This window comes from Hyperolius riggenbachi, chromosome 2 (genome assembly GCF_040937935.1).
Source record: "Hyperolius riggenbachi isolate aHypRig1 chromosome 2, aHypRig1.pri, whole genome shotgun sequence".
NCBI classification, from domain to species: domain Eukaryota; kingdom Metazoa; phylum Chordata; class Amphibia; order Anura; family Hyperoliidae; genus Hyperolius; species Hyperolius riggenbachi.
This window is the reverse complement of record NC_090647.1, coordinates 323,225,743-323,499,302: the sequence shown is the minus strand read 5'-3', so window position 1 is coordinate 323,499,302 and position 273,560 is coordinate 323,225,743. Positions and strand designations below refer to the sequence as shown.

Here is a 273,560-nt window from a genome sequence, read left to right as displayed (position 1 = left end):
GCATGCCTACCTGCTGCCCTCCTTGGATGTGTAGTGGTAGCCGTTTTTCAGGATCCACACCGGATTCCATGCCTCATTCCCCGGCCATTACCCGGGGTCACAAATGACAGACTTGCCCGCCTCCATATGATTCTCGTGAAAGGAATGTGGTGTCATCTTTGCCCGCCATAACTGGTTCTCGTTAAAGGATTTAAAGTACATTCATTTCAAATACACAGCAGGGCCTCGAAAGTCCGCCTCCTGTATTGTTATTTTTGGTCACTACCTCGGGGCGGGCGTGCATGCCTACCTGCTGCCCTCCTTGGATGTGTAGTGGTAGCCGTTTCTCAGGCTCCACACCGGATTCCATCCCTCATTCCCCGGCCATTACCTGGGGTCACAAATGACAGACTTGCCCGCCTCCATATGATTCTCGTGAAAGGAATGTGGTGTCATCTTTGCCCGCCATAACTGGTTCTCGTTAAAGGATTTAAAGTACATTCATTTCAAATACACAGCAGGGCCTCGAAAGTCCGCCTCCTGTATTGTTATTTTTGGTCACTACCTCGGGGCGGGCGTGCATGCCTACCTGCTGCCCTCCTTGGATGTGTAGTGGTAGCCGTTTCTCAGGCTCCACACCGGATTCCATCCCTCATTCCCCGGCCATTACCCGGGGTCACAAATGACAGACTTGCCCGCCTCCATATGATTCTCGTGAAAGGAATGTGGTGTCATCTTTGCCCGCCATAACTGGTTCTCGTTAAAGGATTTAAAGTACATTCATTTCAAATACACAGCATGGCCTCAAAAGTGCTCCTCCTGTATTGTTATTTTTGGTCACTACCTCGGGGCGGGCGGGCGTGCATGCCTGCCCGCTGCCCTCCTTGGATGTGTAGTGGTAGCCGTTGCTCAGGCTCCACACCGGATTCAAACCTCTCATTCCCCGGCCATTACCCGGGGTCACAATGGCAGACTTGCCCGCCTCCACAGGATTCTCATTGTAGCGGTACTGAACAAGTACACAGCAAGTAGAAAATGTAAATTAAAAACAAAATGTAAGCTTTTTAACAATGCCATGGAAAGTTGAGAAGGAAGTCACACATTACCTGACATCACTGAGTGAGGAAGAGCAATCACGCCATGTTGCGCAGTAGTCCAGCATGGCCGTCACTACACAAACAGCTGTTTGCGGTGCGTTACACAGTGAGTTTGGTGTGTCAGTGTGAAGCAGTACTCTAATTACACTCCCTGTTTGATGTATACACATGCAAGATGTTTGAAAGCACGTTAGGCCTGCAATTTAGCATTCAATGTGATTTCTGCCCTTAAAACGCTGCTTTGCGTCACATCCAGATTTTTCACTGGGACTTTTGGCATGTATCCCACTCCGCCATGCCCCCCTCCAGGTGTTAGACCCCTTGAAACATCTTTTCCATCACTTTTGTGGCCAGCATAATTTTTTCTATTTTTCAAAGTTCGCCTCCCCATTGAAGTCTATTGCGGTTCGCGAATTTTTCCGCGAACTGAACCTTCTGCGGAAGTTCGCGAACCCGGTTCGCGAACCGAAAATCGGAGGTTCGCGACATCTCTAAACACAAACTGTGTAGTGGGTGCCTAGCATTCAAGAGACCCAAAATATTTCTGTGTGCAGATTTTCATGTGCTTTTTGCCTACAATATTTTGTTGTTACTTCTGGTATAACATTAATGTGATTGATGTAGAACTAAATTCATAACTTCCTCTGTGCTCTAAAAGATTAGCCACAGCATGATAACCTTTGTGGAAAAAAAGTCTACAAGTTAAAATTCATGGAAAGACTAGAATTTACAATTTATAGAAATCCTAAAAACAAAATTTTAACTTGGTTTAACTTTTTGCAGAAAGCACTGAAGGGGTTAATCCTCAGTATTTACTATATGGAGAGCTGCCTAGGCAGAGCTCTCTTGTTGTACCGTAGTAAGAGAACAGAGGCGCCAGCAGGATAAAAGTTGATAAAAAAATAAAAAAATTGCTGGGAGGCCGTGGTGGACTTACCTTCAGAAAGCAGACATGAAAAGACTGTCTGAATTAATATAAACACATTTATTTAAAGGTACCCAAAAGATGCAACGCGTTTCGCAGGCATAGCCCGCCTCATCAGGCAATAAAGTGGGGACATTATTTACCACAGAGCGAGAAAGTTTGAAAATAGGACCTCAGCAGGATTCCAAAAGTACAAAAATTCTTTATTGTGGACCTATTCACAGTAATCAACAGACAATTAAAATCACTTAAAAATGAGGATCCCAGGGTGCCTCAGTCCCCCCACCACACATACATCCGCATACCACATTCAGACCACACTCAATTACACTAGTTGGAATGCTGCAGCAATTCTAGATATATGGGTGTTGCAACTAATAATTATATGTAGAAGTCTCCTTTAGATCACAACTGATAGCTTTAACGTGGGCTTTGACCTCATATTAGAGGTGAAAGCGTGTACCAAAAATTGCAAGATGCTGGATAGTTCAACCCTTGAGTGCACTCAAAAATTATATGGCCAATACAAAGAGAAACAAAAGTTCCTTGTTAAAAAAGCACAGGTTGGAAGCACTTCCAGTCCTTAGTCGTGATATTCTCCTCCACACGAAAGACAAATCTTGAAGTATCTTTTAAATTAGAAGCAAAACTTAAACCACGGCTTACTTGTATTCCTGGTGAATCTGCATACTAAATGTCACTTACACCTCCGGACGTCCGCAGGTCCCCAACACTCTGCGGTCCACGGTGACTGTGCGCTGATTTCACCTGGTTTGCCATTCCCATATATCACGCTGTTGCGCCTCCTGAAGCTGGCGTGGTCTGGCAGTAGCGGTGGGCGCGATCTACCCGCTTCCTACTTGGAATTGTAGCATCACGGCGGGGATCGAGCGCTCCTGTGTTCCTGGTAGTGAACGAGGCCGGCCTCCTGGGACTCCTCCCACTTACATGTTTCACCAATCAACTTGGTGACGTCACTCTGAGGAAGCCAAGTTGATTGGTGAAACATGTAAGTGGGAGGAGTCCCAGGAGGCCGGCCTCGTTCACTACCAGGAACACAGGAGCGCTCGATCCCCGCCGTGATGCTACAATTCCAAGTAGGAAGCGGGTAGATCGCGCCCACCGCTACTGCCAGACCACGCCAGCTTCAGGAGGCGCAACAGCGTGATATATGGGAATGGCAAACCAGGTGAAATCAGCGCACAGTCACCGTGGACCGCAGAGTGTTGGGGACCTGCGGACGTCCGGAGGTGTAAGTGACATTTAGTATGCAGATTCACCAGGAATACAAGTAAGCCGTGGTTTAAGTTTTGCTTCTAATTTAAAAGATACTTCAAGATTTGTCTTTCGTGTGGAGGAGAATATCACGACTAAGGACTGGAAGTGCTTCCAACCTGTGCTTTTTTAACAAGGAACTTTTGTTTCTCTTTGTATTGGCCATATAATTTTTGAGTGCACTCAAGGGTTGAACTATCCAGCATCTTGCAATTTTTGGTACACGCTTTCACCTCTAATATGAGGTCAAAGCCCACGTTAAAGCTATCAGTTGTGATCTAAAGGAGACTTCTACATATAATTATTAGTTGCAACACCCATATATCTAGAATTGCTGCAGCATTCCAACTAGTGTAATTGAGTGTGGTCTGAATGTGGTATGCGGATGTATGTGTGGTGGGGGGACTGAGGCACCCTGGGATCCTCATTTTTAAGTGATTTTAATTGTCTGTTGATTACTGTGAATAGGTCCACAATAAAGAATTTTTGTACTTTTGGAATCCTGCTGAGGTCCTATTTTCAAACTTTCTCGCTCTGTGGTAAATAAAGTTATGTACTTTAGTTTTTTCTTGGGGCCCAAAGATTTGCGTGTGGTTCTTTCCTGAGGAGCTTAAAAGCCCCCAGATTAAATACCCAAATCCTGATTCCAATCCATTGAGGACTGCCTCTCCTTAGCTTTATTTAATAAAGTGGGGACAAACAGAATTTCGCCAGTAGCACATTTAGCGCCTTGACACAGAGGTGGCGAAATTCTGTTTGTCCCCACTTTATTGCCTGATGAGGCGGGCTTTGCCTGCGAAACGCATTGCATCTTTGGGGTACCTTTAAATAAATGTGTTTATATTAATTCAGACAGTCTTTTCGTGTCTGCTTTCTGGAGGTAAGTCCACCACTGCCTCCCAACATTTTTTTTTTAAATTTTTATCAACTTTTATCCTGCTGACGCCTCTGTTTTCTTACTATGATACAGTGTCCACTCCTGGTGGAAGGGTGACCTACCCCTTTCTTTCCGATCTACAGAGAGCGACTTAATCCTGAGTGAGGACAGGTCTAATCTCCTCACCTGCATATACAGTGGTTGCCTATGTGGTAACCCATGTTTGTGAGTATCCACATCTCACTATACATATTATTCACTTGTTTTTAACATACTACACTATATTGGACTCTCGATTTCTTCATTTTATCTCTCCTGTTGTACATTCACAGTTGCTGATAAGAACTAATTAGACATGTTGATCTGCCTAAGCAAACACAGAACACAGAGAAGTTAATTTTTTCGGCAACTGTGTGGAATAAACACTTTTCATTATGTACTGTGCAAGAGTTCGGGTGCACTTTAAACCATATTTAAAAAAAATAAATAAAAGTTGTTTCTGAGGACTCATGTACATAGGCTTTGAGTATTGCTTGTGACATGAAACTGAAAAAGATCCCGGATTCAGCATCCACAGTTTGAATGGGGTATCATGGAGCAGCCAAGACACAAAACACAAAAGCCTGTGCAGGTTTGCCTTCACATTGGCCCATGCAACTGCAAACACAATTCAAAGGCTGCATTCAGAGTTCTTCCGAACTGCTAAAGAAATGGCACTGACTTACGACTAAGGCCAGGTTCACACTTGCGTTTTGATCAAATACTTATCGGTGGCACGGGTCCGTTCCGGTCCGTTCTGAGAACATCCATTCGCCATCAGGAGGCCATCAGGATCCGGTCAGGTCACATTTAGTTTTCATCCGGATCTTCCTCCATTCTTCATGCGTCCTGGATCCATTTCCGTTTTCAAAGAGAGGCCTGGAAGGTCTGGAAAAGCGCTGGAGTCCTTCTTGGGGAGAGCCTGCTGTGCGGACATCAGCCTCCTCGTCCCGTGGGGCACTGTGTCTGGATGGTCGGGTCCTTTCCTGTCCTCCGCTGTGTTCTGGGGTGGCTGTGGAGAGGCTGGGGGCTGTCCGTCACTCGGTACATCCACATGGCCGCCTGTACCATAGAGAACCCCACAGGAAGTGGGATAGGACATCCGGCTTACATTCGGAAGTGTGTTGTGCACTTCCGTTTCCCATCAGTTCCTCTTGTGCTGGATTTCTTGTCCAGATCCGGTCCGGCGGCGGTGGACGGAGGAACGTTACGGAAAATTGGAGCAGGTTGGAAAATTCCGGACCGCAGGCCGGACCGCAAACCGCATACGGATCCGGAGGAACGGACGAGTGCGCACGGGTCCATTGATTAACAATGGACATTTAATCATCCGTTCCGTTTGCGGACTTTGCGGTCCGGCTGCGGTCCGCAAAATAACGCAAGTGTGAACCGGGCCTTATTCCAATAAAGATGCCAGCCCATCAGGGAAGCGTATGTTTATGTACAGAAAGGCATCAGGTTTAGTTTAAATCCAGATTCAAAGTTGTGTGTAATCACTTTTCAGTTGTTTTTTTATTAGACAAATAAAAATGAATGACATTTTTGAAGTTGAGTTTGCATTTACTTATCACCGTAAATAGCAATTTACTTTCACTAACACGTAGAAATGTAAGGGATCCGACATTCATTTTTGGCTAGGCCTCTTCATGCATGTATGGTCACCATTTTGTGTATGGCTGCCTCATGGCTGGAACAAAGAACACACATGGTATAGAACTGCCTGTGCCTTTATTGTCTTGCCTTATTGTTTGCTGCGTTTAATAACATTTGCAAGCATCATTACCTGCACACAAGCTGCTGCTGTTTGTCACAGCACACGATTCAGGAATCTCCTCCTCGTTGGAGACGCAAGTGCTGTTTTCTAGAGAAAGGGGGATGGAGATTTAAAAACAAATATAAACTAATACTAGCAATACAAAGATTTTAATTTTAATGCAATTTTTTATGTGACAGATTAAAAAATAATCACAAAAGATTGTAAAGAACAATTGATTACCTACATATTGGATTCAATTACATTAAAATGTTGGTCTTTCTTGTTTGTAATCTGAATGCAATCAAGTAAACAATTATAGCATATAATCAATTTCCAATAGATGTGATCATTTTTGTTAAATCGAATATGATGACGACTTAACACATGTGGCCAGCAAAGACAAATCGCCACATAAAGTATTTACTGTCTGATACAAGAACATTACAATTCAGTATGAAAACTAGAGAAAATATGGCCTAAAATCATTACACAAAAAATAAAGCTTTGAGGTATTGTGAAAGGGTTAGGTCCCTTTACACTTAAAGGGAACCTTAACTCTAAAAAAAACATGAGTTTCACTTACCTGGGGCATCTACCAGCCCCCTGCAGCCATCCTGTATCCTTGCAGTCACTCATGGTCCCCCGCTGCCAGCTAGTTTCGTTTTTGCCGACTGGGAGTCGGCCGGCCGCCATGCGTACCTTTTTACGCATCCCCGCTGGTGCAGGAAGCTATCGCGGACATTAACAAAATTTACGCATTGCACCTGTAACGCATAAAAATGTACTTGTTAATGTCCGCGATAGCTTCCTGCACCAGCGGGGATGCGTAAAAAGGTACGCATGGCGGCCGGCCAACTCCCAGTTGGCAAAAACAAAACTAGCTGGCTGCAGGGGACCAGAGGGGCCATGAGTGACTGCGAGGGCACAGGATGGCTGCAGGGGGCTGGTAGATGCCACAGGTAAGTGAACCTCATGGTTTTTTTTGAGTTAAGGTTCCCTTTAACCACTTAAGGACTGCAGTCATAAAACCCCTTAAGGCAGGGGCGCCCAAAGGCATAGGCACTCTAGAAAATTGCCTGGAGCGCCGTCTGTGGTCAGGGCGCGACCGCTGGGTATTGTAGTGCCACTGCTGACACGTTTTTTACCCTCACGCTGGCCGCAGCAAAAAGCAGCTTCAAATCGCTGCCATAACAGCGCTGTTGTGCACTCCCCGCCCCCTGGACCAATGGAGGAACAGAGGAAATCGGCTCTGTCCAATAGAAAACTCCTCCGCTTTTAACTCCGCCCCCCGCCGCACAAACATTCTGATTAACAGGCACCGGACAGGGCAACTAATCTATGACGCTGCCTGCCCGGTATGCCTGCTGAGTGCACGAACGGGGAGAAGAGAGGGACTGGGACAAGGAGGGAGCCATACCCCAGGGAGAGGAGAGCGAGCGCCGGGAACTCGGTGGGCAGCGGTCACATGGTGAGTCAGCCAGTGACATCACAGACACCGGGGACTCTAGGAGGCAGTACTAGCAGCAGCTGCTGGAAACGAGCACAGCATGGGAATCTGTTTGCACAGTGTGTGAGCCACTGTGCATCGCCTGCTGCTGTTCAGCTGCTGCTGCAGAATTATTGACAGGTTTGATGTACTGCAGAAGAACTGGCAATGTGTGTATGTATGTGTGTATGTGTGTATGTGTGTATGTATGCATGCATGCATGCATGCATGCATACATACATACAGTGTATGTATGTATGTATGTATGTATGTATATGTGTGTGTGTGTGTGTATATATATATATATATATATATATATATATATATATATATATATATATATATGTATATATGTATATATATACATACATATACATATATATATATATATATATATATATGTATATATATATATATACATATACATATATATATATATATATATATATATATATACACACACACACACTGTATGTATGTATATGTGTGAGTATATATATAAATATATATATATATATATATATATATATATATACACACACACACACACACTGTATGTATGTATGTATGTATGTATGTATATGTGTGTATATGTGTGTATATATATATATATACATATACATACATATATATATATATATATATATATATATATATATATATATATATATATATATATATATATATATATATATATATATATATATATATATATATATACACACACACACACACTGTATGTGGGGGGCGCCACAGATTTTCCTGCCTGGGGCGACAGGAAGGCTAGAGGCACCCCTGCCTTAAGGACCAGAGCCTTTTTTTCCATTCAGACCACTGCAGCTTTAACGGTTTATTGCTCGGTCATACAACCTACCATCTAAATGAATTTTACCTCCTTTTCTTGTCACTAATACAGCTTTCTTTTGGTGCTATTTGATTGCTGCTGCAATTTTTACTTTTTATTATATTCATCAAAAAAGACATGAATTTTGTCTAAAAAAAGATTTTTTTTTTTACTTTCTGTGCTGACATTTTTTAAATAAAGTAAAATTTCTGTATACATGCAGCAAGTAAAATGTGGACATACATGTTTTTGATTGAAAAAAACTAATTCAGCCTATATTTATTGGTTTGGGTAAAAGTTATAGCGTTTACAAACTATGGTGCCAAAAGTGATTTTTCCCATTTTGAAGCATCTTTGACTTTTCTGACCACCTGTCATGTTTGATGAGGTGCTAAAATTCCAGGATGTTATAAATACCCCCCAAATGACCCCATTTTGGAAAGCAGACATCCCAAAGTATTCACTGAGAGGCATGGTGAGTTCATAGAAGAGTTTATTTTTTGTCACAAGCTAGCAGAAAATGACACTTTGTGACGAAAAAAAAAGAAAAAAGTTTGCATTTCTTCTAACTTGCGACAAAAAAAAATCTAATCTGCCACGGACTCACTATGCTCCTCTCTGACAACCTTGAAGTGTCTACTTTCCAAAATAGGGTCATTTGTGGGGTGTGTTTACTGTCCTGGCATTTTGGGGGGTGCTAAATTGTAAGCACCCCTGTAAAGCCTAAAGGTGCTCATTGGACTTTGGGCCCCTTAGCGCAGTTAAGCTGCAAAAACGTGACACACATGTGGTATTGCCGTACTCAGGAGAAGTAGTATAATGTGTTTTGGGGTGTATTTTTACACATACCCATGCTGGGTGGGAGAAATATCTCTGTAAATGACAATTTTTTAAAAAGTGTTTACACACAATTGTCCATTTACAGAGATATTTTTCCCACTCAGCAAGGGAATGTGTAAAAATACACCCCAAAACACATTATACTACTTCTCCTGAGTACGGCGATACCACATGTGTGGCACTTTTTTGCACCCTAACTGCGCTAAGGGGCCCAAAGTCCAATGAGTACCTTTAGGATTTCACAGGTCATTTTGCGACATTTGGTTTCAAGACTATTCCTCACGGTTTTTGGCCCCTAAAATGCCAGGGCAGTAAAGGAACCCCACAAATGACCCCATTTTAGAAAGAAGACACCCCAAGGTATTCCGTTAGCAATATGGTGAGTTCATAGAAGATTTTTGTCATAAGTAAGCGGAAATTGATTTTGATTGTTTTTTTTTTCACAAAGTGTCATTTTCCGCTAACTTGTGACAAAAAATAAAATCTTCTATGAACTCACCATACTCCTAACGGAATACCTTGGGGTGTCTTCTTTCTACAATGGGGTCATTTGTGGGGTTCCTATACTGCTCTGGCATTTTAGGGGCCCTAAACCGTGAGGAGTAGTCTTGAAACCAAATGTCGCAAAATGACCTGTGAAATCCTAAAGGTACTCATTGGACTTTGGGCCCCTTAGCGCAGTTAGGCTGCAAAAAAGTGCCACACATGTGGTACTGCCGTGCTCAGAAGAAGTAGTATAATGTGTTTTGTGGTGTATTTTTACATATACCCATGCTGGGTGGGAGAAATATCTCTGTAAATGACAAATTTTAGATTTTTTTTACACACAATTGTCCATTTACAGAGAGATTTCTCCCACCCAGCATGGGTATGTGTAAAAATACACCCCAAAACACATTATACTACTTCTCCTGAGTACGGCGATATGACATGTGTGACACTTTTTTGCAGCCTAGGTGCGCTAAGGGGCCCAACGTCCTATTCACAGGTCATTTTGAGGCATTTGTTTTCTAGACTACTCCTCACGGTTTAGGGCCCCTAAAATGCCAGGGCAGTATAGGAACGCCACAAGTGACCCCATTTTAGAAAGAAGACACCCCAAGGTATTCCGTTAGGTGTATGGTGAGTTCATAGAAGCTTTTATTTTTTGTCACAAGTTAGTGAAAAATGAAACTTTGTGAAAAAACAATAAAAATCAATTTCCGCTAACTTTTGACAAAAAATAAAATCTTCTATGAACTCTTCATACACGTAACAGAATAACTTGGGGTGTCTTTTTTCTAAAAAGGGGTCACTTGTGGAGTTCCTATACTGCCCTGGCATTTTACGGGCCCAAAACCATGAGTAGTCTGGAAACCAAATGTCTCAAAATGACTGTTCAGGGGTATAAGCATCTGCAAATTTTGATGGCAGGTGGTCTATGAGGGGGAGAATTTTGTGGAACCAGTCATAAGCAGGGTGGCCTCTTACATGACAGGTTGTATTGGGCCTGATCTGATGGATAGGAGTGCTAGGGGGGTGACAGGAGGTGATTGATGGGTGTCTCAGGGGGTGGTTAGAGGGGAAAATAGATACAATCAATGCACTGGGGAGGTGATCGGAAGGGGGTCTGAGGGGGATCTGAGGGTTTGGCCGAGTGATCAGGAGCCCACACGGGGCAAATTAGGGCCTGATTTGATGGGTAGGTGTGCTAGGGGGTGACAGGTGGTGACAGGAGGTGATTGATGGGTGTCTCAAGGTGTGATTAGTGGGGGGAATAGATGCAAGCAATGCACTGGTGAGGTGATCAGGGCTGGGGTCTGAGGGCATTCTGAGGGTGTGAGCGGGCGATTGGGTGCCCTAGGGGCAGATAGGGGTCTAATCTGATTGGTAACAGTGACAGGTGGTGATAGGGGGTGATTGATGGGTAATTAGTGGGTGTTTAGAGGAGAGAACAGATGTAAACAGTGCACTTGGGAGGTGATCTGACGTCGGGTCTGCAGGCGATCTAATGGTGTGGGTGGGTGATCAGATTGCCCGCAAGGGGCAGGTTAGGGGCTGATTGATGGGTGGCAGTGACAGGGGGTAATTGATGGGTGATTGACAGGTGATCAGTGGGTTATTACAGGGAAGAACAAATGTAAATAATGCACTGGCGAATTGATAAGGGGAGGTCTGAGGGCAATCTGAGCGTGTGGGCGGGTGATTGGGTGCCCACAAGGGGCAGATTAGGGTCTAATCTGATGGGTAACAGTGACAGGTGGTGATAGGGGGTGATTGATGGGTAATTAGTGGGTGTTTAGAGGAGAGAACAGATGTAAACAGTGCACTTGGGAGGTGATCTGACGTCGGGTCTGCAGGCGATCTAATGGTGTGGGTGGGTGATCAGATTGCCCGCAAAGGGGCAGGTTAGGGGCTGATTGATGGGTGGCAGTGACAGGGTGTGATTGATGGGTGATTGACAGGTGATCAGGGGGGATAGATGCATACAGTACACAGGAGGGGGGGTGGTCTGGGGAGAATATGAGGGGTGGGGGGTTGATCAGGAGTCCCCAGGGGGCAGTTTAGGGACTAAAAAAAATTAGCGTTGACAGATAGTGACAAGGAGTGATTGATGGGTGATTAGGGGGGTGATTGGGTGCAAACAGTGGTCTGGGGGGGTCTGAGGGGTGCTGTGGGCGATCAGGGGGCAGGGGGGGCAGATCGGTGTGTTTGGGTGCAGACTAGGGTGGCTGCAGCCTGCCCTGGTGGTCCCTCGGACACTGGGACCACCAGGGCAGGAGGCAGCCTGTATAATACACTTTGTAAACATTACAAAGCGTATTATACGCTTCCTATGTGGCGATCGTCGGGTTAACAACCCGCCGGCGCTTCCGATTGGCCGGTGGGTTGACGATGCGGGTGGGCGGAGCCTATTGCCGGAGGATGCGCGCGCATCCCAGCGCGCGATCCCCGGTACCACAGTGTCCCAGGACCCAACGCCAATGTGCGTTACGTGGTCCTGGGGCTTCCACTTTGCCGCCGCCAATGTGCAGTGGGCGGTCGGCAAGTGGTTAATGCACTGCGATGTGTTGCATTTTAATGCATTTTAACTTTCCATAGCAGTGCATTGTGAAAAAGCTGCAGTTTTTTAGCATATAGTGTGAAAGAGGTCATAGGGAAACATGGACTTCACCTTGCACATCAGTTGTCCTTTCAGTTATAACTGACAGCAACTGATATAGTGTAAAAGGACTTTAACTACATTCCTAGTGGAGTTGTTCCGTTCCTGGTAAAAACAGGTACGTGACGGAATGGAAAAGTCGCACCATGTTGCCACGTTGCGTTGCATACAGTAAAGCATGCAGTCAGTTAAAAGTCACTGCAGTCAGTTAAATCTCTGCTGTCAACACTGCACTTTTGTCGCCCCGTAATCAAATGCTGCTACTGCCACGATCCTGACCCACTGCCGATCGAGAGCTTCCATCTGGTTCGATCAACTGATTTCATTGATTTTGAATGATAATCGGTCGGGCGTCATTTGCGGCATCGATTTCTAGCAGATTCGTCAGAGTGATCATCTTTGCCAGATATCGATGGGAAACATTAATAAGTGTATGGCCACCTTTACGCTAATGTGAAAGAGTAACAAATGAATAGTGACAACTTTGGCCTTTCCTTTTTATGGCTGCTAATTTGGACTAAATGCACAGTGAGTCAGACAATAATAAACCAGCTTATCTTATTCTTCAATCACAGGTAGTACTGTGTCACCAGTTTAAAGTCCAGCTTTAAATATTCAACACAAGGATTGTATACAGTAGGTGTTTTTATGAATAACATTAAAATAGTTCAGTATTGATAGCCATTTTATATAAATGTCAGTATCTAAGAAAAGGTTAACAAGTTATTCATAAACAAATACTGTTTGAAAGTTGCTCCTCTAGAGACCTCAGTTCCTGAGCTAACATGTAAGGATAGTGTGGGTGAGGTCCCTATTCCAACCACTCCCCAGAGTCCCCAAGCAGTCCAGTAAAGAAAATCCAGCACCATACTTAATCACAGCAGTGACCCTGCACCATGACTGCTCATTATATTATCAATAGTGGACACAGTTCATAGAAGGGCCCCTTTGTAAAATACTGTGGGGCCGACCACGCTGCCTCAAGGAAATATAACTGTGACAGCTGAAAATATATTTAAGTGTTATCGTCTCTGTTTTCTGTATAGCATTGAAAAAAATGATTAATATATGCTTGTATTACAACTACCACTTTTTCAAAATACTATGTTCTGTTCACACAATCAACAAATACTTCTCACCTTATTACAGTATGTTTTCAGTTCTTATGGCTATTATTATTTAGTATTTATATAGTGCCGACATCTTCAGCAACGCTGTACAGAGTATATTGTCTTGTCACTTAACGGTCCCTGAGAGTGGCTCACAATCTAATTCCTACCATAGTCATATACTGTATCTATATCATGTAGTGTGTGTACTCTAGTCTAGGGCCAATTTAGGGGGAAGCAAGTTAACTTATCTGTATGTTTTTGAGATGTGGGAGGAAACTGGAGTGCCCGGAGGAAACCCACGCTGACATGGAGAACATACAAACTCCGTGCAGATAGTGCCCTGCCTGGGATTGGAACCAGGGACCCAGCGCTGCAATGCTGAGAGAGCGATCCACTACGCCACCGGCCCATGGCTTGGTATTGCTTAAAGCGGACCTGAACTCAGAACTAACTCTCTGCTCTAAAAGACGAGCAACAGCATAATAACCTTTAAACAAAAAACATTTCTTTGTTACACCTGATACAAATCCTGAAATCTGCACTGTTTCTACTTCCTGATTCATGAAAGCAGACATATGGTTAACATCCTATGCTTTCTAATGGCCTTTTCTGCTATCTCTGGGGAGAGATTAGATTACAACTTGTGATTAGATACAAATGAGGGGGAATTAAACAGGCTAAACTCTCTAAATACATACATTGTGCATTTCTCTATGTATTTCTTCAGTCCTGTGCAAGAGTTTGGGTCCACTTTAAGTGAAAAATGTATCTGTGATTGGTATTGTTTTTCCTGTAGAAATGTTTTCAAGTTCTGTGTGTCACAGCTTATCAGTAGACTAGACCTGACTTGGATCAATGGTCATGCTGGGCCTGAGTATGATTAGAGGAGCAACATTTTCACTGGTTCCAGATCATGCCCCAGTGTAGAAAAGTTGAGAGTGTAAAAGTGTACAAAATTTTACAAACAATCATTTAATAGTATACAATTCCAAAGGAATTAACAAATGTTTGCTTTATATTTCTTACCTATGGATTCACATATTATCCACCCGCATGAGAAGGTCCTGTTTGGTTCCCCTTCCATACAGCTCGTACAGGAGCTGAGCTGCCTACAACCCTCTGTAAGTAGATGGATAGAAACAGCACTTAAATATCAGTTAGAAAGCAGGGATTTTTTTAGGGAAGTAGGAAAAGTTTATTTTCTCTACATTTATCTAGCCGTCAGTAATCAAATTAAGTAACTACAAATTGTCTATCTAGTAGATACCTATTATTCCAAGGATTACTGTGTACATATTACCTGCATCACTTCAAGTAATTCATGCTGTAGAGTGAAACTTCATCCAACGTTTGTTTCAATTTTCCCTAGTGTAGAAATCTTAAAAAGTTTCTCCTAGGTTTTTGCCATTGAGGAGATTTCACCTCAGTCCTTCCTCACTTTATCCAAAACTTAACGTTAATGTCAATTTAGAAGCATGTGGAGGGTTCCATTGTTAATTTCCTTTAAAAAAAATCTTACTTAGCTGGTTGTTGCAATGATCACCGGCATCTAATACTTTTTGAATCACAAGAACAGTGTTAAAAATATTTATTTAATCCGTTGCTAAATGTGTACGTTTGTCCCCTATTTTATTTTAATAAAGATAGTTAGATTATCAATCAAAAATGGAAAAAAAAGACATAAAAGTGTAATGCTGGCTGTGATGCAGGCTATGAAGTGTACACTGAATATATGATAATCGAGGTCTGATCGTCAACTGAGGTCATTTACGTGAAGTCAGAGATTTGCGGTACACATGGACTGAGGCAGAGCAAGGTCAATAACAGGCTAGGATCATACACTGGTAATCAGATGGCTAAACTACAGTAGGCTAAGACAGGTGCGAAAACGTTATACAGGCCGAAGTCATAAAAATAGGTCAGATGGCTGAGGTACAGTTAAGGATAAGGCCGAGACAGGGTCGTTAGACTAGCCGATAGTATAGCATTGAAAAAAATGATTAATATATGCTTGTATTACAACTACCACTTTTTCAAAATACTTTGTTCTGTTCACACAATCAACAAATACTTCTCACCTTATTACAGTATGTTTTCAGTTCTTATGGCTATTATTATTTAGTATTTATATAGTGCCGACATCTTCGGCAGCGCTGTACAGAGTATATTGTCTTGTCACTTAACGGTCCCTGAGAGTGGCTCACAATCTAATTCCTACCATAGTCATATACTGTATCTATATCATGTAGTGTGTGTACTGTAGTCTAGGGCCAATTTAGGGGGAAGCATATCTGCTGTTGTGTATGCACTGCCGCGGGTTGGCGACTAGATTGGTGCACACAGATACCCTCTGTCGCTTTGCTCTCTCTCTTTCAGGGCTATCTTGCCCTGCGTTTCTTCCCTTCGTACAATTCCTGTCTGGCGTCTGTGGCAGGGCAGAGGATCTGTTCCTCTGCACTCCACAGCTCCACCTGCCGACAGGAATTTCCCTCTACAGGTGCATTGCACCTTTTGCTGGGTTCCCTCAAATTATACGCTTGTGGAGGATTTCCGCAGTGTCAGCGCACATCTTGTGCGCTGATCACGGAGAGAATTCCACAATCGTTACAGTATGACCAGCCAAACTGAAATTCCTAGTGTAGAGGGAATGTCCGATTTGTACGATTTGGTCAAATATGGGTCCTGTGTCTTTAAGAGGTTTAAGATACTGGACTCTGAAACCAGAGATGAGTTCATATCAGAATGTTCCAGATTCTTGGCAAATCCTGAATTTCAGGCCACCAATATTTCCACTTGGAGTGGTCAGATTGCTTACAATCTTTTCCAAGGGGATCTGTTTGAGTGGGCTGATGAGTATGCCAGACACAAGAATCTGAGACATAATCCTCGCAGGTTTCTCGCTCATGTGTTTTCTCGTAAGCTTAGAATTCCCCTGCCAGGCTGTTTCTGAGTTTTTTCCTGCTGTGCAACATTTCTTTGTCATTACCATATGTTAATGAGTTGCACACACCCCGATCAATTGATTCCAATAAAGAGACCTCGTTGTCGGATGATTGTTTCTGCCTTTCTGGGGTAAAGCATGTGAGTCTTGACATTGTGCGATCTGAAATGAATGGGTGTGCCACTGTGGTTGATTCCTGTGCGAATCCTGAAAGATTCTCTCCTGACTGTTGCAGTTTGAATCTATGCGATCTAATGCCTGTTTCTCGGATGTTCCTGCAGATTGTGATCAGCATGAATGTGCCAGTTTTCGGAGGATGTGTGGGACCCCTTGTCATTTAGAGACAGATCTTTAAGATCTTCCATCTGTGATCCTGCTATGGGGAAAATTCCTAAATTATGCAGCATCAAAAGTAAAATTAATATGTCTAATAAAGTTTTTCCTGATGTTGTCACTATTTCTACTGCAAATGCGTCTTTGTCTCACCCTGTTCACACCTGTAAGGGCCCGTTGCCTGGTGACAGTTGCTCCAGTGTTTCTGTCCTGAACGCCTTACAGTCTGCCCCGCAGATCGCGGAGGTTTGCACTATGGAAGCGTCAGTTTCACAACCTAAAGCGATTTTTGATTCGCAAGTTTTGCGTTCTGACTCCTCGGATTTGACATTGTTAGCCGAATCTAAGAGTGAGACAGCGCTTCGGTTTTGCGAATCTGATGCTGAAGCTTCTTTGCTTTGCCCAGAGAAGCTTTCTCTGAATCTGCCCTGTACCATGAATGAAAACATGATCTCCACTCGCACTGACATTTGTGAGTCCCTTTCTTGTTCTGAGGAAAATGCTGATTCTGCACCCTGTACTCTGGATGAGTTAATATGGCCTTGTTTAGAGTCTCCTGCAGTGTCCCTAGAGGCTCGTCTAGGTATTGCTACTATACTCACCTGTTTTTCTGCAGTTTTGGAGTTGCAAGCTAGTTTGACTGCTACGCAGAATTCTGGGTGCAGTGAGATTAAAGTTAGGGAGTCAGTGTGTGTTCCAGTAAATATTCCTGTACATTCCACTCATGATGATGAAATTCAGTCTCAGTTTATGGTGGAACCTTCCCTGGGACATCTGCCCTGTCCACAAAATAAAATTCCAGTTTGGCCCTGTAACATGGATAGTTCAGAATCCTTCTTAGAAAACTTGGAAAATTATGTTTCTGAGGTCTTGTCTGATGTCCTGGAGACCTCCGAGTTCCTCCCAAAGGATGCAGAACTTGTAGGAGATGTCTCCTGCCCCCCAAGTTCTTCTGAGGTGTTGCCCACTTCAGTAGGCATTGCTGTTGTGCTGACTACCTTTGCAGCTCTGGTGGAGCTTCACTCATATGTAGTCAATGATGATATTATTGTCACAGAGATTTCTAGGTTTGAGTCCAAGCCTTCTTTTGAAAGTCCAGTGCTTGAGACCACTGCTCGTGATGATTCTCTGCCCGGTTCTGGTCTTTTCGTAATGGACTCTGAGGTTGGCAGTTCCTCGACGTGTCCTGAGGTTCCTCTTGGGCTAGTGTATCCCGATGTGTTCTGTGACCCAGAAAGCCCAAGTGTCTCTCGGTTGCCAGCCTGCTCAGATGCTTCCTCGGTGAAAACCTGTTCTGATGTTGCCTGCCTGCCTGCCTGCATGCCCAGAGGTGGTCCCTGAAGGCCCTGGTCTTGATGATTGTCCTGGTAATTCTGAATTCTGAATTGTCATTGGTTCCATAGGGGTTCTTGATAGTTCTCCGTGTGAGCCTGGTGATCGTTCTGCCCTCCTGGGATCTCTGCGGAGCTTCAAAGTGTTCTGGGAGATCCTGGGACAAATATTTCCTGGTACCTTGGATGAGATCAGCAGTGGGTGCTTTGTGGAAAGGTACACTTCGAATGGGTATTGTGTGGCAGGTTTGGTATTTTTGGACGGTCCCTGGAAGGTGGTGGGCATGGCTCGGTGGGTGTCGATGGCTTCTTCTCTGGCATTCACAGTCCTGATGGGTGTTACACTGAGACTTGTGGTACTGATGGGCATGTTTCGGTGGCTTCTCCTTCCGATGAGGTCGGTTTCGGGTGGGCTGACTCTGGAATTGGACCTTGTCGGGCTGTCCTGACCTTCATGAGTCTTCAGTTAGAGTCTTTTGCAAATATCAGGTTAGAGGCTCATCTGGAATCCGACCCTAGAGGGGGGGGTACTGTGAGGATCCGTCGGCTGCCTGCGCAGGCAGGCAGCTTTTTGACCACTGTTCAGGTTTGCATTCTGGAGGTCTCTGGAAGAGAGATCTTTTGTCAGTTTTGCAGCTTGCTGCTGCTGAGGAATTTGCATACATTGGTCATGCAAATTTCCTAGCCACATCCTCTGGAGGTTTGTACTATAAATACCATGTGATATCACAGACCTGGGCTGGTCATAAGGGTTGTCCTGTGAAACACTCCTGGAGTGTCAGCCTTGCTCGTTGTTTGAAGATTAGCCTAGAGTAATTCCTGGGACTGCAGTAGGCAGGTTCCCTAGTGCAGTTAGAATTGCATATCTGTTTTGTTTGTCTGTTGCGATTTTCCTGTCCCAGCGGTGGTCGACAGGAAGTCGTTCTGATCTTTGTTCTTGGAGTATAGCTGGAGCAGCGGTTGCTACCAGCTATCTCATCTGATCTGTCTTGCCTGGATCGCACTCGCCTTGCGCTAGTGCTGTGGATCTGTCTCTCACTTATTCCTGTTTTTGTGTATCTGTCTTGTCTGCTACGAACGCTTGCTGGAGGCTTGGTGAGGTAACCGTTAAGCAAGCGCTCGCGTCCTTTGTTTCATGTTTGTCTGTCGGTGATTAGTTAGGCGTGCTTGTCTCTGTTGTGCTTAACACGCGGAGACCGTGCAGAAAACGCGTTCGCTGTTGCGAATGAGTGCGGTGTTCGCGTTTAGTTAGCGTTTGTTATTTTCCTTATCTTCTCATTGTATTATTTGCTGTGGCTTTGCTACTCTCGTGCTCTGCCTTGCTGTAGCCTTGTGTCACCTCTGGCAATCGCCTCTCTCGCGATTGCGTTCCTACTTCATATCTGCTGTTGTGTATGCACTGTCGCGGGTTGGCGACTAGATTGGTGCACACACATACCCTCTGTCGCTTTGCTCTCTCTCTTTCAGGGCTATCTTGCCCTGTGTTTCTTCCCTTTGTACAATTCCTGTCTGGCGTCTGTGGCAGGGCAGAGGATCTGTTCCTCTGCACTCCACAGCTCCCCCTGCCGACAGGAATTTCCCTCTACAGGTGCATTGCACCTTTTGCTGGGTTCCCTCAAATTATACGCTTGTGGAGGATTTCCGCAGTGTCAGCGCACGTCTTGTGCGCTGATCACGGAGAGAATTCCACAATCGTTACATCCATGTGTTAGAATGGCCCAGTCAAAGTCCAGATCTAAATCCAATCGAGAATCTGTGGCAAGATCTGAAAACTGCTGTTCACAAACGCTGTCCATCTAATTTGACTGAGCTGGAGCTGTTTTGCAAAGAAGAATGGGCAAGGATTTCAGTTTCTAGATGTGCAAAGCTATTAGAGACATACCCTAAAAGACTGGCAGCTGTAATTGCAGCAAAAGGTGGTTCTACAAAGTATTGACTCAGGGGGCTGAATAATTACGCACACCCCACTTTGCAGTTATTGATTTGTAAAAAATGTTTGGAATAATGTATGATTTACATTCCACTTCTCTTGTGTACACCACTTTGTGTTGGTCTTTCACGTGGAATTCCAATAAAATTGATTCATTTTTGTGGCAGTAATGTGACAAAATGTGGAAAACTTCAAGGGGGCCGAATACTTTTGCAAGCCACTTCTATCTCTCTAATCCAATCCCCGATTGACGGAGGGGTAGCCTGTTTCTATCTCCTGGTTATCAAAATCTTAAGAGCATTTAAAAGATGCCTCAGGAGCAAGTTTTTATATTTTTTAATGTTTCACGTATTCACGTGCAGCAAAAAAAAAAAAGCAGGGTCATCTGGAGGGGTAAACCCCCAAATCGTCTGCATATAGCACTTCACACCCGTCCAAAACTTAGCTAACCTCTCACAACCCCAAAATATATGCAGGATCGTACCTCGTTCTCTATTACATCGCCAACACATGGGCGAGACATTCGGGAAAGTCCTGTTTAACCTATCCGGGGTCCGATACCATCTCATAAAGAGCTTGTAATTGGACTCTTGTGTCTTAGATGCCACTGAGGATCTATGGACGAACAACAAAATCCTCCCCCATTGCTCATCTGTAAATGGCCTACTTAGGTCCCCCTCCCACTTAGCTCTAATATATCCCGCTGGGTTTGATTCATCATTCAAGTTATCATATATATGAGAGATAGTGCCCCTGATCACCCCCTGCCCTCCACACAGGACCTCAAATGAGTTAAATTCCCTCGAGAACTCATTCTTACTGCCGATCGACCCCAGGAAGTGACAAAAGCGAATAAGTCTCCACTCATCCAACCCAGAAATGCCTAAGCATTCCTCGATCTGATGCAGGGCAATCCAGATTCCGTCCTCAATCAGGTTCAGTGCTCGTAATTTCCCACAACTTCTCCAGTGTGGAAATCCCCACCAGTGATACTACCAATCAACCCTGGATTCCCCACTAATGGTACCATGGGAGTTGGCCAGGGAGAAACCCCCCCCCCCCATTCCCTATATTTACTAAACAGACTCAATGTCTGATTTATCAGGGTCCCTGCCGGGTGACTTACCTTAGTGCATTTTCCAAGCCAGGGTGTATGGCGGAGAGGGCAGGCCACCAACTCTTGGTCCATCCCTACCCATTGTTTATTATCCCTGTGTCTGGACCACTCCACCACCCGAGTCATTACTGCAGCTGCGTGATACATATGCACATTAGGTGCTGCCAGTCCCCCTTTTGCTTGCACCCATATAATAGTGTAGATCTCGTACATGGAGGTTTCTTTCTCCAAATAAACTTTGAGAAACGTTTAACCTGCTGAAAGAAATGCGGTGGAAGCAAGATCGGTACGGCCTGAAATAAGTACAACATTCTAGGCATCACCGTCATTTTTAAAATATTAATTCTCCCTAACCATGAGAAAGACTCCCCATCCCATCTTTTAAGGTCCTTACTGATACTTTCCAACAGGAGGGGGGAAATTTGCTGATATAATGCTATAATCGACGGAGTAAGTTTAATTCCCAAATATGACAGGCCAGACTGGGCCCATCTAAATGGAAAGTTCTGCATAATTCTTGTGACCGTGTCTTGGTCCAGACCTACCGACATCATCTCACATTTATTGTAATTAATTTTAAAATTAGAGACCTCCCCATATGTAAAAAACTCCTGCATCAGACCGGGTAAAGAGATATGTGGGTCTGTCAAAAATAATAATAATAAATCATCGACATAAGATGCCACCTTATGCCTAGTTTGAGTAGAGGCTATACCTTTAATATTTTCGTTCTCTCTAATCGAGCACAGAAGGGGTTCCAGGATCAGGGCAAAATCAAAGGGAACAGGGGACACTCCTGGTGGTTCCCGTTGTTGATACCAAACGTCTCAGAGGATACCCCACTTACTCTTACACTCGCTATGGGGGATGAATACAATGCTAATATTCTCTCCCTCATTACCCTTCTCAACCCCACATGCCACAGTATCTGATCAATAAAATCCCAGTTCACCCTGTCAAACGCCTTCTCCGCACCTGTGGACAATAACAGGGTAGACTGGGATTGGGTCCTGGCCCACTCAATCAGGTCAAGAGCCCTTATTGTATTATCCCTTGCCTCTCTCAGGGAGACAAATCCCACTTGATCGAGATGCACAATATTGGGAACCAGGCGTGCCAGACGATATTCAATCATTCTGCCATTAATTTTAATCTCCGCATTGAGTAGTGATATAGGTCTGTAACTGGTGCACAACAATGGGTCCTTGCCTGCCTTAGGAAGACACACTATATTCAATCTAAGCATATCTTGTGAAAACATGCAACCCCCCTCCCTCCCATCTCCTATTAAATTAAATAGCTCCAACATCTGAGGGGCAAGCATATCAAAGAACATCCTATAATATTCGGAGCCAAATCCGTCTGGCCCAGGGGCTTTATTGGGATGGGACTTCCAGACCGCCTTTCACAGCTCCTCCATCAAGAAGGGGGCCTGCAACTCCGCTGCCTGGTTGGCCCCAAAAATCGGCATCTTAGACCTTTCCAGGTATTGCTGTATGTTATCTATCTTCTGCTCTTTAGATCTTACACCTGTCTGCCCAATGGTATAGAGAGATTCATAGTTGTCTCTAAAGACACGGGCAATAGACTCACTTCGCATCTGTTTTCTACAATCTACAATCTGTGGGATATATAACATCCCGGAGTTTTTTTGTAGCCGAAGTTTTTATATGGGCTACACAAGGCACCTTTTTTGTAGCCGAAGTTTTTATATGGGCTGCACCAGGTGCCTTTTTTGTAGCCGAAGTTTATATGGGCTACACCAGGCGCCTTTTTTGTAGCCGAAGTTGGTATATATGGGCTCCACCAGGCGCACTTTTTTACCGGCGCCCTTTTCATGTAGACCCGCTTTTAAACATGAAGTATAGCTTGACACAAGTGTCTTGCAGCGATCTACGGGTATCTTAGCCCATTCTTCAAGGGCAAAAGCCTCCAGTTCAGTCACATTCTTAGGCTTGCGTGCTGCAACTGGTTTCTTTAAGTCCCACCAGAGGTTCTCAATCGGATTTAAGTCTGGTGACTGCGATGGCCACTTCAAATGTTCCAGCCTTTAATCTGCAACCATGCTCTAGTGGACTTGGAGGTATGCTTGGGATCATTGTCCTGTTGAAAGGTCCAACGTCTCCCAAGCCCTAGGTTTGTGACGGACTGCATCACATTTTCATCCAATATCTCCTGGTACTGAAGAGAATTCATGGTACTTTGCACATGCTGAAGCTTCCCTGTACCTGCAGAAGCAAAACAGCCCCTATACTATGGGACAATAATGCAAACACATGCACTGGGACGCAGGAGCATGGCTGTGAAGTCAGTATTTCTAGTCTGGGCTGAGATCAAGGCTGAGGTCCCGAAAAAACAACAAACAAAAAAAAAACACTAGGGATAAAAATGTGAAGAAATCTAGATGAAAATGGCTGAATATTACATATATTAACAGTCGGACAGGCTTAATCCACCTGAAAACGTATGGTTCACTGGTGTGTTATACACTCTGGAGCAGTCATGCTTGAATGTACCCAAATTCGATTTGAGTACATTCGAATTCGGGTCCGGGTCAAATTCGGATTCGGCCGTGATCACGATCACAGAATTAGATTCGAATTCGAGGTCGAGTCGTGATCGGTAATTGAATTCGGGTAATAGTCGTGATCACGAATTCGGATGGCCTTAAAGCAAATTTTTTTAAAAGGGAAATCACAATTAAATAGGTGTAATTTAAAAAAAAATTATGGAAAACTTTTTTTCTGCATTTCTTGTTTATTCTTCTTCAACGTCTTCACCTTCTTCTTTTTCTTCTCTCCATCTTTTTCTTCACCGTCTTCTTTTTCTGTTTTACCATCTTCTTTCATCATCTTCATCATCTTCTTCTTCACTGGCACCTGGTTCTTCTTCTTCTTCTTCACCTGGTTCTTCTTTTTCTTCTTCTGGTTCATCCTCACTTGGTTTTTCATTTTCTTCTTCACCTGGTTCTTGTTCGTCTTCTTCTTTTTCATCATCTGGTTCTTCTTCTTCATCATCATCTGGTTCTTCTTCTTCTTCATCATCTGGTTCTTCTTCTTCTTCATCTTCATCATCATCTGGTTCTTCTTCACCTGGTTCTTCGTCTTCTTCTTCTTCTGGTTCTTCTTCTTCTTCTTCTTCACCTGGTTCTTCTTCTTCTTCTTCTTCACCTGGTTCTTCTTCTTCTTCTTCACCTGGTTTTTCTTCTTCTTTTTCTTCACCTGGTTCTTCTTCTTCTTCTTCTTCACCTGGTTCTTCTTCTTCTTCTTCCCCTGGTTCTACTTCTTCTTCTTCTTGGCAGCAGTGCATAATTCTGTGGACCCTGGCACCGGGAACACACACAGCAGGAGGTTAAATTCAGCAGCAGGAGAAGGAATGATGTGTGGCAGCAGGCAATGCAACGGGCAATGGCACCTAGCGTTGGTACCACGGCTGTAATAATAAACACCATACAGCAGGAGGTTCCGGACAGCAGTCGTAAAGCCCAGATTGTGTCCAATACACAACTGGGACAGCACAGTTTTCAACCCAGACAACTCAGAAATATTTTTTTTGACCAAAAAATGTAGCTATTGTAGTGGCTTGATAGCTAGTGGTGCATGGCAGCAGCGCATAATTCTGTGGACCCTGACAGTGGGAACACAGACAGCAGGAGGTTAAATACAGGAGGAGGAGTGACATGTGGCAGCAGGCAATGTAACGGGCCATGGCATCTAGCGTTGGTACCACGGCAGTAATAATAAACACCATACAGCAGGAGGTTCCAGACAGCAGTTGTGAAGCCCACATTGTGTCCAATACACAACTGGGACAGCACAGCTTTCAACCCAGACACCTCAGAAATATATATTTTTTTTACAACAAAATGTAGCTATTGTAGTGGCGTAATAGCTAGTGGCGCATGACAGCAGCGCATAATTCTGTGGACCCTGGCGGTGGGAACACAGACAGCAGGAGGTTAAATACAGCAGCAGGAGGATTAGGAGGAGGAGGAGTGACATGTGGCAGCAGGCAATGTAACAGGCCATGGTACCTAGCGGTGGTACCACGGCGTAAATAAACACCAACAGCAGGAGGTTCCGGACAGCAGTCGTGAAGCCCACATTGTGTCCAATACACAACTGGGACAGCACAGTTTTCAACCCAGACACCTCAGAAATATATAAATTTTTTGAACAAAAAATGTAGCTATTGTAGTGGCGTAATAGCTAGTGGCGCATGGCAGCAGTGCATAATTCTGTGGACCCTGGCGGTAGGAACACAGACAGCAGGAGGTTAAATACAGCAGCAGCAGGAGGAGGAGGAGTGACGTCTGGCAGCAGGCAATGTAACGAGCCATGGCACCTAGCGTTGGTACCACGGCTGTAAGGAAACACCAACAGCAGGAAGTTCCAGACAGCAGTCGTGAAGCCCACATTGTGTCCAATACACAACTGGGACAGCACAGATTTCAACCCAGACACCTCAGAATTTTTTTTTACCAAAAAATTTAGCTATTGTAGTGGTGTAATAGTTAGTGGCGCATGGCAGCAGGGCATAATTATGTGGACCCTGGCGGTGGGAACACAGACAGCAGGAGGTTAAATACAGCAGCTGTAGGAGGAGGAGGAGTGACATCTGGCAGCAGGCAATGTATGGGCCATGGCACCTAGCATTGGTACCACAGCTGTAAATAAACACCAACAGCAGGAGGTTCCGGACGGCAGTCGTGAAGCCCACATTGTGTCCAATACACAACTGGGACAGCACAGCTTTCAACCCAGACACCTCAGAAATATTTTTTTTACAACAAAATGTAGCTATTGCAGTGCCTTAATAGCTAGTGGTGCATGGCAGCAGCGCATAATTCTGTGGACCCTGACGGTGGGAACACAGACAGCAGGAGGTTAAATACAGCAGCAGGAGGAGGAGTGACGTGTGGCAGCAGGCAATGTAATGGGCCATGGTACCTAGCGGTGGTACCACAGCACCTACAGAAAAACCAGGCCAAATTATCAGGGGACTGAAGGTTGATGTTGTGAAAAAATAATTCCCAGGCACCTCGTGTCCTCCTCTCGCCGACAACAGGTGCCTATAATGTTCCTTCAATCCATGCCTGGTTGATCTTCAAAAATGTGAGTCTGTCCACGGACTCTGGGGACAGACGAGAGCGCTTCTCCGTGACCATGCCACCGGCCGCACTGAAGCACCTCTCGGACAGCACGCTTGAAGGGGGGCAAGACAGGACTTCCAGGGCATACTGTGCCAGCTCACTCCACATCTGCAAGCGCTCGACCCAGTACTCCAAGGGGTCCACAGGCTCTTCACCGGTGTCAAGCCCACTGAAGGACCCCATGTAGTCGGCCACCATCCAGGTCAGGCACTGGCTGTGACTTTGAGAGGAGGATGCTGCTGCACACACCTCCTCTCTCAGCTGCTCTACCGTCATGTAGAGTGCCTTTGTCAAGGACTGCAGGTCTCCTGGGCACCTAATGCTGCTGCTGCTGCTGGCTGCAGGCACCAGCTGCTGTGCTGGCTGGACAGGGACAGAAGGGGTGGAAGGCTGGGGGAAGGCTTCCTCCAATTGCCGAACAAGGATCTGCTGCAACTCACTTGTTCGCTGCTCAGTGTCTCCAGCAGGCAGGAACTGACCCACCTTCCCCTTCAGCCATGGGTCCAGGATCATGCTGAAGCAGGCGTCCTCCCGAGCTTGCATCTGCTTCACCCTGGGGTCTGTGCGCAGGCACCGCAGCATGTGCGCTGCCATGGGGAATAGGGTGGTTCGTCCAGCAGAGACATCAGGGTCAGTGGCCTCAAGTTCGCTGTCCTCCTCCTCTGGCCCCTGAGCCTCTTCCTCCTCTCTCCACCCTCGCACCACTGCAGCAGCGCTCCGCTGTTCCCCCTCAACAGCAATGTCCAGGACCTCCAACTCCTCCTCCAACAACAACTCAAAATCCTGCGCAGAAGTGGTCTGTGCAGGTGGCTGCTGTTCCAGCTGGATCAGGGCCTCCTCTCCCACATCCTGCAGATCACCCAGGGCCCTGTCCAGCAGACAAACAATGGGCACCCACTGGCAGAGGGATGCCCGTTCCTCACTGACCAGGTTGGTTCTCTGCAGGAAGAGAGCCAACACCAAGCAGACCTGCTGCATCTGCCCCCACTGTGCATTGGAGAGGAGATGGAGTTTTGTGGTGCCGGCGAGAGTGCCCTCAATGATGTGGCGGTTGACAGCCCTCCTCTGCTCAACCAGCCACTCCAACATCGCCAGGATGGAATTCCAGTGAATTGGCACATCGATGACAAGGCGGTGTCATGGCAGGCCCTCACGCTGCTGCATGTCGGCCAGCGGTGGAGACTGCGCACAATTTTCCGAGCCGCTTCCAACAGATTGTCCATCCCCTGGTAGGTGCGCAGGAACTTCTGCACCACGAGGTTCAGGACGTGGGCCAAGCAGGGGATGTGGGTCAAGTGTCCCCTGTTGATGGCAGCCAGCAGGTTGGCCGCATTGTCGGGCACCACCAATCCGACTCTGAGGCCTCTGGGGGTCAGCCACGTCTTCTCCTGCTCCCTCAGGTAGCGGAGCACGTTGGCTGCCGTCAAACTGTTCTTCCCCAGGCTTCTCATCTCCAGCAGCGATTGGCAGTGGCAGGCCTTCACGCTGCTGTTGAGGTGGGGTCACTTGGCGGAGGGAGCTGCTGATTCTTCCCTGACCCCGTGTGGTGGCACCACATAGTGGACAACTGGTGCCGCTGATGCACCCGAGGATGGACCTGCTGCTTCCTCGCTGGCGCATTCCACCAGGCTGATCCAGTGGGCCATGAAGAACATGTAGCAGTCTGGTCCAAAACGGCTGCCCCATGAATCCATGGTGATGTGGATCCTCTCACTCATGGCGTGATCGAGCGAGCGGCCCACATCCGCCACATCAAAGCGATGCAGTGCTGGGATCGCCATGCGGAAGAAGTAGTGGCGGCTTGGGATTTGCCACTCCAGGATCCCGTACTGCAGGAGCGTTCTCATGTCACCCTCCTCCGCCACAAAGGAGTATGGCAGGACCTTGGAGCACATGGCCCGGGCAAGCAACCCGTTCAGCAGCACCCCAATGCGCCTGTTGGTGGGAGGCAGAACCTTGGTCACACCGGGAAAGGACTAGCTGAGCAGGGTCTGGCGGCGTTTGCCTGCACGGGAGGATGAGGAGGCAACTGTAGAGGGAGCAGATGAGGCCACTGAGGACTGGCTGCCCAGGGGGAAGGGGGGGGGGGGCAGTGAGCTTCTGTGCTCCTGCTGCTGATACTGGATGAGCAGGAGGGTGGGATGCTGCTGCTGCTGCTGAAGTCTGTGCAGTGGCTGTCTGGCTCTGACCACTGCCTGTGCCACTGTCCTTCAGCTTCAGAAACTCACTGTAGTCCTGAAAATGTTTGGTCTCCAAGTGGGTCTACAGGCACGAGGTACCCAACTTGTTCAGATCGCGACCTCTGCTCAGGCTGGCACCGCAACAGTAGTCGATAACTAACTCGTGTGAGAGACAGTGACAAATAAAATACAGTGACAAATAGGGTCAGGCAGATGACAGTCACAGATCACAACAGATGCTGGCCTGGCCTAGTGGCCTGTGAAGTAACTATTACACAGTAGTTGTGAAGCCTGCGACACTAAAAAAACTCACGGACTATAGCTGTACAAATTAAGTAAACTAGTACGTAGGTAACAACTAACTATAATCCCTAGTAGTAGTGCATACCTCCCAACATTTTATATGTTGAAACCGGGACACTTAGGCCACACCCCTGGCCACACCCCCAACCCCCTAGCCACGCCCATTTTTTTTTTAAAAAATTAAATATTTATTTTTTTTAAATATATTTTTAATTAACTACTCCTGAAAGGGAGGTGCATGAGGGTGCAAGTGGGTGGGTGGGAGGAGGAGGAGGGTGTGGGTGGCCAGAGAGGGAGGAAAAAAAACCCCATCGAGGCACCAGCCCGGGGATGCGTATGCGGCATGGATGCCCGCCGCTATTAAACTTCTCCCTCCCTCCCTGCCTCCTAATATGCCCCCCAGTGTCCCCTTCCCCCCCCCCCGCCCCCCCCGCAGAGTAAACAAATGTGCAGCGGAGCAGGCTGTAACTCTTACCGTTGCCTCCGCTGCGTACTGGAATCCCATCTGCTCTTCTCGCGGCTTCCTGTCACAGGAAGCCGCGAGAAGAGCAGATGGGATCCCAGTACGCAGCGGAGAGGCAACGGTAAGAGTTACAGCCTGCTCCACTGCACATTTGTTTACTCTGCGGGGGGGAAGGGGACACTGGGGGCACATTAGGAGGGAGGGAGGGAGAAGCTTAATGGCGGCGGGCATCCATGACGTGTACGCATCCCAAAATCGGGACCGTCCCGCCGAAAACGGGGCGGTTGGGTGCTCTGGTTGTGTAGTATTCGATAACTAACTCGTGTGATAGACAGTGAGTGACAATAAAAGTCTGTCACACACGGACGCAATCAATAGGGTCGGGTAGATGACAGTCACAGATCACAACAGAAGCTGGCCTGGCCTAGTGGCCTGTGAAGTAACTATTACACAGTAGAGGTGAAGCCTGCGGCACTAAATAAACTCACAGACTATAGCAGTACAAATTAAGTAAACTAGTACGCAGGTAACAACTAACTATAACCCCTAGTACTAGTGTAGTAGTCGATAACTAACTCGTGTGACAGACAGTGAGTGACAATAAAAGTCTGTCACACACGGACGCAATTAATAGGACCGGGCAGATGACAATCACAGATCACAACAGAAGCTGGCCTGGCCTAGTGGCCTGTGAAGTAACTATTACACAGTAGTAGTGAAGCCTGCGGCACTAAATAAATTCACAGACTATAGCAGTACAAATTAAGTAAACTAGTATGCAGGTAACAACTAACTATAACCCCTAGTACTAGTGTAGTAGTCGATAACTAACTCGTGTGACAGACAGTGAGTGACAAAAAGTCTGTCACACACGGAGCCAGTCACAGATCACAACAGATGCTGGCCTGTACAGTAACTAAAACACTACTGAAGTTAATAAACTCACAGACTAACAGTACAACTTAACTAAACTAGTACTAGTACACAACTAACTATAATCCCTAACCTACCGAAGCTAGTAGTATGCTAAGGCTACCTAGGCTAGCAGGCCTAGCCTGCACACAGACTAACACTAGCCTAGCACACTATACAGTATACACTACATTAGCTGACTGAACTATAACAATCAAATCACTAGCTATTTATTTATTTATTTATTGTATTTATAAAGCGCCAACATATTACGCAGCGCTGAACATTAATTTAGGTTACAGACAATATTTAGGGGTGACATACAGCAATATGACAATACAGGAATACAAGAAAACCAGACCACACAGCACAGTATGAGTACCAGGTAATGCTTAGTCAGTCACTGGATGGAGCATGGAGATTAGGCAAGTTAGGTTCACTCAGATGCAGCTATCTCAGCTATAGCTATCTATAAATGAGTACAATAAAGGTGTTAAGAATGTGTTTAGGAGGTTAAACGCCGTGTTAAACAGTTGAAAAGCACTTGCTAAGACACACAGCAGCGCTGGAGATGCTCTCAGTACCGCAGAGTCACAAGCAAGGACGCGCTCCCTAAGATGGCCGCCGCCTTATATAGAGGAGGGGAGGGCCAGGCTCCCTTACTCTGATTGGTTGCTAGGGCCTCGGCTGGGGCCGTCTGATTGGCCCAATGACGTCATCCCCTGGATACCGAAGCCGAATTCGTGATCACGGCCGAACTAAAGAGTGACTATTCGGGTACATTCGAAATCGAATTCGGGAGCAGTATCGCTCTTCGAATTCGAGTTCTGCAATCATGAAAATCTACCTGTGATCACAAGGTAAATACGAATTCGCAATCTCTGGCGAGCAACCCTGCTCTGGAGTTTATAGAAAAGACCCCCTCCCCCATGATAGTTGCTTATGGGCAGATGAGATCAGTGAAAACAGACCTTTAACCAGTCACTATCGCTATGCTGTGTATGGCATGTGCATAGTAAATATTCCTGTGAGGGACATGTATGAAATGCTCTCCATGCTTCTTGATCCCTTAAAATTCCAATGTCGTTTATTTGACTCTGGTTTATGGCTCATACAGACAGGGTACGGCTGTCGCCGGACCCACGTGGCACGCGCGTGTTGCCCCGAACCGTCGCCCGTCGGAGCTGTCGCCAGGTGATTGACTTGTTAAATCGCCGGCTACAGCTGTCGCCGCAACTTCGCAGCAACTGTCGGTAGTCCGCGTATGTATGCGGACTAGCGACAGGAGATGCAATGCAAGTGAATGGAGCATCCGGCCGGGGGATGCTTTATTCACAGACAGCTTCCGCCGCGTCTCTGCCTTTCTGGCAAGACGTGTAGATAGCTGTCGCAGCCAGGGGGCTGTCGCTCCCTGGTCTCTTGTAGCCATGCAACGGGCGACAATTGTCCCCCGTGTGTATGTAGCTTTAGGCTGGAGGGCAAGAAGCGTATACTGAACAGGAATCAGCTAAAAGTAACACAGACAGCAATGAGGACTTTATTTTAAGTGTGGAAAGGTTATAGGATTCTCAAGACACAAATATTTGTGAAGGAAAGAGAGCAGTTACAATAGCACTGCTATATTCATTCCAGTGGCTGATTTATTTGAGTGTTATGTGCATGGGTATAGGTCTGATTTAATGCCCAGAAATGTTTATGGTCATTGCCAGAATTCATGGCAAAACACAGCATCAAGAGAGAGGAAGAAGATGATGAAAAGGAAGAAATAAGAGTCTTTAGAGAAAAGGGAAAAAAGAGATAAAGAACTTGGGCAAGAGAAGGTAAGTATGCCTAACTGAACAAATTAAAAAAAGTAAAGTATAAAATGTAGTGTACTGTAATTGACAATTTACCTCATGGAAGAATCCCACCTGCCATTTAAAAGGCAAATCTGAAGTATGCACTTATAAATGCACTTTTCATGCAGTGTCATAGCTAAAGAGCTATGTGTCGTCCAGTGTGAGTTTTACATTGGGCCAGCTCTAGCATTCTATACATAACAACAAGAGCATGACATGGAACACTACAACCTGCCAAAGGCAGCCACTGTGTCAGAAAGGTGTAAGCAGGGGTGGGGAACAGTTTGATAACGATTACCACAATTCAAAGCATATATAGAGAGGTGATCATGTGATCATTAACACCATAGCACCAATAAAGAGCTAATACAGCAATTGAAGAAGAGCCCCTTGTGGGCTGTCTTGTCGAGGGGCTCTGGTGCAGTCCCAACTTCTGCACCATCTATTGCTACACCACTGATTTAATGGATTGATCAGAAACTTCCTCAGGTGTAAAGTGCCAGCCAGATGTGTTGTTTTAATCAGATACCTCTAACAGACAAAGGTGCTAGCTTGAAAGACACTGTCACGTCTAACCATAGCTGGGCAGAGGCAAATGTTCAGGAGGCACCAGCCTCTGGGCGCAGAGCCCTGAGGTCACAACTGTGTCCCCCAAGTACCCATCTTTGCCTGGCCGGTATCCGTCTTCACCCCGTCACACAGTCCCTTCGTCTCTTCTTTATTACACCCTCTAGTGGTAGCTCTAATTACATGCGCCACCGGAGGATTCAGAGAGGAGACAGAGGGACTGCGCAACAGATTGAAGAGATCCCAGTGTTGCTGAAACAGGTAACTATTACAGAATGCTCCACGTGGAGCTCTGCATATGGGTGGGGAGGATGCCTAATACAGGAGGCACATCTAGCTATACTAGGGAGGGGGGCTACCTAATACAGGAGGCACATCTGGCTGTACTAGGGAGGGGATACCTAATACAGGAGGCACATCTGGCTATACTAGGGAGGGAGGCTACCTAATACAGGAGGCACATCTGGCTTTACTAGGGAGGGGATACCTAATACAGGAGGCACATCTGGCTATACTAGGGAGGGGGGCTACCTAATACAGGAGGCACATCTGGCTATACTAGGGAGGGGGGCTACCTAATACAGGAGGCACATCTGGCTGTACTAGGGAGGGGATACCTAATACAGGAGGCACATCTGGCTATACTAGGGAGGGAGGCTACCTAATACAGGAGGCACATCTGGCTTTACTAGGGAGGGGATACCTAATACAGGAGGCACATCTGGTTATACTAGGGAGGGGGGCTACCTAATACAGGAGGCACATCTGGCTATACTAGGGAGGGGGGCTACCTAATACAGGAGGCACATCTGGCTGTACTAGGGAGGGGATACCTAATACAGGAGGCACATCTGGCTATACTACGGAGGGGGGCTACCTAATACAGGAGGCACATCTGGCTATACTAGGGAGGGGGGCTACCTAATACAGGAGGCACATCTGGCTATACCAGGGAGGGAGGCTACCTAATACAGGAGGCACATCTGGCTTTACTAGGGAGGGGATACCTAATACAGGAGGCACATCTGGCTATACTAGGGAGGGGGGCTACCTAATACAGGAGGCACATCTGGCTATACTAGGGAGGGGGGCTACCTAATACAGGAGGCACATCTGGCTGTACTAGGGAGGGGATACCTAATACAGGAGGCACATCTGGCTATACTAGGGAGGGGGGCTACCTAATACAGGAGGCACATCTGGCTATACTAGGGAGGGGGGCTACCTAATACAGGAGGCACATCTGGCTATACTAGGGAGGGGGGCTACCTAACATCAAGGGCAAATCTGAATATACTGGGGAGGGTGGCTACCTAATACTGGAGGCACATCTGATTATTTATACTGGGTAAGGGGGCTAACTAATACTGGGGGTACATCTGACTATACTGGTTAAGGGAGCTACCTAATACTGAGGGCTAATCTGAATATACTGGGGAGGGGGCTATCTAATACTTTGGACACATCTGATATCTATATTGGTGAGGGGGGGGGGGGGCTAGCTAATACTGGGGGCACATCAGGATATCTAAACTGGGCAGGTGGTCTTCCTAATACTGGGGGCACATTTGCTACCTATATCAGGGCGGACACAATTTGGGAGGGGTGTGCACTTTAGAATCTCCTCCTCTAGTGCAGGAGAACCTTGTCCAGGCCCTGGAAGTGGTTAATTAACCCATGAAATGCACTGTTATAAATGCAGAATGAACATTTGCCTTTCAAACTTTCTTCCAGGAAGTACATTCTCAATTACACACTTTTTCATATTCAACTTATTTTATTTTTGGGTGTCTCCTTCACCCGTAGACTTTAAACTCCATGCAGAGAGTGAGTGAGAGTTCAGTGAGGCAGGTAACTGCTTAGTCGTGGTGTATTATTTTGAATGTGTAAATGACGTCAGAAAGGTGTAAGCAGGGGTGGGGAACAGTTTGATCACGATTACCACAATTCAAAGCATATATAGAGAGGTGATCATGTGATCATTAACACCATAGCACCAATGAAGAGCTAATACAGCAATTGAAGAAGAGCCCCTTGTGGGCTGTCTTGTCGAGGGGCTCTGGTGCAGTCCCAACTTCTGCACCATCTATTGCTACACCACTGATTTAATGGATTGATCAGAAACTTCCTCAGGTGTAAAGTGCCAGCCAGATGTGTTGTTTTAATCAGATACCTCTAATAGACAAAGGTGCTAGCTTGAAAGACACTGTCACGTAGAATCTCCTCCTCTAGTGCTGGAGAACCTTGTCCAGGCCCTGGAAGTGGTTAATTAACCCATGAAATGCACTGTTATAAATGCAGAATGAACATTTGCCTTTCAAACTTTCTTCCAGGAAGTACATTCTCAATTACACATTTTTTTCATATTCAACTTACCGTATTTTATTTTTGGGTGTCTCCTTCACCCGTAGACTTTAAACTCCATGCAGAGAGTGAGTGAGAGTTCAGTGAGGCAGGTAACTGCTTAGTCGTGGTGTATTATTTTGAATGTGTAAATGAATACATAAGTTATAGTGTGTTCAGTTGAACAACAGTTAAGATGAGCATCCATTAAAATTGCTGATTATTTTTTTCTTTGGGTAATTTCTTTTCTATCAGAATAAAATCTTCACCAACAAACAAGACAAAAGTCTCCTATTACACAGGCCATGCGCGCATTAATTTTTGCTGCCTGCCTGTCTGCCTTGCTAAACGCAGATGAACACACAGCCTTTAGGTCCCCGGCCTCCTGATCCACCTCACCAGACTAAGCCACAGGCTGGGGCCACAGGGGACCTCCAAGCCTCCAGCCAGCAGGTCACTCCTGCAACACCAGGACTCTCTGTATCTCTCTCTCTTAACTCTCCTTTTTCTTCATCCACCTTTCCTTTTCTTCTCTCTCTGCACTATCCTCTCCCAAGAACATAATGCGGGTAACCGAATAGCTGCAGAGCTTGTTGAGCGCCACAAACAAGTATGCCAGCTCCACTCATAGAGCTCGGATGACCCCTCTGGTCCTTCTCTACTATGTTTCATGTGTATATGCCTACTCTATGCATATTATACTGTATGTGTTATGCCTACTCTATATGCCACGCTTTGTAAATTCTACTGTATGTCCATCACTGTACCTTCACCGACCCTGCATGTGCCAAAACTTATTCCGGATATAAATCCGCTGGTGTACTTAGCAAAATAATTTATTCTGATTCTGAATTTTCCCTGACAGATTTAATTACTCAAAATTCATCACTATTTTGGCAAAAAAAATATCAAATAATACTATGATTGGGTGGAAAATTTCAGTAGATCGGGGCGTGACAGGGGATCAGTAACAGATCAGTGGCTCATAGCGATGCACTGTAGATTCAGAGAGGGATTGATCTGTTTACCACATTAAGTGGCAGTCTGTGTGTATGGTCACCTTTACAGAAATACAGTAAAACCACCATATTTACCCAGATGGTCGATGTGTGAAATCTGCTCCAATGGAGGAGTCAGGGGCTGAATCAAGATGACAAGGAATACATACAGGTCTGTTTAGCTGACAAGAGTGAGGTAGGGTTATGAACTCTCCTGAAATGAAGGCCCATTCTTACCTTCAAATCTGTTTTACCTGAGAACATTTTATGAGAGACGTTAGCATTTGGTGTGCTCTGTACTCTCTGCCTGGGCTGCATACATGCCAATCGGTCCAGACAGTAACAATATACAGAAAATGAAATAACTATTTACAATGTCTACAGTAAATAAATGAATCCCTTCATCATTTTTATAGCTGTACTGCAAATATTTGGAATCTTTCACTCTTCCAAATGGGAGTCTGGAAGATGTGAAATGTCATCATTATCCTTTGCACTGTACTCATTGATGTACGAGAACCAGGTCACAGCTCCGAGGCCCTTGATCTATGGAACTGTAACATAAAACGTTTTCCAGATAAATTATCTGATGCATGTAGTTTAAAATAAAAAAGTCAAGCTAGTACATTTATGATTTCTATACAATACAGTAGTCCCTGTCACAGCTTACCATGACAAAAAGTAATAATAAATGTTTTATGACACTCCAGCACATATTCAAGAGCTTGTCTGACTGTGTTCTCACAGCAAAGTGCATTAACCCCTCACTTTTACCTTAAGAAACTGTTAGGGAAGACATGCAAGTTCAGCTCACCACTTAAGCCATCCACACAAATTAAAGTCCTGTTTTACAATTTACGTAATTTAGCTTGAACTGAAATGAGAGAAAAAGGCTTTGTGTACTGGACGTTTGGGCCATATCGCATATGATCAATGGGTAGATCATCTGCAAAAAGATTGTATTACATAGCCTGAGCAAGAGTGAAAATATAGCAGCCTATACAGTTAGGCGATATTATAAGCTATATTATTAGGCTATATTATAATCTATCCAGTCATTATCATATTGCAAATTGTTTATGAGATAATTAATGTATATTTGGTTCAAGCTCCTCTATCAATCAACTATGCAAGCTACTAATATACTACAATGTTAAAGCAAACCTGATGTGAAAATAAACGATAAGATAAACAATTACATTAATATTACTACTCCCAAACAGATTTTTCCTGGAGTCTGATGGTCTTATTTTGTATTTAAATGTATAACTCTACCTTTAAACATTTGGCTGTCTTAGGTACATGCTATTCATCTTCCATAAAGGAAAAGCTTTAGCTAGTGAGCTTGTTATTGTTCCCTACACTCAGATGTGTTTTTCTCAGCCACCCAGAGTTTTACAACCATAGTTAGTTATCATTGAGAATTACACCACAGTTTGACTGCAGTTTAGCTGCACAGAAAGTTATTTAGAGGCATGTAATGTTAGCCTTTACAATGCTTAAATTAAAGGAATGCCACCCAATTCTAAGAAAGAAGTACTGGGGATGCAGATACACAAATTAATCTCATCATGCCACGTGTCTCTTCAGGTACCCTTTAACTGTTTATTAGAATGGCGCAGATAATGGTTGAGCAGGATTGGATTTTTGATAGACTGTACCATACCTAATTTACTCTACATTTCTTGAAGTGTCCCTAGGGGCCTGCTGTTAGCCTTCAGTAGAGGATACAATAAAACCATGTGTTTGATTATTATAGAGTTTAAAAAAGAGTTTTGTTATGTCAGGTACTACTATGTTATAGAAAACTTTAAATACTGTACACTGAAGAAAGTGTAATACTAGTGATATGCAACATTATATATACTTTAAATGTGCATCATTATATGCAGGGCTTATCATTTTTTCATACACGTATTCTTTCTCTCTGCTAAAGTATAAGGCCAGCCAGTTTCACACTTAAGCTTTTTCACAGTTCAAGACTCAGAGACGAGACTGTGACTCAAGTAGGAAAACATAACAAAAAAATGAGTTGGACTTCACTTGCCAGTCATGTGCTTACCTGTAGCATAGACAGACAGCATACCGGAGAGCAGCACAGCACTGTACATCAGACACTTCATAGTGGGTGAGGAGCCAATGATAATCCACAGAAATGAAAATGCTCTGTAATGGGGACCACACTTGGAAGACAAAAACCTGATGAGATGGAAACTCTTTGTAATGCAAGATTATAGTGAAGAAGATGCTCTGTAGGAATGGAAAGGAGGTGTATGGACGGTTTGTCTCTGACCTGGTAACTGATCAGGCAAAAGAGGAAACTGAGCCGAAGACAGAAACCTGAGACAGAAGCAGAACATGGCACCTGAAGAGACAGAATGCTGCACAACTCTACACTGGAGATAAAGATGCACCTCGTGCAATGTGCAGTGTGCATGTGCAGAACAAGATACGTATGGTTCACAGTTTCACCATTTTCCATAGGACATTGTTTAACGGCCACTCTTATGAAACTGAGCTAGTAGTCTTTTTGGTACTGTACATTATAATACATTATTATGGTATAATTACTTAGAAAGCTTTTAAAAATTAACTGACGTCTTATCAAGAAAGCACCCTTTTATATAGCAAAGATGTAGTAATAAAAATGGTTTAAGGCCTAGCTTTTAAAATCACAGTTTTTTTAGATGTTGTCCACATTGTATATATATTGTGTAATATGAATATTTTAGTGAATGTACCTCCTCTCACTAAGGCCATGTTCACATTGGCAATACCGTTTAATGTAACAACATGGAACGGATCCAAATGAATGCAAATGGATTCTATGCAAGGCATAGAGTTCTATTCTACTCAATGTATTCGTTCACATGACTTGTTCGTAACAGATCCGTTCATTTGGATCTGTCAAGTGGAATGCAAGTATGGGTAGTCTGCGATAATTGATGATTGATGGGTGTGTGTGTGTGTGTGTGTGTGTGTGTGTGTGAGTGCGCGCGCGTGTGTGTGTGTGTGTGTATGTGTCATGTATGTGTCATGGCATTTGTTCTTAAACAATACTTATAATAATTTCAGCCATTCTTTCTTCCTAGCATGGCCAACAGTCCTCCTTTCCTGAACAAAACCCAATTTCAGTTGGCCTCTTTGATACCTTTACTATAGTCTTTATTGTGTCTTCCCCATGACTACATATTAAATATGAATGAAGAACTATTGACTCGCAGTTAAGGATACACACCTCTTGTGTCACAGCGAAAAAAGGTTTTCATCTTCCACACACATTTGTTATTCAATTAAGTATGCACAAAAGGTTTTGTACTTTTCAGCTCTTCAAAGCTGCCAGCAACACTTATTTTCAAATTACCTTTTCTGCCCACATGATCTTAAAGTAAAGCAGCTATTAAAGTTTTTTTTTCTGTAAAATGCTTGCCTCTATAGCTACTACAAATACAATGGTTCCTTTCAATTCTATGGAGGGTATTCAAGTTTTCCCTACTTCTGCCTCCACCCCTTCACCGAGATCTTCCTAAACCCAATTCAGCAAACCTAAATTCTTGCCAATTACCCTATCCTTTCCCACTGTTTGTTTGCTGTTTATCACAACTCTGTTCGCTGACCTAACTATATATAAAAAAAACCTGCTGAGACAAGAAACAATGATTCAGTCTAAACATGGTGCTAAATAAAGAAGACTGTGGCCCATATGCAATTCACTTTTTCACCTGAGTTTTCTCCTAGGAGATAATTTTTCATTTTCTATTTAAAATCATTTTTCAGCACTTTGCAACTGAAAAAGTGCCAAAAGGTTGGTGAAAATGTTTTATCAAAATTATTTTCAGTATTTTCTTGCTTGCTGGTAGTTTTAAATGTATTTTATTGACAATTTTGAAAATATCACCTAGGAGAAAAAGCAGGTGATAAAATGAATTGCATATGGGCCTGTGTGCCAGGCAATAGAAGAGAGAGCAAATTTACAGCAAATTATGTATCAAAATTCTGTATATAACTATATGTAATATTAATATGCTGCTGGATTTTAGTCTGGCATGTAGATAACAATAATGCCCTGTTTCTGTGATTGGAAAAGTACTTAAATACAAATACAAAGCACAACACTATGTTTCCCCCCTACACAGTTCTATGTGGTTGTTTTAACCACTTGAGGACCCACCCTTTACCCCCCCTTAACGACCAGCGCTGTTGTTGCTGATCTGTGCTGGGTGGGCTCTCCAGCCCCTAGCACAGATTAGCGTGCAGGCAGAGCGACCAGATCGCCCCCCTTTTTTCCCCACTAGGGGGATGATGTGCTGGGGGGGTCTGATCGCTCCTGCCTGCGGGTGTTGCGGGGGGGGGGGGGCACCTCAAAGCCCCCCTCCGCGGCGAAATCCTCCCCCTCCCTCTCCTACCTGGCCCCCCTGGTGTTCCGGGCTGCACAGGACGCTATCCGTCCTGTGCAGCCAGTGACGGGACGTCCCCTGTCACATGGCGGCGATCCCCGGCCGCTGATTGGCCGGGGATCGCCGATCTGCCTTACGGCGCTGCTGCGCAGCAGCGCCGTACAAATGTAAACAAAGCGGATTATTTCCGCTTGTGTTTACATTTAGCCTGCGAGCCGCCATCGGCGGCCCGCAGGCTATTCACGGAGCCCCCCGCCGTGAATTGACAGGAAGCAGCCGCTCGCACGATTAATCAGCCTGCAGCTGGCGACGCAATACTGCGTCGCTGGTCCTGCAGCTGCCACTTTGCCGACGCGCGTTATGAGTGCGCGGTCGGCAAGTGGTTAATACAACTGGAGAATACTGAGGAAACTAAAAAACACAAATGATCCACCAAACCTGGATTGTTAATTATTACAGTATTATTATTATTATTATTATTATTATTATTATTATTATTATTAGCTATTAGGTGGCAATACTTTGCAAAAGAAAGATTACTGAAAGCTTGGTAAAGTAGTGATTGGACATCTTCAGTCTTCTATTTCAATTTTTTTATTGAAATTTGAACAATCTTAGAAATTTAACATGGAATTCTGCAAAATAAGAACAAAGAAGAAACATTTACAATTCACTCCAATGCTTGAAGCAAGAACATCTTCAGTCTTGTGCACGCTGACCTAGATTAAAGATAACAATCTCTCCACAAGCCCTCAAGCTAGGCAGCTGTTAAGGATTGCCTCAGCCAAGAATAGTCCTGTGTACAGGAGCCCCCCATGTCACCGACGCCTAAAGCTCATAGTCCCTCCTCCCCCTTCCATAGCAACACATCACTAGCCCCTAGGCTAAAGACTCATCTATACAACACTCAGCTCCAAACTGTCGCTCGAGGGATCAAGTGCCGATACCCGTGGGCGACAGTAATTGTTAGTTTGTACAGACATAGCTTCACTGTACATGGCTCAGATAATGCTATTGGTATCTAGTAGCAATGAATCTCCTGAATAAGCCATGTTCTCTTGTGTCCTCCTCCTCCACTGATCTCCACTGTTAGTAAGTCAACCCCTATGTATCCATTATCAAGTTATAAATACACATCAGGTTAGTGTAATTGTACAAAAACTTTATATGTTACTCAGTCACTGTCTCTTTTCTAAAAAGCAGTGCATTAAGCACTTTTTAGTAGGAGGGCTTTTCATTCTCTTTTAGTCCCCTATACTTTCCTAGTGGTTTGGGGTCACCCCAAGCTGCTTGGGTAATCCATTGTCTCTTTTCATGAGTTTTCTCTGCTTATCCTCTTATACTACACAATACTTTTTCAAGACTTAGCACACATAACAGTATACAAATACAGTTAGATCCATAAATATTTGGACAGAGGCAACTTTTTGCTAAGTTTAGTTCTGTACATAAACACAATGATTTTTAAATGAAACCACTCAGATGCCGTTGAAGTGCAAACTTTCAGCTTTAATTCAGTGGAGTGAACAAAACGGTTGCCTAAAAATGTGAGGCAACTTAGGCATTTCTTTAACACAATCTCAGGGGTTCAAAAGTAATTTATTGGACAAATTAGATAACTGGAAATAAAATGTGAGAGAGGGACATGTCTTAGTAACTATACATATTCACCCTAACTAGTGAATGGGAGCTTCTGTGATGTCATGGGTGCATCAGGAAAAGAAAATCACTTGTAGTAGAGTACAGAAAGAAGAGGACTGCAGGGCAAGTTTTATTGTTTAAAGGAAATAAATGTCAACCTTCATATGTCTCTCACCTCGAGTACCTTTTTAATGTACCATATGCCTTTTCAACCTGAGGTCTTCCTGCTGCATCACACCAATTTACCTATTTAGAAATAAAAAACACTCAGGTCAACATCTGCAAGGAGTTTGTATGTTCACCCCGTGTCTGTGTGGGTTTCCTCCGGGCACTCCAGTTTTCTCCCGCATCCCAAAAACATACAGATAAGTTAATTGGCTTCCCCCCAAATTGGCGCTAGACTACAATACATGCACTACCCGATACATACATAGATATATGACTATGGTAGGGACTAGATTGTGAGCCCCTCTGAGGGACAGTTAGTGACAAGAAAATATACTCTGTACAGCGTAGCGTAATATGTCGGCGCTATATAAATACTTAAATAAATAATGAAGAAACACTTTCTAAATACAGCCAAATATTGCATTGATACTAAATTCAAGGGTTGTTCTTTTTATGACAGTTTAATAAAACAAAATGAATTAGATTATAAAAAATGGAGGAGATTGTTCTTTCAAGTAAAGATTGCAAATAGCAAAATTAAGACAGTTAGACATAAGAGTAATAAGTTAAGCAGCTTATTTTGATGTTTTGCAACAAGAGGAACATTGATAAGAATAGTAAAAACATGTTCTTTGATTTATGTCTTTACTCCTAATAGGATACATACAGGGATTTGTTTACCACACACAAACCTATTATTTCCCTCTTTCTCTTCTTTTATTTTTCCATTTGTGTTGCAGGATTACAGGGACAGTAATTAAGCAGAAGTGAATACGTCAGAAAAGAGTATGATCTAAATCTAAGTTAAGTCTTATTGGTGTTTTTTTCCACACAGAATTGTGGTTTCCACTTGTTGATCATCATGTTATTGTTGGATGACAAAAATGTATGCTTACCATATGTTTTCATTTTGTTTTCAATATTTTTATTGAATTATCAAGAGGTTACAACATTTGTAAGAACAAGTGCTGAAACATTTTCATGAAAGGCAAAATAATACAATGCGAAATACAATAAACAATAACAAAAGCGTCTTGTTGGATCAAACCAGGTACCCAAGGTAATTTCCATAACAGCAAATCTACTATACTCTTACATAGTATGGCTAAGTAGGGAGCACGTTAGAGGAAACACAGTATATTGTGAGTTGGGCAGGAACATCTAGACCAGGGGTCCCCAAACTTTTTGGGTCGAGGGCCGGGTCACCATACTTCAGACTGCTGGGGGGCCGGAGTATACATAAAATGATGTAGAAGTATTTGAGGGCCAGACAGTGAAGCATACCCAGGTGACAACCTGCAGTCCAATTGGACAGCAGTGTCACCTGATATTGAATTTGATTGGAAACCAGCAAATTACTGTTCCATGGCTTCCATGTAGATGGGTGGTGCCGGCACGGCTATTCTATATGCGGACCACCAATATTTAAAGATGTAGCTGATTGCATCTATAAGTAATACATTTTGTGTGTGTGGGCCGATAAAAAAACCTCAGGGGGCCACATTCGGCCCTCGGGCCTTAGTTCGAGGACCACTGATATAGACTATTTAGATGTAATTGTGGATTAGTTGTGAGCTTGAAGGGGCTGGCCCCTTCATCACTCATACAGGGCATGTCAGTAGACGTCATAAGTCCACAAACAAGGAGACAGGGCGTGGTGTCCTCCAGCAGTGGTTGGTGGTAAACCGTGGCATGTTCCTATAACTGTATACCTGCTTCAGGGAGGGTATCTTAATGTGCATATGTTTTAATTTTGATTCTGTTTTGGTGTGGTTGTCTGTTTGGCCTTAGCAGTAGCTATGGGGGTGCTTAACTTAATGGGTCATGGGTACCTTACTCTAATCTTGCACAAAAAAGTTGGGCCCTAGAGATGGTCAATGACATGCCAATGATTCTGCCTTGCAAAAAGATTTAATGCAAATTGTATGCAGCTTGGAACTGAGTCAATCAAATGCACTTCCTGCCAATTCTGATTTGCCCAATTCCAAGCTGTATACAAATACATTAAATATGACAAAGACAAGACAAATAACATGTATATTGTGTTTTTCTCCTGGCAGACTCAAAGCGCCAGAGCTGTAGCCAATAGGACGCATTCTATAGGCAGTGGCAGATTTAGGGAGGCTTGCCCAAGGACTCCTTACTGAATAGGTGCTGGATTACTGAAAAGGAATAGCCGAGATTCTTACCCAGATCTCCTTTGTCAGAGGCAAGGCCCTAAACCAGTACACTATCTAGCCACCACATGCAAGGCAGAATTATTTGCATCTCACTGACCACCTCGATTAGGCATGATTTGTATAAAGATGAAAATAAAACCAAAGCAATTTTCAAGAATGCCTAAATCATCAATTAACAGTCTCCAATGTAGTGATCATTGGGCAGCATTTCGTTGTATTCATAGACACATATGGCGATACAGTCTCCCGTAGAGACTCTCTTTGCAGCTTAAGGCAGGCCTCCACCTGGAGTCGCAGCACTGGTATAAAAGTCAGGATAATTTAAGCCCTGGTTAAACAACGGTCATTGCAATTTTCTCTTCACAGCTGCAGCGTGTGTCACACTGTTTTTACCTGTCATTCCTTTTTGTCAGTCTGCCCTTCCATTCTTGTGCACAGTGTGTCCTGCCAGTCCAGTCCCCAGTCTGTAATCCTGATAGCTGCTAGTCCACAGTCTGTCATTTTGGTCCCTTTCGGTCCTGTCTGCTGTATGTCAACCTGGTCCCTGCCAGTCCTGCCTGTAATTTGTCAGTCGGGTTACTGCCATCCTGTCTGTCTGTAGTGTGTAATCCTGGTCCCTGCTAATCCTAACTGTAGTTTGTCAGCCTGGTGGCTGCCCGTCTGTCATCTTATCTCTGCCTATCCAGTCGGTAGTCAGTCAGACCTTGTCCTGCCCGCTCCACCCTGCACGGGTTCACCCTCCTATTCTTTCTGTCTTTGGTGGGTCCTGAAGGCCACTAGCAATAGCAAGGAAGTCCAATGACCCTTGCAGGATACTCTGGGGAGGTCTCTGGACGTGCTCTTGGTGGCGCTCCGTGTTTTTCCTCCAGTGCCAGGATCAACAGGACGCTGACACCCACCGAGGTGATAGGGTTGAGTTTCTGTCCTCCTCTTCTTTTTAATGGTATGACGATCTTATCTGACTGTGGAAGGGCTTGTGTTCCACACATGCTTTATAATTGAGTGTCTGTTAGAAAGCCCAACATTTTGAGTGCCCAACTTATACACCTCATTTGGTCATTGTTATTTCATTTAATACATTAACCACTTCCCGACCGCCGCATGTACAAATGGCGGCCGGGAAGTAGACCCCGTAAGGACCGCCGCATGTACAAATGGCGGCGGTCCTTGTATGGGCATGGGCGGAGCAATCGCGTCATCCGTGACGCGATCCTCCGCCGGGGATCGATAGCCGGCAATTTAGCCTCCAGCTCGCCGGCCACTTAGCAGCGCCGGCGAGCGGAGGAATATAAAAATCCGGCCAATCACTGCGTATAAGGCACTTTGTTAGGTAAACAAAGTGCCTTATACATGCTTCCTCCTCGCCTCGTGGTCTCATTGTTCCAGAGACCACCAGCGAGGAGGAAGCATTCAGTGAGTATACAAAACAGTGCTTTTTTTTGCCCACAGCCCCCCTGAACTCCAGCCTTCAGACCCCCCACCCCCTGATCACCCCAGCAGACCCCTGCCAGCACCCTTGCACCCCTCTAAAACCCCCACCCCCCCACCTGCCACTAACTATCAACGCTATCCCTTAGCTTAGGTCCCTAACTGCCTCCTAATCACCCCTGATCCCCCCCCTACCTTTAGATCACCCCCAGACCCCATCCCAGACTACCCCCCTGTATACTGTATACATCTGGCAAGAAGGGGGATTTCCGATGAGGAGGTATACAGATACATGGACCAGTCGGATGAGAGCGTTTGCGAAGACTCATCCGACGAATCATCCGGGTCCGAATTTGAACCTGTGGAAAGCAGTGGTTCTCTGACCGAAAGTGATGACGAGGTTTTGGTCCCGGCTAGAGCCAGACGTACCAGACCCCATGTCGTTAGACCGCAGGTGGCGCAGGATCCGCCTCAAGGGCAGCAGGGTGGTGCTAGCGCTGATGAGAGTTTTCTTGGTGAGGCAGGCACCAGCAGCGCAGCATCTCCTGGACTTAGTACCAGTACTTCCGTAGACCCTGGTGAAGTGGTGAGCGCCAGCATGGAAGTTGAAACTGGTACGGTGGCACGTGCAGTAGTACCCCCGTTGCAGCCACCAAGAAGAAGACGGGCCCGTAGTACCCATAGACTCCCAGAGGTGCTGGCACATCCAGATTGGCAATCCCCTGATTCCGCCGCACCCGTAGTGCCCCCTTTCACCGCCCAGTCTGGAGTCCAGGTGGCCACAGCTCATCTAGACTTTTTGCAGCTGTTCATCACCCAGGTTCTCTTGGACTTAATTGTGGTTGAGACCAACCGTAAAGCCACACAATTCATCACCGAGCACCCGGAGAGCAGCTATGCCCAGCCTTTCCGGTGGAAACCAGTCCAAGTTTCTGACATTAAAATCTTTTTGGCCCTTATCCTTCACTTGGGACTAATGAAACAGAATGTATTGCGGTCGTATTGGTCTACGAACCCAGTACATCATGTTCCCTTGTACCCTGCTGCCATGTCCAGGACACAATTTGAGTCCATCCTGCGCTTCCTGCACTTCAACGACGACAAAACCTGTCATGAAAAGGGCCACCCTGCTTATGACCGGCTCCACAAAATTCGGCCCCTCATAGACCACCTGTCATCAACATTTGCAGATGCTTATACCCCTAAACAGAACATCTGCGTAGACGAGTGCCTCTTACGCTTAACCGGGCGCCTTGGCATCAAACAGTACATCCCAAGCAAGTGCGCCCAGTATGGGGTGAAACTGTATAAGCTCTGTGAAAGGGCCACAGGCTATACATGTCGTTTTAGGGTCTATGAGGGAAAAGACTCAAAATTGGAGCCGGTCGGATGCCCTGACTACCTGGGGAGCAGTGGAAAGGTTGTGTGGGACTTGGTGTCACCCTTGTTCCAGAAGGGGTACCATCTTTATGTGGACAACTGTTACACAAGTGTGGCCCTCCATCAGCACTTAAAGTTAGAAGGAATCCGATGCTGTGGCACTGCGCGGCCTAGTCGCCAGGGCTTCCCCCAATGGCTCGTTACCACCAGACTTGAACGGGGGCAAAGGGCCGCCTTGCGTACTGACGACCTTCTCGCGGTGAAATGGAGGGACAAGAGGGACGTTTACTTTCTGTCCACCATTCATACAGACACGACAATCCAAATTCAACGGGCAACTGAGGTCATTGAAAAGCCCCTTGTCGTCCATGAATATAATGTCAACATGAGAGGGGTGGACTTCAATGACCAGAGGTTAGCACCCTATTTAATTTCCCAGAAAACAAGACGCTGGTATAAGAAAGTGTCTTTTTATCTGATTCAATTGGCAGTTTACAACAGCTTTGTTCTCTACAGTAAGGCTGGGAGAACTGGATCTTTCCTTCAATTTCAGGAACAGATCGTCCTGGACCTCCTGTATCCAGGAGGTGCCAGGGCATCATCCCCCCCCCCCCCCCCCCCCCGCTGCAACTAGCCGACTGCATGGAAGGCATTACGCCTATCAGATTCCGTGTGCCCCAGGTCAACGCACCCGAAGAAAACGTTGTCGTGTCTGCAGCAGTGCTAGAAGAAGGAATGACACCAGTTTTTATTGTCCCAAATGTCCTGACCAGCCTGGCCTATGCCTAGGGGAGTGCTTTGAGAGGTACCACGAGCAGGTACACTATTAGAACCTAGGGAACTCCAGACACAGGGGTAGGCACACACTCAGTGGTCTTTCGCACATTGTCCCAGGGGGAGGAGAGGTAAGCTTGAAAACCAAACAGGTAAGCATAAAAGTCGGAAGAAGGATCGGTTTCCATGCTTGATATTGCTGATCTGTCCTGGGTTGGCGATATAAGACGGCATGTTTGAATTTCCCTTGAGTGTGGACACCCCCGGTTTATATGTGATTTGGGCCTATGATGATACTTTAATGCCACACAGAGTCATCTCTATTGGCAGGCATATTGCTGTTTACTACAGGCATAATGCTGTATACTAAAGTTCTGAGGCCAGTCACATAAGTTGGTGGCTTACCCTGAGTGCAGGATGGCACGGGGTGTCTCTCTCCTGAGGTTATCACTGCCATTGATGTGGAGGAAGATCTGCCATTGATGTGGAGCAAGGTATGTTTGCTGTTCATTTTTCCTTTCAGCCCAGAGTGCATTACCCGTATACCCAATATAAGGAGTATAGCAGAAACTCCTAATACTGGCCATACATGTAATGATTGCAGAGACCCTAAAATGCCAGGACAGACTCCACAAATGACCCCATTTTGGAAAGAGGACACCCTAAAGTATTATGTGAGGTGCACGGTGAGTTCATAAAAGATTTTAGTTTTTGTCACAAGTTAGCAGAATTTTTTTTTTTTTTTTTTTTTTAGCAAAGTGTCATTTTCCGTTAACTTGTGACAAAAATTAAAATTTTCAATGACCTCACCATTCCCCTCATGGAATACCTTGTTGTGTATTCTTTCCAAAATGGGGTCATTTGTGGGGTTTGTTAACTGTCCTGGCAAGTGGGAGGGGTGCTCAATTTTGAGCACCCCTGTAAAGCCTAAAGGTACTCATTGGACTCTGGGCCCCTTAGCGCAGTTAGGGTGCAGAAAAGTGCCACACGTGTGGTATCGCCATATTTGGGAGAAGTAGTACAATGTGTTTTGAAGTGTATTTTTACACATACCCATGCTGGGTGGGAGAAATACCTCTGTAAATGACAATCTTTTGATTTTTTTACACACAATTGTCCATTTACAGAGATATTTCTCCCACCCAGCATGGGTATGTGTAAAAATACACCCCAAAACACATTGTACTACTTCTCCCGAGTACGGCGATACCACATGTGTGGCACTTTTTTGCACCCTAACTGCGCTAAGGGGCCCAAAGTCCAATGAGTACCTTTAGGATTTCAAGGGTCATTTTCCGGCATTTGGTTTCCAGACTACTCCTCACGGTTTAGGGCCCCTAAAATGCCAGGGCAGTATAGGAACCCCACAAATGACCCCATTTTAGAAAGAAGTCACCCCAAGGTATTCCGTTAGGAGTACGGTGAGTTCATAGAAGATTTTATTTTTTGTCACAAGTTAGCGGAAATTGATTTGTATTGTTTTTTTTTCACAAAGTGTCACTTTCCGCTAACTTGTGACAAAAAATAAAATCTTCTATGAACTCACCATACTACTAATGGAATAATTTGAATCCCTAAATGTAAGGGGTGCCAATTCTGGTGTTAAAAGAGGGAGAATTCATGAAGAATTGGCTAGGAATAAAATAGATATAGGTTTCTTACAAGAAACCCATTTTAAAGAAGGGAAAATCCCGCACTTTCTTGATAAGAGATATGGTAAGTGTATAAATAATGCCAATCCTAGGAAAAAGGCGTGCGGTGTTTCCATTGTTATTAGCTCAAAGATCCAATTTGTAGTAGAGAGAATTTATAAGGATGATGATGCTAGATATTTGATTGTACTGGGAAGGATCAGGGGCAACCTTATAACATTAGCAAATATATATGCACCAAATCAGGGGCAAGTTGGATATATTCAAAATTTTTTAGAGCTGGTGAGACTCTGTGGGAAAGGTAGGATCATTATCGGAGGGGACTTTAACTTGGCGGTGGACTCGGATTTGGATAGCACTGGGGGAAGAGGGAATATATCTAATAAAGAGAGGGAAAAATTAATCGAAACTCTAAGAGCCCATAAGCTGATTGATGTATGGCGTATATATAATTTGGGTGTTAGAGATTATACTTATTATTCACAGGCCCATAGAATGTTCTCGAGACTGGATTTCTTTCTGATCCCCCAGAATCAAGTCGGTGGTACGGTAGATGTGAACATTGGGGTGAGAACCTTTTCGGATCATGCCCCTGTGAGGCTTAATATGGGGGGAGTGGGGGATATTTCTCTATCTAAAAGCTGGAGTTTGGATGTTAGTCTCCTCCAAGATGATAAAATCGTAAGAGAGATCCAAAAAACAATTGATGAGTTCTATGAATATAACCGTACTCCGGGTATAACCGAGAGGGTTCTATGGGATACACTCAAATGTGTTTTAAGGGGGATTTTTATCAAATTTAAAGCTCGGAAGACTAGAGAAACTAAATAGAAGTTAGATAGACTACTAACAGAGCTGTACAAACAAGAAGCTCTCCTTAAAAGAGATCCAGGGAGTACCTCATTGGTTGATTGGAATAAGATCAGAAATGAAGTTAATAGTTTTTTGAATAAACAATGTTCGAAACAATACAGTAGAATTAAAAAAAAATATCAAATAGGTAGAAACAGATCTGGGAAGATTTTGGCGGGGCTCCTAAGGAAAGAAAACGGTTCGAAATTTATTGAAAATATAATAGATGAGAAGGGGAATCACCAAGTTGCTGCCCAGGATATTGGTGCAAGTTTCAGGAAATATTATGAAAGCCTGTACAATTTAGAGGGTTGTACGGAAGCCTCAGGGGATAACAACTTTCTAGAACAGATAGTAATGCCCTCTATTGATGATGAGTCAAGAGAGATGTTGGAAGCCCCCATATACCCGGAAGAAATTGTGGATGCAATAGAAAAGAGTGCAAGTGGTAAATGTCCGGGCCCCGACGTCTTCCCAATCGAATTCTATAAAGTAATCTCTACTACATTGTTCTTGCATATGTGTACTGTGGTAAATGATGAGGGGGTGGATGCCACCTTTTCGGATAGGACAAAGAAGCTATGATATCTTTATACCCAAAGAAAGTAAAAAACATCAGTTCTGTGCTGATTATCGCCCCATTTCGATAATTAATTGCGATGTTAAAATTTATTCCAAGGTTCTGGCTGCCAGTTTTGGGGGAACAACAGACCGGTTTTAGAGGGCACAGGCACATAAGAGACAACATCTATTCAGCTATTAATGTAATACACAGTTGTAATTCTAAAAAACATGAGGCCATCCTGGCCACAATAGATGCGGAAAAGGCCTTCGATAGGCTATCTAGGCATTTCCTGCTCGATAATTTACGTAAAATAGGCCTGGGGCCCTTTTTTATTGGGAGAATAGCTAAATTGTTTACAAATCAATCAGCTAGGGTAAAAATAAACGGTTATCTTACCGATGAGTTTAAATTATCTAATGGGGTACGACAGGGTTGCCCTTTATCCCCGGTGCTCTTCAATCTGAGTCTAGAGCCACTCATTACTGCAATTCAATCAGATCCCCAGATAAAAGGTATTGATGTAGCGGGGGTGAAAACAAAGATAATTGCCTATGCAGATGATATTCTTTTGATTTTAAGGAATCCTGAAAAATCACTTAAAGAATGTCTTGGATGGATTTCATTATATAGTAGCATCTCACACTATAAATTGAATGAACAGAAATCTGTTATTTTGGGCTTAGGCTGTTCCACACAGACAAGGGAAGCCATCAAAAGTTACTCGAACTTTATATGGGAGAAAGTTGCAATTAAATACATAGGGGTGAATCTGTGTTCGCAATTGGACGACCTTTATAAACATAACTTTAAAAATATTATGACTGACAGTAGTAAGATGCTTCAGTCCTGGGACCGTCCAATTTTTGATGTATTGGGCCGAATAGCCATTATTAAGATGATGGTGCTTCCGAAAATATTATTTTTGTTGCAGTGTTTGCCCCTGACCCTTCCCAGGAGATGGTTTACCGACTGGGATCGTTTGTTCCAGACATTTATTTGGTCAAGAAGTAAACGTAGAATAGCATTTTCCACTATCTCCAGAGGTAAAAAATTTGGGGGCATGGCAGCACCAGATATCTACAGATACTACACAAGCATTCATTTAATGCGCATTTTAGAGTGGAGAATTAATGACAACAGTAGGATCTGGGTTAGATTGGAAAATGAATGTTTAGATAGAGACTGGCTGTTTTCATGGATTCCAGAGAAAGTTCGGTACTCTACTACCCTTTCCTCCCATCTTCTAATCACACCGACACTGATAAGTTGGGTAAAGACGGTGGGGAACTGGGTAAATAGTGAGGGAGTTTCCCAGCTAAGATCCATTGCTTTTGACCCAAACTTTGGGCCAGTGTCAGACCAGTCTTGGTTTCACACTATTAATGTGGACCAAGACTTGAGGCTGATCCATATAATGGGAAACAAAAAGTTGGACATCATCACGATCTTTGAAACTGGTCAACTGTCAATGTTTGGAAGCATTCAATTATCCAGTTTTTGGAATAGTCTGCAGCGAAAAGAAAAAATTATTAAACAAGATGTAAACATATTTAAGCAGTGTTTTTTGATGAAACAGAGGCCAAAAGGGGCCCTGTCAACAATCTATGACCTGCTTGGTTCAATCTCACACAGGGCCCCTCCACCTTACTGTGTCAGATGGGAAAGTGAGGAGGGGATAAAATTCTCCTCCGAGATATGGGCTAGAATCTTTCAAGAGATCTGGTCCTTTTCTGAAACCCATTTACAACTCTCCCAAATCAAAGTAATTGCCAGATGGTATTTAACTCCTGTACGTATGGTGAAAATGGGTTTAAGGGATAATGATACATGTTGGAAATGTAATAATGCTCAGGGTTCCTTGATCCATATGATTTGGGAATGTCAAATTAAATACTGAAATTTTTTTGGAAACAGCTGGAAGATTTTTTTGTCATAAATGGTTCCCCAACCCCCAAATCTGAGACCAATCTGACGCTGTTTGGATTCAGGGACTCATTTGTGTCTGGTCAGGACCAGGTAAGGAAACAACTCCTAAAACTGGGTATTGCTATAGCTAAAAGATTAATTATAAAAAATTGGAAGGACTTAAATCCTCCCTCCATGCATGAATGGATTGAGAAAATGGTGTCTCAATTGGGGGATGAAGAGGAAAGGGAAAGGTATGAGGAAGTTATTGGACTAACAGAACAGAATAAAAAAGGGGCGGTAAGACAACTTTGGGATGAGCTTTTTTTGCAATTTCAAAAAGAAAAACCCTAGGGGTCTCGATATATGGGGGAAGGTATGGATGAATAGATGGACAGAATATGTCAGAGGGTGATTGGTGGGATATGGATGATACAAACTTGAGTGAGAGGTCAAAAGGAAGTAGAGGATGGTTGTTGTAGGGTGATAGGTCTTTTTTTTTCTTTTCTTTTTTTTTAGGTGTGTAATATTATGGTATGCAAACTATGTAGCTATAACATTGTGGTGGTAGTAATATATTTGAATATTCTTTATGTATTTCAAGTGTCTTATACTTATATTACAAATTAAAAAAATTAAATAACGCAAACCATGATGCTAAAATTTCCCAACAATTGGAGAGGTTTGATGAAGCCAGGCTTAGAGTTGGGATAAAGCCTTGTTAACGCAGCTGAGTGTTTGCGAAAAAAAAAAAAAGAATACCTTGGGGTGTCTTCTTTCTAAAATGGGGTCATTTGTGGGGTTCCTATACTGCCCTGGCATTTTAGGGGCCCTAAACCGTGAGGAGTAGTCTGGAAATCAAATGCCGCAAAATGACCTGTGAAATCCAAAAGGTACTCATTGGACTTTGGGCCCCTTAGCGCAGTTAGGGTGCAAAAAAGTGCCACACATGTGGTATCGCCGTACTCGGGAGAAGTAGTACAATGTGTTTTGGGGTGTATTTTTACACATACCCATGCTGGGTGGGAGAAATACCTCTGTAAATGACAATCTTTAGATTTTTTTACACACAATTGTCCATTTACAGAGATATTTCTCCCACCCAGCATGGGTATGTGTAAAAATACACCCCAAAACACATTATACTACTTCTCCCGAGTACGGCGATACCACATGTGTGGCATTTTTTTGTACCCTAACTGCGCTAAGGGGCCCAAAGTCCAATGAGTACCTTTAGGATTTCACAGGTCATTTTGCGGCATTTGATTTCCAGACTACACCTCACGATTTAGGGCAGGGGTCTCAAACTCAATTTATCTGGGGGCCGCAGGAGGCAAAGTCAGGATGAGGCTGGGCCGCATAAGGAATTTCACAATTGCGGCGCACCGCCGCCTCTGCCCGCCCCTCTCACTCTTCCTTCAAAGAGAGGGGCGGGGAGAGGCGGCGATCCGTGTGGCGATTGACGTCAGGAGGGGCAGAGCTGAAGCTGAAAGCTCTGCCCCTTCCAGGAAATGCCGGCGTATTGCCCCCCGGGCGATTTGGGGGCTCTGCAGCCCTCGTTTAGCGGCAGGGATGCGGTGGATTACTTGGGAGCACTGAAGCGAACTATAAGGAAGCTTTTGCAGGCGAGGGCCACAAAATATTGTATCGAGGGCCGCAAATGGCCCGCGGGCCGCGAGTTTGAGACCCCTGATTTAGGGCCCCTAAAATGCCAGGGCAGTATAGGAACCCCACAAATGACCCCATTTTAGAAAGAAGACACCCCAAGGTGTTCTGTTAGGACTATGGTGAGTTCATAGAAGATTTTATTTTTTGTCACAAGTTAGCGGAAAGTGAAACTTTGTGAAAAAAAAAACAATACAAATCATTTTCCGCTAACTTGTGACAAAAAATAAAATCTTCTATGAACTCACCATACTCCTAACGGAATACCTTGGTATGTCTTCTTTCTAAAATGGGGTCATTTGTGGGGTTCCTATACTGCCCTGGCATTTTAGGGGCCCTAAACCATGAGGAGTAGTCTGGAAACCAAATGCCGCAAAATAACCCTTGAAATCCTAAAGGTACTCATTGGACTTTGGGCCCCTTAGCGCAGTTAGGGTGCAAAAAAGTGCCACACATGTGGTATTGCCGTACTTAGGAGAAGTAGTATAATGTGTTTTTGGGGTGTATTTTTACACATACCCATACTGAGTGGGAGAAAGATCTCTGTAAATGGACAATTGTGTGTAAAAAAAAAATCAAAAAATTGTCATTTACAGAGATATTTCTCCCACCCAGCATCGGTATGTGTAAAAATACACCCCAAAACACATTATACTACTTCTCCTGAGTACAGCAATACCACATGTGTGGCACTTTTTTGCAGCCTAACTGCGCTAAGGGGTCCAAAGTCCAATGAGCACCTTTAAGCTTTACAGGGGTGCTTACAATTTAGCACCCCTCAAAATGTCAGGACAGTAAACACCCCACAAATGACCCCATTTTGGAAAGTAGACACTTCAAAGTATTCAGAGAGGGGCATGGTGAGTCCGTGGCAGATTTCATTTTTTTTTGTCGCAAGTTAGAAGAAATGGAAACTTTTTTTTTTGTCACAAAATGTCATTTTTCGCTTACTTGTGACAAAAAAATAATATCTTCTGTGAACTCACTATTCCTCTCAGTGAATACTTTGGGATGTCTTCTTTCCAAAATGGGGTCATTTGGGGGGTATTTATACTATCCTGGAATTCTAGCCCCTCATGAAACATGTCAGGTGGTCAGAAAAGTCAGAGATGCTGGAAAATGGGAAAATTCACTTTTTGCACCATAGTTTGTAAACGCTATAACTTTTACCCAAACTAATAAATATAGGCTGAATGGGTTTTTTTTTAATCAAAAACATGTTTGTCCACATTTTTCATGCTGCATGTATACAGAAATTTTACTTTATTTGAAAAATGTCAGCACAGAAGGTTAAAAAATCATTTTTTTTGGACAAATTTCATGTCTTTTTTGATGAATATAATAAAAAGTAAAAATCGCAGCAGCAATCAAATAGCACCAAAAGAAAGCTTTATTAGTTACCAGAAAAGGAGCCAAAATTCATTTAGGTGGTAGGTTGTATGAGCGAGCAATAAACCGTGAGAGCTGCAGTGGTCTGAATGGAAAACAAGGGTCCTTAAGGGGGGTAAAGCCCATGGTCCTCAAGTGGTTATATATTTGAATAGGACAGGTATGTTTCAAGAAAGTGTTTGGCATAAGTTCTTAACTTTTTATTGGTCTTTTGGCCGGTCTGCCTAAACTGACAAAAAAAGTTCCAATCTGATTGTGCAATTTCCACAAAGTCTTGTAGTGTGCGGTCAACCAGACTGAATATAATTTGGATATATTGTTAAGTAGAGTCTCACTTTACATAGACTTTGGGAGCATTGCACAACGAATCTACAATGTTACCCATATTCAGTTATTTTGACCACATGCAGATGTTTCCACTTCTGCATTCAATAAAGATTGGTTCACACTAGGTCTGATTGGCTTCTCAAGGCAGCAGACTAACAGACATGAAGAACAAACTCTCCCATAGGAAAGCATGGGCCAATTCACCCTTGTCCATCTCCACCATGTCTAGGTTTGTCAGTTGGTTTCCACAATATTTTTTTGGGAAACAAATGCATTGACATAAAATGCAGACGCTGCCCAAGACCACTGATATGCACAGGGGCTCTGTGCTATATAAATACACTACCACTCCATTATAGTGTGAAATGGGCTTAAAGAGAATCTGTATTGTTAAAATCACACAAAAGTAAACATACCAGTGCGTTAGGGGACATCTCCTATTACCCTCTGTCACAATTTCGCCGCTCCTCGCCGCATTAAAAGTGGTAACAGTTTTAAAAAGTTTGTTTATAAACAAACAAAATGGCCACCAAAACAGGAAGTAGGTTGATGTACAGTATGTCCACACATAGAAAATACATTCATACACAAGCAGGCTGTATACACCCTTCCTTTTGAATCTCAAGAGATCATTTGTGTGTTTCTTTCCCCCTGCAGCTATCTTCCACAGAAGTGTCAGGCTGTTTCTTCCTGCAGAGTGCAGACAGCTCTGCCTGTATGTAATTCCTCAGTATGTGAAAGCCCAGCAAGCTCAGAGGAGGATTTATCCAGCTTGTAAAAGATAAGAGAGAAGAGAGAAGCTGCCCTAATCTAAATAATACACAGGCAGTGTGCAGAGAGGGGCCTGGAGGGGGGAGATGCATTAAAGAACCACAACACTGAAGAACTTGGCAGCCTTCCAGACACAGGCTGACAAGTCTGACAAGAGAGAGATAAGTTGATTTATTACAGAGATGGTGATAGTAGAACGCGCTGCAGTAAGCCAGAACACATTAGAATAGCTTTTGGAACTTGTAGGATGATAAAAAACAGGATGCCATTTTTGTTACGGAGTCTCTTTAAGATAAAGCAGGGTGCGTGCACATATTCAATTTTGATTGGCCAATGATTGGTCATTTACACCACTTCTGTTTATTATGAGCAGGTACATACACAAGCTGCTTCTGTGTGGACAGGTCACAGACTAGTCATTCCAGAGGAAAGGAGGGAGAGAAACATTGTGTGTGCCTGTGTGTGTAATTCCTTATCTCTGTAGCCTTGCATTCCTGCAAAGAGCTTGTTTTTACAGACCCTAAAGAATTACCGTACTTGAGGACCAGATGGACAGGGGGAATAAATCTTGATGGGCCTCCTTGGCCTAAACTGGGCCCCAATTATTTGCTTGGGCTACTTGGTCAGTAATTCAGTACTAGCCTCACCCAACTTACTCTGAACTGCAATATGATGATGCAAACTAAACTCAAAGAAAACCAGAGAGAAACCATATTAAAAAATGTATACATACTTGGGGCTTCCTCCAGCCCCATTCGCACGGATCGCTCCCACGCCGCCGTTCTTAGTCCCCTCCGTCTTCTGTACCGGGTCCCGTAACTTCGGCCACCCACCGCCAGTCTGTGCAGTAGAAAGACGGAGGGAGCACACTGCGCTTGTGCAGGCTGGCTTCGATTGGCCGAAGTTATGGGACCCGGTGCAGAAGACGGAGAAGACTGAGGACGGCAGCGTGGGAGCGATCTGTGCGGATGGGGCTGGAGGAAGCTCCAGGTATGTGTAAATCATGTACATATTAAGCACTGCAGCTGCTCAAACCACACATCCTGCCATTAGCTCTTGCAGGTCAAATGTTTCTTTTCGGCATAGTGATTACTAAGCAGTGAAAGGAATTATTTTGAGAGGACTCATATTAAAAGTGTTCATAAAGCATGCCCATTAATAACACCTGCCCTACATTGCTATGCTTTTCAGACCACCTTGCTGCGAATCAGCAGTGTCCAACTAGGTGTTAAAATTATTATGCATCCCTTTCTTAATGAAACTAGCAGTTGTGTATAAGAAATCCATAAAGCACAGTCTTCTAATAATAGCTCTGTGGTGCCCCTTCTTGCATATGACACCCTAAGCATCTGCCTGGTTTGCCAATGTAATCTAGTGCCTTAATGGAGCTTGGCAGCAGAGAGGAAATTTGCACATAATATAAATAGTTAACAAACTTACAATTTCAAACTGGCCAGCAGTGTTCGCATGCAGAAATGCTAAAGATCATCATATGAGAAGCTAGTACAGTAAAACCATTTTTATAATTTTGCACAGCAGTCCTGTTGGTTTAAATGAGTCTATGTACGAAAATCAGGTTGAGCAAACTATGAAAAGTTAACAAGTGGCTATCACAGTATTTACTCTTTGCAGAGTTAAGCAGTAACAGGACGTTATGTGGCAACGCCTAGGTGGCCAAAGTAATAGCTTCATGAGATAATCTTATTTACAAAGGCATACTCATATCTATATAATCCTTAAGTCTTCAAGAATAAATATAACACCTATCAATTTTAAACCTGTAGTTATTAGTCTTCTCTGATTTTGCCTGCCATGCTTTGCAAATTAAATCTGCAGCTACACATAGGTAAAAGATGTTCCACACATTTCAGAAAATGTGTATAATTTGTCAGTGCAATATAGGGAGGGTTATTGTTTTGCTTTTAATGGGTGGGTACGACTTTAGTAATGGAGAGGTTACATAAGGGTGTGACTTAAAATTACCACTGGTAGGCAGGGCAGTATTTACTAACAACAACAACTATATGCATTTCTATACATTGATAATGGTTGACATACTCATAGTGGGTGGCATGACAGCTTGTAATAATTTCTCCTGTGAATTAATATTAAAATCTATTACCAAATGCTTTACTGTTTTTTTTTAAAACACACTATATAATTAGAATTTGTTGTCCAGTTAGTGGCTGACACAGCCTTATTAGAGACGACTGAGTCATAAAAAAAACAGGTTCTCCAGCAATGCATTAGCTGTCAGAGCAAACTTTCAGGCAATATTAAGCTAGCATCATTGGGTTGGTTAAAGGGAACCTAAACTGAGAAGGATATGGATTTTTCCTTTTAAACTAATACCAGTTGCCTGACTCTCCTGCTGATCATGTGTCTCTAATGCTTTCAGCCACAGCCCCTGAACAAGCATGAAGATCAGGTGCTCTGACTGAAGTCAGACTGGATTAGTTGTATGCTTGTTTCAGGTCTGTGATTCAGCCACTACTGCAGCCAAAGAGATCAACAGGACAACCAGGTAACTGGTATTGTTTAACCACTTCCCTACCACGCTATTTTGTGCTGATCGGTGCTGCGTGGGCTCTCCAGCCCGCAGCACCGATCAGCTAGCAGCCAGGCCGATCAGACTTCCCCCCTTTTTTCCCCACTAGGGGGATGTCCTGCTGGGGGGGTCTGATCGCCGCCGGCTGCTTGCGCTTGCGGGGGGGGGCTCTTCAAAGCCCCCCTCCGCAGCGCTTCCTGGCCTCCTTCCCCTTCCCTCCCTCTCCCTCCCCCTGTGAGCGGCGCAGGACGGATTTCCGTCCTGCGCCTGATGGGATAGGCTTTAGCCTATCAGATGCCGGTGATCCCCGGCCAATCAGAGGCCGGGGATCACCGATCTCCTCTACGGCGCTGCTGCGCAGCAGCGCCGTATACATGTAAACACCGGGGAAGGTCTTCCCCGTGTGTTTACATTTACCCTGCGAGCCGCCGATCGGCGGCTCGCAGGGTGTTCACGGAGACACCCTCCGGGAACTGACATGGAACGGCCGCTCATACGAGCGGCCATTTCCATGGAATACACTTCAGGATTCAGGGGCGTGTATATACGCTCCGAGAATCCGGAAGTGGTTAAAAGGAAACATCCACATCCCTCTCAGTTTAGGTTCCCTTTAAACGAGCTATATGAAACTAGTAAAATTTAAAATAAATATGTACACACTCATATCTACAGTATAAGATATGCCTTTGACCTAGATGACCTGTAAGGGTTCGTTTCCACTAGGAGCCAGCAGTCCAGGTGCAATGAGGTGTTCCTGACGACCTGCACTTATGTCTCCAAGGTATGTGTACGTCGTGGGGGTCAGCACTATGTTCCTTTGTGGAGGAGTGCGTGTTTTCCGCTGCAGCCATCACGTTTTCACAGACACGAACACGCATGATTCCCTGCATTAGGTCAAAACAGTCCAATGATTTTCAATGGGCTGTCACATGTAAAGTAGATTTTGCGTGCATTCAGGGTACGGATCTCGTACACAATGGAAAAAGGGCCTAAATTAATTATTTCCTATGTAACTGTCACTTACAGTTGGTATTCTTAAAGAGAATCTGTATTGTTAAAATCACACAAAAGTAAACATACCAGTGTGTTAGGGGACATCTCCTATTACCCTCTGACACAATTTCGCCGCTCCTCGCCGCATTAAAAGTGGTTAAAAACAGTTTTTAAAAGTTGGTTTATAAACAAACAAAATGGCCACCAAAACAGGAAGTAAGTTGATGTACAGTATGTCCACACATAGAAAATACATCCATACACAAGCAGGCTGTATACAGCCTTCCTTTTGAATCTCAAGAGATCATTTGTGTGTTTCTTTCCCCCTGTTCTCATGCACTGAAGTTTCAGGCTGCTCGTTTCTTCCTGCAAACAGCTTTGCCCTTGTCTGTAATTCTTCAGTATGTGAAAGCCCAGCCAGCTCAGAGGACGATTTATCCAGCTTGTAAAAGATAAGAGAGAAGAGAGAAGCTGCTCTAATCTAAATAATACACAGGCAGTGTGCATAGAGGGACCCGGAAGGGGGAGTTCATGGCAGAACCACAACACTGAAGAACTTGGCAGCCTTCCAGACACAGGCTGACAAGTCTGACAGGGGAAAGATACATTGATTTATTACAGAGACTGTGATAGTAGAAAGTGCTGCAGTAAGCCAGAACACATTAGAATAGCTTTTGGAACTTGTAGGATGATAAAAAACAGGATGCAATTTTTGTTACGGAGTCTCTTTAAAGTGTGCCTGTTAGGAAAAAAATTGCCCCTAAGTGGTACTCACCTCAGGAGGGGAAATCCTCTGGATATTCCAGAGGCCTCCCCCCTCCTCCTCCACGACCCATTCAAGTGTTGTACCCTCCGAAAAAACATTTGTCGACGGCTCGCCCATGCGCACTAGCATGGACTCGATCGGGCTTCAGCGGAAAAAACAGAGCCCATTCAGGTCTGTGCTACTGTACAAACTGTCTATGCTTGCGCAGTAGCATGGACCCGATCTGCCTCTTATTTTCCCACAGAAGCCTGAATGGCTCCGTGCTACTGTGCAGGTGCAGTGCGGCCGTGCTTCGGGGGTTCCTGCTCAGGAACGGCTTGGTGGAGGAAGACAGGGGAAGCCTCTTGAGGATCCAGATGCTTTCTCCTCCTGACGTAAATATCTGTTATTTCTCCCAACTAAGCACACAGGTTTACTTCAATGTGACAATGCTAAACCTTTTATCAATACATTTTAGACTAATCCATCTCCTCACGGGGAGCCTCAATGTTTCCTTCATTCTTTTAAAAGCACTTCCTGGTAAGGATCTATAGAACATACTGTTCTGATACTCGGGCTGTTCAGTAAATGCTTTTGAAAGTAAAGAAAATCCTGAGAATCCCCCATGAGGAAATAAACTAACCTATTGGTAAGAAGTCATTACACCTACATAGAAAATCCTTAATTTACAGCAAATTTTAGTTTGGGACAAATGTACCTCTTATATGTATATGTATACAGTACATGTAATTAAAATGTGTTAGTGTTTTGTCATAGTGTCCTTTTCAGTACTAATGTAGCTCTGTATGCATCTGCCCACCTTTTTTAGATCCTCACGTGTTACTTTTTAGTTTGATTGAGTGAACCTTGTCAGTGTTTGACAATAAAAATGCAGTAATATAGGGGGATTCTGGTTATTACCTCCTGATGTTTACCTGTATCGTGAAAGTTTTGGGGCCCCTGACCCTGCAGGTGACTTCAGGTAAGGCCACGCTTACTTTTTTTAATCCTATTTGATATGTGTCCAATTGTAAATACACCCATGTTTGGTTTGGACGTGTATACATGCACAGCTAATGTAGGGGCCTGTGGAAGAGGTTAGTCTTGTTATGGCTTGAGGGCTCACCCACCTACTGTAGCTGTTAATATGTGGAGCCAACAGTCACTAATTTTTTAAAAGGTGTTATGTGCATCCACTGGCTTCATGCCAGATTGAGTTGAACACCCTTTCAACTTTACTCTACATGCATTTGCTCCATCTCATGAGTTTCTCGCACTGTATTAACTATATTAAAGTGGGATTAAGCTCCCCAAAGTATACTTTAAGTACCTATTTTTAGGTTTAAATGATCAGGGCACTTACAAATGGCCTGTAGAGTGGTGAGGTGTTCGTTGATGCCAAGGCACAAGGAGGAGGCCAGGCAGAAAGCTTCTCCTGCCCAGTAATGATTTGTACTGCTCTTAGTTAAAAATCAGTGGCGTAGCTATGGAACCATGGGCCCCAGTGCAAGTTTTACATTGGGCCCCCCAAGCACTCTATAAATAACAATTGATATGGCGCACCAAAACCTGCTAATGGCAACTACAGTGTCAGATAGGTGCAAGAAAGGGATGGGGGGCAGTCTGTTAATGATTATGACTATTTAAAGCATCTGTAGAAGTGATTATTATCAGCACAGGGCCAACAGAGAGCTAATACTGTGTTTGAGGGAAGGCCCATCGGGCCCTCTATGGCCAAAGGGCCCTGGTGTGGTTGCAACATCTGCAACCCCTATTGCTACGCCACTGTTACAAATTATACATTTTTAAACTGGTAGGATAGTTTAAAACAATCTTATATTTGTATTTAAGAATTGGTACCTAAATTCTACTTTGGGGAGTTTAAAGGGACTCCGAGCAGTGCAGAAACTATGGAAAGATGCATATCATTTTAAAGCTCTCTTTCTCCTCTTTCCAATGATATATAAACCAGCACCCTACGCCTTTTAGTTTTCGCTATTTTCGCGATTGAAATTGCTGCGGCTGCGCAAAAATAGAGAAAACTAAAAGGCGTAGGGCAACGATTTAGGGGTCGTCAGAAAGAGGAGAAAGAGAGCTTTAAAATGATATCCATCTTTCCATAGTTACATTGTATTACACAGGGCGACTTTTTCTCAAAGTCAGCAGCTCCATTCAGCAGAAAAAGTCGCCCTGTGTAATACAATGTAACTATGGAAAGATGGATATCATTTTAAAGCTCTCTTTCTCCTCTTTCTGAAGATGCATTCGATTGATAAAATCCCTCATATCCGATATTACTCCCGATCGATTCTGCGCTCGATTTCTCATAGAAGTGAATGGAAAAAAAATAAAATAAAAACAAGCAAAGATAAGAGAATCAAGAGCAGAATCAAGCAGAAAAAATTATCGGGTCGGAAAATCGCACGGAAAATCGTACCATGTGTACCCAGCATTAGTGTATGGCCACCTTTAGAAAGTGTTTTTTACTTGTTACAGACAAATGTATCAACATTGGCATGTAAACAAAGATACCGTTATCTCCATTTTGAAGCTGAATAGCAGGACAAAGTGCTTTGTTTAACCATTCCAGTGATGGTCTGCTAAAAAAAATGTCTGGGATAGTAGCTTTAACCCTCCTGGCGGTCTATTAGAAACTGCCAGGGGGCAGCGCAGCAGTGTTTTTATAATTTTTTTTTGTTACATCATGTAGCGAGCCTAGGGCACGGCGATCGGCGGCTAATCGGTGGGTAGCGGCGGCGATCGGAATGCACACGCAGCTAGCAAAGTGCTAGCTGCGTGTTGCAAAAAAAAAAATTATGCAAATCGGCCCAGCAGGGCCTGAGAAATCCTCCTGCGCGGCATAGCCCGAGCTCAGCTCGGGCTTACCGCCAGGAAGGTTAAAGCTGTGAGGAATCTTTAAGAGCAAAGTAGAAATGCTGACTTTCAGACCACTTTAAACATTTTTCTTGATAGCACAAAGGAGGACTGCAGTGTTAAACCCCCTAGTGACCAGGCCATTTTTTCCTAACTGGGCCACTGCAACTTTAAGGGTTCACTCCAGGGCGCACAGTACAGCACACAAGTGATTCCCCCCCCCCTCCTTTTCTCCCCACCAACAGAGCTTTCTGTTGGTGGGGTATGATCGCTCCCCCAGTGTTTTTTTTTTTTTTATGTACAAATATTTATTGTATTTATTTTTGAATAAATATTACCCTTTTTTGTACTTTTTTTTATAACTCTCTCCCTCCCCCTGCCAGCCAATCAGCGTGATCGGCTGTCACAGGTTTCAGCCTATGACAGCGGATCACTTTTCTGCCTGCCAGGGGGACAGCTGTGTCACACGGCTGTCTCAAGTACAGCGCTGCTGTAGATCGCAGTGCTGTACAATGTTAATAGATGGCGGTTTCGCCATCTACCAGTCTACGCCACTGGGAGACTGAAGGTGGAGCAACATCAGTCATGTGGAGATGCACGGGCATCAGCATATGCGATCTCCTGCAATCCCCGCCTGCAGCCATTCACTACACTGGAGTGGTCCTGGGGCTGCCGCCGCGTTCACGCCAATCGGAGTGGAGCGGTCGGCTAGGGGTTAAAAAGAGTAAACACAGTTGTCTGACAAATAGCTACAGCCAACCACTAACCACGAATGAAAGAAAAGTTTTTGTGTTGTCATTCATATTCTATAAAAAAAAAGGTTGAGAAATCATATATTCATGCAAACCTATGAGCACACCTGTACATTCTAAGATAAGGTGTGTAATAGATGGCAAAATCTGCTTCTAATGCTGGGAATACACGGTTCGTTTTGAACCATGTATCGAGCCGCTCGATAGATTCCGGCGCGTCCCCGCTCGTCCCTGGATCGATGACCGCTCGTCCCCGTGGGCGGCTTCTTATCTTCTTTTAGTTTTTTACTATTGTCCTGCCCGCGGTATCGAGCGGGGAATCGTTCCGGCGGGGTATCGGACAGGTCGGAAATTATCAATCGAGCCAACAGCTGCTGTCTCTAAGCCACCGAACGTCTCTTTGACTGAGGCCTAGTAGGAAAGTACAAAATCCTGTATGGGCTAGAAAACATCAGTGGCTTGGGAGACTGATCCTGATTTCAGAAAAACATCAAGGCCACACAATTATACTATCAGCCAAAACAGTAATCCCACTTTCCTGATAATGCACAAATACCTTTGCGCCACCAAAGTCCACAGAGTCTCTGAAGCGGATCACTATAAGTAACACTTTTGGTATCTGACACTAAAACTACATATACTCCAAAAGATGGATTGTGTGAAACGAGCAATGAACGATCATTCCACGATCTACGTATCCTTCAAGATATCCACACGATGTGATGAGAAGGAAATTAAAAGACTACAAACGATATGCTAAACGATTGGATCGTTAAACGATAGTGGAGCTAGGTGAAGTGCCACAGACAAATTGTTTAATAATCATTCACAGCTCTGTACACACTGCTGATTATGAACAATTATTTGCCAAAGTGATCCATAATGACAGTCATTTGAAACACACTTCAAACACAAGAGAATCTTTGTGGCTTGTTCATTTAACTGTCATTTGATTGTTTTTTTTATTTACTAAATGGTATCTAAACAATGGCCTCACACATTTATAGTTAGATTTGGATGATTTTTCCTAGAAGCAATGAAGCATGATGTCATTTTATATAAAGAAAAAAGATGTATTTCAAATGTGGGTGACCCAATATCTGGGTAATTTTTTACATAAAGAAAATGATTGCTCTATTTCCTATGATAAGGGAGAGGATAGCTGCACTTAGTTATCACATGAGGCATATGATAGCAGTGTAGGTACAGTCTTCAGATGTTATTTTTTTTATTTTCTTTTTTGACTCATACCAAACATAACATAACATTGAAATAAAAAAAATATTTTGTTTGGTCTCTGTATAAACTAGTGCTGCCCAACACATTTCTCTCACTTCAAGTTTCCATTAAACCAAAAGTGTGTGAAAAATTACATGAAATGCACTTTCTCTATACGCCCATAAACACCTACACTCAGACTCAGGTCACCAGTAAGGTTATACAGTATCCTGAGGATATTTTAGCTCCAGCCCAGTAGAGGTCGCCATTGAAACTGATTTCCCTCTGTGCGCCCTCCAGATGATACTTGTGTTCCCGGGCTTGTTCTCGTTTCCATTGGAAGCACAGTCAGCAGCAGCGGGAGGAGGAGAGCTCGCCTAGCTCCAGCAGCCTGGAGAATGAAAGCTGCAGGGAGGGAGGAGGCGCCGGGCACTGACTGACTGCTGAGGCTCCGAGCAGATACATGAATCTGGGGGACTTCTGACTGTAGAGCCGCTCTGTGGCTGCAGACACACGCTAGAGGTCCGGACACACCGCCGCCTATGTACATATATGTAGGGTGCCCGCACTGCTGCTCGGATACAGAAGTTTGCAGTCACCTCTAGAGCAGCATACCCTTCATAAGAGAGCGCCGATCCCCGGGAAGCGGCGTATTCGTCAGAGAGTGTAATACCCCGGAAGACAGAGACCTAATCTTCCTTCCTTGTCAACATGCACTGAGCAGCCTCCTGTATACAGGAAATATGTACCTTGAGCAGTCTATGGACTTCTGCACAGTGCTGTAGCTGCTTCTGGTGGGACATTCTGTAAGATCTTGGATGGCAGCCCTTATGCAGTATGTGCGGGATGCAGTGTATGTATAAGGCTTTTCCAGCTGTGGTCAGATATATGTGCAGTATATGAGGCTGGTGGTGTTTACGGTGCAGTTTGCACGAAGGTAGAGAAACCATTGCACTGAAGATGAGGAACTTCCTAGAGTTAGCCATATTTAGATGGGGACTGTGGGTGTTGCTCATCCTGGCACTGATGTCCTGGCTCCCTGCTGGCTCAGCTTCTGCCTCAGAGGCTGACATAGCCCCAGAGCCACCAGGATTCACACACTATCCTGAGGAGCATGATGGGGTTACCATAGATCCACGTAGTGCTCATGGTAATAAAACCCATGGACCTCGAAAAGTCTTCCCAGTTCTGGGTCTGGACTACCCACATATCCGGGAGCCATTCGAAATATCTTTGTGGATTCTCTTGGCATGTCTGATGAAGCTGGGTGAGTGGCAGTCATTACCTGTAAATAGAGATACGCTTATAACTGAACTTCTTACCATTAAAAAAAGTATTTTACCTTCTGCGGAACCAGAGTTTGAGTGGTGACTGAAATGGAACTTTGCATGGGGCTAATCGGATTCAGTAATTTTAATTTACCCGACAGTAAAGTTGTGGTTCAGCCCGTGCCAATTCCAGTTATTGTAGAGCAATTAAATCTGGCAAGTCACTGTAAATCGTGTAACATTGTTGATTTAAAATTGGAGCTAAGTTTAGAATTGGGCTAAGTTCACAATGAATCTGTTAAGATGCACATGTGACACATTGCAACAGATTTCAAAATGAGCACCCTTCCAATAACGCTTGGTTTCACATGTCTGATAGTGCTCAACTTGTATTCTTAGGATGGAATCCAGTACATCGCAGCGGTAACGCACCCATTGTCTGATCATTGTTTTGTGATTGGAACTTATAACACAACACACGCAATGTGAATATACCCTAAAGCTGGACATACATGATTCAGTCTTCACTCAGTTTTGTTAAAGATTGATATTAAAAGGAACCTGGGGTGTGAGACCCATGTAAGCTGCCATATTTTATTTCCTTGTAAACAATACCAGCTGCCTGGCAGTCTTGCTGATCTTTCTGGTCAGTATGGTCTAAATCACACACCTAAAACAAGCATGCAACTATTGTTGTCAGATTTGTTGTAGACATCTGATCTGCAGAAAAGTATTAGATCTGGCTAAAAGTATTAGCGGCAGATGATCGGCAGAACAGCCTCCACATCCCTCATGCCTCAGTTTCCCTTTTGGGTTAAAAGCAATAGAAAGATTGATCTGCTATGTTAGTTGATTCAAACCTGTTGAGATCGTTTGCGATTTCCCCGCATGCAAATCTGCATTAGATCTAACAGCCCTTGCTAATCAATGGACTCTTTCACCTTTCAATGCGATTTCCACATGCTGCATCTTTCCGCACACTGTGCATAATTATCTGCTAAATCATTAGCTATTTTGTCTCACTGCTCATGTGCAGGAAAATGACATGCATGTGTGAACAGACTTGACATCTGATTTTCAGTAAAAACTGGAAGTAAAGGTTGCAGAGCTGGGCTTGTTATGCTGGGAATACACGGTTCGTTTTTTAGGTGATTATATGGTTCGATAGATAATTTCCAACATGTCCGATCTCCCTTTCATTTTTTTGCCGCTCTTTTTTTGATAGAAGTGAATGGAAAAAGATAAGAAAAACGAGCGAAAGATAAGATAATCGACTGCAGAATCGAGCGGCAAAAACGATAGAGAGGAGAAACGCACTGCAGAAATGAACTGTGTATTCCCAGCATTACTTTATTTACCTGAATCTGATTATTATTGTTCAACTTTTCACTTCAGACTCCTTTTAATTCTAGTTAACGAAGAGGAAAAAAATTGCTTAGTGGAATTTCTCATTGCTTCTTTTACTCTTGATCACTGTGGAACATTGCATAATGAGGGGTGTTTGCATTGCAAGTATCTCATGATTGTATCTGTAGTGTGTACTGACAGCAGAGTTTTTTATTTTTTATCATATGACTGTCATACAGTAAAACTTCATGTGACATTTTGCACTTATCATTAAACAACCTGAAGAATGTATTGAGTCCTCAATGATGTTAAATCGTTCGTATTGCTTTGGTTTTTCAAGAATTAGGCTAGAAACCCACTAGGAGAGCTTTTCTGAGCGCTTTGTGATTTGAAAAGCTCTAGCTAATGTAATGCTATTTGTGTGATCCCACTTAAGTGATGTGATTTTATAAAAATCCCCCATAGCATTGCATTACCAAGAGCTTTTTCAAATCACTCACACTTACAAAGCGCTCCCAGTGGGTTTCTGGCCTAAGATAGCTTTATGAATACATTTCCAATTGGTCCATTGATATGTTGAATGAATTTGCATACACTCCAAAATATTAGCATCTTATAAGCCATACCTAGTCCAGAGTCAGATCCTTCAAAACAATTGTATCATGACAGTAGCAGTTCCTTGCCAGCAAAACAAATTCAGATAACTAGAGTCCATGAAGAGCCTGTGGCTCCTAAATTTGATTATAAAGAGGTTTATTAGATGGCGGAAATCCTAAATATATATATATATATATATATATATATATATATATATATATATATATATTATAAGGAGTTCCACCATCTTACATCTTTATATACAAAATTGCATCATGGTCACTGAAATAGGATATATCTCCCAATGGGGCACTTGTTCACCTTGAGCAATGTCACATGTGAGGTTTCCCATAATTCTTGGGAGATTATCATATTGTTTTCTCATTTGTGGTACAGGAAGTTATGAGTAGGGATTCCACAAGATGCTAATGATTTTGAGTTAATGATTATGCAAACTTTGTATTCAAATATATGCAGCTTGAAAATGGACCTATAGAATATACCTTGGTGGAATACGATTGGTCCATTTTTACGCTTCAGAACTTCGCATACAAAATTTCAAAACCCAATAAAATCTGATCCAGGATAAATGTGATTTCTGTTTGCTAGAGACTGTGTTAAAAATAGGACTAACTAGTACAGTGATAAACCCCACTCTATATACATACCATGCACTTTGTATTAACTGTTAAAATACAGTAATTGAAAGTATATTAACCTTAAGAGAGTTGTGGAACCCAATCTTTAACCACTTCCCGACCGCCGTATTGACAATTGGCGGCCGGGAAGTGGACCCCGCAAGGACCGCCGTATTGACAAATGGCGGCGGTCCTTGTAGGGGCATGGGCGGAGCGATCGCGTCATCCGTGACGCGATCCTCCGCCGGCACCTGTCTCCGCTCACCCGCCGCAACATCCCGCCGGCCATACGGAAGCGCCGGCGGGATGTTAACCCGACGATCGCCGCATACAAAGTGTATAATACACTTTGTAATGTTTACAAAGTGTATTATACAGGCTGCCTCCTGCCCTGGTGGTCCCAATGTCCGAGGGACCACCAGGGCAGGCTGCAGCCACCCTAGTCTGCACCAAGCACACTGATTTCCCCCCCCTGCCCCCTGATCGCCCACAGCACCCCTCAGACCGACCCCCCCCCCTTCCGATCACCTCCCCAGTGCATTGATTGCATCTATTTTCCCCTCTAACCACCCCCTGAGACACCCATCAATCACCTCCTGTCACCCCCTAGCACTCCTATCCATCAGATCAGACCAATACAACCTGTCATCTAAAAGGCCACCCTGCTTATGCCCGGTTCCACAAAATTCGCCCCCTCATAGACCACCTGTCATCAAAATTTTCAGATGCTTATACCCCTGAACAGTCATTTTGAGACATTTGGTTTCTAGACTACTCACGGTTTTGGGCCCGTAAAATGCCAGGGCGGTATAGGAACCCCACAAGTGACCCCATTTTAGAAAAAAAGACACCCCAAGGTATTCTGTTAGGTGTATGACGAGTTCATAGAAGATTTTATTGTTTGTCAAAAGTTAGCGGAAATTGATTTTTATTGGTTTTTTTTTTCACAAAGTGTCATTTTTCACTAACTTGTGACAAAAAATAAAATCTTCTATGAACTCACCATACTCCTTACGGAATACCTTGGGGTGTCTTCTTTCTAAAATGGGGTCACTTGTTACGTTCCTATACTGCCCTGGCATTTTAGGGGTCCTAAACCGTGAGGAGTAGTCTACAAAACAAATGCCTCAAAATGACCTGTGAATAGGACGTTGGGTCCCTTAGCGCACCTAGGCTGCAAAAAAGTGTCACACATGTGGTATCGCCGTACTCAGGAGAAGTAGTATAATGTGTTTTGGGGTGTATTTTTACACATACCCATGCTGGGTGGGAGAAATCTCTCTGTAAATGGACAATTGTGTGTAAAAAAAATCAAAAGATTGTCATTTACAGAGATATTTCTCCCACCCAGCATGGGTATGTGTAAAAATACACCACAAAACACATTATACTACTTCTCCTGAGTATGGCGGTACCACATGTGTGGCACTTTTTTACACCCTAAGTGCGCTAAGGGGCCCAAAGTCCAATGAGTACCTTTAGGATTTCACAGGTCATTTTGCGACATTGTTGGTTTCAAGACTACTCCTCACGGTTTAGGGCCCCTAAAATGCCAGGGCAGTATAGGAACCCCACAAATGACCCCATTCTAGAAAGAAGACACCCAAAGGTATTCCGTTAGGAGTATGGTGAGTTCATAGAAGATTTTATTTTTTGTCACAAGTTAGCGGAAAATGACACTTTGTGAAAAAAAACCAATTAAAATCAATTTCCGCTAACTTGTGACAAAAAATAAAATCTTCTATGAACTCACCATAGTCCTAACAGAATGCCTTGGGGTGTCTTCTTTCTAAAATGGGGTCATTTGCAGGGTTCCTATACTGCCCTGGCATTTTAGGGGCCCTAAACCGTGAGGAGTAGTCTGGAAATCAAATTCCGCAAAATGACCTGTGAAATCCTAAAGGTACTCATTGGACTTTGGGCCCCTTAGCACAGTTAGGGTGCAAAAAAGTGCCACACATGTGGTATCGCCGCACTCGGGAGAAGTAGTACAATGTGTTTTGGGGTGTATTTTTACACATACCCATGCTGGGTGGGAGAAATCTCTCTGTAAATGGACAATTGTGTGTAAAAAGAAAAAAAAAAAAAAAAAAATCAAAAAATTGTCATTTACAGAGATATTTCTCCCACCCAGCATGGGTATGTGAAAAAATACACCTCAAAACACATTGTACTTCTCCTGAGTACGACAATACCACATGTGTGGCACTTTTTTGCAGCCTAACTGCGCTAAGGGCCCTTTCACACCAGAGGGATTTTTCGGCGTTTTAACGCTACGGCTGAAGTTGGCGTTTTGCTAGGTAAAAGAAAGTCCATAGACTTTCATTTTACCTTTCACATCTAACTCGGCGTTTTGGAGCGTTGCGTTTCAACGCTCCCAGGAGCTTTTTCAGGGCTGTTTACAGCCGAAGTTGGCTGTTGGCGTTTCAATGATAGTCAATGGAAAACGCCAACTTCAGCCTTTTCAAAGCGTTTTCAAAGCGTTTTACAGCTATCTTGTTCACTTATTTTTATAGAAGAAAAAAAAAGGACATTTTCATATGGGCTGTAAAACTCTTTCAAAAGGCGTTGAAAACGCTTTGAAAACGCTATGTATTGGCGTTAGGCAAAAGGCTGACTTTCAGCCTTTTCTACCGCAGCCTCTAGTGTGAAAGAGCCCTTAGGGGTCCAAAGTCCAATGAGCACCTTTAGGCTTTACAGGGGTGCTTACAATTAGGCACCCCCCAAAATGCCAGGACAGTAAACACACCCCACAAATGACCCCATTTTGGAAAATAGACACTTGAAGGTATTCAGAGAGGGGCATGGTGAGTCCGTGGCAGATTTCATTTTTTTTTTTTTTTTTTTTTTTTGTCGTAAGTTAGAAGAAATGGAAACTTTGTTTTTTGTTTTGTTTTTTTGTCACAAAGTGTCATTTTCCGCTTACTTGTGACAAAAAAATATCTTCTATGAACTCACTATGCCTCTCAGTGAGAACTTTGGGATGTCTTCTTTCCAAAATGGGGTCATTTGGGGGGTATTTATACTATCCTGGAATTCTAGCCCCTCATGAAACATGACAGGGGGTCAGAAAAGTCATAGATGCTTGAAAATGGGAAAATTCACTTTTTGCACCATAGTTTGTAAATGCTATAACTTTTACCCAAACCAATAAATATAGGCTGAATGAGTTTTTTTTCATCAAAAACATGTTTGTCCACATTTTTCGCGCTGCATGTATACAGAAATTTTACTTTATTTGAAAAATGTCAGCACAGAGTTAAAAAAATCATTTTTTTTGCCAAAATTCAAGTCTTTTTTGATGAATATAATAAAAAGTAAAAATCGCAGCAGCAATCAAATAGCACCAAAAGAAAGCTTTATTAGTGACAAGAAAAGGAGCCAAAATTCATTTAGGTGGTGGGTTGTATGAGCAAGCAATAAACCGTGAAAGCTACAGTGGTCTGAATGGAAAAAAAGTGCCTGGTCCTTAAAGAGGAACTCCAGTGAAAATAATTTAATATAAAAAGGTGCTTAATTTTTACAATAATTATGTATACATGATTTAGTCAGAGTTTGCTCATTGTAAAATCTTTCCTCTCCCAGATTCACATTCTGACATGTATTACATGGTGACATTGTTACTGTGGGCAGATTATGTAGCTGTTCTGGCTTTAACAGACAGCTATAAACAGCCATTTCCTGTGTGTGTCATTGTTACATTGTGGCAGTTTGCCCAGAGTACCGTAAGGTACCAGAGCCTCTTGTGGGAGGGGTTTCAGCACAAAATCAGTCATACAGCGCCCCCTGATGGTCTGTTTGTGAAAATCATTATATTTTTCATGTAAAAGTGGGTATCAGCTACTGATTGGGATAAAGTTCAATTCTTGGTCGGAGTTTCTCTTTAAGGGGGTTAAAGCCCACGGTCCTCAAGTGGTTAAGCACGGTGGTGTCAGCGTACCTCCTGACTCTTGCCTATATGTTTCGTCACAACATGACTCATTCAGTGGCTGAAGGTATGCTACAATGATGCCTCTGATATGCTCTATTCGCCTGCCCATGCACCCGCTCTCTCCTGTTGCTGGGTGGCGATCAGAGCGTATCAGAGGAGTCATTGTAGCATACCTTCATTCCCTGAAGGAGTCACATTGTGATAAACCGTGCAGGGTCCCCAGTGTTTTAAATAAACTTGCTTGAAGATCTAGACACTGGAATGAGCTTATTCTTGGCTGATCAGGAGTTTTTATATGTAGATATACAAGAGGCATTCTTGTGAGTTGATTCACAAGGGGGGAGTGGCCTAAATGTATCCTTTCTGTGGTAGTGGCACTTCCCCTTGGAGTACAGCACGGGATGCTTGTAGTGCTTTAACCTCCCTGGCGGTTCATTTCTTTATGGATTTATGGGTCTAAAAGCAGTATATATTGTTTCAAGAATTTTAGGCCTCCAATTCTTGGTCATAACTCACCAAAGTATGTCGAAATAAAGGTCTTGTAGACATCCTGCATATAATCATCGCGATTTTACCGATAATTTTGTCGACAATCGATTTTTCTGAGCATTTTATCCGTGATATCGTGATGTGGGTACAGGCGCATGACCATGCGAACGTCGCTTAGTGTCGCAATAACGACAGTCAAGGCGGATCGGATTGCTAAGATCCCCGATGACTCCCGCGCAAAGTACCACAATCGCTTGAAGTCTCCTTTTCTCCCGACGTGTAATGTTGCATCATGTCGTGCATACCCGCCGGCAGGAAGAGGAGTTGCTGACGACCGTCGTCAAAGGAACACCTCAGGACCCATCGGGTGGTGAGTATGGAGAGTAAGGCAGATCAGCAGAAGCACTTAGCTCAGAAGCAGTTCAAATGGCTATATTGTTAACATCCTGTGCTTTCAAATGAGCTTATCTGCTATCTCTGCCATTGCAGTTATGGGACACTGTAAGAGATGAAATTACTAGTAATTATACACAAAATGAGAGGGTATTAGACAGGCTAAACTCTTGATGTATACACAAAGTGCATTTCTCGTACTCTCTCTATATACAGTGGTTTGCAAATGTATTCTGCTGCCTTGAAGTTTTCCACATTTTGTCATATTAATGCCACAAACATGAATCCATTTTATTGGAATTCCACATGAAAGACCAATACAAAGTGGTGTACACGTGAGAAGTGAAACGAAAATCATACATGATTCCAAACATTTAAAACAAAAATTAAAAAAAATGCAAAGTGGGGTGTGCGTAATTATTCAGCCCCCTGAGTCAATACTTTGTAGAACCACTTTTTGCTGCATTTACAGCTGCCAGTCTTTTAGGGTATGTCTCTACCAGCTTTGCACATCTAGAGGCTGAAATCCTTGCCCATTCTTCTTTGCAAAACAGCTCCAACTCAGTCAGATTAGATGGACAGCGTTTGTGAACAGCAGTTTTCAGATCTTGCCACAGATTCTCGATTGGATTTAGATCTGGTCTTTGACTGGGTCATTCTAACACATGAATAGGTTTTGTTTTAAACCATTCCATTGTTACCCTGCTTTATGTTTATGGTCGTTGTCCTGCTGGAAGGTGAACCTCTGCCCCAGTCTCAAGTCTTTTGCAGATTCCAAGAGGTTTTCTTTCAAGATTGCCCTGTATTTGGCTCCATCCATCTTCCCATCAACTCTGACCAGCTTCCCTGTCCCTGCTGAAGAGAGCATGATGCTGCCACCACCATATTTGACAGTGGGGATGGTGTGTTCAGAGTGATGTGCAGTGTTAGTTTTCCGCCACACATAGCGTATCAACACTGAGCGCCTCTGTACTGATGATACTGGCAGATGCTGTTTACTCCTATCTGTTATTGCCTGATGAAGCGGGTCTGTACCCCGCGAAACGCGTTGCACTTTATTTGGAGTATCCAATAAAATTGTTTTGACTGAAAATCCACAGTCGTATGTTCTACTTGGAGGAGGTAAGTCCACCACTACCTCCTCTATTACCAAGATGGGTTTTTAAGGTTTTTTTTGTGTTTTTTATCCTTTTGCCTCCTCTGTTGTCCTATTATGTAGATCTCTGCAGCTCATCCAGAGTCACCATGCGCCTCTTGACTGCATTTTTGATCAGCGCTCTCCTTGTTCGGCCTGTGAGTTTAGATGGACGGCCTTGTCTTGGTAGGTTTACAGTTGTGCCATACTCCTTCCATTTCTGAATGATCGCTTGAACAGTGCTCCGTGGGATGTTCAAGGCTTTGGAAATCTTTTTGTAGCCTAAGCCTGCTTTAAATTTCTCAATAACTCTATCCCTGACCTGTCTGGTGTGTTCTTTGGACTTCACGGTGTTGTTGCTCCCAATATTCTCTTAGACAACCTCTGAGGCCGTCACAGAGCAGCTGTATTTGTATTTGCACACAGGTGCAATCTATTTAGTCATTAACACTCATCAGGCAATGTCTATGGGCAACTGACTGCACTCAGACCAAAGGGAGCTGAATAATTACGCACACCCCACTTTGCATATTTTTTTTAATGTTTGAAATTATGTATGATTTTTGTTCCACTTCTCACGTGTACACCACTTTGTATTGGTCTTTCAAGTGGAATTCCAATAAAATTGATTCATGTTTGTGGCAGTAATATGACAAAATGTGGAAAACTTCAAGGGGGTCGAATAATTTTGCAAACCGCTGTACATACAGAGTGCATTTCTCGCTTTCCTTCTGTCCTGTGCACTCGAGTCCACTTTAATTTTCGTTGCCGCCCCGATGACGTCACGCGCATGCGTACCCCCGCTGATTGGCCACCGGATCCAGGAAGAAGAGAGAAGCTGGGGATCCCGGTGACCAGTAGGAGAGCCCTGGAGTCCCCCTGGGCAGCACTGATCGCTCCCAGCTTGTAATTCTTAGCCGGAGCTACACTTGGGATTACCGCCAGGGGGGTTAATTCTAAGGCAGGATTTCAAACTCAAATGCAAAGTGGGCCGAAATAATACACTGGGACCTAGTCGCGGGCAATCCTCAATGTCTACTGGCCACCTTTCTCTGTTATACAGTTTACAGATGTCAGTTCCATGGTGTCTAGTGGTCCTTCCTCCCCTATACAGTACATGCTCTCCTCCACAAAGATTCCCTCGCTCGTCGCTCACAGTGTATGCAGAGACCGTCAGATCAATCAGCGGTGCTGGTTGCTGACAGTGGCAAGAGCGTGCAATGCTCAGTAACCACACTGTATACAGGAAGTGACATTACTTCGTATAATTGAAGTACTGTACATGGCGCGGTTAGTGGGCACCTCTCTTTCTCTCACCACTGTCAGCATGTGCAGTGCAGAGAGCGAGAGGGATCTCAGTGGAGGAGAGAATCTCTTCTTAGCATCGGCAAACAAAGCCTGTACTGACTCACGGCAGGATCAGGTAGGATGCACAAGGGACAAATTGGCAGCTTCACCATGCTATATGGGGGGTGTCGCACTAGCTGCTTCTAATGTAGCAGGAGGAATCTCCCTTTGGGGTTAGGGGTCTCTCACTGAGTGATTCAATGCTGTTGGGGAGGAACATTCTTAGAGTGCTGATGGTGGATAGGGGTGAGGGCTCAAACCCACTAGCAGCCTTTTCTAAGCCCTAGTGATTTGAAAAAGCTCTTGCTAATGCAATGCTGTGGGGGATTTTTATAAAACCACATCGCTCAAGTGGAATCACACCCATAACATCACATTAGCAAGAGCTTTTCAAATCGAAATGCACTTCTAGTGGGTTCCAGGCCTGAGAGAGATATTTTCCTATTCCCAACTGCATCACTAAGTATAAGATCCCCTCATCATCCAAAGGGAGTTTCCCCCCCTCTATTAGTAGCATCCAGCAATAACCCCTTATGTGACCCCTTAATCTCCCACACAGGCACCCAGTGTGATTTCCCCCACACCAAGTGTTACTTTTCCCACCTGGCTACTTTTACGTGCCAACCGGCTAAAAAAAAAAATTCTGTGGAGAACACTGATTTTACACGGTACCTTCCTCTTATTGTTCTGGCATGAGTAGAATGAAGAGGGGCAGGGTTTTTTGGCATATGTGTTTCTGTGGGGCGGGGTTGGGTGGAGTGACTTTTATTGTTGCAATCCCCTAACATTTTCCTAAATGTAACAATTGAGCGCAACTTTGCTTGCTTGGTTATATTAGTGTGATGTAAAATCTACTTTATAAAGCCAAAAAAATACAAAATAAAAGCGCTTTGAACTTTACAGCCTTAACTTATTATCAGCTGTGTTTCTTCAGCAAAAATTGTGTTTTTTACTTTTCAGGAGAGCTGCATTTCACTCCTGTTCAGCTGTCTCATTTGCATAAATAAAAGTATTTCTTTTAACTAAAGGCATTTGCACACAAGCAACTTTTCCGCCCAACTATCGTCCAAACTTGGTCTTTTGGACAATAGTTGGGAGTGTGAAAGTGTAACAAACAACTAGACGAGCAACTGATAACAGGCGGTTTGGCCGTTAATGTATTGTACAGAGCTTCCAAATGCCAGGAATCATGGTTTTAATCGCTGTGGGAATCGCTATACAAAGCGTTTGCTTGATTTAAAGGCGCAGCAGCAATCCCTAGTGGGTCCCAGGCCTTTTGGACAACTCTGGATTTGGACATATGGTATAAACATTATTTTAATAACCAAATCCACAATTGACTGAGAGTAAACAGTTTATCCACATTTCACTATGTTTAACACAAGACAACGTGCAATCTCCCGGAAGGTAACCTGTTTATCATCCTGATTTAAAACTTCTTGTTTGTAAGTAGGGGACTTACTTTTTTTTCCGAAAGTGGTCCTTTAATGTTTTGGACTAGTGGGAAAAAGCATGATAGCCAGAAATGATTTACGGTATATCACACCAATGTCTTCCATGGCTCTGTACACATAAATGTAGTACAGAAAAATGTAGGTGGACAAACATAAGCAATAGGGATAACACATATTTATAGCCCACCATGTACTAACTGTAGATGTGACAGTCAGTACTAAGCTGCACCAAAACACAATGCTTTGACTGTCAAGCTTAGTGCTCTCATTATGTTTATTTTGGAGGAGTATTTTTGCAATAAATGCACAGATTTTTCATATACCGTATATACTCGCAAGCAAGCCGACCCGCATGTAAGCCGACCCTCCCACTTTTACCCCAAAAAACAGGAAAAAATGATTGACCCTCATATAAGCCGGGGGTAGGAAACGCTGGCCGCGTGATCCCCCCAGTATGTCCCAGTATAGCTAGTATAGTGCCCAGTATGGGTAGGTAGTGCCTCAGTATAGCTAGTATAGTGCTCAGTATAGCTAGTAAAATGCCCCAGTATAGCTAGTATAGTGCTCAGTATAGCTAGTATAGTGCTCAGTATGGTGCTCAGTAGAGCTAGTATAGTGCTCAGTATAGCTAGTGAAGTGCCCCAGTTTAGCTAGTATAGTGCTCAGTATAGCCAGTATAGTGCCCCAGTATAGTCAGTATAGTGCCCCAGTATAGCTTGCATAGTGCCCAATATAGCTAGCATAGTGCCCCATATAGCTAGCATAGTGCCCCAGTATGGGTAGGTGGGTGGGTAGGTGCTGTCCCTCCCCGCTCCCCCCGCGGCCGCCGCTGCTATTACCTTAGGCGGCGCCGCTTCCTCTATCCCCGTCCTCCTCCGGTAACTAATTCACAGCAGTGCGCCCCTCGCTGCTGTGATGACGCAGGAAACCATAGAGAGCGGTTCCCATAGTAACGGCCGCTCTCTATGGTTTCCTCCGTCATCACAGCAGCGAGGGGCGCGCTGCTGTGAATTAGTAGTTACCGGAGGAGGACGGGGGTAGAGGAAGCGGCGCCGCCTAAGGTAATAGCAGCGGCGGCCGCGGGGGGAGCGGGGAGGGACAGCACCTACCCACCCACCCATGACTCGCAAGCAAGCCGACCCCCCCAACTTTTGGCCCACTTTTGGGGGGTCAAAAATTCGGCTTGCTTGCGAGTATATACGGTAAATTAAAAATTAGACAATGAGGAGAAAATGGCTTTGGAGAGCAGGAAAGAGGAAAAAAAGGGGTCAATAGTTCATAGATTTTAGCTCTGGCATACATCAATGAATGTCATTGAGAAAAAACAATAACACAGTAAAAACATAAAAAGTAGATTTAAATATAAAATAAAAATGTGGAATATCTTAAAAAGTGGAGGAGAGATACAATTGTTTGTTTCATTAGTTTTTCACCTCGGGTGATCTTTAAACTAACACTTCCATGTCAGGTCAGTGGAATGGGTTGTGAAGCCAGGGCAGGGCCAGGCTCTCAGATTCTACAAATGTTGCTGTTATAGACATTTGTGCCATTGGGAGGGGCAGGGGATTCGGGGAACATCAATACTTACATATGGGATGCTGTTCCTCTGGTCTCCCCATCTGAGCCGAGCAGTGTTGTGCGCGTGTTGCAATGCATGCTGGGTGATGTAGTATGTGACTGCAGTACACAGCTGTACTCGCAGTCACAGACTGCATGCATAGTGGCGTGCGCACAACACTGCTGTAAACATACAAACTGCGGTTGCTGTTGCATGTCTGAGGAGAAGATGGCACATCCCAATACTGATGAAAGGGACCAGAGGTACTGCACACTGTAGGAAAGTAAATAGCAGCAGAGAACCAAATCAAGTAGCTGGTCTCTTAAATAGAGATGTCGCGAACCTCCGATTTTCGGTTCACGCGAACCGCAATAGAATTCAATGGGGAGGCGAACTTAAAAATTTTGAAAAATTTCTGCTGACTTGAAAAATGATAGAAAAGATGTTTCAAGGGGTCTAATACCTGGAGAAATCTCATTGAATGTTCAATTGCAAGCCTACACTTCTTTATGACATCAGGAATCTCCCTCCTCCTCTTCCAGGGAATTGTAGTATTTCAAAAGCCAGCTTACATACCGTGGCTGGGAATTGAACCCAGGCTGGGCTTGGAATTGAACCCAGGTCTCAGTGTGTGGTAGGTCAGTGTTTCTCAACATTTTACTGGTATGTACCCCTTTTAAAACCCTGTACTCACCAAGTACCCCCTAGCATAGTAAACATTATCACAAGTACCCCTTGACAAATATATATTTGATCGTAGTACATGAAAATTGGTTCTAAACACTTTCCAAGCATGTACTATTGCTTTAAATTAGCAAAAATATTAATTTGGTATTGTTTAAATAAGATTTATCATTTTCTTAAACTCAAAATTTGTTATTATTGGTAACGTTTATCAAGCCGAGTACCCCCTGGAACCATCAGAAGTACCCCCTGGGGTACGCGTACCACATGTTGAGAACCTAGGTGGTAGGTAACTCACTTAACCACTATACTACCACCAACACTACATGCTGAAGCCAGCCTAGCATGTACCATTATGATCAATCCAAGATAAAAATTAGCTTGCTTAAGGATTTGTAGCATGTCAAAAGCCAACTCACATTGGCTGGAAATCGAACCCAGGCCTGCTATCCTAACCATTATACTACCAACACAACACACTACAATGCTACATGCTGAAGCCAGCCTAGCATGTACCATTGTGATATACCCAAGAGAAAAATCTCTCTCTCCCTCCCCCCCCATTGAAGTGAATTTTCAGCTTAAAAGCATCAACGGATACGACAGAATTGCACAGGCAATTTTGGAATTCCGCCAGATTGAAAAAGCAAATCCGTTCCATTCAAACGGAACGGAATGACCAATTTCCGCCTAAAATTGCGGAAAATACAATTCCGCAATTGGTTACGTGACCATCCCTACTAGAGATATGTAGAAGCTTTCCAGAGGCGCCAATAGAATAAAAGTCACTTAAATGAGCTTAAAACCGATGGGGCAGTGGTGGGCCTATCCCATCCATGCAGACAAAGCAAACAAAGGAAGGACTGTGGCATCAACAGTCAAACAACAATTTTATTTATACTCCACGGTAAAAATAGGCAACGCGTTTCACGGGCTCAATCCCGCTTCATCAGGCCAATCAAAAAGGAGCATACAGCTTAACAGCATCAAAACCACACTGAGCGCCTCTCTACAGAGGCGCTCAGTGTGGTTTTGATGCTGTTAAGATGTCCTTCCTTTGTTTGCTTTGTGTGCATGAATGGGATAGGCCCACCACTGCCCCATCGGTTTTAAGCTCGTTTAAGTGACTTTTATTCTATTGGCGCCTCTGGAAAGCTTCTACATATTGCTAAGTCCACCCTTGGTGGAGGGTTGTACCCATCTTCTTCCCATCTACAGAGAGCGACTTTTAATCCTGAGTGGGGTCAGGTTAATCTCCCCACCTGCCTTCACAGTGGTTGCCTAATGGTAACCCTGGTTTGTGAGTATTAAATTGTTATTTTACTCATTATTAATTATCATCTATACAATATCACACTATTGGGCTCTTGGTGTCCCCCCTCCTTTTATCCTTACTAGTAGCAGTAGGGTATTGTACCGTGTTAGCCATCAGTAAAAGCAAGAAGTTTTAAATCAGGATTATACCATTTATTGGCTAACTACAAATGAATAAGAATAAACAAGCTTTCGGCCTTGCAGCCTTCGTCAGGTTTATATCCTGTTAGTTTGCAAGCTGGTGGTACAGACAGCTTATATACATGCAACATCAAAAGGAAAAACAGATATTTTTTTTCAAGCATAAATACATCATTAAGATGCCTTAATACAAACAGACCATCTAAATGGGGTAAGATAAGGATCCTTGTTTACTTTATTGCTCACAGACCTGGTATTAGGATTGACCCAGAGGTATCGTAAATTCTTAGTTCACAAGTTCAGCTAGGGTGGCTGAGACAGTTCATATATCATCAATCTCATACCAATATAGAAAGTTGTTGTCCTTATTCAGACCCTTCTGCACAGCTTTGAAACAATTTATAAATTTTGTTTCTGCTATTAATCGGTCATTTGACGTTTTGAAGCCGCCCTTCAGGGCAGTGACACGAAGATCATCCATGCTGTGTCCGTTGGACCGAAAGTGTGTAGCAACTGGGAGTCCAGATTTGGTATCATTAATAGTGTGCCTGTGTCCATTCATACGTTTGCGCAGAGTTTGTCCAGTTTCTCCCACGTACATAACATTGGGGCATTTAGCACACATGATCAGATATACCAGATTGGTGGACCCACAAGAAAATTTACCTTGTATTCTGTACTCCTGTTGTGAACCTGGTATCGTTACCCTGTCAGTGGAGTAAATGTGTCTGCAGGTCCCACATATTTTTTGTCGGCAGGGTGATGTTCCGTTTTGTTGAGGCCTATTCAAAGAGCTCCTGACAATCATCTGTTTTAGATTGTGTGGTTGCCGATATGACAAGAGTGGAGGTTTAGGGAATATCGTTCTCAGTCTGTGATCCTTGTGTAAAATGGGATGAAGTTCCTTAGCAATCCTCCTTAAGATTTCCAGGTGTGGGTTGTAGGACTTGTGAACTAAGAATTTACGATACCTCTGGGTCAATCCTAATACCAGGTCTGTGAGCAATAAAGTAAACAAGGATCCTTATCTTACCCCATTTAGATGGTCTGTTTGTATTAAGGCATCTTAATGATGTATTTATGCTTGAAAAAAATATCTGTTTTTCCTTTTGATGTTGCATGTATATAAGCTGTCTGTACCACCAGCTTGCAAACTAACAGGATATAAACCTGACGAAGGCTGCAAGGCCGAAAGCTTGTTTATTCTTATTCATTTGTAGTTAGCCAATAAATGGTATCATCCTGATTTAAAACTTCTTGCTTTTACTGATGGCTAACACGGTACAATACCCTACTGCTACTACTATGCTTGAAGATACCGCAATGTACCGCACTTTCCTGGAACTAAAGAAAGACCTGAAGAAACTTGCACAACTGGACAGCGACATCTTTTTCTTGACTACATGCAAAAAGGAAAAACTTATACCTCAAGGACTAAGGATACAGAATCCCACCCTGCATACATACAATAGCAGGTTTGCAGAAGAAATCTGCAGGAGGAGCTCGGAGAGAATACGGAATAACCTTTTAAGAGTCTGCTATAACCGTAAGAGGATTACAAAGGATGAGATACAGAGCCTGAAACTGTCTCTGAATGATGACCACACTGGATATACATGGGATCAACTACAGACCTTCTATGTGAAACTACAGAGATTCCTAATTAACAACAAAAAGAAAAAACTTCAGAGACTTAGAATTAAGAGTGGACGCCTGGATGCACAAGCAGCAGAAAAAGAGCAACCCACAGGTGTAATGAATCTTTCCTCTTATCAGGCTACTGAAGCTGAAATGTCAGTACTCTCCAAAGGCCTGTCATTCTGCCCTGCGAGACCCATAGACAGGATTGCACTCTGTGGAGATATGGAGGAATTTTTCAGAAAGCTGCGACTCAAGGAACACTACCATGATAAGGAAGCCTGTGATACAATGGATAATGGACCAAAACGCACCAGATCTAAAAAGAAAAAAAAGGAAAAAAGATGGACCCCCAAAGAAGGAAAAAACCCGGCCCTGGATAAATACATAAACAAATTCAGACGCAGAATCTCTGACAGGATCCTGAGTAAAAGAAAGACACTGGCCCAGAACGTAACACCACAGGAGCGACAGGCCATCAGATCCCTTAAGGAGAATAAGGACATTATTATTAAACCAGCGGATAAAGGTGGTGCCATAGTCATAATGAACACCAGTGACTACATCCAGGAGGCACAAAGACAATTATCCAACACCGCTCACTATGCCAAATTACAGGGGGACCCCACAAAAGGCTACAGGATGGCACTTAATAGGATGGTTAACAGATTGCCTGCAAACATCAGACTACATGTAAGGACCCTTATCCCTGAAGAGCCTAGAACAGCCTGCTTTTACATGCTTCCCAAGATCCACAAAGAGGGAAACCCTGGCAGGCCCATAATCTCAGGGAGCGGAACTCTTACAGAGAACATCTCAGGGTGGCTGGAAAACATTTTGAAACCTCTTGTCTGTAAAAGACCCAGCTACTTACAGGATACCACCCACCTCCTGAACAAACTGTCAGCCATCGGCCCAGTACCTGAGGGGACCATACTGGCCACGATGGACGTGGAGTCCCTGTACACGAACATTCCCCATGATGATGGTATTGCGGCCTGCCGTAAATATCTTCAGGGCCAGGGCATACCTGTAAAGCCTATTACTGGACTGATCAAATTCATTCTCACTCATAATTATTTCACTTTTGGACAGGACCTCTATTTACAGCAGATGGGCGTGGCAATGGGTTCGCGATTCGCTCCACAGTATGCAAATCTATTCATGGCCAAAATCGAAGAGGAATACCTCAATGCATGTGGCATAAAACCCTTGGCCTACTTCCGCTTCATTGATGATATTTTAATCATCTGGTCCGCAAGTGAGGATGATCTTCTCCAGTTCCACAGGAACTTCAATGCCTTCCATCCTACAATCAAATTGAAACTTACCTACTCTCACACAGAGATTAACTTTCTGGACACCACCATATACATCAGGGGTAACAACATACAAACCTCTGTGTATCGCAAACCTACAGACCGTCCCACATACCTAAGATATGACAGTTTTCATCCCAAGCACATTAAGAACTCTATAATTTACAGCCAAGCTATAAGGTACAACCGGATTTGTTCTGACAGGATGGACAGAGACAAGCACCTGGATCACCTTAAAAACACTTTCATTAAACAAGGTTACAGTCCTCCCATGGCTGAGGCCCAAATCAGGAAAGCCAGTAACATCCCCAGGACTGAACTCCTGAAATATAAGCAAAACCAGAAAGAGGAACGTGTCCCTTTGGTTGTCACCTACAACCCACACCTGGAAATCTTAAGGAGGATTGCTAAGGAACTTCATCCCATTTTACACAAGGATCACAGACTGAGAACGATATTCCCTAAACCTCCACTCTTGTCATATCGGCAACCACACAATCTAAAACAGATGATTGTCAGGAGCTCTTTGAATAGGCCTCAACAAAACGGAACATCACCCTGCCGACAAAAAATATGTGGGACCTGCAGACACATTTACTCCACTGATAGGGTAACGATACCAGGTTCACAACAGGAGTACAGAATACAAGGTAAATTTTCTTGTGGGTCCACCAATCTGGTATATCTGATCATGTGTGCTAAATGCCCCAATGTTATGTACGTGGGAGAAACTGGACAAACTCTGCGCAAACGTATGAATGGACACAGGCACACTATTAATGATACCAAATCTGGACTCCCAGTTGCTACACACTTTCGGTCCAACGGACACAGCATGGATGATCTTCGTGTCACTGCCCTGAAGGGCGGCTTCAAAACGTCAAATGACCGATTAATAGCAGAAACAAAATTTATAAATTGTTTCAAAGCTGTGCAGAAGGGTCTGAATAAGGACAACAACTTTCTATATTGGTATGAGATTGATGATATATGAACTGTCTCAGCCACCCTAGCTGAACTTGTGAACTAAGAATTTACGATACCTCTGGGTCAATCCTAATACCAGGTCTGTGAGCAATAAAGTAAACAAGGATCCTTATCTTACCCCATTTAGATGGTCTGTTTGTATTAAGGCATCTTAATGATGTATTTATGCTTGAAAAAAATATCTGTTTTTCCTTTTGATGTTGCATGTATATAAGCTGTCTGTACCACCAGCTTGCAAACTAACAGGATATAAACCTGACGAAGGCTGCAAGGCCGAAAGCTTGTTTATTCTTATTCATTTGTAGTTAGCCAATAAATGGTATCATCCTGATTTAAAACTTCTTGCTTATCCTTACTAGAGAGAGAGATGACTCTACCTGGCTATCTGGGGTTCTCTTCGGACAACTGTTGAACACAAAAGGCCATGCCTGGGTGGACTTGAACCACCAACCTTGCAGTTAACAGCCAAACGCACTAACCAATTGTGCCACACAGACTGTGTACCACAAAGACTGTGCATGCAGTTGGTGTTGAATGATTTTATGGGGATGTATGTGTGTCTTTTGGAGGGAGGAAGTAAGTCTGCTCCAAGAAGTTTCAGCATGTAGTGTTGGTGGTATAACGGTTAGGATAGCAGCCTACAGAGTGGTAGGCCTGGGTTCTATTCCCAGCCAATGTGAGTTGGCTTTTGACATGCTACAAATCCTTAAGCAAGCTAGTTTTTCTCTTGGATTGATCATAATGGTACATGCTAGGCTGGCTTCAGCATGTAGTGTTGTTGGTGGTATAGAGGTTAAGTGAGTTACCTACCGCACACTGAGACCTGGGTTAAATTCCCAGCCACGGTATGTAAGCTGGCTTTTGAAATACTACAATTCCCTGGAAGATGAGACCCTCCCTCCGGGAGGAGAGAGGGAGGAGGGAGTGAGGGTAATATAAGGAATAACAATCAGCTAGGAACAAGGCTACAAGAGCCTAACTAAACTCTCCCTAGCAGAGTCTGTCAGCAGCTGTCCCTTAACTAATTACTGTAGGCAGACGAGTGAGTAAAACGACAGGAGAACCTTGCCTTTTATAAGGGGGGGTAGGGCTCCAAGCGTAAGTGTAGTCTGATTGGTGACAATGTGCCTGCTGACTGTGATGTAGAGGGTCAAAGTTCTGCTTAATGGAGCATTATGGGGCGAATCGAACTTCTGCAAAAGTTCGCCTTCGCCGGCGAATGCGAACCACCTAAAGTTCGCCTGGAACCGTTCGTGGACATCTCTACTCTTAAATTGATAGTTTGTATTTATTGCCATCTCATATTTCAGACACGTTGACCCATAATAAACAGAACTATGGAAATTGCATTATACACCCAGCACTGATGAAAATTACTCATTCCTTGCTCCTGCCTACTGGTTTGTGCCCATAATGAGGAGTCGTCATTATTTATTCAGATTTCAATATGGTAAAGGATAGTGCGCTTATCTTTGTGTAGCTGGCTTGTGTCTGTATTAGCTTCTGTCTATGGTACATTATTAAAGTAGATTAGGGTAGTGTATAGTGCATTGCTCCCTTTTTTTTTTTTTTACCCTGGTCACCTGAAGACTGTACAGAGTTCATGCTTGATCCTGATGGGTGACACTGATGTGTCTGTATGCACCTTTATACTACCCTCACTGTCCACACCCCTAGGCACTAAACACCTACAGTTGTGTTTAAAACTATTCAACCCCCAATGCTGTAAAGGGTTTTAAGGAATTTAGTGTACATTTGTAATTGTGTTCAGAATGAAATCTTACAAGGACTTTTTAAATAACCAAATGCAACTAAAATGACAAAAAAAATGTGTAATACAGTATTAAAAATTTTTGTGTGTGATTTCTTCATTGACAAAGTTATTCAACCCCTTAAAGACTACCACTCTTAAGAACAGAGGTTCATTCAAGTATTTTTGATCAGGTATTGAAAACACAATTAGCAACCCCTCAATATTTCACTATCCTATTAACTCAGCCAACCACAAATGAGATAATCGAATATACAGCAGCTCTAAAAAAAAATTCTCCCACCCTTCCCACAGTATCCGCATTAAGCTTCACCCAACATATATATCTATATCAGGATAGCTTTTCCACTGCAATCACATACACAAACTCGCAGGTTTACTACACTGAGCTATACTCAGTAACACACACAAGACACACACTACAGCACTCTCTACAAACTGTGAGTTAAACAGCACACCATGTACTTATTTATTTTACACTAGCTGATGGCCCGTCGTTGCCCAGATATGTATTTGGCTGTTGGCTCCGCCCACTTTTTCTAACCCTAACACACAATTACTCAGTGACCTAGTTTGTGAGCTTTGCGATCTTTGGCATCAATTATTTGCATTGAAATGAAATAAATCTGATTGGCTTTGGTTCCAGCCCCTTTACGTGTGGCACAGGGGGACATTTACATTAGGGGACACCGTTTATGGCGGTGAAGCGGACATATGCGGCGCAGAAGGCAGATTCCCGAGATATTTCATGCTGAAATTGATCGGGATTTGTCCTGTGGTGTATGTATCAGATTTGATAAGAGAGGGATTTGTCTCTTGGTCGAATCTGCCCATACATCGCTAGATGTATGGCTACCCTAAAGGTAGCCATACACTGGTCGATTTGCCATCAGATTCGACCAACAGACAGATCCTTATCTGATCGAATCTGATCAGAGAGGGATCGTATGGCTACCTTTACTGCAAACAGATTGTGAACAGATTTCAGCCTGAAACCGATCACAATCTGTTGTGGTGGTGCTGCCGCCGCTCCCCCCGCCCGCATACATTACCTGCTCCGCTGGTGCGACTGTCCCCGGTCACCGCTCTTCTTCTCCGTCTCCGCTCTGGTCTGCTCTGGTCTCCGGCATGCTTCCCTTCTTCCTGTCTGGGGGAAGTTTAAACAGTAGAGCGCCCTCTACTGTTTAAACTTCCTGCCGGGACAGGAAGAAGGGAAGCATGCCGGGGACCAGACCAGAGCCGATACGGAGAAGAGCGGAGACCCGGGAGTCGCGCCGGCGGAGCAGGTAATGTATGCGGCTCTATTGCGTCGGTCGTCGGGCACTCGAACGCTGCTAGCGATGCGCTGTTTACCCGCGGGCGATCGACTGTTATTTTCCGCACGGCGCGATCGACGGGATCGGACGGAATGGATCGAAATTCGGCGTGTAGCGTGAACGATTGGCAGCAGATTCGATCCCAGTGATCGAATCTGCTGTCGAAACGGGCGCAAATCGGGCCAGTGTATGGCCACCTTAAAGGTGGCCATACACTGGCCCGATTCGCGGCCGTTTCGACAGCAGATTCGATCCTGGGATCGAATCTGCTGCCAATCGTTTGCGCTAAACGCACCCGCCGATCCGATTTCCTCACGAAATCGGATCGGTCCGTCGATCGCGCCGTGCGGGAAATTACCCTCGATCGCCCGCGGGTAGGGAGCGCGTCGCTAGCGGCGGCCGATCCGATCAGGTATACATTACCTGACGCTGGCTCCCGGGCGTCTTCTCCGCGCTGCACCCGCTCCATCCCGGCGCTTCCTGTCACTGCAGTGACCAGGAAGTTCAAATAGAGGGCGCTGTATTTGAACTTCCTGGTCACGGAGTGACACAGGAAGCGCCGGGATGGAGCGGGTGCAGCGTGGAGGAGATGCGGAGAAGATGCCCGGGAGCCAGTATCTGGTAATGTATGCGCGGGGGAGGGGGGGGGGGACAGGCGGCAGCGGCGGCTCCACAGATTGTGATCGGTTTCAGGCTGAAATCGATTCACAATCTGTTTGCAGTAAAGGCAGCCATACGATCCCTCTCTAATCAGATTCGATCAGATAGGGATCTGTCAGCTGGTCGATCTAATGGCGAATCGACCAGTGTATGGCTACCTTAAGAGTTCTAGTACAGCCAATCTTCTCAGATCTGACAATAATGTCAGAGACTCCTTATCTGCATGTGCTTGTTCAGGGTCTATGGCTAAAAGTATTAGAAGCAGAACATCAGCAGAACTGCCAGGCAACTGAAATGATCTATTGCATGTCTTATGCACAATGTAACTTTTTCCTTCTGTTGGCATCCTGTTTTCACAGGGTACTCAAAACACCCCAATGAGAAACCACCACTTAACGACCGCCTAACGCCGATAGGCATCGGCAGTTCTTAAGTGGTTTTCCATTTCCATGTCAGTTCATGGAGGGTGTCTCTGTGAACAGCCGGAGAGCCGCCGATCGCGGCTCGCCGGCAAAATGTAAACACGCGGGGAAGAAATCCCCGCTGTTTACATCATACGGCGCTGCTGTGCAGCAGCGCCGTAAGGCAGATCGGCGATCCCCGGCCTCTGATTGATTGGCCGGGGATCGCCGACATATGATAGGCTGAAGCCTATCCTACAATGCGCAGGACGGATATCTGTCCTGCGCAGCCCAGCTCAGGAGGGAGAGGACGGGAGGGCGGAAAACGCTGCGGAGGGGGGCTTTGAGGAGCCCCCCCGCAAATCAGTTATAGCCGGCGGCGATCAGACCCCCCCCCAGCAGGACATCCCCCTAGTGGGGAAAAAAGGGGGTGAGTCTGATCGCCCTGCTGCCAACACGATCTGTGCTGTGGGCTAAAAAGCCCACGCAGCACAGACAAGGGGAAAATACCCTGGTCCTTAAGTGGTTAAAGTAAACTCAAGATGGGTGCCAAAGAAAAAAAGTATACATACCTGGAGCTTCTTCTAGCCCCCTCTGGCCTGATCTCTCCCTCATCGTCGTCAGACGCTGCCTAGATTCTTCGCAAATTGCTCTGAGCACGCGCGGCCGGACTGTGCTTGCAGATCGATTGATCGGATCCGTTTTTCACTCAGCAAATACATACCTAAGCTTCAGCAGCAGCTGGCGGTAGAGGCTTCCTCTTCTTCCGCTGTGACTACACAGCACGTCATGTGACTAGTCACATGACGCGGAAGAAGACAGAAGCCTCTACCGCCGGCTGCTGCTGAAGCTTAGGTATGTATAAACCCTCCCTAGCCCACCCACCCGGCTGCTGCACCCTCCCGCCGCTAGATTCGCGTCGGCCCATGCCCCCATCCCCCGTGGAACTGTCCGTTTCTTCACTAGTGTGAAGAAACGTTCAGTTTCCCATTGCGCCCAATGCTGCTGCATTTTTGTCCGGATCCATTCTGCTAAGCAGAACGGTCTGGAAAATTAGGGCCTGCAGCAATTTTTAGGTCTGGGGACCGGAACGTATCTGTACCAACGGACGCATGTGATTGGATCCATTCACATCCGTTCTGTTTGTACAGTATATACGTTCCGGAACAAAGCGCTAATGTGAACCGGGCCTAAGAGAGCTCTGTCAGTTATCTGTCCTGTCACGGGCCTAGATGCCACTCCATACTTTTCCCACTGGAAAGAGTAAAGGGGTGGGCAGTTAGGCCAGCAAAGGGAGTAGTTCTGTTGGAAGACTTCCAATGAGTGGTGTCAACAAGCTTACCTTTCAACTGAAAGAAGCCAACATGAAGCAGCAGAGGTCACATGACACATGGCTTTAAAAGATGTAAAATTAAAGGACCACTGTAGTAAAAATCTTAACATTTTAAAACATAAGTAAACACATACAAATAAGTACAGTATGTTTCTTCCAGAGTAAAATGAGCCAGAAATTACTTCTCTCCTATGTTGCTGTCACTTACAGTAAGTAGTAAAAATCTGACATTAGGGAATTCGCAGCATAGCCTTTATTCTTTATAAAGACAAAATCTATATACAAAGATGCTGGCCTTCCTCCCTGCTCACTGCACACTTTTTTTTGGCAGTTAACAGAGCAACTGCCATTCATTAAGCACTTTTGAAAATAAAGTACCCTGAGAATCCCCCATGAGGAGATGAGCTGGTCCAAAACCTGTTGGTTCTGTCAGATTTCTACTATCTAGTGTAAGTGATGACAACATAGGAGAGAGGTAATTTATGGCTCATTTTACTCTGGAAGAAACATACTTCTTATCTGTATATGTTTACATATATTTAAAATTTTAAGATTTTAGCGACAATGGTCCTTTTAAGGTATGTGTGTGTGTCCCTCTATGTCCTCCTGTGTCATTCTCTGTCCCCCTGTGTCCTCTGGTGTCCCTCTATGTCCTCCTGTGTCATTCTCTGTCCCCCTGTGTCCTCTGGTGTCCCTCTATGTCCTCCTGTATCATTCTCTGTCCCCCTGTGTCCTCTGGTGTCCCTCTATGTCCTCCTGTGTCATTCTCTGTCCCCTTGTGTCCTCTGGTGTCCCTCTATGTCCTCCTGTGTCATTCTCTGTCCCCCTGTGTCCTCTGGTGTCCCTCTATGTCCTCCTGTGTCATTCTCTGTCCCCCTGTGTCCTCTGGTGTCCCTCTATGTCCTCCTGAGTCATTCTCTGTCCCCCTGTGTCCTCTGGTGTCCCTCTATGTCCTCCTGTGTCATTCTCTGTTCCCCTGTGTCCTTGTGTCCCCGTGTGCGGAGTCTGCTTGTCCCATTAACATCAGTGAATAAGGAGACCCCCAGATAGTGATATAGTGCTGTAAACAGGGCGCTGATCCAGCGCTGAGGGCTGGTGCACACCGAGCGGCTTTTTCAGCGGCTGCGGATACGCTTGGTCAATGTATCTCAATGAGGTGGTTCACACCAGAGCGGGAGGCGTTTTGCAGAAACGCATACTCTCGGGGTGAGGCATTTTTTGGATTGCGTATGCGTTTCTGCCTCAATAGTATAGGAAAAACGCAAACCGCTTTGAAAAACGCCTGTTCAGAGCGCTTTTGCCAGCGTTTTTGTTACAGAAGCTGTTCAGTAACAGCTTTACTGTAACAATATATGAAATCTACTACACCAAAACCGCTACACAAAACCGCAAAACGCTAGCTGAAACGCTACAGAAAAATAAGAAAAAGCGTTTCAAAATCTGCTAGCATTTTGCGGATCTGCTAGCGGGTTTTGGTGTGCACCAGGCCTGAGTGAGAGAAAAGGACGTGTGTAAGGAAAGATGACAGATCGCTGCAGAAATTTTGGAGAGCTTACCGAAGAGGAAGAAAATGCAGCGCGAATGCCACCGCTACCATGCGGCTTTCTCTCGGTTAGATGACGAAGAAGCCTTACACCAATTAGGTGGAGGAGCGCTGCCCCATGCAGCCAATCACAGCGCTCACGGCTACTGCCGGTTTGTTACACCACCCGATAGTCCCGCGGGTAGCGGTGTCATTTGCGCTGAATTCCCTTCCTCTTTGGTAAGCCCCACAAAATTTCTGCAGCGATTTTTATTTATTTATTTTTTCCTCCCCCCTCCACACTTTTGGGGGGGAAAAGTGCGTCTTATAGTCCGAAAAATACGGTATACATACATACATACATACATACATACATACATACATACATACATACATACATACATACATACATACATACATACATACATTTTTACTTTTATTTTTTTTTATTTTTACTACATATTATATGAGAGATGAGGAGGCCAATACAGGCATGAAACTGTTAGAGTGGGACTTCAATAATGACAGGCCTCGTTCACATCTGCTGCGCTGAAAAACATGTGAAAGCGCGTGGTAAAAAACATGTGCTTCTGCGCGCTTTAGTGCGCGTTTCTGTGCGCTGCGCTTTTTTAAAGCACGTTTTGCTTGTTGTACCAGCAGCAGTTGTCAATAAAACTTTGTTTTTGTATGTAAATTTATTTTTTTTCTCCAATTAGGGGTAAAAAACGCATGCGCTTCTATGCGCTTGTACGCGATTCTATGTGATTCTATGCGCTAAAAAAGCGCACCCATTCACTTGCATTGATGTGCGCTTTCCAGCTCAACGCACAGAAATGCATGCAACCCTACGTTTCTGTAACGCTGCTCAGCGCAGCGCATAGATGTGAACCAGCTACATTTAGTCACATGGGAAAGTAAATACCTTGCTGATCGCACAGGGCAGTGCGCTGTAAAAAGCGCACAGAAACGGCCCTGATGTGAACCGAGAGACCTATCTGCATTACAAGAACTCTCCATTGTATTGTGATTCTAGACAGGAAGTAACAGAATCGACCCAACATACAGTAGATTTGATAGAATCGATTTCAAAATCATGCATAATACTCATTGATAATTGCTTTATACATAAGCTAAAGGGGCCCATACACTGGTCGATTTCAGCCACCGATAGATTGTTTCTATGGAATCGATGGATCGATCAGAAATCGATTCTATCAATTGTATTGATCGATTGACTTGCAGCCGATTTCAATCGATTTTATCTATCTGGCAGGATGGAAAATCTAGGTCGATCTGCTGCTGGCATATCGATGGCACATAGAGTTGCATTGGGTCTAATGGTCCAATAATGCATTTAGATCAATTTCCAATAGATTTCATTCTGAAATCTATTTGAAATCTGTTTCTAGTGTGTGGCACACATCAGATAGATTCCTGTCAGATTCAACTTGACAGGCATCTGACAGAAATCTATCTGATGGTCGATTCTGCTGTAAATCTATAAGTGTATGGCCACCTTTAGACCTTAAAGTGTGAACTATTCATATTCTTGCAACTTTTATGCAATGCCACCTGTATGTGCACTTAATCCATCATCACACTACACTACTGAATAAATCTGGCGACGGAAAGGCTGAAATCTGTAAATATTCAAGCTCACGGCATTGTATATGAGTTAGCTGTTAAATTGGGTTATTATTTTTCTTTCTTTTTTTTTCTTTTATCACCACCATAGAGCTAATGCAAATTTGTTCCTCAGATGCACCAAGTGCCTAATTTGGATATCGGGTTCAGTGCATATATTCTGTGTCTGCTCTTGGTTTCTAAATAGCCACATGCAAAAGCAAATTGGAATAGAGATTGTCGTGTGATGGTATTTTTGGTCTGACAAAATGGATCCGCGTAACAGATTAATTTAATTTGCAGATCTGATAAGCCCCCATAAAGTTCTAGTACAGCCCTATGAATACTGCTTCCTCAGCAACCAAAATGGTTGAATTATATGATCACTACCTTCTAAACGCAAACATCATAATATATTGTCAAACCAACTGGATTTACCTATATACTGTCTGTTAGAAGAGCTGTCTCAAAATTAATTTTGTCAGCCAATCAATATGACACTTTCATTTTAAATCTCAAGTTTAAATCTTATTAATGTGAGGTAACTCACACAGTACAGGATAATTACTCATATTCAGACTGCTTGATAAATAGTACTTGTTTGGGTAGATTCCTAGAAAACATTTTGACTGCAATGAAAACTTCTGGATGTTATTAATATTTGCAAACCTTTACAGCACCTAAATCATTCCCTTGTGTGTACAGCAACCACATGTAGACTTCTATTGGATTGTGCCAGATATTTGATCCCTAAATTGCACACATGGGAATTTTACCCTGACCTCTCGGTCTCCAGTAATTCATCTGCTTCCTAAATGAGTAGATTTAACAGCTAGGATTTTTGCCTTCAACTTCATTGAAATTGTATGTCTTTCAGTATAAATCAGCGTTAGATTGCCCAGCAAGCTCATGATGAACCAGAACTCTTTTTAGGAGTGTGTAAGGGGCTAAAAAGGGGCAATGTTAAATAGAATGGCTGACACATCATTGCATTCCAGCGGTTCTGGAGGTGTATTTAGCTTTTAGGGACAACAAAGGATGATTTGCATATTCAGCAGTGATGCATTGTGGGACACCTCAAATGCTCGCTTCAACCTGAATAATCACAAATAAATTCTGTTTTACATAGTATAAAACAAAGAGCATTAGGTGTAAGTGTGAAAAAGATCCAGAAAGATTTGACCGCAGTGTGCAATGGCTGAATAGATAAATGTATAACAATTCTGAATGTGAGAGGGCAAGATTAATGTTGACGTTGGTGAGTTACTTGTTCATCCTAATGGTGCCCATACACTCATCAGTTTACCCCCCTGGTGTGGCAATACAATTGATCATTCTCAGAGAGGCAGTGTTCTCCCCAGGATCAAACAAGTGGGCGGGCCGCCCGGGTAAATTCAATTACCGCCCGGCTGGCTGCATTCCAGTTGTCATAACCGGTGCCCGGCTATCGCGCTGGGCACTCTCGCAAAAAAAAAAAAAAACAACAAGCAGCGCTGCTCCTGAAGCTACACAGTTCCGTGCACGAGATCTCGCGCTTCCCGGCGAGCTCGTGCATTAATTGGCCGAGCAGTAGAGGCGGGACCATCGCGTGAGGCTGAAGACTGTCTCTTCAGAGACCTCCATGCAGAACAGTGGTAGGAGGCGGCGCACGAGCGAGGCAGCCGACACAGTTCAGAGGCGCACATTAAGGCTGTCTGCGTGCACGGACACTGTAACAGGCTGACAGGCCGTGTGAATGAAGTTGCCGGCGGACGGGTTGTCGGGGGTATTTGGGAGCTAGCTATTTATTGCAGGGAATAAAAAAAAACACGATTTAAAAAAACACCTCAGTGTTCTCCCCAGGCTGCGAGCAGTGTGGAGTAGGGGAATGCCCACAAGTGCAGTAGCTGGCGTCACTGGCTCTCGGCTGTCTCAAACGCTAGAGCACAAGCCTGCCGCCTGATCCACGTTGTCTCATGTCCTCTCTCCGATGCTGCACCTACTTTTTAGTGTGCACAGCATCGGAGAGAGGACATGAGACAACGTGGATCAGGCGGCAGGCTTGTGCTCTAGCGTTTGAGACAGCCGAAAGCCAGTGACGCTGAATTTGCCACCGCCTGAGGAGCTGGTTGAGCGGGGGGGGGGGGGGGGGGATTGAGGCCAGACCCCAGCTACTGCACTTGTGGGCATTCCCCTACTCCGCACTGCTCGCAGCTTGGGGAGAACACTGAGGTGTTTTTTTAAATCGTTCTGCATTCCCCTACCTCACACTGCGCGCAAAGCACACTGCCGCCCAGCCTAACCACTAGCCCACCAGCCTGACTACCCACCCCACCAGCCCAATCACCTCCCCACTAGCTCACCAGCCTGACCACCAGCCTGACAACCCACCCCACTAGCCTGACCACTAGCCCACCAGCCTGACCACCAGCTTGACAACCCACCCCACTAGCCTGACCACTAGCCCACCAGCCTCACCACCTCCCCACTAGCCCAATCACCACCCCACTAGCTCACCAGCCTGACCACCTCCCCACTAGCTCACCAGCCTAATCACCTCCCCACTAGCTCACCAGCCTGACAACCCACCCCACTAGCCTGACCACTAGCCCACCAGCCTGACAACCCACCCCACTAGCCCACCAGCCTCACCACCTCCCCACTAGCCCAATCACCACCCCACTAGCCTGACCACCTCCCCACTAGCCCACCAGCCCAATCACCACTCCACTAGCTCACCAGCCTGACCACTAGCCCACCAGCCTGACCACCTCCCCACTAGCCCACCAGCCTAATCACCTCCCCACTAGCCCACCAGCCTAATCACCTCCCCACTAGCTCACCAGCCTGACAACCCACCCCACTAGCCTGACCACTAGCCCACCAGCCTGACCACCAGCTTGACAACCCACCCCACTAGCCTGACCACTAGCCCACCAGCCTCACCACCTCCCCACTAGCCCAGTCACCACCCCACTAGCTCACCAGCCTGACCACCTCCCCACTAGCTCACCAGCCTAATCACCTCCCCACTAGCTCACCAGCCTGACAACCCACCCCACTAGCCTGACCACTAGCCCACCAGCCTGACAACCCACCCCACTAGCCCACCAGCCTGACCACCTCCCCACTAGCCCACCAGCCTGACCACCTCCCCAATAGCCCTCCAACCTGACCACCCACCCCACTAGCCCACCAGCCTGACCACCTCCCCACTAGCCACCAGCCTGACCAAAAGCCTACCCTAGACCTACCTACCCACTTACTCAACCCACCAGCCTGACTTACCCACCCACACCACTTTGGTGTTACCCTTCTTTTCCACCCAGCATGACCTTAGGGCCCTTTTCCACTACCTGCGATCCGCTTCAGAAAGCGGATCGCAGCCGTTTTGATGAGCACCGTGATAACATGTAAATCACGGTGCTCATTTCCCACTAGCTTGCGTCATATTTTTCTGAATCACAATTGTCGGGTGATCGTGCTCCGTTCCCAGCAGCTACTGTATATGGAGCAATCACGGGTAGTGTAAAGTGTAGGTTGCGTGATCGCAGTGCATTTGCGATCGCACTACCTAGTGGAAAAGGGCCCTGACTTCCCCACCCGGCTACTTTTTCATGCCACCCGACTGAAAAAAAATTCTAGGGAGAACCCTGAGAGGGATCAGTTTCCAGTAAATTTCAGCAGGAGAGGCATTGAAAATTGACCGAACTGCAGCTTTGCACTATTTGATGCTGTACAAAGTTTTTGGCCCGTCTATTGACCACTACCGCTGCACCGGATGGTGTTTTAGACACATTTGGTATCTTTAATAAAGCTAAGTATTGGTATACTAATGGATGCCATGTGACCTGTATTTTCACTTATTAATCATTTCTGACAGTATTGTCCGATCTGACAAGATAAGCTGCATGCTTGTTTCTGTTGTGATTCACACACTACTGCAGCCAAATACACCAGCATGGCAAAAGGAATGAAATATGGCAGCCTCCATATTCTTCTCATTTCAGTTGCCCTTTAAAGTTGTACTTTTTTGCAGAAATAAAGGCAATTCTTCGGTTCAACTCTGTGTGGCCTTGCCATTAATAAAACCTGTGTTGATTGCAGAGGAAGAGCCAACTATTGCAGCCACTTTGTATGGAGCTCTTGCACAAGGTAAAGTGGAGCTGAATATGCATTGTTGCAATGCACAGGTAGTTAGAACAAACACTAAAACTCCAGTGCAGGAGATTTGGGCGCAGCCGGCGCCACCATAGGCCGTAATAGGAATTACAGCTATAGCAGCACACAGGGAGTAACTTCAGCTTCAACAGAAGACGGAGCTGAAGTTACATTTAAAACACTGTAATTCCGCCTCTAACAATTGCTGGAAGCCGAATTATATCATTCCCTACTAGCCATGGCAGCCTGGAGGGGGAATAGTAATTATCAGGGCCAGGACTTGTGCAGCAGCAGGATCAGCCATATACTGGCTGTATCCTGCGCCCAAGTCTCCCGCGCCGATTCCTCTTGTACACAGTTAGAAGCTAGGGTGCTAAAATCTGAGGGGCGCGAATAAAAATGTACCTACCTTAAGTCTTCTGATGCCAATCCCAGATTCTTTGTCCTTCCACTGAAGCACTGGATCCCCTGCTTCTTCCCTGCCTCTGCCCCACATCACCCCATGTCTCTTGTGTCAATATAGAGATCTGAGTCAACGTGCGGAAAACCTGGTGGTGGGTAGCTTTCCTGTTTTGACACAGGCCCAAGAGTGGGTATGCTCCTGCTTAAAATACTTTATTCTAGTGATTGCTACTTTTCTCACAGACGAGAGAAGAATTTACATTATTTCACTACAGACTCTATGTCCATTCATTGGCCGAATTACATGGTCCAGATGGTTTAGATAACATGCAGATATCTCGCCACCCACTCTTTTCTATTCTGTTATCTGTCTGTGGCCATGCGTGGAAGCAATGAGACAGAGTTATATATAATTTATAAGATCCTGCTTCACTATGTGTAGGCAGGATAACTCCAAGGTATTCATAGAGAATTCTGCTGCATTTGTTTTTGGAATGTTGTCAGGTAAAATTATGAATATATAATTTATTTTTTTAAAGAATCCTTTCTGCACATTTTTACAGCCAGATATGTATTCTGATAGTAACAAACAGTCATAAATGTAAGCACAAGCGATGGACCATATACAGCAGGATACAGACCCTGCTTGGGGTTTATTTTCTATGGGGAAGCAATACCTATGCTCATAAAACAATTATATGGACTTAAAGAGAACCCGAGGTGTGTTTAAAGAATGTTATCTGCATACAGAGGCTGGATCTGCCTATACATCCCAGCCTCTGTTGCTATCCCAAACCCCCCCTAAGGTCCCCCTGCACTCTGCAATCCCCCATAAATCCCAGCTGTGCTGTGAGGCTGTGTTTACATCTGTAGTGTCAGTCTCGGCTGCTCCCCCGCCTCCTGCATAGCTCCGGTCCCTGCCCCCATCCCTTCCCTCCAATCAGCAGGAAGAGAAGGGATGCAGGCGGGGACCGGAGTTCTGCAGGAGGCGGGGAGAGCAGCAGACTGACACTATAGAGATAAACACAGCCAGCTCTGACAAGCTGTTTGTCAGCAGCGTGGCTGTGATTTATGAGGGATTGCAGAGTGCAGGGGGACCTTAGGGGGGTTTGGGATAGCAACAGAGGCTGGGCTGTATAGGCAGATCCAGCCTCTGTATGCAGATAACATTCTTCAAACCCACCTCGGGTTCTCTTTAACAAACCAAGATTATCAGAGCTTGGGGGTGGGGGGACACACATTTTACACTTAGGGGGCAGCGCAGGGGCGATGAGGCAGCGTCACTAAGACGATTACCGCAAGATTTTGTGATGAAAGCGATCGAGAAACGGTCTGCGTGTATGGGCAGCTGAAAGATCTCTCTCCTATCAGATTCAATCAGAGAGAGATCTGTCGCTTGGTTACATCTGCCCATCATCGCTAGATTTATAGCTACTTTAGGCTCGGTTACCACTTGAGCGGATGCAAAGCCACATGAAACTACACATTAGCGCTTTCACTTAAAGGACAACTTAAAATAAGACAAATATGGAGGCTGCCATATTTATTTCCTTTTAAACAATACCAGTTTCCTGGCAGCCTTGCAGGTCTATTTGGCCGCAGTAGTGTTTGAATAACACCAGAAAAAAGCATGCAGCTAATCTTGTCAGATCTAACAATGTCAAACATCTGCTCTGCATATACTTGTTCAGAGTCTATGGCTAAAAGTATTAGAGGCAGAGGATCAGCAGGATAGCCAGGCAAATGGTATTGCTTAGAAGGAAATAAGGCCTTCATATCCCTCTCACTTCAGTTATCCTTTAAGGCATGCGGCCAGTTGGAGCCGTCTCTGCTGAGAACGAGGTATTTGCAACACTGCCCTGATACATCACTGAGAGATTTAGAGTGAGCGGTTGTCACAGCTGAGTTTATTGTGCCCCTCCTTACCCCTCCCACTGGAATCCGCTACCTCATGCGTGGTCTTCCCTCTCACACGCACACACCCCCTTCTTCAAAGAAGTTCACATCTCATTGGCCATCCCTATAGGAGAAGGCACAGCGTTCTGCCCTGAACTGTCACCCAAGGGAGCAAGTCCCAATTCCTGCGTGCAACAATTTTTGTTCATGTGTACGCATCTTAAATGTCAACAAATTTGAAGTATCCAATCTCTTTGAGAATATGGAGGATAAATGACATGCAAATTCAGTTTATGCAAATTTCTGCTGCTTGAATATGAACCAATCAAGTTTCACCTTGGCAGAATTGGTTGGTCTATTTTCAAGCCACATAATGTTGCATTATTTTGCATAATTGCATAAGCTATTTGCATCTTATTGGCCCTCCCTATATGAGAATTCAACTTGTAAGGCATGTTGTGTAATAAAATCACAGCATTAGATAAATATAGACCAATATCATCCGTGCTTGCTTGACATCTTGAGCAGCAAATAGGAGTATTAGTTAGGTGTAGAAGGGTCTTATCCTGACATACATCCTGACTAAATTTTGAGCTCCTCTGAAGGACAGTTAAGAGGCCCATACACTAAGCCGATTAGCGGCTGATTTCGAACGATTGCAATCGATCTGACATGCTGGAAAATCTAGGTAGATCTGTTGATGGCTTATCATTTTCCATTGGACCCAATGGAAATCTGATGGCAAGCAAATTCCATCACATCGATTTTCAATAGATTTAATACTGAAATCTATTGGAAATCTGTTCCTAGTAAAAAATGTTCCTAAACACATCAGATAGAGCAGAGATCTATCTGATGATCTATCTGCTGCTAATCTAACGAGTGTTTTAGTGACAAGACAATATACTCTGTACAGCGCCAAGTAATATGTCGGCGCCGTATAAATATTTAAATAAAAATCCATGTCCTTGTACAACATTGTTATATATCTCATACATAGAAGGGGTGGGGGAGACCTAGGGAAGAAAAAAAACTGTCTACTATAGTTTCCAGGGCAGCTTGGAAAACCATTTTACAGAGAGATTTCATCAGCTCTCCTCCCACCTTACAATAGTTTAGAATACATTTATACAATGTATTCCTCATGAACTGGGTAGAACTAGCTCTAAAAGTCGTCCATTCCAAACTACCCCTATAAAACAGCTAATTGTAGAATCTCTTTACCTCAAACAGTACAATGGTTTCAGAAGAGACCAATGGTGCTCTGCAATAACTGATAGTCTTCTCCCTCTGTGCTCTGGGGTTCCTCCACTCTTTGGGACATTTTTATTGTTGTAAATGCGACTGTTGGAATTTTTAGTTACCGATTTAATTAATAGTTCTAAGCTGATCTCTTTTGTTGCTGGATAATGGCTGCTTTCATGGCTTAATAACCATTGCAACTTTAGGCCCTGTTCACAGGGGCGTCCCGCGGTGTCTCACTCAAACGCTTTTCTGTAAATGTGCAGAAAAGCATTTGACAGCTGTTGGCGGCTTTCAGCAGTGATTGGCATCTTTCACCTCCGCAGAAGGACACGAAGGCACAGTGGTAAACGACCCTGAAAGAGTTTCCTCAAATGATGGGGAAAATAGGCATCAAAATGCAGCATTTGCGTAAATGACCTTACCAGTGCTGCCCATTAATTTAAATGACGAGCACCACAACTGTCATTTGCTGCTCGGCAAGCGTCCTTGTGAGCTGAGCCCATATGCAATTCACCTTTTCTCCTGACTTTTTACCTAGGTGATATTTCGACACCTTATAGTAACATGCACCTTAAACCAACAGCAAGCAAGAAAACATTAGAATCATTTTGATAATGCCTTTTCACCAACATTTCACCAATTGTGAAATGCTGAAAAGTTATTTTAAAGTGAAGATGAAAATTATCTCCTAGGACAGGGGTAGGGAACCTTTTTGGCCGAGAGAGCCATAAACACGACATATTTTAAAATGTAATTCCGTGAGAGCCGTACAAAATGTTTAAAACTAAATACAAGGAAATGTGTGCATTTTATGCAAAACCAACACTTTAAAGTACAATATGTGTCTGAATTCTTTTTAATAATGTTGTTATGCAGTCCCCATTACATATATTCCCTTCTTCAGAATGCTGGGCGGGGGGAGATTGCGAAGGGTGGAGAGTGGGGAAGGCCGGTTAGGGTGCTAAGTGGGGGAAGGCAGGTCAGGATGCTGGGTGGGAGAGGCAAGTCAGGATGGGAGCAGCAGGTAATGTTGCAGGGTGGGAGAGGCTGGTCAGGTTGGGAGCAGCAGGTCAGGTTGCAGGGTGGGGGGAGACTGGTCAGGATGGGAGCAGCAGGTCAGGTTGCAGGGTTGGGGCAGGCAGGCAATGTTGCAGGGTGGGAGAGGCTGGTAAGGATGGGAGCAGCAGGTCAGGTTGCAGGGTGGGGGGAGGCTGGTCAGGATGGGAGCAGCAGGTCAGGTTGCAGGGTGGGGGGAGGCTGGTCAGGATGGGAGCGGCAGGTCAGGGTGTGGAGAGGTAGGTCAAGTTGCTGGGTGGGCAGGTGATATTGCTTGGTGGGGGGGAGGGTAGGTGAGCTGCTGGGTGGCAGGTGATATTGCTTGGTGGGGTGAGGGGAGGCTGGTGAGGTGCTGGGTGGGCAGGTGATATTGCTTGGTGGGGGGGGGAGGCTGGTGAGGTGCTGGGTGGGCAGGTGATATTGCTTGGTGGGGGAATGGTAAGGTGCTGGGTGGGCAGGAGATATTGCTCGGTGGGTGGGGGAGGATGGAGAGGTGCTGGGTGGGCAGGTGATATTGCATGGTGGGGGTAGAAAGCAGGTGAGGTGCTGGGTGGGCAGGTTGGGGGGGGGGGAGGCTGGTGAGGTGCTGGGAGGGCAGGTGATATTGCTGCTTGGGGGGGATGGTAAGGTGCTGGGTGGGCAGGAGATATTGCTCGTGGGGGGGGGGGGATGGAGAGGTGCTGGGTGGGCAGGTGATATTGCTTGGTGGGGGGTAGAAAGCAGGTGAGGTGCTGGGTGGGCAGGTTGGGGGGGGGGGCTGGTGAGGTGCTGGGTGGGCAGGTGATATTGCTGCTTGGGGGGATGGTGAGGTGCTGCGTGGACAGGAGATATTGCTCGTGGGGGGGAGGATGGTGAGGGGCTGGGTGGGCAGGTTTAATACTAAATAAAAATTATTCTATCTAACTGAGTTAACCAGTCTGTCCCTAAGCTAAAATCCCCCAAAGTGCTGCTTTACAGACAGCACACTCACCAGGCCAGGCAGCGTGGCAGAGTTCCACAGCGCGGGCTCCAGCCTTTCCTCATCACTGGCTGCAACACCAGTCTCCGCACTCTGCGTCACCGTGGGGGCGGACTTACAATACGTTGGCCGAGGCGGCGCACAGCATGGCCATGTGAGGGGAGGCGGAGATCTAGGAGGAGGCGGACTAATGAGGATGGAGGCCGGACACGGAGGAGGAGGAGGAGGCGGCGGCGATGGCGGCACACTAATTTAAATTTTGACACAGTCTCCCTGGCTGCGCTGTCACCAGGGATTTAGCGAGCCGGAGAGCCACATGCAGGCTTGAAAAGAGCCATATGTGGCTCGCGAGCCATAGGTTCCCGACCCCTGTCCTAGGAGGTAACTCGGGAGGAAAAGTTAATGGCATATGGGCGAATGTTTTTTTTTTTTTTTGTATGCTTAAAAACAAGAAGAGAATCGAGAGCCCAATATGGTGCAGTATTGTCAGGTAAAATGAAGAGTTCAATACAATTTTATGTGTATATACTCACAAACACGGGTTACCCATAGGCAACCACTTTAAATGCAGGTGGGGAGCATTAGGACATGACCCCACTCAGGTTAAGAAGTCGCTCTCTGTAGATAGTAGATGGGGATGCACCCCTCCACCCAGGGTGGACTAGAAGATCAGCAAAAGCTCGGTATACAGAGGCGCCAGAGTAGAGTAAAACGTTTTAAAAAACGTTTAAAAGCCGAGGGGGATGTTAGGGTGGACTTACCTCCCTCTTACAAAAAAGAAAACTCACTCGAGTCTCGATAAAACAGAATTGACAAATAATTTATTCAACTCCACAAATGCACCGCGTTTCGCGGCCGTGACCCCGCAAAGCAGTAGGTTTGAGTGCCTCTGTCACAGAGGCGCTCAAACCTACTGCTTGACCCACTGAGTTGTGCTCCCATTTTTGCCTGAGGAAGCGGGGTCACGCCCACGAAACGCATTGCATTTGTGAAGTTAAATAAATTTTTTGTCAATTCTGTTTTATCAAGACTCGAGTGAGTTTTCTTTTTTGTAAGAGGGAGGTAAGTCCACCCTAACATCCCCCTCTGCTTTTAAACGGTTTTTAAAACTTTTTACTCTACTCTGGCGCCTCTGTATACCGAGCTTTTGCTGTTTTTTTTTTTTGTATGTAACTTTTACTGTTACTATTACAAATTTGATGGCTATGTTTAATTCCCTTCTGAAAATAAAATGCTTTTATATTGTTTGCTGTATTTTAAAAGTGGATGTTCCTTTTCCCTGTTGTGCTCGGAACATGTTCAGTCCATTTGTCTAGCACAAACCATGCTGATGAGTTTTCACTGAGCATCAGTACAGTCCCACTTGCACAAAGTTGTTATCAAGAGATTAGCACTGTAAATTAGCAATTGTCTACTGTTCTTTCTCTTCTGGATAATCCATCCTTCAGTAGGAGAATCCGTACAGGGTTCCAAGTGTTGCTTCTTAATGTCCACGTGGCTGAGAGGCCAGAAAACAAAACGGCATTCAAGCTTCCATTTGGATTCTCTTAGGACTATAGGGACTTGCTGGGCTCAGCCCCCTTTGTGATTTCAGCCGGAGCTGCTGAGATAGTAAAGCTTCTGTGCAGCCTTACTAACAAATAAGAACACAGCAGCCATCTACAGGGTCGCTTTAAAGTGACCAAGAAGAAATCTTGAACTGTAAAGGCACTCATACACACACCGATTTTTTTCCCATTTGATTCCATGTAGATTTAACTGTTTAATAGAGTTGGATGGGAATCAAGAAATCTTAAGCCTGGTACACACCATGCAATTTCCCGTCAGATAGATGGGTCGAATAGATAATTTCCGACAGGTCCGATCTGATTTCCGATCATTTTTCTGATAGATTTGCACAGAAATGATCAGGAAATTGATCGGAAATCAGATCGGAAATTATCAACCCATCTATCTGATGGGAAATTGCATGTTGTGCACCAGGCATTACATATATGAACTAATTTAGATCAAATTTGACCAAAAATCAATCAAAAGTATTGCTCGAACAGGACTGAAAATCTAGGTGAAACGGGGTGGGGGCAGGAGCAGTGGCAAATCCATCCTATAGTGTTACACTGCATCTGACAGTGAAATGCTGCAGTTCCATCAATTTTCAATGGATTCCTTGCTGGAATCTATTAAAATTGATGTGCTATGCGTGATAGGAATCCGACAAGACGGATCTTGCTTCCGCCGATTCCCTGCTCGTTCCCCGTGAGACAAGACAAATAACATTTATATTGCACTTTTCTCCTTGCGGACTCAAGAGCAGAGCAGCAGCCACTAGGGCGCGCTCTATTGGCAGTAGCAGTGTAAGGGAGACTTGCCAAAGGTCTCCTACTGAATTAGTGCTGGCTTACTGAACCGGCAGAGCCGAGATTCGAACCCTGGTCTCCTGTGTCAGAGGCAGAGCCCTTAACCATTACACCATCAGTGAGGGGACAATGGCAGGGAATCGAGCGGAAGATAAGCGGCGCCGGCGGGGACGGGCGGGGTATCGAATCCGGCGAGCGGGCACGCGCGGGGACGCGGAAGAGGCGATCCGGCGGCTCGATTAGCGTGTAGATGCGGCTTTACAGTGGAACACCCTAGATGGATCATTCTGGGAGATTTTAATGCATGGGTGGATGATCACGCCTCACACCTAGGAAGTGTACTACTTCTCATAATGAGTGAACTGGGTTTCTCTCAGGCTGTCTACCTCCCCACCCACAATAAAGGGCACACCCTGGATCTTATATTTCATTGTGGACTTTTAATATAGGGTCCGACATCCAACTTACAGCACCTGAGCCTAATATAGCGCCGAAGACCATTAGCAGAGACAATGTAACACCTTGGTCAAACTTCAAAGAAATTGATGAAGAAGTCACATCAAGCATCCTCCTTCATGTCCGCCTAACTACCTGTGACCTAGATCCTGGCCCAACACAGTTCATGTTGAACTGCCCCAACCTGTTCGTACCGGTATTCCTAAAAATTGTTAACTGTTCCTTAAAATCAGGGATATTTCCTGCTTTACTGAAGGAAGCAATCATCAGGCCTCTCCTCAAAAAACCCTCCCTGGACCCAGATGCAATGACCAGCTACAGACCTGTCTCTAACCTTCCCTTTCTGGGCAAGCTAATTGAAAAAGCTGTTTACCTCCAGCTAGAAGCCAAAATCCTACAAAACAACAGTTATGACCCATTCCAGTCTGGCTTCAGGAAACACCACAGCACTGAAACGGCCCTCATCCAAATATGCAACCACCTGCTCATGGCAAGAGACAGAGGAGAGTGCTCCATCCTCATACTGCTAGACCTTTCTGCAGCCTTTGATACAGTTGACCATGACATCTTGATAAACAGGCTACAGGAATACTGCGGCATTGATGGCATAGTTCTTCAGTGGTTCCAATCCTTCTTGAGTGGCAGAACCCACAAAGTGTCTATGGGGCCCTTCCTGTCCACCCCTGTATCACTTAGGTATGGGGTGCCCCAGGGCTCAATCCTCTCTCCCCTGCTTTTCACGATTTACATGTTACCGCTGGGAAAACTAATCCAAAAACATGGCCTGACATACCACTGCTATGCAGACGACACTCAACTATATCTTTCCTTCAAGCCTGGTGTGACAGACCCAACTCTAACTATAAACGCCTGCTTACGTGAACTACAGCAATGGATGAATGACAACTGGCTGAAACTAAATGCAGACAAAACTGAAGTCCTTCTGATAGGAGGGCAGAGCATGATAACAAAACAACTTAACTTGCAGTCTTCACCACTGGGAATAGGAGGCACGGATCTGCGCAGCTCTGATCATGTGCGTAGCCTGGGAGTTCTAATTGATTGGGATTTAAAGTTCAGAACTCAAATCTCTGCTGTGGTGAAATCATCCTATTTTCACCTGAAGAACATTGCAAAAATCAAGCACCTCATACCCCCAGAAGATCTGCCAACCTTAGTCCACGCCTTCATCACATCCCGACTGGACTACTGCAATGCTCTCTACACTGGCCTTCCAAAAAAGGTCTTGTACCGACTACAGCTGATACAGAATACTGCTGCCAGACTGCTAACCAACCAACCCCGTCACTGCCACATAACGCCAGTCCTGCACTCCCTTCACTGGCTACCTATAGAATGGAGGGTCCTATTCAAGATCGGCCTACTGACATTTAAATCCCTGAATAATTTAGGCCCTGGATACATGAAAGATATGTTGCAGCTGCGTAGCAATCCCCGCATTCTCAGATCAACAGGTTCTAATAATCTAGTCATACCCAGAGTCCACTTGGAAACTTTTGGTCCCAGAGCCTTCTGTCATCCTGCCCCTACGTTTTGGAACTCCTTACCTCAACAGATCAGGACAGCTCCATCCCTGGACGTGTTTAAATCCAGACTGAAAACCCACCTGTTCAGTTTGGCATTTGCAGAAATATAACTTTTGTTGTGTGAATACTTCATCCTACTAATTACTGAATCTGAGAGAGCCTAAGCGCTTTGAGTCCTATGGGAGAAAAGCGCTATAGAAATGTTATTGTATTGTATTGTATAATATCACACATGGATATAAACCCAGTGGTATGGTCAGACCACCACACCATCCACTTCTCTCTGACAGCACCAGCGATAAAACACAGAGGGAAAGCACTCATAAAATACCGTTCTCTGAAAGATGTCTCACCCCAGCACGTTCAGAATATCCTTAACTTCGACGCATTAACCAATCATTGCGCAGACCTAGACTCCATGGTCCTGATGTACAACCATGCAGTATATGTACATTAGGGTCTGCACACCCATATAAATAGACCATCAAACTATATAGACCAATGCTTAATCACGCAGGGTGCAATGTTATAAAAATACATAAATGTTACATAAAAGAACATGCACACCAGACAAAAGATGCTTTTAAATGCAATGCTTATTATTGAAAACTTGTACATAAACCCCGATAAACGGGCAGGATACAAACATAAACATATTAGCACAATTTTAACTGAACAATCAGCAATGACACAATGTTACAATATCCTGACAAAAACAGAGATGGAGGAAAGTCAGAATTTACCCAACAGCAGCGCTGTTTCGAGGCAATTTGAGCCTCTTGATCACGGGCAATAAAAGTCCAAACAGGCAAACAGCAGATAGGCAACAGATGCGATCATGCAGGGCGGCGCCCAGTTAAAATTGTGCTAATATGTTTATGTTTGTATCCTGCCCGTTTATCGGGGTTAATGTACAAGTTTTCAATAATAAGCATTGCATTTAAAAGCATCTTTTGTCTGGTGTGCATGTTCTTTTATGTAACATGTACAACCATGCAGTGTCATCTGCCTATGACGCCCTTGCTCCAGTTCGCATTAAACGGTCTACACCCCTTCACCATGCACGGTGGTTTGACAGCTCACTAAAGGACCTAAAGAAAGAAGTGCGCAGACTAGAAAGAAAGTGGTGAAAATCTCAGAATTCAAAAGATACACACCCTTGTCTCTCACCTCAAAAGCTACCAAAATGCGATCACCAAGAAAAAATCCTCCTACCTATCACAGGAGATCGCAAAGGCCACCAACAGACCAGCCCAACTATTCTGCACAGTTGATAGACTATGTAACCCATCCTGCCTAAAGCCTACTATAACTCCCTCAAAGGAGCTATGTGAGAAATTTGCTTGCTACTTTGCTGACAAAGTATCCTCTATTCGGTCTCTCATTCAGTCCACAGCACCCAAGACTCATGCAACTCCTGGAAATAGCTGCAAAAACAACCTAACACCCTGGACTGACTTCAAAAGTATTAGTGAGGAAGAGATCTCAGACTTCCTCTGTCGCCTCCGCCAGACAACCTGCGACCTGGACCCTGGACCAACTAAACATATGCTAAAATGCCCTGACCTGCTTGGTCCAGCATTTCACAAAATAGTAAATTGCTCTCTGCAAGCAGGGAGGTTTCCTACCTCTTTAAGGGCCCTTTTCCACTAGCGCGTTTGCGCTGGCCGAATCGTAAAGTCGCAAACCGCTAGCGATTTTACAATCACTACGGTTTGCTTTTTAACATAGGAATCGCGGTAGGTCATTTCCACTACCGCGATTCGTTTTTGACAGGGACGCGAACGCGCGGCGGAGCGATATTTGCCGCGATTTTGCTATGCAGTGCATAGCATAGCAAAATCGCGGCTGCAAACGTCGGGAAATCGCCGGAATTGCGATTCAGCAATCACTAGCGTTCAGCGTGAACGCTAGCGACTGCTAGTGGAAAAGGGCCCTAAAAGAAGGAATCATCAAGCCCCTTCTTAAAAAACCTTCCATGGATCCAGATGCAATGAGCAGCTACAGACCTGTCTCCAACCTCCCCTTCTTAGGTAAAGTTATTGAAAAGGCTGTTTATCTGCTACTTGAAACCAGGCTGTCAAACAACATCCTGGACCCCCTACAATCTGGCTTTAAGAAACACCACAGCTGTGAAACGGCCCTCATGCAAGTCTGCAACCATCTGCTCATGGCAAGGGACAGAGGGGAATGTTCCATCCTAATCCTGTTGGATCTCTCAGCGGCTTTTGATACAGTTGACCATGAAATCCTGCTTAACAGACTGCAGGAGTACTGTGGCATCAGTGGATCAGTCCTCCAGTGGTTCAGATCATTCCTGACTGACAGAACACAGAGACTATCCCTAGGACCTATAATGTCCAAACCTGCACATCTACAATTTGGAGTGCCACAAGGATCAATCCTATCCCCTCTGCTGTCTGCAATCTACATGTTGCCACTCGGTACACTTATCCAACGACATGGCCTGACGTACCACTGCTACGCCGATGACACACAGCTATAACTGTCCTTCAAACCTGGTGGAACAGACCCTACTCCAAAAATAAACTCTTGCTTAGCTGAGCTACAGGCATGGATGAATGATAACTGGTTGAAACTGAATGCTGACAAAACTGAGATCCTCTTTGTCCAAAGCCAGTGCTCGCCATCAAAACAGCTCTATCCTAAAGCAACACCAATCAGGATTGGGAATTCAGACATAAACAGCTCCATCCTTGTGCGCAGCCTTGGCATACTAATCGATGGGGATTTGAGTTTCAGAAACCAAATTTCATCTGTAGTTAAATCTTCCTACTTTCATCTGAAGAACATTGCAAAGATTAAACATCTGATTCCCCCAGAGGATCTTCCAACCCTAGTTCACGCCTTCATCACATCACGGCTGGATTACTGCAATGCCCTTTATGCTGGCCTCCCCAAAAAGGACCTGCGTCGCCTGCAATTAGTGCAGAATGCTGCTGCCAGATTGCTAACAAACCAGCCTCGCCACTGTCACATTACACCGATCCTTCGCTCACTGCACTGGCTACCAGTAGAATGGAGAATACTCTTCAAAATTGGACTGCTGACATTCAAATCCCTGCACAATCTGGGCCCTGGATACATGAAGGACTTGCTGAAGCTACACCACACCTCTCACAACCTCAGATCAGCAAGTTCTATAAACTTGGTCACTCCCAGAGTGCACCTCAAAAAATCTGGAGATAGAGCCTTCTGTCATGCTGCTCCTACTCTTTGGAACTCCCTGCCACACCCAGTAAAGACAGCACCATCCCTGGAGCTATTCAAATCCAGACTGAAAAGCCACCTGTTTAGCCTGGCATTTCCAGACTTATAAAATTCTTCCTCTGTACCACGATGGTCTGAGCCATGCTTATGCGCTTTGAGTCCTATGGGAGAAAAGCGCTCTACAAATGTTAGTTGTTGTTGTTATTATTTTGAAACATTGGCTGGAATATATATCCTGCTAATATAATAAATGGGAAAGTTCGGATGTTTGGATGTTTGTTACTCGATCACGCACAAATGGCTAAACGGATTTGAATGAAATTTGGCACACACCTAGTACATTACCTGGAATAAAGTATAGGATACTTTTTATTTGCATAACCAAAAAGGGGGCGGAGACAAATACAAATTTCTCTGGAAAATGTAAACTGCAGCCATTCTTACACTGTTAATGGCAGGGTTCTCAAACTTTGCACAGTTGGTCGTTGGGTGACTGGGATTAATATTCAGAAAGGTGGGTGGAGTCTATAAAAGCCAATCAAAATTAACCTATTGATTTTCAAGGGGAATATTTACATTGCTGCCATTCTTGCACTGTTAATGGCACAAGCCTCAAACCTGGTACAGTTGATCATTGGGCGACTAGGGTTCAATTTCAGAAAGGGGGTGGAGCCACAAACAGCCAATTAGATTTGTTTCATTTCAATGCAAATTATTGATGCCAAACACCGCAAAGATCACAAACTTGGTAATTGATTAATTGTGTGTTAGGGTTAGAAAAGTGGGCACAGCCAACACCCGCCAAATACATAAGCGGGCAACGCCGGGTCATAAGTGGGCAGAGACAAATACAAATTTTACTGGGAAAATGTAAACAGCAGCCATTCTTACACTGTTAATGGCAGGGTTCTCAAACTTTGCACAGTTGGTTACTGGGTGACGGGGGTAATATTCAGAAAAGTGGGTGGAGCCTACAAAAGGCAATCAAAAATTACCTATTGATTTTTCAGGGGAATATTTCATTGCTGCCATTCTTGCACTGTTAATGGCACAAGCCTCAAACCTGGTACACTTGATCATTGCGTGACTGGGGTTTACATTCATAAAACAGGGTGGAGCCACACACAGCCAATATGATTTGTTTCATTTTAATGCAGGTTATTGATGCCAAAGACCACAAAGCTCACAAACTTGGTCATTGAGTAATTGATTAATTGTGTGTTAGGGTTAGGAAAAGTGGGCGCAGCCAGCACCTGCAAAATACATAATCGGGCAATGCCGGGTCATCAGTAGGCGGAGACAAATGCAAATTTCACTGAGAAAATGTAAACTGCAGCAATTCTTACACTTTTAATGGTAGGGTTCTCAAACTTTTCACAATTGGTCACTGGGTGACTGGGATTAATATTCAGAGAAGTGGGTGGAGCCTACAAAAGCCAATCAAAATTCACCTATTGATTTTCAAGGGGAATATGTAATTGCTACCATTCTTGCACTGTTAATGGCACCAGTCTTAAACCTGATACAAGTCAGTCTTTGGGTGACTGGGGTTCAAATTCAGACAAAGGGGTGGAGCCACAAACAGCCAATCAGATTTGTTTAATCTCAATGGAAATTATTGATGCCAAAGACCGCAAAGCTCACAAACTTGGTACCGTAATTGAGTAATTGTGTGGTAGGGTTAGAAATAGTAGGCGGAGCCAACATCAGCCAAATACATACCTGAACAATGTTAGGAAATAAGTGGGTAGAGAAAAATACAAATTTCATTGCGCAAATGTAAACTGCAGCCATTCGTACACTGTAAATGGTAGGGTTTTCAAACTTTGCACAGTTGGTCACTGGGTGACTGGGATTAATATTCAGAAAAGTGGGTGGAGCCTATAAAAGCCAATCAAACTCCACCTATTGATTTTTAAGGGGAATATATAATTGCTGCCATTCTTGCACTGTTAATCACGTGTACCTGGTACAGTTGGCCATTGGGTGATTGGGGTTCAAATTCAGAAAAGGGGTGGAGCCACATCCAATCAGATTAATTTTATTTTATTGCAAATGATTGATGCCAAAGACTGCACAGCTTACATACTTGGTCATTAAGTAATTGTGTGTTAGGGTTAGGAAGAGTCAACACCAGCCAAATACATACCCGGGCAACGCCGGGCGTCCAGCTAGTATATCTATCTATCTATCTATCTATCTATCTATATATATATATATATATATATATATATATATATATATATATTCTCTCCAGCCTAACACATTTTATTATAATAATGGAGTATAGTTTTATATTTGCTCCACTCTCTAAAGGGCAGTACACACCATATTGTTTTCTGCTGAGGCAGCCAGTCAGGGCCAACTCTACAGAGAGTATAGCTTGTGTACTGCCACCCCAATGCATCCCTTAAATCTGGAGGAACCTGGTAAAGCGATTCCAAAAATCGCTATGCCTCGCTATGCCAGTGAAAGTGGATGGCCGGATCGCAATCGCTCCGCGTGTACCATTTTGCTTGCTATCACAATTCAGTGTTACGTGTAGAAACGCTGCAAAATGACTTTTCAGTTGCTATACATATTGATTTCAAAGTGTTTTTGGAGCTTTTGTACTAACTAGAAACCACCAGCTTACTCAAAATCCCTTGCAGAACTTTAAAATTGCTAATCGCAATTGCTTTTTTAATCGCAAGTACTACTAACACAAAATCTCTAAAACAAAACAAAAAAAAACCAGGAATCGCTGCTGAAATAGCTTTACAAAATGCTAGAATAAAAGCTGAGCAAGCGATTGTGACTGCGATCAGCAATCTGTTTGGGTCCCAGGCCTTAGGCTCCCTGCACACTGCAAATCCGTTTTTCGATTCAGTTTCCGATTCCGAGTTTCCCTGTATACAGTGAACAGAAAAACGGAGGAAAAAGTGCAGCATGCAGTAACGATTAAAAATCGGAATCGGATGTAAAAACAGATTAAAAATCGGAATCGCATGCAGTGTGCAGGGAGCCTTACTGTTGGAATTTTAGAAATGTAGTTTTTATCAATATGCTTATGTACAATATCTGTGCTCAGTTTATATTGCCCAAGTTTATTTCAGAGTCACTTAAAAATCACACAGTGACAGTGTTTACAGCAGCTTCTAAGGTTATATTAGCAAACATTCAAAGTAAGGGCTGGTTCAGACGGACGTCTGTGTAGCGTCGCGTCTGGGGGCGTTGCGGCAGCTGCGCGGTCAGGCTTTCAGTAGCCTGCAGTCGCGTTTGGCCGCTCCCTGGAAGCTACATGTCGCTTCCAGGGGCAGCTGGAACGCTCGCAAAAATCGGGACCCGAACGCCGTGCTCGGGTAAAAGCGCGCAAAAGCTCGGTGTAAACGCTCCCATTCACTTGAATAGGAGCGTTTACTGCGACGTTCCGAACGCTTGCGGTAAACTCTCCACAAGCGTCCGTCTGAACCAGCCCTAAATCATAAGCACAGGAAAGTTTGTATCTTAAAATAATTCTAAGCGCTTATATTTTGAGGATATTTTTTTTTCATGCAATGCATCCTGGATTTCTTCTTTAAAAATTAGAAGACAAGGGTGTACCAGAACTGCCCTCTTCTTGCTTAACTGGTCTTACAGGAAACGCCTGAAAGGGAAGTTGTTGTTTTTTTTAAAAGCTAAAGTCTGATTAGACTGTCCTGTAAACAGCCTTGCTCTTTAAAAGTGTAGTAAAGTGAGCAGAGGCAATAGAAGTGCTAGGTACAGCCAGCACAATCTAGACTTTACTGGCATATCTGAGAAATCCATTTCTCTCAGTAAAATCCCACTTTCACTAAAAAAAAATTGCTATAAACATACATTGAGCTGCCAAATTATTAGACGCCACAGTAATAATGAATTGGTCCTCCTCCAGCTTTGATCACAGCCATAATTCTGCTAGGCATACATTTTACAAGGTGTTAGAACTGTTGCATAGGTTTCTTGGCCTATGTTGACTATATAGAAGCCCTTTAGTTGGTTCAGTTTTCATGGTGGTGTTATGGTGGTGTTGAGTGTTCAGGTGATTTGGACAATCAAGCAAGTGGAACCTGGAGTAATGCTAACCAAAACCAGTCTTAGATCAACTTGACATTTCTTTGAGATGTAGTGGCTTGTTGAAGGTGGCCATCTGCATAACACTGTAGCCACAAATTGGTGCACCTGTTTGGCAGCAATGTTGAGGTAGCTCTTGACACTAAGATGTTTCCAGGGTTATTCAGGAACCAAATTTGTCCTAGAATAAAATTACCCAGGCCATTATTCTGCCACTACCCACATGTTAGGTTATCAATTGGCAAGACAGGTCCATGGATTCGAGCTGCTTGTGCTGTATTCTGATCCTGCCTTCAGTATGAAAGGGAAGAAACAGAGACTAATTGCACCAAACACCATTTTCCTCCCTTACAAAGTGGCAAATTGCAATGTTCCTTTGTTCACAGTAGGATTACTGTTCTGTTTTTCTGTGATGGCAAAAGCACCCTTGATGGTCTACTGTGCAAAACCATTTGGGGCAAAGTCTTTCATGTTGTGTATGAATATGATTTTGGCTATACCTGTGCTTTGAGCTACAATCTGTCCGTTACCTCTTTGATAGACAAGCCTTTACCACCCACATACTTATAGCTTGAAGTTTTTGGCCCCCTACTGCCATTCTCTGAACATTTAATATACTGCTGCACAAATTAATTTGAGGGTGTTGGCATTTTACGAAATACTGGAACTGGCCCTTCTTGGTCGTTTAAAAGCTTTAGTCTTACTCATGTTCAGGGTAACTGTACTGATGAGTTCTCTTGATAAGTGAGCTTTTTATACTCTACCCATTACCGTTGCAGCACCCCGTCCACTTGTATGGGTGTCCATCTCTGGAACTGGCACTTGCTGATAAGAGTACGCATCTGAATCCCTCCTGCCGGGCCATGCATGGCTATGGGCATTCAGATGCATCGTCTGAAATGCTGCCAGCACTGTTTTTTTTATTACTGCATGCGAATTAGGAAAGCAACCTGTTCATTTTTAACCTATGTCCTATTCTAGAGCATGTAAGGGGAGGCAGAAAATGACTCTTTACCAGATAATTGTATGAATGCAATTGGATGAGATCCAAGTTGAGTGCCAGCTGTAATTTTTAAGGAATCGTTTCTACCTGGCTCATGAGGTTTTCTTCAGTTCTGTAATAACAAATTTGAAACAATCGAGCACAGGAACAAGGTTTCAGGTGCATACACAAGCACAAACAATGTTGTACACTGATTGGGACCCAATCCCTGAGGCGTCAGTTTGAGGCCGAGTGCTATACAGACACATTTTAAAATTTATAGCAGAGTAACATGTTGCTGGGGTGCATGACTGGGCAACTTTCAGTGGGAGGGGTAAGGAGAAACAAAGCGATTGGCTAAGATGATCCAGCACTATGGAGCTCCCAGACACATTGTGGAGGCTGTACATGTTAGATTCTCAGCAGAGATACCCCGGACTGACTGCCTCAGCTGAGAACCATCTAGTGTGTGTATGAGGCTTTAGATCAGTGTTTACCAACCCTGTCCTCAAAGCCCACCAACAGAACATGTTTTTACTTAAAACTTCCGATATTCACAGATGAGGTAATTACTGGCTCCGCGGAGCTGATTAACTACCTCTGTGCATTTTCACAAAATTTACTGTTGGTGGGCCTTGGGTTTTGGGTTGAGAAACGCTTCTTAAAACTGAACATCAGTTTTCAATAGATTACAGCAGGAAATTGATTGTATTGTAAATCGATTGAACTGCAAAGTTGCACTGTTCGAAGCAGTGCAATGCTATTATACTGCTATAGCCCCACCCCTGAGCAACCTAGATTCCGTTCTGTCTGATAAATACTTTCAATTAAGGTTTTTTTTTTTTCTATTCAAAATTCAATTGATTAGACAATTTGGAGTAAATTCCCAGCAGATTAATCAAATCTGCAAGGAATTGAATGTGAAAAGCAATGAATGTATTGGTACCTTTTTAGATTGTAAGTTCATAGAGTGCATCTTATCCTGAGGTAGGTGAGCCATTTCATTATGCTTGAGGTTAAATTTAAAATGAAGTGAAGAGCTTAAAGAGTGGGTTTGAAAAATGCTATTAGGACACAGAGGCAAATGCTGTATACAATGAGCAGCCTCTGTGTCCTTACAGACTGTCTCCGGGCTCTGCTTTCCCTCATAGAAAAAAATGCCAGGCTAGCGAAATGCAGATTGTTGCTAGCTGGATGTTTACGTAAGGCACCGCCGTTCCCCCGTCTCCTCTATAGCGTGGCTCCCCGCCTGTGTCCCTCTTCCCACCTCTGTAAGCTGATTGAAGGAAGCTAGCCTGGCAGTTTTTTATGGGGGACTACAGAGCTGGGATGGAGCCTGGAGACAGTCTGTATAGGCTCATGCACACCTACAAACAATCTGTCCAACTATCTGCCAGACTTGTCTGTTAAGGCGCGTACACACCAGGTTCTTGTAAATGACGGGTCGTCAGACCCGCCCGCGGGGCTGCCATTCTGCCGACAATTTGTTAGTGTGTACAGTATGTCGGCAGGCTGATAAGGCTGGTTTTGACTGATCCACTCGGCGGGCGGGTCTGACGATCTGTCCTTCACCGGAATCCGGCGTGTGTACGTGCCTTTAAGTCCCATTCACACACTCAACAGCGGTCTTTTATGCAGCACAATTGTCAAACAGCTTTTGTTGTGAAACAAGTTGAAGCAACTAAAAAAAAGTATTTTGCTATTGTTCAAAAAGCTGATAAGACTGATAAGAAGTCAATCCAAAATTGACTTCTTATCAGTCTTATCAGCTGTTTGAACAATAGCAAAATACTTTTTTTAGTTGTTTGAACTTGTTTCACAACAAAAGTTGTGTGGGACTTAACAGACAAGTTTGGTAGATAAAATCAGAGGAGCGCTTTATATAAATCTTTAAACAACTTCAGTTTATTATAAAATACTCCCCATATACATAGTCTTCATACACTATTCATTCATACATACATATTGCTGCATAAATCCCAAATTCCGGGCACGAACCAGCGGAGTGAAATAGAATATCTACACTCAGAGAGTGCTGGAATGCAAGAAAGTGGAGACGGCAGAGACACATGGAAGTGATGTCACCTCTCAAGGAAGTAAGCCGAGGTAGTCCGGAGACACAGCCACAGATGCTGGCAAGCGGCGTGTGGAGGAGACTGGATTACACCTGCAAGTGCATCACCCTCAGATTGTGGGGACCCGGAGGTGGAGAATCGGTGAGTAATTTTGGAAACGGTGCCCGTCATTCTGTTATGAGCGGTGGCACGCTACGCGCCTATTCTCATATGCATTTGCGTGAGACTTCATACCACATTGTGTGTCCTCTCTGGATGGGACAATTTTTTTTATGATTTTATATATTGGGGAGATCTACATAAATCTGTATGGAACAGTAGTGTTATAGATGCAAGTATTGGCTATATCTTTCATTTGTTGGACCTTTTTTTTCCCCCATTATTTTTAGTGGGTCACCAGCAGGCTCTCAGTGAAGTTTGTATGAGAGTATGCATGTATGAATAGTGTATGAACACTCTGTATATGGGAGTATTTTTATAATAAACTGAAGTTTAAAGTTTTATATCCAGCGCTCCTCTGATTTTATTATATTAGTTCTGTAGTTAGTGGAAGACCCGGGGTACTCCCACAGATTGAGGTAGCAGCAGGAAGAAATTTTATTCTTCTCCCCTTCTATTTGAGATTATATTTGCAATTTTTGTACATATTGTCCTTTGCCTATAGCGCCCCTTGATTATTTATAATTCACCAAAGTTTGGTAGATAATTGGACAGATAGTTGGTAGGTGTGTATGAACCTTTAGGACACAGAGGCTGCTCATTGTATACAGCACTTGCCTCTGTGTCCTAAAGCCCCATACACAGTTCCAGTACATCAATAGGCCCATACACACCTGTGACTGTTTTCATCCGCCAGGGTTCGATCTCTAGGGCGACATCACTGGGCCAACACTATACAGAAGCAAAGACGGCTATGTAGCTGACAACACGGTCTGCCGACAGAGCGGCAGGTGTGTGTTGTCACAAGGCGGGCAGGGCAAGCAATGGCACAAAGCAATCAGCTGTCACTCAGCAGAGTTGATTCATCTGGCGCAGGCTTTCTCAACCTGGAACCCCAAGGTTCTTTGAGTACCCTGCAGGGGTTCCTTGGCATTTTCCCACATCATGGGGGAAGTATAATAGAGCACATTATAATAGGGGGTACTATAAAATGAATCACTAAATTGGGGGTCAGAATAATAAACACATTAATAAAAAGCACCAGGATAAGGATACAGTATGAGTGGCAGTGTACTAGGGGGTAGTGAAATAAACAGCCTCAACTTCTTTTAACCTCCCTGGCGGTAAGCCCAAGCTGAGCTCGGGCTATGCCGCACAGGAGGAGATCTCAGCCCCTGGTGGGGCGATTTTCACCCTGTAAAGTGCTGTACGCGCAGCTAGCACTTTGCTAGCCGCGTGTACAGCTTGATCGCGATCGCCCGCACGCAGCGGTGCAAGAGGGGCCCCCCCACGCCAGAGCCCTGCGCTGCCCGGACCAATGAGTTCCGGGCAGCGCTATGGGCTGGATCGGAGACGTCAGGACGTCGGCTGACGTCCATGACGTCATTCCGATCGTCGCCATGGCGACAGGAGAAGCCAAACAGGGGAGCGCGTTATATACGCGTTCCCCTGTTTGCTATTGTTGCCGGCGATGATCGAACTAGAGGGACACATGCGCCCTCTAGTGGAGTTTCATGTAGCTACCACTCTAGTAGCTTTACATGAAACATAAAAAAAAAAAAATTTAAAAATTGGATTTCTGCAATTTTTGCAGAAAAAATAAACCGCCAAGGAGGTTAAACACCAGTCCTCCTGCGAAATAAATGCAGGGGTTCCTTGAGATCCAAATGTTATTTGCAGAGTTTCTCCAGGGTAGAAGGTTGAGAGAGGCTGGTCTGGCGGATTACTTGCAAGACTGGTGTCGAGGGCTACTATACAAATGCCGGATTGGCTGAGGCGGTTATCGGCTGCCTCAGCTGACTTTAATCAAGTGTGTGTACAGCCCGTATACAGACAACTACCACAAGTGAAAGCTGCACCACAATCTGACGTAAGCATGAATAAATCCATGGTAATACCACTCTAATGGAACACTTTTCTTAAAATACAGATTATTCAAATATTGTCTGCATAAAGTCAACACCACAAAAATAATTGGAAAGAGTTTCTTTGGTGTAATTATTGCACTTGCATGACATACTAGAACTCATTACTCATAACTCGGACAAACAGGGACTGTGTTTTTCCACAGGTAAGAATGGTGTCCCTTTTACCATTTGGCTAGCTGTTCCAGCTCTCCCTATCTGTGCCTCCCAGCAGTGCCGTGACACAGGCACTCATGACATTTTTCTACAATGACTAACAGAGAACATTTGATCCTTCACATCAATCAGTGTCTGTCACCCAAAACAACTTGTAATCTCACCATACTGTACTATACCTTTTGTTAAAGGAAACAAAGCTCACATTTAAAAGGAAATCACTAGTGGTACCATTCATATCCCTCTCAGTTTCTAATTTATTGCCATTCCAATTACCTTTGTACTACAGTCTACAGATATCTTCTAGTATTGGTAAAGCATTGAGGCCTAACTGGAACACAACCATGGTAACAGTAAATGTTTTGGTACTTCCCCAAATGTTTCATTTCTGCTCTCCTTTCCACTTCTCCATTCAGATTTTTCACCTGTGACATGTTAGGCTGTGCATGCAAAGCATTCCTTTTGTTTCGGGTCAACCCACAGCATGTTGATGGGGTTTAGATGTGGGCTTTGACGTTGCCAAAACTGTACTTTTTTTTTTTTCTCTATAGCTATTTCTTGTTTTTGCATTTGTGTATTTAAATTACCTTTTGAAATGAAGTTTTTTGATCTTCTAGTCCTTAGGAGTGTTTGGAAACCCTGCGGGCAAATGAAGGGAGCAGCCTGCTATTTGTTGATCAGTAATTGTATTACTAAATAAAAAAATGAATAGACCCACCCAATATTACTATTGTTAGGTATTTATTTTAAGCCATACAGGTGCTAACAGTGGATTGCATAGGATGGACCATGATGAATACAAGAAAAACAAATACCAGTTGCATGGTTGTATTTGTGAATGTATTCATACTAGGCATTAAACAATGATACTCCCTACAAAACATTTGTGATTGACGCTATGTTGCAGTATTTCAATACATCAAAAAGCTGATGGCCTGCCATAAATATCTATACTGTGTAAGCTTGAAGATTTTTGCCACTGGTCCCTTTTTTTTTTTTTTTTAATGGATCATTTATAATTTTTGATACAGACTCCCCATAAACAGTAATACAGCAATACAGCAACAGCTGAAAGAATTGTGGTGGTTTTTTTTTGTAATTCACGCAGCTCTCATTACTTATACTCATATAACTTATACTTACGATATATATATGTGTGTGTGTGTGTGTGTGTGTGTGTGTGTATATATATATATATCTTGTATATTCCGGTGTATACGACTGGGTGTATAAGACGACCCTCAACTTTTCCAGTTAATATATACATTTTAGGATATACTCGCCCTATAAGACTACCCCTCTTGAGTCTTGGACATTTGTTTGTATACTGTATTGTATGTACTGGTGCTATACTGTATAAACAGGTACAAATGCTGGTGCTCTACTGTATGTGGTACCCAGTATACAACAACCAGCCAATCACGGCAAGCGATCTACCAGCGATTGGCTGGTTGTTGTATACAAAGCCTGCTTGGATTGGTCAGCTATCCCTGTCTCCAAGACTATCAGAGCAGTAGCACAAACACGCCTCTTTCACCCATCTGGCCCGCCCTTGTATATTATTACCCCCTATTCTGCCTCTCAGATCTCGCACATGCGTGCCTGCGCTGCTTCACTGCAGTCCTCAGGAGTGAGATCTGAGAGGCAGAGAAGGAGGTACTGTACGGTAATAGGATACAGGGGCAGGCCAGATGGGTAAAAGAGGCATGTGTTTCTGGGCACAGACTAACCAGCAAGCTCATGGTGACCCAGAACTCATTGGAGTGTGTAAGGGACTACAATGGTCCTAAAAGCCCCCTTACTAAGATGTTAAGAAAAACAAAAGTTTGCTTTCTTAAAACAGAAAGAATTTGCGATAATTCAGGTTGGAGTGAGTTTGAGATGTCTCCCAAGGCATCACTGCTGAATATATGCAAATTAACCATTGTACCCTTAGAAGCTAAACACACCTCCAGAACCGCTGGAATGCAATGATGTGTCAGCTTGTTAATTTATACAGAGCCATAATAATCCAACATTCATACAGACTGTTTCAGATTGTTTGATCCTTATCAGTGCATGGCATGGATTAATTTGGCTCTATGCAGTAGGGCTAGTAACACCGAGAGGGACAGGCTTTTAGGACCATTGTAGTCCCTTACACACTCCAATGAGTTCTGGGTCACCATGAGCTTGCTGGTTAGTCTGTCCCTCTCGGTGTTACAAGCCCTACTGCATAGAGCCAAATTAATCCATGCCATGCACTGATGAGGATCAAGCAATCTGAAACAGTCTGTATGGATGTTGGATCATTATGGCTCTGTACAAATTAACAAGCTGACACATCACATTCCAGCGGTTCTGGAGGTGTGTTTAGCTTCTAAGGGTACAATGGTTAATTTGCATATATTCAGCAGTGATGCCTGGGAGACATCTCAAACTCACTCCAACCTGAATTATCGCAAATTCTTTCTGTTTTAAGAAAGCAAACTTTTGTTTTTCTGGGCACAGCGCCGCTCTTTTTTTTTTTTTTTTTTTCCCATACCTCGGGCATCGCAGACACCTGCAGCTTGCTCCACCCTTCACTTACACCTTCCCAACGATGTGCCCCCTCACCATGTCATCTGGACCATGTTAAGTCACTTTTTTCCAGGAATCCTGCCGATTATATTTTCTTGAACCATACTTGTACAGCACCGCCCTTGCTGCTTTCATACGGTCACCGCATATGGTGGGGATGTGGCTGCAGACTTTTTGAGTGTGTGTGTGTGTGTGTGTGTCCCCACACCGTATGCGGCAACCGCAGATTCTCCAGTCCGGATTGGAAGTTTCAGCACCCACACTATAAGATGACCCCTGACTTTTTTAAGATTTTCCTGGGTTAAAAAGTTGTCTTATTTGCCAGAACATACAGTATATATTATAGTACAAGGTGTTGAAAGTGGTTTTTACTCTTACGTTAGGCCAGACTGTTCCACTAAACATATTCATTCTTCTTCTTGTAGACAGCAGCATAACATTTTCTCTCACTTATAGTGGTTGTCTTTGTCTTGTGATGACGACCAAAGAAAAAAAAGAGGTAGTAACAGCCATTAAATTTCTTTATTCTATTTTCAGCGATAAAAGTACCGTATTTTCCGCCATATAAGACGCACTTTTTCTCCCTAAAAAATGGGGAGAAAAAGTCCCTGCGTCTTATATGGCAAAGGCAGGGAATCCCCGACTTATGAACGCCCGCTGTTACGCACCGCCGACCCGCCGTCATCGGGGATTCCCTGCCTGCTCTCTCCTGTGCCTCTGCTTCCCTTCTCTGTGTCCCCGCTGCCCGTGTATAGCGGCAGGCTTTGACTCCCCATGTCGCCGCATGCTGTCCCGCGTATAGCTGCAGGCTTTACCTCCCCCATGTCGCCGCATGCTGTCCCGCTGTCCCCATATACAGTAGCGGCAGGCTTTGCCTCCCCATGTCGCCGCAAGCTGTCCCGATGTCCCCGTTGCCCGCCTATAGCTGCAGGCTTTGCCTCCCCCATGTCGCCGCATGCTGTCCCGATGTCCCCGCTGCCGGTGTATAGAGGCAGTCTCTTACCTTTCCAGCAACGCCCGCGGGGACAGCCGACCTCTTCACCGCTGCACTTCTCGCTCTAGTGTTGGCTTGTACTGACATCAGTACAAGCCAACACTAGAGCGAGAAGTGCAGGGGTGAAGAGGTCGGCTGTCCCCGCGGGCGTTGCTGGAAAGGTAAGAGACTGCTTCTATACACCGGCAGCGGGGACATCGGGACAGCATGCGGCGACATGGGGGAGGCAAAGCCTGCCGCTATATGGGGACAGCGGGACAGCATGCGGCGACATGGGGGAGGTAAAGCCTGCAGCTATACGCGGGACAGCATGCGGCGACATGGGGAGTCAAAGCCTGCCGCTATACACGGGCAGCGGGGACATGGGGACAGGAAGCAGTGACATGGGGGAGGCAAAGCCTGCCTATATACACTTAAACTGGCAGCCGGGACACGGGGACAGGAAGCGGGGACATGGGGGAGGCAAAGCCTGCCGCTATTCACTATTGAAAAAGAGAGCAGGGACACACGCTAAGTGGCTAACTGTAGCAGGAACACAGGGGAGTGGTGACACCTGGGGGAACAGACGGACACCTGGGAACAGAGTGGGGACTCCTGGGGGGAACAGGACACCTGGGAACAGAGTGGGGACTCCTGGGGGGAACAGAAGGACACCTGGGAACAGAGTGGGGACTCCTGGGGGGAACAGAAGGACACCTGGGAACAGAGTGGGGACTCCTGGGGGGAACAGAAGGACACCTGCAAACAGAGTGGGGACTCCTGGGAGGAACAGGAGGACACCTGGGGGAACAGAACGGGACACCTGGGAAAAAGTGGGCACTCCTGGGGGGAACGGAATGACACATGGGGGGACAGAAGGACACATGGGGGGACAGAAGGACACATCGGGGGACAGGCGACACCTTTTGGGGGAGAACAAACTACAGGACGCTCCTGGAACATGTACGCACCAGGTTTAGTAAATATTTTTTTTTTCCCCTGGTTTTTCCCCTTTAAACCTGGGTGCGTCTTATATTCCGGAGCGTCTTATACGGCGAAAAATACGGTATATATTGTAAAAGTTGGCATGAATTATCAGCTATGAAAATGTTATACTTCACAACTGCAGGCAGCAGGTGAAACACTAAACCACTTTGAAATCCTAAGGCCTGAAACCCACTAGGAGTGCTTTGTGATTTGAAAAGCTCTCGCTAATGTAATGCTATGGATGTAAACCCACCTGAGCGATGTGATTTTATAAAAATCCCCCATAGCATTGCATTAGCAAGAGCTTTTTCAAATCCCTAGCGCTTAGAAAAGGCTTCTAGCAGCAGGGCTGTGGAGTCGGAGTCGTGGAGTCAGAGCAATTTTGGGTGCCTGGAGTCGGGAAAAAATGCACCGACTCCTACTCCTAATGAATTTGTAACTGTAATTAAAATAGAAAATATGATAAAATGTTCTATTTCTCAGATAATAGTCATTAAAAATAATGTATATATACAGTAATAGCTGTGCTCAGTCCACAAAAATGAAATAAACCAATCAAAATTAGTTACTTGTGCTGCTTCAATAAAGCAGTCCCCGAATTTTTAAAGTCAGATATACATATCTGATTGTGACTGTGTATATGATTTGTACAAATCGACCTAACGATCCATCGAAATCCAAATCGAACATGTTGGAAATAAACGAATCGAGCGGGAAATCGAGTGCGCGAACACACCGTGTGGATCCAGCATAAGACTAAGGAGTCGGAGTCAGAGCCATTTTGGGTACCCGGAGTCGGAGTCGTGTTTTCATAAACTGAGGAGTCGGAAGATTTTTGTACCGACTCCACAGCGCTGGCTTCTAGTGGGTTTGAGCCCTTATAAGAAGAATCCATGTTTTACAAACTAGAGCTCTGAGATCAGATCATACAGATTGTACATTACTTTCTAGTAAAGTGCTCAGTTTTCTTAGGTTTAGTATTTGACTGTCATAAACATTTTTTGGAAAATCTGTGATTTTATGCATACATTAATAGTTTGTATTTTTTTTCTTTTATACATGTGGAAACCTTACTAGCAAATGTTAATCATGTCATATTTTTGCCTTTTTTTTTTCCCCCCCCCAGGATTCCATGTGATTCCTACTGTGTCCAATGTGGTTCCGGAGAGCTGTTTGCTTATTGTTGTGGGACTTCTGGTGGGTGGTCTTATTAAGGCAGTCGGTGAAACACCACCTGTTTTAGAATCCAAAGTCTTCTTTTTGTATCTTCTGCCCCCTATTATCCTGGATGCTGGATACTTCCTTCCTCTGCGTCCTTTCACTGAAAACTTGGGCACTATTCTGATATTTGCAGTAGTGGGCACCCTCTGGAATGCATTTTTCATAGGTTCACTGCTGTTTGCCGTTTGCCAAATAAGTGGATCAGCCCTTATTAAAGTAGGCCTTCTGGATAACCTGCTGTTCGGCAGTATCATCTCCGCTGTGGACCCAGTGGCTGTGTTGGCTGTTTTTGAAGAAATCCATATCAATGAGCTTCTCCACATCCTGGTATTTGGAGAATCCTTGCTTAATGATGCAGTTACTGTGGTAAGTACTTTGCTGTAACGTACCACTTAAGCTTAAATCTTAGCAGTAAATTATTTCAGTTGATGTTGATGCTTATGAATGCCTAAAAAGATCATCCTGGTCAATAAGATGCAAAGAATTCAGAGTTGATGCAGGGTTATGCAAATTAGGTGTACAAATGTATGCAAATTGAAAGTGGACGAAATCAAATTCCACCTTGGTGGGTTTCGATTGGCCCATTTTTAAATTAGTTGAATTTGCATACAGGATGTGCATAATCCTGCATCAACTGGAAATTATTTGCCTCTCACTAATCATCCCTATTGCTTTATTCTTTGTACAATGGTACAAACTAAAAGGTGTTTAGTCATTGTAGCTGGTCAGACAATTCCCTTTTAAATTGGAAGGTATATAAACCAGTGCTCTTCAACTTCGGGGGCATGAAGGGACATTTTTTTCCCCAGCCTAAATGTTGGGAAGGGATGCAGATAAACACTTCCCCGTCTCCAAATGTGGCCAGATATGACAGTTTCCTAAGGTTACAGGGGGGGGGGCTGCACTTTCAACAGTCACACTGAGCATGGAGACAGGGCCTGCACTGCTGGCAGACACACTGGTCACTAATATTACACTTGCAAGGACAGTGAAACTGCACTCCTTTGGTTTACCTATTCTGTTTTTAGGGTTGACTATCAGAGTTAGGAAAAATGCAATATGAAAAAAACTCAACTCTGTGTTAATTTTCCCTCCCTTACTGCCAACCTCCTAACCCTCCGCCCGGTGAGATACGTTTGTTACTGTAGCTAAAATAAAATTAAAAAAAAAACTTCCGAAAAAACAGCTGGCACTGCAAGTTTCTGCACCTTCAGTCTGCATTGTTTGTAATACGTAATTTACACCTACTTAAAGCAAGTGGGAATTTTCACTATGCTTCAATGGAGTTTATGGCATATGCTGTATCTCTTATAAAAGCTAAACAGAAGAGCCCCCAGAGAGGATTGTGTAGTAGATTTGTGGATAACTATGTTGTGTTTTTTCAGAATTTTGGGCTTTCCATAAAACGCACTTAAAAATGTTCTGTTTAGCAAGGTGCAAGCAGAGGATGGGGAGCAGCAAAATTATGGTGAATCCTTGAGAAACATTTCTTTCCAGTCTTCTCTATCCTTGCTAACTCTGTACCTCGGTACAAGTTGGGGAACACTGTATGTTTTTTGAAATTGGGTCCAGAAACTGATTGTGTTCAGATGCTTGGTCTGCTTGACATCTCTGTATTATTCTTATCCACATTATATTCGATTTATCCCTTTAAGATCCCTTTTTTTTTCTGTCTTGTATGCGATCACTTTTATTTTTCTACCTAGGTTTTGTACCACTTGTTTGAAGAGTTTTCAGCCTTGGATCAAGTCGCTTTCCGTGATATCGCTCTAGGATTCCTGAGTTTCTTTATAGTCGCCCTGGGAGGAGTGTTTGTTGGCGTGGTATATGGGATCATCGCAGCCTTCACATCCCGCTTCACATCGCACATCCGTGTTATTGAGCCCCTGTTTGTATTCCTATATAGTTACATGGCATATATGTCTGCTGAGCTCTTCCATCTCTCAGGAATTATGGCGTGAGTTATTTTTTAATTTATACCATATAATATTTACATTTATTCTTATCAGCTGGTGTATATAGCTCTTCACTGAGTTTTTTTTTTATGTGCATACACCATGTTGTCTTAAGTGTTTTTTTTTTTTTTTTTTGTTTTTTTTCTCTTGCTTTCACCGATTGTTCCTTGTAAACATTACATAATGTCACAGTTAGTGATTTTCTGTTGACCCATTTTGGTTTGCTGAAAATTTTAAGTCTCAGTTTTCTGTGTTCTTTACACTTTTCAGGCTGATTGCTTCAGGGGTGGTAATGCGACCTTATGTTGAGGCTAATATTTCTCATAAATCCCATACTACCATCAAATATTTCCTAAAGATGTGGAGCAGCGTCAGTGAGACTTTAATTTTCATCTTTCTTGGGGTTTCCACTGTGGCTGGCCCTCATTCCTGGAACTGGACCTACGTCATCTGCACCCTGATCTTCTCTCTGATAGCACGTGTGTTGGGTAAGGTCTTATAATTTATACAGAGTTCTTTGGACATTTTGTATTAGCATTGGATTAAAATTGCTGACCCAGTATTTGTTTTTAAATGCTGATTCTTAGAAATATTTCAGTTTAGCATTGTTAGCATAAAGAAAAGGTAAAACAAAACTCTCACGTCCAGTGCATTTAAAAAAAAATACAAAACCATGTAATTGGATGTAGTCTAAAGTCTGATTTCGTCCGTGTAATCCAGCATGCTATAAAGCACCAGGTAGTCCAGTCATGTTATCCAGCTCCATCTTCATGCAAAACTAAAAAAACCCTGGAAATCTTAAAGCAACATGTGTTTGACTTTGGGATGAGGGATGTCTTGGCATGCCTTAAAGCTGAACTAAAGCCCTCTCAGTAAATACACCTAAACACTCAGTGTTGAGTCCTTTTTTTTAAGACCTGGTGACCTAAATGTTAATGGGGTAAGTTCATGGTTTTCTTTTTTCTTAAAAGTATACTTGGTCCAAATAAATTCAAAATTTAGCAGGGTGAATTCCAACAGCAGTTTGGATGAAGAGTTAATACTTAATGTGCTTGAGTGCACAAATTTTGTATGGACGATCATATGAAATACGCAGTCCCCTTTAAATGCATATTCCCTGCCCACCTTTGGACGGCAGAAGAAAAGGAGCAGGTAAAAAGAGTTTAAAAAAAATTCTGTCCTTTATGAATGTAAATGGATAAGTATTTTATTTGAAACTCTGAAATGGCTGTATATATGTAGGTTTGATTAGTGTAGCACAGTGAAATTAGTATGCCTTATAGATATGCTATGCACTCCAGCAGTTCTGAATGTCTGGCTTTTAGGGACACAAGGGGATGATTTACTTATTCAGCAGTGATGCATCCTGGGAGATTTTTCTTGCTCAGATAAAGATTTAGGAAGGCAAACGTTATGAAGATTTTGTTTTCTTATGCATTTCATGATAGCTGTCCATAAACATTAGCTTTGTCTTTAAATGGCTACTGTACTTTTGTGTTACCTGTAAGAAATTGTTTTCCTTTTTTTTTTTTTTGTATCTGTTAGGTGTCCTCTCATTGACATGGTTTATAAATAGATTCCGCATAGTGAAGCTGACACCTAAAGACCAATTCATAATTGCATATGGTGGACTCCGTGGGGCCATTGCTTTCTCCTTGGGATATTTACTGCATAGTGATAACAGAGATATGTTCCTCACTGCAATAATTACAGTTATATTCTTCACCGTCTTTGTGCAGGTAGGTAAAGGAAATGTTTGGTTAGGCTGAAGAGGGTTTCATTTAGCAGTTTTCTGAAAGCGCAGTCTAGCTGCTACTGTTGCATCTGCATTTGATGTACTTGGCCACACTCCCAGTTGCCCACACAGTACAGCCATATCCATAAGACCATGTGAACCAAGTAAAGATATCTATCCATGTCCTTTGTGAACACTTACTATGCAGCTGCAGTCTATGCTATTGTAATACTTGTCTTTAACTAAACTGCACAGATGGCTATCACAATCAACACTGTGTTCACAACAAAGTAATGGGTAAAAGTACTGCATCCAGCACTGTAATAACTTACTCATATATACAGCTTTTAAGCTTAAAAAATCATCACAATCATATGTAACAAAACGATATCAATAAACACATAAAATGATAATGGCCAGAGCTTTTGCATAGATGTAGCCATTATAGAGCACAAATACAGGTGACATTATGAAAGCAGCAACAACAAATTTTTGAACCATACTGTAAGTAAATTGTTTGCCTTATATACACACTGACGTTGCCTCTACACCCATAACATACTCTGACCTTTGTCATTGTCCTTATGTCATTGTCTATCCTCCCCATATACTTCTCCCTTGAGCATATGCATGATATGCACACTAACACATGAATACACTAATATACCATAAAGGACTGTCTCCCTACTACTTATAAACTTACATACATTACTTAAAAATTTGCATGCACGCATATACTGATATAGAGTTCAGTAATGCTGACTTCTACTCACCATGTGTTGCATGCCAGGCAAAATCCTCAGCTGCTTTTTGTGACTGTCCTCGATTACTTTGCGTGATATACACAGACTAATCGATGGGAGAATCCTACCTTACAGCTTTGTAATGAGAACAGTAGAACTATATCTTTTATAAATGGGTTGAAGTTTGTGTTGAGTCCTGTGAAGTGCAATAATGTACTTTGGGACATATTTGTTGATCTTTAATATTGAGGAGTACACAGATACTTATCTATCAAGTTTGTCAAGTAGTATTCTGCAATTTTGGTGCTAAAATGACTGGACTAGAGAAAATCTTTAGTCAGTTGTAGCTACTATTGCATTTTAAACATCATACAATTTTTTTTATGACAATTGGATTGTTGTACACTTTACTAGTCTTGTACACACATACAAGGACTGTCGCCCTCCAGGGTTTGAGACTCAGTCCCTTAGGTGCTAGAGTTCGGGGCAGAGGCTGTGCAGACATGTCGCTAGGCTGCAGACAGTGTTAGTAGGAGAACAGTGTTATAGGGGGTCGCTCGAATGTCACTAAAGTCCCAGCATGCCATATCTTCAGGTGGATGGGAGGGCTTCCATACATGTGCTAGGTTCTCTGCCAAGGCTTGCCATCCCATCAGTGCTGTCACTAGTAAGGCTCTTTTGAGCCTCAGATTCATCAAATATGTTTGGATGGTACATTGGTACAGATGACTTTTTATACCCCTCAGTGCAGTTCTTTACAAGAGATCCAATGACTGTCATATTAGCCTCTGCACTGGTACAGAAACTATACAGCAGTCAGATATAGTGGAAAGATGAACTTTGTGGTCATGGCTGCAATCTGATTTCCAGTCACATTTGGAAACCTGCCAGGGCTCAGTAGAGGAGCAATAGTGGCAGTAGAAGGTACTGCTTAGGTGGTAAGGTTGCATATTATGCAGACTGACCATACAACAATCTAGTTCAGGAATCTTTAGTTATATTTTGATATGAGAAAAAGATGTATTGGGGCAGATTGTGCAGAAACTGATTCTTGTGAGTTGCATGAAGATGTTCATATGGTGAGCTGTAATAATAGATTTGTGGATGTTTACATGCATCGGTTTCAGCCCAGCCCTGCACATACAGATAGTGGCTTTATTTTGTACTTCTAATGCTAGGTAACAAACATTGCTTATTGGACTACATGCTGTTAGTAACAAGGTTTGTTGTATGTATTGTATTAAAAAAAAATGTTTCAGGAATGTTGACATAATGAAATTTACTACATAGCTTAGCAGTTTTTGTCTGTGTGTGAGATCAGTCAAGAGTGCCCTACTTGTAGCAGATTTTTCTGTGTCTTAGAATTTACCAATGCACCCAGAATACTAGAGCAAATATTTAGTTTAAATGTTTGTTCGCTATGCAGTGCTGTAACCAGTTCTAATGCTACATACAGTTTTGTTACCCAAAAGCATTGCTCCTGATTGTTGGAGTTTTTACTAACCACTGTTGTAGAGCTACACTGCTCAGATCTGTGCTGTGCAGGCTGTTCCGTCCTATGGCATGGCAAACTCTCTTTCCCAAAACCACCACAGCTGGTCTATCTAGGATGTTATTGTGTATATGAGCTGCAGCAGGAACTACAATAAAGCCTTGTACAAAAGTTTTCTATAAAAGTCTCTTGAAATGTCCGACAAATGACAGACTCAATGTGGCTAAAGGCAATAAACATTGAGTGACCGATATCACATATTCTGGCTGATCCAACTGGTGGATACATTATGGTGATCCACATCAGTGTGTGATCAACATCGTTTTAACTACTTGTTTCTTTTTGCCAGGAAATGTCATTTGAGTGGCGTTGCTAGTTTGTGTGCGCCAACTTTAATACCGTTTGTTTGGACCAAGCATTGCCCAACTTGGTGTTTTACCACAAATGTCAGGGGGCATCTGTACCCACAGTGGTTTTGAGTGAAGAAAATGGAATGTCTGTTTGTAGTTCAAGAGAGTAGTCCTTCAAACAGGTGATGCTTTTCTTGTGTAAGCCAAACGTCAAAAACCAAAGTCGGGTTTAATAAAGGATAGTTGTAGCCATGGCTGTTTCTCATTTGTGACCCCAAAACAGCAAATCTTTGACATTGAAAGCATTAGCATATTTGTGTGTATAAAATATGTAATACAGTTTGTTGCTAAGAATTAGGAAAATGTCATACTTCATTTGAAAATGAATAATGCTGTTTGAACTCAGCAGAGATTTGAAGAATGTATCATGAGAATAAGGGTGTGCAACCACAAGATCATGTGAGTGAAGCCAGTTTCCTCAAGTGCTGTGAAGTAAAAGACAAATTCTCTGCAGTTCAAAGCAATTTAAACTTGATGCCATTTATAGTTCTATCCTTTGGGCGTGCATGCATGCATTCTTCAAGGAAAGAAGAGACTTAAGTGGCTTTTAATAGAAATCCTTGTGGTATTTGAAACAAAAAAAGAGGGAAGCGATGAAAAATGTAGGGTCCATTTACACTGGTGCACACATGTGAGAAAACCATGTTTTCTCACAGGCAACCCTCCTTAAATCAGACCATGTAGATTTAGTCACCTGCCTCCATCTGACTCCATTTAATGTTGACAGTCTGAGAGAGAGAGAGAGAGAGTGTGAGAGCGAGTGTGTGTGTGTCGAGCACTCTGAGACCTTCTTTACTAGTGGGTTTTCACTTTCCTAAGGCCTCATTTCTACCTGCGCAATTATGGCCGTATTTTTGATGAGTGATGAAGCAATCTGCAAGGATGTCATAAAGTGCAAAGACTGCATTTTTCTGAGGGTTCCATTGCTATGAGCTTGCGATTGTAAGCCTATTGATTACAAATTAAAGGTACTGCAACCACATTGGGGAAAATCTCTGAACAAAGTAGTGCCCTATGCTGCGGCAGCCGCCTGCATTGCCTACAGCAAGCAAGGCCTATAGCCTCGTTCACACGAAGATTACACATCATTTCATTGCACACAGGGGGAAGATAGAGAGAGGCGGACACCCTTTGGGTGATGGTGGGTGGGAGGATTAATGTCCCTGGCCTCTAGTGCACTGCAGGGAGGGGGAGAGTGAAAGGCTGCCCTCTCATCGGCCATAAATTGTTAAATTTAGGACTGCTTAAGTATAAGTACACACACACTTTTATACTGTGAGTCAGTCCTAAATTTCTCGACTTATAGCCGAGTATATATGGTAGTTTAATTTTAATTTGTGCTGTTAAATTCATGTAATACTATTTTCTGTTCATGGGGTTCAACCCTTTTTTTAAAAAAAACAAAACAAAAACGATGTCAGCATTCATAATGTGGCAGTACAGGGTTGCATAAATTGCCCAGTCCCAGAGTCTCAGTAGTAACAAGAAATGTTTGCACTGTACTGTTAATAAAGGTGGAAAGAGTGTTTACATGGGAAAGGGCAGTAAAATGCATGGATTGTCTCATCTATAAAGTGACAATAAATTGCTGTTTTATACTTTGCCTCACAATGTTGTACATTACCGAATATTGTATATACAATTCTTGGCCTAAGGCCATCGTACATTTTATAATAAAACCCATTGCTGCTTGGCTGCATCCGGTCACACAAAATGAGTATTGAAGTGTATGGACAGTTTGCATGATTGAGTTCTACTACATGGAAAAGGATCGGTCATACATCTCTATCTTCTAGCTGCCTGATTTTGGTGATCAGTTTTATTTGGATCGGGTGTTAGAGTGGGGATTGAGCAGTAGAAGGTGTATTTGTTATATTAATTTGCTCTTTTTTTTTTTTATATGCCTTAATGTTGTCTTCTGTCACCTACAGGGAATGACTATTCGCCCACTAGTGGAACTTTTAGCTGTAAAGAAGAAGCAAGAAACAAAGCGGTCAATAAATGAAGAAATACACACACAGGTAATGCAGTCCAAATGCTTTTGATACATATTATGATGACATGCCTTAGGGCTTACCGTATATATACTGCCTACTATTCGAGTAATAGTAAAATATGAGGATCTTGTAAAATGTTATAAGCTGTGTGGCCCATTTCCAATAGCTTGCTGTGTTTGCCAGCAATACATAAAAATCCTTCTCCAGGCAGTGGAAACTATTCTTTATTCCACTGAAGTCAACGGAGTACCTAAGCAGCTCGGGGTAACCCAAAACCACTAGGAAAGTATAGGGGACTAAAAGAGACATATAAGCCTGCCTACTAAAAAGCAATGCTTAGTGGGGTTTGCCTTCCTAAAACATAAGGTATTTGCTATAATTCAGCTTTTCCACTAAAGTCAACAAGGAAGCTACGTAATTATATGACACTTGCTACAGGTGCTGAGGATAACATTTTTAAAAATAAAGTGTGTGTGTGTGTGTAGATAGAAAGATTGAGAAGGAGCATAAATGAACTCTAAACCTAAAAATGTCCAGACTGCTACTTGCCTATTCTACCTCCATCCTACCCCCATACCCTAGGGCTCGGTCCCTTTCATGTCCCCCATTTCTCCTTTCGTTGGCAATGTCTGTGTGTATCTTGGTCATGCCAATAAAGCTCGATTTGATCAGAAAGAGAGCGAGATAAAGCAGTATATATAAAGGCGCGTACACACACCATATTTTCACAAACGACGGGTCCGTCAGACCCTCCCACTGGGCGGACATTCTGCCGACAGTAGGCGTGTGTACGCACCTTTAGGATGCTACAGATGGAGCCTGGCATTTTAGTTCATTTTCAAGCTATTCTACAAGCAGAGATCTGCAAATACTATCTAATGCTGGGGATACACGGTACGTTTCTGTACCTTGTATCGAGCCGCTGATGCTCCCAGCTGATAATTTCCAACAGGTCCGATGACCCGCCGGATCGATACCCCGTTCGATCCCCGCGGGCGGACAATAGCGGGGAGTTGAGCGGAAGATAAGGAAGCGCCTGCGGGGACGAACGGGAATCGATCCGGACGGCGGCGGGGACGCGACGGGAGTCGTCCGCCGGCTAATCGAGCCGCCGGGTCGACCCGTGTATCCCCAGCATAAAAGCTTAGCAATCGGACTGCATTTAGATAAAAAAAATTGGCACACAAAGAATGCTTTCAAAATAAGGAACACATGGCTTGTCATGCTGAATGCTTCCTTTTTTTATACAGAGAAGGATCTGGTAATCTTGTAATACATTGCTCAATGTGTTATTGCTTTTGTAATAACATCCTGGCAGTGTTCTTATATTAAAACTAAAGTCCAGACAGAAACAAAACCTAAAACATTAAAATGTACACCTGGCATTGTTTTGTCTTTTATAAAGTTGTATATAATAATTGTATCATACTTCCCATACTTCTGACTCTAGCAACTAAATGGCTGCTACTACATTTAGTACAATACTGTCAGATTTACTGCTGATAAATTGCAAAACATAATGGTTGCTGGTTATCTGGGGATTAGCGGGTGGGCCTTTTTGGACGAGAGCTTAGGAATTCAACGCAGTGCAGCCACATATGATACAATAAAAAAAAATTATTTTATGGCATTGCAAAAAATTGAAAGGGTTTTATTTTTATTTTTTTGACCAAGTGAGAAATCTGATCGAATTTCCTCTTTTTCTTTCTTTCTTTTTTTTTTACCACTTCACATCCAGACCTTGTTTCCCACTTATGGACCAGAGCAGTTTTGACAGTTTAGCTATGTTCTTATTTAATCAGAAATAACTTTATCCTGACTTATGACACAGAAATGAAATAAATATATATATATATATATATATATATATATATATATATATATATATATATATATATATACATATATATATATATATTTATAGTTTTTTTTCCAAGACAAAGTAGGCATTTATTGTATGCCAATTTTTCCCTCAAACAATTTTTTCTGAGTTTTATTGGGAAAACGAGGAAAAAATAGAAAAAACACATTATTTGTCAGTTTTACTAATTCCAGTTTAAAAATAAAAAGTGCTACTGTAGATAAAAACACACACATTTTATTTGGCTATTCTTACCGCTTATCACAAAACTTAGATTATGTTCCTGTCACTATTTATGGTGAAGATATTTGATTCTGAAATAATGCTACAGAGTGTATTTTTTTTAAAGATTCTTTTATTTGTAAAAAGGTTTTTAACAAGATGAAACCATAAAAGACAGACAACATAAGCATTGATCAGTAGGCTATGTATACAACCGGGTGTATTATCAAAATTACGTATTAGACCAAATGATAAATGACATACATAGAGAAACTTGTACCCAGTCCTGGTGATTGTCACAGACGCAAGTATTGGTCGCTAACCAGTGCGACCTTCTATTACCTGGGCACAGAGGATATACTGGCAGTACTATGATGGGATAAGACAAGCTGAGGGGAATTTGTAAGTCACAGCCCTATCATTTAAGTTACTCCCAAATCTAAATAATAATTCTGTTAAGAGGTGCCATGAACAGTTGCTAGGCAGCCCTGGGAACATACACCAGGGCGCCCCATAATAAATGTTTACCAGTAAGAGAGAACTCATGTGACTTCGTAATAGCTATCCCGTACTGCTCATTTTGTCAATTATAATAACATGAAACCTGTTGATAGTGCAATACTATAATTCAGACCTAACCAATAAGACAAACAAAGATGAACCAGACAAAAGAGAGGAGAGAATGTAGTAAAAAGAAGAAAGTTTTGAAGAAGACGAGCAGGGCCTCGGAGTGCGCCCAGGAGGGGCCGGGGGAACCACCGCGAAAGTAGTAGGATAAAAGGATCCCTTCTCACCAGGGGAGGCAAGGCATGTACCCCTAACACTTCACATTGAGCAAACATCTACCACTGATAGTTAACCTGACATAAGAGATTCATAACAAGGAGTTTCCTTGAACTCAAACCAGCCGAACCAGGTCCTCCAAAACTGTTCATGTCTACCCTGGATAGTCGCTGTGAGATCTTCCATTGATCTGACCCAGTCTACTTCCCGAAGCCAATCCCTGATCGAGGGAGAGGTTGTAGACTTCTAATTCCTAGCAACCAGGGCCCTGGCCTCGTTGACCAGGTGCCTAGTGAGGGTTTTTTATATTTCTTGATGGACCAGGTATTGTGGTGCAACAGAAAGGAAGGGGAATCAGGAGGCAAAAAAAAATCAGTGAGTACATGCATAATGTCCCTTACTTCAGCCCAATATTGAGATATCTTATTACAAGACCAGAGGATGTGCAGTAACGTTCCAGGTTCCAATCCATACCTCCAACACAAATCAGAGGTGCCAGGGAACATGGCATGGAGCCGGGAAGGGGTCAGATACCATCTCATGAATATTTTGTACCCAGCTTCCTGGTTTCTTGATGAAATGGATGATTTGTGTGAAAACACTAGGATCTTATTCCATTGCTTGTCACTGAAATGAAGGCCTAAATCCTGTTCCCATTTAGTCTTGTACACAGCAGCAGGGGAATCCGAGTCATTTAATAAAGAGTACAACAGAGAAACATTACCTTTCAATTGTCCCTCCCCCTGGCAGGTTTGTTCTAATGTAGAAGGGTGTATATTAAAGCTAGTCTTAGAGCCCTGAGATAGTAGAAAATGTTTTGAATTGGATTCAACTCCATTCATCTAGAGATGAAGATTTCAGGATTTGTTGCAAAGACCGTAGACAGACCCAATACCCATCGGCTAGTAAGTGATGAGTACGTAGCTGTGGGTCCTCTCTCCATTTAGGATAGCTTTTAGAATGGAGAACTGGTGGGAAAGCTGGATTTCCAAGGATGGGAAGGAGTGGCGAGGGCCAAGGAGAGACATAAGTGGTCACTGTCTATATCTAGCAAATAATTTAATAGTGTGGGACACCATTGCTGTGGCAGGATCTTTCAGTTGTAAAACCTGAGCTGACCATGGGGTATCTGCAAGACGACCAGACAGTAATTGATCTTCCATAGACACCCAACGTTTACAGTTTTCATGTCTTCGACAGTATATGACTCGGGTTAAAACTGCTGCAGCATAATAAAGCTTAGGATTAGGGACAGCCATGCCACCCAGTTCTTTTGGTGCTGTTTGGCTTGAATACTTTAACCTAGGTTTAAGGCCATTCCAAATATATCTAGAGAAGATCTGGGCAATCGACTTAAGGTATACAGAGGATAAAGGAATTGGAAGATAAAGCAAACGCAGCATGATCGTCATCTTGGCAATGCTTGTTCTTCCAACCCAGGAGAACTGGGGTTTGTCCCATTTTTTTTTTAAATCTTGTTTAATTTTCTCCAGGATAGGTGTATAATTATAGGTCACTAAATCTCCTGGGTTTGGAGTGAGATTGACACCCATATATTTCAAGGAGCGAGTGGGCCATTTAAATGGGAGAATTACTTTGTATCGTAGCTTTAAGGGGGCTCGGGATAAGTATCCCCATAGCTTCACGTTTGTCGTAGTTAATAGATAAATTGGATAAAAGCCCATAATTGCGAAATTCAACCATCAGATTCGGGAGGGTGATATGCGGGGTTGGTCAAGTAAAAGAGCATATCATCGACATAGGCCATGACTTTATGCATTGATTTTGGAAAGCTCACCCCTTGAATATATGGGTTTTTACGTACCGTGCACAGAAAGGGAAAGAGTGCATTTTTCACTATGAACTGAGAAAATAAAAGTATTTTTAATGGTAAAAATCAATCTCATTAGCTCAGGAAACATATATTCCCGTTCACCAATTAGTGCTGCATCAGATAGTGCCAAAAATATGCACAGGAGCAAGCCCAATCCTGCACATCACTACTTCTGCTACAAGACTTATATCTACTGACTCGTGGCTTAGATGAAGTCACAGAGGAAGTAGATATACTGTAGTGGTGGATGAAGTGGTTAATATAAGGCAATCAGGAGTGGCTAAATTCTCTAATCAATATTTATATTTAAAAAAAAAAAAAAAAATGAACAGTGTAGGATAGATTGTCTGTTTGGGATTTATATCCCCAAGCAATTTTTTCAGCGTTTTCAATCAGGGTTTTTTCATACATGTCTATGATACATTGGCTAGATTTTTTTAAAATGTTATAATCACAACAATTGATTGTACTCCTTGAAATGAAAAGAAATATAAAAAATGTATGGTGTGTGGCCACCTTTAGTGTGTTGATTGACAGTATTTGGCAACCTGAAAACCCCACCTCACTCCCAACCTGAAAAACATGCAGGGGTTGCTTACTGTCTGGATGCAGTTGCTTGTCCTAGATGGCATTATTTGAAATAAGAACATTAAAACTGTAGTCATATGACCACTTTTTAGACTGACTTGGTTTTCAGCAAAGCACTTATGAGTCTAGGGACATTTTGTAACTTTTTAAGCTTATTTAATGTAACCATCACTTATGGAGGTAAATTATGTGCTGAAAGTTTACTGATGGATTGCAGACACACTTTGTGAAGATTACCGGTGTGTGAATAATTCAGGAATTCTGTGAGCCTATTCAGACATGACTGCAGACTGGCATCTATGAACAAACCTGTGCTTTGTCTTTCTGAAATAGCTAAATGTCTGTCTTCTGAACAGCTGTTGTAAAATTGTATCAAGCAATGAAAATGGGAAAATGCTATTTTTACGCTTATTTAAATTGAGCACCAAGCAATGCACTTCAGCTGTCAGGAAGTTGTGAGCTCAATCCAGCAGAGCTAAAGACCAACCAGAAGTTTATCTTCAAATTAACCTTTATGCAAAGCATTTTTACTATTCACCATGCTGCTTGCACTAGGAGGGTGTTTTTAGAATTTCCGTTAGGCATTATGCTTTTATTTTACATTCAATAACTGGGCTCACTCACTTTTGAAATGTTGCACTGCACCTAAAATCGTTATTTAAGGTTGATTCCTATAATTGTAGTTTCAAAAACTTTTATTGGGCACAAGCGTGTCAATTTAGCAAATATAACATGCAGTGGTTCTGTAAACACCCAACATGGGTTACAGAAATCATAAAGTTAGCCAGATAAAGTATAACAATAATCACGTTCAAAAGAACAGAAAAGCAGTAAATGTTCGTGTTACAACAAGAACAGTAAATATACAAAAGGGAAGGAGAATATATCACAGTCCAGCTTTGAAGGTTATAAAGAACCTTTGGGGATATTTTTACATACACGTACAATTGTTACGATAATGCATATAAACCTGTGAATATACACAGTACAAGGTCTATGAGAGTTTGATGGCAATTATGTGGGATGATTTAGGCCCATTTGTGCTTGTGCACACCTTGAGTTCATTGGATATCCAAGGGTCCCATACCTTCTGGAATTGTGGTAGTCGATCATTAATTATAGCATTAATAAGTTCACACGTCATGAAATTTACCGTATTTTTCAGACCATAAGACGCACTTTTTTACCCCCCAAAAGAGGGGAAAAATGTTGGTGCGTCTAATGGTTCGAATGTGGCCTCACAGCCTCCCCAAAAATGAATCCCTGGCAGTCTAGTGGTCCCCTCCTCCCTCTCCATGCACAGCGTCTGCAGCCTGATGTGTCACTCACCCTGCTCCATCGCGGGTGCAGTGACAGCGGCAATGTCCTTGGTACCTCCGATCCCTCCCTCCCTTCCATGCGCGTCAGCTGCAGTGTTTTGTCACTTACCCTGCTCCATTGTGGGTGCAGTGACCGCAGCAATGTCCCCGATGATCCTCCGATCCCTCGTGTACACGTCGACTGTAGATTTTTGTCACTCACCCTGCTCCATCGCGGGTGCAGTGACAGCGGCAATGTCCCGGGTTCCTCTGATCCCTCCCTCCTGTGCGCGGCAGCTGCAGCCTGTTATTATCACTCAGTCTCGCGTGTCCCAGGAGTCGGCTCTTCTCTCCATACTTCGGCAGGCATTGTACTACACTGTAGCAGGGGCCTTGCGGTATTCTGGCGAACACTTAAAGGTAGGAGAGATTTAGTGTATTCCAATTAGCAGAAAAATTAGTTTTTCCTGCTGAAATTATAAATTGCATTAATTTATGTTGAGCGTGGAGTGTAGAATTTGGTTTGAGGCCTAGTAGTAAGATTTTAGGGTCAAGGGTTATATGAGTGGGAATTAATTTTTTTATCAGAAGACTAATTCTTTCCCAGAAGCGGGAGACCCTTGGACATGAGAACCAAATATGATGCATTGTACCAGGCACTTTAACAAAGGGGGCCTTTAAAGGGAACCTAAACTGAGAAGAATATGGATGTTTCCTTTTAAACAATACCAGTTGCCTGCCGGTCCTGCTAATGCCTTTGGCTGCAGTAGTGGCAGGATCACAGACCTGAAACAAGCATGCAGCTAATCCAGTCTGACTTCAGTCAGAGCACCTGATCTGCAAGCTTGTTGAGGGGCTGTGGCTAAAAGTATTAGAGACACAGGATCAGCAGGAGAGTCAGGCAACTGGTATTATTTTAAAGGGAAAAATCCATATCCTTCTCAGTTTAGGCTCCCTTTAATTTCAAAATCTAACTCCAGCCACGGCTTTTTGGCCTTGGGAGTTTAACAGGGGTGAAGATATTCTCTACCTGAAAAAAGGACTGCACTGTGGTTGGTTGGATCTGTATCCGAATCTGCATTCAAGGTGCAGGAAGTTGCTTATTAGACAGTAAAACCTTGCATTGAGAGTAACTTGATTTAACCACCTGACCTGAACCCATAGAGAATCTGTGGGATATTGTGAAGAGAAAGTTGAGAGACGCAAGACCCAACACTCTGGATGAGCTTGAGGCCGCTATCGAAGCATCCTGGGCCTCCATAACACCTGAGCAGTGCCAAAGGCTGATTGCCTCCATGCCACGCCGCATTGAAGCAGTAATTTCTGCAAAAGGATTCCCGACCAAGCATTGAGTGCATAACTGAACATAATTATTTGAAGGTTGACTTTTTTTGTTTTAAAAACACTTCTTTTATTGGTCGGATGAAATTTGCTAATTTTTTTAGATACGAATTTTGGGTTTTCATGAGCTGTATGCCAAAATCATCAATATTAAAACAATAAAAGGCTTAAACTACTTCAGTTGTGTATAATGAATCTAAAATATATGAAAGTCTAATGTTTATCAGTACATTACAGGAAATAATGAACTTTAGCACAGTATGCTAATTTTTTTAGAAGAACCTGTATATCAGTGGGAACATTAGAGAAAACACCTACCCTGCTCTGTTTCATTCTTCACTGTTCAGCCTGCTTCTAATCAGCCCCGATAAAATCCCCAACTGAGCATTCATTCTGGCTCTGCTCAGGAATCATTATAGCTGAGAAATTATAGCAGAGTCAGAAGGGGGCAGGCTTGGGCTTGAAAAGGCATCAGAGATGACAGACTTGGCTATAATGATTCCTGAGCAAAGCCAGGCTGAATGCTCAGTTGGGGATTTTATCAGGGCTGATAAGCAGGCTGAGCAGTGAAGAATGAAACTGAGAGTAGGGTAGGTGTTTTCTCTAATGTTCCCACTGATATATATGGTAAAATACATGAGGGTGCTTTGTCTCTGGTTCACTTTAATCTGAGTGTAGAGACTGTGCACATTTCCATTAAATCCTCAAAAGTAGCCAAAAGCAACTGTCATAGTTCCTTGTTAAAGTCACACAAAAAAGTTGGGTGAGCCAACAGACTGTAACGATTCTGTTAGTTATGAGTCTTGTTTTCATTTTTATTTTATACTTTTTTACTATAACTGTTTTTGGATAGTGGAACGAATCACCTGGGTTTCAATTAATTCTTATGAGGAAATTCGCTTTGATAGAAGAGTGCTTTGAAATACAAGCATGCTTTCAGAACGAATTATGCTCGTAAACCAAGTTCCACTGTATTACAATACAGTCAGCGTCCTTGAAAATGACAAAACTGAAAAGAAAACACTTGAGGAGAGCTTGTCTTTAAAGGGAACCAGAGATGAACAATTCACACAAAATAAACATATCAGTCGATAGCTTGTAAAGAATAAATGCTCTACCTTATAATTTCGCCGCTCTGGTGTGCCTTTTTTGAGTGTTTTTTTTATCCATTATTGCTCCAGGAAAAATCCAATATGGCCGCCGGCTCATATCCCTTCTGCTTCCAGGAGCTGTTCGGGATGTGCTGTCTAGGCTCTATGAAACTATAGTTAATCAGGGCTGCTGCTGCAGGCCTTCATCTGTGTGCTTTCAACTTTATTATTCTGGTATGCTGTGTAGGAAGTGTCTCTCATTGAAATGAATCTGCATACAGTAGATAATAATGATGACTGGCTACACAGTGCACACAGATCACACAGCCACAGTTGTCTGTTTCAGAGCTTCTTTCTGCAGGAGCAGCCCCTCCCATGTCATCAGCTCTGAGTATGCAAAGCAGAAAAGCTGAGCCAGGAGGGGGCAGGCTTGAAAAGACTCCACAGAAGACTCAGCTATAATGATTCCAGGTCAAACCTAGACTGAATGCTCAGTCGGGGATTCTTATCACTGCTAATAACAGTCAGATTAAGCAGAGAAGAATGAAACTAAAAGCAGGGTAGGTGTTTACTGTCATGTTCCCACTGATAAATGTAATAAAATACACGAGGCTGCTTCGTCTCTGGTTCTCTTTAATATTAGCAGTGTACAGTGTAGTGTGGGAACAAAAATCTGTGTGTGTAGGTAGCTGAATCCATGTTACTATCATAAATCCAGGTCTGGATCACTTCTACAACGCTAATTACAGTATTAGTATGAGATCATGAAATTCAGCGCCTGACTATTTTAATTGGTTTATATTTCCATAGTTCCTAGACCACCTTTTAACTGGAATTGAAGACATATGTGGTCACTACGGACATCATCATTGGAAAGACAAGTAAGGCATATTAAGGTTTTCTTTTAACTTGAATTGTAGTTTAGTGCACTCCTTGGATAAGAATGACATAAGGAAAAACAAAAGCTGAGTAAGCCAACTTCTGATAACCATAAGGATGATGCATAAATATAAACAGCAGACAGAATACCATTTCATGTGTCATATGTGCTTACCACTGCACAACAACTTGCTTCTAGTTCCTCAGTCGGTATGGTCATGTGACACCCAAAGTGGGAAGAACAGTAGATGACATACTAAACTTTCCAGCATTGTTGCATTACAGTACAAACCATGTGTCTAAATGAGAGGAGGGGTCTTGTAGTTCACATAGATCAGGTGTAGGGAACCTATGGCTCGGGAGCCAGATGTGGCTCTTTTGATGGCTGCATCTGGCTCACATAGATCAGGTGTAGGGAACCTATGGCTCGGGAGCCAGATGTGGCTCTTTTGATGGCTGCATCTGGCTCACAGACAAATCAGTTGAGGTTCATTCACTAAGCTACACTGCTCAAGCAACGCAGCTTAGTGTGGCAGCGCAAGTAAAATGTTCAAAGTAGGCATGCTACTACTGTAGCATGCACTACTAACTTACTTGTGCTCCCTTCAAAACTAACGGCTGCTCCAACTGTACTTGTATTTAGTTTGAAACATATTTATGGCTCTCACGGAATAACATTTTAAAATATGTAGCGTTCATGGCTCTCTCAGCCACAAAGGTTCCTGACCCCTGACATAGATGGGCGCAGTTGTTTATATAAACCTCAGTCTTCTAAGAGGATACTAGCCACGCAGTAGAGATCTTAAGCCCATTTACAGTAGCTACATGCACAGCTTCAGGCAAGAAGATCTACACAATGGTTTTTTTTGAAAAGCTGAGAAGGAGATGCAAAGATGATCAGTTAACTAACTAAAATGATTGCTTTTAGAATTTGCTTTATTTATTGTTTGGTGTGTCTTTAAGAGCAGGACATTGTAGGAGGGAAAGAATACAGTACCTACATACTTTAATGAATTGACTGTATATGCTTCTAGTCATATTTGTCAGGAGTGGGTAAAGCCTACCAGTAACCTAGTCTTGGAGAAGTTCAGTGTTATTAATTAGGAGTTTTGTATTTTCAATAAGGTTTTATCAAAACAATTTTGAAAATAAGTACATCAGCAACCCATGTCATAACTAGGATACAAGCAGTCTTATATATGAGTATAAAAGATAAGCAAAATAACCGCGATAAGCAAAATAACTGCCAAAATCAGAAATACGCCTTTTAACCACTTGACGACCGCACCGCAGTGTTAACCCCCCTAACGACCAGGCTGTTATTTGTTGCGTTGCGCTGGGCTGTGCTGGCTTTCCAGCCTCCTGCACAGCCCAGCTATGGAGCCCAGCGATCGGACTCGTCTCCTTTTTTTGTCCCTAAGGGGACATGCCGCCGGAGGTGTCTGATCATTGTGGCAGTGTTTCTTTTTGTTTTGTTTTGTTTTTTTCAGCCTCTGAGGCTTTCTCCCTCCTCCCCTCGGTGCTCAGAATTGAACAGGACGGCAATCCGTCCTGTTACGCCTGTCATAGGCATCAGCCTATGAGAGGACGGCGATCCCCGGCCAATTAGAGGCCGGTGATCGCCGATCTCGTACAGCCCTGCCGGGGATCGCATCGCTGTACGGATGTAAACAAAGGGTATTTCTCTCCCCTTTCGTTTACAAACAGCCTGCTAGCTGCGATCAGCGACTAGTGGGCTAATCACAGAACTCCGTTCCGTGAAGTGGCAGGGAACGATCGCGCATGTGCGCGGCCGTCCCCTGGGCTGCCACCGCGGCCCAGTTTTTGAGGTGGTGGTCCCCAGGTAGTTAAGGTAACAATGTAAAAAAATTACACCTAGTTGTAACATCCAAAGTGAATACTCATTTAGGTCCAGTTCTTATATCATCACATGGGCAAAATGTTCCAAACTCTTCCCGAACTTTAAAAAGTGTAAAATGAACCAGAGGGGAGAGGCTTTGGAAGGGACGCGTCCATATAATATATGAGAACCCAGAGAAGGGAGAAACCAAAGACTATTGTAGAGGACCCATGTAAGGGAAAAGGGTAGGACTCCTGGTGGAGAGTACTAACCTTCACGTATAAGGCCAGGGGTTTTAAAAAGAGAAGTAATGATAGAAAGTAAGAAAAAAGACACCATGGGACCACCACCTCTGCGTTTATGCGAGGGGGGAGGAGATATTTAGGTCTGGTATCATTTGTTTTATTTTATTTCCTTTTAGATAACACTCATTGCCTGGTTGTCCTGCTGATCCTCTGCCTCTAATACTTTAAATGATAACTGAAGTGAGAGGTATATGGAGGCTGCCATATTTATTTCCTTTTAATCCATACCAGTTGACTGGCATCCCTGCTGCTCTGTTTGGCTGCAGTACTGTCTGAATAACACCAGAAATAAGCATGCAACTAATCAGATCCGACAGTCAGATCTGACAATGTCAGAAAATCTGATCTGCTCCATCTTGTTCAAGGTCTGTGGCTAAGAGTACCGCATAAGAGGCAGGGGATCAGCAGGATAGCCTGGCAACTGGTGTTGCTTAAGAGTGAATAAATATTGCAGCCTCTATATACAGTGGTTTGCAAAAGTATTTGGCCCCCTTGAAGTTTTCCACATTTTGTCATATTACTGCCACAAACCTGAATCAATTTTATTGGAATGCCACGTGAAAGACCAATACAAAGTGGTGTACACGTGAGAAGTGGAATGAAAATCATACATGATTCCAAATATTTTTTACAAATAAATAACTGCAAAGTGGAGTGTGCGTAATTATTCAGCCCCCTGAGTCAATACTTTGTAGAACCACCTTTTGATGCAATTACAGCTGCCAGTCTTTTAGGGTATGTCTCGACCAGCTTTGCACATCTAGAGACTGAAATCCTTGCCCATTCTTCTTTGCAAAATAGCTCCAGCTCAGTCAGATTAGATGGACAGCATTTGTGAACAGCAGTTTTCAGATCTTGCCACAGATTCTCGATTGGATTTAGATCTGGACTTTGACTGGGCCATTCTAACGCATGGATATGTTTTGTTTTAAACCATTCCGTTGTTGCCCTGGCTTTATGTTTAGGGTCGTTGTCCTGCTGGAAGGTGAACCTCCGCCCCAGTCTCAAGTCTTTTGCAGACTCCAAGAGGTTTTCTTCCAAGATTGCCCTGTATTTGGCTCCATCCATCTTCCCATCAACTCTGACCAGCTTCCCTGTCCCTTCTGAAGAGAAGCACCCCCAGAGCATGATGCTGCCACCACCATATTTGACAGTGGGGATGGTGTGTTCAGAGTGATGTGCAGTGTTCGTTTTCTGCCACACATAGCGTTTTGCATTTTGGCTTCATCTGACCAGAGCACCTTCTTCCACATGTTTGCTGTGTCCTCCACATGGCTTGTGGCAAACTGCAAACGGGACTTCTTATGCTTTTCTGTTAACAACAATGGCTTTCTTCTTGACACTCTTCCATAAAGGCCAACTTTGTGCAGTGCACGACTAATAGTTGTCCTATGGACAGATTCCCCCACCTGAGCTGTAGATCTCTGCAGCTCGTCCAGAGTCACCATGGGCCTCTTGACTGCATTTCTGATCAGCGCTCTCCTTGTTCGGCCTTTGAGTTTAGGTGGATGGCTTTGTCTTGGTAGGTTTACAGTTGTGCCATACTCCTTCCATTTCTGAATTATCGCTGCTCCGTGGGTTGTTCAAGGCTTTGGAAATCTTTTTGTAGCCTAAGCCTGCTTTAAATTTCTCAACTACTTGATCCCTGACCTGTCTGGTGTGTTCTTTGGACTTCATGGTGCTGTTGCTCCCAATATTCTCTTAGACAACCTCTGAGGCCGTCACAGAGCAGCTGTATTTGTACTGACATTAGATTACACACAGGTGCACTCTATTTAGTCATTAGCACTCATCAGGCAATGTCTATGGGCAACTGACTGCACTTAGACCAAAGGGGGCTGAATAATTACGCACACCCCACTTTGCAGTTATTTATTTGTAAAAAATGTTTGGAATCGTGTATGATTTTCATTCCACTTCTCATGTGTACACCACTTTGTATTGGTCTTTCACATGGAATTTCAATAAAATTGATTCATGTTTGTGGCAGTAATGACAACATGTGGAAAAGTTCAAGGGGGCCGAATACTTTTGCAAACCACTGTATTTTATTCTTCCCAGCGATGTTTACAAACATTGGAAACTGTATCTGCTTGGATCACAGTTTCCTCCTTTCATTGTGAGTGTTATGTGAGGAGAGAAAAGCAAACGGGATACAGTCTAGTCACTGCACATCTCTCACACGCTTCTTTTTTTTTTTTTTTTTCCTTCTTTCCTTTTTTAACCCTTTTGTCCTCTTTTCCTTATGCTGGGAATACACTGCTCAATATTGAGCCATTAAGATGGCTCGATAGATAATTTACAACATGTCCGATTTCCCGCCCAATCGTTTAGCCGCTTGATTCCCGATTGAAGTGAATGGAAAAAGATAAAAAAAAAAAAAAAGCTGAAGATAAGAGAATTGACTGTGGAATTGATTCGGCGAAACGATCAAGTGGGAGAATCGAGCGGCAAAATCGACCTGTGTATGCCCAGCATAAGATAAATGTGCATATTAACCTCTCACCTGCTAATGCTTTAGTGTTGTTCATGTGAGGGGTGTGTGTGTGTATTTACAGTTGAAGTCGGATGTTTACATACATTTTTAGGGTGAATTCTTTAACGTTCCTTATAACCCCTCCATAGATTGTATACTAACAGATTATGAATTTGAAATATCGTGTAAAACATTATTGGGAAAAATACTTCTGCCACGCACACACACATTTTCACTTTTTATTAACTAGCTCATAGTTCCACTGCAGGTTTACATGCACTTTAGGTGCTCATAAATTACTACATTTTTGGCATTAATGTCTGGTCGATTTGATGATAATTATTGATTCTGGCAGAGATCGATGCCACAACATGGCCACCTGATTGATTGTTTTGATCAATTTTCAGCTGAGATCCTTTGAATGGACTGATTGAGCGTGCTGGAAAATCTTGGTTGCAAGGGCTCGATCAGGTGTGCGTGGCTGGTCCCCCCCCGCCCCCCCAAGTTTATGTGAGAGTACAGCAGAGATGTGAAATTAAGCTCTTGAAATATTAGGGTAAATAAAATATGTTTGGGGAGACAGTCCTCACCAACATTTGAACAATGTTCTTGCAATGGCTAAACAACACTTAAAGTGCTTCAACTTTCAGTGAGAGAATGAAGAAAAATTATGACAGTCCAACTGCAAGCTTGTGCTTGCTATTCCGGTTTGCTTTTGCGTAATGTGGATACGTCCGCTTTGACCGCCTGGGCCCTACTTTGCGCTTGTAATTTGCTTCCCCATGTTATGTGTTTATGCTGTAAATTTGTGTTGTTGCCTAGCACGGTTCTCTATTGAACTGCGCATGCGTAGGTCTCTCACTGCCAGCTGGCGTGATGATGCGTCGCCAGCCAGCGTGATGATGCGTATCGGCAAAGCAGGAAGCAGCCCTGACTACTTCAGGCCAAAGTCTGTACAATAACGGAGCCGCCAGGAGGACGCCGTGGGACCTTGCGGCCTACGGTGGGCTGGAGGAAGCCTCAGGTAAGGTTTTTTGTAAATATACATCTTATAAATTACACGAGGCAACCTAATCTAATTCGTGTCCTTACAATTTTGTGACTTGTGTACAGATCTTCGGAGCCTAACATGTAGCTTCGGGAATAATCACAGATGCAGAGATTCAATAACAGCTCTGTTTTTCCAAAAATCTGTATTTATGAACTCTAATTAATTTTGAAATGTAGACAAACCTAATTTTTCTTCTCTGTTTATTACTTTACATAGGCTAAATCGTTTTAATAAAACGTACGTGAAGAAGTGCCTTATTGCTGGAGAACGTTCCACTGAGCCTCAGCTCATTGCCTTTTATCACAAAATGGAAATGAAGCAGGCCATTGAATTGGTTGAGAGTGGGGGCATTGGAAAAATCCCATCTACTGTATCTACTGTTTCCATGCAGTAAGTCTGAGACCAGATGTTCTCATGAACTGATGCGTGTTCTTGAAAAGCGTAGAACATTGAACAGTGTTAGCATATTGATGTATGGGAAGGTAAATAAGTTTGGAAGAAACCAGGTAAAACAAAATGCAGATTTGAATCTACACTTGTTGCGTTCGTACAGAGGACATAGTGATTTTATCAAACTGCCTTTGTGATTACTAATAGCTAGTCATGCTTACAATATTTTATCTATTGCTTGAACTTGTGTGCAACCATTGTACATCAGATTGCATCTGCTGAAGAAAAGGATTTTACCTCTACACGGAGGCATAACTTAGTTTAACTATTTGTTTGCACTTCAAGTATGCTTGAAGTCAAGCTAATAAAAGTTTTCAGTATTTAGTAACTCCTTGCAAACAGTTGCAACCACTTTGCACTTGGCTAATAGAAGCTCAATTCTCATTGGGTAGTGTGAAGGGCAGTACACCACCGCAATATGTTGCTCTGTAGTTTTCAGATCTCTAGAATCCTGAATGTTTGAGAATAAAATTGTCATTGCTTGGTGGAACTTGCGAGTGAATACACATATCTGAAAGTACCTCCGACTCTTTGTCTGCAGGAACATTCAGGTCAAGCCTAAGCCAGATAGAATCCTTCCAGCACTTTCCAAGGTGAAAGAAGAGGAGATCCGTAAGATTTTGCGCACCAACTTGCAGAAGACACGTCAGAGGGTGAGCTACATAGTCTAGTTCTGTTGAGGAATAGCAACACACTATCAGACTGATTACTGTATACATAATGAAAAGATTTCAGTAGACTTCTTGAATGTATATCTTCTATAGAGACAGAATTGGGCCATTTTGGTTAATTTACTGCAATTTTGCTGAATTTTCTGTTGAAAGTTACAGTTTTGCAATTTTTCCTTGATCAGTCCCAGTGTAATAACAAATGCCTTGCAATGGTTTGCAAAGAATGAAGCTTCCTTTACCCTTTCCTTTACATCTAAACACATTGCCACTTGTCTGTCATTTTTCCCTCTTTGGCCTAGTGCACACCAGAGCGGTTCTGCTGCGGTTTGCGATCCGCTTGCGGGTGCGGATCCGCTAGGGTAATGTATTTCAATGGGGTGGTGCACACCAGAGCGGGAGGCGTTTTGCAGAAACTCATACTCCCGGGCTGCTGCAGATTTTGGATTGGGGATGCGTTTCTGCCTCAATGTTAAAGAGACACTGAAGCGAAAAAAAATGATGATATTATGATTTGTATGTGTAGCACAGCTAAGAAATAAAACATTAAGATCAGATACATCAGTGTAATTGTTTCCAGTACAGGAAGAGTTGAGAAAATCCAGTTGTTATCTCTATGCAAACAAGCCATTAAGCTCTCCGACTAAGTTAGTCGTGGAGAGGGCTGTTATCTGACTTTTATTCTCACAACTGTTCCTGGACTATTTACTTTTCCTCTGCTAGAGGAGAGGTCATTACTTCACAGACTGCTCTGAAAGACTCATTTTGAATGCTGAGTGTTGTGTAATGTGCACATATTATAGAATGATGCAATGTTAGAAAAAACACTATATACCTGAAAATAAAAGTATGAGAATATTTTCTTTGCTGCTAATCTTCTAGTAATTATTCATAATACACAACCAATTCACTATATCATATTTTTTTGTTCGCTTCATTGTCTCTAAGTATAGGAAAAACGCAAACCGCTCTGAAAAACGGCACTTCAGAGCGGTTTGCCAGGCGTTTTTGTTACAGTAGCTGTTCAGTAACAGCTTACTGTAACAATACATGAAATCTACTACACCAAAAACGCTTCACAAAACCGCAAAATGCTAGCTGAAATGCTACAGAAAAAGAAGAAAAAGCGTTTCTAAATCTGCTAGCATTTTGCGGATCTGCTAGCGGTTTTTGGTGTGCACCAGGCCTTTCTCTGTAGTTTCCTGGAAACTGTTACAGAAGCAGTAGTATGAGATATTTGGAAAATTGTCTACATAGTAGCTGCTGCTATAGTTAGAACAAAGGGAAATTTGAATCTGTTCGGACAGTTTTTGATATTTGTGACTGGCTGCCAATTGAAATGGGAATCTAATAGTAACAATACTATATTGTACAATGTAATTGTGCAATAGTTTCATGTATAATCTAAAATTTTACTTGAACAAGGTTTTAAGTTTGTCCTTAACCTGTGCAAAAATATTATTTGGCATCCTTAGGGTGTAGTATTGTATTTTGAATTTTGTAAACGAAAGATCTGTTTCCCTAAATATGATCTGTTTCCCTAAATATGATTTGCATCTTGTTTTCTCATAATGTAATTCTATTTTAAAACCTTTCCAGCTGCGTTCCTACAACCGACACACATTGGTGGCTGATCCCTATGAGGAGGCCTGGAACCAGATGTTACTCAGAAGACAAAAGGTTCATCAATTGGATACGAGGGTAATCACTAAATTATCTTCTACTTAATAATTATTATTATTTTATATTCTTTATTTAGTATTTAAAAACAAAAGTACAATATAAGCAATGAACAAGTACAAAGTGCATGATACACATCCAGTAGAAATGAGCAACTAAAAAGGAATGGCAACAACAACTGCACAGCTGGTTTATGCATTTTAGTACCTTCTCAAAACCAACTAAGGTATTAAATCTTCATATACTAGTGTTAATTGAAAATCTTATTGAATATTAGTCCATAAAAATATTAAATGAAGTTTCACTTTTGTTGGGAAAAATCCAATCAAAGCCATAGTGCTTCTGCTCTACTTCCTGCATATGGAAGAGGACTATGGCCTATATTGCTGTTTAATCCACTATACATTATTGGTGGAAGGGCATTACTACAGATGCCACTTGCCCTCTTATGCCTGGTACACACCATGCAATTTCCCATCAGAAAGATGGTTGAATAGATAATTTCCAACCATTTTTCTGATCGATTTGGTAAAGAAGTGATCGGAAATCAGATTTGACCTGTCTGAAATGATCTATTCGACCATACAGTATATCTGATGGGAAATTGCATGGTGTGTACCAGGCATAACACTGGATCTTGAGATATGGGCATGGAGGTATTGGAAAATGTGGTACCAGCCTACCATTGTAGGTATGGCTGATAAGAGAAGTGTGTGAGAAATTGGCTTGTTGCACTGATACATCATTATTTTAAGAAAAACTTGATCTATATTTTAAATTCATTACAGAGACATGTAGGTATTTTCATATCTTGTTTTTATGTTACGATTTTCTGTGTTGCATGTATTCACAATTACAAGCACTCTTCTGTGTTCTCCGTGTTATTGTATGACTTCCCCTCCTTTGAAATACTTGCAGGAAGGACTGGACTGGCATAAATTATTGCTGTGGCGCGCCTATTTCACAGGCTAGAAAGTGTGTTGTACAGCAAGCCCTTGTAGAGACACAATATAGGTGATTTACTGATTTTGATCCAACAAAAACAAATGCTACATTTACAATAAAACAACACTATCATATGGCAGCCTTCACGAGTCCTGTCAGGTCATACTGAGATTTACTCTGTGCAGCCCTTAAAGGGAACTGAGCACATTCTCTTTCAATGGAATCTCTCCTGGCATAAAAGCTGCCATGTTCCCCCCTCCCCTTCTCACATTCCTTATTTACAGAAGTCAGAGATGATATCTTGACACATTGACACAAACTAGGTCTTTGAAGAAACCGTCCTAATTACTAACCCCCTTTGTTGTCTAATAGCGTTGTTTACCTCTTGGTAATTAGCCCAATAAAACAATTAGGAACCTGAAAGCTTTGCGGCCGCGGACGGCCGGGCAGCCCTGCTGAAACAGGGTAATTAATCTACTTTAAATGTAAAATACAAGGTAAAATGAAAGTTTATTTTAATAATGAAACATATTGTCGGCATGCATTTTTCATGTGCTATAGAAATGTCCTGAATGATAAAAAAGGTGCTCGGTTCACTTTAAATCCCACCTCCTACCTCTCTGGATGGTCCTTCAGTTTGTTACTCCAATCAGATCTATTCTTGTCATTCTTTGTCTGTGGGGGTTCTTCAAGGCTCTGTCATTGCCCCCTCCTCTTTTCCATCTACATGCATGGTTTTGGTGGCTTAATCAACTCATTTGGGTTTCAATACCACCTATATGCAGAGGATACACAATTGTACCTCTCGGCCCCAGACCTTAACTCCCTCCTCACACGGGTTCCTGGCTGCCTGTCTGCTATATCCTCCTTGATGTCCTCTTGCGTCTTAAAACTTAATATGAGTAAAACAGAACAAATCATTTTTCCACCGTCTCTGTCCACCATTCTGCCTGAAATAACAATAAATGTTAATAACACTCGCATAACCTTTTCTCACTCAAGACACAACTAAAATGTTAATACATGCTCTTATAATATCTGGTCTGGACTACTGTAACACGCTACTTTGTGGACTACCTTCCAACAGACTGGCCCGCTCCAGTCGGTACTGAATGTAGCTGCTTGTCTCATTCATCTTTCTTCTCAATCTTCCTCTGCTGCCCCTCTGTCAAACTCTTCATTGGCTACCAATTAACCGGAAGATCCAGTTCAAACTCTTAACCCTAACCTACAAAGCTCTCCACAATCTCTCTCCCCTGTACATCTCCTCACTAGTCTCCAGATACCAACCCAATCCCATTATCAGATCTGCACATGATCTTATGTTGTCCTCTATAATTCGTTAATCAACAATATCCTGCGCCAAAATCGTTAATGCGTGATGTACCCTTCTAGGGGAGCCAGTTGTGATCAATAGTACTCGTGCAATGTAAACAAATCCACAATTGTCTGCTAAACATCATCTACTTTATTTCAACATGCTAATACATAATACCCCTTATTCCATTAAAACTAGCAGAAACGTGGTGTTGACATCCTGAGCTGTATCACAGCCAGCTGTGTCATTCATTCCGATTCACACTCCACTCACATACATGACAGTCCTATTCACTCCCGGGAGACTCAAGATTAACTGCTAGCAGCAAACTTTAAATTCTTCAATCACTAGAAAAGGACTCTCAATGTGCGCTTATGCACACTGTTAACAACACTTTAAGGCCCCGTTCACATCTAAAATCGCAAAACTTGCGGGAGTGATTTTCCCACGATTAACGCGAAAAAATCACTGGACACGTGGCGGTTTTGGCGCGATTGCGATTAGCGGTGCTATGCATGCTAATCGCAAAACGCTGGCAAACCGCTGCATGTAACATGTTTGCGGTTATCGCTAACCGCAAACGCGGCAGTGAAAACATTGCCATGTGTTACATGCTGCAGCGGTTTTTAAAAAACCGCTAGCGGTTTGCCTTGAGCGGGAATCGCGCGATTCCCGCTCAAGTGTGAATGGGCCCTTAAGCTTAGCCCTCCGGTCATACAGGGTTCACACAGCAGATTAGTAGCTGAAGCGCTTGTGGTTAGTTGGATCAAAAGCATGTTATGAGATGTTGCATAAGCATCATTTGCCGCTAAGGGCTCTCGCCACCCCTTTTGCGCAGTCCATGCCCAGTTGCCCTCCCAAGCCTGTGGACACAGACTGAAACTGGGCATGGACTGCGCAAAAGGGGTGGTGAGAGCCCTTAGCGGCAAATGATGCTTATGCATCATCTCATAACATGCTTTTGATCCAACTAACCACAAGCACTTCAGCTACTAATCTGCTGTGTGAACCCTGTATGAAAATCACTCCCGCAAGTTTTGCGATTTTAGATGTGAACGGGGCCTTAAAAGTGTTGCTTACTACGTGCATAAGCGCATATTGAGAGTCCTTTTCTAGAGATTGAAGAATTTAAAGTTTGCTGCTAGCAGTTAATCTTGAGTCTCCCGGGAGTGAATAGGACTGTCATGTATGTGAGTGGAGTGTGAATCGGAGTGAATGACACAGCCGGCTGTGATACAGCTCAGGATGTCAACACCACGTTCCTGCTAGTTTTAATGGGATAAGGGGTATTATGTATTAGCATGTTGAAATAAAGTAGATGATGTTTAGCAGACAATTGTGGATTTGTTTACCTTGCACCTCCTCTAGAATTACCTCCTCACATTCACGCTTACAAGATTTTGCATGCACTTCACCCCTCCTCGGGAATGCCCTCCCACGACACCTCCATCAACTTGCCAACCTTTGTTACCTTTAAACGCTTTTTAAAAACTCACTTGTTCCAACAAGCATATGCTCTGCCTTATGGTGCGTACACACAGGGTACCGCTGTAGCCTGTCGCTAGCACACCGGGGACGTATGCGCGACAGTTCGGCGACAGGTCCCTCTGTGCAGCAGCCGTACACACGGCTCACAGAGGGACAGAGATGCGGCGGAAGATGTCACTGAAGGTTCCTCCCCCCTGCCGGAAGCTCTGTCCATGGTGAGTGGGTTGCTGTCACTAGTCCGCATACACATGGCGGACTAGCGACAGTTGCGGCGAAGTTGCGGCGACAGCTGTTGCCGGCGATTGGCCACGCCAATCGCTTGGCGACAGCTCTGACAGGCGACGGTTCCTGGCGCACACGTTATACACACGGGGACCTGTAACCCGTGTGTATGAGGCATTAGGCCACTTCCCCTTTGTGCTGAGTCCAAATTGCACTCCTGCTAGATATCGTAAAACACACTGCCTCTATATGTTTATTGTATACTACCCTTCCTCTTGTTTCCCTCCATTCCTTTAGATGGTAAGCTCACAAAGGCAGGGCTCTCTCCCCCTTTTGTGTCTTGGAAATCATTATAGATTTAATTAATCATGTTACTTTTATTTACCAATTCTGTATTTTGTATTCTGTACTTTATATCGTTTTTGTATTTTGTCACCAGTTATGTATTTTGTATATTGGTGTTTACCATAATCTGTATTATGTATCCCATGTTTCTTAAAGAAAATCTGTAAACTCAAAAAATTCCCCTGGGGGGTACTCACCTGGGGAGGGGGAAGCCTCAGGATCCTAATGAGGCTTCCCACCCCGTCCTCCGTCCCTCGGGGGTCTCGCTGCAGCCCTCTGTACAGCGGCGATGTAAATATTTACCTTCCTGGCTCCTGCGCAGGCGCTGTCGGCTTTCGGTTCCGAAATAGGCGGAAATACCCGATCGCCGTCGGGTCTGCTCTACTGCGCGGACCCGACAGCAATCAGGTATTTCCGTCTACTTCGGAGCCGAAAGCCGCCACAGCGCCCCCGCTGGAGCCTGCAAAGGTAAATATTGAACTAACAGTCGGGTCTGTCGGGCGGCTGTTCGGAGGGCTGCAGCGAGACTCCCGTGGGACAGAGGACGGCGTGGGAAGCCTCATTAGGATCCTGAGGCTTCCCCCACCCGAGGTGAGTACCCCCCAGGAGAACTTTGGGTTTACAGTGTCTCTTGAAAAGGACCTCGAGCTGAAAAAATAGATTTTATACATACCTGGGGCTTCCTCCAGCCCCATCCGCCTGGATCGCTCACACGCCACCGTCTTCTGCTGCCCGCAGCTTCGGGAAATGCGTCCCTGCACTTCTGTCATTGCGGCCAGTCTATGCAGGAGAAGTGCACCCTCTACGTACCTCTCCAGCGGCTGCTGGAGAGAGATGCAAACAGCGCACTTCTCTTACGCTAGTCTGGCTCCCACTGACGGAAGTGCGGGGACTCTGTACCGGAGCTGCAGACATCGGAGGACGGCGGCATGAGGGTGGACCAGGCAAGTGGGGCTGGTGGAAGCCCCAGGTATGTATTAAATCTTTTTATTTTTGAGCTCTGGTACACTTTAATTTGTACAGCGCCGGGGAATGTGTTGGCGCTTTATAAATCAATAATACTGAAAGATTAACAAATTAGTGTTAGTGCTATTGCAGTCATGGACATATCCTCCAGCCAGGACAATCTGTTCAAAAATAAAGAAAATTCTCTCTGTGGCTGCATGCATGTAATAACTATCATAACACAGTTATTGGTTCACTTGCCTTCTGGCACCCGCTCTATGTTCTAAGAAGACCCAAGTGAGGGCTGAAAAATGTTCCCATCCTATTGCAGTCCATTTTTGAAGCATCCAGGCCAGATTTGCTGAATCATACAAACTGTCATTTGTTCCCCAGCCTCTAGTAAATCATTCCCAAACTGTTTTAACAACTGTTTTGCAACTCCCTTTTGCTGCCTCAATGGGTGGACAAGTGGCACTCCGATTATGAATGCCTGCCCAGCAAATCTGCAGAATACAGATTTGCTGCAGAATCCTATACAAATGAGCACTGGACTGGCAGAGTACTGAATACTGAAGACTTGACTATACCACTAAACACACTGCAAAAAAATGTGTTCTCCACACTGACAATCACTTCCAGCAATACAATCGGCATTTGGTTATACAAAATTGCAGCAATCCTGGGTAAGATTCTTGTGTTTGTAATAAAGATGACATGAAAGCCAATAATCACTACAGGGAGTGCAGAATTATTAGGCAAGTTGTATTTTTGAGGAATAATTTTATTATTGAACAACCATGTTCTCAATGAACTTAAAAAACTCATTAATATCAAAGCTGAATATTTTTGAAAGTAGTTTTTAGTTTGTTTTTAGTTTTAGATATTTTAGGGGGATATCTGTGTGTGCAGGTGACTATTACTGTGCATAATTATTAGGCAACTTAAAGAGAGTCTGAAGCGAGAATAAATCTCGCTTTAGACCTCATAACTGCTAAACCGCCGCTATCCCGCGGCTTAACGGGGGTCCCTGATCCCCCAAATCCCCTCCGTAATGCGGGGGAGCGCTTCCTGGTTGGGGCAGGGCTAACCGCCGCAGCCCTGCCCCACGCGCGTCTGTCAGCGCGTATCTCCGCCTCTCCCCCGCGCCTCTCAGTCTTCCTTCACTGAGAGGGGCGGGGGAGAGGCGGTGATGCGCCGCTGACAGACGCGACTGGAGGCAGGGCTGCAGCCGTTAGCCCTGCCTCCAGGAGCGACCAAGTCTGCGACCAAGTGTCGCAGTGGGGGGTTTGGGGGTCAAGGGACCCCCGTTTAGCGGCGCTATTGCGGCGGTTTAGCTAACTATGAGCTCTGAAGCGAGATTTATTCTCGCTTCAGAGTCTCTTTAACAAAAAAACAAATATATACCCATTTCAATTATTTATTTTTACCAGTGAAACCAATATAACATCTCAACATTCACAAATCTACATTTCTGACATTCAAAAACAAAACAAAAACATATCAGTGACCAATATAGCCACCTTTCTTTGCAAGGACACTCAAAAGCCTGCAATCCATGGATTCTGTCAGTGGTTTGATCTGTTCACCATCAACATTGCGTGCAGCAGCAACCACAGCCTCCCAGACACTGTTCAGAGAGGTGTACTGTTTTCCCTCCTTGTAAATCTCACATTTTATGATGGACCACAGGTTCTCAATGGAGTTCAGATCTGGTGAACAAGGATGCCATGTCATTAGTTTTTCTTCTTTTATACCCTTTCTTGCCAGCCACGCTGTGGAGTACTTAGACGCGTGTGATGGAGCATTGTCCTGCATAAAAATCATGTTTTTCTTGAAGGATGCAGACTTCTTCCTGTACCACTGCTTGAAGTAGGTGTCTTCCAGAAACTGGCAGTAGGAGTGGGAGTTGAGCTTGACTCCATCCTCAACCCGAAAAGGCCCCACAAGCTCATCTTTGATAATACCAGCCCAAACCAGTACTCCACCTCCACCTGGCTGGCGTCTGAGTCGGACTGGAGCTCTCTGCCCTTTACCAATTCAGCCACGGGCCCATCCATCTGGCCCATCAAGACTCACTCTCATTTTATCAGTCCATAAAACCTTAGAAAAATCAGTCTTGAGATATTTCTTGGCCCAGTCTTGACGTTTCAGCTTGTGTGTCTTGTTCAGTGGTGGTCGTCTTTCAGCCTTTTTTACCTTGGCCATGTCTCTGAGTATTGCACACCTTGTGCTTTTGGGCACTCCAGTGATGTCGCAGCTCTGAAATATGGCCAAACTGGTGGCAAGTGGCATCTTGGCAGCTGCACGCTTGACTTTTCTCAGTTCATGGGCAGTTATTTTGCGCCTTGTTTTTTCCACACGCTTCTTGCGACCCTGTTGACTATTTTGAATGAAACGCTTGATTGTTCGATGATCACGCTTCAGAAGCTTTGCAATTTTAAGAGTGCTGCATCCCTCTGCAAGATATCTCACTATTTTTGACTTTTCTGAGCCTGTCAAGTCCTTCTTTTGACCTATTTTGCCAAAGGAAAGGAAGTTGCTTAATAATTATGCACACCTGATATAGGGTGTTGTCATTAGACCACACCCCTTCTCATTACAGAGATGCACATCACCTAATATGCTTAATTGGTAGTAGGCTTTCGAGCCTATACAGCTTGGAGTAAGCCAACATGCATAAAGAGGATGATGTGGTCAAAATACTCATTTGCCTAATAATTCTGCACTCCCTGTATGACTGTGGAGTTGAAGTTGACTATGGACTGTGAAGTTGAACATGTATGGTTTTTTCAGTAGGCAAATCAGACTGAAATTGGTCTTTTTTTGTTCTCTTTGTTACAGCCTACAAATTATTTGACCGTTCCTGCACACAAGCTGGACTCTCCTACCCTTACCAGAGCACGTGTGGGTTCAGGTATGAGGAAATGATGTTGTTGTATTTTGCTTTGTCCACCCCCATTTCGCAATTTAAAAAGTGTCTACTGTTACTGTTCTCATTCCAAGTAATATGCTGATTAAACAGTACATTTTCTGTTCATATGGGTCTCAGTAATAAGTGGACTTCTTTCTGGTCTCTACTTATCCTGAGTAATCTGTAGGGTCTGAGAACACACTTCTGCAAAAAGGGATTACAGAATAAATATATATATATATGTGTGTATATATATATATGTGTATATATAATATATATATATATATATATATATATATATATATATAATTACTACAGTAATTGCGGTGATCAAGGGGAGACTTTTCTTTTTTTGCGAAACACTTTCCCGAGGCATTTACATTTATTTCTGTGTATGGCAGCAAAGGGTTAAACCTTCAGATAGCTAAACCAGCTCTTGCTACTCTTTATTATAAGAAATAAAATAAATACATTTATTTTGTATTTATTTTATTTGAGTATTTATATAGCGCCGACATATTACGCAGCGCTATACAGAGTATATTGTCTTGTCACTAACTGTCCCTCAGAGGGGCTCACAATCTAATCCTTACCATAGTCATATGTCTGTATGTATCCTAGTCTAGGGCCAATTTAGGGGTAAGCCATACTTATCTGTATGTTTTTGGGATGTGGGAGGAAACTGGAGTGCCCGGAGGAAACCCACACAGACAAGGGGAGAACATACGGACTCCTTGCAGATGTTGATCTGGCTGGGATTCAAACCAGGGACCCAACGCTGCAAGGAGAGAGCGCTAACCACTACTGAAATTGTCTGCCTTTTTCCATTATAATGAATAGGACCACATGCACAATTACACAGTAGTGTGGATGTACACCTGCTTCACTATACAAAGCTACATTGTATTTGGGACAAACTATCACTCTAGATTGATGTCTGACATGCATGTTTGTACACATATACTGAACAGGAACAGAGTCCTCAGAACCCAGGGCATTGCAGCTTTCACAGACCAGTCAGTGCTCAGTGCTGACCTCTCACCAAAAGTGCCTACAATGTCCACGTGAACATCAATACTGGACAGTGGAACAATGGAAGATGGTGGCCTGACCTGACAAATCACTTTTTCTTTGGACTATCCAAATTTCCCAGAACTCAGTCCACTGAAGCATATTCAGTGTTCTCCCCAAGCCCCTGGCTAATTCTGGTGAGTGCCCAGCGGTCGAGACTCTCCTATTAGGGTAGCACATGCAGAGGAAGCAAGGCTAGCCAGGAGATCAGTGAATAATAATTAAAGGGAACCCAAGGTAAGAGGGATAGGGAGGCTGCCATATTTTTTCCTTGTAAACTCTGCCAGTTGCCTGGCAGCCCTGCTGATCTTCTGGCATAAGTAGAGTCAGAACCCTGGAACAAGCATATGGCTAATCCAGTAAAACCTAAGTCACAGTACCTGATCTGCTGCATGCTTGTTCAGGGTCTATGGCTTAAAGTATTAGAGGCACAGGATCAGGGCACACTCGCAGCTCTCAGCCCCTTATGTCAGCATCAGCAGATTGGGAGAAAGTGTGAAAAAGATCCTTGCTGTATCAGTGAACATCACTGCTGTTCTTTAGATTTTGCTGCCTGAATTACCATGATGCAAACCGGAATCATTTCATTCAAGTAGCAAACTCTAGGGGGCAGCAGCGCCATACACTGGTTAAGCAGACAATCTTTCTTATACTCTCTCCCTATCTGCTGCTGACGACACACTACGAGTGTGTGATCCTGCCCCCTAATATTCACTATTTTCCTGGCAGGTGCTGCCTCCTCTGCACATGCTGCTGTTCTTATTCATGAAATAAGAAAAAATGGCAGCCTGTGGTAAGAATACAAGTCTTCATTTATTGTTGCAAAATGTGCACAGAGGAGTCCCCTGGGACATGTAAAACCCACCCCAGAAGCCTCCTCTGCACTTCTTGCAGCAGTAAATGAAGACATGGATTGTTCTTACCAGTGCCTGCCACTATTTCATGAATAGATTATGTTTTGCCAGTTAGCACGGTTTATAATATGCAATACTGAAAAACATTCCAATCATCTTCCTGTATGCTGATCAATACTTAACAGTATATATCGTTGGTAAGCTGTTCTTATGTCTAAGTGTGTGTGCTTGCATGCCCACAGCAGCACACCGATAACAACATTAGCACTCATTCAGCTGCTGGCACTCATCCAGCCGTGCACTCACCTATCAGCATCCAGCCAGCCACTCACAGATCAGCATCAAGACGAGCAGCCATTGGCACCCACCCACCTATCAGCAGTTATTAAAGAAGATAATGCGGGGGGGGGGGGGGGGGGGGCTATGGGAGGGGGTTAAGATCCCAAGTTTCTCTTTCTGTTTGAGCCTCTCTTTAAATATTATAAATAAGGGGAAAAAACTCTGGAAAGTCAGTTGATTGTAAATTGATTATCTGTTTTTCATATGCTATGCAATCTTGTACATTACCTCTTTTTTTAATGTTATTTTATGTTATTTTTTTATGTTATTTTATTGATACAAATGTTTGTAATTTCATAATTCCTTTTTTGAGAGAATAAAAAGATATAAAAAAAAAAGCAGATAACACCTTATCACCCACCTACCATCAACCAGACAGTCACTCATACATCAGGCAGCCTTCATCATCCACTTACTTATAAGCAACAACTAGTATTCACACCAAGCATGCAGCCACCCACCTAGCTATCAGCAACTAGCCTAATTTTCCCACCCAGAAGCACCCAGCATAATTTCTCCCACCCGGAGGCCTAATTGGTCTCATCCAGCAGCTCCTAGCCTAATTTCACTGACCTGGAAGCACAATTTCTACCTCCTGGAGGCTCTCAAACTGATTTCTCCCACCCAGAAGCACCCATCAATCTCGCCTAAGAGGAACGCACTTCTACACTGCAGGGGTTCCGGGGGAGCACTGTCAATTGGGGTGAGACTTAGAGGCCCATCAGACAGCTGTGGGGCCCTGGGCAGTTGCCCAGTCTGCCCCTATGGAAGTGCCAGCCCTGTGTTATTGGAGATGTGCTTCTGAATCTGAAGTGTAGCCCAAGGGCTTATCTTGTATTCTTGTACGCCACTGATGTTTGCTTAGATTGCTGTAAACCCTTCTGGTTTAAAACATTTACATATGCCAATAAAACTTGAAATAGAAAAACGAAAACCCCTCTTTTCAAATAAGTCTTGCATTAAACATGCCAGTATTCTTAGAAAATATTTTTACAATCCTAATAAAAGGAGACTGCTGCCTCCTTCCACAAGCAAAGGCTAATTTTAAAATAAAATGTGTGATTAGGTTCTGGTATCACAGCTCATGGATAGGCAGAGGTGACAGAAGACCTAAGCAGTAAATATACTGTACTTTCATAGGCTGATTTAACATCTTCCTATTTTATTAAAACTAGAGCCTGCAGCAGCATGCAAAGGAAAAGCTTCCATACGAAAAGCGTGGCTGTAAAGTACTTTCCTGTAAATATTATAAGAATTGTTTGGGTATTACTATGGACTACCACTAATAACTACTTTTGTCAATCAGGCCTGCTGTGTAGAAGGACATTCAAAATATTAGGGATTTTAAGTAATTGTTATGTCATAATTTGAAGAAACACTTGACCACCCTGGAGGAAGAATGGTTCTAACAGGCACAATAATGGAACCCTCCCATCCTCAATGATTGAGGCCCAGTGCACACCAAAACCGCTAGCAGATCATCAAAACTCTAGCGTTTTTTGGAGCTTATTTCAGAGCGATTGTAGGCCTGTTTAAAGACGTTTTCTAAACATACCTAGCGTTTTTGGGAGTGTTTTTGTGTAGCAGATTACAAATACTGTTACAGTAAAAGCTGTTACTGAACAGCTTCTGTAACAAAAACGCCTGAAAAATTGCTTTGATGTAGCGTTTTCCACAGCGGTTTGCGTTTTTCCTATACTTTACATTGAGGACGAAATGCTTCTGAAAACCGCAAACGTGCAGTAGGAGGCACGTTTGCAGTTTGGAAAAAACCTCAAACCGCTGGTGTGCACCATCCCATTGAAATATATTAGCCAAGTGTTTTCACAGGCGGATCGCTGCTAAAACCGCTCAGTGGGCACTGGGCCTCAGTCAGCATATCACTTTGGTTGCCATGTAATAAAGGGGGCTTGGGTTCTGATTGATTCAAAGGGGGTGGCAGCAGTTGCCAATTCATCCCTTTAAGAATTACTGACTTTTAATTACACAGGTTTTGTAGTTGGTTGGATATGGATACAGAGTGTAATCAACCAAAGAAGCTGCATATCATAAAGTGCATACACACCTTCAATCACTGTTGTCCCTTAAAAGATTGTTCCTCAATTGTTAAGGAGACCTTTATCTACATGAGCGCTATATAGACCTAATACTTGTGTACTGATCAGGGCCGGATTTGTACTTTTTACTGCCCAAGGCCCACTGTCATCAACCTCCCTCCCCAACTATTAACATCCTCACCAACTAACGCTGCGAACAGAAGTATTCTCCCACAATAAAAGCAGAAATATAATCCTCCCTGGGAAGTATAGTTCTCACAGGAGCACTAGAGGTAGCAGCTATAAGCTTGTACAGCACCATAGATCTCTATGTACCCCAGAGAAAACTTACAGGTTTACAGGATCCACTAGAATGATTTAATGTTGTCTCCCGGGGGCATTCTGTTTTACTCTGGGAGAATGTACTCTCCCAAAAGTGCATCAGGAAGTAAAATCGTGTGTGTATGAGTGATGTGCGCTTATGTATGGTATATGTGTAATGTGTGCATATAAATGCAGTATATGTGTGATATTTGTATGTGCATGGAGTATATGTGTGTGATGTGGGTATAATGTGTTGAGTATGTGTGTATGATGTGTGCATATGTATGTGTGTGTTTTGAGAGGGAGCAGAGAGAGAGAGATGGGTAGAAAGAGAGAGGGGGGGCAGAGAGAGAAGGGGAGAAAGAAAGAGAGGGGTGCAGAAAGAGAGGAGAGAGAGGGAGGGCTGAAGAGAGAGAGATGGAGAGAGGGGGGGGGGAGACACAGGGAGGGGCAGAGAGAGAGAGATGGGGGAAAAAGAAAGAGAGGGGGCAGAGAGAGCGATGGGGAGAAAGAGAGGGGGGGAGACGGGGAGGGGCAGAGAGACAGAAAGAAAGAGGGGATAGGAGAAACGGGGGGGGGGGGGCAGACAGAGACGGGGAGAAAGGGGGGAGAGAGGGGAGTACAGAGAGAGAGCGGGGGAAAGACAGTGAGAGAGGGGGGGGGAAGGGGTACAGAGAGAGAGAGACAGGGAGAAAATGGGGGGGGGGGGCAAAGAGTGGGGTAGCAAAGAGAGACTGGGAAAAAGAGAGGGGGGGGAGGGATGGGCAGAGAGTAACGTTGAGAAAGAGAAGGATGTGCAGAAAGAGATGTTGAGAAAGAGAGGGGGGGGGGGGCAGAGAGAGAGAGGGAGGAGCAGAGAGAAATGGGGAGAAAGAGGAAGGGGGGCAGATAGAGATGGGGAGAAAGAGGGATGGGAAGGAGAGAGAGATGGGGAGAAAGAGGGATGGGAAGGAGAGAGAGATGGGGAGAAAGAGGGATGGGAAGAAGAGAGAGATGGGGAGAAAGAGGGTTGGGAAGGAGAGAAAGATGGGGAAGGGGGCAGATAGATGGGGAAAAAGAGAGAGAGGGGGGCAGAGGAAGATGGGGAGAAAGAGGGAGGGGGGCAGAGAGAGAGGGGGAGAAAGAGAGGGAGGGGGCAGAGAGAGAGGGGGAGAAAGAGAGGGAGGGGGCAGAGAGAGAGGGGGAGAAAGAGAGGGAGGGGGCATTGAGAGATGGGGAGAAAGAGAGGGAGGGGGCAGCGAGAGATTGGGAGAAAGAGAGGGAGGGGGGCAGCAAGAGATGGAGAGAAAGAGAGGGAGGGGGGCAGAGAGAGAGGGGGAGAGAGAGAGAGAGGGAGAGAGAGAGAGAGAGGGAGAGAGAGAGAGAGAGGGAGAGAGAGAGAGAGAGAGAGAGAGAGAGAGTCTTACTAAAGCTTTCTCCTTCCTCCACATGCTGCCTGGATAAGGAATGCCAGCTCCAGCAGCACGGCATTAAGACCTTTGACCTCATCTGACCAGTGAGTCATGACAATAGCTGCCTGCCAGAGACATATAGAGGCTGCCGAGTGCTAAGCAGAAAAGGGGGAGAGAGATATCCAGCTAAAGCTGAAGCCACGGGGATGGAGGCAGAATAGTGTCCTGTGATTCGAGGAGGAAAGGAAGCTGGGCAGCATCTGCAACAGGCACAGCTTGTGGTGATGGTCACTTACATTCAAGTCTAAAGTACAGGGTGCAGAAAGTGAAAGCTGGAGGGAAGGGGGTCTCGTTCTCCTCCCTGCCTGTGCACTGGGGCTTTCATGCATCTATCAGCCCCAGCGGCACAAGCATAGTCATGTCAGTGAAGTTGATTTACCCTTACGCAAGATCCGTCCACTGTCCCTGTCGCGACTTAAGGAACTGCCTGGGATTTGGGAGCAAGAGTCTGCCTACTGGCTGCCACTGGTGCAGGCAGACTCGTTTGATTCCAGGCAGCTTCACTCCATTGTAACCGCACACACCTCCGATCTCCTCCTCTTCGGGCTCCCTCCTCCTAGTTGCCAGGCAACCGCAGCACGTGGAGCAATGCAGCCAGGGGGGGCGGGCGGCTGTGGACAGTTGCGAGTGGCTGGCTCATCAGCTTCGGACACATCGTCGAGGAGGGTGACAGGTGCAGTTACCAGTCACCCGCCCCACACACTGTAGCAAATTTTGTCGCCCTAGTCCTGGGCTTTGGGGGCCTTCCCACAAATCCAGCCCTGGTACTGATCAATGTTGAGGGGAGGAGGAAGAACAGGGGGTGAACAAGTGAGTGGCTTCTGGTGAGGTAAGCAAAATGACAGTCCATTCATTTGTTGCTGTCATGTAAAGATCTGGCATGCTGAACAGCTAACCAACGTCGGGGGAGGAAGCTGTATACACGCAAGGGCCTTGGCTAAATTCTCTCAGCATGTGTATGAGGCTTTAGTCATGTACACAATTAAAGGGATCAGCTAGTAACACTGCAGTGTAGCTGGACGCTCACCATGATCTAATTTTATTTTTTTTAAAGAACTAAAATCTTTAAAAATAATGCATTAAAGGATACCAGAGCCAAAAATCTTTGGAGAAACTGGGCGAGCGGGCATATATATTGAGCTGTCCTGATGGCCACCGCTTTCCCCATTCTCCTGTGTCCCCCCTCCTTTCACTTCTAAAGCCCCCCGGTGGCCTCTTCGGGATCGCCGGAGTTGGGCTCCACTGCACAGGTGCTAACCAGGCTTGCGCGCATCCCTCAGTGCGCGAGTGTTCTGCGGCTGACGTAATAGTGACGTGATGTGCTTAGCGCTCCCGACCGTGGTCGCGCTCTGAGGGATGCGCGCAGTGCCTGTGCTCCTCCCTCCAGAGGGCTTTAGAAGCGAAAGGAGGGGGACACAGGAGGAGGGGGGGCAGTGGCCATAAGGACAGCTCACTACATATGCTGGCTCCCCCCATTTCTCTGAAGATTTTCAGCTCTGGTAACCTTTTAGAGGGCTTGTAACATTCTGCCTTCTATATAACTCTTAGTTTTTATAATCATTTTCTAGATTTTAAGAGTCAAATCCAGGTTTGCTGAATCGGATATTTTCTTTTCTCCGGTGTTCTCCAATGGCCACCCGCCTTAGTAATTTTTATTTATTGATTAATTTTTTTTTAACATCTTTCACTATTGTTTGTTCTTTTTGTACTTCTCAGACCCTCTTGCCTATGAGCCAAAACCGGATTCTGATAATGTTCCTGTGATCACCATCGACCCAGCTTCCCCTGAGTCAGTAGATATCATCAATGAAACAAAAGAAGAAGAGGAGGAGGAAGAAGGTGGGATTACAATAGTGGCACGGGAGCCACCTTCACCAGGGGCAGATGATGTGTTTGCTCCTAATGAAAGCCCCACCCAGCGCCTACAGCGCTGTCTGAGTGATCCTGGACCTCATCCAGAAGAAGAGGAGAACCAGCCATTCCTGCCGAAAAAAGACTGATCCATATGCCCCCAAAAGTCAGAACGAAACAACACATCATACAGTACTCCAATTTACACTCCTTACCAACTACCCACTATTTTGCCCTTGTTCAATCTGCCTTTATTTCATTTTTCCTCCTTTTCTTTCTCTTATCCAATGACATTGTCATGCTCATTGCCATTTTTTACGTTTTTTTTTTTGTATTTTATATTTCTAACCAAAGAATTTTGTGATGTTGCTGATATTATTTCATTTTGTATAATTTATCATTTTATTATTTTATATGCGAGGTGAAGGGGCTTAAGCTCTTGATGCACACTGATAATCATACACGTTGAAACAGATACAAGTCTGTTTTTTTTTTTCAAGCACTGAACTCCTGTAAAAATATCAAGCTAAGCTAAAATGGACATCAGCATGTCTTGTTCTGTGCCTTAGGCACAGATAGGTTATGTTATGTGCAACCTTCGAGAATGAGTCTAAACCTGCTTTCCAGCTGCAGATTTTGCTCATGTGAATGTATAACAGAATTGTTGATGCACCTACAGCAATGTACTTCATAAATACACGTATGCACCAGCAGTTACTATCTGAGCATTACCACGGTACTTTCATCTTATTGGCCATTGTTTTCAAATGCATTCTTCCTTAGCTTCACTGAGTGCGCCTTGCACTGTCAATATGCAGCGAGGGATATATCTACAAGCTTGTTAGAGAGGACCAAACTGATTTGCACCTATCTATTCAAACATTACAGTATGTAAAAGCCACAAAAAATACTGTCACAGAAAGGGGAATATTTATAGAGGTTCCTGCCACAGTTTGCCCTTTATCACTATTTAAGGGGCTATAAAATGGTACAATATACCTTTCTTTTTCATGCACTGTGACATTTTGCTACTTGAAATAATAGTACCAGCTGAAGTATAGATCTATTTAAAAAGTACTTCCAAAATAAAGTGTGCTCCTTTTAGAGGCTAGATGACGTAATGCTGCTTTAGTTTTGCAAATGTACTACCCCTGTGCCTCTTTGTTTAGCATTGTTAATGCTAAAGGTGTTCTACACTTCTGGCATTTTGGGGGGCATTCAGTTGGGTGACTTAATTTTATTCTCAGTTGGCTCTTCACTGATTTAAAGTGAAGTTAACGTGTCGCAGTGCAGTGTGATGCCTGCTTAATGTGTGTAAACCTCTTCATGAGCCTGGAGACAATGGCCTCAATTCACGGAGCATTATCAAACGTTTATCAAGCACTTTATCAAACGTTTAGTGAGATTTTACCTATGTGGTAAATTATCAAACGTTTGATAAAGTGTTTGATAAACGTTTGGTAATGCTCCGTGAATTGAGGCCAATGTTGTTAGTTAAGCCATATTCAGAAGTACTTAGTATTCCATGCTGTGTGCTGCAAAGTACAGCACAATCCATCTTAGTCCTGTTTGTTGCTCTTGCTGTAAGTAACCACTGTGTACCCACTACCCACACACATACTGGGAAACTTCAGGGCATCTCTGGGAAATGTAATATTTGGTAAAAGTTTATGTACTCAAACTAATAAGTAAAACACAAGCATGCAAAATCAGTGATGCTAATGACAAAAATCAGTAATGTTTATATTATAAAATTGGAAATAACCTTTAACGGATTCTGGACAGCATGGCTCTGGCTCAAGGATCAAAACCTTTTTTCTTTATATCCTGTTAGCCCTGTGATTGGCTCACAGGGTCAGGAGCTAATTTTATTGGCTCCTGATGGGCGCACGGAGCTCAGCTATCATCAAACAGCTGAGTGCAGCAGTGGCACGATTGTGGCGGGAGCACACCGAGGTGGGTTATTGAAATCTTCTCCCTGGCAGAGATAAGAGTCTCCAAACAAGGCACAGATTTCAATACGATGCATCTGTTACCGGTTAAAAAAAAAAAAAATTAAGCCCCTGCCCCTTTTTGTTTTCACGTAGGCTGAATCATACAATCAGTGTATATATAGTGGTCCTATTCAAACAGGCTGCTTTGAACTGTACAGCATTAGTGGTTATTCTTTTGCAGCGCCCTCATGTTCCCCTGTAAGGGCTGGTTCACATTGGGGTGATTTTTCAGCGCTTTGCTGATTGCCAGTGATCAGCAAAGCACGGCTACAATATATCCGTATGGGTACATTCACACTGCAGCGGTTGCGATTTCGATTAATCACAAACGCGTTGCATGCAGTGTTTTGGGGGCGATTGCTCAGTGATTCTCGTTCTATTAAACGGGAATCACAAGCGCAAATCTCGCTCAATCGCGGCAAATTGTGAGATTTGGGCTGCTGATCGCGGATGCAAATGCGATCGCGGGAAAGCGCCCAATGGGAACCAGCCCTTAGTGTGTGTGTGTAGGTGTTATCTGGCTGAATGTTTCTTCCAGGCACAGCAGTAAGACAATACATTACAGTACAGATGAGCTTTAGTTTTGATACTGAAGAAGTCTAATGCTGGTCATTATTTATAAGACCGGTATACATAAAAATTATATACAGAAGCTTAAAGAATATAAAACATGAATGTATGCATTTTATTTTTCTCAGAAAAAGTGGCAAAATTGCCCTTAGCAGTTTTAGAAGACACCTTGTAAGATCAAAGCAAAATAACCTTTATAAATATTCCCCTTATTATCTATTCATGGGTAGGGAACAAATATTTCATAAGCAGTGCTGCTTCTACAGCTGTAGAAGACAAATGGACTGTGCAATAATAGTGGCGGACTGTGCGAATGCATATGCAAGGGAGATATGCGCACACATCCTGTGCCTTTGCTCTGCACATGGAATACCGTATGTGTCTAGGATAAGCAGACTACGAGAGTACACGGCACACATGTGCAGAGATGCCTTTGTGTGCTCACTTCTCCTGCACGTGGTGGTTCTTTGCAGTCTTATGTATAATGGTAAACAGTATTCTGGTATCTGTGAGAGCTATAGAAGAGTTCTTTTTTTTTTTTTAATTTGGAAATTGGCAAATAAATGTATGGATGTTTTTTAAATGCAGTGTATTGTTGTCTATACAAGCTCTGTTGCTTAAAGTAATTTGGAACACACATCAGTAGTAAGACTAAGGCCCATTTTACACTTAAGGCGGTGAGTCGCGTCATGTTACTCTCCCACACCGCAGCTCATCGCAGTGGCCATTAAAGTCAATGAGACCTGGCACACAGCGTGCGACACCATGCATCGGGAGTGCTCCGGTTGCTGCACAAGTAGCGCACAAGATGTAGTGCGTTATTGTGTGACTTCCGCAGTAACTCCACTAGTGCACAGGAAGTCACGTGCTAATTTTTTAAAAACATTTCTTCAGTAGCACTGTGGCTGTAATGCGTGGTGCTACTTTTCTGGTGCAGTGCGATTGTTCCAAATCGCACCACACCAGTCTAAAAGCACCCTAAATAATGGAAGTCTATACTTGAATATAAACTATTTTAATTGGGAAAACTACTATGATCCAACACTAGACATCCATTGCTGCCACCACATTATGTCCACTTATACTACGTGTCCCCATCATGCCCTCCCCCTTTACATACTCCATGTGACTCATTCTGTCCACTCATATAATGTGCTTTCATTTTGTCTTTTTGTATTGTGTTTCCCCTATACTTGTGCCCCCATTCTGTCCATCTTTATACCATGTGCCCCCATAATATTGCCATATATTGTATGTGCCTGGACTCCCTCCTCTTTTATATGTGCCCCATTTTGTTCCCCCTGTATAGTATGTACCCCTATTTTTTCCCTGTGTATATCTTGTGTCCCCATGTTGTCCCATTGTAGAAGGTTTCTTTATTTGGTCCCGCTCTAACAAGTTCAGCTGCTCTCTCCACTTCTACCTGATATGCAGACCAGTAACGTAAAATGGGCAATGGCATGGCTGTCTTACTTAGCCAACCTCCCCATCCAGTCCCCTGCTTTCACATTCATTCTTAGCGGTTGTAATGATGTCACGTTACAAGTGGAAGGGAAGGTTATGAGGCTAGATGTATTGGCGGGCCGCTTATGCTGGTAGCAATTATTCCACAATTATTCCACACTGTTCTGCATATCAGGGAGGGAGGGATGGATGGAGAGAGTAGCTGGTATTACAATGCTGGAATGTTTCCAGGGGAGAAGCTGGACAGTTACTTTAGTATATGACCCAAATAAAAACAAAAGTACCATTTCAAATTTTGGAGAGGGACATTTTCCATTCTTATACACATCTTGTGCTTCTCCAAATAACTACCTTCAGAATCCAGACGTCCTCTTTTAGTGCCCATTAGAATTCTAGATTTCACATGTGAATATGAACAATATGTAGTTATATAAACCTAGCAAGATGTGTAGTGCTTGAACTTCTGTGTCTGTCTGGACTCTGGAGCCTGTTGTTCTAAGCCTGAAGTCTCAGATTACCTGCTATTGGAGTGTTAAGGACAATGTGATCAAAGAAGGTTAAGGCAATGGTTTATTAGATGCAAATAATTCTGGTTTGCATGCAAATTTTATGCATTATTAAGCAGGAAGTGCATCTGACTGGCCCAATTTTAAGTTAAATACAGTTTCTGGTAATGATGTAAAGATGTGACCCATCACTTAGGCAGACCTGCTGGAGTTGCACTAGTCTTTAGACTTGAAACAATCTATTTGAAAGCATCAATAAAGAGATCACAATTTGTATTGAAACATTGTCATAGCAAAAGTGAAAAGGGAACAATATTCAACAGAATACAAATAACACTTAAACAGGAAATAATGTTTGCACATTAGGAGGAATGCAGATGAAAACCATCGTATGGTAGAGAGTCACATCAGTTAGGGCGAGTCAGCTTGATGTGATATACTACTAAGTAGTTAGATCTGTAGCTGAGCCAGGGGGCAGGAAATAATGTAAGGATACGGGAAACACTCCAGATCCAATGCCTGATGACCTCTATAGGTGATCCAGGGATCCCAATTTTATTTTTATTTTTTTTAGAATTGAGGGTCCTTTTGTCTTCTATTTTAGCAAGGATTTTTTTTCTGAGAGCATAATGCAGTCTACCTTAGCAATGACAGCGGATTGGGATAGCGAGTTGACTTCCATTTAGCTGCGACGTGTATCTTGGCAGCACACAATATATGTTGTATCAGCCTGTGTCGACACTAGTCTTTAAGTGCATCATTGAAGATCATTTTTTTTTTATAATCTCACATAGAAACTGTGTATGCTCCCATTTGGGTTAGTCATAAAATGACTGGATCTGAAGGTTATCAACTACAAAACGTCTGTGTTGTGGTACAGCCAACTACTAGGCAGCATTATCACAGTGACCAGTTAATTTCCCTAGATGTGACTGCTGAGCCCCAGTAGGTTTCCAAAGCTAGCTAGCCTTCCTCTTATGGAAGCTCTTACACCCTATCGTCACCTTAATTGACCAATGATATTTAAACTCTTGCAGTCTTTACTAGGTAGACATTGCAAATTTTATAGTAGGATTTTAAGAAGGATTTTTGATATTTCCCATATGACATTTCCCCCAAATTCCCAGCATACATGGAATACCGGGTCCTCACTCTAATGTAGTATTCCGGTGAATGTAAATAATAAATTGAATGCTCACACTCAGGTCGCTAATATGCAACAAGTATTAGCACTTGTGGGGAAGTGTCTTGACATAGTGGGGTGCTTGCTTCTCCAAAAATAGAAATTTTCAGCACCTAGCAAATGAAAGAGTACTATAAAAATAAGTAACAGAATAGCATTAAACTTTGAGGGGGGGGGGGGGGGGAGGGGGTTGGATTGAACTATATTTTATTGATAAGGTGAGAAAACATCACCATAAGGAGAAAAGTTTACTGATCAACGGCCAACAAGCTGAGGATGCCTTGGAGACCCTGGAAGGAAGTCTTCATGCAAGCAGGACAAATGTGACAGGTAACAGTGAGGTGTAAGGAGAGATGTAGGAAGAAGTTGTGGATGATCGAGATGAGGGGTGGACCTACCATGAATCCTCGTGAATCACATGATTCAGGAGGGAAAATATAGGGGATGTTGTTTGGACAAATCGTTTGGTCTACCTGGCACCTGCCTCCTCTCCACTCTCCCGCCCGCCTTCTTGGCATACACACGAACCTCATCCATGAATCCCCACCCTCATTTGACCATTGACACCTACCTCCCTTTCATATGACATAAGCAGGTGAAGTGTCGATCTATGCCTCTTATCGAGGCATGCTATTGTAAAACCCTATCACCAGCGAGAGATTGCCCTAACCAGTCAGTAGGGAAGCTTTGGAACACAAGTAATCAGGCAGGGTTCTGGCGCCAGACTGGCCAATCGCATCCACTCGCTGCTCCTTTTGCCAACTGGTGCCGAAGGACTTGCGGGCGGGATCACGGCACCATCAGTAAGCCAAACACTGCACTTGACCAGTAGCAGTGACATCTGATAGGTCACAGGTACTGATCGAGTGAAGTGATTGGCCCAATGATGGTACCATGGTCCTGCTCGCGAGACCACTGGCACAAGTCAGCAAAAGGAGCAGCAGCTGTTATTGGCTGGTCTAGTGCCAGCACCCCCTGCTTGATTGGTCATGTGCCAAAGATTCCCCTCTGACTGGCTATGGTGATCTCTCGTTGTGATAGGGTTTATATGGGGGGGGGGGATATATAATATGAAGTATATGTAATGAGGGGTATATATGATGGGGGTGTACATATATATATATATATATATATATATATATATATATAAGCAGCATACTACCAATGAAGAGTTAATGCGGTGGCTGAAGGCGGGACCTCAGTGAATGAATCAGTTCATTTGGGCGCAGTGTGTGCCTGATCGTTTGGGCACCGCCATAGGCCACTGTGGAAATTGCGGATATGGCAGTGCCAACAAGGTAATTTGGGTGGTGGAGTTCCAATATAGTATTGCCAGTCTCTGGCTTCAACAGTTAGGGCTTGTTCATACGATGAGCGTTTTTGTTTCTTTTTAAGCGATGGATATTTTTAAAAGCACTTGTGCAATGTTGCTCTGTGAGTGTTCTCACATGAGCGATGAGCTTTATTTCCAAGCGCAAACGCGGGTCGTGCACCATTTCCGAGCCTTTAACCACTTGAGGACCTAGCCTTTACCCCCCCTTAAGGACCAGCACTGTATTTTCAGATCTGTGCTGGGTGGACTCTACAGCCCCCAGCACAGATCAGCTGGCATGCAGAGCGATCAGATCGCCCCCCTTTTTTCCCCCCTAGGGGGATGATGTTCTGGGGGGGGTCTGATCGCTTCTGCATGCTGTGGGTGTTGCGGGGGGGGGGCACCTCAAAGCCCCCTCCACCGCAGGATTCCCCCCTCCCTCTCCTACCTGCTACCCCCTCCGTTGATCGGGGCTGCACAGGACGCTATCCGTCCTGTGCAGCCAGTGACAGGCTGTCCCATGTCACATGGCGGCGATCCCTGGCCGCTGATTGGCCGGGAATCGCCGATCTGCCTTACGGCGCTGCTGCGCAGCAGCGGCGTACAATGTAAACAAAGCGGATTATTTCCGCTTGTGTTTACATTTACCCTGCGAGCCGCGATCGGCGGCCCGCAGGCTATTCACGGAGCCCCCCGCCGTGAATTGACAGGAAGCAGCCTGATTAATTAGCCTGCAGCCGGCGACGCAATACTGCGTCGCTGGTCCTGCAGCTGCCACTTTGCCGACGCGCGTTATGAGTGCGCGGTCGGCAAGTGGTTAATGCAAGGTATAGGAAAATCACTAAGTGCTCTAAAAATCGCGTTGAAAAAGATTTTATGAGCGCTTTTGCTCACAATGTTTATTAGACACATTGAGTTCCAGGTGAAAGTTTACTTCCCGATTGTCTTCAGGAAGAAAATCTCAAATTGCCAAACAAAAGTGCTTAGAAAAGCGCTTAACAAAGCACAAATTGCTCTGAAAGTGCAGGGAAAAGAGCTTTAAAAAGTGATAACAAAACCACTAGCGGTGGCGATTTATAATGTGAACAAGGCCTTAGCGGCGGTAGCAGAAGTGATTTGTCAAGGAGTATGGCTACTATGTGCTGAACACCAAGTCGCAGCAGTGGCTGGCGCTGGAGTTAGCGGCAGGGGGACAGAGCATAGCAGCGATGGCTATGGTGGAAGGTTAGTGTTATGTGTAGATGGAGGTAAATAAGTGTTAGAATAACATCATCCATTTTGTTGCATCTGATTTGTATGCAAGTTGTGTAATCTACCTATAATTAGGCACTGCACATCTATGCAGTTAGTCAGTCAGATGTAGTATGTCTAGGGCTGTGATAGGCAAACTTGGCTCTCCAGCTGTTAAGGAACTACAAGTCCCACAATGCATTGCGGAAATCTGACAGCAACAATCATGATTTATGAAGGCAAATGCACTGTGGGACTAGTAGTTCCTTAACAGCTGGTGAGCCAAGTATGCCCATCACCGGTCTAGGGAAGCGCTGCCACCCCTTCCTCCTTGCTGTATAGAAAAGTAGGTTTACTTATGGCTAGCTGCATGCATTTGCTATTTCAGTTCGCATTGTGTTTTAACCACTTCAGTCTATCTGGATGGATATATCTGTCCAGATAGACTGTGCTGCTGCCTGAGGTGTGCGATTGTGCGTGCTCCCGCTGCCTGCCGTCACCCCCCCCCCCCCAAATCAGTGAATGGGAATATAATTCCCATTCACCGATCTAAGTCCTCCGCAGAAAAAACGACAGTCTCTAATCAGAGACTGCGGTATTTCTGCAAAGAAAAAGTTTCCCAGCCTCCTTGAAGTTCCTGGAAGCGTGATCGTACGCTTCCAGGACTTTTTTGAATGTGGCCATCTTGTGGGCAAATGGTAAACTACACCCACATACATTTTTTACATTACATTACGTTACCTTATTTTACATTTAAAAATATCTGTTTCCCTCCCACACCAAAAATTACCCAAATAAATTTTTTTTATAAATAAAAAAATGACAATAAAAAAATATACATAGTTACCTAAGGGTCTGAACTTTTTAAATATACATGTCAAGAGAGTATCTTATTTTTTTTTTTTAATTATAAGCTTGTAAATAGTGATGGATGCAAATGCACCTTTATTTCTAAATAAAATATCGGCGCCATAAATTGTGATAGCGACATAATTTAAACGGTGTAATAACCGGGACAAATGAGCAAATAAAATACATGAGCTTTAATTACGGTAGCATGTATTAATTTTAAACTATAATGGCCAAAAAATGAGAAATAATGAATTTTTTCCATTTCTTTCTTAATCTTCCTGTTAAAATGGATTTAGAAAAAAATAATTCTTAGCAAAATGTACTACCCAAAGAAAACCTAATTAGTAGCGGAAAAAGACAAGATATAGATCAATTAATTGTGATAATTAACGATAGTTATTAGTGAATGAATGGGAGGTGAATGTTACTCGGATGCATACGATTTTCGACACTATAGGCTGAAGTGGTTAATCTAGTCTAGGGTTTGGTGCATAGTTTGCATCTGTTTTTAATTCAACGTGTATTTAGCTTGGGGGGGGGCTCTGCACACCAGGGGCATCGCTGGCCCTATTTTGGGGGGGGGCACGTGCCCCCAATCTGTCCTGGGGTGCCACGGATCTCTTCCCCAGCTGCCACCCCCTCTGTCAGCGGCTCCCTCCAGCCGCCGCGTCACTCAGACCACGATCAGGCGGCGAGCCGGTGACCAATCGTGCGGGCGCTAGGACCCAGCGCCCGCACTGATATGCGGAAGTGACATCACTTCCGCATATAGAGCGGGTGCGTCCGGCGCCCACTCGTACTACTGGTCGGGTCGCCGCTGATCCTGAGGTCTGAGTGGCGCACTGTCTGCAGTGCAAGGTAAGGGGGGAGCGGCGGCGGCTAGAGGGGGGGCCTCCCTGTCACTCACTCACTACCTAAAGGGGCTCCCTGGCACTCACTCACTACCTAAAGGGGCTCCCTGGCACTCACTCACTACCTAAAGGGGCTCCCTGGCACTCACCCACTGCCTAAAGGGGCTCCCTGTCACTCACTCACTACCTAAAGGGACTCCCTGTCACTCACTGCCTAAAGGGCCTCCCTGTCACTCACTACCTAATGGGGCTCCCTGGCACTCACCCACTGCCTAATGGGGCTCCCTGTGACTCACTCACTACCTAAAGGGGCTCCCACTCACTCACTACCTAAAGGGACTCCCTGTCACTCACTCACTGCCTAAAGGACCTCCCTGTCACTCACTCACTGCCTAAAGGGCCTCCCTGTCACTCACTACCTAATGGGACTCCCTGGCACTCACTCACTACCTAATGGGCCTCCCTGTCACTCACTCACTACCTAAAGGGACTCCCTGTCACTCACTGCCTAAAGGGGCTCTCTGTGACTCACTACCTAAATGGACTCCCTGTCACTCACTCACTCACTCCCTAAAGGGGCTCCCTGGCACTCACTCCCTAAAGGGGCTCCCTAGCACTCACTCACTACCTAAAAAGGCTCCCTGGCACTCACTGCTTAAAGGGGCTCCCTGTGACTCACTACCTAAAGGGACTCCCTGTCACTCACTCACTACCTAAAGGGGCTCCCTGGCACTCACTCACTACCTAATGGGGCTCCCTGTCACTCACTGCCTAATGGGGCTCCCTGTCACTCACTACCTAATGGGGCTCCCTGTCACTCACTACCTAAAGGGGCTCCCACTCACTCACTACCTAAAGGGACTCCCTGTCACTCACTCACTGCCTAAAGGGCCTCCCTGTCACTCACAACCTAAAGGGGCTCCCTGGCACTCATTCACTACCGAAAGGGACTCCCTGTCACTCACTCACTGCCTAAAGGGCCTCGCTGTCACTCACTCACTGCCTAAAGGGTCTCCCTGTCACTCACTCACTGCCTAAAGGGCCTCCCTGTCACTCACTCACTACCTAAAGGGCCTCCCTGTCACTCACTCACTACCTAAAGGGCCTCCCTGTCACTCACTCACTGCCTAAAGGGCCTCCCTGTCACTCACTCACTGCCTAAAGGGCCTCCCTGTCACTCACTCACTGCCTAAAGGGACTCCCTGGCACTCACTCACTGCCTAAAGGGGCTCCCTGGCACTCACTATCGGGGTCCCTGTCACTCACTACCTAACTGGAGGCGCCTGTCACTCACTAGCTAACCTGGGGGTCCCTGTCACTCACTACCTAACTTGGGGGGGCTACCATATTAAGGGGGCATTCTGCCTATTGATGTGAAATGCTGTCTATGTATGTGCCTCATAACTGCTGAATTTGTCTTGTTGGGAGCCTTATGATTTGTTGGAGGCCTCAAGATTACTGAATTTGTCTTATTGGGGGCCTCATGATTTGTTGGAGGCCTCATGATTGCTGAATTTGTCTTGTTGGGGGCCTCATGATTTGTTGGAGGCCTCATGATTGCTGAATTTGTCTTGTTGGGGGCCTTATGATTGCTGAATTTGTCTTGTTGGGGGTCACATGATTGCTAACTGCGAAACAATGGGAAAAGCTGAATCCTTATCATATGAGACAATAGCATTAAACCTACTTTTTTAGCTTTTTAAAACAGAAAATAAAACTGGGAGGTTCTAAAAAATTGAATACATTTTTCAGGCGTAGGATGGATGGAATTGTTTATCTTCACAGTTTATTTTCTCTTTCAAATATTTTATTGAGAATTTTTAAAAAATAAGATACAACTCCAGTGAGGGATCAATATTCACCCTGAACTGGACAGCATGACAATAACCATGTTAGCTTAGCATACATCACAAAGGCAAAAGATGACATACCGCAGAGTAACAATTAAAGGTGGGAGGGTAAAGAGCCGCCCCAATATACATCTAGCAGGGGACGCCGACCCAGGACAGCCGATCTCCCCTGGCAGTGGTGGACTTGGTCCCTCAACTGACCCTTTTCCCTTCCCTGAAGGGCCTCCCACCCATAACCCACCCCCCACCCCCCCATCCCAGAGAGAAGCAGAAAAGGAAGGAAAGAGGAAAAGGAAAGAAAGGAAAAGAAGAGAAGAGAAAAGAAGGACTCATGCACCAGGACCACAGCCACACGCTCCAGGATTCTGCAGGGCACTCCTGACTAGGGTATTATCCCCTGCCTGTTATGGTAAGGTAATCCTTCCAGGGCTGCCAGATCTTGTCGACCCTTGCCAGCCTATCCATGAGTATTCCTGCCAGCCTTTCTTGTGTCATGAAGTTGTTAATCCTCTTCTTAACTTCCTCAAATGATACCATTTGCTGTTTCCAGGCTCTGGCTATTGTTTGCTTGGCCGCAACAAAGATAAAGTGGCATAGTGCCCTCTGGTGTTTTGAGAAAGAATCTATTTTGAAGTGCAATAAAGCTGACCAGGGGTCCTTCTGAAGGGGGGTGTGAAAAACTGCTTGCAGCAGTTTATAAACTTTAGTCCAGAAGCGGGTTAGCATAGGACACTTCCAAAAAGTGTGAAGTAGATCCCCTTTAGTTGCGCAGCCTCGAAAACAGGAGCCAGACCCGCCCAGATGCACCAGTCTAGCTGGCACCCAGTACCATCTCATTAGGATCTTAAAAGAGGATTCTACCAGGTTCGTATTAATAGAAATATTATTAATAGTATCCCAAACTGACCTCCAATCTTCTTTATCCTTGGATCCCTTTAGGTCACGCTCCCAACTTTTCACGTAGGCATGAGAAAAGGAAGCCGGTGGGCTATTTAAAACAGAATATAATGAGCTAATGAGACCATGTCCCCCCGGGTTCTGGGCGCATGCCCTTTCAAAGCATGACAATGTGGAGCTATGATCCTGGTGAGGTGCAAGAAGGGAGCTAATCCAATGTTTCAGTTGGTGGTATCTAAAGAGTTCTGAGGTAGGAATCTGGTATTTTTCTTGGAGATCAGACCAAGAAATCATTTTTGAGTTCCTGACCAGGTCTTGCACCAAGTATATTTTTTTAGAGGACCACCAACGGAACGCAGTAGGATTATCATATGCCGGGTTAAAAAGAGGGTTTTCCAGGATAGGTAACAAAGGTAGAGTGGGAGAGAGAAGCCCCTGAGAGTATTTAAAGGAGTCCCATACATTTAGGCAATGCTTATAAATTTTCCCCAATAAAGGGGGCCTCAGCCTAGGTGGCAACCAGATGGAGCATTGGACTGATTGGGGTGCAGCCGCCACGATTTCAAAGAGGGACCAAAGTGGCATCTCAGAGCCCCTATATAGGCTTACCATAGGCGCAATCTGGGCAGCCTGATAATATTTCATAATGTTGGGGAAGCCCAAGCCCCCTTGGGTTTTATGTGCGAACATAGTGGTTTTAGCTACCCTAGGCTTAGAGGTTCCCCAAATAAAATTTACAAGCTTAGATTGCAGCAACCGTAAAAAGTGTGGTGGGACCCTGACTGGGAGGAGGCGGAATAGATATAAGATCTTTGGTAACAGGGTCATTTTGGTGGAGTGCACCCTCCCAAACCAGGACAGTTGGAGGGTAGACCATCGGGAAATGAGGTGAGAGATCTGTTTGGATAAATTATAGTAATTAGCATGAAAAAGGGAATCATACCTGGGAGTGAGGTGGATCCCCAAATACTCTATATGTGTTGTGGCGATTCTGAAAGGAGTATCCTTGATTAGTGAGGACCATTCGCTATCGTCCATTGTAATGTTCATAAGAACGGATTTATGCGGATTGATGGTCAGACCCGAAACCTGTGAAAACCTTTTTAAAATGGTCAATAGATGTGGGATAGAGGCCTGGGGCTCCGTCATGAAGAGCAGCATGTCGTCAGCAAAAAGGTTGATTGAGTGATGGGTGCCTGCTATTTCTAGGCCCTTAACCTCCCCGTCATCCCTGATTACCTGGGCCAATGGCTCCATAGCCAGTATAAACAAAATAGGAGACAGGGGGCAACCCTGTCGGGTCCCTCTTGTGATTCGAAACGTATCAGAGGAGTAGCCAGCATACTTAACCCTAGCTGAGGGAGATGAGTATAACGATTGGATCCAATTCAAGAAGGTAGAGTCAAAGCCCCGGTGGCGAAGGGCATAATATAAATATTCCCATGAAAGATAATCAAATGCCTTATATATATCAAGACTGAGGCAGACCCCCGGTATCTTCCTGGCTCTAAGACATTCAAAGATTTGGATTGCTCGGAAGACCGCATCTGTAGCTTGTCGGCCCGGGACAAAGCCAACTTGGTCTTTATTTATCATACTAGAAAGCAAAGGGTTAAGTCTGGTGGCCAGTATCTTGCTGAGTAGTTTCATGTCAACATTTAGAAGGGATATGGGCCGAAAATTGTTAATATCTATGGGGTCTGAGTCCGATTTAGGCAACATTACAATATCTGCCTGTAGTGAGGAAAAGTTGGGAGTTGAGCCTCCTCTGTATTCATTAAAAACCTTTTTAAGTAGGGGGGCCACTGAGGTAGCAAATTTTTTGTAGAATAAGGGGGAGAACCCGTCCGGGCCTGGAGCTTTAGAGGGTTTTAAAGATTTAATTGCAGTGAGGACTTCATCTGTGAGAATTTCTTTGGATAAATTCTCAATTGCCTCTTGAGAAAGTCGAGGGAGATGGATAGAGGAGAAAAAAGATTCCAGGCCTGAGGGGTCAGGATTTACCCTTGAGGAGTATAGATTCTGGAGAAATTCCTGGAAGAGGGAGACTATCTTATGTGGGTCTGCTGTAGGTGGGTGGTTTGGGCTGCGAACTCTACAGGTGGGTGGTTTATATCCCCTATTTTTAAGTTTGTTAGCTAAGAGCGTGTGGGGTTTGTTGGCCCAACGATAGTATTTATTTTTCTGCCACCTAAGCTGTTTTTCTATGACCTCGCTGAGCAGGGAATCTAGTTGTATGCGGAGTCTATCTCTTTCTATTTTAAGGGCTGGTGTCTGGAGGGTCTTCCAATTACGCTCAACTTCCTCCAGCTGGGCAGTTAAATCTGATATGGTTTGGGTTTTTGCCCTTTTCAGATGGGACGCTACACTAATAATTCCTCCCCTAACCGTAACCTTCATGGCCTCCCAAAGGGTGATTGCTGAACTGACTGAGCCCTCATTATTATCCAGGTAATCAGAGATGCAGGATTGAATCTTATTGAGGCAATCAGGGTGTGATAGCAAGGAGTCGTTCATACGCCACTTAAACATGCGGCCTCTTGGTACCAGTGAAGACATTTGTATCTGCACAGGGTCATGGTCTGACCATGGGACTGTGAGGATTTTTGCTGACATGACATTAGCAATCATTGAGGAGTTTAGAAAAAAATGATCTATTCTGCAGAAGCTTCCATGAGGGTTGGAATAAAAAGTAAAATCCTTTGTAGTCGGATTGAGTTCTCTCCAGACATCGAGTAGGCCCCTACTAGAGAGCAATTGCCCGACTGTGAGGTAGTGGTGGAAAAAGATTGGGAAGCTGCTGCAGAATTAGGGCCTGGGGCTTTATCTATATCAACATTAAGGGTGACATTAGTGTCCCCGCATAATATAAGAGACCCCTCTACATGATGATCAATTACCTGCATAAGGTGAGATAAGAAACGGTCCTGGAACCGATTCGGTGCGTAGTATGATACTATAGTTACTTTACTGTCAAAAAGGGTGCCTTTCAGCAAGACATATCTCCCTGTTGGGTTGAGAATAGAAAAATCACATTTGAAAGGGAGGTTGCGCCTGAAAGCAATTGTAACTCCACGTACCTTGTCAGGTGCGCAAGAGTGGTATGCTAGAGGGAAGTGTCGATTAAGGAAGGCTGGGTGGCTGGATGCTGAAAACCTAGTCTCTTGGAGACACACTATGTCTGCATGACAGGCCTTGTAGTAGTGGAACGCCTTCCCTCTTTTCTGCGGAGAATTAAAACCCTGCACGTTGTGTGTAATGATTTTTAGGGGTAGACTATCCATAATCAAGGCTGGAGTTAGAGCCATTAAAGCAGAATGAAAGGTAGGGCTGATCTAGTATAAAACAGGTAAAATGGATAGTGTTGCGCCAGCACCTAACAAGCTGCCAGTACTGTTAAAGGAATCCCACCTCCTCGTATATAAATGAATGATATTATATTAAGCCAACAGACTGCGCTAAAAATGCTAATATAATAGCCTTTATTAATTTCAATAAGTATTTAAAATATCTTCTTCCGTGATAAAATAATAAGAACAGTAGAATAAATTAAAATGATAAATACAGTGCTTGGGCCCCAATGAGTAAGGGGAATGTTACTTATGCTGCAGGCTAGTAGTTCTGAGCATTGATTGACCAATGTTTGAAAAAAGTCTGAGTTATTCAGTGGCTGATTGTCCACAAAATCCTATGTTGAATCGTGTCCTAGTTGAAAAACAAAGGAATAGATCAATAAGAGGTACCTCATGCAAATGCTCTTGGTGACAGGTAATCACCCGTATTGTGTTCCCACACGGCTGGATCCGGAAATTTAGCAAAGACCTTTTTGAAGCCAGTAGACACAAACAGTTACATCAATGTGGATAGTTGTCATCACTTTAGATGGCTTATGAACATACCAAGTGGCCAGTTTCTGAGATTGAGGAGGAACTGCTCAAAAATTACGGATTTTGATGTAGAAGCAGAGATCCTGCAAGATAGGTTTGAGAAAAAAGGATATTCAGAGGGAACAATTCAGAAAGCTAAGGAAAAAGCCAAAGGAATAGAGAGACAAGTACTGCTACAAGAGAAGAATAAACAGTTCGAGCAGATTGACCAACCACCTAATTTAATCATGCAGTACTCGTCCCAGGCCCCAAAAGTGAGGAAAATAGTTGATAAATATTGGAACCTTTTGAGAGAAGACCCTTTGCTAACTTCCATTCTACCAGAAAACCCTAGGATGATTTTTAGAAAATCCAGAAATCTGGGTAACATAGTGGCCCCCACTGTTAAATCCAATAGAACCCCAAAGAAAAGTAGCGGTTATTTTAAGAAGTGCGGTTTCTGTAGGGCTTACCGCGAGTCTAATGTACCCATAGAACGAATTTATGATATTGTATCTATTACAACCAAAGAATTATTTACAATACGAGATGTCACAAATTGTGACACAAAGGGAGTGATCTACGTATTAATCTGCCCCTGTCAGAAATATTATGTAGGAAGAACCAAGCGGGCATTAAAAGAGAGACTAAGCGAGCACTGTGGCAACATCCTAAAAGGAAATAAAAAACATCCCCTCTCAGCGCACTATAAGGAAGAACATGGGTGCTCCTTTAAGGGATCAAGATATTGTGCCATTGAGAAAGTGAATAGATCTTGGAGAGGGGGGGATTTGTTATTGGAAATGTCCAGAAGAGAGACCCTATGGATATACAATTTGAATTCTATGGTACCTCATGGACTAAATAAAGATCTTGACTTATACGCATTTGAATAATGGATCATGTGGGTATAGCTATATTAGCACGCCTCCAGTCCCACTCTGCAGCCGTGCTTTGAGAAAGGGAGGCGTTCCTCCCGAAACGTCAGCGGAGGCTGCATTAGTGACGTCACTCACGAGAAAGGAAGGAGGCGTGGTGGAGCCCAGCGTTAGGCAGCAGTGCTAAGATCACGGAAGTTCCATCTCCGTATGCACACGGAAGTTCCATCCCCGTGTGTGCACTCAGGCTCTGAACATCGTCGCTACCCAGGGAGCCGGGCTAATTAGCCCGATGCAACCATCCGTCCAGTCTCTCTCACCCAGCCACCGGCCGGGGCAGGTGAGATAGAGCGGCTCCCGAAGAATCTCTTTGCTCTGCTAAATTTCCGGATCCAGCCGTGTGGGAACACAATACGGGGGATTACCTGTCACCAAGAGCATTTGCATGAGGTACCTCTTATTGATCTATTCCTTTGTTTTTCAACTAGGACACGATTCAACATAGGATTTTGTGGACAATCAGCCACTGAATAACTCAGACTTTTTTCAAACATTGGTCAATCAATGCTCAGAACTACTAGCCTGCAGCATAAGTAACATTCCCCTTACTCATTGGGGCCCAAGCACTGTATTTATCATTTTAATTTATTCTACTGTTCTTATTATTTTATCACGGAAGAAGATATTTTAAATACTTATTGAAATTAATAAAGGCTATTATATTAGCATTTTTAGCGCAGTCTGTTGGCTTAATATATGATCTAGTATAAATATTGGGTGCCTCCCCATAGCAGTGTGAATTTGAGCTAAGGGTGCAGTCCTGTGACACGAGTCCCGAGGAAGAGAGTAGAGAGAGCATAGAAAAGAGCAAAGGCAGAAGAGAGAAATAAGAAGAAAGGAGAGGGAAAAGAGAAAAAAGAGAGAACCCCGAACCTCTGATCTCTTCAGAAAAATGAAGAGGCAGAGGAGAACCATGCCCATGTTTGAGCCATCCGGCTTGGTGGAGAAACTCACCCAGCCTAGGCCATAGAGTAGGCGTAACCAAATTCTGGCGCCTACCCAGGGAGGAGGCCCTCCCCGGCTGCATGAATAATAAACATTTTCAATTCAATTAAAAGGCATCACTATAACATAACCTTAATTACCTATATAGGTCCGTCTGTGTCCCCCATCCCCTCTTATCCCCTGGACCTCAGACCCCGTCAAAATTTTCCCCCGAGAAGCATAACAGTGAATAATTAAGAAAAACAAAAAAAAATATAGAAATATAAGGGAGCCAGAAGCTTCCGGAACTATCAGCCGAGAGCCTTACGGCCCCCCCCCACGTCGGTAGAAAAAGGATTTGTAGTAAAACAAATAAGCCCTGCAAGGAGGGGTAAACAGGCATGGTCTAGTCAAAATAAGTGGCCCAGTGGGGCAAGATAAGGCTCCCGGCTGAAGCTACTACCCCAAGAACAATAAATCCTAATGCCCCGAAAAGTCTGAGATATCAGGCCTGTAACAAAAAAAAGGGAATGCATGTCATATATTTCAAGAGCTTGCATTACAACAATATGGTGATTAGGCTGTTAAAGTGAAAGCACTCTGAATCGGGGGCACAGTGGTGATGGAAAGTACAACTCAGATGCTCTCCGTACGTATCTGGGGGCAAAAAAAGACACACATTAAAAAAAAAAAAAAAAAAAAAACATGACCAGGGGGCCCAAAGGCAAAACTCAGCAGCAGGCCCTAAGTTTTGGGCCTATAAGAATGCTCCAACAGTCATCCTGGGTCTGAGGCCATCGAGGGTAACGACTTTTCCTTGCCCCGGTTCCTCGAGCGTTGTGATCTAGTTGTTTCCCATAGTGGTTGCGAGCGTATGGATCCTTGACTACGTGCAGGGGATGCGGTCGGAAGAGAAAGTTTGAGACGTTCTAATTTCTTGTGGGCCTCCTCGGGCGTCGTCACAGTATGTGTGATATTGTTGTGCGTAAAGATCAATTTAAAGGGGAAACCCCATTTGTACTTTATGCCATGGGAAAGCAAGATTTTGATGGCTGGCTTCATCTCTTTGCGGCGCAATATTGTAGCCGGCGCGAGGTCGGCAAATAGTTGATATTGATCTGGCGGCCTGAAAAAGGGTTTCTTTCGTTTTATAGAACGTAAACTTGATAACAATGTCTCTGGGTGTGCCATCGGGTCTTAGTGGCCCAAGTGCTCTGTGAATCCTATCAAACTCCAACCTCTCAATCGGAATAGTATGATCCAACTCTTGGAACAGGGCTGTAACTGTCGAAGTGAGATCCGTAATACTTTCCGGAAGGCCCCGGACACGCAGGTTGCCTTTGCGGGCGCGGTTTTCAAAGTCCTCCATACGAGAGTTAGTCGCTCGGAGGTCCGATCGCATTTCCCCAATATCTTTCTCGTGCTCATCTATGACTATGTCAGTATTGTCCATACGTCTTTCTAGTTCGTTTGTTCTAGCCCCCAACTCCCTGATTTCCTTGGATAGGCGGGAGGCTAATTTGCTGGAGGACTCCGCCAACTCCCTCTGTAAGATAACCTTAAATTTGTCCAGCAAGTCCCGATCTCGGGTGTCTATATCGCCGGACCTCGCCACCGAGGTCCCCCGCTTCTGTTTGCGAGTCTGGGCGCCCCTTGTACCTGAGAAGCGACTATCTCCGTCTGACTCGTTTCCGTGGTCCGAGTCCTCGTGCTTGCTCATGCTCGTCGCCATCTTGGCCTTCGGGGTGCGCACTGTTGAGGGTCTCTCAGCGGCGGAATCCTCGTTCTGGCGTTTCCCCTTGCCTCCCATCTGAGTGCTGGGGTGGTCCGGGAGAAAGGGCACACAGACCGACCACTATTATCTTGGTCAGATGCCTGGATAAACTCCGATGCAGCCGGGAAGAGCGGAGCTCGCTCAACACACGTCCAGCTTGAGCGGCTGCAGGCCACGCCCCCCCCCCACAGTTTATTTTCAACTTGGATTTTCCATAATGTTCATGTATGAGTTAAAACGTTTGTACAGTATTTAGTTTAAATTGCTGTTGCCACTTTGCGATAGATAAGTGACTTTTGGGTTGCAGTTTGGGCACTCGGCCTCCAAAAGGTTCGCCACCACTGTCATAATCTAATGTCCCACCATTGCTAGGTTCATGTAAATTTGTCTCCACCCGTTACCACACCTATATTCTGGTCCATGGCCCACCCATTTTTCGGTGTGGCGCGATAAGCACGCCGCAAAACGTGATCCTCATATTTTTGGCACGCTAGCTGCAGTGTGCTGAATTCTGCTGCCTACAGTATGTTCAGTATACGCTGTTCTCTAGTGCCTGCACTGTGTGCTGATTTACCTCCAGTGTGTACAGTGTAAGGTGTTACTCTGTGCCTTTACTGATTGTAAACCAGCTATATTGTATGCTGATCCCTGCTACTTTCAGTATGTAAAGTATTAGCTGTAAAGCCTGGTACACACATACAATTTTGATTAGCCAATTTTAGCTCTGTTCATAAAATTCATTGTCTGTTGGCCCACTTACTGCATGGGGTGGTAAAATTGGGGGTCAGTGATAGACCAATCAAAATTGTATGTGCGTATACATCTTTGATTTATGCCTATACTGATTGTAAATTATCTAAATAAAGGACAGGGGGCTCCATCCAATATTTCGATGGGCAGGCCCGTTATCTGTAGCTACACCGCTGCTAAGTTCATGTACATTTGGCCCCACCCATGGTCACGCCCATGCAGAGCCGGGACAAGGTCCTCCAGCACACCAAAGTGCGCAGCTCCATCCCTGCCACCCCAGCCATCACACACTGATTGCTATTAGACTAAGAGGCGCCACAGGGCCCCCAACCTCCCCAACACCTTAATATGTAGTTATCTGGCCTGCAGTCACTGCTATGTATCCCCTTTTCTTATTTCTTTCTGCTTCATACACAATTAGGAATGACAGCTGAATTAATTTTTTCCCCTCTCTTGCACTGCGCCCTGAGGCTGGAGCCTCTCCAGCCTATGCCTCGGCCCGGCCCTGCGCCCACTCACCTCATGGCCACGCCCATTTTTTGCGGCACGCGCGATATACCTCCCCATCTGGTGCCCACAGGTGCCCCCTATCTCCAAGGACCCTAGAAACGCCCCTGCTGCACACCTCTGTTGGTAGTCATTTCAGGTGCAGCTTGATTAGGAGCACTGCCAATTTTCCTTGTTCCTAAAGAAAATGTGTAAACAATTTTATGACCAGCTGCCCCCAGGTTCACACACTGTTTTTTGTTAATTAGTGGTTAGGGTCTCTTCCATAAGGATCTCTCAATGCGGTGGTAGAGTCTAGTACAGGAACACTCTGTGTGCAAACTGTTTTTGGAAGCCGACATCCTCCATTTTGTTGCATCTGATTTGTGTTCAAGTTGCGTAATCTGCGTATAATTAGGCACTGCACATCTATGCAGTTAGTCAGTCAGTAGTAGTATGTCTAGGGAAGCACTGCCACCTCCTCCTTGCTGGATAGTAGAATATCAGTAAAGTTACCGATATTCTACTAACTGTAACAGGAGACAGTAGAATGTCATTTTACCAATATTCTTCCATTGGGTACATTTCATGCCCATTTTAACATGAGGCACTTTTAAATACACGCACCATTAGGCCCTAGTGCCACACCACAGACATTTACCTCATTTCAACTTGAAAAATCAATTTGCTTACGGGTAGATTGTCTTCTAGAACACAACACAAAAGTTTACAGTTGAAATGTCCTTTATTTTCTTTGATATATCGAACACTGGGGACAGATGCATAATAAGCAAACATTGACATGTTTATGCTTGTAAAGCTCTAACTTACTAATGCTTCAAACTTCCTGCCTGAAGTTTCCGTTTAAAGTAAGGATTATTAGGCCACAATCCATGAGAAGAGAAAAATGAGCTTCGTTTTGCTTGAATGTAGATTACCATCTTTGCCCTGTAGATGGCAAGAGTGATCTGTGTGTCTATGAGATTTTCAGCTGAGGTATGAATTTCACAACATGCAAAAAATGCAATGTTTGCAGGTTTGTGTGACAGGTAGAGGAATATGTAGCGTTAGATTTATATAAATAGCAAAAAAAAGACTCCATTCTCCATGCCATGGATTCCACAAGATGTTGGAAAATTTCATTTGAGATTGTGGTTTGTTGACATGATTGCATCCTGCATTTTCTATAGCATTGTCAGCCGCACATTCATGTTCTGAATCTCCTGGTTTACCATATCTCAAATATGGATGGTAAATGAGATGCAAATATTTCTGAGCTGATGCAGTTTTATGGACATTTTTTGCAGTTTGAAAATGGACAAATGAAATGCAGCAGCTGCTGTTTTTGGTTAAGTTTCAAGCTGCATGAATTTGCGTAAAATTGTAAAACATGAAGCTGAAAATGATTTGCATCTCATTGACTCAATCCTCAACTACCACCAGCCTGAACTCTCAACAAAAGGAAAGCTGGGCCATTGATTCAGAAGGAGGTCATACATCACTTGTACTTCCCTATCAATGAATATAGCCTTATCTCGGGGCACTGGACCAATTGGGACAAGTCTTGTATATTATTCCCCTAGATAGGGATACAATCAATCTAACCCAGAATTAATGTCCTTTACTACAGTAAAATAATATTACAGCAATTTAGGTATCTGGGCATAGTGATTGCGAGGACCCCCGGTGACTCCTACTCAGCTAATGTGTCTCCTTTGTTGGTAGAACTGTCTGATAAATGCAAAGTCTGGGGCAAGTTGCCTTTTGTTGTGATTGGTAGAGTTTAAAAGACAACTGTAGCAAGAGGTATGTGGAGGCTGCCATATGTATTTCCTTTTAAGCAATACCAGTTGCCTAACTGTCCTGTTGATCCTCTGCCTCTAATACATTTAGCCATAGTCCCTAAGGGCTTGTTCACACTGCAGGCATTGTTATTTTTTTAAGAGCGGGCGATTTTTTTCAAAATCGCCCTGAAAGTGCTTACACAATGATTCTCTATGAGATAGTTCATATCTAAGCGGTTCGTTTCCGATCCGTTTAGATAAGCGGTGCTTGAGCCATTTTTGAGGCGGAAGGTATAGGGAAAACGCAAAACGCTCACAAAACTGCTTTGTGGAGCGATTGCGTTTGCATTTTAAGAATAAATACATTGTATTTATTATTTTCTGGATCAAAGAGTTCACTTCTTGACTAGCGTCAGGGAGTGAATTACCAAAACGTTCGGGAAAAACGCGTCGGAAACCACTAACCACAAAAAAGAATCGCCCACCCAAGCGCCGGGAATCGAAAAGAAAAAACGCCTCAAAATAAGCCCACCACGGACGGACACGCGAGCCGAACGCAATGTGAACAAGGCCTGAAAAAGCATGTGCAGAACAGGTGTTTCTGACATTGTCAGATGTGATAAGATAAGCTGCATGCTTGTTTCTGTTGTTATTCAGGCACTACTGCAACCAATTAGATCAGCACGGCAGCCAGGCAACTGGGATTTTTTAAATGGAAATAAATATGGCAGCCTTCACATACCTCTCACTACAAATGTCCTTTAAAATACTTATGATGATTTCTCTCCCAAAAATCTTATATGTAGTCCAGCACTTGGCAGTTTCGATTAAGAAATCCTTTTTTTTTTTACTAAGAATAGATTCGATTTTACTAGGATTAGGCTACATGCATTGACAAGGTCCATCATGGAGGGGTGTCTCGCTCTTCCGGATTAACACTTTATTACCACGCTGGTTAGCGTTGGTTTCTGGATGCAGGAGAAGGAACCCTCGCCCTCTGAAGTTTTGCTGGCACAATATGCTACTTGGCATGACTTGTTCCTTTTACTTGAAGTAGCAGCAAAAGGGACTACATGTTCTCTTAGCCCGGTGCATAAACTAGCCCTGCAGGTATGAAGACTAAGCAAGAAAGTGTATAAACATAAGACTTATCCTTTAGAGACTCCCCTGTGGTTTAATGCCTTACACCCCCACCTGTTTGCCATGCCTGATCCTATTTTCTTGAAAATGCGGGGGTGTTTACTTTATACCAGGTAATGTCCACAGATAATCATATTCTTTCTATGGAAGAGATAATTAGTAGGCACCAGGTGCCTGGTTCGGCAACATTCCAGCTTAGAAATGTCATGTGTTGAAAGCACCATTTGGGTTGAATAGTCTGCCATCACTAATTAGCCATTGATTAGGGTACTGAGAATTCAGGGGGGGGGGGGGGGGGGCAGGGTCTGATTTCCTATCTGTATACCCATTTATTGAACAGGAAAACTGAACATCAGGTAGCTCCAGGAGTTACCAAGTTTGAGCTTAACAACATATCCCTCTGATGATTGGGAAGACTTCTACTTGTGTATCCAGTTGTCATCCACTGCAGCGCACAACAGGCTCATCCAGCTCTATGTCATGCAGCAGTAGGAATTGATCATGAGATGCAAATATTTCAGTTCATGCAGGATTATGTAAATTTTGCATGCAGCTTGAAAATGAACCATTTCACCAGAGAATTAGTTTTTTGGCCCCACCCACTTTTTGTAACCTTGACACACAGGGTTGGTGCACACCGGAGCGGTTCTGGAGTGTTTTTTAAAACGGGGGAAAACCGCTTGGCTAATGAAAATGAATGGGATGGTGCACACCAGAGCGAGTCGTTTTTTCCACAAATGCAAACTCAGGGGCTGCAGCATTTTTTAGATTTCTGAGGCGTTTCTGCCTCAATGTTAAAGTATAGGAAGAGTGGGAAAAAAAAAACGCTAGATCAGGGCGGTTTTCCGGACGTTTTTGTTACAGCAGCTGTTCAGTAACAGCTTTACTGTAACAATATTTGAAATCTGCTACACAAAAATGCTTCAAAAACGGTACGCACGCGCACACAGACACACACCTCCATTTTAAAAATGGCCATTACCCCCTAACAGCTTGCTGGTCAACACACTGTTAAACTGTAATATCGCCACTTGAGCTATAGGGAAACATGGACATTACCTTGCACATTCAGTTGTAACTGACAGCTGCTGATATATAACTGACAGCAACTGGTATATTTCAGTTCTAACAAAATATTGTCCGAACTTGAAGGGATCACTGTAAGATGAAAATGGTGAGCTTCTGAGAGGAACTGACGGTGAGGTTAGTATGTAATATTCATTTGCAGCTACGTCATGTGTTTATTTTAAATATTTTTACTCACTTCAGGTTCCCTTTAAAGCTAATGGGAAGCCATATGAAAATAAAAAAAAGTCACATAATCACCTAAGGAGAGGGAAGGCTCGGTCCTAATGAGCCTTCCCTCTCCTCTCCCGGTGCCCTCCGTGCTGCGCTGGCTCCCCCGTTCACATCCCCAGCCAAGGGGACTTCTGAAGTCTTCGGGAGCTGAGTCCTCACAAAAACAGACTGCTTCACACTGCGTATGCATGAGTGCGTCATAGAGGGCGCTCGCTCGTGCGCAGTGTAGAGCGGCCCGTCTTTGGGAGCACTCAGGCTCCCGAAGCATTTCCGAAGCCTCCCTTTGGCCGGGAAACAGCGGTATTTGACCGAAATAGTCAAATACCGCTACGGGGGAGGAGAGGGGACCCTCTATGGGACCCAGAGCCTCCCTCTCCTTAGGTGAGTGTCTGACTTTTTTTTATTTAAAAACGGGTTCCCATTCACTTTAAGGCAGGGAAAATGCTTAACTGTTTTCATACACGTTTTCTGCACAGAAGAACTCATGTTAATCAAAGTCCTAATTCCCACTTAATGTGTTTTTCTTGCACAGAAAAAAAACTGTCATTCTGCATCATAATTCTGCTCATTTTGTCCGTTTTCTGTATCCATTACATTAGCTGGTGTGAAAAAAATGCACATGTTTTTCTGCATAGAAACACATTTGGTATGTAGAAAAACACAAGCTGAAAACTGAAAGGCAAGTGTGTTCCCACTTCCCTGCCTTAGCCATAGACCCTGAACAAGCATACAGATCAAAGGTCTATAACACATCTGACAAGATTAGCTGCATGCTTGTTTCAGGTGACCATGCAGATCAGCACGATTTCCATGCAACTGGTATTGTTTAAAAGGAAATACATATGGCAGCCACCACTCTCATATGAATGAGACCATCAGCCTGTAAGCATAAAGGATTGTAAGCCCGACGACCATCAGCCTGCAAGCATACAGGATTGTAAGCCCAACGAAGGCTGCAAGGCTGAAAGCTTGCTTATTCTTATTCTTTTTAGTTAGCCAATAAATGGTATCATCCTGATTTAAAACTTCTTGCTTTTACTGATGGCTAACACGGTACAATACCCTACTGCTACTACTATGAATGAAAGCAATGAAACATTTGCAGTGACGATTATAACATAATAAAAGCCTGACGACCTATTACATATCAGTAGATAGAGACTGAGCTAGAAATATAATGCATTTTAGCTATTGAGGTACACTGTACAAGAGAGATGTTCGTAAAAACTGGCCACAGAGATGACCAGCATAATAATGGTTAAAGTGTAGAGAGTGTCATAAATAAATGTAAAACAAAAGTTTGCTTTCTTAAAACAGAAAGAATTTGCGATAATTCAGATTGGAGTGAGCTTGAGAAGTCTGCCAGTGCATCACTGCTGAATATATGCAAATTAACCATTGTTACCCTTAGAAGCTAAACACACCTCCAGAACCGCTGGAATGCAAGGATGTGTCAGCTTGTTAATTTTTTACAGAGCCATAATAATCCAACATGCATACAGACTGTTTCGGATTGTTTGATCCTCATCAGTGCATGATGGCATGGATTAATTTGGCTCTATGCAGTAGGGCTTTTAACACCGAGAGGTACAGACTAACCAGCAAGCTCATGGTGACCCAGAACTCATTGGAGTGTGTAAGGGGCTACAATGGTCCGAAACGCCCCAAAAGCCCAATGTCATGAACCGCAAGGGCCGGTCCGTGATCGGGGTCAGAAATCCTCTCTCACTGTCATTTTGCTAATCACGAAGCGTAACCGACTTCGCAAATTGATGAACCGACTAGCAGAGGGAGCGTTCGGATGCCAAAGAATCCACCACACACATACAATTCAAAAGCTTGCCACCACCTGTGAGACAGCACAGGACTGTAAATATTTTAGCACACTGCGAACACTGTAAGTTAACCCTTAGCTGTATGCAGGGATTGGCGCCAGACCTGTTTATCTGTGCCCGATTCCAGCATACGAGTTATAAATACAGGATACTTTAGAACACAAGGTGACATTTTCGGAGGAGTAAGTACGATTGTAATAAAAGTAAGTAAACATCACACTGAGATAAGGCTGAGGAATGTGTAAATGCCAGAGAGGAGAATGAATGGGAGACTTTGTAACCTCCAGACCGGGAGCATCTGCTGCTATCTCAGGGGACTGAGACATGATCTGTGGTAGGGAGTGAGGGAAAAGTTCTGAGCTCACCTCTCAATAGCGTCTAATGTAGATACAGTGGGTTGCAAAAGTATTCGGCCCCCTTGAAGTTTTCCACATTTTGTCACATTACTGCCACAAACATGCATCAATTTTATTGGAAGTCCACGTGAAAGACCAATACAAAGTGGTGTACATGTAAGAAGTGGATCGAAAATCATACATCATTCCAAACATTTTTTACAAATAAATAACTGCAAAGTGGGGTGTGCGTAATTATTCGTCCCCCGAGTCAATACTTTGTAGAACCACCTTTTGCTGCAATTACAGGCAGCTGCCAGTCTTTTAGGGTAATGTCTCTACCAGCTTTGCACATCTAGAGACTGAAATCCTTGCCCATTATTCTTTGCAAAAAAGCTCCAGCTCAGTCAGATTAGATGGACAGCATTTGTGAACAGCAGTTTTCAGATCTTGCTACAGATTCTCGATTGGATTTAGATCTGGACTTTGACTGGGCCATTCTAACACATAGATATGTTTTGTTTTAAACCATTCCATTGTTGCCCTGGCTTTATGTTTAGGGTCATTGTCCTGCTGGAAGGTGAACCTCCGCCCCAGTCTCAAGTCTTTTGCCGTCTCCAAGAGGTTTTCTTCCAAGTTTGCCCTGTATTTGGCTCCATCCATCTTCCCTTCAACTCTGACCAGCTTCCGTGTCCCTGCTGAAGAAATGCACCCCCCGAGCATGATGCTGCCACCACCATATTTGACAGTGGGGATGGTGTGTTCAGAGTGATGTGCAGTGTTAGTTTTCTGCCACACATAGCGTTTTGCATTTTGGCCAAAAAGTTCCATTTTGGTCTCATCTGACCAGAGCACCTTCTTCCACATGGTTGCTGTGTCCCCCACATGGCTTGTGGCAAACTGCAAATGGGATTTCTTATGCTTTCTGTTAACAATGCCTTTCTTAGTTACATAGTTACATAGTTACATAGTTATTTTGGTTGAAAAAAGACATACGTCCATCGAGTTCAACCAGTACAAAGTACAACTCCAGCCTGCTCCCTCGCATATCCCTGTTGATCCAGAGGAAGGCAAAAAAAACCTTACAAGGCATGGTCCAATTAGCCCCAAAAGGGAAAAATTCCTTCCCGACTCCAGATGGCAATCAGATAAAATCCCTCGATCAACATCATTAGGCATAACCTAGTAATTGTAGCCATGGATGTCTTTCAACGCAAGGAAAGCATCTAAGCCCCCTTTAAATGCAGGTATAGAGTTTGCCATAACGACTTCCTGTGGCATAGTTACATAGTTATTTTGGTTGAAAAAAGACATACGTCCATCGAGTTCTTCTTGCCACTCTTCCATAAAGGCCAACTTTGTACAGTGCATGACTAATAGTTGTCCTATGGACAGAGTCTCCAACCTGAGCTGTAGATCTCTGCAGCTCGTCCAGAGTCACCATGGGCCTCTTGACTGCATTTCTGATCAGCGCTCTCCTTGTTCGGCCTGTGAGTTTAGGTGGATGGCCTTGTCTTGGTAGGTGTACAGTTGTGCCATACTCCTTACATTTATGAATGATCGCTTGAACAGTGCTCCGTGGGATGTTCAAGGCTTTGGAAATCTTTTTGTAGCCTAAGCCTGCTTTAAATTACTCAATAACTTGTTCCCTGAACTGTCTTGTGTGTTCTTTGGACTTCACGGTGTTGTTGCTCCCAATATTCTCTTAGACAACCTCTGAGGCCCTCACAGAGCAGCTGTATTTGTACTGACATTAGATTACACACAGGTGCACTCTATTTAGTCATTAGCACTCATCAGGCAATGTCTATAGGCAACTTACTGCACTCAGATCAAAGGGGGCCAAATAATTATGCACACACCACTTTGCAGTTATTTATTTGTTAAACATTTTTGGAATCATGTATGATTTTCATTCCACTTCTCATGTGTACACCGCTTTGTGTTGATCTTTCATGTGGAATTCCAATAAAATTGATTCATGTTTGTGGCAGTAATATGACAAAATGTGGAAAACGTCAAGGGGGCCGAATACTTTTGCTACCCACTGTATATGACAAAGACTGAGACGGCCAGGCTACTGGATTATTGTTACTCCCTTAGGCCTCGTTCACATCTGCTGCGCTGAAAAACGTGTTAAAACGCGTGGTAAAAAAACACATGCGCTTTTGCGCGCTTTAGTGCGCGATTCTGTGCATTGCGCTGCGCTTCTTTAAAGCACGTTTTGCTTACTGTAGCAGCAGCAGTTGTCAATAAAACGTTGTTTTTGTATGTGAATGTATTTTTTTCTCCAATTAGAGGTAAAAAAACGCATGCACTTCTATGCGCTTGTACGCGCTTCTATGTGCTAAAAAAGCGCACCCATTCACTTGCATTGATGTGCGCTTTACAGCTCTGCGCACAGAAATGCATGCAACACTACGTTTTTGTAACGCTGCTCAGCGCAGCGCATAGATGTGAACCAGCTACATTTAGTTACATGGAAAAATCAATACCTTGCTGAACGCACAGGGCAGTGCGCTGTGGAAAGCGCACAGAAACGTCCCTGATGTGAACGAGGCCTTAGACTCAGGAATGCTGTCAGCAGCACTGCCCCCCCCCCTGATGTTTGAAGAGGGAGGTCGCCTGGGGCACGTGCTATGCCTGCACCCTTTTTGATACGTGTCTGCTTTTGTATATATGCAATTATGTTATAATGCTATTTAGTAATGTTAACTACAAGATGTATCTGCCGGCCGCCTGCACCGAGCTCTGCCTGGATTTTGACTGTTCTCTGCCGGCCGCCTGCACCGACTTCTGCCTGGATTTTGACTGTTCTCTGCCGGCCGCCTGCACCGACTTCTGCCTGGATTTTGACTGTTCTCTGCCGGCCGCCTATACCGACTTCTGCCTGGGTATTGACTACTCTCTGCCGGCCGCCTGCACCAACATTTGCCTGGATCTTGACCACTCTCTGCCCATTGCCTAAGACTGATAGCAAAGGGAATAAAGTCTGAAAGGAATCACGCTTATACTGCCCCGATTGTGATATCGCCCTCTGTGCCATTCCCTGTTTCAAAATATACCACACACGGGAGGTGTATTAGGTATATATGTACATACTGTGCAATAATCTGCTGCCTTATTTGTACAGTTTCGCTATTTTTTCAGTTTATTGATAAATGTAATTATTTCAACAATTTTGTGTTCCAGTCTTTTATTTAGATGCAGGATGTCTACCTGGCCTTTATTCTGATATAGTTTGGTGAGTAAAGGGCCCATTTCCACTAGTGCCGTGCATGGCTGCAAGATGCGTGGCGGCACTTCCTGTTCTGCACGAACGCTGACAAATCCCATAAGCCGTGCCATGCATGGCTATATGATTCACATGCTCCCGCACGGAAACTGATGGCAATGTCGGCCGAATCGCTAAGGTAAGCGATTCGGCCGGCGGCGCCATTGTTTCCTATGGTAGAGTTTCCCCAAGTGATTTGCTTGCGGGGAAACTCTACGAATTTGGCCCAATTTCCGGGCTAGTGGAAATGGGCCTTAAGACTTAACGATTGGAGGCCTAAAATTCTTGAAAAAAATGTACTGCTTTTAGACTCATAATTCCAGACAGAAATGCAACGCCAGGGAGGTTAAAAGGAAATATATATGGGAGTTTCCATATCCCTCTTGCTTGGGGGCACATGCGCGGAGCCGCCATGAGCAGACGCTAGTTGGCAGAGCTCCGTCTCCAGAATCCCAAACTCAATCTCCCGCGGCCTCCTCCCTTCTACAAACGGACCCTATAATACTGGACCCTCTTGTTCCAGTTGGCCTTTAAAGCATGCTGGTTCCTTTCAGGTACTGATCCTGAGCAAAAAGTAAAAAGGAGAAAAAAATATTACTGTACTGATAACTTTGCTAAAAATGTCAGTGGCCCATTTGCAATTGACTTTTTCTCCTTAGTTTTCTCCTAGGTGATATTTTCAAAATTGTCGATAAAATGCCTTTTAAAGGGAAGGTTCAGGGAGGGGATTAAAAAAATAAAAATAAATTTCCACTTACCTGGGGCTTCCTCCAGCCCGTGGCAGGCAGGAGGTGCCCTCGCCGTCGCTCCGCAGGCTCCCGGTGGTCTCCGGTGCCCGACCCGACCTGGCCAGGCCGGCTGCCAGGTCGGGCTCTTCTGCGCTCCATTTCCTGGCACTTCTGCATCCCACGCGGGCGCGCTGACGTCATCGGACGTCCGCCGGGCTGTACTGCGCATGCGCAGAACTACTGCGCCTGCGCAGTACAGCCCGGCGGACGTCCGATGACGTCAGCGCACCCGCGTGGGACACAGAAGTGCCAGGAAATGAAGCGCAGAAGAGCCCGACCTGGCAGCCGGCCTGGCCAGGTCGGGTCGGGCACCGGAGACCACCGGGAGCCTGCGGAGCGGCGGCGAGGGCACCTCCTGCCTGCCACGGGCTGGAGGAAGCCCCAGGTAAGTGGAAATTTATTTTTATTTTTTGAATCCCCTCCCTGAACCTTCCCTTTAAACCACCAGCAAGCAAGAAAATGCTTAAATAATTTTGATAGTACTTTTTCACCTAGTTTTTTGTAAATTTTCAGTTACAAGGTGCTGAAAAGTTATTTTCAATAAAAGATGAAAAATTATCTCCTAGGAGAAAACTCAGGAGAAAAAGTTAGTTTGCATGTGGGCCAGTGTGTCTCACAGCTCTTGGCTGGCTATACCAGCAAACTAAAAACAAACACTATCAGTAATAACATTTAATAGCTATAATAACCATATTGGTGTATTCAATTTCACCTATTATTATACAATCAGCAAGACAATAGTTCAGAGGTAAAAATCCGGTTTTATTTTTTTAGTTAGAAAGAATGCCACATAGATTGCTTAAAGCAAACCTGAAGTAAAAATAACATAGAACTGAGTGGTTGTGAGAAATCACTTTGCTAAGCTTAAAAACAAACAAGTAATGACCCTTTGAATTTTCCAGCACTAAAACCTTATCACAAGCTTTTTCCCATTGGATAACATTATTTTGGCTTCTATTTACGTATTACGAAACTACTGAATTTGACAAACTGTTTGAGAACCTAATTTGCATACATAACACCTCTAATGTTTTTAACACTTTCTGTGCAGGAAAACAAAAAGGGACTTCAGACAATTCCTAAGTGGCTAGTACTACTGTACCAATCTTGGGCCTGATACATGAAAGCACACTAATATTGCCGTGCACACTGTATAATGCTGTTAGCACGACCCACAGTACTTGACTAGCATGACCGTTGCTAAGGTAACACATGCTAATAACGGAAATGCCTGTGCGTTACCATAGCAATGGTCATGCCAGTCAAATACCACTGGAGGCGCTAATAGATTAACTCACGGTGCTGATAGTAAGGGTAATTTTGGCGTGCGATATCTGTGCACGGAAATATTACTGCGCTTTCATGCATTTCACGCATGCAACACCCGTGTCTCATGTCACTTCAGGTGTCTTTTAAAAATGTGTTGGATGCAATGTGTTGCATTTTACCTGAATAGAGTACATGCAGCATTGAAACAATGTGAGATGGAGGTACAGTTGTTTCTTTTGCAAAGACCAGCACTCTCCCAAACTTTTTCTGAATAATAGCTTAACCACTTTTTGACAACCTGACTTATAAAAATGTCCTGCTAGAGCCTCTTAATGGCTCCAGGATGTTTTTATAAGTCAGACAGTGTTGCTGCTGCTGTGTGCACGTGTGGGCGTGCATGCTCCCGCTGGTGCACGTGCGTGCTTCTGCACGTGCATTCCCGTGCACGTGCAGTGAAAATAGTGGAAAAAAAAAACCAAAAAAAAAAAGACACCTTTATTTCCAAATACTATATTGTCACCATACTTTGTACTAAGGACATAATTAAAATCTTGTGATAACCAGAACCAATAGGCAGATAAAATGTGTGGGTTTTATGCACAGTAGCAGTGTTAATATTAAAACTATAGGGAATGAAATTGGAGGAATAGTGTATTTTTTCATTTTTTCCCTTTAAAATGCATAGAAAATAAAGTAATTACTGAAAACAAATATCAACCCCAAAAAGCCTAATTGGTGGTGAAAAAAACAAGATATAGATCATTTCATTGTGATTAGTAGTGATTAAACTATTGGCTAATGAAAGGGATGAGCACTGAAAGGGGAAAATTGCTCTTGTCCGTTAGGGTAAAAACGTCTTTGGGGTGAAGGAGTTAATGAGAGTCTGAAGCCTTCTAAAGATCATCTTTTTATTAGACATTTATCTTTAGCAATATCAGCAGTTCCTGCAGCAGAACAATGTCATTAAACCCCCCAAATACCGGGGCAAAATTCCACTACTTTCCAAGTCGTAGATTTTGCTGCCCGGGGAGGCAGAGCTTAGCGCTGTAGCTCTGCCTCCATTAGCATCATTCCCCGCTGATCTCTGCCTCTCCCCGCCCCTCTCATTGAAAGAAGACTGAGAGGGGCGGGGAGAGGTGGCGATCAGTGGGGATTGATGCGAGTAGAGGCATAGCTACAGCACAAAGCTCTGCCACTTACAGGAAGTGCTTCCCCGCATTTTGCCCTGGGGATTTGGGGGTTTAATGACATCATTCTGCTGCGGGAATGTGGTGGTTTAGCACTGCTGATATTGCTAAAGATAAATGTCTAATAAAAACCGGAAAATTGTATACTTACCTTCCGTAATTTTCCTTTCCTGGATCAGACAACGGCGGCATACTCCAGGGTTCAACTCCTCCCCCTGAACCCAATTGGACAGATCTCTCAATAAATTAAAATAATCCCCCCCCCCCCCTGCCATTCTCGTGAAGATCAGTCTTTGAATGGACAAGAGGGAGGGATTCGTATGCCGCCATTGTCTGATCCAGGAAAGGAAAATTACGGAAGGTAAGTATTCAATTTTCCGGTTTCCTGGACAGAAATGGCGGCATACTCCAGGGAAATAACAAATCAGAAGTTGAGGGTGGGAATGCAAAAGAATATAAAGTTTATTTACAAAAGGCCGACAATACAGCGCTTCCAAAATCCAAACACGTTAAACATGCTGGATTGACATGATAATGAGATAAGAAGGTGTGTGGAGAAGACCAGCTAGCTGCCTTACATATCGTTTCCACAGACACTTTGGCAAATGATGCCCAAGATGCTGCCATACCTCTGGTAGAATGAGCATTAATCTGTTTTGGTACCTCTAAACCAGGGGTCTCAAACTCAACTCACCTGGGGGGCCGCAGGAGGCAAAGTCAGGATGAGGCCGGGCCGCATAAGGAATTTCACAATCGCGGCGCATCACCGCCTCTGCCCGCCCCTCTCACTCTTCCTTCACAGAGAGGGGCGGGGAGAGGCGGCGATCCGTGCGGCGACTGACGTCCGGAGGGGCAGAGCTGAAAGCTCTGCCCCTTCCAGGAAATGCCAGCGGATCACCCCCTCGGGCGATTTGGGGGTATCTGCAGCCCTCGTTTAGTGGCGGGGATGCGGCGGATTACTTGGGAGCACTGTAGCGAACTATAAGGAAGCTTTTGCCGGCGAGGGCCACAAAATATTGTACCGAGGGCCGCAAATGGCCCGAGGGCCGCAAATGGCCCGCGGGCCGCGAGTTTGAGACCCCTGCTCTAAACCCTTCAACCTGTAACTTAGCTGTATCAGTTTCACCAACCAATTTGCAATAGTTCTTGTCGCTAGTGGTTGCCCTTTCTTTGCTCCTTGGATATTATTAAATAGATGATCCGAAGACCTGAAGGAAGCCGTTTTACTTAGATAAGTTTTAATGCTATTTCCAACATCCAAAGGATGGAAACCCTCGTCCAATGAAAACGTGGGTAAGGTTAGCTCTTGGTTGATATGAAAAGCTGTAGCCACCTTTGGAATGTGCGTTAGTACTGGTCTAGTCACTACTCGATCTGGGAAAAATTGGAGTAAATTTTCTGAACAGGCTTGTAAGTCTGAGACCCTTTTTGCTGATGAAATTGCCGTCAAAAATAATGTCTTTAAAGCCACATTTTCCAGAGAGGCTAATTCCACTGGATGGAAAGGAGAATCTGAAAGTACTTCTAAAACCACACATAAGTCCCATTGGGGAAAAAATGGCTTCCTGGGAGGCCTTATTTTTTGTACAGCTTGAATGAATTGAATTATCAATGGGTTGAGTGCCCATTTCTCGTTTGTCAGAGCTGACAATGCTGATACCTGCACTTTAATTGCTGATAAGCTTAATCCTTTTTTGACTCCGGTTTGTAAGAAATTAAGTATGTCTTGAACCCGGGGTGAGGATGCATTTAGGCTATTTTCTGTAGAATATGAAATGAATCTTTCCCATATGCGATGATAAGTCGTGTTGGTAGAAGCTTTTCTGGCTTTCAATAAAGTTGTCACCGCTTCCTCTGAACATCCTAACATGAGTAACTTCCTCCTCTCAACTTCCAAGCCATTAAACTCAGTTTGTTGACGTCTGGGTACAGTAAGTTGCCCTGATGTAGAAGGTTCGGTATCTTGGGTAGTGCTATTGGTTCCTCTACACTCAGCTCTGTTAGTAATGTGAACCATGGTCTTCTTGGCCAATAAGGCAGAATAAGGATGATCGTGCATGATTCCTTTAGTAATTTTCTTAGTAAATTCGTGATCAATGGGAATGGAGGGAACGCATACCCCATCTCGAAATTCCATTGCTGCGTTAAACAATCCGTCCCCTCTGCTAATGGATGAGGGAACCTCGTGAAGAATCTCCGAGTTTTTGTGTTCAGGTTGGAAGCACACAGATCTATCTGTGGCCTTCCCCACCTCTGGACTATTTCCTGAAAGACTTGGTTGTTCAGACACCATTCGTGCGGATCTGCAAATCTCCTGCTTAGGTGATCTGCTAATACATTCTGTATTCCTGGTATATATACTGCTGACAGATTTATCACTTTTTTCTGAGCCCAAGACATCATCTGATTGGTTTCCCTCAGCAGTGACCAACTCCTGGTTCCGCCCTGTCTCCTTATATATGACACAGCGGTTGTGTTGTCTATTTGCAACATTACTGACTTCTGGAAGACAATGTGCTTGAATGCTCTTAGAGCAAGATAGGCTGCTCTCAATTCCAGAATGTTTGATGGTACACCCGTTTGTGGAAACCTCCATTTCTCCTGAATGCAGTACTCCTGACAATGAGCCCCCCATCCTGCCAGGCTGGCATCTGTCACTATGATTGGGTCTTCCTGTTGAATCTGATGACAGTTCTGAAGATTGATTAAAAACAATGGTGCATGAGCCAGCCTGGGGCCCCGGGAACTCTCACTGCCCGGGGCCCCAGAACCAGCATCTAACACCATATGTGAGCGCAGCCAAGACCTTGGAGCTGCCACCTCCAAGGCCTGTCTCCAACTGCTCTAAAACTTACCAATATTGGCTGACTTGCTCAGCTTTTGCTTGATTATCACTGCAGGCTAGGTGTATTATGTGTGCATTTCTCATTGGCTTATAAGCAGCCTGCAGGCTTTATAAAGCAGCAGAGAACTGTTTGGGAGTGAGGTTCTCCAATTGTGTGTTTGGTAAGTTCTGAAGATTGATTCTGCACAACCACCACCTCAATGAGTTCCTTATCTCTATTGGTAGTATCAATTTTTGTAACATATTTGACTTGTTCCAGTGTTTCAGGAAAAATGTCTGAAGCATCCTCAGATGCCAATGGGCCCATTTCACACGTGGGATTGTCGATGAAAAGGTTCCCAGTAAACTTAGAATTTGTTTGGCTGATAATGTCCTTTGCGACAAGCTTTGTTCTACCTTCCTCTGTATTGCAGTTATTTTTTCCTCCGGTAAGCCCACTTTGTTCTGGTATGATATGAACCGGGCCCCTAGAAAGACCATGTCTTGGGATGGTGTTAACTGGCTCTTCTGGTAGTTGATCAACCAACCCAGCTGTTCGAGTTTTGTTACCAAGATCTGCTGATGTGCCAGTAAGGTGGTTTGATTCTGGCTTATCAGGAGAATATCGTCCAAGTAATGGTACGTTCTTAACCCTTTTTCTCTCAAATGAGCTATTACTGGTAACAGAACCTTGGAGAATGTTCTTGGAGCTGTTGCAATCCCAAAGGGAAGGCTTCTGAACTGGAAGTGTTCTTTGTTGATTGTGAATCTTAGATACTTCTGAAACCGGTGGTTTATTGGAATGTGTAGGTAAGCATCCGTGAGATCCACCGTCGTCATCCAGTCGTTTGTTCTTACCATCTTTATAATGGTTTGAAGTGACTCCATTTTGAAGTGGCGAACCTTTATGAACTTGTTCAGGAATTTCAAATCTAACACCGGACGCCATCCTCCTGATCCTTTGGGCACTAAGAATAGTGGTGAATAGATTCCAGACTTTTCCTCTTCTGCTGGAACCGGAACTATTGCCCCGTTTGCTTTCAAAGAATGTACGTATTCTAGAAGGATTTGGCATTTTTGCTGTTCGTGAGGAAGTCTTGTCTCTCGGTATCTTGATAAGGGAGGTAATCTCTTGAACTTCCATGCATGTCCCTTTTTTAATGTCTTTATCACCCATGGGTCCTGAATTGTCTCCACCCAGACTTTCCAGAAGGCTTGAAGTCTTGCCCCTACCGGTATCGTCTGAGTGGACGTACCTTCAAAAAGGCTTCGGCTTTTGCTGTGTTCCAAAAGTTGTCTTTGACTTGTTTTTAAGAAAGGAAGATTGGGTACCCCTCCAGTTCTTATTGAACTGCCTGCTAGGCCTATAAGTTTTTGCCTGCTGGAACTTATTAGAGAAAGGTTTCTTAGAACTTTGCTGGTTGGTAGGCTGAGTTTTCTTGTCCTGCGGCAGAAGACCCGACTTCCCCCCTGTTACTTTCGCTATGGCCCCATCCATTTGGCTTCCAAACAGATGCACTCCGTCATATGGGATCCGGCACCAATTATTCCTCGAGGACTGGTCAGCTGACCAGGGTTTTAGCCATAACGCTCTTTTGGCTGTGACACTGTACAACATTGCCCTTGCTGACGATCTAATAGTGTCTATCGCTGCTTCGCCAATAAAGTCACTGCTTAGTTTTAGCTCGTCTAAAGTCTTTATGATCTCTGCTTTGTCTGCGTCGGAGTTGATCGCTGTTTCAATATTGTCTACCCAGACTCTAATCGCTCTAGCCAGTGACGTCAGTGCCACTGCCGGCTTACATGCTGCCCCCGAGGCCAGGAAGGCTTTTTTGATATCTGCATCCACCTTCCTATCCAGTGGGTCACTGAACAGTACTCCATCGTCCATCGGTAAAGTAACATGTCGGGCTAAACGCATTATAGAAGCGTCCACTACCGGAGCCGAATCCATTAACTTAGCATCTTCCGTATTTAATGGATATAGTTTAGAAAACCGGTTAGATAATAAAGGCTTCTGATCTATTTTGCTCCACTCCTTCAGAAAGATATCTTTAATAACTTCCATTAAAGGAAAGTTGTTGGGCTGTTTATTTAAATGCGGATAGAATTTATCTGGTTCCTTTTGGGCATCCTTGTCTTCCCAATCTATAGATTCCTTAATTGCTGAGACGAAAGCAGGTACTAGTGCGAAATCAAATCCCATTGCTGCTGCCTCTTCTTGCTGAGAAGCTTCCTGTGAAGTTCTCGGTTGAGCTGATGCTACTGGTTGGGACGCTGTCATCTTACTGAAGGTTTCTTGCACAGCCTGTTGAATTAAGGACATAACTTGCTGGTTGTCTGTGTCCTTATTTCTTCCTAATTCTGAGAAACATGACTCACAAACCATTTTATTTGGCAATGCAGGTTGAGCACATGACCAGCATAGGGACTTTGCCGGTTGCTGATATCTGTCCTCTGCGTCCCTCTGTGATCTTGAATGTACTGGAGAAGTATATCTCTCCGCTCTGTACTCTCTATCTGGGGAATAATATCTTCTCCGTGAGTAATGCCTCCTGCTAGGAGATCTACTCCTATGAGAGCTATAATAATAATAATATTGTCTCTCTGGAGATCTTCCTCTCCTGTTTGAAGAATAACGCTGAGGCGAATCCCTCCCAGGCGACAAATTCTTCCTCTTCTCAGATGCTTTCCTATGCTCTGTGGGTGAATCTCTTCTTGATGCTTTTGCATCTCGTGAAGAGAAGTTGTCCCCAGATCTCGAGTGTCTTGACCTCGAACGGGATCTGATTCTGGAGGAGGATTTGCGTCGTTTAGACCCAACACTCTCTCTTTCTCTCTCTGGCGGACTGCGGAGACATAAAAAAAAAATATGTTCCACTAAAAACATCCGTCATTTATTTTGAAGAGAGATAGCACTCTTTTAACAAGGTCCTTCACCCAGTGAGGAAATTTCTACTCAGGATAACACCCAAATGTATATAAGGTAAACAAAAGATGTCTTTTAGACATCAGTTACCTCTCCTCTTCTATCAATTCCACTTGATTAGGATCCTCCATCTATAGAAACATATGTGTGTGTGTCACTTTAAGATTGCTCCAGTATCCACTAACCACCAACTTTGCACAACATCCCCAATGCAAACATAAGATGTCTCATACCTTCCAGACGGCGTTTTGCTGAGTGGTGTGATGCCGCCCGCGAGTAGCTGCTTTAGCTGCTTCTGGTTGCCTGCTTTAGCGCTCCTGGCTGGTGTCTCACGTGCAGCTGCCGCTGCACTGGTATTGCCCCGGCTGCCTGCTCGCTCTGGCGTCTGGCGTACACAGGAATCCCGGATGTGACGTCAGCGGAGGCTCTCTGACCAATCAGGCGCAGCCTCACTATTCTCGCGAGACTTTGACTGCTCCAGCGTAGCCTGAGGAGAGATCCCGGGCGTCCTCACTGGGAGACAACATCTCTAGCCACCATTTAGGCAGCGCAATGTTCTCGCTGCAGCGGGAGAGGCTGAACCCGCCTGAAGATAAGGTAAAAAGACCTTTAGGGCGCCAGAAAAACGATAAATATAAATAAAAAAACGGACACCCTTCCTAGAGACCTGTCCATCGAGGACAGAAAAAAGAGAATGGCAGGGGGGCCGGATTATTTTAATTTATTGAGAGATCTGTCCAATTGGGTTCAGGGGGAGAAGTTGAACCCTGGAGTATGCCTCCATTTCTGTACCTCTGCCTCCATTAGCATCATTCCCCGCTGATCTCTGCCTCTCCCCGCCCCTCTCATTGAAAGAAGACTGAGAGGTAAGCCCACTTTGTTCTGGTATGATATGAACCGGGCCCCTAGAAAGACCATGTCTTTGGATGGTGTTAACTGGCTCTTCTGGTAGTTGATCAACCAACCCAGCTGTTCGAGTTTTGTTACCAAGATCTGCTGATGTGCCAGTAAGGTGGTTTGATTCTGGCTTATCAGGAGAATATCGTCCAAGTAATGGTACGTTCTTAACCCTTTTTCTCTCAAATGAGCTATTACTGGTAACAGAACCTTGGAGAATGTTCTTGGAGCTGTTGCAATCCCAAAGGGAAGGCTTCTGAACTGGAAGTGTTCTTTGTTGATTGTGAATCTTAGATACTTCTGAAACCGGTGGTTTATTGGAATGTGTAGGTAAGCATCCGTGAGATCCACCGTCGTCATCCAGTCATTTGTTCTTACCATCTTTATAATGGTTTGAAGTGACTCCATTTTGAAGTGGCGAACCTTTATGAACTTGTTCAGGAATTTCAAATCTAACACCGGACGCCATCCTCCTGATCCTTTGGGCACTAAGAATAGTGGTGAATAGATTCCAGACTTTTCCTCTTCTGCTGGAACCGGAACTATTGCCCCGTTTGCTTTCAAAGAATGTACGTATTCTAGAAGGATTTGGCATTTTTGCTGTTCGTGAGGAGGTCTTTTCTCTCGGTATCTTGATAAGGGAGGTAATCTCTTGAACTTCCATGCATGTCCCTTTTTTAATGTCTTTATCACCCATGGGTCCTGAATTGTCTCCACCCAGACTTTCCAGAAGGCTTGAAGTCTTGCCCCTACCGGTATCGTCTGAGTGGACGTACCTTCAAAAAGGCTTCGGCTTTTGCTGTGTTCCAAAAGTTGTCTTTGACTTGTTTTTAAGAAAGGAAGATTGGGTACCCCTCCAGTTCTTATTGAACTGCCTGCTAGGCCTATAAGTTTTTGCCTGCTGGAACTTATTAGAGAAAGGTTTCTTAGAACTTTGCTGGTTGGTAGGCCGAGTTTTCCTGTCCTGCGGCAGAAGACCCGACTTCCCCCCTGTTACTTTCGCTATGGCCCCATCCATTTGGCTTCCAAACAGATGCACTCCGTCATATGGGATCCGGCACCAATTATTCCTCGAGGACTGGTCAGCTGACCAGGGTTTTAGCCATAACGCTCTTTTGGCTGTGACACTGTACAACATTGCCCTTGCTGACGATCTAATAGTGTCTATCGCTGCTTCGCCAATAAAGTCACTGCTTAGTTTTAGCTCGTCTAAAGTCTTTATGATCTCTGCTTTGTCTGCGTCGGAGTTGATCCCTGTTTTAATATTGTCTACCCAGACTCTAATCGCTCTAGCCAGTGACGTCAGTGCCACTGCCGGCTTACATGCTGCCCCCGAGGCCAGGAAGGCTTTTTTGATATCTGCATCCACCTTCCTATCCAGTGGGTCACTGAACAGTACTCCATCGTCCATCGGTAAAGTGACATGTCGGGCTAAACGCATTATAGAAGCGTCCACTACCGGAGCCGAATCCATTAACTTAGCATCTTCCGTATTTAATGGATATAGTTTAGAAAACCGGTTAGATAATGAAGGCTTCTGATCTATTTTGCTCCACTCCTTCAGAAAGATATCTTTAATAACTTCCATTAAAGGAAAGTTGTTGGGCTGTTTATTTAAATGCGGATAGAATTTATCTGGTTCCTTTTGGGCATCCTTGTCTTCCCAATCTATAGATTCCTTAATTGCTGAGACGAAAGCAGGTACTAGTGCGAAATCAAATCCCATTGCTGCTGCCTCTTCTTGCTGAGAAGCTTCCTGTGAAGTACTCGGTTGAGCTGATGCTACTGGTTGGGACGCTGTCATCTTACTGAAGGTTTCTTGCACAGCCTGTTGAATTAAGGACATAACTTGCTGGCTGTCCGTGTCCTTATTTCTTCCTAATTCTGAGAAACATGACTCACAAACCATTTTATTTGGCAATGCAGGTTGAGCACATGACCAGCATAGGGACTTTGCCGGTTGCTGATATCTGTCCTCTGCGTCCCTCTGTGATCTTGAATGTACTGGAGAAGTATATCTCTCCGCTCTGTACTCTCTATCTGGGGAATAATATCTTCTCCGTGAGTAATGCCTCCTGCTAGGAGATCTACTCCTATGAGAGCTATAATAATAATAATATTGTCTCTCTGGAGATCTTCCTCTCCTGTTTGAAGAATAACGCCGAGGCGAATCCCTCCCAGGCGACAAATTCTTCCTCTTCTCAGATGCTTTCCTATGCTCTGTGGGTGAATCTCTTCTTGATGCTTTTGCATCTCGTGAAGAGAAGTTGTCCCCAGATCTCGAGTGTCTTGACCTCGAACGGGATCTGATTCTGGAGGAGGATTTGCGTCGTTTAGACCCAACACTCTCTCTTTCTCTCTTTGGCGGACTGCGGAGACATAAAAAAAAATATGTTCCACTAAAAACATCCGTCATTTATTTTGAAGAGAGATAGCACTCTTTTAACAAGGTCCTTCACCCAGTGAGGAAATTTCTACTCAGGATAACACCCAAATGTGTATAATGTAAACAAAAGATGTCTTTTAGACATCAGTTACCTCTCTTCTTCTATCAATTCCACTTGATTAGGATCCTCCATCTATAGAAACATATGTGTGTGTGTCACTTTAAGATTGCTCCAGTATCCACTAACCACCAACTTTGCACAACATCCCCAATGCAAACATAAGATGTCTCATACCTTCCAGACGGCGTTTTGCTGAGTGGTGTGATGCCGCCCGCGAGTAGCTGCTTTAGCTGCTTCTGGTTGCCTGCTTTAGCGCTCCTGGCTGGTGTCTCACGTGCAGCTGCCGCTGCACTGGTATTGCCCCGGCTGCCTGCTCGCTCTGGCGTCTGGCGTACACAGGAATCCCGGATGTGACGTCAGCGGAGGCTCTCTGACCAATCAGGCGCAGCCTCACTATTCTCGCGAGACTTTGACTGCTCCAGCGTAGCCTGAGGAGAGATCCCGGGCGTCCTCACTGGGAGACAACATCTCTAGCCACTATTTAGGCAGCGCAATGTTCTCGCTGCAGCGGGAGAGGCTGAACCCGCCTGAAGATAAGGTAAAAAGACCTTTAGGGCGCCAGAAAAACGATAAATTTAAATGAAAAAACGGACACCCTTCCTAGAGACCGGTCCATCGAGGACAGAAAAAAAGAGAATGGCAGGGGGGCCGGATTATTTTAATTTATTGAGAGATCTGTCCAATTGGGTTCAGGGGGAGGAGTTGAACCCTGGAGTATGCCTCCATTTCTGTACCTCTGCCTCCATTAGCATCATTCCCCGCTGATCTCTGCCTCTCCCCGCCCCTCTCATTGAAAGAAGACTGAGAGGGGCGGGGAGAGGTGGCGATCAGTGGGGATTGATGCGAGTAGAGGCATAGCTACAGCACAAAGCTCTGCCACTTACAGGAAGTGCTTCCCCGCATTTTGCCCTGGGGATTTGGGGGTTTAATGACATCATTCTGCTGCGGGAATGTGGTGGTTTAGCACTGCTGATATTGCTAAAGATAAATGTCTAATAAAAAGATGATTTTTAAAAGGCTTCAGACTCTCTATAAACTTCATTCAAATGCTTTTACAAGCAAACAGTGACAATCCAGGGAAGAAACTGTCAAATAAATAGTTACTAAACCACAGTCCATCCAAAGTGCCAAATTCTACTGGAAAACAATTGCCTATGTACAGTTCATGTTGCTATAGGGTCCAGGTCCCATGTGCAATTCACTTTTTCTCCTTAGTTTTCTTCTAGGTGATATTTTCATACCATGTCATAAAATGCCCTTCACACCACCAGCAAGCAAGAAAATACTCAGAATAATTTTGATAGTACTTTTCCACCAACTTTTGGGTACTTTTTAAATTTTAAAATGCTGAAAAGTTATTTTAAATTGAATATGAAAATTATCTCCTAGAAGATAACTTAGGAGAAAAAGTGAAGTGCATATGGGCCCAGGTGTTCAACAAGATTGTGCATGTGTCTTTAAAGGTATGGTGACAGACACAGGCCTCGGGCTGTTTTGGGCTGAATGCCCATTCCCAAGCCAGAAATGTGCACATGTGTACATAGCCAATTGTTTGGATGCACTGTGGGTTCTTGCAATTTGGCAACTATGTGTTTGCCAGTTTATTCCTTGGACTGTAACTACATTTGCACGTAGAAGCATCTGAATGAAGTAAAAGCCATTATTCAGAAAATGTTCTGGAGTGTGCTCGTTTTTGCAAAAGAAACCTGATTGGTCCTGCTGGTGTTCTGGTGGGCTGAACGTTGTTGCACCTCATAGTTGGTTTGAGAAGAATGCGTCCAAGTAATCTTGTCTATAGAAGTATAGTATACATACATTGTCATTCTTCCATATGAATTATGCATTTTTTTTAACCTGGACTACAACATGCACATTACCAGAAGACACACACATTGGTCTTACTTCTGCTGTACTTTAGCTGTAACACTGGCAATAATGGTACAGAACAAACATAAGATGTTTTTCTGTAAATTATTGTGTAGACAGGTCTATTTGTGCATGTTTCCTTTCCTGAGTATCCTAATTCCTTGTTATTAGATGACGCTTTATCTCTTGGCATGTTTATAATGCTTTCCCTTGCTCTCTTTCTGTTTATTAGTAGTTTATAATTTTACTTTGGAATGTCTTCACGTTCCATCCCTCTTCCCCCACTTTTGAGTCCGTCTCTGAAGAGGATTATCTGTAAAGTCGTGCTGATCTTCCTTACAGTGATACAGATCCTATTACTCTCCAAGGTCAACAAGAGCTCTGCTCCATCTACTTCCTTACACACTGAATCCAGGCCAAATGGAGTAACACCATTTTGGACTGCATCATAATGATGCGAAAAAAAAAAAAAGAAGTAAAAAAAATGTAACTCAGTTGTATTCAAAATAATTGGAAATGAATAGAGTGCAACTTTTTATTAGTTTTAGCAGTGGAAAAAGGTTTCATTGCGCTTTGCACATCCACTAGGATGAATCTCCTTCATCTCAGGGTAGTGAGTGCAGTATATCAAAACAGTAAGAAAAAAAAAATCTACATATATATATATATATATATATATATATATATATATATATATATATATATATATATATATATATTTATATTTATATATATATACATATATATATATATATATATATATATATATATATATATATACACACATACACAGTATATTAGGTATAACTATAGTGTTTTCCCCAGGCTCTTAACTGGGTGCTCCGTGCTTGGAACGAGCACAATGTGGAAATCGGCGCACACTAATGGGAAGTGAGCATTACGATCCACTTTTTGAAATGGATAAGCTGCTAGTGGAAAAGGACACCAACTGTCGTTGTTGTTGAGACATTTGCTTATCTGTGGTTACATCAGCACTGCTAGCTTTTAAAGGTGAGAGACATGGAGGCTGCCATATTTATTTCCTTTTAAACACTCCCAGTTACCTGGCAGTCTTGCTAATCGTTATGGTCAGCAGCCTCTGAATCAAACACCTGAAACAAGCGCTAGATTTATAGAATCAGCACTTGTGCTATCGCAGTCCTATGCTCACCCTTACAGCATGAAGATGTCTAAATTCATAGCAGACTAAAATTTTAAGAAATGATCAAAACTTCTTTCTATGGGCTTGTTTCACTAAGACAAACAGCATGCCTTACCAAAGTTAACACGCCTTATCGAAGTTAACATGCCTTATCAGAGTAGCATAGAATGCACTACGAACTTATGCCTGCTAATTGGCAATGACGAGAGCTCCACTCGTCCTGCCCTGAGACTGTGCGGGTTCGTATGCTACTCTGATAAGGCATGTTAACTTTGATAAGGCATGCTATTTGTCTTAGTGAATCAAGCCCTATGTGTGCATGAATGACTACAACCGCATAACTAATTTTTCTGACTTATCAGCAACCCACCTACATTCTGATATAACCCAGGTAAAGGGTGCAAATCATTGAGGCTGGGTGCACACATAACATAACATGAAAAGCTGCATTTTATGTCATGTTTTATGTTAATGTGTGCATTTTTTGTACGTTTTTGCTGCATTTTTGGTGTGTTTGCGCTTTAGTAATAAAGTACAAATCTGATCCACCTGGAAAATGGGGGACTAAAACCACCCTACTGAGATTCCAGGGATCACTTCAAACATAAAGCAGAATAAGACAAACCAAGGTCATGTCAAGTAGCATCAAATATGGATCTTGATAGCCAAGGAAGGGTTTAAATTGAATAAAACCAGAGAGAATCCAGAAAATGTGAGATATCCATAAAATAGATAATCATGTAGGCCCATCATAACTGTCTATAGAGTTTCCAGTTGTCCCAGATATAGAGTTTCCAGTTGTCCCAGATAAGATCAAATTTAGTTAGATTCTCTATACTATAATAATACATTCCACACACATACATAACAATGTCCAATCTCTGAGTAACAAAAGAGAAGTCAGAGGATTTCCATTGGAAGGCTACACTCCATTGAGCAGCGAGAAGCATATATCTATATAGAATGCAAAAAAAAATACCAGGTACATCTTCATTGGGAGTATATAAAAGAGCTTGTGAAGCTGTTAGGGAAATCAGGAATCCAAAAACCTGACGGGCCATAGTTTTCCATTTATCCCAGAATTTAATAGCCTCGGGGCATTCCCAAAAAATGTGTATAAGCGTGCTATCGGATCCACATCAGCGAGCAGCGAGAAGACACAGAAAGATAGAATTTATGTAATTTGGCAGCGTTGTAATACCACCAGAAAAGAAGCTTAACAGCTGTATCTTTAACAATATTAGATTTAACTACCTTAGAAATCGAGGCTCATGAAACTGACCAGTCTGATAAAGAAATCTGAATTTCCAATTCACGTTCCCAAGCTCTCATATATAGCATCTTCTCATCAGGATTACGTCCAAGAAGCAGGGCGTAGAGTAGGGAAATAAGACCCTTACGTCTAAAAAACCCAAAATATATAGATTCAAACTGTAATAGATAGCGGAGATACCGCCGCAGAGGCAAGCGGCATGGCGGCTATCCCCGCATATCAGCCGGCGGCCTCTGCCGCGCAGTTACATGCTGGTGCTCTGCCTGGTCCTTCTATTGCACATAGATTGAGAGCTACGCACGCGCGCGCCAGGCAACAGGACCTTTATGCAAATAGAAGGGGAGTCAGCTGATCTGCCAAGTCAGCTGACTTCAACAGTACGCTGGATTGGCTGAATGACTGGGGCGGCGCTGTGGAGCACTTCTGTATATATAGTACTAGCCTGTCAGTTGCTCCGTGTCTGCTGTTGCGAATGCTAACGTGTTAGTGCTCAGACCTTAGTCAGATCCCAAAGTCTGCTAGAACCAGCTGGAGCTGGGGATCCACACTTAGCCAGATTCTGTTGGGATGCATAGTATTGAGTCACCTGCTCCTCAGGTGATCTCACTGGCTGCAGTTCAGTCTTTATCACCTGCTCCTCAGGTGAAACCCTGACTGCAGTACAATCTTAATCACCTGCCCCTTAGGTGATCATTACTTGCAGCATATTTGTAAACACCTGCTCCTCAGGTGTCCACTGGCTGCAGTACAGTCTTAAACACCTGCTCCTCAGGTGATTCCCGGCTATAGTACAGTCTGAATCACCCGCTCCTTGGGTGATCTTATCTGTACTGAATTACGTCTCCAGCTTGCTGGGCGAATACTCTTGTGTTCTATTGAGATACCTATCTCCACCAGCTCCTCTGGGGTAGCGGGTATCTCTATCTTATTACTGTTGCACCAAACACTCACATCTACATCTGGTTGTCCTGAGTCTTGCTATACTAGCATTATTGGTGATTCTGCAGATCACCACATAATCAGGTATAGCATCTGTATTATTGGTGATACTGCAGATCACCAATAATCAGAGAAATCTGTTCTTGCTGACACCAATCGTTACAGAACAGCAGACCAAACATTATGGACGCACTGCGTGACCAAGTTGAAGTCCTGACCACCGCGGTAAACAATCTTATCGGGTTGATTAATACTCAACAGACCCAGATTACACAATTGTCTGGGACTGTACAGGTACTCCAAACGGCCGTTGGCGCAGTGCGATCCCCTCCAGTCACGGACCTTCGCATGTCCGTACCTGAAAAGTTTTCCGGCCATAGATCTGACTTTCAAAATTTCAGGAATCGTGTGTTGTCTTATTTTGGGTTGAGGCCCAATTTGTCAGGATCCGAGAACCAGAGGGTAACATTCATAAAAACCCTTCTGTCAGAAGATTCATAAACATGGGCATATAGTCTGCATGCTGAGCATAAAGCCTTGTCCTCAGTTCAGGAGTTTTTTAAGGCCATGGCAGGGTCGTAATCCGGTGCAGGTTTACGCCGCTGAGTTTAGGAGGTGGGCTGTATCAGCTAGATGGGGAACGTATGCATTGTTAGACTGTTTCCTGTCAGGATTATCTGATGCAGTTTCTGACTTAATGTTAGGGCATCCTGAGCCTAAATCCCTAGACGAAGCAATTTCTTTGGCGGTACGGGTTGATCGCCGCCTTCGCTATCAGAGACAAACGCGTGGGAAATACGCTGTAAAAACTGTTTCCTACGCCTCTTCTCCCCTCGCCACCTCCAGACGAACCAATGCAGATCGGTCACTCGAGGCTGTCGCAAGTGGAAAGGAATCGCAGAAGGTCAGAAAGACTCTGTCTATACTGTGCTGAGGAGGGTCACATTGTCCAGAATTGCCCTAAAAAGTCGGGAAACGCTGCCGCCTAGGTGTAGTCAGAGGTAATACCCTAGGCGAGCCGTTTCTACCTCTAAACAATAATCATTTGCTTCTTCCTTGTTCCATTACCTGGGAGGGTCAGACCACACCCACCGAGGCATTTGTGGACTCCGGCTCTGCAGCCAATTTTATAGACTATGACTTTGTAAAAAAATTGGGGATTCCCTTACTCCCATTAGACCGTCAGATTCTGATCACAGCAGTGGATGACTCTCCATTACAGTGTAGACAACCTCCTTCTCAAACTCCCTTGTTATTGTGTAATACATTGGTGTTACATAAAGAGAAATTACAGTTCTTTGTCCTGCAAATGGCAACCTCTACTATAATCCTTGGTATGCCCTGGTTGCAACTTCACTCCCCTCAGATTGACTGGGCTTCAGGTCAGCTACAGAGCTGGTCAACCCATTGTCATCATCATTTTTTGGAGAGAGTTGCTGTTTGTGCCACCAAGGTACAGGTCAAAGGGGTACCAGTGCAGTACGCAAAATTTGCGGATGTGTTCTGTCCCAAATCAGCAGATAAACTCCCGCCCCACTGGAGTTTTGATTGTCCCATAGACTTAAGATCAGGTTGTATGCCCCCTAGAGGCCATCTCTATAATTTGTCAGGGCCAGAGAAGCTGGCTATGCAAGAGTACATTAAGGAAAATTTGGCCAAAGGCTTCATCCGTCCTTCCCGGTCACTAGCTGGGGCTGGGTTCTTTTTTGTACAGAAAAAGGACGGTGGGCTTAGACCTCGTATTGACTATCGGGGTTTAAATAAGATCACAGTAAAAAATCGTTACCCATTGCCTCTGATTGACGATTTGTTTGCTCAAGTGACTAATGCCAGTATCTTCTCTAAGCTAGACCTGCGAGGAGCATACAACCTGGTACGCATTAGAGACGGTGACGAATGGAAGACGGCGTTCAACACGTCCGATGGGCATTACGAGTATCTGGTCATGCCCTTCGGGTTGTGTAACGCCCCTGCTGTCTTCCAGGAGTTGATCAACGAAGTTTTTAGGGAGGTTCTGGGAAAATTCGTACTAGTGTATCTGGACGATATACTGATTTTCTCCCCTAATCTGACAGAACATCGAAAACATGTTAAATTTGTTTTACGGAAATTACGACAGAATTAGATGTACGCAAAGTTAGAAAAGTGCCTCTTCGAGGTCACTAAAGTCCCGTTCCTGGGTTATATTATTTCCACTTCTGGTCTCTCCATGGAGCCAGAAAAGGTCTCTGCTGTTTTGGAGTGGCCTCAACCTGTAGGATTGAAGGCGCTCCAAAGATTTCTTTGCTTCGCCAATTACTACAGGAAGTTCATCAAGGGGTTCTCTTCTTTAGTGTCACCTCTCACCAACGTAACCAGGAAAGGGGCGGACACCTACCACTGGTCGGCAGAGGCACAATCGGCCTTTGCGACGCTGAAAAAATTGTTTTGTTCTGCTCCCATCTTGAGACACGTAGATGTCACCTTCCCCTTCATAGTGGAGGTCGATGCTTCAGAGATTGGGGTTGGAGCTGTACTGTCTCAGCGCTCTGGTCTTCAAGGCAAACTACACCCATGTGCTTTCTTTTCTCGTAGGTTCTCTCCCGCTGAGAGGAACTATGATATTGGTAATCGGGAACTTTTGGCCATTAAGTTAGCCTTTGAAGAATGGCGCCATTGGCTGGAAGGGGCAGAACATACAATCACAGTTTATACTGAGTACATCGAAGGGGCCAAGAGACTTAGTCCCTGACAGGCCCGCTGGTCCCTGTTCTTTTCAAGATTCAGATTTGTAATAACGTATACACCAGGAAGTAAGGATGTCAAAGCAGATGCTTTATCAAAGTGCTTTGAGCCCGAGACAGTTCAGCCCTCAACCCCTGAGTCCATCTTACCTCAAAAACTGGTGTTGGCAGCCACAGAAACCTGGGAGGACTGGATGGTTACTCTGGGGCCTTATGAACAGGACATTCCAGAAGGGAAGCCTGAGGGGGTTCTGTTCGTACCACTTCCTTTCCGTCTACAACTCTTACAATTATTCCATACCCATAAGAATGCAGGACATCCCGGGGCTGCTCGAACTCAGGATTTAATGGCCAGATGTGTATGGCGGCCTTCATTGGCACTTGATTGTAAGGAGTTTGTGAGAGAGTGCTCTGTCTGTGCCAGAAGTAAGCCCTCTCGCCAGGCACCAGTGGGTACGTTACAACCCCTACCAGTGCCAAATGAACCCGGGACTCATTTGTCTATGGACTTTGTAGGTGAACTACCCACGTCTGAAGGCAAGACGGTCATTTGGGTGGTGTGGTGATATATTGGGGTGCTGATGCTGTTAAGGATAATAACAGAACATATTTCTGTCCTGTTTCTGTCTAGTACTGGGTAAAACCTCAGATGTGTATTGGGCTTGGGAGTAATTGGTCACCTGGCCAGAGTAAACTGAAGTCTAATGTAATTCTGCATGTAGATGTCCATTACCTCTGCCCCATTGTCCAGCAGGGGAAACTGTGTCTACTGCTAATTAGCTGCCAATTGAGGAAGAATAGGCTGGTCGGCATGGCTTTTGAACTGGAATCAGCCATTGTCCCATCATACAAGGAAAGCCTGCTAGAGTCTTGAGGAAAGGGGGAAGCTGACACCTGAATGTTTGAAATGTATTTGACAGCCTACTGGAAATTATTGAAGGGGTGAAGTCCTTTTGATACCATTTTCTACCTGTGGAAATTGAATTATTGGTGGAGGTGCAAACTCCTTATCTTTGATCAGCTAGGAAGTACTGTCAACAATGGGGTTGTCACCTGTAACTTGGACTAGGGAAATCTTTTCATGTATGTGGATCTCTGGAAATCCCATTTATGTCTGAGATTTAATTAAAAACTAGTTCCTCCCCTCCCCAAGGAAGTTGCAGCCTCCAGGCGTATTTCATAGTATAAAACCGCAGCTAGGATAGCCACAACTTGTAGTTCTTGGAGGTAGCTCACACGGCTAGAACTAACCTGGTTCCTGACCAGAAGTGCGTACCCCCCGCAACAACGCCAGATCGATACGCTGGTACGTTTATTTCCCCGTTTATTTTGGTAAGCAAAATCGCTTTGTGTGTTATCTTTGTAACCTCTTATTTTTGTAACTTTTATCTTGTAACATTTTTACTTTGTCTTTTCGTAATCTTTTGTATATATTAAGTTCTGCATTGTTCTATGTTTTTATGGAATATTAAATCATTATTTAATAAGCTTGACTTCTGCTGTACTAAACTAACACTCATAGCCTAGAAGAGACTGCAGTATAGCTGTGTATAAGTCCGTGCCTAATTGTATGCTTGAGCAACACTACCATATGAAATTGTAATTGCATTGTGTGTGGGGGCGTTTGTCATACGTTGGCCTAAAGCGCGCAGCTGACCCAACGTACGAAACGCCAGTGCGAGTAGCTAACAGTATCGTTCGGAACGACTGTTAGTGGTTTTGCGTCACTATAGTGTAAGATTGCAACGGTGTGTGTGTGCGTGGCGCTCTCGTATTTGGCCTAAGCGCAGAGCTGACCCAAATACGAAAACGCAGATTGCGTATTGAGCACTCGACAGCTGAGTGAACGTGTCTAGCAACGCTAGTGGTGGCAGTGGGAAGTGTTTGAGGGGTTCCAGCCTTGTTTGTAGCTTAAATAAGGCTGTTCCCCGCTTAATCTGGTCAAACCCGCAGTCGGGAACCGTATACGCAGGCGTGCCACGGGCCGGTTCCTGACATAATTGGTGGCAGTGGTGGGATCGTTTGGTACATTAGTACGCAGTTTAGCTCGCTATTCTGAGTACTAAAGGCTGGAAGCTTGCTAGAAGCAACTAGCCTACAGAAGTCTACTCAGTGCAGAATCTATATACGTTTTTTTTTTTTGGTTCAAAGATACACACTTGGTATTTTGCTTTCCCTCCCCCCCTTTTTTCTTTTTCTTTTGCAACACGATGGCTCAGAAAGCATCCAGCTATGCAAGGCAAAGCAAAGAGATACTACTCAACCTGTGTGAGCACAAAGGCATCGAGACGGTGAGCGGCCAGACTAAGGAGCAGTTAGTTCGTGCGCTCGAGGAGTATGATGAGGCAGAGCAAGCCCGTGCTTCAACGTCAGCGGATGCAGCTCACGACACGCCAGAGGAGGAATCGCTCCCGCTGCAGAACGCGAGTGGAGACGATGTCCTGGACGATCTGCCGAACACGGAGATGACATCTCTGGAAGCCGATCTACAGCTACTGAACTCAGCGGATCCTGAACTGCGCCTAAAACTGATCCTACTGCACCGACAGGCAGAGAAGGAACAAGCGGCACAGCGACACCAGGCCGAGAGGGAAAGTGCTGAACGGAGACACCAGCTGGAGCTGGTTAAACTTCAGCAGCAGAACCGGTCTGCTGGACCCGCAGAACGCGAAGGTGAGCGAGTCCGTGCCTAATTGTATGCTTGAGCAACAATACCATATGAAATTGTAATTGCATTGTGTGTGGGGGCGTTTGTCATACGTTGGCCTAAAGCGCGCAGCTGACCCAACGTACGAAACGCCAGTGCGAGTAGCTAACAGTATCGTTCGGAACGACTGTTAGTGGTTTTGCGTCACTATAGTGTAAGATTGCAACGGTGTGTGTGTGCGTGGCGCTCTCGTATTTGGCCTAAGCGCAGAGCTGACCCAAATACGAAAACGCAGATTGCGTATTGAGCACTCGATAGCTGAGTGAACGTGTCTAGCAACGCTAGTGGTGGCAGTGGGAAGTGTTTGAGGGGTTCCAGCCTTGTTTGTAGCTTAAATAAGGCTGTTCCCCGCTTAATCTGGTCAAACCCGCAGTCGGGAACCGTATACGCAGGCGTGCCGCGGGCCGGTTCCTGACAGGTGGTAGTTGATAGGTTCAGTAAAATGGCTCATTTCATCCCTCTGAAAGGACTCCCCTCGGCCCAGGAGCAGAGGCGTAGCTAGGGCTTTCAGCGCCCGGGGACAAAGACTATTAATGCGCCCTATAAAGAGAAACCTATGCCAAAAAAGGGGGCTTAGGTACTCTGTAAAGTGCTGCAGAAGAGGTCGGTGCTATATAAATACATAGGAGGACATTACACTAAGAATATGGTAGGATTAGAGTGTAAGCTCCTCTGAGGACAGTCAGTGACATGACTATGTACTCTGTAATGTGCTGCAGAAGATGTCAGTGCTATATAAATACATAATATTATGGTAGGACATTAGACTATGACTATGGTAGAGAGTAGAGTGTGATCTCCTCTGAGGACAGTCAGTGACATGACTATGTACTCTGTAATGTGCTGAAGAGAATTTCAGTGCTATATAAATACATAATAATAATATGGTAGGACATTAGACTGTGACTATGGTGGGATTAGATTGTGAGCTCCTCTGAGGACAGTCAGTGACATGACTATGTACTCTGTAATGTGCTGCAGAAGATGTCAGTGCTATATAAATACATAATAATAATATGGTAGGACATTAGGCCATGACTATGGTAGGATTAGATTGTGAGCTCCTCTGAAGACAGTCAGTGACATGACTATGTACTCTGTGAAGTGCTGCAGAAGATGTCAGTGCTATATAAATACATAATAATAATAATAATATGGTAGGACATTAGTCTAGGACTATGGTATCGATTAGATTTTGAGCTCCTCTGAGGACAGTCACTGAGACACTGACATGACTTTGTACTCTGTAAAGTGCTGCAGAAGCTGGGGCGAATTGACCCCACTGAGTTGGTAAAATTTGATGGACCCTAAATGCAGCAACACACTTGTTGATCTTACTGTCAGATTTGATCACTCAGATCAAATCTGCTAACAATCTCTGCCACAACATGCTGATAAGACTTCAATTTCAATTGATTTTTGTCCAAAATCAACTGGACAGGAAATTTTGATAGGGATAGGAGATCGATGCAGTGCGGTGCAACACTGTGGTTTGATTAATTTTCAATAGATTTCCTGCTGAAATCTATTTAAAATTTGTGTTCCATGTGTGGAAGAAATTAATCCCTCTCTGATCAGATTTCAATCAAAGAGGATCTGTCGGTTTGCCACATCAGGCGGACTTGTATGAATGTGTGGCAAACTTTAAGGACAACTGTAGCAAGAGGTATGTGGAAGCTGCCATATTTATTTCCTTTTAAGCAAAGCTTGCCTGGCAGTCCTGCTGATCCTCTGCTAATACTTTTATCCATAACCCCTTAACAAGCATGCAGCAGATGACGCAACGGGCACTGAGTTGCATCTGAATCCGTCCACCCCCCACGCTGTAGCTCTGTTCCCTGCAGGAAAACCTACACTACTGACCACAGTAAAAAAAGAGGACAGGGCAGTAAGCACAATCTAAGTGAAACAGAGACCTAAACCATTGAGTGTGATATGCTTATAATCATCTGCTATTTTGTAAGTGAAATTTTTATCTTTGGGAAGTTTTATTAAAAAGACTAATGCACCAGAGAGCGCTCTACTTTCACGTCATTTTAGTAATCCATTGAGGAGTAATTAAGATATGAGAGACCAGAGAGGGAGAGGGACATGGGGGAGAGAGAGAGAGGGACATGGGAGAGAGAGGGACATGGGGAGCAAGAGAGAGGGACATGGGGAGCAATGTGGGGGAGGGGGAAGGCCATGGGGAGGAAGAGGGACATGGGAGAGCGATGTGGGGGAGGGAGAGGGGCACACCTCCTGCCCAGCAAAGCACTGAATGAATGCTTACAATGTGCTAATCCCAAATCGGAAAATATAGGTATTGCAGCAGACAGAGGATACTGTGATTGGAGGACAGCCCAGCAGAAAGGGAGAATCTGTGTGGGGCATCCTGAATGTTATATACAGTAATGTCACAGCAGGACAGTCACAGCTTTACTGATAGCCAGGCCAGCCCAATCTTACCTCTTATCTGCAAGGCAGACTCACATTACAAACTTCTCTCAGCGTTTACACCAGTGCTGAGAGCCAGGGACACAGAAGTGATAGCAGTGACTGTGACTGAAGCAGCTGCCGGGGAGGAGGGGGCGGAGCGCTTTAGCTGACTCCTTCCAAGTTCCATCCTGTGCGTGGCTATGGAGTGCAGAGCTGCTAAAGCATGGCACAGCTCTGCAACTCATTACAGGCCAGTCTTTTGGTGGTGGCTGCGGCCCTGGTGGGACTCTCCCCTCGTCCCCCCCCCAGGTCACTACAATTAACAGAGCTTGCAGCCAGTTGGATCAGCTGTCAGCTGATTAGCTTCAGAGCTCCCAGCGAACGGTGGCAGAGGGATTAGCTGAGAGAAAGCCTGCTCCGCGAATGGCTCCCTCTCTGACTGTCTGCTGGCTCTGCCTGCGTTCCAATGCACGCTGCGCATCGGAGGGGCGGCGGCTGATGACATCATACAGGAAGATTGCCTAGCTTAGCCAGAGCCAGTCCCAAGTAAGGCAGCGGCAAAGAGAGGGCATTTAAAAAAAAAACAACAATGCACGGCTGGGCGCCCATAGGGAGTCAGCGCCCGGGGGCACATGTCCTACCCCGCCCACCCCAAGCTCCGCCCCTGCCCAGGAGTTAGCTGATCTCTTCATTCAGCACATTTTCCGGCTGCATGGCATTCCGGAGAATGTGGTGTCAGATAGGGGAGTCCAGTTTGTGTCAAAATTCTGGAGGGGCTTTTGCCATCAGCTTGGTATGGACCTTTCATTCTCATCAGGCTACCACCCACAGACCAACGGTCAGACCGAAAGAGTTAACCAGTCCCTCGAACAATTCCTCAGGTGTTACGCGGCAGATGCACAGTCAGATTGGATAAAGTTCCTGCCATTTGCGGAATTTGCGCATAATAACCTGAAGAGTTCCTCTTCAGGATTTTCTCCTTTTCAGGTGGTCTCGGGGAGGTCTCCTAAATTTTCTCCGTTGCCTGTGGCATCTTCTCCTATTCCGGCCCAAGAGGATTGGCAAAGGGCGTTAATGGAGATTTGGGTGCTAGTCAAGAGAAATTTGGGAAAAGCTTTTCAGACCCAGAAAAAACAGGCCGATAAAAGACGGTCAGTTGAGTGGAAGTTTTCCCCAGGGAACATGGTGTGGGTGTCTACTCGGTATTTGGCATTGAAACAACCATCACCTAAGTTAGGACCCAAATTCGTAGGCCCATACCCTGTCTCCAGAAAAATTAATGATGTGACATATGCGATTGAACTCCCAGCCAGCATGAGAGGTGTGAGATCATTTCATGTTTCTTTGTTGAAACCTGCTGTGCATGTGGAGTCCTCTTCCCCCCCCCCCCTGTGATGATTGACGACCAACCTGAGTATGAGATCGAGAAGATCTTGGATTCTCGATTAGTGCAGAATTCTGTACAGTACCTGGTTCATTGGAAGGGGTATGGTCTGGAGGAGAGAACTTGGGTGCCGGATTGTCGCATGCATGCCGAGGATTTAAAGAAAGAGTTTCATGAGTTACACCCTGAGAAGCCGGGTAGGAAGTGTCCGGGGTCCACTCCTAAGGGGGAAGGGGGGGGTACTGTAATAGATAGCGGAGATACTGCCGCAGAGGCAAGCGGCATGGCGGCTATCTCCGCGTATCAGCCGGCGGCCTCTGCCGCGCAGTTACTCTGCCCGGTCCTTCTATTGCACATAGATTGAGGGCTACAGCCAGGCAACAGGACCTTTATGCGAATAGAAGGGGAGTCAGCTGATCTGCCAAGTCAGCTGACTCCAACAGTACACTGGATTGGCTGAATGACTGGGGCGGCGCTGTGGAGCACTTCTGTATGTTAGTACTAGCCTGTCAGTTGCTCCGTGTCTGCTGTTGCGAATGCTAACGTGTTAGTGCTCAGACCTTAGTCAAATCCCAAAGTGTGCTAGAACCAGCTGGAGCTGGGGATCCACACTTAGCCAGATTCTGTTGATAGCTTAAAGTACTAATTGCATTGTATTATCTGTTATGACCTTCTGCTTACCTTGACTATTCTCCTGCTTTCTGATTCTGTGCTTTCGCCTATCTGATCCAGTTGCCGACTCTGCCTGAACTTAACTCTGAGTTAGCCTTCTGTCTTTGTACTGTATCTGTCCGTGCGTTGCCGATCCTGCCTGTCTGACTATCCTGTCCTCACCAGCGGGCCTAGCCACTGGTGAGGGATTCATAGTATTGAGTCACCTGCTCCTCAGGTGATCTCACTGGCTGCAGTAAAGTCTTTATCACCTGCTCCTCAGGTGAAACCCTGACTGCAGTACAGTCTTAATCACCTGCCCCTCAGGTGATCATTACTTGCAGCATATTTGTAAACACCTGCTCCTCAGGTGTCCACTGGCTGCAGTACAGTCTTAAACACCTGCTCCTCAGGTGTCTACTGGCTGCAGTACAGTCTTAATCACTTGTTCCTCAGGTGAAAGCCCTGACTGCAGTACAGTTTTAATCACCTGCTCCTCAGGTGATTCCCGGCTACAGTACAGTCTGAATCACCCGCTCCTCGGGTGATCTTATCTGTACTGAATTACGTCTCCAGCTTGCTGGGCGAATACTCTTGTGTTCTATTGAGATACCTATCTCCACCAGCTCCTCTGGGGTAGCTTGTATCTCTATCTTATTACTGTTGCACCAAACACTCACATCTACATCTGGTTGTCCTGAGTCTTGCTATACTAGCATTATTGGTGATTCTGCAGATCACCACATAATCAGGTATAGCATCTGTATTATTGGTGATACTGCAGATCACCAATAATCAGAGAAATCTGTTCTTGCTGACACCAATTAATACACAAACTTTTTAGTTCATTATGGGGGGGAGGGGATTGGGAACAAACAAAAATGTTTGCACTTTGCACGTGTTTGCACGTGGCACTTTGCATGTGAAGTAGATGTTTGTACATTACGTTACCCCTAATCCTGGCTGGTTTATTATTCCAAACAAACTGAGATTGCAGGCCCAACAGAGAACTTTTCGTGAAAGTAATGGGAAGCATGCAAAATAAATACAATAGCTTAGGGAGTATGATCATTTTACAAGCTAAACATCTACCTAGCCATGATACCTTATATGAGGACCAGCTTTTTAACCACTTGAGGACTGCAGGGCTAAACCCCCCTAGTGACCAGGCCATTTTTAGTAAAATTGGCCACTGCAGCTTTAAGGCTAAACTGCAGGGCCGCACAACACAGCACACAAGTGACCCCCCCCCCCCCTTTTCTCCCCACCAACAGAGCTTTCTGTTGGTGGGGTCTGATCGCTCCCACCATGTTTATTTTTTTTTTAATAAATATTTTTGTTTGTGTCTTTAAAAAAAAAACTGTTTCTTTAAACCCCTTCCCTTCCTCCCTCCCTCCCTTCCTCCCTCCCCCCAGCCAGCCAATCATGGTGATCAGCCCTCATAGGCTTCACCCTATGAGAGCCGATCGCTCTCTTGTCCCTCAGGGGGACAGCCGTGTCACACGGCTGTCCCCAGTGCGGCGCTGCTGCTGATCGCAGCGCTGCACCATGTAAATAGACGGCGATCATGCCGTCTAACAGGCAATAGCCGCTCGGAGACTGAAGGCGGGGCGGAGCTCCGCAACCCAAGCAGGAGATGCGCGCGCAGCCTGCGCGTGATCGCCTGCAAAACAAAGCCCAAGGACTTTACGCCAATCGGCGTGAGGCGGTCCTGTGGCTGCCACGCCCATTGGTGTGACGCGGTCGGCAGAAGGTTAAAAGCTGAGAAATTAGCTTAATAGTAGAGGGAAAGTTACCCTTATACAGGTCGCAATATTGAGGTGTAAGATAGACTCCAAGATATTTAAATTTGGAGGTACACCAAGTAAAATCAAAATTTGCCTCTAGCAATTTCAACGTGTGTGGGAGAAGGTTAACCAGGAGAGCAGTGGATTAGGAAGAATTAACTTTAAAGAGGAACTCCAGTGAAAATAATGTAGTAAAAAAGTGCTTCATTTTTTACCATAATTATGTATAAATGATTTAGTCAGTGTTTGCTCATTGTAAAATCTTTCCTCTCCCCAATTTTCATTCTGACATTTATTACATGGTGACATTTTTACTGTGGGCAGGTTATGTAGCTGCTCCTAGCTGTTTTGGCTGTTAGAGACAGCTGTAAACAGCTATTTCCTTTCTGTGAACATTGTTACATTGTGGCAGTTTGCCCAGAGTACGCGGTCCCAGAGCTTCTTGTGGGAGGGGTTTCAGCACAAAATCAGTCATACAGCGCCCCCTGATGGTCTGTTTGTGAAAAGCATTATATTTCTCATGTAAAAGGGGGTATCAGCTACTATTTGGGATAAAGTTCAATTCTAGGTTGGAGTTTCTCTTTAACCCTCCTGGCGATCTATTAAATACCGCCAGGGGGCAGCGCAGCAGTGTTTTTGTTTTTGTTTTTAAATCATGTAGCGAGCCCAGGACATCCCCCCACCCGCTTCGATCGCCTCCAGCCTCCAAATCGATCGCCTCCAAAGAACGGGATTTCCTGGAGGGCTCCCCCGTCGCCATGGCGTCACCGTCATTGGGAGTCCCGATCCACCCCTCAGTGCTGCCTGGCACTAATTGGCCAGGCAGCGCACGGGGTCTTGGGGGGGGGGGGGCGCGCGGCGAGCGGTGGCTAATTAGCGCGGAGCTGGGGCTAATTGGTGCGGAGTGTTGCAAAAAAAATTATGCAAATCGGCCCAGCAGAGCCTGAGAAATCCTCCTGCGTGGCATAGCCCGAACTCAGCTCGGGCTTACCGCCAGGAAGGTTAAGGCCAAATAAAGTGTCAAACTGTTCCAATAACCTAAACAGGTTACGGCGAGTGGTAACTTATGTAGTTAAAAACAGGAGAGCATCATCAGCATATAGAGCTAATTTAATATTATCTGCGACATAACCAGCAATATCAGGATGTTGTCTAATAGCAATTGCTAATGGTTCTACCGCTAAAGCAAATAAGCAAATAGTATGTGTGAAAGGGGGCAGCCCTGACAAGAGCCCCTTCTAAATGCGCCCATACACTTATACTATTTCCGGCCAATACCCAGCAGATTCGAAATCGTCGCAAACGCCGACCGAACGATCGATTTCCGTCTAAAATCGATTGTTCCCATCGATCTGTCCATACGGAAGATTTTGCTCGATCGCCGGTGGGTCAGGAGTGCGTCAATAGCGGCGTCCGAAGACCAACGCGGCGCTAGCGGCAATACATTACCTGATCCGGCCGGCGTGTATCCCCTCTGTCCCTGCTGCTCCTACTCCGCTGGGCTCCGGCAGGCTTCACTTCTTCCTGTCCCGACAGGAAGTTTAAACAGTAGAGCGCCCTCTACTGTTCAAACTTCCCCAGACAGGAAGTAAAGTGAAGCTGGAGCCCTGGAGCCCAGAGCGGAGAAGAATACAGCGGAGACTAGGGGACTCGCGCCGGCCGGATCAGGTAATGTATGCAGGGAGGGCGGCGGCAGATTCACAGATGGTGAATTGATTTCATGCTGAAATCGATTCACAATCTGTTTGCAGTAAAGGCAGCCATGCGATCCCTCTCTGATCAGATTCGATCAGAGAGGGATCTGTCTCTGTTGGTCGATCTGATGGCAAATCGACCTGTGTATGGCCACCTTAAGAGTAATGGGAGAAGAAGTGGCACCTGGGATATGTATCATAGTGGAAGGATTGTTATATGATGCTGACAGTGCTAATAAAATAGAACCAGATAGGCCAAAGCCTTTTAAGGCTGTAATCAAGTATTGACATCCAACGGAATCAAAGGCTTTGCTAATATCAAGACCTAACATTAAGAACCTTGAATTAGTCAACTCTGTGTCTTGTAAAATGTTAACAGCTAGACGGACATTGTCAGAACCTTGTCTATCTGAGATGAATCCAGTCTGAGAAGGAGCTATTAGACTGCCTACCATAGAGCCCAAACGCACCGCCAAAATTTTTGCTAATAACTTAACATCATTATTAAGAATTGAAATGGGGCAAAACCCAGCTGGAGATGAGTGATCAGCACCAGGTTTAGGAAGTAATGTCATATTGGCCATAAGCATTTTGGAGGGAAAATGTTCCCCTTTAAGAACATCATTAAACATAGTAGCAAGGGTACCAAAAGAATCTCTGCAAATGTTCTATAATATGTTGGAGTAAATTCATCTGGGCCAGGAGCGGTAGAGGATTTAGAAGATTTAATTGCAGTAGCAACCTCAACGACCGTAATAGGAGCGTTGAGAAGCTGAAGCTGATCAGAATTCAAAACTGGCAAATTAAGGGTGGAAAGCCAGGACTTAAAGGGAAGGTTCAGGGACTGTTAAAAAAAAATAAAAATCCGCATCCACTTACCTGGGGCTTCCTCCAGCGCGTGGCAGGCAGGAGGTGCCCTCGGCGCCGCTCCGCAGGCTGCCGGTGGTCTCCAGTGGCCGACCCGACCTGGCCAGGCCGGCGGCCAGGTAGGGCTCCTTCCGCGTTCCAAAATGCGCCTCATGGCGGTGCACTGACGTCATCGGACGTCCTCCGGGCTTTACTGCGCAGGCTCAGTAGTTCTGAGCCTACGCAGTAAAGCCCGGAGGACGTCCGATGATGTCAGCGCACCGCCGTGAGGCGCATTTTGGAACGTATTTGGAACATTTAAGAGGCACGGGCGGGGGATCACTCACCTCTTCCTCGTTCCAGCGTGCGCTCCACTGACGTCACTTCCTGCAACGCCGCCCACTGTATTGTACGTGGCCGTCAGGAAGGAAGTGACGTCAGTGGAGCGCACGTTGGAACGAGGAAGAGGTGAGTGATCCCCCGCCCGTGCCTCTTACTGTCTGTCGGCTGCTTACTCTACATTTAAAGCTGGAGGGGAGAGCATATCGGGGGACCCAGGCGAGGGAGGGGGGGTCCGACCCCCCTCCCCACCGCTAGGCCCAATACCCTCGTCCTGCCAGCTACCCCTCCAGCTCAGCGGCCCCCCACGGGGGGGGGGGGGGCTTCAATTTTTGCAAAATTTGCCTCAGGCGGCAAAAAGTCTAGGGCCGGCCCTGGTCTTATGGGCTACCCACCTGAGGGATGAGGGAGTATTATCAGTATTATTAACGAAAAAATATTATTTCAATTCCCCTGCTACTTCCATTCTATCCGAATCAGTTGCTAACAGTGAATCGTTAAAGTGGTCTGAAAGCCAGCATTTCAACTTTGCTCTAAAAGATTACTCACAGCTTGAAAGCTACTATCCCAGAATTTTTTTTAGCAGAACATCACTGAAATGGTTAAACAAAAGCACTTTGCAAAGTGAAGTTTGCAAAGCAACCATCATGTCTATTAGATAGGCCTGAGAGATATACTGGTCTGAAGCAGGAAAAGAGGCCACGTTGTTAAAAGGCCGGGGAGCTATCAGAATCCACCTGAGCAGGCTGAGATTAATCCGTGAGGTGTGCTTTAGATTTGGCTGGGCTATGGAACGTTGGAGAAAAGGCCCCCTGGTCAGAGCCATCGGAATCAGGGATTGGAGCTGAGAATCCTTTGTCTACAGGGGTAGCATTAGAAGGCTGTATGTCAGAGGTAGATTTGGGTGACAGAGAGGTAGGGATGCGGACAGGCAAAGCAGACTCTCGCGTGGCTGCGGCAGCGTTTGAAGAGGGAGAGCCTGCGCCATCTTTGCAGGCTACCTGAGGTGAGGCTTACCTTGCCGCAGTTCCAACATTGTGAGAATTCGCTGAGCAGGGGCGGCGCCAGGGGGGTGCTTGGGGGTGCTCGAGCACCCCCTAGAATTGTCCAAGCACCCCCAAAGCACCCCCTGGAGTGAACTGACTTCAGGCGTCTAAAAGACGCCAAGTCAGTTCACACACCGGCAGCACGGAGCAGCAGGCAGGGCTACGGTAAGATGGCCGCCCGGAGCCCTGTTCTGCAGACTTCGGGCGGCCATTTTCCCGTAGCCCTGCTCTCTGCATGCAGGCAGGAAGTCTCGTGGTGACGTCGGGAAGGAAGAGGATCGTGGGTGCGCGGGCGCTGCGCGCCACAATGAGGTCGGGACTCGGGACAGGAGGTCGGGAAAGAAGGTCTTCTGGCTGTAGGTGAGTAAATGGGTTTTTCTTTTCTTTTTCAGGTGATGCGGATTGTGCATATTGGGGTCATATCTGCTACGGATTGTGCATATTGGGGTCATATCTGCTACGCATTGTGCATATTGGGGTCATATCTGCTACGGATTGTGCATATTGGGGCGATATCTGCTACCGATTGTGCATATTGGGGTCATTTCTGCTACCGATTGTGCATATTGGCGTCATTTCTGCTACCGATTGTGCATATTGGGGTCATTTCTGCTACCGATTGTGCATATTGGGACCATATCTGCTACCGATTGTGCATATTGGGACCATATCTGCTACCGATTGTGCATATTGGGGCCATATCTGATAACGATTGTGCATATTGGGGCCATATCTGATAACGATTGTGCATATTGGGGCCATATCTGATAACGATTGTGCATATTGGGGTCATATCTGCTACCGATTGTGCATATTGGGGTCATATCTGCTACCGATTGTGCATATTGGGGTCATATCTGCTACCGATTGTGCATATTGGGGCTATATCTGATAACGATTGTGCATATTGGGGCTATATCTGATAACGATTGTGCATATTGGGGCCATATCTGATAACGATTGTGCATATTGGGGCCATATCTGATAACGATTGTGCATATTGGGGCCATATCTGATAACGATTGTGCATATTGGGGCCATATCTGATAACGATTGTGCATATTGGGGCCATATCTGATAACGATTGTGCATATTGGGGCCATATCTGATAACGATTGTGCATATTGGGGTCATTGGACGTGTTTTTTGTTAAAATCTGCTCACATTACGTGTATTTTCTTGAGAAAACCTGCACAATTATGTGAATTTTCTGGGAAAAGGGTCACCAAAACTTGGGCCCTCTGTCTTTGCGTTGCACTTTTAAAGGGAACCCAAGGTGAGAATAATATTGAGGCTGCCATATTTATCTCCCTTTAAGCAATACCAGTTGCCTGGCTGCCGTGCTGGTCCTCTGCCTCTTATTCTTTCAACCATAGACCCTGAACAAGCATGCAGCAGGTCAGGGGTTTCTGACAATATTGTCAGAACTGACAAGATTAGCTGCATGGCTTGTTTCTGGTGTAATTCACTTCACTACTACAGCCAAATAGATCAGCAGGGCTGCCAGGCAACTAGTATTGTTTAAAAGGAAATAAATATGGCAGCCACCATATCACTCTCACCCTGGGTTCACTTTAAATTACAGTTAGCCCCGCCCTCATCCGGTCATGACCACGCCCATTTTTTTGCCGCGGCGCGCTTCGCGCGCCGCAGGTTGTAGCCGCACCCATTTTCGTCAGCTCCCCCGGAAATTGGTCCAGCACCTGCATAGCACCCCCTAAAAAAATTTCCTGGAGCCGCCACTGTCGCTGAGGGAGTCGTTTGCGCTTGTCCCCAGTCACAGATGTCTCCATGTCCTCTCCCCCGAAGTAGGCATATTTCCAACTAAATCTGGCTTCACAGGCTTCAAAATGGAGTACTCTTTAAACAATCATCATCATTACTGCACACTGGCCATGCACAACATGGTCTTACGGGAAACAGCAGCAGCAGAGAAAGGCCAGGATAAGTGGAAATGGTACTTATCCGTTAGCCGGGCGCATCCGGCAGGTGGCGCTAATTACTATTCCCCCTCCAGGCCGACATGGATAGTAGGGAAAGATGTAACTCTGGTGGAGTTTTGTCGCCACCTGCCGGATGTGCCCGGCTAACGGATAAGTACCGTGGAAATAGTTCAGGGAGGCTCAATAGTTCATCCTGCAAAAAATAAAAATTGCGGCCTACTCTGCCCAATGAAGCCTGGGGCTCGAGTAGGGGCCGTAGCTACGATCGGGAGGCCTCTGGCGCGGCAGTCCGGAAGGGTTGGCAGATCTCCGTCAAACTACACAGAGAGGTAGCTGAGGGTATGAGGAGCCAGTGTGGGGTCTTGTCGGGCAAAGACGAGGACCGCAGCGGCAGCAGAGACCCAAGAAACGGCAGTGGGAGCAGGAGCAAAGAGTTAGGCAGCCATTCACCATGGAGCCAGGCTACACCCCTTCATTTTGTGTTTTATGCAAATCACTAGAAAGACAACAGGAACCAGAAATACATCACAAAACAATGTTTTAAGCAAAAATGCATATACAAACGCATGAAAAACGCATACCATTGTGTTTCCATTGACTTCTATGATGTGCGTTTTTGAAGATTATGCAACAAAACATATTGGCTCACCCTGCGCCTAAAAGCCCGTTGCTGACGTGCCATGTATGCGCAAATCATTGCCACCTAAAAGGAGATACTTTAAAAAAAAAATGGTCCAGGTTGCTGTATCTCTTATGATCTCCAGTATTCTCCACCCTTAATAAATACATTGGGATACGAAAGTTTGGGCAACTTTGTTAATTTTCATGATTTTCCTGTATAAAACTTTGGTTGTTATGATAAAAAATGTCAGTTAAACATATCATATAGGAGACACACACAGTGATATTTGAGAAGTGAAATGAAGTTTATTGGATTTACAGAAAATGCACAATAATTGTTTTAATAAAATTAGGCAGGTGCATAAATTTGGGCACTGTAATTTGATTGATTCCAAAGCCTTTAGAACTAATTATTGGAACTCAAATTGGCTTGGTAAGCTCAGTGACCCCTGACCTACATACACAGGTGAATCCAAGTATGAGGAAGAATATTTAAGGGGATTGTGAGAGATCGCGGAAAAGCCGCCACAAGTGCTACTGAGCAGGCGGCTGATTCCGCGTCCAGTGCGGCGGTTTGCACGCGGAAGCGTGTGTTTGGTAGCAGGGCAGAACGCGGAAAAGCCACCGCATGCAACAACAGTAAGGCGGCTGGTTCCGCGTCCAGCGCGGCGGTTTGCACGCGGCAGAGTGTGTCTGGTGTGGCTGAGTCTGTAAGTGCACATAGACTTAGGAATACACGCGCGCGCGCTGAGAGGCAGAATTCTTACATTAAGCAGGAAGAGTCAGCTGACCACGCCGATCAGCTGACTCCTGAGCGGGATACTATTGGTTGAGCAATTAGGGGTGGTGCTGGAGAGCACTACTCCATATATAGTTCCTGCTGGTCACTTGCAAGTTGTCTGCCGTTGCAATCACTACGTGGAAGCACTCAGACCTAGTCAGATCCTCAGTGTGTTTGAACCAGGTGGACCTGGGAATACACACTTAGCCAGATTATTTGAATTGTATTCTGTTTATGCTTAAGCTAGTTCCAGGGTGTAGAGACCAAGGACCTCACACCCAGCTTAGGGAACTGTGTTATCATCTGTGTTATACTTCAGATTAGTTCCAGGGTGCTGAGACTACGGACCTCGCACCCAGTCTAGGTAATACTGTATTATCATCTGTGTATTCTTCAGACTAGTTCCGGGGTGCTGAGACCAAGGACCTCGCACCCAGAATAGGCATTGTTTGATATATGTTATGACTTATAACTTTTCTGACTACTCCTCTGTCTTCTGATTCGGTACCTCGTATATCTGATATTCCGTTGCCAGACCCTGCTTGACTTGGATACCGAATCAGCCTTCTGTCTTTGTACTTTATCTGTCAGTGTGTTGCCTACCCGGCGTGCCCGACCTCGAGAGCTATCTCTCCCCTTAAAAGAGATAGTCTCCAGATCAGATAGTGACATCCATCTTAGGTGTCATTCACTCCTAGGTCCTTCCCGTCTCCAGCCTGACTCCTCCCCCCGGAGAGCCTCAGGCTGCTGGAAGGTTCCTGTTCTCCCAGAGCTGTGTCTCTATATTGTATACCACCTGCTCAGCAGGTACATTACTCAAAGTATTACTGTTACACCAAACACTCACTTATCCTTAGGTGTCCAGAGGTTAGCAATATATCTGATTATCGGTGATAATGCAGATCATCAATAATCAGGTATGTATCAGGTAATCAGGTATATATCTGCATTCTTGGTGATACTGCAGATCACCAATAATCAGATTCTCTCTGCGTGCTGACACCAATCGTTACAGGGATCAATTGCAAGTTTCCCTCCTCTTTTAAGTTTCTCTGAAGAGTAGCAACATGGGGGTCTCAAAACAACTCTCAAATGACCTGAAGATAAAGATTGTTCACCATCATGGTTTAGGGGAAGGATACAGAAAGCTGTCTCAGAAATTACAGCTGTATGTTTCCACAGTTAGGAACATACTGAAGAAATGGAAGACCACAGGCTCAGTTCAAGTTAAGGCTTGAAGTGGCAGACCAAGAAAAATCTCGGGTAAACAGAAGCGACGAATAGTGAGAACAGTCAGAGTCAACCCATAGACCAGCACCAAAGACCTACAACATCATCTTGCTGCAGATGGAGTCACTGTGCATCGTTCAACCATTCGGCGCACTTTACACAAGGAGATGCTGTATGCGAGAGTGGGTCAGAGAAAGCCTTTTCTCCGCCCAAAGCACAAACAGAGCCGCTTAAGGTGTGCTAAGGCACATTTGGACAAGCCAGCTTCATTTTGGAATAAGGTGCTGTGGACTGATGAAGCTAAAATTGAGTTATTTGGGCATAACAAAGGGCATTATGCATGGAGGAAAAACAACACAGCATTCCAAGAAAACACCTGCTACCTACAGTAAAATATGGTGGTGGTTCCATCATGCTGTGGGGCTGTGTGGCCAGTGCAGGGACTGGGAATCTTGTCAAAGTTTAGGGACACATGGATTCCACTCAGTATCAGCAGATTCTGGAGACCAATGTCCAGGAATCAGGGACAAAGCTGAAGCTGCGCTGGGGCTGGATCTTTCAACAAGACAAGGACCCTAAACACTGCTCAAAATCCACTCAGGCAATAATGCAGAGGAACAAGTACATTGTTCTGGAATGGCCATCTTTGTCCCCAGACCTGAATATAATTGAAAATCTGTGGTGTGAGTTAAAGAGCTGTCCATGCTCGGAAGCCATCAAACCTGAATGGACTAGAGATGTTTTGTAAAGAGGAATGGTCCAAAATACCTTCAACCAAAATCCAGACTCTCATTGGAACCTACAGGAAGTGTTTAGAGGCTGTAATTTCTGCAAAAGGAGGATCTACTAAATATTGGTTTCATTTCTTATTTGTGTTGCCCAAATTTATGCACCTGCCTAATTTTGTTTAAACAATTTACACCTTCTGTAAATCTAATAAACTTAATTTCACTTCTCAAATATCACTATGTGTGTCTCCTATATGATATATTTAACTGACATTTTTTATCATAACAACCAATGATTTATACAGGAAAATCATGAAAATTAACAAAGTTGCCCAAACTTTCGCATCCCACTGTAGCTTCAAGGCATCTCATTGCAACATTAGCAGTGGGGCAATAATGCAATGTGAAAAGCTATGTTCCTGTGTATAGACAAGTGTAGAGATTAGCAAGAACTTCATAAGAAGCCAAAGCTTTGGCAGTTCCTTGTAAAGTTATTTTCATTACAATTTTTTGTTGCTCCTGGCTTGATATGTCAGCCTCACACTGTTCTAAAAGTACTGCACAGGCAAATTCCTTGTCATTTTTTCTCTGTAAATACAGTGGGTTGCAAAAGTATTTGGCCCCCTTGAAGTTTTCCACATTTTGTCACATTACTGCCACAAACATGCATCAATTTTAGTGGAATTCCACGTGAAAGACCAATACAAAGTGGTGTACATGTGAGAAGTGGATCGAAAATCATACATCATTCCAAACATTTTTTTCAAATAAATAACTGCAAAGTGGGGTGTGCGTAATTATTTGGCCCCCTGAGTCAATACTTTGTAGAGCCATCTTTTGCTGCAAATACAGCTGCCAGTCTTTTAGGGTATGTCTCTACCAGCTTTGCACATCTAGAGACTGAAATCCTTGCCCATTCTTCTTTGCAAAACAGCTCCAGCTCAGTCAGATTAGATGGACAGCGTTTGTGAACAGCAGTTTTCAGATCTTGCCACAGATTCTCGATTGGATTTAGATCTGGACTTTGACTGGGCCATTCTAACACATAGATATGTTTTGTTTTAAACCATTCCATTGTTGCCCTGGCTTTATGTTTAGGGTCATTGTCTTGCTGGAGGGTGAACCTTCGCCCCAGTCTCAAGTCTTTTGCAGTCTCCAAGAGGTTTTCTTCCAAGTTTGCCCTGTATTTGGCTCCATCCATCTTCCCATCAACTCTGACCAGCTTCCCTGTCCCTGCTGAAGAGATGCACACCCGAGCATGATGCTGCCACCACCATATTTGACAGTGGGGATGGTGTGTTCAGAGTGATGTGCAGTGTTAGTTTTCTGCCACACATAGCGTTTTGCATTTTGGCCCAAAAGTTCCATTTTGGTCTCATCTGAACAGAGCACCTTCTTCCACATGGTTGCTGTGTCCCCCACATGGCTTGTGGCAAACTGCAAACTGGACTTCTTATGCTTTCTGTTAACAATGCCTTGCTTCTTGCCACTCTTCCATAAAGGCCAACTTTGTACAGTGCATGACTAATAGTTGTCCTATGGACAGAGTCTCCAACCTGAGCTGTAGATCTCTGCAGCTCGTCCAGAGTCACCATGGGCCTCTTGACTGCATTTCTGATCAGCGCTCTCCTTGTTCGGCCTGTAAGTTTAGGTGGATGGCCTTGTCTTGGTAGGTGTTCAGTTGTGCCATACTCCTTCCATTTCTGAATGATCGCTTGAACAGTGCTCCTTGGGATGTTCAAGGCTTTGGACATCTTTTTGTAGCCTAAGCCTGCTTTAAATTTCTCAATAACTTGATCCCTGGCCTGTCTTGGACCTGTCTTGTGTGTTCTTTGGACTTCACGGTGTTGTTGCTCCCAATATTCTCTTAGACAACCTCTGAGGCCCTCACAGAGCAGCTGTATTTGTACTGACATTAGATTACACACAGGTGCACTCTATTTAGTCATTAGCACTCATCAGGCAATGTCTATAGGCAACTGACTGCCCTCAGATGAAAGGGGGCCGAATAATTATGCACTCACCACTTTGCAGTTATTTATTTGTAAAAAAAAAAATTGGAATCTTGTATGATTTTCGATCCACTTCTCATGTGTACACCACTTTGTGTTGGTCTTTCATGTGGAACTCCAATAAAATTGATTCATGTTTGTGGCAGTAATATGACAAAATGTGGAAAACTTCAAGGGGGCCGAATACTTTTGCAACCCACTGTACAGTACCTGATCCAAGTGTCTGATGAAAGCTAGTCATAGTACAATAATTATTTCAGTATATGCCTGCCATGTACAGTATAATCTTGTTATAGTAAACTGTGATATAGTAAACATTTGGGTATAGTAAAATACCTCTCCAGGTCGCAGCCAATCTCCATTATAAGTCTATGGGAGCAACGCCTGGTATAGTAAACTCTGATAAAATAAAACTTCTGTTATATACATGTTTTTTGTCCCCCTATATGACAGCGACTATCGATATAGTAAAAAGTGGGCGGTGCATGCGTCATATGTCAGTGTGAAACCCATGGTCTGCTGCTCTCTATAGGCTGGTTGCAAGTGAGTTGATGCCTGATACCATTTGTAAGACATGAAGAATGGCATGGCACCAGCGCTGGATATACAGTACAGTACTGTACAAATAAGCAGTCTGGGGAAAAAGAGGAATAATGTGAACATAAACAAAAGAGGATGCAGTTTTGTCACTTCCACATTGCATTTAGGGATGGCCCGAACGGTTCGCCCGCGAACTTATTCGCATGAACTTCGGTGGTTCGCGTTCGCAAACGAACGCGAACTTTATGGAGGTTCGAGCCGCCCCCTATACTACATCATTAGGGTCAACTGTGACCCTATACATCACAGTCAGCAGGCACAGGGTAGCCAATCAGGCTACACTCCCTCCTGGAGCCCCCCCCCCTTATAAAAAGCAGGCAGCGTCAGCCATTTCACTCACTTGTGTGGCTGCAGTAATTAGAGAAGGGAGAGTTGCTGCAGAGACATTAGGGAAAGCTTAGTTAGGCTACAGTTAGGCTTGTTAGGTTGCTCTTTCTTGCTGATACTTATTGCTAAAAAGCACTCCTCATCCTCAACAGCTCTTTTGTGATCTATTTTTTTTTTGTGTGTGTGTCTCACAGACACTTGTGTTGCATATACCGCCCTGTCAGTCAGTCTTAGCTGCTGGACCTTGGCCCCTTGGTAATTCCTACTGTGCCACTGCCAGGCCCAGCACATTCAGTGACTACCTGTGTGTGTGACAGCTGCACATTTGTAATACCCATCACTGCATATACCTACCTGTTGTTCAGTGCACCCACCAACCTACCTACGTGACCGCACGCAGTGTCACTGCACCTGTTCACGGTAGCTGTGTGTGAGACAGGTGCACATTTGTAATACCCATCACTGCATGCCTACCTGTTGTTCAGTGCAGCCACCTACCCACGTGAGCGCACGCAGTGTGATATTTAATACCACCAGTCACTGTACCTGTTCACGGTAGAGTTGGGCCGAACCTCCGATTTTAGGTTCGCGAACCTCGTTCGCGAACTTCCGCGGAAGGTTCGGTTCGCGTTAAAGTTCGCGAACCGCAATAGACTTCAATGGGGATGCGAACTTTGAAAAAAAAAATAATTATGCTGGCCACAAAAGTGATGGAAAAGATGTTTCAAGGGGTCTAACACCTGGAGGGGGGCATGGCGGAGTGGGATACATGCCAAAAGTCCCCGGGAAAAATCTGGATTTGACGCAAAGCAGCGTTTTAAGGGCAGAAATCACATTGAATGCTAAATGACAGGCCTAAAGTGCTTTCAAACATCTTGCATGTGTATACATCAATCAGGTAGTGTAATTAAGGTACTGCTTCACACTGACACACCAAACTCACCGTGTAACGCACCGCAAACAGCTGTTTGTGTAGTGACGGCCGTGCTGGACTGGTGCGCACCATGGCGAGAGTGCAGGTTTTGGTGGCTTTACAGCCCATATGGTTGCCTGGCTGATGTAGCTGAATGACAGAACAGTAACTGTCCAGCTGATCAAATTTGGTCTGACCACAATGAGGCAACGACCTTATTATCGTGGGTGTGCCCCCCGAGACACTCATCTAGGCGCCGGTCATTGCTTCATTGTGATACGCAAGCCCCTTCACCACGGCAAGGTAATGATCACGAAGGGGAATGGGCGCATGTACATGCCTTTTCTTTTGTTGTTGCAGCTGCCCGCAGTGCAGCCAGAAAAATTAGGCAGTCATGTACACGCACCAGAAAAATTATTACAGCGGCCGCTGCTAGCAGCGGCCTAAAAAATTCAGCAATCCGCCTGGAGTCCCGGACCCTGTTGGTGGTGGCGGAGAAGGTAGTCAAGCGGCCTGCAGGCAGACATGCTGTGTGGAGGGACTGGGAGCGACTTAGTCTTCTTGGGGCAGGCCAGGCAGCCAGTCACACGGCGTGCAGGCAGAGATGCTGTGTGTGCGGGGACTGACTTAGTCTTGGGGCGGGCAGCAGCCCTCCGGGATCCATGCCTCATTCATTTTGATAAAGGTGAGGTACTTAACACTTTTGTGACTTAGGCGACTTCTCTTCTCTGTGACAATGCCTCCAGCTGCGCTGAAGGTCCTTTCTGACAGGACGCTTGCGGCAGGGCAGGAGAGAAGTTGGATGGCAAATTGGGACAGCTCTGGCCACAGGTCAAGCCTGCGCACCCAGTAGTTCAAGGGTTCCTCATCGCTGTTCACAGCAGTGTCTACATCCACACTTAAGGCCAGGTAGTCGGCTACCTGCCGTTCCAGGCGTTGGTGGAGGGTGGATCCGGAAGGGCTACGGCGAGGCGTTGGACTAAAGAACGTCCGCATGTCCGACATCACCATGAGATCGCTGGAGCGTCCTGTCTTTGACTGCGTGGACACGGGAGGAGGATTAGTGGCAGTGGTACCTTGCTGGCGTTGTGCCGTCACATCACCCTTAAAGGCATTGTAAAGCATAGTTGACATCTGGTTCTGCATGTGCTGCATCCTTTCCACCTTCCGGTGAGTTGGTAACAGGTCCGCCACTTTGTGCCTGTACCGAGGGTCTAGTAGTGTGGCCACCCAGTACAGCTCATTCCCCTTGAGGTTTTTTATACGGGGGTCCCTCAACAGGCAGGACAGCATAAAAGACGACATCTGCACAAAGTCGGATCCAGTACCCTCCATCTCCTCTTGCTCTTCCTCAGTGACGTCAGGTAAGTCAACCTCCTCCCCCCAGCCGCGAAGAATACCACGGGAAGGTTGAGCAGCACAAGCCCCTTGCGATGCCTGCTGAGGTTGTTCTCCTGCCGCTGTCCCCTCCTCCTCCTCCTCCTCCTCCCCCAAAGAAACACCTTGCTCATCATCCTCTGAGTCTGACTCATCTTCTGCACACGACTTCTCTTCTTCCTCCTCCTCCCCCCTCTGTGCTGCCGCAGGTGTTGAGGAAACAGCTGGGTCTGATGAAAATTGGTCCCATGCCTGTTCCTGCCGTAACGGTTCCTGGTCACGCTCATTCACAGCTTCATCCGCCACTCTACGCACAGCACGCTCCAAGAAGTAAGCGTAGGGTATTAAGTCGCTGATGGTGCCCTCACTGCGGCTCACCAGGTTGGTCACCTCCTCAAACGACCGCATGAGCCTGCATGCATTTTCCATCAGTGTCCAGTTGTCGGGCCAGAACATCCCCATCTTCCCAGACTGTTTCATTCTACTGTAGTTGTAGAGGTAGTGGGTCACGGCTTTCTTCTGTTCTAGCAGGCGGGAGAACATGAGCAGGGTCGAGTTCCAGCGAGTCGGGCTATCGCAAATGAGGCGTCTCACCGGCATGTTGGTTTTGCGCTGAATTTCCGCAAAGCGTGCCATGGCTGTGTAAGACCGCCTCAAATGCCCACAGAACTTCCTGGCCTGCTTCAGGACATTCGCTAAGCCAGGGTACTTTGCCACAAATCTTTGAACCACTAGATTCATGACATGTGCCATGCAGGGTATGTGTGTCAGCTTCCCCATATGCAAAGCGGCAAGCAGATTGCTGCCGTTGTCGCACACCACGTTGGCTATCTCCAGGTGGTGCGGGGTCAGCCACTCATCCACCTGTTTCTTAAGAGCAGCCAGGAGAGCTGCTCCAGTGTGACTCTCCGCTTTGAGACAAGACATGTCTAAGATGGCGTGACAGCGTCGTACCTGGCATGCAGCATAGGCCCTGCAGAGCTGGGGCTGTGTAGCTGGAGAGGAGAACTGCCACTCAGCCAAGGAGGAGGAGGACAGCGAAGAGCATGTAGCAGGAGGAGAGGAGGTGGCAGGAGGCCTGCCTGCAAGCCGTGGAGGTGTCACAATTTGGTCCGCTGCGCCCTGCTTGCCATCGTTCACCACCAGGTTCACCCAATGGGCTGTGTAGGTAATGTAGCGGCCCTGCCCGTGCTTGGCAGACCAGGCATCCGTGGTCAGGTGTACCCTTGACCCAACGCTCTTCGCAAGAGATGACACCACTTGCCTCTCAACTTCACGGTGCAGTTGGGGTATGGCCTTTCTCGAAAAATAAGTGCGGCCTGGCATCTTCCACTGCGGTGTTCCGATGGCCACAAATTTACGGAAGGCCTCAGAGTCCACCAGCCGGTATGGTAACAGCTGCCGAGCTAACAGTTCCGCCACGCCAGCTGTCAGACGCCGGGCAAGGGGGTGACTAGCCGAAATTGGCTTCTTCCGCTCAAACATTTCCTTCACGGACACCTGACTGCTGCTGTGGGCAGAGGAGCAGGAACCGCTCAAGGGCAGAGGCGGAGTGGAGGAGGGTGCCTGTGAAGGTGCAAGGGAGAAAGCGGCAGAAGCAGATAATGCACCTGATGGAGGAGGAAGAGGAGAAGGAGGGTGGCTTTGCTTTTGTGTGCTGCTGCTGCTTTTGCTCAGGTGGCCATCCCATTGCTGTTTGTGCCTTTTCTCCAGGTGCCTTCGTAAGGCACTTGTCCCTACGTGAGTGTTGGCCTTTCCACGGCTCAATTTTTGTTGGCAGAGCGAACAGATGGCTTTGGTCCGATCTGAGGCACACACATTAAAAAATTTCCACACCGCTGAGCCACCCTGGGATGTGGGCACTATGGGGACCTCAGCAGCTGATGCTGAAAGGCAAGTCGGCTGGCTGTACATAGGTGGCGATACATGGTGCCGGACACTGCCACCAGCTGTTTCTGATGAAGAGCTGCCCCAGCTTCTTTCAGCAACTTCTCTCCTCCTACTACTCTCTGACTCCCCCTCTGAACTGTCCCCCTCTTCATCTCCTCTGGGAACATACAGAGGATCCTTATTATCGTCATCATCGTAATCATCCTGCCCAGCTTCGCTTGCCTCAGACAAATCCAAACATGCACCATCAGTAGGTCCTTCATCCTCCTTACACGTTACATCCATAATGTTGCCGCGTAACTCAGACATATGAGCTGGTGAAAATTCATCTGGCTGTAACAACAATGGCTGTGCATCAGTGATTTCACCACTAAATAATTCTTGCGAAGTGTCAAATGCAGCGGAAGTGGTGCTAGTAGTAGCGCTGGTGGCTGAGCAAGATGAGGTGTTCTGTGTCGCTAAATACTCAACCACGTCCTGACAATCTTGGGAGGTGATGGGACGTGCCTTCTTCCGAGCACTGTACTGTGGGCCAGGTCCACACGAAATTACATTTACACGACCTCGCGCAGACCTGCCGGGTGGCCTTCCTCTGGCTCTGGCACTACCTCTTCCTCTACCTGTTTTGTCCATATCGGGTATGCACGAAGTGGTATATCACACTGTGTGCACTCACGTTGGTAGGTGGGTTCACTTAACTGCACAGGTATGCGCACTGATGCGGTGGGTTCACTGAACAGGTATGCAGTGGCGGGTCCACTGAACAGAACAGGTATGCAGTGGCAGGTTCACTGAACACAACAGGTATGCAGTGGCGGGTTCACTGAACAGGTATACAGTGGCGGGTCCACTGAACAGAACAGGTATGCAGTGGCGGGTTCACTAAACAGAACAGGTATACAGTGGCGGGTTCACAGAACAGGTATGCAGTGGCGGGTCCACTGAACAGAACAGGTATGCAGTGGTGGGTTCACAGCACAGGTATGCAGTGGTGGGTTCACTAAACAGAACAGGTATACAGTGGCGGGTTCACAGAACAGGTATGCAGTGGCGGGTCCACTGAACAGAACAGGTATGCAGTGGTGGGTTCACAGCACAGGTATACAGTGGCGGGTCCACTGAACAGAACAGGTATGCAGTGGCAGGTTCACTGAACACAACAGGTATGCAGTGGCGGGTTCACTGAACAGGTATACAGTGGCGGGTCCACTGAACAGAACAGGTATGCAGTGGTGGGTTCACAGCACAGGTATGCAGTGGTGGGTTCACTAAACAGAACAGGTATACAGTGGCGGGTTCACAGAACAGGTATGCAGTGGCAGGTCCACTGAACAGAACAGGTATGCAGTGGCGGGTTCACTAAACAGAACAGGTATACAGTGGTGGGTTCACAGCACAGGTATACAGTGGCGGGTCCACTGAACAGAACAGGTATGCAGTGGCAGGTTCACTGAACACAACAGGTATGCAGTGGCGGGTTCACTGAACAGGTATACAGTGGCGGGTCCACTGAACAGAACAGGTATGCAGTGGTGGGTTCACAGCACAGGTATACAGTGGCGGGTCCACTGAACAGAACAGGTATGCAGTGGCAGGTTCACTGAACACAACAGGTATGCAGTGGCGGGTTCACTGAACAGGTATACAGTGGCGGGTCCACTGAACAGAACAGGTATGCAGTGGTGGGTTCACAGCACAGGTATGCAGTGGTGGGTTCACTAAACAGAACAGGTATACAGTGGTGGGTTCACAGAACAGGTATGCAGTGGCGGGTCCACTGAACAGAACAGGTATGCAGTGGCGGGTTCACTAAACAGAACAGGTATACAGTGGCGGGTTCACAGAACAGGTATGCAGTGGCGGGTCCACTGAACAGAACAGGTATGCAGTGGCAGGTTCACTGAACACAACAAGTATGCAGTGGCGGGTTCACTGAACAGGTATACAGTGGCGGGTCCACTGAACAGAACAGGTATGCAGTGGCGGGTTCACTAAACAGAACAGGTATACAGTGGCGGGTTCACAGAACAGGTATGCAGTGGCGGGTCCACTGAACACAACAGGTATGCAGTGGCGGGTTCACTGAACAGGTATACAGTGGCGGGTCCACTGAACAGAACAGGTATGCAGTGGCGGGTTCACTAAACAGAACAAGTATGCAGTGGTGGGTTCACAGAACAGGTATGCAGTGGTGGGTTCACAGCACAGGTATGCAGTGGTGGGTTCAATGAACAGGTATACAGTGGCGGGTCCACTGAACAGAACAGGTATGCAGTGGTGGGTTCACAGCACAGGTATACAGTGACGGGTCCACTGAACAGAACAGGTATGCAGTGGCGGGTTCACTGAACAGAACAGGTATGCAGTGGCGGGTTCACTGAACAGGTATGCAGTGGTGGGTTCACAGAACAGGTATGCAGTGGTGGGTTCACAGCACAGGTATGCAGTGGTGGGTTCAATGAACAGGTATACAGTGGCGGGTCCACTGAACAGAACAGGTATGCAGTGGTGGGTTCACAGCACAGGTATGCAGTGGTGGGTTCACAGCACAGGTATGCAGTGGTGGGTTCACAGCACAGGTATGCAGTGGTGGGTTCACAGCACAGGTATGCAGTGGTGGGTTCACAGCACAGGTATGCAGTGGTGGGTTCACAGCACAGGTATGCAGTGGTGGGTTCACAGCACAGGTATGCAGTGGTGGGTTCACAGCACAGGTATGCAGTGGTGGGTTCACAGCACAGGTATGCAGCCAGACAGGAACAAGTTAAGCCTAACTAATCTTTCCCTGAGAGACAGTCTGCAGCAGCTCGCCCTACTCTCACTAACGCAGGCAGCACACGAGTGACTGTAATGGCCGCCGCTGCCTGCCTTATATAAGGGGGGGTGGGGCTCCAGGGGCTAGTGTAGCCTAATTGGCTACACTGGGCCTGCTGACTGTGATGTAGAGGGTCAAAGTTGACCCTCCATGTGCATTATGGGGCGAACCGAACTTCCGCAAAGGTTCGCCTGCGGGACGCGAACGCGAACCACGGAAGTTCGCATGGAACCGTTCGCAGGCGAACCGTTCGGCCCAACTCTAGTTTACGGTACCTGTGTGTGTTTGTGTGTGTGACAGCTGCTCATCTGTAATACCTATCACTGCATATACCTACCTGTTGTTCAGTGCACCCACCTACCTATGTGACTGCACGCAGTGTCACTGCACCTGTTCATGGTACCTGTGTGTGTGTGACACCTGCACATTTGTAATACCAATCACTGCATACCCATCTGTTGTTGTTCAGTGCACCTACCTACCTACCTACGTGAGCGCACGCAGTGTTATATACCATCAGTCACTGCACCTGTTCACAGTACCTGTGTGTGTGACAGTTGCACATTTGTAATACCAGTCATACCTGTTCACTGCACTTGTGCGACCGCACGCTGTTTTATATACCAGCCCGTGCATACCTGTTAACTGCACCTGTGTAACCGCACATTGTTCTACCAGCAGTCACTGCAACCTGTTCACTGCACATGTGTAACCGTACATTGTATTAGCCAAGTCAGTGCATAGCTTTCACTTCATCCCCCCCAACATGGACAAACCAAGAGGCAGAGCCAGAGGCAGGCCACCTGGCAGGTCTCTTCAAGGTCGCGCTGTCGTGATTTCGTGCGGCCCTCAACCAAAGTACAGTGTTCAGAAGAAGGCACGTGCCATCAACCCCCAATATTGTCAGGACATAGTTGACTATTTAACACAGAACACCTCATCTTCCTCAGCTTCCGTACGGAAGCGTGACATATCTTCCTCCTCCTGCTCTGATTCTGGCACCCCACTTAACACTCCGTCGGCAGCCCTCAACAAAATGCCATTATCTCAGGGCTCAGCGGTGTGGAAATGTTTTTGTGTGTCTGCCTCAGATGAGAGCAATGCCATCTGTACTCTCTGCCACCGAAAATTGAGCCGTGGAAAGACCAAGACCCGCGTAAGGACAACTACCTTACGAAGGCACATGATTACAAAGCACAAATTGCAATGGGATGACCATCTGAGGTAAAGCAGCACACAAAAGCAAAGCCACACACCGCAGCGGAAGATACCAGGCCACAATTATTTCTCAAAAAAGGCGATACCTTAACTGTACTGTGATGTTGAAAGGCAAGTGGTGACATCTCTGGCACACAGCGTTGGGTCAAGGGTCTATCTGACCACGGATGCCTGGTCTGCAAAGCACGCTCAGGCCTGCCCGAAGACTAAGTCAGTCCCCACATACAGCATCTCTGCCTGCACGCCGTGTGACTGCCTGCCCCAAGACTAAGTCGGTCCCCACACAGCATCTCTGCCTGCAGGCCACTTGACTGCCTTCTCCGCCACCACCAACAGGTTCCAGGACTCCAGGCGGATTCCTGAATTTTTAGTTTCAAAAATGTTTTATTAAGATTTTTGATGAACATTAACAGCTTTGATTAGTCCCTTAGCAAAGGGCACATTTGCAGGATATAATCATAACAAACATTAACAAACAAGAACATGCAAGTCATAACATGAGCAATGAGAAGGTGTGGAAAGATAGATGGGTATTGCTCCTTGAAGGAAAGGGCACAGGAGAGTAGGCCCAGAGAAGTCGAGGTCGACAGCCAAGGTTGCCAGGTTCTAGTGAAAGGCAGTGTTGTGTCGTGAACAATTGCAAGCAATCTCTCTGAAATCAGAATTTCCATAATTATATTATCCGTGAGTGGATTCCTGAATTTTTAAGGCCGCTTCTAGCAGCTATAATAATTTTTCTGGTGCGTGTACATGCCTGCCTAATGTTTCTGGCTGCACTGCAGCTGCAACAACAAAACATAAGGCATGTACATGTGTCAATTCCCCTTCGTGATCGTTACCTTGCCGCGGTGAATATGGCTTGCGTAGCACAATGAAGCAATGACCGATGGCTATATGAGTGTCTCTGGGGGCGGGGGGGGGGGGGGGGGGTTGGGCACACCCAAGATAATAAAGTCGTTGCTTCATTGTGGACAGACCAAATTCGATCAGCTGGACAGTCGCTGTTGTTCTGTCATTGAGCTACTTCAGCGCGGCAACCATATGGGCTTGGAAACCGCCATGGCCTGCACTCTCGCTATGGTGCGCACCAGTCCAGCACGGCCGTCACTACACAAACAGCTGTTTGCGGTGCGTTACACAGTGAGTTTGGTGTGTCAGTGTGAAGCAGTACTCTAATTACTCTCCCTGAGTGATGTATACACATGCAAGATGTTTTAAAGCACTTTAGGCCTCGAATTTAGCATGCAATGTGATTTCTGCCCTTAAAACGCTGCTTTGCGTCAAATCCAGATTTTTCCCCGAGACTTTTGGCGTGTATCCCACTCATCCATGCAAAAACTCAGATGTTAGACCCCTTGAAACATCTTTTCATCACTTTTGTGGCCAGTATAAATGGTTCTAGTTTTCAAAGTTCGCATCCCCATTGAAGTCTATTGCAATTCGCGAAAGTTCGCGCGAACCGAACTTTTGCGGAAGTTCGCATTCAAGGTTTGCAAACCGAAAATCGGAGGTTCGAGCCATCTCTAATTGCAATCAGCGATAAACGTATCGTCACAGTCCTCCCACGGGATTGTACACACTCCTGGGAATCTCTTCCCCTGTTAGCAATGACGCTCCTGTGTGTGGAGCGAAGTACAGGCTACTTTCACTTGTAGTGCAGATCAGAGCGGGCCTACCCGCTGCAAAACTAAGGAGAGTTGAGAGTAGAGTGCTAAGTCCTGCACGCAGAGGTATTGGAGCCACTCACACTACAGATTCGTTTTGCTGCATATATATTTGTGCGTTTTAATTGCATTTTGAGTGCATTTGCATTTTGCGTTTCGCACATGCGTTTTTGTGTGTTTTGCTTGCATTATAATGCGTTTGCGTTTGACTTATATAAATCGCAATCGTGAAAGGGGCATGAGGGTCTATCGGTAAAAATATTTGAGGCAGAGGATCAGCTGAATAGCCAGGTAACTGGTATTGCTTAAAAGGATTAAATCCGGCAGCCACGATATCCCTCTCACTTTGGTTGTCCTTTAACGTCTCAGGTACACTTTAGGCTGGTTTCACAGTGGGACGTTACAGGCGCACGTTAGAGCAGCCTGTAACGCACCCCACCGCACAGCAATGAAAAATCAATGGGCTGTTCACAGTGCCCACGTTGCGTTACACAGTAACGCTGCGCCATTAGACAACGTACTGCATGCAGTACTTTGTAAGCGGCAGAGCCGCGTTAGACTGTTTGCACATGCTCAATAACGTTGGGGAGGAGCGGAGAGCGGCCAGGCACATGGCTAATTAATATTCACTGCACTCAGTGACGTGCAGTGTTTACTTCCTGGAGCGGCCGCTCTGTGCGGCGATTGGCCGGCTGGACCACGTGATGCCGCATGCGTCCAAGAGTATGCATCACGGACGCCAGAGTGAGCTGCACAACGCGGCTCACTCTGACGTCCAAAGCAGGGAGCACCAGGCGTTGTGTTAGGGGCACGTTATGCGACCATAACGTCCCCTAAAACGCAACGTCCTGGTGTGAAACCAGCCTCAAGCAGCTAAATAGAGCTCATACTGTTGCAGTGCCTATTGTACTGCTTTTACATGTAGAAAAATTTAAAAAACGTTATCTTTTAGAAAAATTTGCTCTAGATAAGAGTGCAAGGATGTTGCAAACTTGCTTGATAAATGACCCCACAAATACTTATCACTAGAGATGGCCAATGAGACACTAATAATCCTGGCTTGCATACAAAACATATACTGCTTGGAAATAGGCCAAACTGATTCACTTCCTGCTAATCTTTAATGACCCAATTCTAAGATGGTTGCAGTTTGTATTAAATTTGCATGCAAGCCAGAATCTCATCTCATTTACTACCTCTATTTATCACTATGGACTTTAACATCATACATCAACCATAAGGGCTTGTTCACACTATCAGCGTTTGCTGATTTTTTTAAGTGCTGGTGATTTTCCAAATCACTCTAAAAGCGATTGTGTAATGATTTCCTATGACAGTGTTCACACATGTGAGCGTTCCGATTTTATTAAAATCGCAAACGCGCTACATGTACCATTTTCTGAGCGTTTTGGCTCAATGGAAGGTTTAGGGAAATTGCAAAGAGCTTGAAAAAGCGTTTTGTATAGCAAAGTGAAAAAAATCCATCGCTCTACAAAAGAGCTTAGAAAAGTGCTTAGAAAAGCGCTTTTCTAAGCGCAAATCGCAGGGAAAAGCTCTTCAAAAATCACAGTATAAATTACTCAGCGCTAAAGGTCCAAACTGTTTGCAAGTATGTAAAGAAATGGCTTAAAAAAAATAGCATTGAAGAGAACTAACAGAGCAAGAATAATCTACATGTATCAATTATTTCTGCCTCTATATATAAATATATTTATAATTTTGCAAATTTTTTTATTTGTTTTTTCCTTCTGGTTGGACTTGATGGATGGATGTCTTTTTTCCACCAAACTATGTAACTATATGTAACTATGTAACGATTACGTGTATTTATAAAACATCCTTATCCTATGTGTGACTTTTGATTCCCCCCAAAGGGACGCCTTTTGTGGCTTGACACGTGTGTACTAGGAGCTAAGCTGGAATAGGACAGCATGGGGATTGGCTGTGCACGCAGCAGTTTGTACTCAAGGACACCAGGACTTGTGAAGCCAGCCGTGGCCACTGTGACGGGGATAGCCCGTATAACAAAACTCTGTACCTAATTTTAATGAAACGGAACATGTGAGTGGCCAGGTTTCGTCTGTGGTTGGGTCTTCCTACTTTCATCTGAAGAACATTGCAAAGATTAAACATCTGATTCCCCCAGAGGATCTTCCAACCCTAGTTCACGCCTTCATCACATCACGGCTGGATTACTGCAATGCCCTTTATGCTGGCCTCCCCAAAAAGGACCTGCGTCGCCTGCAATTAGTGCAGAATGCTGCTGCCAGATTGCTAACAAACCAGCCTCGCCACTGTCACATTACACCAATCCTTCGCTCACTGCACTGGCTACCAGTAGAATGGAGAATACTCTTCAAGATTGGACTGTTGACATTCAAATCCCTGGGCCCTGGATACATGAAGGACTTGCTGAAGCTGCACCACACCTCTCACAACCTCAGATCAGCTAGTTCTATAAACTTGGTCACTCCCAGAGTGCACCTCAAAAAATCTGGAGATAGAGCCTTCTGTCATGCTGCTCCTACTCTTTGGAACTCCCTGCCACACCCAGTAAAGACAGCACCATCCCTGGAGCTATTCAAATCCAGACTGAAAAGCCACCTGTTTAGCCTGGCATTTCCGGACTTATAAAATTCTTCCTCTGTACCACAATGGTCTGAGCCATGCTTATGCGCTTTGAGTCCTATGGGAGAAAAGCGCTCTACAAATGTTATTTGTTGTTGTTGTTGTTGTTACTGACTTTTTATAGATATTAAAATGTTTAGGGCCCTTTCACACGAGCAGTTGATAGGCAGTGAACAGCATGTCAAACTCTCACACCTGCTTGTTGCTGTCTGGTAACTGCTCACTTCTGCTTAGTAACTGCTTGGTGAGCACACAGTGCAACTACCCGTGTGAAAGCGCCCTTACGGTGTTGCACTATGAGAGGCTTTTCATTTGAGGTATGATACAGAAGTGGTCTGGTAATTGGAGTGATATATAGAGCATCAGAAATTTGGATTGATCGGTTGAAGTAGATCTGGTCGTGTATGATCGGTGATGACCTGTTAATATCCCCAAGGCGCATATAGACCTGGATGGTCTTATTATCTGGTGAGTGACACTTCATTTTGTATGGTAGAGATCCGTTTTAGGCCTCTTTTCCACGGGCAGTAGATAGGCAGTGAAAAGCCTCTCAAACTTTCACAACTGCTTGCTGCTGCCTGATAACTGCTCACTGCCGCCTGGTAACTGCTTGCTGAGCACACAGTTCAACTGTCCGTGGAAAGAGGCCTGAGAGCTCTGCTATTGTGACCAATCTACTGAAGCCAGCATAGAAGCAGAGTGGAGCGTCACCAGAACTGAAGAGAAAAGTGGACAATTTTGGAAAATTGTATACTCACCTAAAACGCAATTTTCCTTTCCTGGCAATACTCCATGGCAGCATAACATATGGGCAGTTCCCCGCCTATTAACTGCCAGATAGGACCACCCTAAGTATAAAAGTAGCTCCACCCACTGCTCAGTATTCCTTATGTATGTACGAGCCGCCTGAACAATGGGTGGGAATGTATGCTGCCATGGAGTATTGCCAGGAAAGGAAAATTGCGTTTTAGGTGAGTATACAATTTTCCAAATTCCCTGGCAACTCCATGGCAGCATAACATATGGGCATTAGCTAGCCAAAGAAAACACAGTAGGGAGGGAAAAATGCAAGCAAAAAAGAGTTTTAATCACGGCAAACAGCATACAACAAAAGAATAGAACTATAACTGCTGATCAAGTGCTAAAGAAATAAACTGCTTCCCAAAGGAAGAGGTTGACAATGAGGCAGGCTCAATTTTGTAGTGATGAATAAAGGTGTGAGTAGAGGCCCAGTTTGCTGCTCTGCAAATGGTTTCAAGCGACACCTTCCCCAGAGAGGCCCATGAGGCCGCCATTCCTCTTGTCGAGTGAGCTGAGATGATTTGTGGAGGACACAGATCTCTCACTTTGTAAGCTCTCTGAATTGTGTTTATAATCCACCTTGCTATGGTACGTGTCGTTGCCTCTTTCCCCTTGTTGACTCCGATTGGAGATATTAATAGTCTGTCTGAAGACCTGAAGTTTTGCGTTGCTGAGAGGTAGGACCTGATAGTAGCCACTGGATCTAGAGGATGAGGTTTTTCTGCATCTATAGGATCCTTGAAGCAAGGTAAAGTCCACTCTTGATTGTAGTGAAAGTATGTTGATACTTTTGGTAGAAAAGCTTCAACTGGATTAAGAACCACTCGGTCCTCAAAGAAAGTAAGAAAGGGTTCTCTACAGCTCAGGGCTTGCAGCTCTGAAACCCTCCTACCAGAGGTTATCGCAATGAGAAAGGCTGTTTTCATTGTCAGATTATAGACAGAACATTTCTCCACAGGAATAAACGGGGATCCTGATAAAAAGTCCAGAACCAGTGGGAGGTCCCACTGCGGGAACCTAGGCTTCCTAGGAGGTCTTAATTTAAATGCAGCTCTGAAGAATTGCTTAACGAGAGGATCTGCTGCTAAAGGTGTTCCTAGTACTGCTGAAAGTGCGGAGGTGTGAGATTTTAAAGTATTGTATGCCAACCCCATTTGTAGACCCCTTTGAAGAAATGAGAGGAGCTGACTAATCTCTGGTTTGAGGGGGTCGAAGGCTGAAGTGTGGGCAAACTGCACGAACTTCGACCAAATCTTATTGTATACTTTAACTGTAGAGGTTTTCCTTGCTGATAGCAACGTATCAATAACATCTTGAGGACACCCTTTTGATACTAATCTAAGTTTCTCAACCTCCAGGCCGTCAATTTCAATCTGTCCAGATTGGGGTGCAGAAATTCTCCCTGAGATAGGAGATCTGGGAGGAGAGGTAGACGTAGTGGTTGATCTATCAACAGAGACTTGAGTAGAGTGTACCACGGCCTCCTCGGCCAATCTGGAAGAATTGCGACTATCTCCGCATGGCAAGACAGAACTTTCTGTAGAAACCTGAAAATGAGAGGGATTGGTGGGAACGCATAGGCTCTGCTGAATGACCATTCCTGCATCAGGGCATCTGTTGCCAGGGCTTCTCTCTCTGGATACCTGGAAAAATAATTGTGGGTCTTTCTGTTGTTTTTCGTCGCAAACAAGTCGACTTGAGGAATGCCCCATCTCTCTACCAACATCTGAAATATGTCCATACTCAGAGACCACTCGTTGTTCGCAATAGTCTGTCTGGATAACTTGTCTGCTTGAGTATTCTGGTGACCTGGGATGTAGACTGCCGTCAGATCCTGTAAGTGTTGTTCCACAAGTTCCATTATTGGAGCAACCTCTTTCATCAGTAATCTGCTGTGAGTCCCCCCTTGTCTTCTGATATAGGCAACTGCCGCTTTGTTGTCTAATTTCAGCATTACTGATCTGGAACTTACTAGAGGAAGGAACGATTTCAATGCTTGGAGGGCAGCTCTGAGCTCTATGATGTTTGAGATGGTATGATTCTGTGGACCCGGCCACAGTCCCTGAGCTACCCAATCTCCAAACGTCGCTCCCCAGCCCTGTGCACTTGCATCCGACGTTATGGGAACCCACATTGGGGGTGTAATCGAAAAGCAGTTTTCCAGGTTCCTCCTCGTTCTCCACCAATGCAGACTCCTCCAAACTCTCCGTGGAACAAAAATCGGATATTTCAAATCTCGACCTTTGTACTGGCGAAGGAAATTCAGCTGAAAGTCCCGGAGATGCCAGTGAGACCATTTGACTAAAGGAATCGTCGAGGTCATTAGACCTATCGTCCTCATACACTGCCTGACAGTGAGGTATGAGTCCTTCTGTATCATACTCATTTTGTTTATAATCATGTCTTGTTTCTCCCTTGGCAGCGATACTGTATTGTTTACAGTTGAGAATAGGGCTCCTAAGAAGACTAACGTCTGTGTTGGTTCCAACTGACTTTTTTTCAAGTTCAGCATCCAGCCGAATTGTTTCAGTGTATTTATTACATTGTCTCGGTGCTGTATGAGGCGGTCTCTGGTTCTTGCGAGTATCAACACATCGTCCAGATAGTGCAGGATCCTGATGTCTTGTTGTCTCAGAAGGGATACTAGTGATAGGAGGGTCTTGGAGAACGTCCTCGGGGACGTACACAGACCGAAAGGCAGACAGCAAAACTGGAGATGGCAATCTCCCACGAAAAAACGCAAATATTTTTGGAAAGAAAGGTGAATTGGTACGTGAAAATATGCGTCTTTTAAATCTAGGGAGCATAGCCAATCCCCCGGTCTTACTGCCTTTATTACTGTCTGTAGAGACTCCATTTTGAATTTCGGAATTTCTATGTAGTTGTTCAGAGTTTTCAAATCGATTACTGGTCTCCAGTCGCCTGACTTCTTCTTCACTAGGAAGATGGGAGAGTAGTATCCTCTGAATCTTTCCTGTTTTGGAACTGGGACTACTGCTCCCTGATCGATCAGTGATTGCATATATTCCAACAGAATCTTTCTCTTTTGATGATTTTTTGGAATGGCTGTCTCGACTACCCGAGGGGTGCTGGGTATCGACTTGAAAGTCCACTTGTGACCAGTTTTTATTACCTGGTTGACCCAAGCATCCTTTATTTTGTCCGCCCAAACTGGATAAAAGAGCGATAGCCTTGCTCCTACCTTCTCCAGTTGAGCGGGCTTTATATCAAAACGACTTCTCAGTATTTGAAGGAAGAGTTGTGGATCTATTTTTGGCAGACCTAGCGAAGGTAGACTGAGGATTCCTCCATGGTTTATTAAATTGCCTGGCCGGTTTAAATTGTCTTGTCTCTCTGAACTTTTGTCCAGATTGTTGTTTTTGCTGACTCCACTTTTGGAGCCTAAATTTCCTATCTTGGGGTATAAGGCCGGATTTACCTCCTGTTACCCGAGTTATCGCCTCATCTAGTTTTGGACCAAAGAGGTTTTGCCCGTCATAAGGGATCCTTGACCAGGAAATTTTTGAGGAAGGATCTGCCGCCCAAGGCCTTAGCCATAGTGTTCTTTTACCTAGTACAGAAAAGAGCATAGATCTGCTAGCACTTCTGATTATGTCTAACGACGCCTCTCCCATGAAATCTGAGGTAAATCTCATATCGTCCAGAAAGGAAAATAGAGTGTCTTTATCTGCGCCCCTAGAAATAGCCTCTGCCATATTATTCACCCATAATTTTAGAGCTCTTGACACGGATGTTAGGGCTATTGCAGGCCTCACAGCATCTCCAGCAGACATGTAAGATTTTTTTAGGTCTTGGTCTAATTGTCTGTCCTGAATATCTCGGAATGAGGTTGCATCTTCCATTGGAAGGGTGGAATTCTTTGCCAACCTGGCAATCGAGGCATCAGTTACAGGGCATGCATCCACTAAAGGATCATCTTTTTTGGAAAGCGGATACATCTTATGCAATCTGTTCTTAAGCGACGTTTTCTTGGTTGTCTGCTTCCACTCCTCCTGTATTACATTTCTTACTTCATCCATAAGAGGAAACGAAGCCTGCACTTTGTCTAATTGTTTGAAATATACTTTCTTTTTTGTTTTCTCTGTTTGATCGTCCTCGTCTTCCCAATCAATAGTTTGCTTGATGTGCGAGATAAACGAAGGGATGGTAGAAAAGTCTATAACTGACTCCCAATCCTCGGAACCTTCCGACTCCTGGTCCGAAATCAGTTCCGAATTTTCTTGAGACGGTACACCTGCATCTGATTGCTGGGACGTATTCGACATCTGAGATAGAGTATCCTTTACGGTTTTCTTTATCATTTCAGTTAAATCGTTATTATCCTCTGCAACCACTTTAGTGGTGGCGATTTATGTTGCTGTTCCGTATCTGATGATGCGGTTAACTTCCTTTTTGTGGAACTTGCTGCTTGATTTTTAGAAGAGCCGGTAGCAGATGATGAATGTGCCAACGTGGACGGCCTTGTATAGTTCTTTCTTTCATCTTCTTTATGAGTATGCTTTGAACTGTAAAAAGAAAAAGCGTGCTTAAAACACTGCTTTACCCCCTGATAAGCATAGGCCATAACCTACCTTCCTTACCTATTTGATTTATGATGGTCTTTATGATTGTCCCTGGAGGAACGTTTCCCCATGTCCGCACAGCAGAGGGTCACTGCAATAAGACAAATAGAGACTCTTATTAGAGTCTGTCTTTCCTTACCCCCCTAACAACTATGCGGAATAAGGCTTTGATGTATTCACCTGGTATCCAGAGGGTCACGACCAGGAGCGTCTCGCGCTTGCCTCTTGTCCGCAGGCACAGTGGAGGTTTGTGGACAGGCGGCGCCAGTATGTCGCTTCCTTATATTGCGTCATACGCACACCGACGCCGCCTTCCTATTGTGTAGAGCGTCCCAGCATAGAGAGTCACGGCGTGCCCATATCAAAGATGGCCGCCGCGACCCTTACCCCCTTGTGCGCATGCGCAGAGTCCAATTTGTCCCCGCAAACGGAATCCGGAATGAATGGCCTGCTTTAGGGGAACAAGGCTGCGGGGATCAGGCGAAGTAACACACACCAGACGCCATCCCGGCCGGCGACCCAATAGGGTAAGAAGCACAAGAAAGTCATATTTAACGACTATTAACCACTGGCGACCAACCAGTACCTACTGCACCCATAGGCTCATTTAGATGCCTGGGAGACAGCACTTCAGCCAGCGGCCTAACTGGCTGGACCTGCAAGATGCAGAGGTAAGGTGTAGAAATGTCACATAAACATATCAAGATGATGGACCATGATGGAACATAGGGTAAAAACGAAAAACAGGACACTTATCTGGCGGCGAGGACATCTAAAGGAATACTGAGCAGTGGGTGGAGCTACTTTTATACTTAGGGTGGTCCTATCTGGCAGTTAATAGGCGGGGAACTGCCCATATGTTATGCTGCCATGGAGTTGCCAGGGAAAAGGCCTCTTTTGCACGAGCAGTTGATAGGCAGTGAAATGCCTCTCAAACTGCTCACTGCTGCCTGGATACTGCTTGCTGAGCACACAGTTCAACTGCCCGTGGAAAAGAGGCCTTAGAACTATAATAGCAGGGAGGACACCCTACTGCCTGGTAACTGATTGCCGAGCACACAGCTCAACAGTCAGTGGAAAAGAGGTCTGATGCTGCCTGGTAACTGCTCACTGCTGCCTAATCACTGCTTGCTGAGCACACAGTTCAATAGTCCATGGAAAAGAGGCAGTTACCAGGCAGCAGTGAGCAATTGTGAGAGTTTGAGAGGCATTTCACTGCCTATCAACAGTCCATGGAACAGAGGCCTTAGCCAGCGTCTATTCAGTAAGGAGACCTTGGGCTAGACTCCCTAACACTGCTACTGCCTATAGAGTGTGTCCTAGTGGCTGCAGCTCAAACGCTTTGAGTCTGCCAGGAGAAAAACCACAATATAAATGTTATTTTGTCTTGTCTAAAGGTGCCCAAGATTTTATGGAATGACCCTGGGAGTCAGTTTAGTATCTCCAATATTAGTAGCGAGAATAACCTGAAGTGTAAATAGATAGTCCACCAATAAAAATATGGTCGAAAGCTGAGTTCATTGTAGTACGTTGTGGTACTGCATAACTGCCACTTTGTAACGTTGCTTGTTGCACAGTGCGGGTGTTGAAACCATGGGCGCTTGGCTGACATCCAGTATATTGACAGTAGCAGGGATTGGGCAGCACACCAGACTCTTTTTCATGCTGTATTTAGTCCATCACAATACATCCGACAATTGTTTCGAGGCAATTCAATGTACCCTATTCTCAAGGCAAGTTGTGACACTGATGACTTGCCTTGAGAAAGGTATACATTGGGATATATTGCATTGCCCTGAAATAATTTGTTGTATGTATCGTTGGTTATGATGGAGTACATACAGCTTGAAAAAGAGTTTGGTGTACTGTCCAATACCTGCTACTGTCACAATCTTACCTGATCCTCATAACCGCGGTATCCATGGCACTTCTGGGTGTGAGATGGAACAGGCCAGTATGCACTTGCTGGCCTGGCTGGATACGTTGTCTCTACGGTGGTGCACACGAGCATTAGGGGTCATGGGAGTCAAGCGTGCGGGGCCGCACTATGCATTTAGATGCTGGCGCTGATAAGGAAGTGTCAGCTGACTCAGGAGGCTTGATTGGTGGATGGATGGGGTGACTTTTAGCCTGGAGTCTGTCATTGCAAAATGCTCATGAAAGCATTAGCTGCTGCTAGTTTCTGGATGTGACTTGTCTAAACTACTTTGTACCTTTGAGTAAAGGTGGCCACTAACTGTCCAATTTCTAGCAAAAATTAGTTTGAGCGATCAGAAATTCTGATCGGATTGGTTGAAAATAATCTCAGTTGATGGGCACAAAGGATTATGAACAATTATAAAAATAATCGTCCGATTGGGTTTTTGTCAAACAAAAATTTGGATTTTCTTGTTTGGTTGTGATAGATAGGAAGCAAGGATTGGTTCGTTGATGGTGTAGTGAACGATTTTTCTTCCGATCAGAATTTCTGATCGCTTGAACTATTTTTCGCTAGAAATTGGACCATTAGTGGCCACCTTTAACCAACCTTTGCCTGAACTTGACTATTCTTTGGATTGCCACCTGGACTAACCTTTTCCTGAACTAGACCATTCTGTGGATTGCTGCCTGGACCGATACTTGCCTGAACCAGACTATTCTATTGCTTTCTCCCTGGTATTAGGAATCATTGCCTTATGTGTATTACCCCTTTCTTGTTTGGACTATGTTACTATCTGAACTCTTTGCTACTGCCTGTATTACTACCTAGTGGGTTCTGGTAATACTCTTGTCTTCCCAGCATCAGCTTCTATACCTTGCTCACTGAAATCCTGTGGGGTTACCGTAGTCGGTTAGGCACAACTTGTCTCCCGTTCATATGGGGGCTTGGCGTTCAGGGGAAGACGTGGTATTAGATTAAGGTGCAGAGGTTGAAGGAAGGCAAGAGATCTGCCAGGTCTAACAATTGCACTGCAATGCACCACCTATGCCACATTCACAGTGTGGCGGGTAAGTTGCGGTATAAGGGCGCGTGGCATTGTAATGTACTGCAGCCAGTTTATTAGCTCAAAACACGTGTTTATAGCTACAGTGAAGCATACTTTTCATTGACTGTATGCTTCACAACACACAGATAACAAGTGCTTTACCGATCTGTTACGTTGCATTCCTGCTCTTACAGGGAACGCAATGGCCACTGTGAACCCATTATTATTATGGATTTATAAAGTGCCAACATATTCCGTGGTACTAAACAAAGTAAGAAACAAACATGGGGTAGATAATAATACAGACAATGGTGTACATCAAATATAGACGCTGGTACAAAATAAAGAATTGGTAATTACAGCTAGGGCCGGTTCTAGACTTTTTGCTGCCTGAGGCAAACTTGTGAAAATATGTCCCCCCCACCCTCCCCCGTCCCCGTGTATTTGATTAAACAAATCTGGAGCGCAGTATCGTGGACCAGCTTGGGCATCAGAGGAAACAGCCAAGCCGATCAGTTTCGTCCTACTCTGCAGGTGGCACGTGCATGTGCAGTAGCTCAGACCAACTTCGGCTAAGCTTGACAAGCTATTTTGCAATGGGGACAGCGGAGGAACGGTGGGAGGAGCGGGACGGGAGAAACTTCACTCTTTCTAGGTAAGTACACAAACTGGGCACTTTTTTACTTACGTTTCCTTTAAAGCTTATGTGGAAGTCACTTACTTACCAATACACCAAGATTTCAAAAATAAGTCAGGAGATGCAAAGAAAAAACAACTTATGGCTTTATTCAAAAATAGCACATGTATACATGAGGGAAACCCAGATAAGCCTAGCAAAAGGGTCAAGGCAGTTTAAGGTTTCTGCTTCAACTTCCGCTGTGCACCAGTTCTTATACCCCGAATTACGTGGTCATGATGAAATTTACTTGTCCAATAATAATATATGTCTCTAAGGGTCTTCGTCTTTCACTCCAAGAGGGCGGAGAATTCTCACAGCCTTGCACCTGGTCTGGACTACAGCACACAATCTCTCCGGTATCCTGTTCCCATAGTTATTTTCAAGGCCTTTACTAGTGTGTCTTGAACCATCCCCCGATGGGAGGTTGCCGTACCAAGCACGCCATATCAGTTTAGAAATTCCTGAGAAGACAAAAAACTCACACAGTACCAGGTCTTGGCTAGAGCATGTCTGTAATGAAAGAATCTAAGACTAACTTTAAAGGGTAACTCTATTCATCTGAATCATCTGTGTTACATTGGCCTTATTAAACATTGGTGTCACCTTATATCTATTAAGTGCATATATATGAAACTTGGATTAACATACAGCTATGACATTAACATACCCCCCTGTTGCACATATATATGTATAAGGTGGCAAAGGGTTCAACTACATAGACTTGAAACACTTCTTAAATAATGGAAGCTAGCAGTTGCTTTCATCGTAGCCTTGTAGCATTGCAAAATATATATGTTTAACGCCTACTGCTTCTAGTGTACTATCTTATCAGATATCAAACAATCTACACAACTGAGAAGTCAATTTTTGGGAATTTGTGCTTCCCCATAAAGCTGTCCTCCTCCTCACTATCATTGTATTCCTCATGTTGGAGTGAAAACATGGCTGCATCTGTTTTCTGCTTTATGAAACTGCCCAAGTATTTCCTGGCCAGGGGTATGACACAACAAGCCAAAAAACTGAACATGAGTATCACAATGAGTATCATGGTACCAACATTTTTTAGGAAACCCTTCCAGTCTCCAAACCAGTCATTGAACCATTTTGTAAAGGAATCTGATACACCAGAGTTTCTTTTTAACTCGTCTGATAGGTCAGTCAGTTTCCTCAAAGCTTCTGTCACCCGTCCATCAGGGCCAGTTTCACTGGGAATGTAGGTACAGCAGGCCCCGCCCAGTCCCAGAAATTTGCAAACTCCTCCTTTTTCGGCAAGCATCATGTCCAGACTCATTCTGTTTTGAAATGTCATTTTGGAGTTTGGGCCTAACTCATTAACTATGCCCTGCAGAGCATCACGCGTGAAATTCACAAATCTTTGCTGATTGTAATATATGTAGTTTATCCACTCCACGTTTTTGTTAATGCTGATCTGTGGAATCAAAGACTCAAACCCTGCCCACACCGGGTTTCTGGCCTTAAATTCATCTGGAACCCCTCTGGGGACACCTATAGCATCCAAAAAGACATGCGGGTCCAGGTTACCTTTAAGTTCTCTCTTAAAGATCTTGTGGGCTTCTTTTTCAAAATCCTGGTCACTCTCTCTAAACATATGTATGGGCATAATGAGTTTGGCCAGTGCACAGTGACCTTTCCACACTGGTGGCAATCTAGGGCGCAATTTAAGATCACCGCACAACCAGTAGATATCACCAAGGGAGTGTGTCTGATGAAATAGTAGGAAAGGGTCTGCTTGCTTCATTACAGCACAGTAACCAGGGGGAAATTCACCCACATCTACTCCACCTGAATTCGTACTGTTATGACAGGTATAGTTACCCTTGTACACAGTTGCTGAGTGGTCAATTTGATCAGGGGTACCTTCCTTCAATGGGTATCGGTCTATCCACATTTTACAGAGTGGATCAGTTGTGGCTGGGGTTTGACCCTTACTCCTATAGAGTGACAGAAAACATTTCTCACCCCCCTCTGGAAGGGGAAGAGGCACAGTGCCAAGGTGTGGCCTTGCTCCTGCACATACATAACAATCTCACATATTGTGTTGCTTGGCTGTGTACCTCATCCATTCAAGCCACATGTTAAGGCCCATACACACGCCGGATTTTAGCGAACGACCCGTCGTTTGAACGTTCCGTCGTTCGGACGTTTTGCGTCAAATCCGACGTGTGTACAGACTATCGTTCGGGTGATAAGACTGGTTACCAATGATCCGCCGGGCGGATCGCTGGTAACCAGTCTTATCACCCGAACGATAGTCTGTACACACGTCGGATTTGACGCGAAAACGTCCGAACGACGGAACGTTCAAACGACGGGTCGTTCGCTAAAATCCGACGTGTGTATGGGCCTTTAGTGTCTGAATATCCTGTCTCCATGGCAATGGTCTCCTCAAATGTAGGGTTAGCTAGGGCCTGTACCCATGGTTCCTGATCCTCATGCTCCATGACTTTAAACTCAGGGTTTTTGTACATGTCCCTGAGCGAAAACTTCCCCAGAGGCCCCCCTGTATACCCTGGGACATGCATGCCTATCACATACGTTCCTGCATCTCCAGGGCTCGGGTTTTCTATATTCAGGGTCAGGCGCTGGGAACTATCTATTAGTTTTCCAGGCATACAGGCTCCCCCAGCTGTTGTTAAGGTCATCCTTGAGCGAAGGGGCACCCCATTTCTGTCAACCCGAGTCATGGCAGGATCAGGTCTGTATCCCCAGTCAGTACCTGTGTTCCAGGCAGCTGCTTTCCAAGAACTACATTTATACCCCCAATGGTCATCAGTCACACAAATGAAAAATTGTCCTTTTTCATAAAGGCTGCAGTGCTAATTACAACGTTGCACAACCTGGCAGTAGTCAAAGGTGTAAGTCGCCACTTGTATTTGTGAAGAATTATACCAGAACACTAAGCTCTGGTGTTCTCTTGTTACAGCAACCTGTCCTCTTCGCATCAGTCCTATATTTATGGCATCCCGTTTAACCCTTGGTCGGTTGTGAGTTACATTATCAGTTTGTGGAAACTCTGAAGGAGGTGTTTGGAAATGCTCTAGGGCTTTTAACACTATCCACAATGTCCCAATGAAAAGCATAGAAATAATGACTCCCTTTCCACTTGGAGTCTTAAAGTATCCTGTATCCAAGATTCCCATTTCTTCACTCTCTTTTATATGTATTTTTTTTTTTTTTTTAAAGAACTCTGGGAATTAAGTGGGCCCCAACTCTCCCTAATCTAGCGCCTCAATCATCCTGTTCAGGGCTTGTGCCCGCTTTGAATGGAGGAAAATCTCTAATATTCCCTCCAACCGCTGTGACGTTGTCTTGACTGGAGCTCAGGCAAATGTTCCTCACACTCCAGGGCCCAGGAGCCAACACCTCCCGTCACAGGATGCTGTCTATTCTGTCCCTGAACCGGGAATGGGTGCCCTTTTGCAGTGAGTTAAATGTATCCACAAACTTTTTTCGGCTATTCTGACCGCTGTGGGTGTGGCCAGCAACACCTGGTAAGGACCCTTCCACCGTGGGGTGTTCCAATGTTTTCTTTTAATAATTTTAACCCTTACATCCGGCTCTTTTGGAGGGTTCCCCGGTACATGAGATCTTTGTTTACAGGTGCGTCTTAAGTAGTCTGCAAGTTCCCACTCCTCAGGGGGATCCCAGATTACATCAAAAGCCGGGATTCTGTAGGACCTGCCAAACACAATTTCATATGGTGATAACTTGCCTTTCACTGTTACTGTTCTCATACTTAGCAATACCAAGGGTAAACACCATATCCAACTCTTCCCTGTTTCCGCCATAGCTTTAGTAAGTTTGTTTTTAATTGTACCATTTGTTCTTTCCACAGCTCCTGCTGACTGTGGGTGATAACTACAATGGTGTCTAATGTTTATGCACAAAGTAACTGTCAATTGTTTAATGATATCATTCACAAAATGGCTACCATTGTCACTGATGATTTTTTCTGGTATGCCCCATCTCGGAATAATATCTCTTGTCAGCGCTTTTGCAACTGTGAGTGCATCAGCTTTTGCAGTGGGAAAAACTTCCACCCACCCCGAGAATATATCTAGCACCACTAGAGCATATTTCTTTCCCTCTGCAGGGGTGAGTTCAATGTAATCCAGTGCAATGGTATGAAAGGGGTAATGTGGTGTAGGTGTTTTACCAATAGGTGGCTTTAATCCCTTTCCTGTGTTGTGCTGGGCACATACAGTGCATTGAGACAAACTTTTTAAAAAAGGTGCTTATGCCCGGACAGTAAAAATATTTGGTGGCTATAGCCATCATACCACCCGTTGAGACATAGGTGACCCCATGTAACACAAGAGCCAATAATCTGTACAAAAGTCTGGGAAGGCATAAGGCATCATTGACACAGAGGAGGCCGCTATCATTAACTGTTGCATGTGCCCTTCCCCACTGAGCCTTTTCAGCTGCTGGTGCATTGTTCTGGAATTCCACTAAGAGATCAGTGGTGATCGCTGCAGAGGATGGAATGATGAGAGGGGAGGGGGCTGATGGCAGAGGGGGATCAGTGGCAGGGAGTGAAGGGGAGGCGGCAGCTGTGGTGGGCAGAAGGGATGGGATGGCTCAGAAGTTGGGAGAGGGCGCAGCGCCGCCAATTTCGCCTCAGCATCTGCAAGATTGTTGTCACGGGTGACGTCAGAGTCATCACGCATGTGTGCCATGCATTTTACCACAGCTACCTGCGAGGGCAGCAGTACACTATCAAGGAGCTGTTGCAATAAGTCTTTATGGCGGACTGGTTTCCCAGCCGCAGTTAACATGCCACGGTTCCGCCACTGTGCAGCGTAGGTATGACAAGCAGAGAACGCATACTGGCTGTCAGTGTAAACAGTGAGAACTTTACCCTCGTGCAACGCACAGGCTCGAGTGAGTGCATGAATCTCTGCAGCGAGTGCGGAGTAGGAGATTGGTAAAGGACCAGACTCCAAAATAGCATCCAGGGTAACAACAGCATATCCCACTCTGTTCACTCCTAAGGCATCTTTGGAGGCAGAGCCATCGACAAAGACGAGTGTACTTCCGGGTATTGGTTCGGACTTCAGGTCTTCTCTGGGTAGAAAGACCTTTTGTGACTCTGTGACACAATCATGCTGAGGCTCAACACTCTCTGCAGCGGGGGTCGGGAGTAAAGTTGCTGGGTTGAGTGTGGTACAGCGTTTAACTGTAAGGTGAGGCTGACCCAGCAAAGTGGCAGTGCAATACAAGTGACGGGCAGGAGTAAGTAACGTCATTTTATCCTGCAACAAAAGAGCATGCACTGCGTGGGGAACAAGAACCTCTAGTGGATGGTAGAGGACCAGGGTGGCCGTTATGTCAACAGCCATCGCAGCAGCAATAACAGCTTGTACACAAGACGGCAAGGCACATGCAACCTGATCCAAAGGCTTAGAATAAAAACCTAGCGGCCTCTGTTTGTCTCCCCAAGTTTGTGTCATCACAGCTGTCATGCATTTATCTTTGCAATCAACATATAGTTTAAAAACCTTCGTGTAATCAGGGAAGGCTAAAACCAGGGGATCTTGCAGCGCAGACTTACACCTCTCAAATGCCATAGTCAAGTCATCTGTCCAGGTGACTTTATCAGTCATTGCCATTGGGTCAGAGTAGATGGCATTGAACAAAGGCTTAACCAGTGCTGAGTAATGGATAATCCAGGCTCTGCAGTAGTTAAGGGTCCCAAGGAACGTCATCATGTCTTTCTTTGTCACAGGTTTTGGTATATCTTGGATAGCTCGTACCCGCGTATCCTCAATAGTACGTCCTGCACCTGAAATGAGTTGTCCTAAATATTTAACAGTGGGCTGACAGCAGGGGCAAACGCAGGATTTTTAAGGGTGGGGTTCCTGAAAGGTCCAGAAGCACGTATGTCCCCGAGTGCTTCCGAATACAGGTGGCTCCATACTGCCCATGCACAAAAGTGCGCTGGCGTATTACGGAGCTGCCTATCTTTGGAAGTACTCAAGGACACAAGTGTTTCTGAGGGCTTCTGGTAGCAGCAAATGTGAACGGGGTACAGCGCTGGAACAACTCCCCAAGAGAGGAACAGGAGATAGACTTAGTTTGGACAATTCAGTGGAATATGCTACATAGTGTCACATAGCGCAAGCGATACCCATATGATGCAGGGATATATGCATCTGCGGAAGATGGCGGCGCTATATAAATACTAAATAATAATATTTTGCCTCACCAGGATTGCACTTTTATTTAGCTTTCCTGTATGACAAGAACACACAGCCAGCTCTAGGGGAAGAGGGAAACAAAGGTGAATAAAGGAGGCTGGTGCACACCAAGAGTGCTTCTGAGCGTTTTTCAAATCAACAGTGATTTGAAAAGCGCTTGGCTAATGTTACCCTATGTGGGTGTTCTCACAGCAGCGTTGTGATTTTTTCAAAATCGCAGGTATACTGCATGTAGCATGTTTTTGAGCAATTCATTCAAAAATCGCTCTGAAAATCACTTCACAAAATCACACTCACAAATTGCTAGCGATTGCTATTGTCATTTTGGCGTGCACTAGCCCAGAGAGAGGAGTGGAGAAATTGAGAATAGCCTGAGATGGAGCAGAGAACTTATCTGTATTGCAGTCCCACATCACACAGGCTACTTGCCTGTAATCGGACTCCTGTCCCTGTCAGTCTCTCACACAAGTCAGAAAGAAGCCCTCCTGGAGTCTAGGGACTGTCAAAAACTTTTCAGCTTGTTAAACACCTTACCCACACATGCAGTCATTATAACAATGGGAAGAGACCAGACAGATGTTTGCCCACAGACCCTGAGTCCAGGCAAGCTCTGCATCATGCTGTGCATATTTACCAGCTTGCCTGCACTCTAATTTCATCATGTCTGACACTTCTGTGCTGTGGAGAGTCCGGGACTCCATAATCAACATTCTCTCACTGCAGGCTGCATCTTCTTGTGAGGGAAGCTGGGCTGCCTCTCTCATTCTATTAGCTGGAGGGAGGCACCAGAAGTAAGAAGGGAGGGAGAATGAGGCTGTTTATATTATGCAGGCTTCCCTGGCTGAATACACAGCTCAGTGCAGGGGGGAGGTTCCAGACACCCGGAATAGCCCCCTCAGTTCGCCAGTGGACAGAACTGTAGTTTTTTATGTGAGGCCTTGTGGCCCTGTTCTGCTAAGAAACAGAGCAGTTGCACTGTGAGTTGCAGACACCTCTTCTCATCTGGAGCACCTATACACAAATCATCGACATAAATGAGGAGTCTGCAATCATCAGGGACAGGGAAAGATTCTAGAGACCTATTTATCTCTTGTGAAAAGATCGCCGGACTTTCACAGTTCCCTTGCGGGAGTCTCGAGTACGTGTACCTTTTCCCTTTAAAGGTAAATGCAAACCAAAATCTGCTGTCAGGATGGAGTTTTATCGAAAAAATAGCGTTTTTTAAATCGATTATGCTGAAAACTTGACAGCTTGGGGTGATCTCATTTAGAATTGTGTTGGGATCGGGAACCACTGGAGCTCGCGGCACAATTGCTTCATTTACCGCTTTAAGGTCATGAACTAGGCGGTAGTCTTTAGAGTTAGGTTTGGCCAGGGGAAAAATGGGCGTGTTACAGGGGGAGGAGTCACAAGGTATGAGCACACCCTTCTCTAGGAAACCAAGTATGATGGGCTCAATGCCGGCAACCATGTCAGGTTTGAGTGGATACTGTTTTTTGTAAGGCCGGTACACACCTTTAGCAACTTCAATGACCTCCTCTGAATTTTGTATCAGGCCCACGTCAGTGTCAGATTGTGCCCACAGCTTGTCTGGAACTCATGTCAGGACGCATCTGCAAAGTCAACATTGTCAGCTTCTTCAGGTCGTTTAGTCAGGTGTATCAGCATTCCCGTGGTCTGAAGGTGGCGTGGGCAGTAAATGCCCTCACCACTTCCTTCTTTCCATTTGTTCAATAGAATCCCGGCCGTGTCCCAACGTCCCCACTGCGGTTTGTACAGTGAAGCATGAGAGGCGGAGTTTGGGACAGCAAACAGCTCATCCTGCAGGATGCCGTCTGTCTCAACACTGTCCCAGCCTGGGATTGAAACCTCATACAGAACATAACCTTCTGCATTTTCCCATAGTCCGGTAATCTCTACACAGACTTTTCTCCTCATCGGGTACTTTTGCTCATAGTCCAAATCCCTGCATCCATTTGCTATGTAATGTGTGGTGACGTGTGCCACACATACTACCTCCTGAAATGTATCAGCCGGACCGGCATCCTGCTGCATCCAGTTCAGGAGTGAATTTGGCAGAATAATACCGTACCAATGCACGCCAGGTGCTTCTGCCACAGGAGCACGATGGATCTGCAGTGACTCTGGACCGGGAGCAATAGTCAACTTCAAATCACCAATCAAGTCTCTGCCACACAGATTAATTGGGCACCTTGCAGAAATTATGAAACTGCAAAACACAGCTCTGCCTGACTTTTCATCTAAAACCTGCAACGGTTTAGTGGTTGGGGACACTTCAAACCCACCACCGGCATTGCGTGTGACAACTGTACCTAACTTTTCCCATGGGATATTTAAACCAGTCCCAAGGACAGACCTACATGCACCAGTGTCAACCAAAAACTTGATTCTAACACTCGATACAGACAAGAGGATTTCAGGCTTTTTTGTGTCAGCATAATCAATCTCAATCACAATAGTGTCACGGCTTAACTCTTCCCTGCCTAGTCATGCAGACTGGGTTTGTTGCTTGGTTTGATTGGCCGTATTCTCTGGGCAGTCTCGTGCAATGCGATCCCGCTTTCCACAAATTAAACATTCCCCTCTTTCTCGTTTTCCAGCATAGTCACGCACAAATCTACGTGGACGGGGACGGGGACGTGAGACATCTCCGCTGTATGCACCCTCCTCACCCGCGCCCTGGTTGCAGGTGGACAAGGAATAGGAGGCTGCCGCAGCAGGATTTCTCTTCTGTCCCCGCTTCTTTTTTTCTATCAGAATTTTCTCTGCATGCCTGGCATACTCCAAAAACTCTGTCACACTGCACGTACGCCATGTAATCAAATGTTTATGGATTGTCCACTGTAATTCTTCCTTTAACTTCCTGGGGGATACAATTATATCGCCCAGGAGGTGGCGCAGCACTATTTTTTAAAAAAAAGTATTTTTTAAATCATGTAGCGAGCCCAGGACTCGCTACATGATAGCCGCTGTGCAGTGGCATCCCCCCACCCCCTCCGATCGCCTCCGGCAATCAAAGCAAACAGGAAATCCCGTTCAGAACGGGATTTCCTGTTTGGCTTCCCCCGTCGCCATGGCGACAATTGGGATGATGTCATCGACGTCAACGACGTTGTGACGTTAGAGG

At 44.6% G+C, this 273,560-nt stretch overlaps 1 protein-coding gene across 1 annotated transcript; it reads left to right on the top strand.

The window, feature by feature from the left end:
- Positions 1 to 66,335: 66,335 nt before the first annotated feature.
- SLC9A1 (solute carrier family 9 member A1) lies at positions 66,336 to 173,212 on the top strand. Its single transcript, XM_068269242.1, has 12 exons — positions 66,336 to 67,271; positions 127,172 to 127,632; positions 128,973 to 129,223; positions 129,492 to 129,709; positions 130,767 to 130,960; positions 135,533 to 135,622; positions 145,427 to 145,497; positions 151,384 to 151,557; positions 152,159 to 152,270; positions 153,885 to 153,986; positions 162,070 to 162,142; positions 169,931 to 173,212. The coding sequence occupies exons 1-12, from the start codon at positions 66,965 to 66,967 to the stop codon at positions 170,212 to 170,214; spliced, it is 2,337 nt and encodes a 778-aa protein (XP_068125343.1). The 5' UTR covers positions 66,336 to 66,964; the 3' UTR covers positions 170,215 to 173,212.
- Positions 173,213 to 273,560: the final 100,348 nt, after the last annotated feature.

Coding starts and splice junctions, on each gene's coding strand:
- SLC9A1 (XM_068269242.1), top strand. CDS start 66,965: ATGAGGAACTTCCTAGAGTTAGCCATATTTAGATGGGGACTGTGGGTG. Junction 130,961..135,532: donor TCTTCACCGTCTTTGTGCAG/GTAGGTAAAGGA, acceptor TGTCACCTACAG/GGAATGACTATTCGCCCACT. Junction 162,143..169,930: donor CAGAGCACGTGTGGGTTCAG/GTATGAGGAAAT, acceptor TGTACTTCTCAG/ACCCTCTTGCCTATGAGCCA.